The sequence below is a fragment of the Aquila chrysaetos genome, chromosome 10, assembly GCF_900496995.4.
Source record: "Aquila chrysaetos chrysaetos chromosome 10, bAquChr1.4, whole genome shotgun sequence".
NCBI lineage: Eukaryota > Metazoa > Chordata > Aves > Accipitriformes > Accipitridae > Aquila > Aquila chrysaetos.
In genome coordinates, this window is record NC_044013.1 from 15,059,155 (window position 1) to 15,304,988 (window position 245,834).

Here is a 245,834-nt window from a genome sequence, read left to right on the forward strand (position 1 = left end):
GTTCCCTCCACCCATCTCCTTAAGCTGTTTCTCAGCTGCTTTCCAGCTCTCTTGGCGTCACTCTGGTTTGTACCACTGGAAGTGCCTGGCAACCCCTGCTCTCCTGCAGCATCGCTGGCTGCAGCTTCTCTAGGGAAGGGATGGGTCACAGGGCATCACAAGTTATTTCTAGGTATAGACCTAAAAATCATGGTGTTCAGTGCTTTTAAAGCATCAGGTGTTCAACCTGGTAGAAACAAGAAAAAAAAATGACAAGAGAAACAACAGGTTTTCTTTGTTCAGTTCACCTTACTGAGAGTGGTTAACAGGAGGAAATGAGCCAGAGCACAAAATCCAGCAATGTCACCGCTTCTGGCAATGTTATGGGCATTCACAGCCAGTGAAATTCCTCAAGACTTTGCTCAATAATGTGGGAGTAGGCAAGCAGCTTGAGGACAGAAGGAGCAGTAAGTTCTGCAGCCTTTCTTAGCAGGGTTCCCATGACTATTTTGATTTCATAGTTACATATATTCCACCTGAACTGGGTACAGGTACCACAGTAAAACTTACCAGCTCCTTTACAACTTTCTGTGACTAGAACATTTTTCACACATGACATTTCTTGATTGCACCCTCCCACTACCTTTTCCCCAGTGTTGAGGGCATATGCTGTTTTCCGTGTCCAGCTTTGCCTCACCAAACCCTGCACTCTCCCAGGCGAGGCACAGATCTGCTGAATGATGCTCATTAGGTTTATGGCATTTAGTGAGTCTCAGGCTGACTAATCACATTTTATGTGCTTTCCCAGTCTGATTGTATGCACTGTTATCTCTCATCTTAAACTGTAAATCCTTCAGGGCAGAGACCAGCTTTGTTACCTGCTGTATATTACCTAGCTGACACTGGGCCAAGGATTTTACACGCTTCGGCGGTAAACAGCGTAAATATTTTGCTTTAAGAACATTTGCAAAGTTTTTCTCCTTTGCACATGATTTCTAAATCAGCCAGGACAAGAACCTATCTGGAGATCACATTCGTGTACGAAATCTATCTTGTGCCAAAACTAAGATATCCAAGTAGCAGAGAAAATAAATCAAAACCTACTGTTTATTTATTCAGTCTCTTAATGTGTATATATTAGTGTGTTCCACCCTGCCTTTTCTGGTGGGGCTGTATAAATATGTGCCTTAGCTCAGAGGAGGTTATGGGACCCACCTCCGCGGTGCACAGGCGCCCAGCTGGCCACATCTGGTCCCAGAAGCTGCAAGCACACCTCTGCTAGCCCTGTGCCACCCAGCCCTCCCTGGGGACAGCCGTGGGGCCTCCTGTGGGACACCTCTGGCCCTGTTCCTTTGACTTTCCTGGCAAGGGTGTTATATGCTCAGGGGATGAATTCCCCTGGCCCACTGTCTCTAATCCCCATACATCCTTAGGCAAATAAAAAAAGCCTCATAAGAAACGGGGCTGAGAGTGGATAAGGCTCCATGCCTTCCCCGAGTCACAGAGGGGAAGGAATTGGCTGTGGGTGGACATGACATTCCTCCTCCTACCTTTATGCATTTTCCCTGACCTCAGTTGCTTGCAGGCTCTGCCAGCTGAGATTTTCAAGTTCAGTAGGTTGGCAACAGCAACAGCATCACTGCCATGCTGGGCTCTTGGATGTGGGCATGGGATCTGCACGGGAACATCTGACTCTCGAACTGAGTGCCAGAGCTCCTGAACGCCCAGACAGGTACATGGTGACCCATGAAATAGTGGTTAGCAATCTGCAGTTACAGTTCTACTCTTCAAGAGGATGATTCACATGCAGTTGGGAGACACAAGTCTTTAAAAGTCTCCTTTGAAAGCTCCTTAAACTACTTTGGCAAGCCTGAGTTGTTAAACAATTTTTTATCTCTCCTCTGCCAGAAGAGCTTGTGAAACAGCTTAAAGAGCAACTTGTACAAAGTGTCCAAGATTGTCACAGATGAAGCCTCTCTTTTCTCTTGTGCCACCCAATCCTTATTCCCCTCTTTCCCCAGACATCCAGATCTTTTTGGTTTAAAATAGCCTGGCAAGTTATTTCCATTACAACAGCAGCATATCTAATAAGTCACATGCCTTCAGCAGCAGTCAGAGTGAAAGGGGAATTCATTGCTTCATTTACTCAAACAAGATCTTAAATAGTCACTTTTTATAGTGGATGGAATAAATAATACTGTGCTTTCCCATTCCTCTCACTAGCCCCACAACTGCCATGGGAAGCAGTAAAGGAGGTGCCAGGTTACTTCCCAGGCCCTTTGAAGACTATTCCCTCTGCAGAAGTTACCATCCCCTCTCCTCTCCTGGCTCCCTGCTTTCACAAAGCCATAGCTGAATCACTGTGCAGCTACTTGACACGTCCTTTTTGTTGGTACTTGTCGTCCGTCCCCCCCGCCCCCGCACACTTTATTTTAAATAATGCAGAAGTCTTTCAGTCAATAGGACTGTCAGACTTTGCCTGGCCCATATCATACCTAAAAAAAAGTGGGATCTGAGTGCCTTTTCCTGCTTTCATGCCCCCACCATATTATTTCTTAATGCTGCCATGGAGCACACACCCAAAAGCTCACTGATGGATCATCTCCACTGAGGAGACCGATGTGCTGATGGCTTGCACAGGGCTTGTCACATCCAGCCCCTGGGCCAGGCTGAAATCCTTGGGCACCACATCAGCACTGTGATAGTAACAGCAGAGCAAAGGCTGTCGCACTATGAAGGAGGGTTGAGGTTGGGAGCAGTTGTCCCAGCTAGAGGGAAAAATTGCCAAGGGGGCCCAGCAGTTACCTGCAAAGGTACTGACTTCACTGGGAAGTATCCCACTAAATGGGGGGAGCTCCACCCACACCAATCGACAGCATAACCGCAATACTAGGTAACCTATTTACGGATAAACTACCCCAGGACAGCTGAGAAAAATAAGGCAACTATCTAAACAGAGTTTAAAAAAAAATATGCAGGCAAACCTCAAACACAAGACTCTTGAGAAACCATCATTTTTACCTAGTAGAGTACAATTGGCAAAGGGCAAGTGCTTGTGCATTTATTACTTGGCTGCAAGTAAGGGGACTGTGAAATGAATCTGCCTCTCACTGCCCACCCAGCACAGAGGACAGATTCAAGCTCTGGCAACTTTCCTAGCTGGAGAAGGAGAGATCCTCTCCAGCTGAAGAATGCACACACACCGCTAATGGACCTTGCCATCTAGCAGCGTGATGTTTTGATTTCATATTAGAATTGCTTGAAAATAGGGCCTTTAATACCTCTATTGTTGTATGTTTCTCCCTCAAAGTATGTTTAAAGGACTTAATCGGACTCATTTCCTTAATTTCGAGCATATCTCTGAAAACGTATTATCCCAGGCTGATGGCATCAAAGAGTGAATTAGGAATAAAGCCAAGTGAATAAAAACAAAGATATTTCCTTTCAGTTACTGTGCAGCCTTCACAGGCTGCAGAGCATTAGAGCTGCTGAAATACCACTGGCACATTCTTCAAGATCTGCAAATTAGTGCCTTGCTTTTCTACCCGTGGCGGGAAGCAGGGATACAATCCGTGTTACACTTAGCCCGACAGGGGCTGCGCCGTGATGAGCAGCTTTAGATTTGCAGCACCAGAAAAATGTCTTTGAACTATTTCTGTTTGGGTTCCCAGTTTCAGAGACATATTTATGATAGCAAAGTTCCCTATTGAACCAAAAAACCCCTGGATGTGATTTTTATAGCATATGCAACAGTTGCTTTCACCTTTGGTCCTTTGACTTCAATTGCAGAGAAGCAGCAGCTCTTGCAGCCATCCTGAGCCACGCTGAAGGTCCATGCAGACCACCATCCTGGCCATCTCTGACGGGAGCTGGCCCAGAGCAGGCAAGCATGCAGTAAGGAGCTGAAGTGCACTGAAACCCAGGGCGAGGAGACAGTTTGCGTACCCTCCCATCAGGGAATCAAAAACAAATCTGCCTTTTACTGCCATGTCACCAGGGACTGCAACATGGGCAGGATGGGGGGTGGGGTGGCATCCACAGCTTCTCCAGGGGTTCATCACAGATCTCAAACCAAGATGCCCATGTCCTCCCAGGCTAAGGAACAACTCCTAACCCCTGCTGTGCCTGGAGACAGGACACAATTTTAACAGTGTGGTCCAGGGCAGAGCAAGCAGAGTTATTGCTGAAGTGAATTATGCAACCTTGTTCTCACAGCACCTCCTGGGAAACTGCCCAGCAGACTGGCGGACGGTGCTGTTACAACAAAGCGGAGCGCTGGGAAGCCTTTCTTCTGCTTCATGCTCTCCAGAGCAAGGCTGGGCCATGCCTGCTTTCAGAGAGCACAGGGGCCAGAGCCTGCGTGCATCTCCTCTCCCTGGCACGGCGCCTTGGAGAAGGAAGCTAGGCAGGCTATGCTGTCTGGTCATTTGGCCCACTGTCAGTCATTCTCATTAATAACTTTTTCATCTCAGTTATTTCAACTAAATGGGCAAAGTCCACAAGTTTATTACGGTCTGAGAAGCTGTGCTTCTGCAATGCCCTCTGCCGCCCCGGTGGCTCCCCGTTCGCCCTGCAGACCGGCAGCATCGCTGCCATCAGGACCGGCGTGCCCAGCCCGCGTGGCCCGGCACCAGCTGGAACAGAGCGGGAGCTAAATGTGCTGATGGGCAAAGAACATCTTGTGCAAGGGCCAGAGAAGATCAGCTCACCCCCAAGACACTGAAAAGGAGTTTCTAGGGCGGGCAGAAAGCCTTGAGAACACAAGCAGCACAGTCTGGTGGTAACTGCAGAGCGACAAGAGGCAGGCAGCTCTGCACAAGGGATGCCTGCTGTTGGCCTTGGCGAGGTGTAACTGCGCGCTGGGCTGGTGGGCACAGCAGCATCCAAAGGCTCCTGCTTGCGAAAGGCTTGGAGAAATGCGGGGCTACGTGCCACAGAGCCCAGGCCTAGGGTTCTGTCTCCAGTTCTCCTCCCTTCCTGAGCTCCCCAAACGAGGCGGGGGAGCGTCCCCAGCGTGGGAGCCCAGTTCCCCCACATCAGGGAGGCTGGGTTTGCTGGCAGGCAGCAGCACCCCAGAGCACTGGGCAGGGCGGGCAGCAGGCAGAGCTGCATGGCTGGGGAGCCCCGGAGCTACAGCCAGCCCCATGCACAAACGTGCACGAACCAGCTTTACAAAACACAAGGTGAGATCATGTTTGAGGGTCATTTTGCTTTTCTGAAACTACAGACTTCAGAAGTTACCTGCTTTTCCTTTGCGCGCTGCTTTCCAAGCCACACTGCTCAGGCTCCCTCCATCTCTCCAGACTTTCCTCAGTAACAGCCGGGCCTGGAAACAGTGCTGCGAAGAAGTTGGGGAGGACAGTCACTTGCTGACAGGAGCCAGAGTTTTCTGTGCCCAGCCATGGTAGCACCATGACAGAGCTCGGCCTGCTGCAGACTGACAGAAATGGGCAGCTCTGGGCTTTCTGCTTCCCCCAGCCCATGCCAGAAGATGGTTTCCCCGTGCTCTCCCTCCCACAGCTCAGCAGGGTGACGGCTCCAAAGCCACCACCTCTAAGCACCAGCTAATGCTGCTGGATCCCTTCCACCATCCCTTGCCTTCTGGGGTCCTTTCTTTTGCATCTGTAAGGTATAAGCATAAGAAATGACTAATTACTTTTGCAGCTCCGCCCTACAGAAGCAAGCTCATCTACCTCCTCAGGACAGGTCATGCCCTGACAACAATCTGGCTGCTCGATTGCTCCAGACACCTCTTGGGGCTCTGCAGACAGCGCAGGCTCCAGGGCATGAGGAGACAAGCAGTTGCTGAGTAGCTATGGGGTGAAGCAGATTTCAACCCCCTGCCCCAGGCTGAGCGAGCGGCAGCATGCTCTTGGTGCCTGGGAAACCCAAAGGGAAGACTGTGCAAGGAAGAGGGGTGCTTGCGTGACAGCACCTGCTCGCACATGCGTGCAAAGGAATGCACCCATGTGCACACGCCTATGCACCGCATTGGGGCTTCCTGCAGCCTTACCGCAAGGCAGCATAGCATGTGCTGATGGGGACCTCCCCAAAGAGCTGTGTCCATGGAAAGGATGTTCTTGGGGCTCTTCAGGGCTTTATCCAAGACATCTGGCCACACTGCTCCAGCAGCTGTGCCTGACACCCAGGGACCTGGCTGGACCCTCCTGTCCGCAGCTACAAAACCAGCAGAGATGAATGTCCCCCTTCAAGCCCAAACCAGGTGAGCTCAAGTCGCTCCGTGGAGCAGAGGACACCCAGCAAATGTACTGAAACCATTAGGTCTGCCCAAACCTGACCTGGTGCCAGCCCTGTCCCTGGCCAGGCTGGGGAGCTTGGCTGAGCAGAGCATCCCCTGCACACCTCTCGGGGAGGGGGAGCCGAGCAGACAGATGCGGCTGCAGCCCCTCAGGAAAAGCCTCCTCCAAAACTGCGCCCACTCAGAGCATTCCCACCCTGGCTATTGTTTTGGGAATGGCTGGAAAATGTCAGCAGGGCGCTGGGTGCGGGTGGGGGGTCAGGAAAAAGGAAAAACAGATGATTAGATTTTTTTTTAAATCAGCCAATAAATTATATTAACTTTTCCATTGACCTTTTGTCGGGTCACATTATCAGACTGGTGAATGTGGTTCATGAAGATAGTATTATGCTCAGATTTCAAACTGTGCAGAAAGTGCATCCCAAGCAATACGCCAAAATGGAAACGCTGGCTCTGCCGGAGGGGTGTGCTGCTCGTTACCCTCCTGAGGAAGGCCAGATCCAGCACCTACAAATATAATATATATTATTAAAAAGGTCTGAATCCCAGGGAGGCCGGGGATTTCATAAGGTCTGGCTTTGTCAGTGGTGCCATTTAGTGCTTTTTTCTTGAGATTGTTGTGGCACTGGAGCTGCCTGCGGAGGGACTGGCTTGCAGCAAGCAGCCGAGATCGCCTTCCTGCCCGTGCTTGGCCAGCGAGCCGTGGTGCAGACAGCTGGGAACGGGCAGCTTTCCTCGGCCAGGGCATGAACACTGGCCTTGCATCACGGTGCTGCCTTTAGGACAGGATAACATTCAAAGCACGGGAGGGAAGAGGGTGTGAGTGTGCAGCTACGTGCATTGGGTGCCTGCAAGGGTAAGGGCGAGTGCTGATGATCCTGGCTGCCCCAGCCTCAGGCAGGGCTTACCAGGTGTGGGCAGGACTGCAGCATTGTGCCGCATCGTGTGGGCTCCGTATCACGAAGCCAGCGACAACAGCTTCTTCTGCAGGCATGGCACCTTCCAGGAGTGCCAGCAAGGAGCAGGGAGCGTGCCAGCCCGCAGGAGCCAGCGTGACCCTGCTGTCCCCGGGGCTGTCCTGGTCCTCGGGGCTCAGAGAGCCGCTTTGCCCCTTGGACTGCTGCCCTGGCACAGACAGAGGCCTCCTCTCACCCACTGCCAGCCCAACAAGGCCAAAATTAGCCTCCCCTGCGTGTGTGCCGGGTAGAAGAGCCACAATTGTATCTCAGGAAAGCATTATTGTACTCCACGAGCCCTATCTTATCAGGGAAAGGAGAATGGGACTTTGACATATTGCCTCTGTCACGGCCGGGGTAAGCACATGATTTTCGGTAATCGCCCACCCTGGCCGCAGCAACACCACAGCCACTATTGTTCCCGGCCCCAATGCTGCACCGTGCGGGGTCTGGGCAGCTGCGACCCTCCCGAAGGCGAAAGAGCATGCGGGGCCCTGGCCCCGCTCACTTCGGCTGCGCCCTGTACATTGTGTCTGCAGGTGGGAATGCAGTTGAAGTTCGGTTGATCCCTTTGTCGGGAGCCTTCAAGTGCTGATAAGGTGACATCACCGGCCGGGAGCAGGGACTTGAACTCTTTTGCAAGGGGAGATGGTTATCAGCGGGCTCTGGCAGGGCTGCGCTCCCTCTTCAGCCCCGCAGCTGGAAGCAGAGCCACCCTCCGAGCCTCTGACACGATAGGAAGGGTTTGTTTTGCTTTGCACAATGGCTGCTCAGATCCTGTCCAACAGCAGCGCAAGAGTGGTGCAGGGCACTTCAAAGGCAGTCAGCTTCACACTGCCATGGCACGAAGGACCCAGTGCAGCCAGTGGCCGTCCTGACCATCTCAGGGACTCTCAGCCTGACCACAGGGACAGCTCAGTGCCTGAAACACCAGTTGCAACAGGAGACATGTTGTTCCCAGTCCCAGGGCAAAGAGGATCGTCTCCTGAAGAGCTTAGTCATCTCACAGGGAAGCCCAAGAGCAGCTCACAAGCCCACCTCCGCCTGCAGAGCATCCCTGCAGGACGGAGAGCAGGTCAGTCCTGCCATCTCTCCACTCCTTGCTGCTGTAAGGCTGCCCAGGGACCCTCCCCAGCAGGGCTGGGAGGGCCAAAAGAACCTCTTGAGTGGGTCCAGACACCCCACAAACCACGTCCCCTGGCAGAGCAGGGAGCAGTGGGTGCTCAGCTCACCTCTGCTGTAAGCCACAAGGCAGGAAAGACCCCAAAGGTGACTGACGGCCATCGGGACAGCCAGCACAAGCCTGCAATGATGTCCCACAGCGGATGCCTGGCTGGTATGCTCGGTTCACCTGCCTGGGAGAGGTAACAGCATAGGGGCCATGCCAGGTGCATGCAGCCAACCTCATTGTGCGACTGCTTGCGCAACAACACGTGGCTGCAGCAGGTCTGGCCTGGCAGCAGTGCTGGGAATGCACCAGTGTGCTCTGTGTTGGGAAGAGCTCTTCATCTCCCTAAGCATGACTGTGGTTGCTGGCGAGGTGATCTCCATCAGAGGTGCTGGTGCCAGTGGTAGCTCCCCAAGTACCCCAGCAGAAGCAGCCAACAAGGACTACAGGGAGTGGGCAGAGAGGTTACAGCAAACCGCGCTGCACAGGTGTGCAATACCTGCCCGGTCTTACGGTGCTTTGTGCCCTCCTTTGATGTGCTGTCGGGTCCTGCTCCCCAAGGTAGGATGAAGAGACAGACTGCCAGGTGCTGCAAGCATCACAACCATCTGACCAGAGCTGCTGCTGTCCTGATTCCTGCACATGTCCCTATGCCTACAGCTCAGTCCTCCACTTGCCAGAGCTGGGCCATCAGTGTAAAATCAAAGGGGAAAAAAAAACAGGTGGACTGAATACAAAATCTGAAAGGGCTGAGAACACTGATCTGCCCTTGCTGCACCCCGGGGGCAGAGAGCAAGTGCAGCCACTGCAGAGGTGCAAACCATGGTAATGTGTGATGTGCCCGAGCCCCAGCACCCTCCCACACAGCTTCTCCTTTCGCCTGGGTCCCTGCAGCCTGCAACAACCCTTTCCACAGCCTGAGCAAATGCCATTGTGTCCCTTTGTGGCTCCCATCCTGGGAACCCCCACCAGGCACAGCACCCATCCCGCTGTTGTCTGAAGTTCAACTGTCAATGACGGGACACAAAAGCAGCCCTTGGGGCAGACCAGAGAGTCACTTCTGGGGCCAAAGCAGAGCAGGGCAGCGCAGGGTGACGTCCTGCAGCCTGCCCTGCTGCTCCCAGTGGCCACAGCCCAGGGGCTTCCTGAGCCGGAGGGGCAGCCCTGGCCTGCCTCCCTGATCTGTGCTCATCATTCATCCCAGTCTCACTGCCCAAAATAGCCCACAATGATTTCCGCAGTTAATTTGGGCCTGCTCTGAGCCTGCAGGCTGTAATCTGAACTCATCTCGGGCCAGCTTCATTTCAGACCTCCCTGTCCCCGTGCTCTGAGACACAGCAGAGGCACTTGTCCTTTCCTTTCCTCTGCTACCCCAATGGTACCCACCCCATCACATCCCCTCTTTGGGACAGGACACCTCTTCAGAGGCTCACCTCCATCCTTACTCAGATGCCATCCGTGCCCCTTGCTCCTCTTCTTGTGGCCTACGTAGCTCCAAGCGCTCTGGAGGGGGGGATGCCCCGCACTATACACACACCAGCATAGCACAGATTTCCTTGCAGCCCTTGCCCTACCAGCTCCCACACAGCGCTGCGCTCCCATGACCAGCCTCCTCTACGGCAGCAGCTAATCCTGCTCCCAGCCCTGCCCGCGTGGACATGCTCTCTGTCCCTGTCCCCACCGCTCTGACACGTAATATCACCTGTCACTCTGTCCCCCAGCCACTCAGCAGCGCTAGACCCTTTCAACACGTTCTGCCACCAGCTTTGGGATGTTCATACACCCAATAAGTATGTATCACGAGCAAATCTTGGGGCCTCGCTTTTCTCAGCTCTTCCAGAGCATTTAAAGTAAGATTTCTCTAGTCAGTGTGTAAATGAAGGACACGGATAGTCCCGTGGGATGGAGCAGGAATGGGCCAGGTTACCTGTTGCTTCAAGACTCATTGCAAAGCACCACAAACACCGTTGCCCGCGCCCATGCAACAGCCACACACAGCGGCTGCGCCGCGCCGGCTCCGGAGATCCCAGCTCATGCAGACATCATCCCATGCTTTAGAAAGCAGCTGAGGTGCCCACCCCACCGTCTGCAGCGGAGACTTTTGTTTCACTTTGGGTTATCTTATCGCCATAGGAAAGGCAATACAGCAGAAGAATTTCCTTTCCTTTATGTTTCCAGCCTTTCCATTGTCTGGTGTCTGGATTTCTGAGCCTCGCCACTCAGCAGTTCGCAGGGGCCTTTGGAAACATGAATGCAGGCACTTCTTATCAGCAGGAGCTCTGCAAAGGCTCCTTTTGCTGCTGCAGGCAAACCAGGCAGGGTCTGGCCACCCCAGGGCCCCATCCTCAGCCTGCTAAGCCTCACCCTGCTAAGGAGCTGTGCATTTTCCACTGCCTGAGGCAAATGCCAGCTCAGCCATTCACCTGGAGCGATGGCAGTGCCAGGCAGCATGGCTTGATGAGATTTCACCATGGTGTTGAAACACTACGGTCTCCTGTTTCTTTCTTCTTTCCAGTTTATTTAGCCAGAGTAGAGTCCAGAAGCCAGGGCAGGATGCATGCCATTGGGAAGGAGGGACAGCTACAAGCCACCAGCACCTCAGAAAAGACCGTGGGAGACATCATCAGCCCAGGACTATAGCAAAGGCTCTTCCCCTGATGTGCTCCTTGTAGGAGCCACCACCACCCACCCTGGGGCAAAGAGCTAAGCTCCAGCTGCAGGGAACAAACTGGCCCCAGTTTTGCTCTCCAATGCTCTCCTGTGCGGAAAGCTCTTCTCTTCCCCTGTGCTCTGTACCAGAGAGGAGCAGGAGGGCAGCCAAGCAGGTCCCCAAGCCCCCATCCTGGATCTTCTTGCTCCAGCTGAGTGTCCAGGCCACCCAGGGCTTCCCCACCCAGCATCCCAGGGCTGGGCAGCAGGGCACAACACGTGGGTTTGAAAGATAGATGAGGTTTGAGACAAAGCGGTACTTCATGTGCAATAAATCCATCAGCGTAGGCTGCAGGGTCCTGGGGATCCCCGCACTGCAGCTGCAGCCTCACCAGTGCCCACGTGGCCCAAGGCGCTTGAACGTGCTCAGCCCTGTGAATGCAAACTGGTTGCTCCCTCCCGACCTTTGCATTGTCTCCTACATTTCTGCAGCTTCCTCTGGTCTGCACCACACATTTTGAGGCACAAAATCATCCCAGGGCAAGAAATTCACCTCCCCATCGCAGGAATCAGCAGCAGTCTCCTTTACGGCAGCCAGCACCTGCAAGGCAGACCACAAGCAATGGGTCAGTCCCCCATGTACAGCACTTAAGACATGTATAACCTTCCAGGTGGGTTTCTGTCTCGCTGGTCCCTGGCTCGCGGTGCTAGTGTTCAGCAGTCAGGGATGACTGGGAAGCATGGCAGCCACTAGTGGGGACTGTCCCGGTCTCCTGCCATGCTGGGCAGATCAACGGGCTTCAATTCCAGAGTCTGCAGAGCATGACTGGCCAGGGCTTGTAACCCCCAATGCTGAGGAAAACACCAGCCCAACCAAAAGCAGAGACTGCTGGGCTTAAACCCAGCCATGAGGCTGCACCCCTCCCTCAGCCCCAATTCCAAGAAGTGCAGCTAACAGTGTCGGAGAAGGGGGACCCCCACACCCCTTTGCAGCAGGACAAGGGTGAAAGGAGGTGCTGCAAGCTGTCACTGTTCCACTGAGGCAGTGCTCCAGGCACAGTATGGCATGGCAGCCTGTGACAGCAGCCCAGAGCTTATCACCTTTCCCAGGGGAGCCCCGAGGAAGCACCTTCTGCCGTTTACTGCTTGCTCAGCCAGGGGGACGGGTGCTTGGGGTGTCTCGGAGGAGCTGCAGGTTGTCCAAAGGTGCCTGGGCACAGCACAGAGCAAGGCTGAGCAGCAGGGCTGGGCTGGCTCCACTGCACTGTCGCATCTTCAAAGTCCCACTGTGAAAAGCAAGGAGCAGGCAGTGGCACAGCCGGGTGCGAGGGAGCCCTGGGCAGCACTGGGCCTGCACCGCGTCCTTCCAGAAAGGGGAACTGGCTATATTTGAAACTAGAAAGTATTTGCTTCTCCCTTTCTCCACCACAACGCAAGCAAAGCTCAAAGCAGAACAACACTGGTTTCCATTTTTCTCATGCGCTTCCCACCCAGGCACTGTGAGGAGAGGGCTCAGGAGCACACCGGGTGGTGGCCGAGACATGGAATGTGTCAAGAGAGGGAGAATCCCTTTTCCCTGGGACCCCCCCAGCAACAGTTCCTGAGCATCCCCCCCGCGCTGCCGTGAGCCCAGCCAGTTCTGAGAGCCGCCAAGCAGAGACAACTCTTGCTAAGAACTCTGATGCCCCAGCTGAAGCTCGGGCTGGTTCACCAACACCGGCCAACACAAAGGGGATCCGCAGAGGCTTCCAGCTTCCCTTTGCTCTGTACAGGCAGCAAAAGCCTGGCTGGACCGCGGGAACTTCCCGTCAGGGACACAACGATGTTTCTGTTTCTTTGCCTCAGTTGCTATGACTCCCAAATGACAAGGGTCTGGGGATCAGAGGGGGACATTTCCAGGAGAACAAACCCAAGTCTGCTCCACCTAGCAAGCACAGCCCTCCAGCCCTGACACCACCCACGGGACAGACCCTTTTCCCACAGCTGCAGCAAGAAAAAACACTGGGGCAGAGTTCCTCTGACTCAGGAGCAGTTTCTTTTCCTCTTGTCCTCACCATGACCTCTCTTCATGTCCCAAGATGTCTTGGGCACCTCAGGCATTTAGCCCTGAGAGATCATACACTGAGGTACCCTGGGGAGCTGCTCCCTGCCTCTCTCCCAGCAGCCCAGTGATATTTTTCCCCAGTATTTCTGCTGCAAAAGGAAATTAAAAAAAAAAAGAAAAGAAAAAAACTCAGGAAAAAAGCTGGAGTAGAGCCACCACACAGTGGGGGTGACAGAGTACAATGCTGCTCCTCGCAGACATGTCGGGTAGAGGAACCTGCTGAGGCCAGGCAGTGGCGTAAAGCTCACAGGAGCAGGGAAAGAGCTGTGAGCAGATGGGGAAGAAAAAAAAAAAAAAAAAGCTGGGTCTTACTTTAAGCAACGGTGTTTCAGGACAACCAGGAAAGAGCTGCTTAACTTCACAGAAACAGCCCGAGAGGCCCTGGACACAGCTCCTCACTTGCCAGGGCAAGAGCCGCTTTTCCCACCGTGGTCCTCTTGACCACCTCCTTGAGCAGGCTCCTGGGATAGCTAGTTCGTGTGCCGCTCTGCAGGGGGGCGTGCGGGGGGAGTCCCTGGGGACCTGCCCCTCTGCTGGGATCCCTAACTGGAACAGGACCCAACGCTGCTGGGCTGGGGACACCCGTCTGTGCGGGCAGGGCTGCTCTCCCTCTGCCTTGGAAAGGCCGGCCCCTAACGGCAGGAGGGAAGGATTTCAGCCTCCTCCAGAGAAGTAATGAAGTATTTTTTGGAACAGGCAGCGACTGTAGAAAGCTGGCGAGATGCACACATGGCAGCCCCTTGCTGCGGGACTCCCTGGTGCAAAAGTCAGCATCCCACCGATCCTGGAGCTGAGACGTCAGGAAAAGATCAGAGACACCTGACCCCGACAGCCACACGGCGTGGTCTGCAGGGGGTGACGGGAAAAGGACTCTTTTGTGTAGTGCTGGCTCTGCCAAGCTGAGGGGAGTAAGGCTTGCACATCACCTGCCATGGACTGCAGCGTTAGAAGAGCCACAGCACCCCACAGCAGAGCGGCTCAGGGATTTGCTGCTGGTGAGTGTATTCTGGCATCCCTCTCACTTGCTCACCTGTGATGCTTCCATTTTCAGGGACAGAGTAAAAAATATTGCTCTCCCCCAAAACAGACTCTGCAAAGCTCGTTTTCTAGTAGACGGGTGGCCTAGGCAGCAGCTCTGACATGCAATGGTGAGTCCTGTGTGTGAAGAACAGCCCCAGCCTTCTGGACCTCTAGGGCAGAACTGGGGCCAGTGTTGCACCAGAGCGACCTGAACTGAAACTCTCTTGCAGTCAACAGCAGCAGCCTGAGTGGAAAAAGCCCTTAGGAGAAACTAAGCAAGACTACCAGGAGGTAGCAGGGAAGCTCTGAAAAGGTCCAAGTCTTGCTCCTCTCCTGATAATAAAACTCCACTAACTAGTAGGCAGAGAAGGGCCAATGTAACACCACCCAGAGGGGCCCTGTGAAGTCTCCTCATTTCACAGCAGCTTCTCTGCAGGATCACATCAGCTACAGCTCAGAGTAAAAACACTCTCTTTGAGTGAGAGTGGGACAGCCAGGAGCTCACCCTGGTTGCAGCCTTTTCAGGAGCAGCCATGGATGGGCATTCCCCAGGCGGGCAGGCAAGGCTATGAGCAGGGCTGGCACACTTGTGCGAGTGGATGCAGAGATGCTGTGGTGGTTCACCCGTGCCTTGACAGAACAAGCTAGTCTCCACACTCCTTTTCTGAGCTCTGCTCTGCAGAGCAGCCTGTGCGCCTCAGCAGCATCCTGGGCATTGCTTTGGGATGGACCTGTCCCCAGCACCAGGGCTGTCACCATATGGGGTGGACGCCTTAACGTACACGCTGCAGCAGGGCAAAGCCCCAAGAGAGAAGAAACAGCATCTAAAGAGCCAGAAGCAGGCACTGACCTCGAGCTCCGAGTTGACGGAGGCAGCGTCAGAAGAGCTGGATGAGGAGAGCCCAGTGCGCAGGGCTGGGAGCGGGGGGCAGGCAGGGGGCTGCGGTGGCACGGAGCCTGCTGCACCCATCTGTGCATCCCTGGGCAGCCTCGCCACACTGTGACCAGTCTGAGAGGTGACAGAAAGCAAGAGGAGGACATCAAAGGGAGACATCACTGGGGAAAGCACCAAAACCCAGCAGCCCCGGTACACGCACAGCACCTCGGGGCTCACATTGCAACAGCATCTGCAAGCTGCTGGCCTCTCCATGCTGTGCAGGACAGCAAGGCAGATGCATCCACTCCCCACCACCCCCAAATCTGGGCATACACCCTACAGCCATCCACAGAGAGCCCATTCTCTGCCAGAGGGGTGAGAGCATCCCTGACCTCCCCAGATCCTGCCCCAGCCCAGGGGGGTGCACTGAGCCCTGGCAGCCTCTCACCTGCTGCACCAGCCTGATCATCAGGTCTAAGCAGTGGCTGGTTGCCACCATTCTGGGCCCAGACCTGGGTTTTGGAAACATGTTAAGTGGGGCCCAGTTCACAGCCTGCAAAGGAGAGTGAGCCATGTCAGCCACAACTAGGAGAGCTGCGCCTGCACCAAGGGGCACAGCACCCATCCCCATCCAACAGCAGCTCCAGCCACACCACGAACTGGGGACCTGGGTGGGTGCAGGACAGTGTTGAGCTGACACGTCTGGATCCTGCAGCCAGGTCCTCCCCACCTTCCACAGGGTGCAGGGGGGGGCAAGGGACCCCCACCAGCCTCCCCCCTTGCAGCGACCACTGGGGCTTAGGGAGCATCTAGGGGCTGCACACCAGTGCCAAGCTGCTCCCAGGTCAGCATAGCAGGAAAACACGTGTGGTCCTGTGGTGAGGGTGATGTTCCCAGTGCCAGCCATGCCCTGAAGCATGCTGACTCTCTGTCCCCTCCTCTGTGTGGCCTCGGCCCCCAGCATCCCTCCACCCTCCCCTGGGGTGGCAGAGCAGTAACACTGCTGAGCAGGGCAGCTCTCCTTTCCACTCTTCAACCAAAGAGAGGAAAAAACCTCTTCTTCCACTGCTCTTCTGTCACCTTCCTCTCCATCTCCAGCCAGGGGGGCCCAAGCATCAGGGACCTCTGGTACAAGCCGCTGGCCCATCTGGCTGTTGGCCGTGCAGGTGATGAACAGGAGCTGAGCCCCCATTAAGGGTATTTCTGGAGTGACAGCAGAGCCCGCTCCCCCCGCCCGGGCACCGAGGTCAGGAGAGGAGCCGTGCCCCATCCTCCTCCATGTGCCAGCCGAGAGCCCTGGGAGAGGAGTTGGAAAAGGATACAACCACATCCAGTGCAGCCGAGCCCAGGGCAATCAGGAGCCAGGGCAGGGCCCTCAGGACGTGTACAGGCTGCTGGTTGTGGGTGACAATCGCTGCTGCGTAGAGGACGCTGGCGGCGGCCGAGCAGAGGGTGGCCCACAGCCGTCTCCGCTGGCATGGCTTCCCCCTGCACTGAGCCACCCAGAGCCTACTTTGGAGCCACGGACCCTGTCCCCCGCTGGGGACACTGCTGCAGCCGGCACGGGGACCCTGCAAGCCCCTGGGAAGGGGGCTGCTATGCCAAACCCTGCAGCTTCCCCAAGGACTGAACAGCCGGGAGGGGCTGTGCAGGGGACATGGGCAGCCTGCACCCTCCCAAAGCTTTGCAACGGGATGCAGGAGTCACTGTCATGGCTGGGGAGCCCTTCCTGGGACAGGGGGACATAAGGGCAGCCGTGCCCAGCAGACACTTACTGCTCTGGAGAGTGCTGGGATCCTGGCCGTGAGGGCAACAAAGGCAGAGAGCAGCCCCAGGACAAAGCCCAGTGCTTCCCTGTTGTCCTGAGGGAGGGAGAAGAAACAGGGGAAGCAGGGGAACACCTCCTTCACAGCCTGCCCAGAGAAGGGGTCTGGAGAGAGCCCAGCACACACGTCCCAGCAGAAGCCCTGTCCTCACTGCCCCCACCAGCTGCTCCAGGCCCCCCCCCCCGATGACCCCAGGGACTTCGCCCCCCCTCCTGCCACGGTGTGCAGGGGCTGCCTCTCCCGGCCCCCACGCCCTGGGGTGCAGGGGCTGGGGTGGGTCCTGGGGGACCAAAGAGCACCCCTGGACCAGCCTTGGGCACGTCAGGGACACGAAGCCCTGGGAAGCAGAGACACCATCTTGGGCGGCCCCAAGGCTGCTAAAAGGGAAAATGCAATTGAACCCGCCAGCGCTCAGAGCCTGGCAGCTGCCTGCGCCCACCCGGCCCTGGGGGGACGAGGAGGGGGCAGCTCACCTCGAACACTGCCCCGAGCAGCCTCCGCCGGGCTCCCCGGAGCTGCCCCCGGGCGGGCCAGGGGCCGGGCGCCAGCAGAGACCCGCCAGCACCCACAGACAGGGGCAGGGTGAGGGCGAGCAGACCACCCCGCAGCCGCCGCCGCCTCCTCCTCCGGCGGGGCAGACCTGCATGGGACACGGGCTCGCTTTCAGGGCGTCATCCGTGGAGACAGGTTTTCCCCCTCCCGCCCTCGTGGGCTGCACTGGGTCCCCCACTCCTCGCCTGTCCTGGGGGCCACCCAGCCACCCCCTGCTTGCCCAGGGTGCCACGCCACCGCCCCGGGTGCTGCTGTCCCCAAGGTACCTGTGCCGGGCTGCCCAGCCGGGGGCACACGGCGCTCCCCGAAGCCCTCGGCTCGGAGCAGGCTGCCGCCAACCCGCACCGATGGCAAGGAGGGGTGTACCTGCACAAACCTGCTATCTTATGGGACTCAGGCGGGCACGGGGGAAAGAGGGTGAGCAGGAAGCGGACGACGTCGGCCACGGCCATGTAGGTGCCTGTGAGGATCTGGGGAGAGACACGACGACGGCAGAGGGAGGCTGAACCTCCCCAAAATGCAAAACCTCAGGCAGCAGCTCACAGCCCCCCACGACGGCTGCATTTGCCATGCCACCTTGAACCAGGCTGCCAAAATCCTCCCCCCTCCAGGCCCAGCACCGCAGGGCAGCAGAGTAGCACCTCTGACAGGCAGGCGTGAGTCCCACGGCTGCAGCAGAGGGTGGGCAGGGCGCAGGGAGGGTCCCTACCCAGCCGCACAGAGCCTTGCCCACCTGGAAGCCGAGCTGGCTGGCGAGCAGCGCCCCAACCGTGTTGCAGATGTGGCCCAGGAAGGTGTACAGGAGGCAGAGGACGGACGGCTGCCGATGGCCCTGCCCCGGGCACTCGCAGGACAGCCTAGGGCAGAGGGACAGGCTGCTCCAGCGGGATTTCGGAGCAGAGCGGCCCCGCAGCCTCCCGCAGCCCCGTGGAGTTACAGGGAGCGGGCGGCGATCCAGCACAGCGCAGCCAGCATCCAGAGCCCCCAGGACACGCAGCTCGGCTCCCCAGCCAGGCAAGCCGCTGGCCAGGCGGCAGAGTCACTGTGCCCTGCGGCCAGCATCCCCGGCATGGCTGGCTCCGGGCGTCCCTGGGCAGGCAGTGCCACCACAGGCTGCCAGCACCGCCCCGCAGGTGCGGCACCCAGCACCACCCTCTGCCCACAGTACAGCACCCAGCAGCTCCCCAGGGTAGAAAGCACTGCGCGCTGTTGGGAAAACACTCCGGGATGGACTAGGGCTCCCTAAACCGGGCACAAGAGACCTGGAGAAGAATGGCAGCTCCTGCCCTGCAGGGAGGAGAATTGTAGTTCATGACACAAGCACAAGGTATCATAAAAAGGGCAGTTCAGCTTTAAACCATATTCCCAAACTGGCTCTGTGTTTCTGCTGCAGGTATCAGTGCAGCAGGTAACGACATGAGCCAGGAAAATGAACTGCTTGCATTACGAAGCAAAGCCCCCTAAAAGGGGAAGCAGACTGCTGGATTGCTGAAAGTGCTGTGGATCCCAAAGAACAAATTGGAGCCACTTGCAGCCCACACACTCCCTCTACATGCACAAGGCGCTTTAAGAAAACAGCACTCACAAATGGAAGCTTGCCTTCTGCAGAAAGCAACAGGAGCAGCCGAGAGAGGTTCATTCAGCAGGTGGCTAGGGCGAAACACAATGTCTCCTTTGTGCAGGCTCTCCACAACAGAGCAGTCCCCACATTGCCTCACGCCAGCCAGCTGCTCGTATGCGCTGGATTGAGCTGTCAACACAGCCCGGCCGGCATTCCCCCGGCAAGGGTAGGGCAGGGCGGATGCAGTTCAGCAACAGACCAAACCACCACAGGAAAGCATTAATTTAACCATGGTCCTCACCTACTACCTAGTTTGCCCACTGCTCAATAGCAGCATAAAATATTAACAAGCCCTTAGGTCCACAACTCTGGTTTATGGTCCTTCTTCTACTGAGGCAAGAGTCCTTTAGCACAGCAAGGAGCAGTTTGCATTTAAGAAACCTGAGCAAACATTATTTGCTCCGTTGTATTTATATTATCCTCCATTCACTCATGCAAACACTGGAAGTGGTTTGGCAGGTCTTGTGGCCAAATGTTTCTGTGAGCAACAAGCAAAGTCATCCCAAGTCTCAGGCCCTGGGGATTTCTGTTACTAGATTTGGGAGGGTCTACACCAGGACACAGCCTGGCCAGCAAGGAGGCTCATGGAGATCCAGCTGGCAGGAAAGGCCTGAGAACGCAAAAGAAGAAAATCCAGGTACGTCCAACAAGATCTAAGAATTCAAAATGCTTTGAAAGTAGAGAAACAGAATAGAAAAAAATATTTTAAAACTTCAATAAACAATACCCCTAATTCAATTTGACAGGTAATAACTTCACACAAGACAGGGCAAAAAGAAACGGGCATTTCTGAGCAATCAGGTCCCTAAAAGTATTATAAGGGACAAAAGCAGAAACCATTCCTCCAAGGAGGGTGGGGAAGTCTGATGAGAGACCGATTTGGCTAGGGCACAACCTCTTCAGGAAACAAAAGGCAAAAATCACCTTCTCCAAGTAAACCAGATTAAACAGTCTCTCCTGAGAATCTACTTTCTGCTATGGTAGACTGACTTAAAATACCATTGACCATACTCATTCAGTATAATTATGCTTTAGTTTTACAGCTGGCAGGGAAATATCTTCCCTCCAGTGATGTAATTAAGAACTTGAGAGCAGGGACTCCAGGGGAAGCAGGAGCCAAGGCGACAGCTCTGCTGTCAGAGGACCCTCTGCATACAGCCAGTTTGCACTGTGTACAGGACAAGCACACCAAGGGTCACAAAGCCAAAACCAGCTTGGCTGCACACCCCACATCTGCTGTGGCTTTGCTCAGCAGTTGCTTTCATCTCTCCATCCACACTTAAGGCCTAGAAAGTACAAAATTACAAGACAGCAATCCCTTTTTTAGTATCAGAGACCAGCGTCATCTGTTAGTCTGCTTCACCACCTAAAAACAAAGCACAACTTGTCTTTGCAAGCCTTTCCAGTTCTATCATTACTCCCTGTGCTGGACTGGGAATGAAGTGTCCAAGTGCACAAATACTTTCTCAGGAGGGCAACAAAGGAGTAAATCTCACTTAAATCTGATCCCAAGTAAGTACTGTCTTTTTAGCATCAACTACTAATGTACTCATTAAAGTCTGCTATTATGACACTTCCGTGACTAGGTCAATGACAGGTCAGTGAGACAGAACATGATGCCATATAGGAAGTAAAATCTCAAATATATTTAAGGACAAATTAGCACCAGATTTTTGGCCAGTCACGCAGAGCTAATGTTTTAAAATACCAATGGGAAGGCACACAGAAAAACAACTGATACCAGCTCAGTGTGAAGGACATAAAAGCAGCATTTTCCTTGCAGTGTGCCATGCTCTGCTCTGCCTTAAACTGGGAAATAGGGAGTGGTTTCAGTACCGGATTCTAGAGAATAGGGCTGGTATAGCAGAGAAGGAAGAGGGCAATAAAGATCCTTTAACCTCATTTTTCAACACATATTAAAGTGTTCTGTCAAATCAACAAACAAGCTTTAAAAAAAAAAAAAAAAGAGAGAGAGGAGCAATAGTGTCTCAAAATGTAACAAACATCACTCATTGAAATTCAACTGTTTAAAGATTTTAGTCAGTTTTACAGGGCTTGCTTTGATCCCAACAGCTATAAAATACATCCTTTATGGAAGGAAAAAACATTCTCGCACGGCTCCATCTGCTCCCATTGAAAGGATGTTTCAGCAGCAGTCAAATGTCTGGGCTGGCTTCCAGATAACACGAACGGCCAGGTCTCTTTTGTTCTCAGAAGGGATGAGCTCCAACTATCAGGGCCCACTCTTATCTCCTGCCAAGGCCAATCCATAGCACGGAGCTCCCAGGTGAGCTAGCAATGCCCACTTATCCTTTTTTTTCCCCTCAGTTCAAGCCTGTAGGACAGTGCAGTCCCTGCCTTGGAAAGGCCAGAAACTGGTGCCACAGCTAAGCCTCCAGGTGCTTAGTGATCCTGCGAATTTTCTCCTTCTTGTTCCTGTTTCCGTGTTTTTTCCAGGGCTTTCCTACCACATTCCCAGGATTGGGTGTAGTCACAGGCACGAGGCCACTGCCGGGCCGGTATCCCATTGCAGCCCGGACCCCTTTCATCAGGGCACGAACATTCTCCTGGAAGAAGAGACATAATCACCAATGACCGATGAGAAGATACTTAACCACAAGGAACTGTGATATGTTAGTAAATCCAGACACAGGCAAGCTCAAACCCATCAAGACCTGCTCAGCCCCCAGCTCCAGAGCTGGGGGGAAGGTCACGCCACACAGCCAAGTCAAAGCCTGCCAGCACACTCCAGTTCTGTCTGCAGCCATGCCTCGCTGTGCCAGGTCCTCAGCACCCACCTCTGCAAGCAGAGGCAGAGTGTTGACAATACACTGAGCTCTGACAGACATTAGCTACGGCGCTAGGATTGATTCTCACAGTCTCTGCTTTGCACACAACAAATTGTCTTTGCAAATAAATCTGGCATCTGTGAAAGCCAGAGACTAAAATAACTTGCTCAAGTCTGGAGCGTGGGTAGCACTGCTGGGGCTCACAGCTCGTGCCAGCACTTTGGGCAGCCAGAAGAAGAGTCTGGTAATCCCAAAAATTCTTTTCAGGTCATAGTTTTCCGAAATAGCTCACTGTTTTTTGAAAAGGGCCTAAGTCCTTGTTTTCAAAATGCATGACTATCCTTGGCTGTGCTGAAACAAGTACTGTTCATATCCAGCTAACCAAGCAGAACAGATCACACTATCCTATGACCCGTCCTCTTCACTGCTAAACGCTGTTCTGATCTTTGTCAGGTATGTGGACTTCATCAGTTATGGATTTGACATTTCATTACAAGTCATTAATAAATTTTTTCAGTAGCGTAAGGGCAAAACAGATCCCTGTGGGACCTAACAAGAAGCATACAAGTTAAGAGAAATTCCCATTTTCCACTTAATTTTGAGATTTCTCAATTAGATTTTAAATCCATTTCCGTGTTCTTTTCATCTGATTTCAGGTTCTGAGTCAAAACAACCATGTAGTACTAAATCAATTGTCTTAAAGAAGCTTATCATGACCCCTAAATACATCATCTCAAGAAAGGAAAGTTAGTTTGAAGGACCTGTTAGTCCAAAACCATGTTCCTGGTCAGTTGCTGTGTCACACCACCCTCCTTCCTTGTCTGTCTTCCCAGTCACTCTGCCATTTGCTCAAGATTGATGTTAGGCCCATAATGATGAGGGTGACCCTGCTGACCTTTTAAAAATCAACTGTGTGCAACTCATTAGCTATCTCTGAATTTCAACTAGGACATTCCCAGTGATTTAGGAGATAATAAAAAGAACAGAGCACTCTTGGGTAGAAATTACTTGCAGATGCCAATGGCATCTAACACCGCTAACTCAACCCAGCACCCCTCCATTCTCAAAGCTATTTCCTCCAGTACCTATGACACACCAGTGCTGTAGTAACTCCCAGAATAAATCCCCTCCAGAACTGACCTGGTGGAAAAACGTTTTGTCCACCACATTTTCAATTTGTTTTGCTTTGGTATTCTTCTCAGGCTTCACCTGTCCACTGGCCTGCACAGTTCTGCTCTCTGGGCATCTTTGATGCTGGTGCTGAAAATCATTTGGGTCAATGCCAGGAGGTGGGTGACAATATAACAGCTTCCCCTGTGAAAGCAATGGGATACAGTTACTACCAAAAATCCTCAGAAAAAGACCCAGAGAGGAAAGAAAACAACTCCAAACCTAAGAAGGGCCCTAGAAGTCCAGGGGCTCGCACTGGCAGTCTAACTATCAGTACACTTTATTTCTCCTCCCAGGCAACAACTGGCTCAACTTCCAAGTTAAAGTACTGTTCCACCTCTATTTCTATTTGCAATGTCCAGCTACAAACAATACAGTGCAAAACTGTCAGGAGTACTGGAGGATCCTTGTCCTGGTTTCAGCTGGGATAGTTAATTTTCTTTCTAGTAGCTGGTATAGTGTTATGTTTTGGGTTTGGTGGGAGAAGAATGCTGATAGCAACAACTGGAAACATCACTGTGTTAAGCGGTGTTTATACTAAGTCAAGGATTTTTCAGCTTCTCATGCCCAGCCAGCAAGAAGGCTGGAGGGGCACAAGAAGTTGGGAAGGGACACAGCCAGGACAGCTGACCCAAAGTGGCCAAAGGGGTATTCCCTACCATGTGACGTCACGTCTAGTATATAAACCAGGGGGGAGCTGGTCAGGGGCAGATCACTGCTCAGGCATCGGTCAGAAAATGGTAAGCAACTGCACTGTGCATCACTTGTCTTTTCTTGGGTTTTATTTCTCTCTCTTTTTGTTATATTCCTTTTCATTACAATTATTATTATATTTTCTTATTATTACTGTTGTTATTATTATATTTTAGTTTAGTTAAACTGTTCTTATCTCAACCCACGAGTTTTAGGGTTGTTTTTTTTTTCTCTTATTCTCCTCCCCATCCCACTGGGAGCAGGGAGGAGTGAGTGAGCGGCTGTGTGGTGCTTAGTTGCCATCTGGGGTTAAACCACGACAATCCTATTAAGAAATACTCAACAATAAGTTGCTGAGATGTGCTGTAGAAGCATGCAGTATTACAACACTCAGAACTACAGTCCTTAGTGCCAAATACTGGTCCAACTATACAATACGGGTTCGTTTTCTGAATATCTGCTGTCTATTTTAGAGATGTGATAATTTATTTAGCTAGCACCATATTTTTAAGCAATCTTTTTAAGATAAATCAGCTTGAGAAATTCAATTTATTCTTTTAAAACATAAAAATAGCCCCATTTAAAGATTATTTTGACATATGGCGATTTTATCCAGAGAAAAAAAAGTTCACTTTATTGTGCTCCTTCATGCTCCAGTGAAACCTTCAAATCACCTCCTAGCAGGCAAGAAAACTCAGATGCAGGAAGCACTTACACTGACATAGTCTTTTAACACATATCGAGCTGATCTTGGCTGGTCTGGCTGTCCATGAGCTGTCATAAAGCCTCTCATATCTGGAAGACAAATCCAAAGTACATTCTGTGTCAGTACAAGAGAATTAATATATTCTTCTCTGCTGCCTAACTGTACATTTGTGTCCTTTCTCAAAAAAACTCCCTTAGAAAGAGGCTTCTGTTGGGGAAAGCAGGGAAAAAAGGGAACATTGATGACTGTAGAGGTACTGCAGAAGCATCCTAATCTGAAAGGAATGATGAGAGCTGACATCTCCCTACCACCAGAAAACCTGCTGGTTTTTTATTTTTAAGGCCAGAGAAGATGAATTGATCAGAGAATCAGACAAGGGAGATAAACCTTCACTGCATTCTTCAAAGTCTAATTCAAGACATGGCTGATGGGAGGTATCTAAAAGGATGAGAGCACCACACTACACAGACAGGCAAGGCATTTGAACATCCTCAACACAATCACTACATCTGCCAGACAAAACTGGCCAAGCACCACTGCAACAAACACATGAGATTAGCTGTTAACAAAGGCCCTTCCTGAGAGGAGGGCAAGTCTTAATGGAGAGGTTCAATGCACAACAAGCCTGAGTTGGGCCTAACTTTAAGTTTTAACGGGATCATCACTCACATCCATATGCTGTTAGCAGCTCTTCAGCTGTTGGTTTTCGATCTGGATCCTCATCTTCCCTTGGCCTTATGATATTTATTCCATAGGTTGCTTCCAAAATGTTTCGTGGGATATGCTGGCAAACGTAAGCTAGTGAAGGAAACCACCTGGTGATTTTCAGCTACGCAAGTAATCTTGCCCTGGTCACTCCAAGAGCACACATTAAGAATGACTTTTAGATTTTGTCACAAACCAGAAAAACAATGCCAGTCTGACAACAAGACAAACTTGAAATGAGATGGGGAAAGGCCAACACAGCAGGGCTGTTTCATCCAATGTGTGTCCCCACTGCCCTCAACGTGTGAGCACGTGTGCCCCTAGCAGGGCTGGAACACGTTACGCTGCATACTCCAGATCCAACACTTGGAGACACTCTCACAAACCTCATGCAAAGGATATTAGAGAAATGGGTGGGACATGGTCCCTCATCTGGTCTATAGGCAGAATTCCAGAACAAATCATTTCTGCCTTGGTAGAGATGAAAGATGGCATCACCAGACCAGGGCAATCACATAGGCACAGGCCAGGCTCCACATACAGGGTCTACACAATAAATAACCGATGAGTTCACCAAGGCAAGTCAGTGTCCATGAAGGAGAAGGGAAAAAAAAAAAAAAAAAAAAAAAATCAAATGCATAGATGGAACAAGGATGCAAACGAGAATAAGCAGAAATTCTACTACAACAGACATCTGCCCTGCTCGCCCCAGCCAATGAATTAAGGAAATCTGATGTGGAAGAGAGCAGCTCTTCCAAGGTTCATAAATAAGGTGTCCAGATGGGGGCAGCAAGATCTTCAGAGAGGAGAAAGCACTCCACAAACCTCTAACTGTGCTGGACCGTTTGAAACAGGTAGGAGATTGCACAAGTACAAATCCACAATGCTCATTATAGCACTGGAGTTGCTACCTCAAAATTAAGAGCTTGATCAATATAAAAATGGCGGCATAATTAGACTTATTCACAGCAATGACTGTGGACAAGATGGATGGTTTGAAAGCTTGACCTTAAGCTATTCAGAGGAGCATTCACTTTTCAGAGGTTCTCTCCTCATAACTGGTGTTCAAAAAAGAAGGGCCAAGCTACTTCAATAAAATCAGGAGATGGAAAATATCTCCCATTGCACAGCAGCTTCCATGAGTGACTCTCAAACTGCAGCAAGAGTTTGGAAGCAAGAACTATAGTTCCAAAATTATATACATCAAGCCCATCCCTCTCCAACCTAAACTCTGCTGGGCAAAGTTCAGGTTGGCAAACAGAGTTCTCAGTGAGTCCACTTGGTTACAACTAGTTCATAATGAAGCTCTCTTCCACTGGGGGAGGGAGGGCAGGGGGGAGAAGATCAATGCTCTTTGTTAGCAATACCTGAAAGTGTTTCGTACGGCCTGGTGTAGCAGACACTGACACCTTCTTATTTCCAAGGATTGTATTGATGGTCGAACTTTTGCCAACATTAGGGTAACCCACCTAGAAGACAAAGAAGCGGAATGGTAACAGTGCTATCAGGCAGGGTGATGCCAGAAGACTGGCAGGGCTCTGACACAAAAGTACTTTAATAAAACATACTAAAAAAATTAAGGCAAGCAGTGGGGAACGCTGGGCTCCAGGAACTTCAGAATTAATCTTTGCACAAAACCCTCAGTGACTTGTGCTTACTAGGTTTTTTTTACCCTTATAGGAAGTCAGGCTACAGGATGAATTTTTCCCATGGAAGGCATATGGAATTAAAATCTAGATTAAGCAAGTTCCAGTTAAGCATTAAGTCCAACTTACCAGCCCAACATTTACTTCCCCATTCTTCACCCTTGATCCATCGTGCATGGTTTTGAATATCTCCAGCAGCTCATTTCTCTGTACCAGATGGCTGAAGTTCCTGATGTTCCTGTTCTGCTCCTGTACATGCTGCACTGCAGCACCATCAGTCCTGCTTTCCATCCTCTCTGGAGCAATAGCTTTTACTTTGTCCCCATCTTCATTTTCAGAACAGGTTTGCCAGGCCTCCTCTTCATCTTCTTCACAGTCTTCATATTCATCACTACTGTCATCGTCACTAATCAGAACTTGGTTTACAGTTTGCAAAGCATTGCCTGAGGATGTGCTTTCTGCACTATCTTGTGCTGTGTCATTGTCTTCTTGACTGGAGCTTTCATCCTCAGAATCACTCGGGTCCTCTGCTACATCTTTAGTGTCTAGTTCCTGTGTGAACAGTATTTCATAGGTGAAATGCAAAGACAACACTAAGTCTTGCTGTTGACTGCAGCTGCTGCAGCACAGTCAACTGTGTTTTCATCAGCCAGATCCCAAGGATTGACAATTCACTGCTTACATCACACAGGTATTTCAGGGGTCTTAACTAGGATGTAGAAACAACTAACCCATTTTAGGAGAATGGCAAAAGTATTCCAAGAGACATTGTCAGCTTCATTGTGAAGTCATTAAGAGGTTTCTCTCCAGAAGCACAACTCTAAATGCACGCATACCCACAGCATCTTTACACACAGCAGGAGCAGAGCGCAGCAAATTTTTTTTTTTAATTATCAAGTGTTCCTAGTAATAGGAATGAATGTAAATTTTTCAAAACGTTCAGAACACAAAGCCATTTTGTTTCAGATCTAAGTATGTCATTAAAATAATTTCAAGCTCTCTTGTTTTCAGTTCAACTCTTTACTTTTCTTCCCTGCAAACAGTTCACATCCAAAAAGGAAGACCTTTTCATAACAATAGTATTTTGACCTTTCTTTCCAAAAAAGAAAACAGAACTAACACTTTCAGTCTTGCTTTTAAATCAATCGGTAAAAACATTTTATCCAAGGACTGTAAACCAGCAGAACAGACTAGGTATTTTCAGGTGCCATCTGTTGATAACCTGTAACTTGGGGCAGCAGCATGGTTTGTTCTGCTGAGCAAAGAAAGGCTCTCAGGTACTTCAGGTTCTCGTAAGAAACACCTCCCCTCTCTGGGAGAGAAAAATCCTCTGTACAGATAACCACATCCCCCACAGCATCCCTCTTGGAAAGGATTCCAATTCTGCCAATGAGTTAAGAGTTTGCAAACAGACCTACAAGGGCTGTTTCTGTAGCTATTCATAGGTAGCCTTAAGGAACAAATTTACCTTCTAGTTCAGTATTATTTATCACATCAATAACCTTGAAAGAGAAATTGCAAGCACTATGAACAGCAACCGAACAGCGTACCACTTTGTTCACCATTTTACTCTCCTCACTTTTGCCTCTGAATCAATCATTAAAATGCTGGTTTACACCGCATCGGTCCTTAGAATAATCCTCCTTGAGACAAGGACTGTGCCTTTCCTAGAAAGGCGCTCAGGTATATCACAAGCATAATTACAAAGCAAGTTATCACAGGCAGCCAGCACGTATCCAGTTGGAACTGGCCATCTACAGTACCTTTGCTTCTCCGGATAGCCGTTTGCACTCTGCCAAAGCTGACCAGAACACCACCTTAACGCCCTCTTTCTCAAAGAACTGTGCCCAAGCAGCCCGCTGCTCCTCACTCAGCAAATCTGCTTTGTTTATCAGGATCATGTTCTCCTTGTCATTGCTGACTTCCTTAACATAACTTTCCTGAAAAAAACAAGAGAAGGATCAGTTCGTACTCTGGTTTGGACTTCTCCTCCTCCTCCCAAGGTGATACAAGAGCAGCAAGCCAAGTTACCCCATCCAGCTCCACACAACTGTAGCTAAGCTTACCGTCCCCTGGGCTAGATGGAACCGGTGTTTAGCAGAAAGCTACAAGAACAAATTGGAGCATGCAACTACTGCAATACAGCTTGTTTCTGGCCACATGTGCAAACACCTTGTCTGCTTAGAGCCATGACAAGATATTAATCAGCACCTCACAGCAGGAACTCCTAAGATTAACTATTTGAGCAATTTTGTATCTCATCGACGCATTGTGTTCTATAAACTATCATTACAAAGTTATCACTTCAATAATTCCTGATCTTTCACTTCCAGGGCAGTAAACCTCACCCATTTTTATTCCACTATGCTTTTAAACAGAACAATTCCTTTAAGTGCAGAGAATTCTAGTGGGTAATGAGAAGCAATATAGTATCTGCAATGTAACATCTGCAGAACTGCCTCTAAATCTGCAACACTGTGTGAAATATCAAAAAACATTGAAGAAAAATAGTTTGATGCCAGAATACTTGCATAAATAAGGTATCCAGTTAGGCACAACAGCTTCGAGGTGGCTAAATGTATTAAACAAATCATATAAACTCTAAGAAATAAAATGAAGACAACATTCAAGAAAGTGGTTTACTTACCAGATCTTGGCATCTAAACAGAAGGGGGTTTCTAGCATCTACTATCTGGACTACAATATCACTGCAAAAATAAAAGAAAGCCCCATAAAGTACTCTTTCTTACCTTGCCTCAAAGAAAGTGGCAAGGCACAGCCTGTTACTGTATTATCCTAAGTACCTTTACTGAATTAACAAAGCATCTCAGCATCCCACATACCCCAACAGAACCATGCTTATGCTACAAGCCAGTACTGCTGTACAGTATTTCTCCCTCACTTGGCTAATTCTCCTGTACAGCCAGCAAGGGGAAAGGAAGCATGTGAGTTTTGCCAATCCATCTACCCTTCAGAAACACTCAGCAGGCAAGAACCAGAGTATTGGCATTCTATCCTTTAGAATGTTACTAAAAACTGTGATAACATGACTTCGTCTATCCTCATCCCCAAACTGTAGCGGGGTGGCTACAGAGAGGAAGAAGAGGTGGTTTTCCTACACAGCAAGATATTCTGGAACACTGTTGTCCCCTTTGCATGGAGGAAGATGTACAAAGTCTCCCACAAATGACCTGCAGATTCTAAGCATTTGCTATCAGGCATTTTCAGAATTTCCTTTGTGCTCTTCTTGTCACAAAAAGCATAGAACAGTCAAAAGAATAGTCTTAGACTCCAGTAAAACATGTTGCTCCCCCATGCAAGCAAGGCCTTGCAAGCGTGCTTTTAGGAAACATCTTCCAAATCCAGACACCAGATTGCTACCACATATACGAGCAAGATTCATCAGTTCTACATACAAATTAAATGTACTGCCTTCAGACACCAGAGGCATGCTTTTTTCAAAAGGAGGGGGAAAATTTAACTACAGCCTCTTCCACTAGAACTTCATTAGGCAGGTAATTTAAAATACTGGTGGCCACATGCTGATTCTATTTGTTTGACAGGGATTTCTCCTAACTCAGGACAGCTTCAGAACACCACGGGTTGAATGGAAGAATTTCATGCCTTACTAGGCAGTCAGTTACATATTAAAAAAAAAAAAAATAAAAATCAATAAACCCCCCAAGGGAGTCATTTAATAAGCCACATGGGTACAAAGAGGTACTGAACAGTTACGGAAATTCAAAGATCAATACAAGAGAAAGCTGACACCATGGTACTGGGATGGGATACAGAGAAGTTACTGAATCACACAGCTGGGAGCTAGTCTGAAACAAACACAAGAAAAGGCTGACAACAGATCAAGTTATCTGGCAAGGTAAGGGACTGGACGACATTTCCGTTCAATTCTGAGACAGCATCCTCACTCTACATGAAATAAAAAGCTCCAACAAGAGCAGAAAAGCATTAATAACACATTCCAGCCACCTCAAAACACATCATACACTCACACTGCACATCATGATACGCTATAGTGGATGCTCCCGACCCAGCTCTCTCCCAGCTAAAGGCCCAGCAGCACCCAGTACAAAGCCACTTCTGTGAAAGGACTAGCTCACCATGACCTCACTGGTGAAGTATTTTTCAATTTTAGGAAAATCAGATGAGATTATCTCAAAATTAATTACTAGTGAAATTAAATGCCCCAGTTAGATTAACATAGCAGATAGCACTCCTATTGTATTACAGCTCAGCAGAGCAAACAAAGCTATTTCTGTGATATGACAGGCTGTTGTCTTTTGTGCACTGCTGCAATTTCTCTGCATGGCAAGAGGCCAAAGACCAAGAGGCTCTTTCTTTCCCAACATTATTTAGTTGATCTCCCTTGCCTCCTGCCCCTGAACGTCAGGCTGCAGCTGCGTGGTTGAGAAAGAGGGAAAGGGTAAATCTTGGCAAAAGACCTCAAAGACACATTCTCAAAAGAGGCCTCCCACATAGAGTTATTGGAAGGGGCCAGGAGCAGCAGCATCTGAAGAATCATCAGAGACTTGCAGCAAATGGCCTGCAGAATCACAGTGCTGAGAGCTAGCATGCACCACTAAGCAGCTGCCGTTCTTCACATTGCATTTTGATCACTTCAAAACAAAACTGTAATTGTTTTTCCTGTGCTCAGACACTTGAAGCTTGACTCAAAAGCTTAAATTCAGGAAAACACATTAAAGATGAGTTTTAAAAAGCAAATAGTGATATACTTTACCTTCTTTCAATGACTCTCCAAAGCTGACGCCAAAATTCCAAGTTGCGTTCAAATGGGGTTAGAATTAACTTTTTCTCTTCCTCAAGGCTAAGGCAAAACAGAAAAAAGATGTCCTATTTAACCCACGTCAGGCAATAAGCACACCACCAGCTCATCCGTAGATCCAGGAGGCTTTAGTTTCAGAAAGAGCTATCAAATCAAACTCATATATAGGTACTATTTCTGCTAGTTTTGCAAATACATCAAGCACCTGGGTAAACTGGTGTCAGTGGCACTTGTTCAGTGGTGCCGCAAAGGCTCCTGATCATGCCAACGGAGAAGCGGTAAATGATGGAAAGAGCAAAAACTCATTAAAAGTCTGCCCATGAAATTTCAGAGCCACAATAATAAACCACAGAATTTATCCCAAATGCCAGCAGTTATTACTCAATCGAGTATCACCTGGGGAAAAAAAAAACCAACAAAACAACAGAACTTGGGGTTGGTACCTGAAATGACTCTATACAACCCTTGACTTGCTGTTACCACCATCTGAACAACTTTACTCAGGGCAAGCATGGGTTTGCAGGGTGTGAGCAGATACCACCTAATTCTCCAGGCCAGCAGATCCAGCACCGGACCCGCACAAGCTGCTGTACACAGGCTGGCAGCACTGCACTCTATTCAGAGCAGCACTGTTACTCTTAGAAGACACATTCACCACTCCTCCACCTCGCAGGCAAAAGCAGAACATCACACTCCATCCTGAAGAATTCTAACTGTAAACAGTACAAGAACACGCACACACAAGAGAGCTTTGCAGAGATCACCACAAAGATGTGTCTGGACTGTGTCTGGGATGTCCAACCTTCCAGAACAAGTACAGGGAGATACTGAAAAGACGTTAATTTTATTGGTCCAACAAGGATAAACACAACCCACTTCCTGTGTCTCTAAATGCCACCAGCTACTTACCCAGACACAAGTGGCATACTCACTGGGCAAGCTGTCGCCTCCATTCAAGAAAGCTCTCCCTCTCAGCTTGCTTCAAGTCCTCTGCACTGGTTGTCCTATCCCAACGCGGCCTGTAACAGGCACATTTTGGAGGAAGTGGTCACACTCAGTAGCAGGCACACCAGTTACATTACTGCAATAAACACCCATAAAGAACACAAGCGCCACACATTCAGCTATACTGAGATGTTTATAATTCAGACGTGCGTGCACCTGTTTTCAGCAGCTTTAAGTACACCTTTTTCCTTGTTCCTTCTAAACTCTGCTAGCTGGGGACACTATCCTACGCACACTAGATCTCACAAGGCTGTTTTTTCGAGCTAAGATTTGTAGGGCATTTAAGATGAGGGATTCGTCTCTCTGTCCACCAAGCACAGAGCTCTGGAAAGGCTTACTAGGTGGCCTGGATGCAGCAGCTCCAGCGGTGCCAGGCTTCAAGCAGGAAACCCACACCATCAGGACAGATGGGCTGGGGCTGGCAGCACCTGCAGGGCAGATGCAGGCTAGGTAGTGGCTTCCCCAGAGCCAGGGAACTGACAGAGCAGAGGGCTGTCCCCAGGCTTGCAGCCACCGAGGGGCTGAGGCTGCCCGGCAGAGAGGGAACCAGGCCCAGCCCTGCAAGACTCACCTCCGCGGGATGCGCAGGAACTGCTGGTTCTCCTCATGCAGCTGCCGGACACGCTGGGCCTCCTGGGCTGTGAGCAGGCCAGTGCGGCTCTGGGCAGACACGATCTGGATGTTCAGCCGCTCTGCAGGGAGGGAAGGACAGTCATCCAAAGGCAGCTGTCCCCGTCCCTGCCCGTCACCAGCCCTGCTGGCCCCTGCCACCCCACCCCATCCCTGGCTCAGGATCCCTGAGCCCCTGTCCCCCGCCCGGCCAGCCCCAGACGCACTCCCGCTCCCCCGTCCCAGAACGGGTCCTGGCCCCCCGCCGGGTCCCCGGCCCCGGGACCCCCCTCCAGCCCCAAGGTCCGTCTCCGCCCCACCCCTCCCCTCCCCTCCCCGGGCCCAGCCGCAGCCCAGGACCCGTCCCGGCCCCTCACCGGCCACGAAGCGGGTGCCGGCCAGCTCGGCCGTGGCCAGGAACTCCTCCAGCGGGCTCTGCTCGGGCGCCGACCGCAGCTCCGGCCCGCGCTCGCCGCCCACCTCGCTGGCGTGCAGCTGCCGGGACAAGACGCCGCCGTCAGCCCGGGCCGCCCCGGCCTCCCGCCGCGCCCCCGCCGCCCCGGCCCCCGCGCCCTACCCAGGAGGAGGCGCCGCGGCGCTCCAGGCCGCGCTGCCGCTGCAGGCAGCGGCCCAGCCCCGCGCCCCGCTTCTTGCCCATGCCGCCGCCGGAGCCGGAAGAAGGCGCGGGAGGCGGCCGCCCCGCTTCCGCGGCCCCGCCCGCGTTCCTCCGCCGCACCCCGCCGCCCGCGGAGCAGCGTTCCGGGCAGGCGGGTTCCGGGGCGGCCCCGCGCTCCCCGCTCCCGCCGCGGGGCGGCGCCACGGCACCGGCACCGCCGCCCCCACGTGACCGCGGCCGCCCGCGACCCGCCGCCGCGGGGCCGTCCGCGCCCGGCCTGCCTCCCCACGGACCGTCCGTCCGGCGCCCGCCCGCCCGCCGCCCTGCCCGTCCATCTGTCCGCCCGCACCCGTGCGCGTCTCTCCGTCCATCCCTGCGCTGCCCTGCCCGTCCGTCTGTCCCTCCCTCCATCCAACCTCACACTGCCCTGCCCGTCCGTCCGCCCGTCCCTCCGTCCATTCAACCTCATGCTGCCCTGCCCGTCTGTCCGTCCATCCATCCATTCAACCTGATGCTGCCCTGCCTCTCCATCCCTCCATCCATCTATATCCACACTGCCCTGCCCGTCCATCTGTCCATCCCTCCATCCATCCAACCTCACGCTGCCCTGCCTGTCTGTCCGTCCATCCATCCATTCAACCTCATGCTGCCCTGCCTCTCCATCCCTCCATCCATCTATATCCACACTGCCCTGCCCGTCCATCTGTCCATCCCTCCATCCATCCAACCTCACGCTGCCCTGCCCGTCCATCCCTCCATCCATCCAACCTCATGCTGCCCTGCCTGTCTGTCCGTCCATCCATCCATTCAACCTCATGCTGCCCTGCCTCTCCATCCCTCCATCCCTCCATCCATCTATACCCACGCTGCCCTGCCCGTCTGTCCGTCCATCCATCCATTCAACCTCATGCTGCCCTGCCTCTCCATCCCTCCATCCCTCCATCCATCTATACCCACGCCGCCCTGCCCATCCATCAATCCCTCCATCCAACCTCACGCTGTCCTGCCCATCCATCCAACCTCATGCTGCCCTGCCCGTCCATCCGTCCATCCCTCTGTCCATCCCCACGCTGTTCAGCCCGTCCATCTATCCATCCATCCATCTGTCCATCTATCCAACCTCACGCTGCCCTGCCCATCCATCCATCCATCCATCCACCCCCACGCTGCCCTGCCCATCCATCCATCCATCCATCCGTCCATCCATCCATCCCCAGGGCGCTCAGCACAGACACACGCCTCTCCAACGCTCCCATCCCCCAGCCCAGCTCTGACCCTCTCACTCCCACAGCAGCCACCAGCCCCACCGTTAACACCCGGGGCACGTCTAAACACAACGCCCCAGGGTCCGTGCCGCGGCAGGAGGCCCCGGCAGAGGGGCGACACGCAGGGCTGCGAGCCCCGGCAGAGCCCACGGCAGCGCCGATGGCTGCGGGGGCCGGTTTTGCTCGCCGATTCGGCCTGGCGCAGACGCTATCTCCGAGAAGCAAACGGCGCCGGCAGCGAGGCGTGCGAAACCCTGTCCCGGCAGCCGGCGATGGGGGCAGGGGGTTTGTGTGTCCCTCTGGGGAAAGCCGCAAGCTCCCGGGGCCGAGGTTGCCCCTGCGCCCTGTAACACACCCAGCCCCATGCAGGATCCCTGTCCCCAGTCTCCAACGTCCCAACACAGCAAACAGCGCATACGAGGAACGATGGTGACAAAGAGGGATCCTGGATGCGGCGGTGGAAGGTGTGCTGTGAGGTAGCTGCCAAAATCTAGCCAGAGTCTGGGCATCGCTGCAGGACAGAGGACGTTGCCCGCCCAGCCAGGGAACCATCAAACGGGTTTCAGTGGCAGCCGTTGCAGCTGGTCTGGGTCAAGATGGGAGAGAAGGTTAAATTAATAAACAACCTGTTCTTGCACAGCGAACTGATTTATGAACCATTTCTCCTTTATGGGTGTTGGGTTAAGGCCAGACATTTTTGACTATAACTCTGTAATGTGCATCAGTTGTAATCGGAGAATAACCTGGCTAATCCCTGGAAAACACAGGTACTGCCTACACAGGCAGGCAAAGCTTAACTTCAGGTGCTGGCTGACAGCAGCATGGCAGCATGCAAAACCCCATGGGCAGGAGTGGTCTTTTCTCATGCTCAGCACTACGTGATGCCTCCCCATGATAAACACTCGTTAAGAAGACGCAGTTCTTCCTTTCTTCTCCTTTTCAAAGCCGGCAACCGTATGGCATAAATTGCCCAAGTATGTCTGAACCCTTGCCATGCTCATCCCAGGCTCTGCCACCACCGCCAGCCTGGCCTGGCACCTCCTTTGCTTCCTAAAGGCAAGTAAGACAGATGAAAGGGGACTCACCGTTCGCCTTTTCATTTACATGAGGTGCTTCAGTGCAAGGCTGGTGGGCTGCAGACAGCACGCAGTGATTTAGTAAATTCATTCTTAATCAAGTCACCTTTAATAAAACCATCTCAGGTCTTTATGTGGGCACTGAGGCAGTAACATAAGTACTCATTATTGTATTTCTTTTGTACTTCAGTTAAAAATTACCTTCCTTCTACACTGCATAATCATCAACCAGCGCAGCCAGCCAGCCCAGCCTTTCCCCACGCCTTGGGTCTGGCAGCACTTCTAACCCCACAGCCGAGGCACGCGCAATGCCGTTCCCAGGCTGCCCAACCAGGGGCAAAACACTTGTATAACCCCATCGGCGCAGCCCCAGCAGCGCAGCCTCGGCACCGCCGGGGTCCTTGGCTGGCAACACAGCCACCAGTACAGAGTGCAGAGCTCGATGGCCCTCCATGGGACACGGGCAGCCATGGCCGGTGGCACGAACTGGAAACAGAGATGCTCAGGGACAGGCAGAAGTGCTGGCGTGCGTGGTGGGAAAAGGAGGCTCAGGCTTGCTCCACCACCTGCAACCCTCTGTGCATCCTGGAGGCGGTGAGGTTTGAGGGTAACTTGAAGAGCAAAGGTCTGTGCATTTTGATTGGGATGTTCTTCCCACACGTTGCCCTTTTTTCCCACACCATTCCCCATTTCCAGACTGAAGCGCTCCAGGGACAGTCACTGCAGATACTTTCTGCCACCTTTGTGGGATCTGCTGAAGAAATGCCCAAATTGCCCTCCTTCTTGCAACGGATACATTTCTGGGTGCTTCATAAACACTAAGGAATTATTTCTGTCCGCTGATGCCAGCAGCACAGCGAGGATCGCTTTGAGCAGAGCAATGCTGAAGGGGATACAGATTGGGTGACCCGAGTGACAGAGACATCAGAACCTTGGCTAGAGTCTTAATTGCCTATTTCTAATTGCAGTGTTTCTCATCCGACTCCTATTGCTCTGCTGTGCCTACCTGAGCAAGATCGGCTTCTTCTGGCTTTACCTAAACACAACAACCTGCTTCTCCTAGAAGACATTTATGCGTGGATTAATCGCATGCAGTGAAAAGGGCCACCAAGGAAGAGACACTGTCACAAGAGCTATACAGAGGTGGCTTGGCACCTGTGTGTGCGTGTCAAGAGCGTAGACAGCCAAGGAGAGTGTGGAGGAGAGGGGCATGCTGCTGCGGAATCCAGTAAACCTGTTGGTTTGCAGCCCGCTCCCGTATGATGCAGCAGCTACCATGGCATATGCAAAATGACCAGAGTGTTCACTGCTGGGCCTTGTTTTTACAACTCAGCTCTTTGACAGCAGTGCTCGGGCTGGCGTGCAATGCTGTCCCAGGAGAGCAAGCACCCCCTGTGCATCACCAAACCTCTCGCCGCTCCTTTGAAATGCGTTAACTGAGTGCCCAGAGCTGCCGGCTCTTTGGAGGGTGGCCATAGCTTTTGGACTTCTCGCAAAACCATTGCATAGACAAAGTAAAATCTGCTGTCCTTCTAGTGCACTGTAATCATCAACTTGTGTCAAAAGGGCTGGCTTCCCTCCCAACTTCTGCCTTGGAGCCAAACCACTGCTCCAGTTTTTGATGTAAATCCCGAGAATTATTTAGAAGCAGCAGCAACTCTTTTTCAACAGTCAATGACACCAGTGCATTTTTGCCTAAAGGAAACATTGTTCTTTCTGGACAACTTTTCCTCCATTTTCCTCCAAGGCAGCACTGGGAGATCTCAGGACTGTGTCTCTAAAATATTCATGTGACGGCTATTCATTATTCATGTAGGCTCACAATGCTCGATTCAGCGGTACTGCCAGCCTCAGCCTGACAAGCAGACCCATTAAGAACCCCCCCCAAAGCACCCCTCCAAGAACACCAAGACAATTTTGCTCTATGCTCAACTGCAGCTGCTTGACCCCCCTTCTTTCCAGCCGTTCTCAGAAGCGTGCTGGCACCGTAGGAAAGGGGGAGCCGTGAAGGCTTGGGGAAGGTCTCAGTCCCCTCTAGGAAGAGCAGCACCCTAGGGAGGCTCTGAAGCAGGGCTGCCTGGCCAAGGCTGAGCCCTGAGAAGGCACCGACCCCGCCAGGCCCTCGGGCGAGTTTTTTAGACTCCGCTTCTTCAACCAGCCCCATGAAGATAAAATCGCCTCCCCGCCTGGCAGGGTGGGGGAAGGTTAATTAGAGAGAGCTGCCTGCGCCTTTGAAGGCGCAAAGCAGGCAGGGGATTTCTCCAGCGCTCGGTGTGCCGGCTCTGCCTGGGCAGGCTCGTCCCCCGCCTGCCGCCGCCTGCGCCGGCTCCCCCTCCGGTCCCACACGGGCAGGGAAGGCCCCATGGTGGCAGCCCCCAGGACGGGGCGTCGAGCAGAGGATGCCGCCCCAACACCATCCCCGCACCGCTTGGCTGGCGGCGCGGCGGAAGGACGGGTGCCCGGCACAGCCCCACTGGCCCAGCGAGCTCCCCCCGAGGGTGCCCTGACCCCCAAGGGAGGGCTCTGCACCCCCCGGGCCACCGGCTGCCCTTCTAATTATATCCGCAGGCGCAGGAAGCACCGGGGCCGGGTGCAGGAAGCGGGGTGTGCCGCCCGCAGCGACGGAACAACAACCGCGGCGGAGGTGTGCCGCCACCGCCGCGGCCCCGCTGAGCAGCACGGCCACAGCCCCGGGGGTGCCCACGGGCCGCGGCGCCCTGAGCCGCGCCGGCATCGCCCTCGGCGCTCCCGGGGGGACCCGGGGCCGTCGCCGCCTGGACCCCCCTGCGGTCCTCGCACCGCCCCGGCATCACCTGTGCCCCCAGCCCCGAGCCCCGGAGCCCTGCCGGGGCAGGGCAGCCGGCAGGATGGGGTGCCGGTTCCCTTCGGAGAGGCAGGAGGCAGCAGGCGCGGCATGAGGCATCCATTAAGGGCTGTTAAGGACCTTTCTCCCTGAGCAGGAGATGCTGTCCCCTGCCCCACCGACTCCTCTCGGGCCGCCCCAGCTCCCGGCAGCGGGCAGCCATCTGCAGCCACTGCCGGTGAGACCCGGATGACAGCCAGCGGGGCTGGGGGCCGTGGCACCCTGCCTGCCCCCAGCGATGGCCCGTGGGGCCCGGGTGCCGCTCAGCCTTTCCGTTTTGCGGAAAATCCTGACGGTTCAGCGTTTCCTTTGTCCCGGTTCAGAGCAAAGAGTCGAAACTTCGACGTTTAGCATAGTTACAGAGCCTCTGAAGTACTTTTTGTTTCGGAAAACACTGAAATGCCGGTTTGAAAGGTTTCGCTTTGACTGTGTCACTTCGGCTGCTGCGACACAACAAGCTCCATTGCTATCTGAGAAGAAGCAGCCTGGGATGTTTTCACACCCTGACAAAATCGATACATTCCCATGAATTATTTTGGTCTTGTCATATCAACTTTTGCCAGCACCTTTTCCCGTTACTCTCCCCAACCAGAGACCTGCATCAGCTCCAGTTCCAGCTGCTGGGCACAAAAGCCAGCCCCGAAGCAGGGCTGCTCTCTGCAGGATTTTACCCTCTCCCATCAGGCAGGGCCCAGCATCTCCCCATGTGGTAACAGGGCAAGCAGCACGGGCAGCCTGGCATCCCCCTCCAACAGAGGCGGTGGGCACCTGCCCACCTGCCTGCACCCCAGCCGGGCAGCGTGCTCCCCGGCGCCTACGGGCTCGTGGCGGGGTGCAACCACGGGCTCCAGCGCAGAGCAGAGCGGCCAGGGGAGGAGGAGGATGGAGCGGGACAGGGAGGGGGGTCTGCCAAGGGCCAAGTGCAGCGCTCGCCGCGCTGCCGGTGCAGGACAGGCTGGGCCGCGGGGGAGAGATGGTATCTTGCAGACTTTCCCACGCCTCGCCAAGCTTTCCAGGCACGTGCACGCAGGCAGGTGATGCTCGGTAGCTGCTGGGGTATTGCATAAATAGAGAGCAGGCTGCTGTGCTTCCCCCCGGGCTACAGGGCCGTGCAGATAAGCCCCTAGCGTGCATGTCCTACACAGCACGAGTGCTGCTGGCCTCGCAGGTGGGGAGGGAGCCTCGTGCTCACTGGGAACCAGGCAGCATGCCCTGGCCCTGCAGGGCAGGCTCCCGTCTCACCGTGCCTCAGCTTCTCCTCCTGGCAGTGAAATACAGACATCCACCATCACAGGAATAACCCCACGCTTAGGGCAGGTGCCCCAAGCTTAACTGGGCTGCTCCCTGCTGCCAGACTTCACCCAAACACTGCGGCACAACTCCTCAGCCCAGCACGGGACTGGGAGGGGTCAGAATTTCGTTTGGGAACTGCCGTCACAGGCCACCACGATTTGCAATGTGCTCTTCTGTTGCCAAAGCGTGTGGTGGTCCTCCATGCCCAGAACTGAAGCAGCTGCCACACAGCAGGAAAGAGAGAGTCCTGAAGCTAATTGGGCCCATTAATGAAGCAAGTGAGGCTGCGATGGTCTGGCACACCAGTTGGTGAGCAAGCATGGCGAGGAACTGAGCTGAGACAGTTTCCATCGGCGTTGCTCTCGGCCTTGCGGCTCACAGGCACTGTTCAGGGAGGTTGCAGCTGCTGAGCACGGGGCAGGTGTGGGTCTGGGGACATGAGTGGGGAGCTGCGGGCTCTCAGCACAGTAGTTCAGCCGGACACCTCGAGGGGAGAAGGCAGCTCTGCAGGCATTGTGGGAGTGCCACACCACATGTGGGTATCACATGTCACCCTAAGCCGCTGGATTTATTTTATGTGCACAGCAGCATCTTCTGTTTTCACCTTGCAAGACAAAGGAGACAAAGGAAAAGCACATTGGATGCTTCTGGAGGTGAAATGAATCAGCTGTGCAAACCCAAGTCTTTCTCTCCCTGCTACGCAGCTGGATGGTCTTGCAGGCTGGCAGGAGCTGTCTGCAATGGGCTGCAGCGTGGCACATAGCCCCTCCTGCCCTCTGCACCGACAGTGCCATGGGGGGGCTCCCAGTGGGTGCCCAGCACCCAGCCTGCATCAGGCCAGGCAGGGCCGAAAGCAGGGACCCCCCAGCTGGGGCGGGCTGCTGCTGGGCACCTCTGGCCAGGGCAGACCTCAGCCCCCCACCTGCCCTCCTGTGGAGTCCCAGCAGGACTTTCATAGAATGGTTTGGGTTGGAAGGGACCATAAAGATCACCTAGTTCCAACCCCCTGCCATGGGCAGGGACACCTTCCACCAGACCAGGTTGCTCAAAGCCCCATCCAACCCGGCCTTGAACACTTCCAGGGATGGGGCATCCACAGCCTCTCTGGGCAACCTCTTCCAGTGCCTCACCATCCTCGCAGTAAAGAACTTATTCCTTACATCTAATCTAAATCTACCCTCTTTCAGTTTAAAGCCATGACTCCTTGTCCTATCACTACATGCCCTTGTAAAAAGTCCCTCTCCAGCTTTCTTGTAGGCCCCCTTTAGGTACAGGAGGCTGCTATAAGGTCTCCCCGGAGCGTTCTCTTCTCCAGGCTGAACAACCCCAACTCTCTCAGCCTGTCTTCATAGGAGAGGTGCTCCAGCCCTCTGGTCATTTTTATGGCCCTCCTCTGGACTCGCTCCAACAGGTCCGTGTCCTTCTCACGTTGGGGGCCCCAGAGCTGAATGCAGTACTCCAGGTGGGGTCTCATGAGAGCAGAGCAGAGGGGGAGAATCACCTCCCTCGACCTGCTGGTCATGCTTCTTTTGATGCAGCCCAGGATACAGTTGGCTTTCTTGGCTGCAAGTGCACATTGCTAGCTCATATTCAGTTTTTCATCCACCAATACCCGTAAGTCCTTCTCCTCAGGGCTGTTCTCAATCCAGTCATCACCCAGCCTGTATTTGTGCTTGGGACTGCCCCGACCCATGTGCAGGACTTTGCACTTGGCCTTGTTGAACTTCATGAGGTCCGCACGTGCCCACCTCTCAACCTTCCTATGGCATCCCTTCCCTCCAGTGTGTCGACCGCACCACACAGCTTGGTGTTGTTGGCAAACTTGCTGAGGGTGCACTGAATCCCACTGTCCATGTCACCGACAAAGATGTTAAACAGCACCAGTCCCAATACCGACCCCTGAGGAACGCCACTCGTCACTGCTCTTCACTCGGACATCGAGCCGTTGACCGCAACTCTTTGAGTGCAACCATCCAGCCAAGAGGCAGAGGGCTCGGTTCAGCATGGTGCCAAGCCCAAACAAGCATCTCAGTGGGCGCTGGACTTTACACCAAGGGGCCTGGCCAGCTTGCCCCGGCCACGCAACAGCTCGTGTGCGCTGACCGGTGCGCGCCCGGCCCATGCAGCTCTCCGACTGCAGTTTTCTGATAGGAAAATGGGAGCATTAGCACGTTCACTTCTCAGGGCCAGCAACAGCCTTCCTAACGCTGCAAAAGTGCTGTGCTAGAGCCGCCAAAGACAGGAAATGCAGCGTGTTACAGATCCACACCCACCACCGGCCTCTGGAAACCATAGATGCGGTCAGGCGTCCCCTGGTACCAGCTCTGGCTGAGCAGCCTCGGGGGATGGCAGTGACGACGCTGCCCTCCACTGAGGGGGGATTTTTGAAACGTAAGCAAACAGGCAAGCGATTTTGATAATTTTATGCCGGTCACTGTGGTTACTTGCAGTTCCCAAGTAATCTGCTAGATGGCATAATGTAATAATAATAAGAATGATAATAACGATAGTGATACACGGGTTTGTTTTAATTGATCCAAACTCTAGAAATGATTTGTCACATAATTTAAGCAGGTGTTTACACATTTTACTGCAGGAGTACGTACCACTCCCCTTTTGTCGAGCGTTGATTCAAACCCTGACGAAGTGCCGTTCTCTGCAACCCTGGAATTTCTATTCTTTCTGGCAGAGGCTATGATACATGACACGAGAAGCTACAGCAACGACACAGAGACCAACTTTCTCATTACCGTCCGTGACTGTACTCGAGCAACCCCAGCAAGAAATTACAAGACAGTTTCTTGTTAGTCGGCTGCTGCGCATAAATAAAGAGCAAAGCATTACTCATACATAATAGCTTTTATTTGCTGCAGGCCCTTCGGCTCTCAGAGCCGGACTAACCAAATCAAAGGGAAGATTATGTTGCAAGAGTGGGACTCCTCCACGGCACGCCCTGGCCGGGAAGGCTGCTGGGGTTCGGGTTCTCGGGGCCTGGGGACTCCCGGAGCGTGGGGCCCCGCAGCCGCCTCGGGATTTTTGTCAGTTGGGGAGGTTTTGTGCAGCCGGTTGTCCCCCGTTCCCCGCCCCGGCTGCCCTCTCGATCCTCCCCGCCCCCGCTGCTGGAGGCTGCAGGGGAGCGCTGGGGCACCCACCCTCCGCGCGTGGCCGTGGGGACGGCTCTCGCGGGAGGACCCTGGGCGGGCCGCGCCGTAGGGAGCGAGCCGGGCGCCGGGGGGGGACGACGACGCCCCGGGGGGGGACGATAACGCCCCGGCGCGGGGGGGAGGGGGGGGGTCTCCGCGCCCGCCCGCCCGGGCGGGGCGGCAGCGGCCGGTGCCCCCGCCGGGGGCCGCGCTCGGCGGGCCGGGGCGAGCGGGGAAAGCGGCGGGGGGGCCGCCCGGGCGGGCTGGCGCCGCCCCGTGCCCGCCCCCTGCCCGCCCCACGGCGCGGCGGGGCCGGGGCCGGGGCCGGGGCCGGGGCGCCGCGGCGGGCGGCGCAGAGCGGCGGCGGCGGGCGGGCGGCGAGCAGCGCGCCGCCGGCTCGGCGGGCCGCGGGCAGCGGGCGCTCCGCCCTCGGTGCGCGGGGCCTCCCCTCTCCGCGCCCGCGGAGCGCCGGCGCCCGCCTATATCTACGGCCGCGGCGGCCCGCCGCCCGCAAGGATGTGAGGCGGGCGGGCAGCCCAGCCGCCGCCGCCGCCGCCGCCGCCGTGGCATGCCCCCCCGCGCCCGGAGCCGTCGGCGCGGCGCCTAGCCGCGGCTCCGCGGGGCGATGCTGCCCTGGAAGCGGAGCAAGGTGGAGCTGGTGGCGGGCGAGGCGCGGCGGCAGAGCAAGCCCAAGGGGTACGCGGTGAGCGTGCACTACTCGGCGCTCACCTCGCTGGCCCGCGCCTGCCCCGAGAGCGCCCTGCACCGCGTGGGCAGCATGTTCCGCTCCAAGCGGCGGAAATTCCGCGTGACCAGCGAGGACCCCACGTACACCGTGCTCTACCTGGGCAACGCCACCACCATCCAGTCCAAGGGCGAGGGCTGCACCGACCTGGCCGTCTGCAAGATCTGGAGCAAGAGCGAGGCGGGCCGGCAGGGCACCAAGATGAAACTGACCATCAGCGCGCAGGGCATCCGCATGGCCCACGCCGAGGACAAGGGGCTGCGCCGGCCCGGCCACCTCTACCTGCTGCACCGGGTCACCTACTGCGTGGCCGACCCGCGCCTGCCGCGCGTCTTCGCCTGGATCTACCGCCACGAGCTGAAGCACAAGGCGGTGATGCTGCGCTGCCACGCCGTGCTGGTCTCCAAGCCCGAGAAGGCGAAGGCCATGGCCCTGCTGCTCTACCAGACCTCGGCCACGGCGCTGGCCGAGTTCCGCCGCCTGAAGAAGCGGGACGACGCGCGGCACCAGCAGCAGCAGCTGGTGGGCGAGCAGAGCATCCCGCTGGTGCCGCTGCGCAAGCTGCTCAACGGGCAGTGCTGCTACAAGCCGCCGGTGGAGCGGAGCCGCAGCGCGCCCAAGCTGGGCTCCATCACGGAGGACCTGCTGGGCGAGGAGCAGGAGGAGCGGGCCATGCACTGCGACTGCGAGGACATCCTGGAGGCGCTGGGCGAGCCCGAGGGCGAGCTGCTGCGCGCCGGCGCCGGCCGCGGCGAGGGCGCGGAGCTGGGCCAGCTCCTCCGCGACCTGGGCGAGCTCAGCCTGGGCAACGACCTGCGCTCGCTGCGCGCCGACCTCCGCGTCCGCCGGCTGCTCTCCGGCGAGAGCACGGGCAGCGAGTCCTCCCTGGAGAGCAACGGCCCGGACGGCGCCGCCCCGCCCTGCAACGGCGCCGAGCAGCCGCCCCCCGGCGACCCCGAGACCGGCTGAGCGCTCGGCCGCGCCGGGGCTGCGCGGTCCCTTCCGGGCGTGCGCGGCGCCGCCGGGGCGCACCGGGGCCCCTCCGGCACCGCCGGGCGTGCGCGGCCCCGCCGGGCCCCCCCCGGGCGCCCTGGTTCCCTGCGGCGCCCCCGCGAGCCGCGGCATCCCGGGGAGCGGCCGCCGCGCCCCCCCCCGCCCGGTGCCGGTGGCTGCCGGAGCCGGGCCCCAGCCCGCCGCGGCCCGAGCTGGGGAGGCGGCCGCGGGCTGTTTACCTCCGGCTCAGCCCTTGAAGATCTGCCAAATTCCTGGAATAGCTTTCCCCGGGGAGGGCGGCGGGAGGGAGGTGTTGCGCCTTGTTTACAGTCAGAAATCTCACATCCGAGAGGGCCCCCCCCCGCCGGTTTCTCCATTAAAGTCACTCCATCGTGCTGTCGTGTCCGAGAGGTTTGCACTGTTGTGAATTTTTTTTTAATTATTATTATTTTTAAGTTAGACCCTTTTTTTGGGCCCCGGTCCTGTCCCCGGTCTCAATGCTCTAGATCTTTTGCTGTGCAAAAGAAGACTCTACTTGTGGCTGTTCACCTGTACATAGGGAAATGTATGCAAATACATTTTGTTATTTTTAAGAACACCACCATTGCGATCTCCTCTGTTTGCACATACGTGAAGAAAATAAAGATGACAGTAATTTAAAACAAACGGGTCGCTGTGGCGATTTGGCCTCTCTGTGTGTGCGTTCCTGTAGGGAGGGGGGTGTGGGGGGAAAGAGATCCCTTGGGATGTGTTGTAGCTGCAGGAGGGCACTGCACAGAAAGGCCCTCGCAAGCACCGAGCGTGATTCCTGAGCCAGCTGGAAATCTTACACTGCGGGAAAAGGCACCGGGCACTTAAGGTCTCTTACAAGACACAGGGATGAGGTTTTTCTCTCTGCAGCCTCTTAACGACAGGGGCAGGAACATGCGAGAAGCCTCGTGTCGGGGCTCTCTGGCTGGATCGTAGGCTCAAGAAACCTAACTGTGCAGCTCCGAGTCTGACGTGGGACGAGCTGCCCCTTGCCTGGCAGCGTGCTCATGGGCGCTGGGAGCGCCGCGCAGCCCTCGCGGGGTTTGCATTCGGGCACCGCCGCTGCAGCTGGTCCCTCCGATCGCAGCGCCAGCCTGTGACAATTTCATAACCTCACCCAGGGTAAGCAGCGAAGTTGATTAGCCATGGGACTGCCGAGGTATTTTTAGCTGTAAATCTGTTTGTAAGTGGCAGGCTCCCAGGGCAGTAGAGATGTTCCGGTTTCATTTGTCCCCAAGTGGAGGTATCAATTAAGAGATAATTAATCTAGCATTTCTGATGTCTAAATGTTTTCCACTGTGCCTGTGCTGCAATCGGGCGAGTTGCAGGAATGTCAATGAAAAGCCCAACCAGCTGCCTGGGCCAGGCCGCACTCCTTGTGCAAGGAGCCAGCCTCTGAACTTGTAAATACCTCATTAAAACAGATTGCAAAATCTGCCACCGCACCAGCGAGAAGCTTTTACCATTGCCTCACTGTGAGTCAGTCTGAGGAGGGAGGCATGCCAGGGTGGTTTGCATGGGAAGGGGTAATGGTGAGAGGGGGGAGCCCCCCTCAGAACGGTCACCTTCTTGCCCAGGTCACGCTCAGCCCATGATGGGCAGCGAGATGCAGCAGGTGACAGTGGCCGCTGCTGGATTTGAGCACGCTCGGGCTGGCACTGCTGAGACACACCTTGCAAAAGAAAAAGTGCATCCTGCTGCTCTTTCTCAGGCAAAGCTCCCCTTGCCTTTCCCAGGGAGGGAAGGGACAGGTGATGAGGGGGAAATGAAACAGCAGGGAAAGCTTATCCTGCAGTGCTCTCCCCAGGGTGGGGGCTGCGAGGCTGCCCTGCCCGCAGCGGGGGGGCTGCAGTGCCCCAGAGATCACAAGTGCCCCAGGTCTATGCCCAGGGCTCTCCGTCAGTGCCTGCTCTCTCCTGGGATGGAGGGAGCAGGTAGCGCTTGGAGCCGGGCAGTGACAGAGCACCCCAAGAGCAGGGCATGCCGAGAAATTCACAGGCTGGTTTGAGCTAAGCCCAGCTGCTGAGTGACCGGGCGGTGTTTGCTTTACATCCTCTGTGTGTGCTTAAAGGTGGTTAACGGCATTAGCTCAGTCAATGCCTTTCCTCTCTCCAGAAGAGCCATCATGTCTGCAACAGTGAGGAAACGCTTTTATCGCATGCAGGAGCTGAAAGCACAGTTCCCTGAGCAGCACCAGCAGCAGCCAGGGCCTGAAGCATTTCTCCTTGAAGCCATTAGCAGGGCTACTGTGCAGTTTCCTTAGAGGCCGGTACAGATCATTAGCTGTAAACGTAGGGTCCAAATCCCTTTATGCCTGGGATATTTTGGTACTAGAACCACTGAAAAAAAAAATAATCATACAGATGTCTGCAGTGCTCGTGCAGGGTTATTCATGTGTGCTTAACTGCTGTGCCCTCCCCGAAGCAGCATGCATGGGCCTGCAAATGAGAACAAGTGCATGTGAGGAGAAGGTGGTCATTATATTTTCTGCATGGCAAGTTTGAAGGAGTATCTCCCTAGGATAAAGAGAGGAGGAGAGAGCAAGACCTCCTCTGCAACAGGTTTGAGTAAAGGGCTGAGCTGCTAATGATTTTCCTTTGAAACAAGTAGCTTCTTGCCGAGCTGAAAAGCCTGCAGCTGGCTGATGGGGAGGCAGCCTGGGAGAAGTGCAGGGTTTTGGGAAAGGCCTCTGTAGGACATGCAGGCTCTGCTGACTGGTGTGAGGCCATTCCTGTCCCAGGCCCTGTTCCCATCGGTAGAGCACAAACTGTTCCGTGGTCTCTGCTCAGCGCTGGGTGCAGCCGAGGTGCAGCGTCCCACCAAGCATGGCACGGCCCCTGCTCAGGATGTCGGCAGAGATGCGTGCTCCCCCGTCGATCAGTCTCCATCCATCAGCGCTAACTTGGCTCTACAGCTGGGGATGGTGAATCAGCCCCTCACGCAGCTGAGGCGTGTGGGCTGTGCAAAGAGCAGCGCAGCCTCTGAAACTCTGCTCCCCACCAGCCAGCAGCCCCATCCCACTGCCGCTTTCCCAGGGATGGGCCTGCAAAGGGAGAGCAAAGCAGCCTGATTGCTCTGCCAGTAGGTTTGGACTGTGTGGGGAGAAGTCAAATGTGGGAACAGATGTTTGCAGAATTACAAGTCGAGCATTGCTATCTGCCACTGGTGCAAATCACTGCCCTGCTCACTGACACATCAGCTGGGGCTCAGCGGGCCATGCTCCTGCCCGGACTCGGGCAGCCCTTGGAGGTTTCCAGCACGGTGAGGTTGAACACTGAAGTCCACACAGCTCTGACCTAGCAGACAGCATGTGATGAATTGGCCAGAAAATACCCATAACAAACGATACAACACCAGGAAAGGCAATGATCCTGCCCTACAGGCTCTAGCTGCTGGTCTGAATCCGGCACATGGGGCTGATGCTTTGGCAAGTCAGCTTAGGTACCGCACCAGGTGCCTGAGATTTCCGGAGTGTGTTGCAGCTAAACAGAGCATGTGATTATTCCAGGCAACAACAATGATTCCCAGAATATGAAGATATTATGGGAAAAAGAGCATTTGTTGCTAATACTATTTGTTGACTTTGTGCATTTGCTGGTGTACTACAGACTTGCTCCTGCACATAGTTAATGAGGCTGAGAGGGGCCACACAAACGTGGAATTGTTTGCAGGATCCCACATGCAGCTTCTTGTTTTTCTCTGCCCTTAGCATGCCCTTCTCCTGTCCTCAGATCTTCCTCATGCACAACAGGAAAAAATATCATCTACAACCAGAAAAATTAGCCAGTGGTCAAATGGAGTGTGCCAGGTCACAAAATGACTTTTAGCCCAGACTGCAGTACTGATTTAGATCCAGAATTATTTGCAGTTCAGTTTGGTGACATGCCCTGCATGGGGCACATCCAGTTTGCCTGGCCAAGGGGGACGCTGCGAGAACCGCTGGCTGGGGGGTTGCTTGGGACTCCCAGGTGCAAGGTCTGGTTGCATGTCACCTCCAGGTCAGTGGTGAAAACCTCTTGCTTTTGGGGGTCTACAGGCAATACCCAGTATTGAGTACAGCTCCAGCCCCTCGGGCGGTTCCGAGTCACCTTCAGCACACATGCTACAACTGTCATGGGGAAGCAGGAAGGTGTCAGGATTCCCTCCTCAGCAGTGTGTTAGAGAAGAGCAGCAGACCTGTCCCACTGCTGTTAGTCACCCCCAAGACACCACAACTGTCCTATTGCCCAATTCTTGGCCATCATACCAAACCCCCAATTACTTAGCGGGGAAAACCCCCAAATTTCAGCTTGCAAAAGGAGGCACAGGGCAGGTCTCCTACCTTCAAACCATCCAAGGGGGTGTGGGTGACACCACTGCACAGCCCCTGGTTATCTCGGGCGAGGGTGGGCAGGGTCCCACTGGTGACGGAAAAAACCTGCAGTGCTGCAAGCGGTGCGCAGCGCCAGCCGGCTCTGCCTCACCTCCCGCTTCTCCTGGAGTCGGGAGGAAAAAATACCCTGCATTTCCAAGGCCAGCAGCAGCCCCAGCTCCCACAGAGCTCACGTGCCGTGAAGGCGGCTCCCCCTCCTCACCCCAGCCGCTGGTAGCAGCGGGGGCTGTTTTCCCCAGCAGCTGGAGGGAGATGATGTGCGGGGACAGGAATGCGAGGGCAGGCAGCCAGGGCAGGGCATGGACAGCGTGGGGTCCCAGAGGCTAGGCCAGGTCGGTTCATCCGCGGGGCTCGGAGAGCCCCGCGGATGAACCGACCTGGCCTAGCCTCTGGGGTTCTGCCTCTCCCCGCAGCTCCATCACCCACCCCAAGCAAGGTAACACCTCCAGCTTGCTGGCTGGTGGCTCACAGGGGGCTGCATCATGGTTAATGCCCTGCAAGGTGCATGAGCTGGGGGCGAGGGGGGGGGGGAATTGGCCGCTGCTATGACCCGGCGTGAAATCAAAGCTATGCATTCAAAAAAACATGACATTCCCCCTTGCCGGTCGGGGCTCTGCCCGGCGGGAGGGCTGAGTGCTACGAAAACACTCGGAGAAACAGTTATATAATGAAGGACATGGTCCCAATCCTGCCCTCAGCTTGACATGGCGGCTCTGCAAGGAGCTGAGCTCCAGGCTGCAGCTGCCCAGCACCCTCCAGGATCCGGCCTTGGAGACTGCGCTCCGCGCTACTGCTGAGGGGTGGAGGTGGGAGAAAGGCTGCAAGATGCTTTTTCCCAAGCTGGGAGGCGCTCTGCCTGATCAGCCTCGGTAAGCCAGAGCCCAGCTCCCGTCTTCGGGCTTAAACCAAGCCCCATTGATGGCAGGAGCTGGGCAAGGTCTCACTGGGATAGCCCAGGACTGCCGAAGGGCAGGGGCTGCTTGCTGCAGGTATCTGGGCTTTCATGCTACCGCCCTTCAGCTCTGTCCCAGGTGCCTTAGACCCGGCAGTGGCACATGATGGCACACATCATCTGTCCCCATGCCCCGAACAGGTCCGCAGCTCTGTGGGAAGGATGTGAGCTCTCTCCTGGAGAACTGGCCCCAGGCTGTGCCTATAGAGCTCCTCCCGTGCTCTCCTGCTCCAAAATGGGGTGCAGCTGGGCAGCTTGCCTCCTGCAGCTGGTCCTGCTGCCACCCCGCATAGAGGGGTGACACACCCGGCATCACGTCTGGATCTGGAAATCCCTGCTGCTCTGGCGCGGGCACTCTGCAGACCCCAGGGGACGCAAGGAAAAGGCTCCGGGATGGGATTCATCGCTCTTCCCACGGCACCGTGAAGTTGCACGCAGTCTGCTCGGATGAATGAGCAAGCTAAACTGTGACATTAATTAAAGCTGACAGCGTTCCTGGAGGGAGCCGGCAGAGCAACAGCACCGAAGCCGCTGCTGCTGGGTCTGTGTGCAGAGCCGGGCTCTGCAGCAGGCTGGCCTGGGCATGCCATGGCCCTTGAGTCCTGCTGCGCTGAGCTCTGTGCTCACTCCGGCTCCAAAAATCATGGTGGCGGGTATGCTCTCAGCCCCAAAGGATAGGAGACACCGTGCCCAAATCCAGCCCTGGCAGCCGCCTCCTGCTGAGCATCTGCCCAGCATCGCTCTGCCCTTTCCAGCCAGCCCTGCCTGCTGCCGGGCGCTGCCTTTCCCAGCCCTGCACGCTCCCCTCCGGCTCTCCCCTCTTGCTGTGGCTCCTGGCCCCAGGAGCGCTCCAGCCCTGAGGGCTGCTGTCGCTCACACAGCTCTTTTCCCATCCCAGTTTCATGCTGAGTAAGAGCTGCCACTCGCTGCTGTTTCAGCAAGTGCTGGTGAGGATTGCCTGTGCTGGCACACAGCGCGGGCAGCCTGGAGCGGTGAGGGCTGCTCCTCCTCTGGGCAGGGAATGGTTAAGGGAATTAGGATGAAAAGTTGGTATAAATAATTTGGTAGCTCCTGTAGGAAGATTGCGATTTAGCTTAATTATCATAATTACATTTTCAATCTCTCTGCTAATAATTATGAAACAATAGAGCCAAATGTGAATGCAGCTGCCTGCTTTCCCTACCAGCGACTTCTCATTCTGCTGCTTGAAGCAGGCCCGCGGGATGGCGAGGCAGCCAGCAGGGACAGCGGGTAGGAATGCGGTATTACCCCAGCACCTTGTTCTGGGCATTGGGAAGTCTCATTCCCCTCTGCCTGGCACAGGGATTTTAACTTCAGCTCCAGGATCAGCAATGGGATCATCTGAGAGCAGCCCACTTTGGTGCAAAAACATCTTCTCTTCTCCTGGAACTGGAGGAGAATACTCTGGAAATATTTGTTTCTGAGCAGTGAGTCCTGTGCTTTCCCTGCCCGTGCACGCTGTGGTTGCTGACCCCCAGGAGCAGCTCCTTTCGTGTCCACGGTGGCCCAGGAGATAAAACCGGTGCAAGCGGAGAGCAGGTCCCAGGCAGCTACTGGCAGGAACACTCACTGGCAATAGCTAATTAAACCTGAGCGTTAGCGATGATGACTTCTAAACACGGACAGGACGGTGTTAGCCCCGCAGCCTGCTTCTGCCTTCGCCCACCTGGGAGGAAATGGAGGCTTCCCAGCAGCAGGGGCAGGTCCTGGGGTCTGTGCCCTGCCCACCACCTTCTCTGGGGGTCCCAGGAGAGCCTGAGCCAACGGCAGCTTGCCAGGCCCCAGCAGCAACAGGCACCGTGGCCAGGAGGCAAATGAGCACGGGGAGGATGCAGGCACAGAGAGCAGGGTATGCGCTGCGTCTCCATCATGTGCAGACCCCTGAGGAGCAGCTAAGGCCGTGGGAAGCCCTTCCCCACCCCACCGTCCGCCTTCATCTGGGACATAGCCTGACCCACCTGGAGGGATCCCCAGTGCAGAACAACACACAGGTCCCTGCCCTGCTGTGCCCTCGCTCAGCAGCAGCAAGAACACCCCTTGTCCACGTCCTGCGTCCCCCCCAGCATCCCCAATACCTCCGCACATCCAGCTCTGATCAGTGCAGGGCTGGGGCAGGTCTATAAGCTCGGGCTCCCCCGGGGCAGTCTGCCACTGTCCCCGCAGGTGACACTGGGTCCCGTCCTGCCTCCCGTCTGCCACACTGCTCCAGCAAGTTGCAGGATGAGAACTGAGCCGCTTATCTTTAGTGCTGCTCTGATCTAATTTTACTTTCTTAAGCAATGTTCAGGCTTTACAGTGTCTCATAATGCAAAGGCTCTGCATGGCAAGGAGCAGGGTCCCCTCCACCAGTACAGCAGTTATCCCCCACGCATGACTCTGCTGCAAAAATCCTCTGGCTCCAGCGGTGGCTGGAGCGAGGTCTCAGCAGATTTCTAGCAGAGCATACAGCATGGTACAGCTGTTCAGGAGACCCTAAGGTCCACCAGGATCTGCTGGAGCTGGCAGCCAGGAGGTACACAGCCATTGCTAGGAAAGGCCACCGGAAGATCTGCCTTCTCCCTTTTTGGACTCCCAGCCCAATCCCATGGAGACCTTTTGATTACTGCTGCTTGGAAGTGAGCTGAACCCACTCCCTCTACCCAGCTTTCACTGCTGTTACTGAGGAGAGAAACACCAAGGAAACCAGACCCTCCAGGCTGCCGCCGGTGAGCGAGGCAGAAGAGCGAGGACTGCTGCAGGCACAGGGTATCGCAAGGACCTGCTCCGCACCTGTAGAAAGGCTGAGAGTCCTTATTGCACCTCTGGGCTAACCCGGACCTGGGGTTCATCAGCCAGGCCTTAGACAGTTGCTAGTTCTGCTCCCCAGTTTTGGCTGCCAGGACTTGAGACATGACCTGAGCTCAGGTGCGCTCCATGGCCACGCAGCATCCCAGCACCTGTGAAAGCGGCTCCGTGGACACTTACACCCACGCTTCCCCGGGGCACCTTTATGAGTAACGCTGGGCAGAAAGCTATTTCAGGACCCAACATGACTCTCCCCGATGTCAGGTCTAATTAGCTATATCCTGCAAGGGAAAAAAGTCCCCTAAAGCCAGCTCTGGTGGGACAATGACATTAAGACGTCCCAGGTGTTCATCTGGGTTCCCGGAGCAAACCAGGAGCTAAACATAGCCCTGGGAAAGTGGCAGGAGGGGGTGGCTGCTGTCCTCTGCACCCAGGTCTCCTGGGCAGGTCTGCTCCTGCACTGGCCATCCCTTCTCTTTCATAACCCCACCTTCCTCTGATCTGCCCCTGAACAGGCAGCGGGTGGGATTCACCTGCCTGCAGTAGGACTAAAGCAGGGATCAGTCTGGGCTCACCTTGGTGGGCTTGACTCATCCTTTACACCCTACACTGGGGCCCATCAAATCTCACTGTAGTTTTCCAAGGAAATACCCATTTGAAAAAAAAAAAAAAAATTAGTCAAAATAGTGAGAGACAGAGAATTTTAGGCATTTAATATTCTCATTGTCCTCCCCCACAATGGCATTATCCTTCTCTAAATAGACGCTGAGCTGAAGACATAACAACACCCTACTTCCCCCAAATAGCTTGAGCAAAACAAACGCAGGAAGTTTGGAGGGGTCGGAGCCCGGGCACCCCCGTGGGCTCCTCGGGGCCTCTGGGCCTTCAAGAGGCTGGCAGCTGAGCTGCAGCGAGCCATGACCCAGGGTCCTGCCCTCCGCGAAATGGGGGTGTGCCCTCACGCTCCAGAAGAGATGATATGGGGGGTCCTGGCCCTCGATCCCCATGCCCGGCCCCAGTGCTGCCCCCCATTCCCAGGAAAGCGCCAGTGGGGCAGCCCTGAAGCGTGGGAAAGGCGACAGGGGAGACACAGACCCCACACCCCAGCACGGCTCGGTCCTAAAAGCTGGTGGCCGTGGGCTGGCCTGCCTGCTCCCGGTGCCGCGGCAGCCCACCCGGGAGCACCCGCCGGCCTGAACAGCCCCGGTGCCAGCTCCCGCTGTGGGGCGATGGGGAGGAATCTGGCATCCCCTGCTTTGGTGCCGCTGGCATCGGTGCCTGCTCCGGCACAGTGAGCCGTGCTCCTCCTGCTGCGCCGCGCGTGGGGTGACGGGGACGCCCCGGGCCGTGAGCAGCCGCCACAGAGAGTTGCTTCATACGGAGGCTTGCGGTTCCATCATAACGGCTGTGTGCTGTGGGGACAGCCCCCTCCCTGTCCTTCGCCCCAAGGCAGGCGTGACATTCCCCCTCCCCGGCTGGTGCCGAGCCCCCGCCAAGCACCTGGGGCTGTGCTGGGACCCCCGGCAGGAGCTGTTTCACCCGGACCGGGGCTTTCGCACATGAGGGCAGAGCCCCCGGCGAGAGCCACACTCAGACAGGGAGATGGGGTTCGACCCCAGGGAGAGGCAGCCGAAAGCTGGAGGGCTGGCACCCGCGGCGAGGCTGTGCGGGATCCTGCGGCCAGCGTCCGCCTGCGGTCCCAGCGAGCCTCGTCCGGGTTCGGCTCTAGTGCAAGGCATGGAAAAGCTGCTGCCAGCAGTTATGGCACTTAAGCAACTTCTCCCAATCGTCTGTAATGGCAGAACCAGCAGTCACTCGGAGATGCAGTTAGACTTTCCCTCCCCGAGGAATCCTGTTAACTGAAACCGAAGCGCAGAGGCAGGGAAATTGCTCGATGAAGTGGTTTGGTAATTGTGAAAAAGAAGAACTTGTTTTCTTTGTCTTGCAACAGCAAATTGCACAACGCGACCTGCAGCGGCTTCAGCTCGGCAGGTTTTCAGGAGGAGGCTGTGGGGTGATTTAAAATTCAGACTGCAAGGAGGGAAATGATTCCGAGGCCGTTACGGACCGTATGGTATCCATAAGGAACGTAGCGATGGGTGATTAAGGTGGCAGTGACTGCGCTTGCTTTGCTACTCAGGTGCCCTCCACGGGCATGGGTGAGCCCTCCTCTCCCATTTGGGGGGCCAGCTCAGAGAGGAGCTGGCTCAGCCCCAGGGCTTGCCCGTGTTCCTGAGGTAAGTGCAATGGCCTACGTACAAGAGATGCATTAAGCAAGAAGAGGTTTTAAGAGCTCAGTTTGCTGGGTTGCCATAAGAACCATTACGGTGATGACTTTTAGCCATTTAACATAAAAATACTCTTTGGCAAGGTGAAGACGCTCTGCAGGTCAGCCCAGGGTGGAAGGAGAACGAAAGCCACCGGGCCAGCTCAGTTAGGATTAATTGCTTGTCTTGGTGTCACTCCTATGTACCCCAGGCCCAGACATGAGCTGGATGTGCTAGGTGCAGGACAAAAGAAGAAAAAAACAGTAGTGCTGAGAGGAGCCAGCAGCAGAGACCAGGACAAGCCCTGGCCAGGAGAGCAAGCCTGAGCTGAGGTTCCCCTCCTCCCCTTTTTCTGCTTCCTTCCCTCCCCAGGTGCTGCTGCCCTGTCCTGGCTTTGCCATTCAGATGCGAACGGGAATGCTCCAGCGTGAAGCAAAGGCCACGGACACCATATATTTAATTCAACTCGAAAAAGGCTACTGGGTGTTAAAAGGAAAATGAAAAAAAAAAAAATTCCCACAAAAACCTTCCAGCTCTGTTTTGTCCCAGTTTTAAATGGTAAAATCTGTACTTTGTTCTCAGCTATTGTTGCAAAATTGAACCACTTTCAGCCTCTCACCTTACTTAACCGCAGGCTACCTTCACGCAGAGCTGCTGAGTGCACCATGGAATCAAAGCTCTCGCTTGGCCTAGAAACCTGAAGTGTGTGAACGTCGCTAAAACGCACATAAGGAGCCCGGGGTTTGAAGCGGAGCGAAGTCAAAAGCCAGCGAGCCCCCAAAGGACAGCTGGTGCGTGCTGCTCCCAAGCTGAGACACGCTGTACCTCACAGCCCTGTAATGCCTTCCCAATAACTGCCGTGGCCTAGAAATAACTTGGTGCTAGACAATGCTCTTAGGAGGCTGATGGATGTTGCTGACTTTCTGCAGCTGGCTCCCACCCGGCCGCGCTGCCCCTTGGCTCACCGGCACCGAGGGCCTGGCTTGAGGACCTGCAGCACCCATGAGCGGTGGGCGCTGAGCTTTGCTCGGCTGGCTAGGCGAGCAGCTCCTCTCCTGGGACAGAGGGAAAAAAAACGTCTCTGGTCCTGCAAACACTGCAGGTGCGTTGGCCTCCCTGGGGGCTCTGCCTCCCTGAGCAAGTCCAGAACGCAGAGCTGCTGGGATCGTGTTTCCATTTCTCTTTGGAGATGTGGCCCCAGGAGGGGACTGAGCTCCAGCAGCTCCTCCAGCTGGGAGAACACTGGTGCTCCGCAGAAGCATCCCGGCAGTGCCGGCTGGTGCTTCCCGGTGTCACTGAGTCCTGCTCAGCCTTGGGTTGCACACCCGGCTGGATTCTGCGGGGCCAGGTATGCTCCCGCAAATGAGACCCGAGGCCACTCCAGCCCCATTCCCAGCCCTCCACGTATCCCCTTCGCTGCTGCCGCTGCCCTGAGCCGGCTGTGGGGCAGCTGTCCCCTGAGCCCCCCCAGGTCCTCCTGCACCCGGCGCCAGGCGGCTGCTGGGGAAGCCCTGACCCCTGCCAGGAACGGGCTGGTTGCTTGGCCCCGGATAGAGGACAGCGAAGGTAATTGCAATCTGCTGACCGAGCTCCTCCTGCCGCCCCAGCCAGATCCACGCTCTTGGCTGCTGTGCAGGATGGCTATGCAAAGTCCAACAGCTGCTGCACTTCCAATTCCCAAGCGGCCACTATTTATCAATGAACGAAGCGAGTCCTCGCCCACGTGAGCACCATTCGTAAGCGTTTCTGCACGGAGCAAGCAACCAGCAGCACTGGAGTGTCAAAGTCAAGAAAGCCATCCGCCCATCCATCCATCCTCCCTCTGCAGAGAAGGCAGGGATGCTCCTGCTGTCAGCAGGTAATGTAGGGAGGATAATTCACTTATCAAGTCATTTACTGCAATTCTTAGTTATTAATACTGTGCTTTCTATTTCTTTTAGGTCTTGTGTAATCTCTCCCCTGCTCTGACTCATGCTATCCCAGAGCGTCAGAGCTGTGCACTGCGTTAGCACTGCTTGTGAGATGCGTGAGCTTCTTAGCCGCTGCGCAGCCTTGCCGAAGGGCCCTCTCCCTTTGTTCCTTCAGCACCAGACCCCGACCTGTCCCCTGCAGCACAGCAGGAACAGCCTGACCTCCGTAACCTGCCCCAGCTCATGGCCCCGGGCTCCTGCAGCAGCACTGATTTGTCTGCAGTCGCTCTACAGGGGAAGCAAAAAGCTCCCTGGTGTCTGTTTTATCTGCATCCATCTTAAGCACTGGCGAAAGGTGTTATTCGAGCTAAGCAGAAGGGTAATTTTTTTTTTTTTTACATGATTGAAAATAGAGTTATATGTGCAAAGCCATAAACTGTGTCTGACACCCGTCTGCTCTTGTTCATCCACAGTATATTTCAAAATACAGTGTCCCGGATCAGCACCATGGGGGCCCGATTTGCACCTACAGGACCCCAGAGACCCCAGAAGAGGCTCTGGGTGTTTTTGCCCTCCCCGGTTCGCTGTCCACGAGGCCTATTGCATTGCTCGCGGAGGCCGGAGAGGCAAAGGCTGCATGTGAACAGCCTGGCTTCTGACCCAGGCTCCAGCCCCGCGGCCGGGCTGCCTGCCTCAGCCTCCCGTTCCGGGAGTTAATTGAGTTGCTGCTATCTGATCCCTCCCTCCCAGACAGCGTGTCTTGCTCTGTTGCAGCTCTCATAGCTTCATTACAAATTATGTATCTCATATCGGGGGGGGGGATGTTATTTACACAACAGCTCTCATCGTCTGACATCTGCAGTGAGATGATAGCGTTTCCACAGGGCCCAGCACGGCGCGTGTGGCTCACTACTGGTGCTGCCTCAGTTTCCCTTCTTGATGGCTGAGCCAGGAGCTGGGACCCACATCCCTCCGTGCTCCCTCCACAGGAGCACAGCAAAGACCCTGCTGCTCGTGCGCTTTCCCTTTGGCTCCTGGGTCCCGTCACCCCGTCTGCGGGCAGGGAACCGCGACCCGCACCAGCCACCGTGGGCAGAGCCAGCGGGACGCACAGGGATGTGCGCGGAGGCGTCTGACGGCGAGGCCGATGCCGCCCTGCATGGCCACCCTCTGCCAGCCCTCTCCTTGGCAGGGCCTGGAGGCAGGGGATGCTCTGCCTGGGGCGAGATGCCCGGAGCTGGCATGCGGTGGCAGCTGGAGCTGCTTAGCTGGCCGTGGGCTGTGCTGGGCAGCCAGGCTTCATGAGTTATTTATAAGCTACAGGAGGGAAGCGGCGATAAATAATACATTGGCACTCTCACATTCCGCATGCGTGTGTCTATAGATAAATATTTCATTCTCCAGGAATACGTGTAGACGCTTGTTGATAAATAAAAATTGGAAAATGTTCTACTGGATGGTTTTAAATGTGATTCTCAACTTGCATCCAAAGAACAGAGCGTACCTTGTGTACAGCACAAAGATGCTAATTTCCCTCAGCGGAGGCTGCCTTAAATGTATCACTGCAGCATACTGGGCACAGTGCCTAGTGTAGCATGCACACCCCAGAAACATACGGCCCCAGCTTTTCCTTCCACACCATTATTTTAACATCACTTTTATAACAACACTATTCAAGCAGCTTTTCTAATTATACCTTGTGCCGACTGGGCTCAGGACACAGCTGTCAGCCTTCTAAATATTAGCAGAGAGACCCAGAAGGCAGCACATTTCCTTTTCTAAGTGTCACTGGAGTTTGCAGTGTGCTCAGGCATGGCTGGCGATGCCAAGCTCGTTACTGCTGTTTAATTAGGCAGGTGGCTTCTCCCATTGGAAAAGCATGAGATACTGAGCAGGATGCGAGCAAATCCATGGGTCCCGCCAGCCCTGCTACCGGCATGGAGCCACCATGTGCTGCTCCCTACGACAGCCTCAGGGACCCTGGGGGACCCAGGGACCTCCTGGGCTTGAAGGCAGCCCGCAGGGTGATGCAGCCCTCTCCCCGGGGAGCACAGGTTGTGCCTGCCCTCGGTGCTTGCTGCTCGGGAAGCGCCAGAGCCTGCGAGCCAGGGCCAGCACCTGCGCCGCACCACGGGCACCGGGCGCGGGTGAAGGGGTCGCTTTTCCCCAAAATATTGAAGGATTGGGTTTCTAGAGCAGGTCGCTCTCAGCTGGCTTCGAACGCAGTGCTGGAAGTGGAACGGTTTAGCAGGGCTGTTGTTTAACTTGGCCTTCACCAAGAAGGCTGTGAACTGCACAGCGCCGATGCCCCTGCAACAGCCTGCAGCACAGCCCGGTTTGCGCAGAGGCAGCCAGCCTCGGCAAGCAGCACGCGCCGGCAAACGACCAAGGGCCAATCCACCAAGTGCTCCTGGCCAGTTCGCCTGGTAGACGCCGATGTAACATATTGACACATTTGGACTTTTTCCAGTGGCTGGGTTTGGCTGCACTGGCTTGTGATTTTTTTGAATAACCCTTTTTCTGTTCCAGGCCCAGTTATCAGTAGCTGGGTACTGTGCCACGCTGGCTTTGGTCCCAGTGACACGCGGGCAGCTCTCAGCACTCACCACACCGTGCTTTGTGCCACCACCCAGAGCAACACCAAAGGATTTCCCACCTGGAAATCCCAGGGACCGGGCTAGGCTGCAGTGGCAGAGCTCGGCGGGGAGACTTTGATCGTTGGCCAGGGCTCGTCCCCATCAGCAGTCCCAAGCGGTGGAGCGCAGCACATCAAAGGGCAAAGAGGAATAACTCCTGCTGAGCGCAGCAAGGCTCTGTGCCACAAGAGACTGCCACAGGCCCCCGGGAAGGGCAAGGCGCAGGGAGCCACTGCCCCGGGGGAGGGGAAGCTCCGAGCGGCTCCGAGGAGCTGCGGGGCAGATCCAGGCTCAAGGAGAAAAAACAGGGAAGAGGGTCAGGGGAGGGGAGCGGAAAGAGGAGGCAGTGGTGGGAAAGCCAGGCAGGAGGCTGGCAGTGGGCCTCCGAGAGCATGTCTTGTGCTTCTGCAGCCACAAGACACCAAGCCACCGGGGTTTGTCTTTGGCAGCCCTTCTTCTCCTCATCCTCATCCTCTGCTTGGCTCCCTCGCCAACAAGGTCCATCCAGTTGACGATGAAATCATAGCCATGTTTCTCCCTCAGCATGCCCTGCCAGGCATTTTACCCTGGGCTCCCCCAAGGAAACTGCCTGCCTGGTGCCTTCAGCCAGAGGAGGTAGAAAACACGAGACTCCAGAGGGAGCAGGGAAGCCCTGGGGGAGAGCAGGACTATTCCAAGGGGTGCTGCAAGCCCCAGGTTTTGGAAACTGCACCGCCGACGGGACATGCCTGGCAGCGTGCCGGGGGATGCTTGAAGCACCCCAGAACCTGCCCAGAACATGTGAATGTGGTGGTGCAGGATCGCACCGTGCAAAACATGACTTGGCAGGCAGCGGGGAGAAGCGCTTTGATGTCGTGTCAGCCAGCTGGAATTACAGCCTCCTTGGCTCTTCCCTGGGGGGAGATCGGCATCGCTGGGAGGAGGCTTTGCGACAGGAGGGCACCACGTTGACGCTGCCAGGGGCTGCGCTGCCATACCTGCTCACGCTGCATCTTCATCCTCCGGCACCTTCTCCCGCTTACCACACGGCATCACTGCCGTCTGCCAGGAGAGGTTCATTTTCCCCGTCCTTCTCCTTAGCAAAGCTATTTGTGTGGCGGCACCTTTTGCTTTTTCCCCTCCTGGTACTCGCATGAAGCACACAGGGAGAGAGAATTTTTTTAAGCCTAAGAAGTGTGAAACCACTGTACATGTATCTCTAACATAGGAAGTGTGGGAATTTTACTTCTAGTCTGATCTAATCCCTATGCCGCAGGTCCCTACTTCTTCCAGCCCCATTAGGAAATGTCCAGGCTGTGTTGTACGGCAAGAAATAGGTTCAGAAGGAAGATACATTGCTCCCATGCCTCATCTCCTCCTTCTTTAATACCGGTTTATCACCCTGAATAAACTGGAGTAATTGTGCAGAAAATTGCTCCATCCACATCATGCCCATGAGGAATTTCTGCTCTGAGTACTGGCTGTCACAAGTGGCCAGACCCACCATTGACAGCTGCTTCCCGGGAACATCAGGCAGTGTAAGGGTGCTGGGGGGGCCAGGGGCTTTACCCCCTGGGGCAGCAGGGCAGGACCTCGCAGCGGGCCCGTCCCGCCACCCTGGAGCAGGGCACTGGGGGCAGCCCCAGCCCCAGGCAGCCCCACCGTTGAGGTCAAGGTGGGAAGTTCACCTGCAGGTCTGGACCAGCAGGGCCCAGGGCCGGGCAGGCACAGCATCTTGGTGCTCTCCTGCTTCCTGCCGCTCCGGGGAGCGATGCCATTGCAGGGGTGGGGTAGGGGCAAAAGCACCGTCTCCCCAGAAATACGTGCCTCCTCAGGCTGGTGTCTGCAGGCTGAGCAGGCAGGGCAGGCTCTGAGCTGTGCCCAAGCCCAGGGCTTCACTCCCCGCAGGACACTGACCCCATGTCCTGTCCCTGCTGGTCCCAGTATGCTGGGCTGGCAAGGACAGGCACAAGCAGGGCACGAGGACAAGCGGCTGAAACGTCCTACATAACACCATGGGGGAGGAGAGCCTCCACCCCAAGGACTTTTTTGCTGCTTGTGACAACCACAAAGGGAATAAAAATAGTGCCTATTGTAGTGTGCAGGCAGCGGGCTGCGGCAGGGTTGTGTAACTGTGCCAGCCAGTGCGGGCTGGATCTCCCAGGGATGGCGGGGCTGCTGCGGGGATGTGGGTCACCCGGGCACAGCCCAAGATGGGGCCGGCTGGCAGCAGTCCCCGGGGGAGAGGAGGGGTGTCCCAGCCACTCTCCTAATGCCCAGCTGGACTCCCCCAAGCCCCAGTCTGGGGCTGCTGCCCCTTGCTGCTCAACTGCCGGGAGCAGCCAGCTCCGTCCTCTGCCAGCTGCCTGCAGTGAGAACTGGTGGCTGCACCTCCATCCCCGCAGCCTGCCCTTCCCCGGAGCAGCCCAGCTCCTGCAGCCTCTCCTCCCCACGCTCCAGCCCCGACCAGTACGCCAGCTCTCCTCTGCATGCTCTCCAGTTCCCCTGCCTCCTCCCGAGCTGGAAAGCTCAAAGCTGGACAGGAGCAGCCTCACCGCTGCCCAGGAGAGGAGACACTCACTCCCCGCTGTGCCTTGCTCCGCACAGGGACATTTTACCCCTAATGCTTGTCTGCAGAACTGTGAGATTAAGAAAGGAAAGAGCATGGACCACTCTCCAGCAGCCAGCATGGCATCGGCTGGAGCTGGGCGGGCTAGACCCGCAGCTGTGCCAGGGCAGCCTGTCCTCGCCCTGCGAGCTGTCGACGTGCCTGATTTTGCAGCTGGTGTGGTGCTGTGCTTTGCCAATTGGCTTGCACATTGCTTTCCAATACCATAGTCCTATCAAGTGTTTTAGCAAAATCTCGATTCTCGATTTTTTTATGGATTAAACACAGGTCCGTCAGCACCAGCAGGAGCTGGTCTCTGGCGAGATGCGTGGCTGCAGAGTAAGTAGATCAGGGAAGCGGCTTTTGCAGACACCAGCCAGAGCTCAGAGCTGCACGCCTGTGAGAAATCGTGCCCGATGCTCTGCTTTCCTTGCAGACAGACTCAGAAATCACTTGCAGACGCGGCTCAGCACAGGCAAGTGCCACCCACTCAGGTATTTGTGGTTTTGGATGTGCCACTATGTCTTAACCTGACCACAAACCCACCGGTGTCAGTGGGCCTTGGTGGGAGTCAGGCAAAGGTCCTGAAAAGGGTACAAAGCAGGCTGGCCTGACTGTCACACCCAGCGAGCACCACCCTGACCTGCACTGGGGATGCAGGAGGGGTGCACACACACATCTGCAAGTCAAGGGCGGGGTCACACCAATTGACCTGACCCCCCCATCTGGCTCCTCTGCTCTCCTTAGTGTTGGCAGAAAGCAAAGAACTCAGGTCATATGAGCAGAAACACCAGCACCTGCCTGTCCAGAGCATCTGAACCATACCCCGACCCAGGGCAAAGCATCTGCCAAGGACAGGCACTGGCGTGGTCAGTTCTTTGCTCATGTTCCCTCTCTAAACCTAGCCGCGTTGTCAGTGGGAAATGGGGATTGTGCCAGGAGGAAATAAACTGTTTGACACTGCCCATCCAGAATATGCCATGTTTTTCACTGCCTCATCCCACCCTTGGGTGCAGACAGGAGCAGACCCAGCCAGAGGAGCACTAGTGCCAACAGGGGTGGCTCAGGCCAGTATTTACAACATTAACCCCAGCAGCAACCCCCATCTTGCTGCTCCGTGACAGCCCTAGGCACAACTTCTCTTATAAAGCACCAGGAGAGCATCTTGCTGTAAATCTTCACTGTCCTCACCAGCACTTGAAGTTTGTCCCTACTTAATCCTTGTGTGGCTCTTTCCCTCCTTCTGGGGAGCATGCAAATACCCTTAGAGCTGACAAGTCCTTTCTATGTCAACTTTCAGGTTTATTTATACAGCAAAATATCACTTCATTATAATGCAAATGGAGGAATCCCTGGGAAGCAATCAAAGCAAGCAGTGAGGTTTGTTCGCACCATTTCATGTCAGACAAGCCAGGATGAAAGGACTGGCTGGCAGGAACCACTGCCTACAAACGCCATTGCGCTTTTGCCACTCCTGTGCTGATCATGCTCTCATACGGGCACAGGGCTGGAGCAAGCTGGGGCTCTTCTCCACGCTGGCTCTGGCAGATAACCTGCCTTCCCCTTCACCTGGCTCCTGGTGGGCTGCCCGATCTGTTGGTGCCACTAGAACAGATTCCCATTAATTGCAGCACTTTCTGCAGCAGACGCCGGCGTGCTGCCCCAGCCAGCTCGGTGGATGCTGGCATCGCCCGGGTGCCGTGCAACTCTGTGCCCAGCAGCCAACCAGCCCATTGCCCGACACCTAATCCTGCCCCATGAGCCTCATGCTCAGTCCTGTCTCCTCATCCTGCTCCTGCATCTCTAGTACCAGTAAAAGAGCAAAGCCAGCCGAGTAGCTCATTGTATGCCCCACCAGATGAATAAGCCCAAGTAGCTGGAAAACAGATCCCGGGGAGGGGAAGGGCTGAGGGCTGTTGGTCCCCTGCCCATGCATGCAGAAGGCAACGGGGAGGAGAGGGACAGCAGGGGCAGCACCGCCAGTGAAAGAGCTGGCACGGGAGGGCATGGCGCTTGCCAAGCAGCCACCACAAGCACCAGGCCACTGCCTGTCCCCGGGGGAAGGGATGGGGACCACGGCCACCACTCCCCAGTGTGGGACTGCCCGGCTCCCCTCTGGGTGCCCCCAAGGGGGTGCTGGGCCATGGGGACAGCACCCTCTCCCCAAATGCACGGTCAACACAGGGACACCCTGTGAGGCCGGGGGTGTTAGCTGGTGTTGGTAAAGCTGGTTAGCTGGTAAAGCAGGTTACCTGGTTCCAGCTGGTAAAGCAGGACGCTGTCCTGGGCACGGGCAGGTAGGCAGGACTGTGCCCACAGCCCCGAGCCGGGAGCACATAGAGCACTGGGGAAAGAGGGACTTTGTCCCCACGCAGTCACCCTCTTCGTGAGCAGGGAGACAGCAGGATCCATGGAGGAGGAGAGGCTGCTGGAGGCTCACAAGCCACAGACCTCGCATGCCATTTGAGGGCTGGATATTTGCAGTATAAGATGAAAGCCTCTGGCACAGCTTAATCCAGCTGAAGCAATTGTGCTTAGATAAAGCCACTAGGTGCAAATGGCTGGTAATGAGGGAGTTTAGCTGGATGAGTATTTCTAGAGTAATTGCAGCTTTGCCTGATAACACAGGCAGCCTAAATGGGTTTGCGCTATCCCATTATATGGGGAGCAGAGAGCTCAGTGCCTGGTGTTCCTGGCCCAGCTCTCAAGGGGTGCCCAGTTTCCACCCCCAGACAAAAAGGGCTGATTTTCCCAGGATCTGACTATCCCTGCTACTAGGGTGCCTGCCACGGGAGTACCAGCCAGGTCATCCAGCGTGGGCAAGGCTCCTACCTGGGCAGCATCAAATATTTAGCTGGAAAGGGTCCTGGGACACCGGGCCATGTGTCCCCCCTGCCCTAAGGGGGCTGCACTCCCTGCACACCCCCAGCACAAGCTTGACCTGCTCCAAAGGCCTCCCCATAGGAAGATGCCCACATCCCAGAAATAATCAGCCCATTTTTAAAGGTTAGGAAGGCTCCTAGCAAATCCTCCACCGGGTTTCCTTCCCCCGAGCTTTTTCTCACCCTCTGCCTCTTCCCTGAGATAGCAATCAATGATACCGCAGGTTTAATTAATGTTTTTGACTTCCAGCACAGGGATGTGATTTCTCCTCTGTGCTTTTGCCAGAAGTTGTCTTATCCTGCCAAGTGGGCAGGTAATCTGGGCCAGCTAGACTGGCTTCATACCTGCAGCTGCTAACGAGGCAAGGGGTTGCGCCGTCGGCATTTGTGGCAGTGCTGGCGAGGCGGCTGTTGCTGGAAAACCTGCGAGTTGAGTCAGAGCAATGCCAGGACCTCCGCTGGGAGTGGGGGAAGAGGATGGACCCCCAGCACAGGGGCAGCCAGGCTGGGTTTCTTCCGGAGGATGTGCTGGTGCAGGCAGAACAGCAGGCAGGACGCTGGCCTTGGGAAGGGACACAGGCACCAGCATGTTTAACCAGATAATCCTCATTTTCAAGCAGCAGCACTGACCCTGGCTGCTGCACTGCAAGCCTCAAGTTTGAAAAGCCCTGGCAATGACTTCCCCGACAGCAAAGAGGAACAAGCTGCTCCCACGAGACCCCAGCCCACCGCCCCAGCCCGTCTCCCCTGCAGCCCCTGCCACCATGTGCTGCCGGAGGGGGCACCCAAATAGCCCTGGTAATAGCTGGCACATTGTTGTCGTCCAGGGCTGTTTCGGGGCCTTTCTAGTTTTGTCTAAGATACTCAGACAATATAAAATTAGGTTTAGTCTTACTGCTAAAAAGAAATGCTAATGACATTCAGCCTGAGGGCTAAAGATGGAGCCATGTCTATTAATACGCTGGCATCTTTGCCCTCCAGAGTGGCATTTCCAAGCCAGCCTGCTTCAGCACAGCCAAGGATTCTCTGTTGCTCAAGAGCCAACTTTAGCCATGACTCCCTTTTATGCAGGGTGGCAAGAGCATGCAATGCAGGTGGCTACTTCTAATTACAGGGAGGGCTTTTTCCCTGGGGTGTTTAATTAGTGCTGATCAGCAGAGATGTGCCATTAGAGCCAAGGCAATCTCTGTAGGTCAGCACGGTCTGCACGACAGTCAGGCAGCCCTGGGGACAAGGCAGCAGCGGAGGCAGGAGGAGTGGGGAGCTGGCTGCATTGGGTGCACTCAGCAGGCACATGCTGGTCCAGGGGCAAGGGGGGCTTCAGGTCCTCAGAGACATCAAGTGCCAAGCTGGGAAGGCAATCTGTGCCAGCTGTGGCAGGGAAGGGGAGAAGGGCCTGGATGATGCACCATGCTGTAGGTCTCCTACCCTCATGCAACGCGTGTGCAGATGGGAAAGGGAAAACTCGGACCCGCTCCCCTCCCAGCAGCACCTGCTCTGTCCTGGGTGGAGCAGGGAGACATGGGGTAAGAGGAGGTGATGATCCTGTTTTTCCCAGTCCTGCCTGCATTCCCATGTTACTGCACTTCTGAGCGCCCCAGAAAACCCTCACATGGACCGCAGGATTTTAAGTCTATTAATCAGTTATTAAACTAAATTTGGGAGTTAAAAGCTTCCCAGAAAGGTGTTGACTGCACACAAAGCAGGAGATGTCCAGCTCGTGTGTGGCTGAGCAGGAGTATCTGTGGGCAAAACACACCCCTTGCAGTGAAACAAAAAGCCATGTGTGGATAATGTATCCTGGAATCAGAGCCTTGCCTCTTCCCAGCCATAAATCACCCATGAGTGGGCTGTGACATTCTCTCCTGTGCTAGTTATCCCCAGGATGCATGAAACTCCCCTGCAAACACTCCCGGCTCTGCAGGCTGCGTGAGTATTGCCTCTGGGAGGAGCAGACTGTGCCCTGCCTCTCTTATTTTACTGCCAAAATCCCCAGGGTCCCCGGATTACTACAGCCTCACGAAGCAGGGGATCAGCTAACCACCAGGGCTTCTCTATGCAGAACCAAGGATGGTTTTGCTTGTTCTGCCCCAAAGCACGTCTCACGAACATGACAAACACCTTATGCCCCACAACAACCACACCTCTTCCCCACAGACCCTCCGCTGCCACAATGCCCGCAAAAGCCCCATCTCACATTGCCCTCGGCTGCCTCCTGCCCCCCAAACCACGGGCTGGGTGGGGGGCTGCTTGTGCCCCGGGCAGTCCATGCATGGTGGGTGAGTGCCAGGCTCCTGCTGCAGCCCTGCCGGGCACGGGGATCCTCACGCAGTGCCTGCTCCTGCTCACCTCTGGGGCCCTGAAATCAAACATCCCAGTAGACATCCCTGGAAGGGGAGGAGATTTCCAGGCAGGCACCCATGGTTGTATGACCCTTGTTTCTTTAGGAAACCAGGACAACAGCAGCCCTATTTCTGCCCAAACAGACGAAAGCAGGGATGGGGCGTGCTGGAGGACACGGGGAGCAGTGCTAGGGTGGTTGCTCGGTCCCGCTGGGAGAGGACAGCCCTGCAATGGCTGTGGCAGCAGAGCCACAGTCCACAGGCTTGCACTAGCCAGGCTCGGTCCCTGTGAACACAGCCGGGGGATGGCTGTGCTGCACTGCAACCCCTGCCTGCAAGGAGGGGGCTGGCAGCTCTTCCCAAAAGCGTCCAGAGCCACAAACGCTGGGTTGTGCCGACAGCTCTGCTGCTCATTTACCCATCCTCAAAGTGCTGCTGGTGGCTGCGGCAGGCAGTAACTGGAAGTGGCAGGCAGTAACAGCATGTGCTGCCCACCAGCTGGCTTTACACCTCTGATGAGCAAAGGGCAGGAGGGACAGTGGGTTTCTCCATCCTGCCATGCCACACACGCCTGGCCAGGCTGCTGGGAACCATCAGCTGGGCTGGGGAGGCTGCAGTTGGGGCTGGACAGTGACAGGGGGGAATTTGTTAAACACTTGCCATGAAATGCTGTGGTTTCTGTGAAACTCATGGCAGAGACCTGCTCATTTCCAGGCACGCCTGCTTGGGCAATCAATGCACACTGACCTCGATGCTCGCAAGGCTTTTTATCACAAGTTCAACCCTGCCTCTGGCTGTTTCCTATCAGCTACTTAACTATTTCCCTGGCAGCAGGGATGCAGCGTTAGCAGGGGCACTGCTGGAGCTCTGGTCAGCAAAGATGAAGTCAGAGACACTGGAGGCTGTGCAGTCTCCAGGCTGGGTCCCTGCTGCGCTGCAGCCGGACTGGCTACGTTGGGTCAATGCAAACCTTCAGGAGCATCCTCGGCCCTTGCTCCTGGTGGTACCTGGCTCTTCTTGGGGACCTTCTTGTAGCCCAAAGGCAAGCTGATGGGCAGCATCACCCACCCCCTTGCTCTCCAGCCATCATAGGGTGGGCCTGCCAGGGGTGTCCTGGGGGGGACCTGCTCCAGCCCCCTCTCCCAGGCCAGGCAGGGAGTCAGCAGAGCCATACCAGCCAGCACAAATCCCATTAAACACTCCACGGCACTGAGCGGTAGCTCTGAGCCCTGAGCCTCCCAAAGGACAGAAGGCTGCTTAAGACACCCTAAGCTCTTCATGCAGATGAACACTTGAGGCCATCAAAGAGGTCTTAAAAGCTCAAGGCAGGTAAATGTTTAAACTGCTCTAAGGCCTCACTGTGTCGCAGCCAGGTTAGAGGGAAGTCCTCAGCACAAAGCCATCCCTGCACAGTCACTCTTTGCCACAGCAGAGCAGCCCTCCAGGGCTATCAAGGCCCTGCATCCTCAGCTGTGTTTCTCTCCCCAGCCCATCCCTCTGTCCTCACCACCCTCCCCAGACCGCATCTGCACAACAAAGGGTCAGGCCTTTACATCCCTCCCAGCACCATATTTATTTTCTGTCTAGACACTGGTGGATTTGATATGCAGCCCTCCAAACCCCAGCCATGGCTTCTGCTCCCTCTCATCAGGACAGCAATAAAATGAATGGCTTTTTGTGGGCAGTTACACACTTAATTCAAGCTCTACCCACTGAAAAGCCTGAATGAAATTGCATAGAATGCAGTTGGTGCCCCAGGAGTGTTTTCATAAGTAAATCTGGAGGTTTCAGTGGGATCTTTAACACATACAAAATAGGAATCTGTCACAAATATGTCCTCTTGCTAAGAGACAGCAGAATATATCTCATCCACAACAGCAGATGAATCCACACAGATTTTCCTCAAGTGGTTTGTCAGTGTCACTAATGACTCGTTCCTTCTGGTTGCAAAGAACCATATTTGCAGTAACGGGATACCACAAATTACTTCACTTGCTTCCAAGACACCGAAGCTGCCCTTAAGCTTAATACTGCAAGTTATTGCAGGTATCTGCTCTTCTTTGCTCTGAGGTACCATGAGAAAAGCCTTGCTGCCTGTCTCCCTCCCAGGTCTTGTGTTCCTACACGTTTATTTTCAGTGTGGGAACAAACTGAGCTCTCCAGTTCAGGCCACGCATCTGCCCTAGAAAGGACCCTGGTTGTGGGATGCTCAGCAGCTGAGCTTTGGCGCTGCACCCACAGTCGCTTCCCTCCCTAGACTCCGTGAGCTCAGTGAGTGCCGCCAGCGTAGCATTTCCAAACATACTCCCATGGGACAGGAACATCATGTCCCTTCCCAGAGCTGCCTGCCTTGGAGCAGGGCTTGCTTTCAGACTCCTTTACTTTGCTGGGATACACGCCACCTGAAGCACACAGGCATTGCAAAGTCAAAGCAAAGCAAGTGTATGTTTTATTTTGACACAACAAATGTCATATCCAGCCAAGTGATTCGACACCCGCATGCATCCTTTTCACAGCACCCTCCCCAGCACAAGCTGCCTTCCCACCATAGCATCCCGTTCAGTGCACAGCACTGCTGCCACTCCTGCGGCCAGTCTGGTCCCAGTCTAAAGCGACCCCATAAAAGACCTCTTGCGATATTCCCAGCTTTTGCTAGGAGACAACACAACTACCAGTTGTGACCAGTGCTGCCCGTAATGCACTGCTCCCTCTGAAATGAACTGCCTGGAAAGCGCCCTGGCAGCTGCAGCCATATCCCCCATGCTGCACTGTGGGAGGGAAGGATGGCTGGCATCTGATGGATCACCACTTTTAGCCCTGTGACAGGCATGAGAATCTACTGTTGGGTCTTTCATAGGTTTTATCTCGATGCAGAGCCATAAAGAAAGTGGAAAAGGCAGCCAAGCACTTTGATGTGGATCAGTACAGAGAGTTCCCAGCGTTCAGGCAGCCACCTCAGACTCCCCAAGTCACCAGAGGATGGTTGCTTCTTCCAGCTAAGGGTCCAGACCTCTGAGAAAATCCTGCTCCAGCCCCAGGAACTCAGCATTGGTGAAAATATATTTGGAGGGAGTGGAGGATTTCCATATGAAAGAAGGAATTGACTTGGGAAGAAATAGGGAGACTGTAGCGTGATGCTAACATGAAAAGCACACTCATGAATATGGACTTGGTAGGAGAGCCTATAAACACCCATTTCCACACTTTGCAAATGCAGATTTATTTTGCATGCAGGACAAATACTTGCATGTCCCAGCTTGGTACCGCACTGCCAGAGGGGCTCCAGGCCCTTCCAGCAGAAACCTGCAGTGGCATGCTCAGGATGCTGCCACAAGACTCGGACCCTGCGTATGGGTACATACCTGCAGGTCTCATCCCAAAAAGCACTGCTTCCCATAACTTCCACTGGTGCAATAGGAACGAGGGGTCTACAGCATACTGCTCACAACACCACCTATTCCTCCTCTTCCCCTGTATGTGACCCTGCTCCTTAACTCACAGTCATAGAGTGGGAGACCCTGGGACCCCAGCACAGCAAATACTGGGAGATACAGTTCCCTAAGGCTGAGGTACCTTTTGTGTTGAAGGATTCTCACATGTATTTCAGTTTCTTTAAACAAAATCCAAGCACAGACCAGCAAATTGAATCCTTTACCATGGTGCTAAATTTCATACAAACTTCTAAACCTAAAAAAAGCAATTTATTATGATGCTATAACCATGCAATTACATCATGAGACAGGAAAATAGTGAGAGAATTTATAAAAAAAAGCCAGGCTTACTCAGCTTTTAATGTAGCGCAAGTGTTCACTCAGGCATCCTTGGAATGAGAGTTTTGAATTAAGGTTCATGATAGCCTGAAATAATAACCTCCATACTGTCTACAAGGCTTTTATTCTATTAACTCCTACATCTCAAGCAGGACGATAAATTCACTCAGTAGTGGTCAATTAGCACTTTTTCTTACAGCTTGTATTTTCTGCAGATACTGTCTCTGCAATCCAGCCTGTGCTGGTGCCAAGAGCACTTGCAAAAAACCTTTCTATTCAACTGACTTTTAACGACTGAGAAGCTTTGCTGTCGGGCAAGTTTTGGTCCCTGGGATGAAAATAAATGGGACATGCCTTTATGTCTTGCTACTCTGCACTTTGCCAGTTCTTTTTTGTACAGAAATATCACCCTAGTCCCCAGGACATGGACCAGCACATTCATAACCCCAGCCCTCTGGTCTCTGCAACCTGGTTCAGCTTCATTTCTCCTCTCTAGGTTCAGACCTCCTCACATTTAGGAGTTTCTTGACCCCCTGAACTGTCATTTATATCCCACACCTGGTCTGTCACCAAGTTTGTGCCAGGATTGCTGCAATGGTGACAAGGACACATGCTGACAAGTGAGGCCACCGAAAGCAGGCACCATGAGACCTTGCTTCATTGCACAACCACCAGCATCCTGAGGACCCTCCTCTGCCTGGTACCCTTGGAAATGATCATTAAAAAAAAAAAAAAAAAAAAACCAAAAAAAAAAAACCAAAAAAAACCCCCAAACAACTCACTGTTGTGAGCTACAATGAAATAAAAAATACTTAGGAGGGGAGAAGCTGCTCTGGGTCACAGCAAGGGGCTACCTTGCTCAGGATTCCACCTCACCCAGCATCCCAGCTCCAGCTGTGGCACACAGCAGACTCCCAAAGCAGCGTGCAGGAGGGTAAGTTTAATGGTATGTCCCAGGATGTGCCACCAGTCATCAAGAATTTGTGGCCCTGGGACTTCCTGAACCAGGTGATATCTTGTCTTTATAGCCTCCAGTGGACAGCAGTGTCAGCTGCCTGCCTCTGGCATTCAGCCCTGGTGAGGGACACCAACCAAGATCGTTTTGCCCACAAAGTGTCTCCTGCAAATGGCAAAGTTTTCCCAGGAATGCAGTCCCCATGAAAGCAAGGGACACCGCAGTGGGGCACTGAGAGGCTGAGGAAGACAGACGTTTTCAGACAAGCTCTGAATGGGAGCCGAGCACAGCACGGACACCCTCCACCCCAGCACACCAGTTCCTTTCCCGCAGCACAGGCCACAGCAGTGCATCTGCTCCCAGAATGCTTCTCTAACGCCATATGCTGATTTGAGAAATGATCTGGTTAGAAAAAAAGCACAAGTCCCATCTTCAGCTCATCTCCACCAAGCAGAGCCATTCTCTCTCCAAAAAAGAGTGCAAGGGGAGATGTAGCAGGGGGACCCTGCAGGGATTGACAATTAATTGCCTTAGCAGCAATGTCTTGAAAGACCAGGGCCACAGGAGATAAGCGAGGAGAAGCAGAAAGCCACTGTCCTCTGTGTCTGTAGCATGCCATGGAGAGAAGCAACAGGGTAGACTGGTCCCTGGCACTGCTGCAGGAACGCAGAGGTGACTGGAACAAAGCCTTGCCTAAAAACTGTGTCTTGTCTATGGACAAGGCAGGCAGCAAAGAGCTTTTCTGATTTATACTCAGGACACAGGTACAATAAGCAATTTCATATATAAAATGAAATGCCAGCTGGGAAGGACTCAGGCTCCCAGGGAAGCTTCCCCTTAGGAAGAGCTGATTCTTCAACAATCTGACATTTAAAGTGTCCTAAATTCCTTAAACTGGACTCATAACTGGAAAATGCAATGGCAGCTATCACGTCTGTAGTGACAAAGGGAAAAATTCAAGTCCTGATTCCCCTGGCCCCTTCCCCTGCCTGGTATTTTTCCATGGCCTGGTTACCCTTTGGATACATCCCAAGTTCCTTCCTGCGGTGGTCTCTGAAATTAATTTAAATCAGGAAATTACCCTGCCTGTTTTTTCTCCATAGACTACATGTGTCCAGGCTGACAAATCACAGCAGGACTGGATGTCAACCATGATTTAACTCTTCGCATCCAGGGCCAGGCTCTTTTGAAGGACGCCTACCCTCTCAACTCCACAGCACAGTGTGCCAAGGCTGCAGCTTCTAGGAGAGGCTGATTTTAGTTACCCTTTGCTGGATCCTCCCTGACTCCAGTTCATCATCCTTGGGACTGCTCTCAGCACTCAGGATGTGGGCACACAGTGGATTTATGCAGGTATATGCTCTACTGCATGGTGGCAGCTGATGCATGAAGCAGCACATGGATGCCATCAGCATGCAGGGTGCTGCAGATAGTCTCAGGACACCTGGCAGCGAGAACACCACCACTGCTGTCACAGGCTGGAGCGGAGCAAGACATCTGTCGGCACGAGGCAATGGGCTTCAAGGAGCAGAGCCACAGGGCTGCACAGAGAGCGAGGCCATTTCTCAAAAAGACCAGAAGTATTGCAGGTGTTGCTACAGGATGGGACGTGATGGGGATTGTTCTGCAGCCAACAGGCTTGTGGGGGCTGAACAGATCTCATCTCCCTAAGGTACAGCTAAGCCACAAGTGCCTCCAATAATTAACATCAGTTTCTTACAGCTACATCAGCCTTTGTGGTGCATCAACTCCAGGGGGAGGACCTGTGACTTTTCTGAGTCTGGAGCACTCCTGGCACAGATGCAGCTGCAGCAACCAAGCAGAGGTGCCACGCGAGCTCTTGCTGTGAGCACTGGCAGCTGTGGAGGCCATGCCTGCTTAACAAGGGAAGGATGGGCACTTCTGCTTTTTAAAAGACTTTCCCAATCCCCATGTGGGAGCAGATCACACCCATGGTGGGGCATGGCAGCTGTGGCAGATAGCCAGGTACAGATTTGGGGTTCACTGTAGCCTTTAAACTCACATTGGGAATGATCTGGAGAGACCCCAGGTCCTTCTGCAAAGATTCATTCGGCAAGCTCACATACATGGGAATCCTTCTGACCTATAAGGATATTTGAAGCAGAGCAAATGGCCGGTGCCCACTCCTACCACCAGCAAACTGCCCAGACCAGTGCCACCCATCCTGCCTGGCAGGGTTTTCTGCAGAGGACCAGGGTCAGGAGGAAGGAGCTTAAAGAGCAGGGCTAGACCAAGGCTAACCTCAGCCAAGGTTCCTGCATTCTCCAGTTCAAACGGTCAAGCAGAGCCTGCTGCTAGAAGACAAGAAGAGTTGGAAAAGGTGATTAATAGAGGCTTGGAAACAAAGCTGGCTTGATTTCTTTTGAAATGGAGAACAGTCCCTCAGACAGCAGCCGGCATGAGCCTGCACAGCTTCCAGTGGGAAGGAAGATAAGCGTTTGCCTGGACACAGTCCAACCCAGTGTGAAGGGAGACGCATTAAGGAAGCGAGTGGTTCACAAACAAACGCATGGCTCTCAGTCCCAAGGTGCTGAGATGGGCTCATAGGACTCCTGCCCAAGCTGGGGACACCCCAGAGCCTGCTGCCCCTTGCCTTTACACCTGGAGACAGTGCCAGGCAGTGTGGCATGGTCACAGCCACCTGTGGGACAGCCACATTCTTGCCCCTGCATGAGGCAGAACAGAGGCCAGCAGGAGACAGACCCTTCCAGCAAAGCCAGCTGGGCCAGGAGATGTGGGGAGCTGGTTTACAGCCTCTGGCAGAAGCTCCAGGAACTGTGACAGGAGCTGGCCGGGATGGAGAGCAGAGCTGCTGGTTGTTTCAAAGTCTACATTGCACTGGCCCTATAAATCAAATGGGGAGATGTAGTAAACTCCTCATGGTGGGATTAAATGTATTTCTCACTGGTGCTATGCTGATGCCATAGAGCCTTGCTTCATCTCACTCATTTCCAGGGGCTTTAAATAAAAGCTTCTTCCCTGCACTGTTTGTGATGTGGGTAGACAAAGCACAAACTCCTGGCTGGAGGCATGGGGAAAGCAGCACCAAGCATCTGTGCTGCACACCACTTTCTGCAAAACAGGGAATAAATCAGGGTGAGCTACTCCAAACCAGCATGGGAGGGGAGCTCTGGTCCCCCTCACCCAGCAGGAGACCTGGTGGCCTCTGCTGGACTGCTCCAGCTTGCAGCTGTGGCAGGTAGTCCAGCCACAAACCACACAAGCGAAGGGAATGATTCTTTTAATTAGAAACAAGTCCCATCTATTAAATTGCCTGCAACACTTAAAGGGCTGTTTGTAACATAAATGTTTTATTTCCAGGGCGATGGCTCACTTATGACAGCTGTAAAACCTCATTAATGAGAGGATAAGAGCTCTAGAGCTGTTACGAAATCCACCGGCTCATTTCTTGCCTTTAGTGTTGCTTACAATTCAATTTGCTCTCAAGATCATTTGTTTAGCAGACATTAGTACAGCAAAGGTGAATTAACTGCATCCAGCACTCCTTCACTCCCAGGGTACAACCACATGTTCCCAAAAAGCCTGTCTGCGTGACCCACAGGGCGCAGCTGCGACCGCCCTGCCAGGACAGGGCCAGCACGCAGCCTCTCCCCACCGCAAGCACTGGTGCACATGGTCCCAGCTGCTGCTTGCTGGTCTCAGCAGCTCCCCTGGGTCACACCAGCCAGCTGTCCCTCTGCAGCCCCCCCCCGCCCCGGGGTGCTCATAGGTGCCTGGGGCAGTTCTGCAGAGTCCCAGCATCACCTTTCAGGCTTTACCCCCCCATCTCCACAGCGCTCAGAGCACCTTGCAATACCCAGCCCATGCAGGCAGGTCTCTTTGCAGCTCCTCTCTTGTTTGGGGCAGCAGCCTGGACCATGGTATGACAGCACTTGCGGAGGGCAGGGGGGAGTGGGGCAGTGCCCCATCCTAATCCTAGTCCCTCTCTCACAAGGACAATAAAAAAAAGACATATATTCCCATAGGAACACCACTCAGCTTTGCACATTGAATGGAGAGTCAATTAAAGCAGACAGCCTCTCCTGGAGCTTATTCTGTATAGTATAATTAAACACTACTGACAGCTTTACACACCCGTCTTTAACAAGGAGGCAGGAAAACCCCACTGCAAAAGCTCCAGCACAAAGTTACACCAGGGCAGAGATGCGGACCCAAGCAGGTAGGAAACGTCTGGGGCAGAAGGGCTGCTGACGCCGGCAGTCCTGGGCACCTCCTGTCATCAATGCCTTCGCGATGCCGAGATACGAGCGCAGCTCGCATTGAATGTTGCACTGAATTGCAGTGCGCTGTCTCCATTTATTTGATTTGTATCGCCTAAAGGAAAATGCTTTTGCTGTCTTCATGCACTCTAAGCATTTGGCTTCAAAATAAAAGCTCTGGGGACCTGTCATCACATGCTTTCCTTCCCATAAAGAACGGGCAAGATCCAGTCTTTTTGAGCTGAATTGCAGAAAAGTGCTCAAGCCCTCTGCTGCTGCTTCGCCTTGCTCATAGACGACCTTGCAAAGGTTGTTTCTGAAAGCAGCTGTCTCCTCCTCCTGCAGTTTTACATTAGAGCTGTCACGTCCTGACTTCCCTGCTTTACCTGGAGGACTTTGATAGCCTTTGGAGGAGTCAGAAAAGTAGCAGTGTGGCTCAGGCTCTTCCACCCCAAACAAGCGCTCTCAGGACTTGATCTGACATACCCACACGCATGAGTGCCTCTACTCTTCCGCTGGCATCACGCGAGTGCTCACATGCATGGCACAGCCCTGTATGCCTCTGCGGGATGGGAACAGGTCACATCTGCTGGGGGTCTGGGTCATTCCTCTCTGTGTCTGGCAACCTCTGGCAGGATTTCCTCCTCCCCAGGCATGCAGAGGGCCATGGGGGAGGTACATGATGCGGGGGGGGGTGTTGTGCTCAGCCCTGCTCCTCCAGCCCCGTGCATGTATGCACGACCCAGCCCACAGCTCCCAGGGACAGCAGCATGGATGTGAATGGCACGAGTGAGCCCGAAAGAAAAGCACAGGGGAGAGCTTCTGGGAAAGAGTTTGTCTCTGCTCTTGGGAATAACGAGTGGAAATTCAGTTCCCCAATTTCTGCCAGCGCAGGTACTGGTTTCTTTCTCATCTCAGATACCTCACTTTTGTGCAATGCACTTTCTGTGGCCCATAACCCAGATGCTTATCCTGAAGCACATCATGGGGGACATCACTGCCTGCAGGGACACCAGGCAGCTGCAGTGTGCCCTGGGCTCCACTTGCTTCCAGACGCTTTCACACAGCTACCTGGCACCTCTACAGCTGTGCACACCTGGGCACCCACCCACAGGAGCACAGCCTCCCTACCAGCCCACCATCAGAGCCAGCACCAGCCGGAGAGCTCACTCCTTACTCTTAGAGGAAGAAAAAGAAATATTTGAATTATTTACTTAGCAATTGACTCTAGTCCCTCAGATCAAGACGGTCAGAACAGCAAATCCAAAAAATGTTTCCCTAATTCTGCATTACTCCGGAGCACTGTTTTGCTCCAAAATACTTTTCTTGCTCCAAAAACACTGTTAGTGTTGTACCAGATCTCGCTCCTGTCTCTCACTCTCTCTTTGCCTCTCCTCCCTCCCCCTCCTGTTTTTCCCCATCTGTGTTTGGAGCAGAGGAAGCAGAGATGAAACACAGGCTGCTGACTCTTCCTGCGGGCTCCGAAATCACCCAAACCAGTTGTCTCTGTTCAGTCTCTGCATTTCTTTGCCCACTTCTGACAAGCTCTGCAAAGATCATGATGTATTTACTCTTCTCCCAGTGCAGCAAGGAAGATGAAACATGAGTGCTCAGTGTATTGTTACTGAAACTGTGAAGAGAGGCTCTGCAAATGTGATGGTCAGAGGATCCAGAAAGGCTCTGACCTAACCCAGCACAGGGCCCTGGTTAAACAATTTATCAAGGGCTGCCAAGGGGCTGTGCAAGCATCACGCAAGGCAGCCTGCTGCTGGCTGCAGAAATTACCTGCTTATTCCCTTTGTCAAATGTGTCCCCCCCCCGCCCCGCTCTGAAGGAAAAAAAAAAAAAAAAAAAAAAAGGGGGGGGTTGTCTTGAAAGCTCCCACCAATTCTGCAGTGAACTGTGGCATTAAGGATGCAGAGGGAGGTGACCCCACCTGACTATGGTTCATTCAGCAGCGGCCCGTGGGTGTTGCTCACCCAGAGAGTAGAGCCGTCTCTGGCAGCTCTCTGCCCTACTTCTCTTTCAGAAATGCATAATTGTGACATTGCGTTACATAATTTATCACGTTACATCGAGATTGGGGCCGTCCTTGTGCAGCTTATTCCTCTGGGCGTTCAAGCTGCCAGGGAGGAGAGACAAGGAGTCCTTGCAAGGGGTTTTCTCAACTGTAGGATTGATTTTGGAAGGCCCTGTGCTGTGGCCCCTCAAGCAGCCACTACTTTAGAAAAAGCTTTTAGAGTTCAGAACGGAGTCTGAGCAGCCCTATTCCACAGCACACAAGCAAAATGAGTTGCACAGAGACCAAGGTCTAAGTTCAGAGCAGACCTTGGTCTGGCACGGGAGTGCAGAGATGGCATCCCCTGCCTGCAACACGTACATGCCAGACCTTGCACTGCTCCCTGGCACCCTGCTCTAACCACAGAGCACCAGAAAGGACCCCAGTACATCAGCAGAGACTTCCCCAAAGAGCCTGCTGCTTTTCCAGTGCTCCCTTACATGCTGACCGAGGACACAAGAAAGGGGCAGCTGCAAATGGGTATAACCGTCCCTGCCGCTGCCTGCCCCACGGGCTGCAGAGCCAAGCAAGCCAGCGTTTGCTGGACCGGTGTCCTCCCGGAGGAGGGTTACGCACTCACAGCCGCAGCCAGACTAAACCAGCCAGAAAATATCTGGGCAGAGCAGCAGGAATTACGGCGCAAGGGCTCATTTCCCAGAAGGTGCTAACGCAAGCAGGGGCTCCGGGTGCCAGCAACCCCCCGGTGCCTCCGCAGCTCCCGCAGGACCACCCGCACGTGCGCCGTGTTCCCACCTCCTCCACCCGCCGGGAGGATGGAGCTCGGCCTGTCCCGGGACACACGCTGCCTGCTCCCGGCTCAGCCCCTGCCTGGAGCCCTGCCCTGCACTCCCGGGGCAGGCAGTCCCAGTCCCAGCTGCAGCTCCCCGTCCTTGGCACATGGGAGTTCGCTGGGATCCAATAACTCCGCTCATCCCGGGGGCCGCCGCTGTCATCCCACCAGCGGCAGGATGGCCGGCTCCAGCCTGCGTCCTCCCCCGTGCCGGGGCGGCGGGCGTCTCTCGCCTCTCCCCCAGCCCGCGGGGGTGATGACTTTTGCAGGCACGGCAGGACTTCCCGCATCAACCCACTCAGCTGTTTAACCTGGAAATGAGTCTGTCAGCCCAGGGAGTGACAACACTGCCCCAGCCCTGGAGCCTCCAGCCTTCACCCCAGGAAAGCATGTCCAGCTATGGGACCTACCTGTCAGGGAGGGGAGACCCAGCTGTGCCTGGGGCAGGGCAGGGGTGCGGCACTGCTGACAGTCATTTCTCACGCATTTCTCCCAACACCAACCACAGCAGTGGCCCTGCTCGCACACACCATCAGTGAGCCCCGGCACAGCCTCATAACCGCTGCCTACCCCCAGACCTCCTCACGAGACAGGGATGCTCGGCAAGGCACCACCAGGAACTGATGGCAGACAGCAAACAGTCCTTGCTGTCCACGGAGGGAACTTGCTTCTCCCATTAATACTTTTAACTGATTGCCACTGATTTTTGCTGTGTCAAAGCCTGCGCAATGGAGGAGCTGATGCAGCATGGTACCCAGGAGCTGCAGGAAATTCCCCCTGTAGCCAAACAGCCAAGGCACCAAGGTACAAGGTAGTGCCCAAACACAGTTAAGCACCTCTCTGCCAGCATGGCAAAACAGTTGTGTCCCCCCCCCCCAAAAAAAACCCCAACAAAAAAACAAACCACAGCCCTGCCTGACAAGCTAGGCTGCTGCCTTGCAATCCAGTTTCCTCAAGGTTTTTAATGCCACCTGACATTCTGAGCAAAAACATTGCATGTAAACAGATGCTCTGACCAAGTTTGAAGTGCAAGAGAGAATTAGAGATGCTATTTGGCTGTTATGAGCAGCTCCTAGGGGATCAGCTCCTGGTGTTGCATAATTTAATACTTTAACCAATTAACTAAATGACTAGAAAAATCTTTCCTGGTAAGACAAGCAGATGACACAGGCTGATGGTGCCATAAACAGCAAGGAGCACATGCTGCTAGTGCCAGTGATCTGAATCACCCAGGGAACAGCCACAGCCCCAAATACACCTTGAAAGCATGAACACAGGGTCAGGCTGGGACCTGAGGGCGCGGGTGCTACAAAGGATGAGAGACTTGGTACAGGGAAGCAATGGCTGAGGACATGACCTAGGGACCACAGCTGATGAAAGCAACCAGGCTGCCCTGCGATGGTGAGGCCATTGATAAATCACTGTCCTGTGCTGGACACAGCACCCAGAGAAAAATAAAATATAGGTTAGAAAGGACCTCCGGAGGCCTCTGGTCCAACCTCCTGCTCTCAGCAGGACTATTACAAAGACTGGATCAAGAGATTTGAGGTTTGGAGACCTCCAAGAACAGAGACCCCCGCACACAGCCACTTCTCTAGTGACCTGGTCCAACCCCACACCGGCCTCCCGGGACAAAAAGATGGGGGGAAGGTGCCTGACCAGCAAAACCAGCCTCCAAAGCAAATGGTATGAGGGGCAAGGCATTGCAGGCACAGCTGGCGGACACAGACACGCAGGAAGGAGAACTGAGCCCTCCATCACTGCAAGGGGAAACCAAACAGCACCTCAGGGCTAAAACGTGACACTCAACAAAAGCCACCTCAAAATCACTAACGGTTTTTCTACAGTGAGATAGATCAAACACTGACCAGCTTACCAGGAGCTGGGGGACCAACTGCCACTGCAGCTCTTGAGCACAAGGAAGAGCAAGCCCTTACCCACAAGCAGGAGAAAGCCCACACCTGCCTCCATGGCCTAAATAGCCTGACCAGGACCAGCTGGGGTGCATGAAGCCAGTGGATCGCCAATAAAAAAAGCAAGTCAGGGCAATGCACAGGTGTGTTGTGCTATAGGATTGGGTTGGGTGCTGCGAGAGCTGTCAATCTTATTCAGCTGTCAGAGCCGTTCCAAAGTAGCTGCTGACATGCAGCTGTGAGAAGTGCCTGTACCAGCTGAATCAGCCTTCCATCATACCTCTGTTAGCCTTTTTGTCCTGCTCATACCTACAGGCAGCTGTCATCACAGCTTCCTAGGGTGTGGGTGTGCGGACCAGTGGCTGGGGAGCAGCACCCTATGCTCTGGGATGCTGCCTTTCCCGTGGGCATCTTCCTATTTCCTTCCCCCTTCTTACGACTGAGTCAGTCCCCACGCAAGCCCAGTGTGATGACAGCGAACCAGGCGCACAAGCTCTCGCAGGGGGCCTGCAGCCCTGTGGGAAGTGCCTCAGGGCTGGGACGGGTGGTGAGCCTTTTTGGGGCACAGGGGAGCAAGCTGGAAAACAAGTGATGCTGGATGCGCAGCCCAGGGGCTGGCGCGCAATTTTGTCCCCTCTCTGTGGATGGGCAGCCCGTAGGTTGCACCAGGCTCTGCTTCTGCATGAGGCTCTGCTCGAGGAGGTGGAAAGAGGCATTTGGGATGCAGAGCAACCCATGCATTTGCTGGGGTGAAGGTGGCCAAGGCAGGAATGAGGGGCTGGAGCAGGGTGGCAGCTCAGGGGTACTGCCATTTAGCCTGGCTGGAGAGCTCGCCATTTCCCAGCCACCAAAAATAGCTGCCACACAGCTCTTTGGTGATCTGCAGGCAGAAATATGTCCCAGCCACGCAGTGGCCTCCTTCAAAGACTGTACAATTAAAAAGCAAGTTTGCAATTTGATAATTTGTAGAGAAGAAATTAATTGCTGCCTGTATCTTGCCTCGGTCTGCCTGCTGTGATGACTGGCGCACACGCCAGTTCAGAAGCTCCCGGGGAAGGGTAATTACCGGGGGAGGGAACCGCAGGAGCCCAGCACGGCGATGGGAGATGCCACTCGCCCTACGGCCTCAGCCGTGGCCATGCACACGTGTGCATCGGGCACACCAGAGTTAGAGATATTCAGGTTACAGCACCCATTCCCTGCAGCAGGAGTAGGACACTTCCTAGATGCCGAACATGGGAGGGACCCCCCCTCTGCCACAGCCCCTGTCGGGCAACCACCAGCCTGCTCTGGCTGTGCTCTCTTTTGGGGCAGGAGGGAGGTGGAACAGGTCCCAGCTTGAGACCATGCTGAGGTCTCAGCTCTTCAGGCTGTCACAACACACCTTTGAAAGCAGGTTTCTTTGTATTTTCTTATTGCTACTGGAACCAAAACATGTTTTCTGTGCAAAGTCCTAGCAATCCAGCAGATGTGCTGCCCAGGGAGGGCTGCATGCAGGGGCCCCATCCCCGTGCAGCACAGCAGCTCCTTTGGAGCATCACCTCGCAGGGTGCCCACCTTCCCACTCCCAGAGGAGCCCCCTCCCTGTGCTTTGCATGCGGGTGGGTTTTGGGTGTTGGCTCCTGTGCTTTTAAGCATGTGTGGGGGTAGCGCGAAAGGCTTATCTACCTCTCCTGGGGATGAAAGGCAGCCATCGCACCCACCCAGCAGGAACCTGCCCAACCGCCCACCTCCACCTCTCCTCTGCCAGGCGCTGCCTTGGGGCGATGGCCGGAGAGCCCGAGGGGAGCAGCACCCGAGGGTTCGTGCCCACACGGAGGGGCCGGGGAGCAGGACGGTGCCGCAGCCTAGCGGAGCAGTTGGTGGGATTGAAAACGTCATGCTGTGAAATCTGGAAACGATCGGCCAGGAACGGGGTGTGCAAATAGAAACCTCGGAGTGGTGGCCGAGAGCTGCCGCAGCACGCATCAGCCGGCTCCCCAAAGCTGCGAGCGGGAGAAGGTGCAGGCTGCACATCACAAGCTTCTCGAGGTAAAAGCAGCTGCAAAAATAAAGACCAGAATAAAAAGCATAAGTTTATGACAAACTGCATGTACATCAGGAGCCCACAAGACCGATGAAAGAAGCAGTGAGCACAAGGAGAAATCTCTGCCTGGACCAAAAAGGCAGAGGGTGACAAATGTAGGCAGCAACCCAGAAAAGGAGAGGTATTCGATAAATATTTCTGTTCAGCATTTAGGATGCAAAAGCCAAACAATACAACACATTATAAAATAAAATATAATTGTTATAAAACACATTCCGTCCTATGAGGGCTTCAGGAAGATGTTAAACAATAGCTACTGAGGTTAGATTTTTAAATCAGCAGGTCTGACACATCGGCGAGTGTAAAGGAGCCGGGTAAGGAGCCGTCTAATTAGTGCCTGCGGGTCCCTGGGACTTCCCCCGGGGTCCCAGCGCTGGCGCGCTGCCCGTACCTCCATGGAGTAAACAGGATGTCCCAGGCTGGTCCAGCTGACATCAGTCCTGTGCTGAGCGGTGAAACGGCTGCAACCGGGTTCGATCAATAAAGGTCTGAAGCGGGGAATTATCACCAGTGTCAATTAGAACCATTTCATGGAAAAGAGATCTTGGCACATCTATGTTCTTGAGATTGCCCCTATCACTCAAACTTGTGACGGAGCTGATGTAAGAAGTTTGTGTAAGGCCTTTGGCACTTCCAGCTGCTTGGAGCAAGCGTGCGGAGTTAGTGCATTGGAAATCCAGACACCCCAGAGGTCCCAGAGCCATGCTGCAAACACGGCGCCGCAGCTCAGCCGGGTGTTTCCAGGGGCCTCCGGCGGGGATTAATTCTCCTCCCTCCATTATTTAACACCTTCTCGGTTTCTCCGCGAAGGCAGAAGATGCCCAGGCTCTGGTGGGGCGATCCTGGCACAGATAGAGCCCCGGGAGCAGGCTGTACCACTAGCACAGCACCCAACACCTGGGTGAGGGGGGACCGCAGCCGGGGAGGCTGGGGACTCCCCCCCTGCCAAAAGATGCCTCCCTAGGGAAGGGACTGAACGCAGCCACCTAGGAGGGGTTTGCAGCCCCCCTGCAGAGCCAAGCCCAGCACAGGGTCAGCAGCATTTCAGGAGGAGGCAGGGAAGCTGGATAAAGCCCAAAGAGGAAGCTGAGGAGTGACGGAGGGATGGGAAGACAGACTTTTCACGGAGAGAAATTCCCAGGACACCATCCGCACGAGCCAGAAAAAGAGGTTAAAGGGCTAACTCGATCCCAGCTTATTAAAGCTCTTTCTGATGTGATTAAATCTTTGGCAGTGCCTTTGTTTGGCAGACAAGGATGAAAGAAGGCTGCGGTGGGAAATAAGGCATGGATTTCAATGCGTGAGGGTAGCTGGCCCCTGAAACGCTCTGTCAAAGCCAGCGGTGGGTTCCCCACCCCTGACAAAGCCCTAACCGAGGTTTGGGTAGGCTCAGCCTGCGTGCCCCTGACCTGGCTGTCCTGCCAGCTTGTCTCTGAAGTTGTGCGAGGTCCCTGCGCATGAGACAGGTCTTCCTCAGAAATGTGTTACGGAGAAATCAGGAGCGGGTCCGTTTCCACCCGGGGGGAGCCTGCTGTGCCTGAGCAGCCCCAGCCCTCAGGGATGTCCCACTCGGCCACACTCAGGCACTGCAGCTTGGACGAAAACTCTGGCCTGTTGTTACCCCACCAGGGATGCAGCTGTTTCCTTACGGACGGGGACACATCGCCTGTGTGTGCCAGGTGATGGGGGGCACGTGGCCGGAGGGCAGGACCGCGGCTGAAGTGGGCGCAGCCAGCAGCACCTGGGCACCCTGGGAAGGTCGTGGTGAAGCAACCAGATGCACATAGCGATGAGCTCCCGGGAGACATGGGTCCCCTGTTCCTGCACCATGGTGGCCCCCAGCATGACTGCCCTCATTGGTCTGAGCTTAGGGGTTGAACACGTTTCAGGTGGGGCAAAGAGCCCTGCAGCTCCACTATGGATAAAATCCGTCCTTATGGACCGGCCCCCTGCCATGGGGCTCGCCCCTGTGCCAGCCCTGCTCGGCGGGCTGCACCGGGGCTGCAGGCAGATGGAGAAGCTATTGATGGGCTTTCATAAATATTGGCATAAAGACAGCCTCAGGAAGGGATCTGGATTTATGGCTGGCCTCTCCCCGCCTGGCTGAGCCCCATCCTTCATCGTTTACCTGGAGCAACAAATCATGGTCTCCGTGGGCTTGTCACTTGCTGGGTTTTGATGGACGCCTCCTTCTAGGCAAATCCGGGTGAAGACACTTGGTTGCTCCTTTTTAGAAGACAGTTTGCTGCTGACAAGGAGCAATAAAGAAAACTTGGCTGATTAATATACTGTCTTCTTTGACATGCATGCTAGAAGTAGAGGGGTGGATAAAAAAGTGATGATAAGCAGCATGATTAGAGACCCACAAGGGGAAATGAACATGTACTTCAAATTGGAGGCAGCAGAGCGCAACACCTGAGCCACGATTAAAGATGGATCCTGCAATCTGTCCTCGTGTGGAGGCCACTGCCTTCTCTGTAATTTGGCATGTAATTGGAGTAATTACTCAGAGCTCACCCTAAGAAGCGTGGTGGAACATCATGTCGGGTTGTTTCTCTCTCTGGTGATGTGGCAGCTCCCTCTAAGTACCTGGGTGTGATGCTGAAGGAGCTGGCCGTGGGCAGGGCAGCTCCGTGCCACTGTCATCATGCACCGGGGCCACAGCTGAGCAGGACTGTGCTGGCCCCTGCACCCAGCCTGCGGGAATGGAGCAAGAGTCCCTCAGCTCAGTGCACTTGGCAGCAGAGGTAGTGCCCAGAAATTAATTGCCCGGCAATCATTTAATTCATGCTCCTCTTTTCCCCTCAATCCTCTACATCAGCACCACTTGGCAGGCTGGGCTGCCCGTAATCCCTGCTCCACATTCAGAGCTGCATCCAATCCCCTCCAGCAGGCAGCTGCCGTTCCTGGTCACTTCCCTCTTCTCCAGCCTCAGCACATCCCTCCTAAACAGCCCTCCGCCACCGGCTGCCTCTTCCCTGCGGCTCGGAGATGTGCGACGGCAGTGTGCCGCCGATCGGTGGCAAAGCATCCATCGGTGGTGCACTAATGCCCGCTCATTTTAGTGAAGGCATAACGAGCCTGCCACAGTATGCTCGTTAGGGCAATCCCAGCCATCGGTCTGTGGGCTACTGCCCTGGGGTTCCCAGTGGTGACCAGTCCCCAGATGAGCCATGTGGGCACAGCGAGCCTGCAGCATCCCCTGCCTCCCTGCCTGCCCAGCCGCTGGGCACTCCCGGCTGACAAACCTCCCCAGCATCCCACTAAGTGTGCCAGCCTGGGGCTGGAGGCACCTCCCGGGTGCGAGCCACAGGGTGGCTCGGCAAAGGGCCACAGCCTCCGTCCCCCAGCACAGCATCACGGGTGAAGCCCACGCCAGCCAAGGCGACACAAGGACTTTTATTTGCCACCTTGGGAACGTTAGCTGAGGAGCGTGTCTTGCAGAGGGCACTGGGCAGCTGGCGGCTCCGACCACCAGCAGCATGGGGGACGCAGCGGCTGGAAAGGACGTTTCTGCCCTGCCCGCAGCGACTGCTGGCAGGGCTTTGCCCGCACCACGAAGCTGGTGGGATGGCAAAGAAGGGCAGAGGGACCTGGCCCAGCTCCGCTTATCCCTGCTCCAGCACACACCAAGAGCAGCGCTGACAGGCGTGAAGATGTGGGAGATCCCGGGGGGACAGGAGGGTGCTCTGCGTATTTTGAAACTCAAAGGGTGGAAGACTGCGCTCCACGAGCAACAGGGTGCAGACTGGCCCACAGCCCAGTTTCGGTGGCTCCTCTCCCCAACAGAGGAGCTCAGCAGCACTGGAAATCAGACTGCGACATTGTGCAAGACCTGTACGTGGCTGCTTATCGCTTCTCAGAAGCCACGTAGCAATCCTGCTCCCTGCACCCCAGAGCATAACCTGATGAAAAGCAAGTACGCTGCAAACAAGGAGGGCTTTCCTCCCCGTGGCGGCTGCTCTCGGGGGAGTTGGGATGTCACCCTCCGGCAGGCAGGGAGCCTGCTCTGTCAAGTGCCAACTTGGCCAGAGCTCGTGGTGCTTCCCAGCACCGGATCAAACGCACGGCCTGTTTTCCTGGCTGCGGCGGTGCTCTGCTGGGAGGTGTTGATTAGCTTGGCTGGTTGCTAATTGCCAGGAAAGGCCCGGCGCGGAGGTCTGGGCGGCCGTTCTCCGGGAATAGGGAGGTCTGGGCAGCCTCCACGCAGGACTGGCTCGGTTAAGTGGGAGGGGGCTCAGGCCCTGCTGGGGGAGAAGGGGTCCCACCAGGGCCAGGGCTGGAAAAATCTTGCTGCTGGAGGGTGGTTCCCTTTTAAACTCCATGGATCGACATTGGTTTTGAATAAACACAGCCAAACCCTCCAAAATTTCCATCTGTGTCTCACCTCACATGTGCATCTCACACATTGGAGGAAAACAAAGACCACAATATCCAGAAAGTTCCTCCAAGGTGCATTGAGACAGCAGGGCCACAACTGTGCGGTGAGCTGCTGCTTGCCCCTGTGTTTAACAGCAACCAGGACCTCCCTCCTCAGTTTTAAATTTAAAAAAAATTTTTTTTTTTTTTTCCAAATCACCTGCAGCTCTGCCCTGGGGTTTCTGCCTCAGCTTCCCCCAGCAAAATGCCCGTGTGCACATACAAACACCCACGCTCCTGTTCTGCAATGCAGCCACACGTGCCCATGTGCCAGGAAAAGCACCGTCCCACCCTCCTCCAGGGCACTGCCTGTGCTTTAACGACTGGAGAGGATGACATGAAAAATCTCAGATACCCACACGCCCATGTACTAGTGCACACCCACGTGCTCTTGCCCTCTCTCAGGCACTCGTTTTCCTTGGCCACATGTCCCATAGCACAGACAAAAGGGACACCCTGCATTTTGGGCCAGGTATTGAATGAAGCAGGTCTATAAGAGACATGAGAGTGTTTAAAGCCTTTGGCTTATGATGTCTAATAACAATAAGCCTCCTAAAAAGATGAAAGACGCCCTTTGGTGCACTTTGGAAGCAAGAATAAGGCAGGAAGAAACACCAGCCTTAAATTACTGTGAAAGCTGACACTTCCTGTTAACATTTAATGTGTAAAAAGCCTGTGTCCCACCACATCTTGAAAGAATCCTCTTGCATTTTAAGCGTGACCGATAACGACTGGAGATAATTCATGCCTCCTCCTGGCGGGTGCAAAAGCTGCCAGCAGATGTTATCTTTCCTGCTATCATTTTTCCCTCTGGAGGCATAGGTTCGCAAGGTATGATCATAAATCCATGCAGAAAGCTCAGCTGATGTTCTCCTAATGTAGGATATACTGTGGAGAACAGGAACCCTGGCTATGGCATGGCCTGGGAGCAAGGAACGGCCAATGTTTGGGGCTTTCACCTGACCAGGCAGAATAAAGCACCACGTCTTGATTTATTGCTGAAGACTCTTGATGCAAAGCCTCCCATGCAACACACATGGGAAGTGTTTCTTCAGGGCTGAAATTGTTTACTGGACTTAATACGACCAGCAGCAGGTTTCTAGTTTCCTCTCAAGTTCTCAAGGCTTTAAAGATGACACTCTTGGCAGGTATTTTCACCTGGCATTGTTCTGAAAGATGAAAAATAGCTGAGGCCTCTGGGATTAACCACCATTTCTGTGAGAAACATTTATCACTGTTCATACAGCTCTCTCAATCTTTATTTCTATCAAACGCCTGTGACCAAAGATCTTTGCCCTATCTGAAAGCATTTCTCCCCCATCAAACACAGATCATGTGACACTCCCCCGCGCATACAAATTTCATGTTGCTAGAAAATTACAGTTTTCAGATCAGCTGGGTAAGGAGTTTTGCTGGTCCAGTATACTCTGTGGGGCATGACGTGCTGTTCCCAGAGGGGAGGCTGAAGCAGGGGGAGGATGCGGGGGTGGTGAGGGGTGATGCCTCCATCCTCCTCCGCAGACCCCTGAGGAGCCCAGCTCCACGAGAAGAATTCCCAGGCCTGGGAATCTCCCCGGCATGCTCTCAGCCTGCGTTTGCAGCATTCCTCAGCAAGAGCCACCCCACGAGCCAGGAGGGCATCGTGGACCTTCCTAGGAGATGCTCCCGGGGACCAGGAACCTACCTGCTCCCCTTTCTAACAGCGGTGCTCAGAAGAGGTCCCACAGGCTTGGCACTGGTGCCGGAGGGCTGGGAATGAGCCAAAAGAGCTGAGATCAAATTTTCTCCTAAAACAGTAAAACACCCACTGCCTGTTCGCAAGGGGTAAGGGATGGCCGTGACCCACGTCTCTGCCCCGCAGTGGAATGCTGCAGAGGGAAGGGAAGCAGCCCCACAGCCTTCCCCACGCCGTGCTGGCCATGGGCAACAGGCTGAAAAGAGGTGAGACATTTTCCTAAAAATACCCCTCTTCTGTAATTTGCTTTGTTTGAACAAGGAGAAAACTGGCACAAGCAGAGGAATGACCGGAGAGCAAGCCCAAACAGCACCAGGGGGACCTTGTGCTCGGCATGGGAGTCAGGCTGGAAAACCCAAACCCTTGCACACAACCCAAGACAAACTGTGGCAGCAGTTTTCCTTCTGTGTTGCCCTAACAGCACCCTGAGTCGCTCTTTCTGGGGAGAGCCCACGCTGAAATGTCGTGCTCAGGATTGGGCTTACCCAGTGAGGTTACCCCACGTTTCTGCTTTTCACACTGCCAATCCAGACAGGGAAATGGTACGGTAAAGATTTTTATTTATTCATAACTATGGAAAAAGTACATAAATGCCCCCCAATATCCCCCCATTTTGTTGCAGAGGTTTATCAAAGGGCTGGAAGGCAATAGCAAGCCAGGGTTTGTAGCAGTGTTGGGCATGGCTGCTGGTGGCTCTGAGCTGCTGGGAAGGTTGTAGGAGATGTTGGAGATGAGCAGCAGACAGAAGTTACGTGCATTGGATACAATACCTTAGTTCTTCTTTCATCTGGAAAATAAACTATTAAAGATTTGCTTGAAAGGGGCATTTTCTTTGATTGCCATTGATACTTCCAGCTGTAGAAATACCAGAATATTTCCAACAGTTGTTTGTTATGGCAGTTTGAAAGGAGGAGAAACCATCATCTGATTATTTCCAAGGCAGCAATGAAACTGAATTAGCAATATTTCAGTATATAAAAAGTAAACTACAAGCAAATGGTTTGAACTTCAACAATATTTGCAGCCGATAATGATAATGTTCAACTGGTGAGACACTATCCTAATGACACACTCACGGAAAATGAGGAGGAATATTTGCTTCCAGCTAATTGCTGAGCCTGTATGCCATGTAATACCACAAAGTGCATTCTAAATAAATCATCATTTGATCTTGAAGGTTGGGCAACAAAACTTTTCAGTTGCCTTTTCTCATCATCAAAAGAATTTCGGGATTACAGGGGAGAGTTCCTTTTTTCGGCTCTGGGTACATGGAAATGCAGAGGCATGCCCTGACAAGCCAGTTATCTTTATGCTTTGCCATCTGCAGTGATCTTGAGACGTTTCCCAGCTCAGAGATTTCCTCGTGCGTGAAGCGAGAGCTGCTGACCCGCACTGTTCAGGGTAGGGATGGTGGGAACCGGGCAGAGAAGCCGCCAATGCCTGAATCCTCGCCGGTGCTGCCGCCCAGCCTGTGCCGCGCTGCGCTGCGGACCCCCGCGACGGGCACGCTCGCAAAGACCGGGCAGCGGGAAGCAAAGCAGCCTTTGGTATCGCTCTTAGCCCAGGACACCCATTCACCGACTGGAGCTGAACACAACTCTAAAGCTCACGAGCCTGGCGCAGCTCCCTGTGCCCCTGTTCAGGGGCAGCATCTCCTCCTGGCATTACCCGCTGCGCCCGTCCTGCTGAAGCACTGCGTATGCAACATTGGCAAGGAATTACTCCTATGCTACAAACCTCAGAAGCCACCCATTTGTCTTTTTCAGCATAACTTAGCATTTCAGCATAAATGCTCTCTCACCTAATGTTGCAGTTCCGTTTGTACCAGCCCAGGCAGGTGTCCCAGAGAGAAGCCTCCCCTCTCCGGGGGCAGGCACCTGCCCCCTCCCCTGCCAAGCCGAGCCTCTTAACTCTCCATTGGCTTTACATGACTCTTAACTTCTTCCACAATGCACCGTATGGCTTTTTTACAAGACCTGGTTAAAAATAACACAGTTTGATCTTCTGTACGCGAAAGACTGTGACATCTGTTCTCTGAGGGGGAAATTAGAAAAAAGCGAACGAACTTGGGTCTTAGCTAAAACCAGAGAGCAGCGGGGCACACTGTTGTCAGGGGACCTCCTGTAACGGCACCGCGGAGCACCCAGGTCTCCGGCTTCTGCAAACAAAATGAACTGGTTCACCTGTGCTCCCCACATCTGGAATTTAGAGGCGCTGGTACGCATTTTACTAGGCTGAAATCTGACAGCAGTCTGAACCTGGACAGTCTGTAGGAGGAACCCTGAGAGCACAGTGCATGCCCGTGCGATGGGCAGCGTGCAGGCGGGCAGCCGCGGCGGCGGTGCCGGGACCCCCGGGACATCGCTAACATCCCAGCACCCACCCTGCAGCTGCCAGCCGCCAAAGGTGCCTGCGGAGTGGGCCCCGTGGGACAAACACCTTCCCCGAGCAGGTGTGGGACAGCCACAAATGTCCTCTCCTTCAGCCCACTCCCCGCTGCTGGCCGCAGCACTGATTTAGCTTAGGTCAGGTCCATGCCTGCTCTTGGATTACCAGAAGGTCGCTATTCTGCAAGCAACTATAAAGGACTCAGAGAGTATCAATTATGGTTTTCAGACAACTGATCCACAAAAAGCAAAGTTATTTCGAGAAGGATAAATGTAGCCGAGACCATTATATATAATTCATGTCCACCCACAGCATTCCTGCTCTGCTGAGCACAGTGGCACTTCAGACTCCATGTCCTGTCCCAGATGTGACTTTGGGGGCAGGGGGATGTCACTTGCTAGTGTTGCTGCTTCTCCAGGAGGACTTCTGACGGCAAGAGGTCTCCCCAAAGCAGGTCCTGACACCCTCCCATACCACTCTGGGTGCCCATGTGCACCCTACCTGGTGCTTTTTTTACAGGCATGTCCCCAGCACCCTGCACCACATCCTTCCCAGTGTACGTGCGATGCTCTGGGTACCTGCTGAACTGGCCCATCCCACCAGAGGCCGGGTGGGCATTGCTCCCCTTTGAGGGATATGAAAATGAAACAGGGAAAAGGAGCCACATCACCCCAGGACACCTGGTTCCCAGGTCAGCGTCCTGTCCCCTCTAGTCTGGGACATTTGGGACTGGCAGCTGAAAGGATGGCCAGAAAAATCTAGAAATTCCCTCCCGGCTCCATGTCAGACAGTGGTTTCTCAGCCTCTGCTTCTTTTTCCTCTCTAAAATCAGGACAATATGGTCCCTTCGCAGGGAGAATTGGCTGAGCACAGGCTGCAGAAACCCATGGGCAGGAGGAGCTGCAGAACTGCAAACACCAGTAACTTCATACTGGAGACCACAGAGTCATTTTTCAGGATCTGTATGTGATGCTACCAGCACTCACTCAGCCTGCCTGATGTTCCTGCCCAAATTCAGCTGACACATTTATTCATTAAGAACCTGGTACTCTGTTTTCATGACGAGTATATGACTGCCTTGGCACTCCCTACTCAGCCCAGCATTATTTAAATGCTTCCCCTATTATTATTATTTGATAATGCATCCTATTACACACAGCTCTTGAGGGAAGGAGAAGATGAAACACTGCGCATTTTATATCCTCCTTGTTCTTTGCTGGAAAAACTTCACCGGAGCAATGACTGACAAAAGAAATTTAGTGGCATCTGCTGAAAAATTTTTGAGGTTTACAAGTAAATGACTCATGATAGGATATTTCATTACATTTGGTTTAATAGCGCTGACTTCTTGTATTTCCTATTTTTGCAACGTCTGCTGCTTTGAAAATGCGAAACACTGGTGTGTCAGCATGGGCACAGCGTGCTGGCCTCCAGTTTCTCTTCCACTGTATGGTATTTTCTTCTAGATCAGTTATTGCATCTTTTAAAAATGTGATGTCCGAAAGACCTGCTCACTGCTCTCTTGCTCCAGGTCAAACCATTTTGACCTGGAAAATTTACTATCCGGTGAATCTCACACCAGTTTTCTCATCCTTTTGCCCAACCTGGGAGTCAAGCTGGTAGTGCTAGCTTGGAGTTGCCAGCCTTCTCCTTTGAACACTGGCACAGGACAAGCATCCTCCTTGCTTTCTGCATAGGCATTATAGATTATTCCTGTTATTTAACTGGAATATGCCCCAGCGCCGCTGGAATCCAGGCACTGCTGTTTTGCTTCTGCTGTGTGCAGAGGTTTCCAGTGCCAGGACATCTTTTCCAATTACGGGACAAAAACTGCTGCTGGACACCTCTGCCTTTCCCAAACCGCTAAGCAGAGATCCTACATGAATGCAGAATTTTATTTGTTCCCAGGAGAGGGTGCGAATGTTGCTGATTGTGCTCAATTGCACCATCCTTGTCCATAACCTGAAGACTGCTTTAATTCCCAGAGAGGCGTGCTGCCGCTCTCCTACCCGACCCCGGCTCTGCAGCACCCAGCGGGGTCCCTGCCAGGAGACTTGCAGATATACCACGACCAATCCTGGTCATTTTTTTCCCTGGGAAGGTGCTGAAAGCCCAAGAATTTCCCCCGCAAAAGAAGATTTTTCTCGCTGGCAGAATCAGTTGATGACTGCTGCCGCAGGGACCACGGTCGGTGTGACATGAGGAGGCACCCACAGCTGATGCACATCGCTCTGCCCAGAAAACAGCCTCTGCGCCAGCTCGGGCGGGCTAATGGAGCGGAGACCGAGGCCGTTTTCAAGGCCGGAGCTGGGGCTCTGTAACCGCGGCCTGCAGGGATATGCACAGCCAGGCAGAGCACAGACCGGTGGCTTCAGCCACGTGGCCCGTGGCTAGCGCAGAGCAGGCGGTTGCTCTCCTGCCCTGTGCCCGTGGAGCGGTGGCTGGAGCGGGTTCCCCCACGAGCCTGCAGGGGCACACCTTGGTACGGGCAGCAAGCAGAGAGAAATCCCACCCCGGTCCCTCCTGTGCTGGGGTGCTTCGCTTCAGCAAGGCGAGGAACCAGGGGACATGCCTGCACCGCTCCCAGGTCACCTTCCTGCTCTCCGGGGCTCTGCCTTGTACCCTCGGGTTATGCCCTGCCGCATCTGCACTACCCGGCATCTGTCGAAGATGAATTTGGTTCCCGTTTCATTACCTTTCTGCTCCGTATCACCCACATTTTCTGCAGCTCTTCACACTGGCTGTACACTTCCCTCTCCTGAACAGCTCAGCATCAGTGGCGGGTTCTGCTGTGTCACCATTCACCCCTATTTCCAGGTAATGGTTTTTGACTGGTTTTGCCCCAGGACCATAGGGCCTGTCGGTTCAGCGGAGCATCCTTTACCTGGCCAGCTCTCCATGCCCCTATTCCACGGCCGAGGGGCTCAATCTCACATGCCCATTCATTTTTTCCTATTGCTGCTGGTGTTTCTAAGCACTCTCTATAAAATGTCCCTCTCTCTTGATCTTGGCAGATCTTGCCGGAAGGGTACATCTTTGCTGTGTTCCCCAGGTAGCCAGAGAAGTCCTCCAGCATAGAAAAGAGGTGCGTTTGAAAGTAAAAAGCACGCAGAAAAGAAAATACACCTTTTCTTTCTGCCATACTGCTTAGAGCTCCACGTGCCACAGGGCATCTGCAAGCATTTTGTTCCCTAAACTGAGACTGTCCTTCGTACTTAAAAGGGTCTATTTATCCTGACCAGCTCCAAGGAGGGGATATGTTATGACAAAGGCACCAAGCCCTTCCAATGCTGCAAAATGCACTTAGAGCAAGCAATCTGTAGGTGATAAATGGGGATATTTCATGCAGTGCCTTCTGTGAACAGGGCTCTGCATGCAGCCCGTGGCTTGCACGGATTTAGGATTGTCACTAGCAGGGTCACAAATTGCTGCTATACGATGGCCGAGTGGGAATGGGAGGAGAAGCTGGCACTGGGGCTGCACTGGCGAAGGCTGGCACCAGGGATAAGTGCCCTGCCAGGGCTGCAGGGTGCCAAATCCATCTGGAGCGAGCCGGGAGAAAGAGCTCAAAGGTGCCCGGCTGTTTGGAGGGGAGCTGGAGAGCCAGGGCATGGTTTCCTACCTGCCACAACAGCAGTGTGAACAACATCTGCCCCAGGAAAAACACATCTGGCTCTCAGGAACGCCCCTCAAACCGCTCAGCACCCCCTTCCCCAGGTGGGCAATGCCAAAGACTCCTGCCAGGGCCAGACTCGCGGCCCATTCTGGCAGCTCCAGACTCTGCTTTGTTTCTGCTTTTTCTTCCAACAGGAAAATTGCCTAAATTAACATTGAGACTTTAGGTACAATACAGCTAATTCCCGTGAAGCATCTCAGTAAGGTAATTTTCTCCAAGTGCTCCCCCAATTAGCAGCTGGTTAGCAAATAAATAATTTCCAGAGGAGAATTGCACAAACTGAACTCTGACAGCATTGAAAAGACTAACAGGACCGGGCAGCAATTTCTGTGCAATTAGTAATTAAAGCCACAGAGGCTCATGACAGTCAGAGACGGAGCTACTAAAAACCTGGCTGAAAAATTCACAAGTGACGTGCTAGGGAACATGTCCCTCCATGGCTCTGCACAGCTTTTGAGGAAAAGCTCACAAAACAACGCAGCAACCTAATAAAAATCTGCATTAAAAGGAAAAACTGGCAGTCGCCAACCCAAGTCCCAGGCTTCCTGCTCTTTTTTTGCCTCTTTCTGCATTCCCTGGGGGCAGATTTCATGCTCCCCATGGCTCTGCTGAAGGCAGAGGGGTGGTTCTGGTGCCTGCTCCCTCTGCTGAAGCCAGGCATTTCTTAGCAAAGGCGAAATAATAGGTTGGCTTTTTTGTTTTGTTTTTTGGTTTTTTTGTTTTGCAAAGTCAGAAACTCCATCTTAGTGCTTAAGCCCGTTGTTATGGTTTGTGTTATTCTTGGCACGCTGACCGAAGTGCGCTCGGTATGAATAGCAGAGAGCTGAAAAGTAAATATTGTATCCTCTGGGAGCAGCAGAGAGGGGAGGGTGGTTATATTGCTTAATGGAGCACCCCCAGCGCCTGTTTGGGTTAGGCTTACAGTAATTGCTCCCTAGGTGAGTTTATACCAACAATTGATCCTTTCAAATGGGAAAGAAGTACAAATGAGTAAAAGAATAAACACTGACAGCATTACGAAACACAGGAGAGGAGAGCAAAAATCCCATGCAGCTCAAGCACAGGGCTGAAAGCAAAGCTGGCCAGAAAATAGGGGATACTGTTTGCTCTATGTGCAATTTCTCACGAATGCTGAACAATACAAGAAAACAAATGGAATTTTCTCCTTAAGCTCAAGCTACAGAACTACTTTCCACAGCCTAATCTTCTACAAAGAGTTCAAGGAGACCTCTCTGCTCTCCCACTCCTTCTCCATCCTGGAAAAACACAGGGCTCTCAGCACAAGCAGCACTTTGCTGTGAGCAAGCGGGTGAGAAGACAAGGAGCAGGAAGCCCACACTTGTGACGGAGAAGCTCTGGGCTGAGTAACCTTGGTGTAAAACCCGTCATCCCCTTTCAAGGACCCTGGCCAAGGCCACTGCAGCTCTCCCGTGGGTGCAATGCCCACAGCCCATGGGGCACGGCCCCATCCCCTGCAGCCAGCCCATGCTGGCAGGGCCGGTCCCCTGCTCCCCGCAGCTGTGTGTCCCCCCATCACCACGTGTCACAGCAGCGTGTCCCCACCTGCCGCTCGCCCAGGGCTGCCTTTCACCTGCCGCGTCTCCAGAGGGGCCCCATCCAACCCAAAACCGGGCTCTGGAGTCTGCAGGACCCCTCTGCCAGGCAGGGGACCAGCGCTGGCCCGAGGACGTGGCGCCAGCCCCCGGGGACCAGGAGCTGCCCGTCAGCCCCAGAGCTGCTGCCGCGGCAGGGTCACCGCGACAAACCCCCGGTGCCCAGTGGCAAACCGGTGCTGCTTAATGCTTTCCGAGCATCTTTCACCATGTTTGTGCCAGCAGTTGCTAGTGCTGGTTGCAATGGTCCCAGGGCAGTGTCACAGGGACCAGGAGGGGATGCTCAGGTCTGACCTGGGGACCAGGAGGGGATGCTCAGGTTTGGCCTCGTGCGCCTGGAGCAGCGTCTGCCCGAGGCTGGGCTGCGCAGCAGGAGGGTGTCAGAGGGCGAGGAGGGATGGGGATGGAGAGTCCCCATTCTACCAGGAATTACCACCGAAGGAAGGGCATGGGATGGCCCAGCCGACGCCAGCCGGCTGGGTACCGAGCGCAGGGACTGGCTGCGGGGGGTGAAGGCTCCCCGGGCAGGCGGTGCCCGCAGGGATGCTGCCATCCTGGCCAAGCACAGCAAGCTCTGCTTCTGCCCCAAAGCGGACCCAGGGGCAGCACCCTTCGAAAAGGCTGAGCCGGCCCCAGGCTACCACAGCAGCTTCTGCAGCTGAGCTCGTTAGTGCCTGCAATCAGCAGGGCATGAAGGGGAGATAATTACACAGGCAGCACGGCCCCGGCTGCGTGCAGGGTCTATATATAGCACCATGCGGGTCTGCGCTGCCTGCGGTGCTTAGTCACGGCCCCGGGGACCGTCTGGGTCGGGATGGGGCAGGCACTGCTTTGCGGGAGCTGCGCCACTGGCCCGTCTGTGGTGCCTGGGGAAAACCACCCCAAGCTGAATTAAATGTTTCACTTACTACATTTTTCCCAGCTGAAAAAATGCAGTGAGTTTCCCAGTGAACTGCCATTTTGAACAACAAAAAAGAATGGAATTTTTTTTTTTTTGGAAAATACCTAAGCAAAAGGTTTCAGCCTGGGGCCAGGGTGGCCACATGAAGGTGTACCCCCCTCACAGCCCTCAGGACCCCACAGAGAGGGAAAGGTGGTCCCAACCCTGCGGAGAACATCCCCGGCCGCAGGTGGAGGGTGCCCAGCGCCTGGCCCGGCTCCAGGGGTGGCTGCGGGGCAGGGGAGCACCCAGCCCCATGCAGCCCTGGCTCCCAAAGCCAGCAGCCTCGGTGTCACCCTGTGGCAATGCCATCCCAAACCCATCACGGTGCTTTCGGGCCAGCGCCGACACCCAGAGCCACCCCAGAGCTGCTCAGTCCCGGGAAAAAGCCACGTTTGCTCATTGCCCCACCGCTCCCCAGGGCAGGTGACATGAGCCCCCAGGGCCGGTGACACGAGCCGCCTGGCCTGTATTTCCAGCAGGGCCATTTCCAAGCCGATGGCAAGGTCCTGCCCTGGCACGCAAGGCCCCGTGTGTGTCACTGGTGCCACCGGTGTACCCTGACTGGTGAGCGCAGGGCTGAGTCACTGCAGCAGCAGCACGTGGGGCAGCCCCAGGAGCTACTCGGGGCGATCGCAGGGGCCTCGGGACGTGCCACGGTGGTGACGAAGCGCCAATGCCAACCGTGGGACCGTGACACTGCACCGGGAAGCCCTGCCCTCTCTCTGTTTTGCCCAGCAAGCCCTGGAAAGCAGCGTGGCAATGCCAGGGCAGGGGCGAGGTGGGTGGCTCCTGGGGCTGCTCCCGGCCACGCAACACGGGCACGTCCCCAGCCAGCTCACGCGTAAATGAGAGCGGGCACCGAGCAAAGCCTCCCGCTGGAGTCCCTGCGAGGGTACGTGCTCTCCAGGCACGGCAGTAGCTCTGGCTGTCCGAGCTGCTGCAAACCCTCCTCATCCTTAGGGTGCATCGTCATGGCGTGCTGCCCGCCCCGAATCCTGCCCCACTGCAGCCTCCAGCTCCCTGGCTGATTGCCTTGCCTTGCACAGTGAGGCCTCATCACCTTGGTTTTGGGTGAAAAAGTGAGTATAACACAGTGGGCTACTGCTTCTTTCGCTCACCTTTAATCACCTCTTTGCTGTTCCTTCCCTGGGGATGTGAAAATACTTAAAGTTGAGCTTTTATGCTATTTGGAAATGGATCGGTTCAGCAAATTAAAGAGGGTAGGGTTAGGGCTGCAGCCTGCATTGCAGCCTGCTGTTCCCTTTGCATCAGTTAGAGGGAGGAGAGCCTCTCCCTTAGTAAAGATCAACGTTCATTCATGGACACAGGGCAAGGAGCCCAGGAAACTCCTGCCACACACTGCATGTGCTGTTATTAGGTTAAGTCATAATTAGGTCCCCATCCCTCTCTCTTGCACGTGCACGTCACACAGATGCACACACAGGCACACGCTGGCTCGGTGTAAAAAAAGCAGGCTGAAAGTGGGTTAATGCGCTTGTGCACCTCCTCTGACAGAGACCTGCGCAGGAGCTTGCACCTGCCAGCCAGGCCAGACGAGTCAGGATTTATTTAGGGAGCAGAGTGCTCATTCACAGCACAGGCAGTTCCCCGCTCCTTCCAAACCAAGCCCGGCTATGGTGATGATGATCTTTTTTTAAAATCCAGTTTGTGCACTGGCCTGTTTATTTGCATCACTCGCTTGTGACAGACGTGGGATAATCACAGTGATAAGCTATGTGGGGCACCACATTCAACTGCCCAACAGATATACATCAACTACTTTTTAATCATGATAAGAAGAGCATGAAACCTCCTATTGCACAGGACTTCAGTTGTGCCGCAGAAAAACAGCCGAGTGTGTTTTACATCTGCAGCTTTATTCTCGTACAAAAGGTTAAAGGCAAAGCTAGAAAAACGAACCTATTGGTACACGCTCACCGAACACTTCTAAGACAAGATAGGGCAGTAAAACTTTTATTGCTAAGAAGAACCAACAGAAGGCTTTAAAGCACATCTAGCATTCAATTTTTGTTTGTAAGTAACCCAATTTAAAGCACCTTTTCAGTCTTTAAAACCCTCTCACCTTTCTGGAATGCTTCAAAAGGAAGATGACCTGAGGACGGCATCTGCTCTCCAGAGGGACCAGACGGATGCTCTGCATGAGATGCAGAAATGGGCCACCGAGGAGTGCCAAAATGAAACCCAACTGCCTGGCTGTGGACTCCTGCCGATCATTAGACAAGGCAAGGCTGCACAGCACCCAGGGAGCAGCACCCTGCCATGTGCAAAAGCAGCGGTCACCTGATGGCCCCTTGGCTGTCCCCATGTCCCAGTGGCTGTGGCACAGACAGGTACCACGGACTTGCCCCAAGCAGTGCCAGGAGCTGAGCCCAGGCATGGTGACCGTGATGTCCTGCTCCAACTACCGGACTGCACTTCCTCCTGGAGGGGTGAGGCTACAGGCAATGGGATACTGAACGCCCTTGGGATCCCTAGGGATCTGCCTGGGATGCAAAGGATCAGGGCTGGCCACCCTTCCTGAGGGACTGCTGGTGCAGCCACTATGGCTTTGCAGGGCTTGCTGCAGTCAGAGCTGCTCCCGGGGGCGGCGGGTGCCCTAGTCTTCAGGGATCGGGGTGTTGCAGTTCCCGTGGTAAATTTTGACCTCACCCTCGCACTGGAAGTACTGGTCGAACACATCGCTGTATCCATGGTCCCTCCACCACGTGCAAAGCTGCCGGTTCCACGTGCAGTCAAGCACATGGAAGAGCTCTGGGTGCTCCATCCCCACCATGGTGAAGAAATCCTGGTCCCCGAGGTGGCCCTTGAAGTGGTACTTCTCTGTCAGCTTCTGCACCATGGTGGGCTCCAGCAGCTGGTTGTAGAGCTTGGACTGCCTCATGGCTTCCAGGTTCAGGAGCAGGACGCCACTGTTGAAGCCAGGCAGCCCATCAGGAGGGGGGTCCCCCACTTTGGTTTGGGGGTTCTCGCGGCGATACTGCCAGAACGTGTGCCTGCAAAGAGAGGAAAAACAGGAACAGGGGAGTCAGGGAGCGCAGCCCGAAGAGCAGCCACCTCAAGTCTGGGCAGGTCTGGATGACAGCACAGGATCTACCACGCACCCAAAGGATCTCACAGTGCTTGTCTTCTGCTGGCTGGAAGCACCCAGCCTCCCAGAGCGGCCCAGTGCTTCTCGGGCTGCGTCTCTCTCCATCCCCCTCCAGAGGATATTGGCCAGACCTCAAACCACTCTTCTTGCTCTTTCCTAAAGCCTCTTTTGTTTCTACCAGCCATCGCTCTGGTGATCCAGCAAGACACAGGATCGCATGACTGCTCACATGGTGGTGTGGGGAGACAAAACCACATCCCCAGTGCCTAGAGCGAACCACCAGAAGTGCCCCTACGGCTGGTACACACCAGGAAAATGTCCTGCAGTTAAGGCGATCTCGGCAGCAGAGCTCGTAGCATCATTATTATTATTACTTGATTATGGGGAAGCTCTGGATCAAAGATGGGCCCCAGTTTGAGGTTGTGCAAAAAGAAGGCTTGAAATAAATCTGAGTGACAGAAATATTTCTTCAAAATAAAAATAAAGAAAGAAATCCAATGGCAACATCTCATTAGCTAAACAAGCACTGCCTTCAGCATTTGCAGCCTAGGAAGGCTCAGCTGTAGCAGCTCTGGCAGACGCAATCTTCACCAGCTAATTTCCAGCTGCCAAGGAGAAGAGCACGGTGCAAGTCTAGCAATACACAAAACTAACTCCAGAGGGTGATTTAAATGGGAAAAATTTAGACTACCTAAACAAGCAGCCCAAAAATGTCTTTGGCTCCTTCCTCAGCCCTGGGGCAGTGAGCACACCCCACCATACACACACTGGTTGCTCCCACCTGCAGGAATTGAATTCATCCCATGCTATTACCCAAGCAGCTGGGGTTGAATCTGTCCCAGAAAATTGCTCCCATTCAGACTGAAAGTCTTCTGCCCCCAAGCAGCATCCTCTGCTGCAAAGCCAGGCAGCTGGGAGCTGGCCAAGCCTGTGGTTCAGAGGAGGGCAGCAGGGACCCACAGGCCCCACTCCATCGCCTGACAGCCATGGGGTACCGGCACTGCGCTCTCCTTCCAGCCCTAACACTTAAGGTAAAGCTACAGCAGTTTTTGCACCTCACTGTGAAGATGTTGAGGAGAAACACTGTTAAAAAAAATAAGCCAAGCCTGCTGCTGGTTCCTCTCTGAATCTGTCAGACACTGACCAAAGTCTCCATGCATCTCCAGGAAACAAGAATTTTTTGGTAGATGGTGTGGGTTTAACACCCAAAGGTTTAAAGTGGTCCCATGCTTGGAAGCTGAAGCTGTGCTAATTCAGATGTAAGAAGATGCAGAGACATTAGCCCCTGGGACAGCTCCAGAGTCACGGTGGGTACTCCCACACTGCAAATGTTTAATTGAAATTTTTCTTGTAAGAAGCTGTGTTGAGCTCCAACAGGCACTTGTTCAGGGAATCCTAAAGCTTGCACAGAGATCAGACTATTAAATCCATCCTTCTGGCCTGTCCTCTGGATCCCCAGCACAGCACTGCGAGGCTGGCCAAGGCAAGAGCCAGGATTCAACAGCCACCAGCAGAATTATCCCAGCAGAAAATGTGGACCTGTTAATGATGTCAACTGTGAGCACCTTTTTTATTTCCTGATCTGGAGAACCACAACCATCACACAGCATCACTTCCTTACAACTTTCCATTTAGATGCTTTAGATTCAAACCTCTGATATTTCTCATTTCATTAAGGGTCTTTACACCACTCCCTGTCACCTGATTCAGGACAGAAAGGGTTTTTCCCAGTGCCAGTTTTCCATGGAAGGAAATGCTCAGTTTTTGAGCAGCCGTCTCCACGCCTCCTGGAGAAGGGGAGTGGAGGACTGGCTGTCTCATCGGAGCCGGCGGGCAGCAGCGCTCGCTTGGTCTAAAGGGCAGGGAAGGGATGAAAGGGCTCTGCCTCTGCGAAGAGCACTTATGACTTGGGGACAGGCACCAGGCCACCACAAAGATGACTCGTGGATGCTCATGAGAAAAGGCAGGCAAAGCACTCTCCACGCAGTGTTAGAGGGAAGCTCAACCTGCAATGACAAGACCCAGCCATGTCTCCCGAGGTGCTCAGGTCCAGGGGTCTGAGCAGAGGCTGACTCAAGACTACCTCTGCATTCCTCCTCTCTCTGCTTCTCCCTAGCAGTGCCAGGAAAGCCACCCCCATGCCCAAAAAATTATGCTGGAAGCTGGCAGGAGGGAGAGGGGGAGCAGTGTCATGGAGGGAGGCACCTTTCCAGCTCCACAGCAGCGGAGCCAACTCCTTTCATGTTCTTACCTCCAAAAACACGCTGCCCAAGCTAAGGGACGAGATTACAGCCCCTGCAAGCAGCTAAAACAGGAAAAAACGCAAGTGCCCAAGCCCTCAGCATCACCAGGCCGCAGTGGGGCGAAAGCAGATCTGTATCAAATGACTCAATTTTTCAGCAACGCCATTCCCCAGCGGATTACTCGGCGACGGCTGATAACGAGAAGGGAGCGACGTGCCTTTTTCTGCGAGGAGAGGAGACAGACCGGCAAAGCAGCAATTGTTCAGCCCTTCCTCCCGGCGCTGGCGTGATGGGGCCATCCTCTCCTGGCCGTGCGTGGGGACCGCAGGGGCGCAGGGCTGGGGGGAGGACAGGGCTGTCCCCGGGGAGCGATGCTGGGGCGAGATCCAGGATGCAACGAGCTGTGGGTGGCTCCGCAGCGCCGACGGCTCGGGAACCCGCTCGCAGCACCGCACCACAGCCTTTCCAGTGCTGGGCTCGGGCCAACCGAGGGAAAGGTATTCTGGCAGGGCTGCTGGCAGCATCTGTTTAGCCTGGATTTTGCTTGGCTTTTGTCCTTCTAATGGAGGGTTTTGGCGCTGTCCTTCTGCAGGGGCCAGGACAGAGAAGAGCGTGGTTGAAAGGCACCTCCACCCAGCTGGAAGTGGAAGGAGTGGCGGGTATGAAAGCATCATTTTCTTTGGAGGAGATGGGGCTGGGGAAGCACAGCCACCAGCTAAACAGCTAAACGCAGCCTGTGCCATGCGCCACTCTGTCCTCCCTGACACCACCCCTTGGCATCCACCTCAAGTTTTGGCAAAAACGGGGGGGGGAAAATCCCAGGGGCTTGATGAGCGTGCTGCCAGGATGCAGGGAGGGGGTGCTGGGGGTGCAGCCCTCCCCGCCGAGACAACCGTGAAGGAACCGAACCCCAACTGGATGCAATGGAAACGTCTCCCTGCCCCAAGCTCCTGGAGCAGCCAGAATCTCCCTTGGGACAGGCAGCTCAGGCAGGGCGGCGTGCCACCAGCCTCAGCTCCGGGGTGCCCTCCTCCCTGCCCCCCTGGCAGCGAAAGCCAGGGCAGGAAGGCAGCCCGGAGATGCTGGCCACTGCCAGGATGCAATGGGGCAGGAAGCTGCTGGCCGGGAGGAGGGGAGGAGAAAGGAAGAGGAGGCATTTCGGGCTTTTGTTAACCGTCCCGGCCCCTCTGGACGGGAGGGAAAAGAGGTGACCCTGGGCCCCCGACCCCGTAGCAAGGTGCGGGGAGCCATGCGGGGCCGCTGCTGTGAGCACCCGCCTGCAGCCCTGATGGGCTTTGCTTTGAGGAGCTGTTTATAAACAGAGCTGGCGTGTGCTAGGAAACATCTGGAGAAGAGCATTTCCAAGCATTCAAACGCTGGGCCCAGGCAGCCCAGATAAAAAACCCCGCTTCCACCAGGACTTCCCTTGCTGGCCCAGCACAGGGCGCTCCGGCCGCACCTCCCCTGCCTCGCAGGCTGGCGGTCACGAGCCCCCGCTTGCAGAGCTGCCATCGCACCCTCTAAAATGCCTCGCTGAGGATAGCTGCCAGGGGGAGAAGGGACCACTCCACCTCTCAGCTGGACTTTGCAGGTCCTTCCCTCGCTTTCACGTACAGCAAGGGACAAACGCTGGGTGGGATGAAGACTTTGTCCAAACCCATGAACTTCCACTCGTTTACTTCAGCTCTGGTTTACAGGACAACCTCATGGGATGAGCTGGAAACCACTGGTAAAGCAGCAGGGTGCCCTTGCTGGCAGAAAAGGCAGGGTGGAGGAGGTACTGCCAGCTGGGAGACCAACAGCAAGCCCAAAGCACTGGCCCACAGGGAGCAGACTGGACTTGTGTGCCTGTACCCACCTGAGATGTTCAAGAGGCTGCAACCCCGCCACACCAGCTGCACAGCCGCTGCTGGCCTTGCCGATGAGGATGTGGATCCTCGCCATGCGGTCGCATCTCCAGAAATGTGGACAGCCTGGAGGATCCCCCTCACGCAGCTGGGGAACCGAGGAGCCAGGTCAAAAAGACACGAAGTGAAACCAGATGCCGGGCCAGCCCCAGGGTGGCTGTGGTCAGAGGATGCTCCTGGAAGGCTGCAGGCTCTCCCAACGCTGCTGTGCACCATGCATGTGCACTGCATGTACCTGAGCAGTGCAGTACCTAGGGAGGAAGGCTGCACAGCCTCTCCCTCACCAAAGGGGGAAGCAAAGCCAACAACCACAGGATAAACCCACAAAAATAAGGGGTCTGCAAGATTCTGGATGCAATAAACATCCCTGGACCAGTAAACTCCTCGCTGGAGCTCACTGGTTTGCTCCCACCCCTTGCCAGCGCTGGCAGAGTTTGGGTCAGCTGCCTGGGAGGGCAGGACGGGCAGCAGCAGCGGGCCAGTAGCTTCAGGACACACTTGTCACCAAGCCTCTCTCATGGGGGTCAGGGCCTGGGGGACCCCGAGTCCCAGCCAGCCAGGCACAGGGCTCCTGGTGCAGAAGGGAGGCACGGGCTGCTGGCCATCCCTCTCTGCACCACTCTGACAGCAGCCCTGCCAGCCCAAACACCAACTAAAACAACAAGTGCACACTCTTGCTACCTCTCAATACACTTTTGGGTTCCTGAGCCAGAAAACAGATGGCTGGCGGTGTTATCCCCAGCTGCAGCTGCTGGCAAACGCCACTGTTCCTGTGCAATAAGCAACGAGGCACGAGCGCACCGCGCTCCTCCACTCTGTGCCGCTGCCAGTGCTCCCCCAGGATGGGCAGGAGGTCACGGCGTGTGGCTGCGGTCCCACTGCGCAATCCCCGGCCGAGCTGCCCATCTGCCTGGTGCCCAGTACCTGCGGGGTCCCAGCCAGTCGGCTGAGGAGGTGGACGGGATGGGAGCCCCAATGGGAAGTATGCAGCAATGATGGGGACAGGGGGATGTGTTTGAAATGGAGGGGGAGAGAGCAAACAGAGGGAGTAAATAATTGTAAAGGCTTCTGGGGACAGCAGGTACCAGGCTTAAAAGCAACCTGGCTCCCACAGCAGCCTGGAGGACCCCCTGACAGCGGCTTCTGTCCAGCCCAGAGGAGAGGGTGTGCACGGTGGGGAGGGAAGAGTGATGGCACGGGGACGACAGCGTCATCTGTCCAGGGGATGACGGTGGCTCTCCCCCCTAATCCACAGCAAGAAGTAAGAGCACAGCCAGGAAACCTCCTTGCACCCTTCTCCTCCTCTTGGCTAAACCTCACTGTGGCAGGCAGCTGCCGGCCCCTTACCACCGCTCTGTTTGACCGAGATTAACCCTCAGGAAAAGGCCGTCTCCCCTTCCTCCAGCTCTCCCCCACCCCAAAAGGCATTGCTACAGTGAAGACGGGCCCTTCCAAGCTTCTGCCATAGCCAGAGAGAGGCATCCGCCCCAGGGCTGCACCCAGAGCAGCATCCAACCCGCGCTCCCCCTTCCCGCTCCGGTGCTGCCAGACCTCGGCCAGGATGCTCAGCCCTGCTGCAGGCCGAGGCTTTGCAACAAAGTGGCCCTTGTTGCTAATTGCTTACTTCCCATGTGCAAACGCTAAACCCCTTAAGGAGCTGGAGCGGCAGGTTCAGTACCAGCCTGGTCCAGAGCGCCTTAGCTGAGGCTGAGCAGTTTGTGTAACCTAGGAAATCCTGGCTCCGTGCTTCTCGGGAGCACCACGCACCCAGCAACGTGCAATGGCATCGCCAACGCAGCGGTAACCCCGCTCTGCAGGGGAAAATGTCAGCCTGGGGCAAAGCAACCCCAGTTCCCAGCCCAGGACAATGGGCAGGATCTGTTGGTGTGCACACCGGGACCACCTTACCCTCCTCTGATGGGTTCAGGGCAAGGGTCCAGTTCTGGCAGGACCTCCAGCCCTCCTGTGGAAAACGCTGACGAACCGAGGGACTGAGGTCTTCAATGAAGACATCAGTAATTCCTTAATAAACTTCTCACATAATGCACAAATTATGTCTGTACAGTGATGGTCTCTACTACAGCACAGTCTGCATGCCAAACTTTTAAAAGGCCTGTATTTGGAGCAGCAAATTGATTCTCAATGATTACATTCCTGCGTGGACTTAGCAGTCCAAAAATGGGCACACTTAAATAGATGATTAGTAGCAACTTGCAAACGCAGCTTGCAAGCAAAACCTTTCCTTGGGACGTGGATTTTCAAGGCCAGTCCCCCTCACCATCTAAAATTTTTGCACCCCATGCCAGTGCTAAAATCACCCTCCGAATAGAGGTGGGACCATAAATCCCTGCCTGGGCCGCATCGCTTTCCTTCCTTCTACAGATTAAACGCCCGTGGCACTAGCGGCAGTGCGGAGCGATCGGCTGTGTGCATCAGACCATCTGCTCATTCAGCGCTGGGGAAGGACGGGGGGCAGCCCGTTCACGGGGGTACTCTAAAACACCGCGGGCCTAATTATTGTCAAAACGGCAGATTTCTGTTAACAACTGTGCATGGACTCTGCTCGGGCAGTGCTCTCCTGCCTGCCTCGGAGGCACAGGCAGCCTGCCCCAGGCCACCCTTGCCTGCCAACGGGGCTCTCACGAACAGGGGAGATGCCCTCCCTCCACGGATGCTCACCTGCTGCTGTGGGGAGGAGAAATAAAAGGCTTCCATCCCTTCATCCCTGTTTGGGAGTCCCAGCCGTGGGATACTGTGCTGTCATGGGGGAGTCCTGGCATGTAGGGAATTGCCACTGAGCTTCAGAGGGAGGGCATTGCGGGAACCCCTGCAGAGGATTGCCAGGAGCTTCCTTGTGAGGCCCCAGCACCGCATCACTCCAGAAAGCATCCCAGCTATGCAGCAAAACCTCTCGATTTCCTGCTGTTTGTTTGTTTGTTCCTCCATCAAAGGGCTTCAGCTCTTGGAAGCTCCTTCTCCACCAAGTGCTGGCGAGGAAGCCCTTGGCCGAGCGGCACCAGCTGCCCTCCAGCTGCCAGAGCGGCCCCATCCGCTCCTCCTGGCCCACCTCCGCATGCTCAGCCCCAGCACCTGCTTTCCAGAGCAGGCTCTAGAGCCAAGCTGGGCTGGTTTGAGACCTCTGCTAGCATCTACAGCCCAGACTCCCCTCCTCACCACACTGCAAAACCTTCACTGGGGTGCAAGGAGTCAGGAATACCTGCACCACACAGGCCAGCTTGAGCCTTGCCACTGCCCATGAACAGCATGTTGCTTAGCAGCCCCAAACCAAGCCATGACCTCCCAAAAAGTGTCATTGCCCAGCATGGACCTGCTCTTTCTTCAGTTCATGCTCTCCCAAGACAAAAAAGTAACCACTGAAGATGACAGCAGTTGTGCAAATACCCAGCTGGATCTAACCACCTGCTCACGATGTTTAGCGTGCAGGGGCTGATGATCTACCAGTGCAGCCAGGTACTCCAGCAATGCCAAGATGGCACCAGTGTAACGCCTACCTCCAGACACCGAAATCGAGATGTTCAGGAGCTGAAATTGAGAAGTTCAGGAGTTGAAGACAAGTGCAGGTATGGTAACTGATACATGCTCACCCAACACACCCTGGACTTGTGTGCTATGGCCAACAAAAAATTTCCCATAGCAAAGTCATAGCAAACTTCTCAGGCAGCCCTTGCAAATGAGGACCACCACCCACACGTGCTCTCTGCAGTACACCAAAGTCCTTGGAGGCAACACTTGAACCCATGCTTGAAGAGTCCTGACTGCCTTACCCAAACACACACAAGTGTTTTGGTTGTTGGAAAAAATCATGTCTGTAATGTCCAATATCTCAAAAGGGACAGTTAATAGTATTAATATTATTAATAGTGTTTGTGCTAATCGATGCACAGTTGTGGTTGTCAGATCTTGTCCAATTTAGTCATTGCTTTTAAATGACATTTCAAGTTTGCTTGGTAATGGGAATTAGTGCAACAGGTCCTACATATTAATGATGTGCATAGATGTGAACAACAAAACCCTTTACTTTCTTGGATAATTTTTTTTTTATGAGAAAGTAACGCTGAATTCCTGAAATCAATTCTGTTGCCAGTTCCTTGCAGGTTCTGCTTGTTCTGTAATTTTGGCTGCTTCTTGGCAGCCATTGCCAAAGAATTCCTAGAACCGTTCCCGCCGTGCATCATGCAGCAGCACTTGCTACAAATCAAGTCAAAGCCTCGAAATTCTTTAAAATCCAAAGCGTGCAGGGTCCGGCTTGCAGGACTGTGGGCAGGCAGCGTTAGCATCACCATGCCTGGCAGGGCACAGGCAAGGCAAATTCTCCTGCCTTCGCTGACTGAGGGGCTTGGGAAACACAGAGGCCGTCGTGGCAGGCAGCTCCCTGCTCCCCCAGGGCAAAAGCACTTGGAAAAGAGCAAAGTCTCCAAATCAGGGCAACCTACCTGCATGAGGAGCCCACAAAACCAGGCAAACTCAGGCAGGAGGACCTGCCTGCTGGAGATGGTTATCTCCAACTTCAGAAAGCTCCATCCCAGGCAACAGCCCACCTGCACTGCTATATCTTACAACCACCACCACTGCCTCGGCTGATACCCAGGGAATCCAGCTGCTCCTCCTTGCTCGCAGCTGTCAGCAGTACTTTGTGACTTTTTTAAATCCCAAGAGAAGGTACAGGACGTACCGTCTCAGCCCAGATGCGCTGACAGCCCAGCCTGGCTGTGGATTCAGCGTTAGCTTGCTCACACCCCAGGATAACTCTGTTCCTCTTCCAAACATCTGACAAAGTGACTTAGCACTGCTGCTGCTGAGCTCCCAGCAAACATCGAGCGCTGCAAGTGCCGTGCCTCCAGGTCCAGCGGTTGCACAGGCTTGCTTCCACTCATTAATGGACTTCTCAGGGTTATTTTACCAGCTCTCAAACAAACAAAACCTGTGTGACAGAGCACACAGCACACCTAGAGCAGCTCCCACACAATCACAAGCAGAAACAAAGCTTTCCCTTTCTACAAAATAATGTCCTGTTCAAGCTCTCCCTAGGTTTTAGGCAGAAGCAAAGGCAAATGGCCTTGCAGCCATACAAGGACTCAATTGTCAGCCCTTTGTAGTCTGTAGCTGTCCCTTTGATGTAGATCCTTTCCTGCAGGACAAACTGTTATCTTTTCCAGCACTGTGGATTCCCAAGACGCCTCCAGCGTCATTAGCTTCTTGTCATGGGGGACAGCAGTTAAGATCTCACCCAACGGCAGGAACGGAGGCAGCAGCCACCCTTCCAGCCCCAGCTACATGCACCCTTGGACCTGAGAAGGTCTGGGACCTCACCTGAGGTCCACCATCACAGCAGGTACCTTGCTCCCAGCTGCAGCAAGAGGGTAAAAGCACCCATCTGAGGACCTGTGGGTTAGGTCCTCCCTGTTGCCAGCAGACCATTCCTCTCCAATGAGACCTCCAAGGGGAGCAACGCGAGGCACCGCTGAGGGCCCCAGGCGGTGCCGGCACTGGTGGGCACACAGAGCCCACCGCCATGTGGCAGTGCCAGTGCCAGGAACAGCACCGGCACCACGTAGGAAACAAAGAGGCAGGGATGGCTGCGGGGATGGCAGCGGGGAGCACAGCACAGCCATCACTCAGCCCCACGGCAGCTGGGACCACGGCTAAGCTGCTCGCCAGGCCAGGCACGCACCCTGCGCTCACCCTGAGAAAAGAGACCTGCCTGCTCGCCTGGTAACCGGCTTGCAGGCTGCATCTGCAACGCTTGCCTGCACGTTTCTTAGCTAAGAAAGAGCACAGGAGGGCCTGGACTTCTCCATCTGGCCAGGATCTGGCATGGAAGGCCCAGTGCAACTTAAATATTTATACAGAGCATCATGGCTCACCCTCTGTAGCCTGGTGAACAGGACACTGCCAGCACACCTGAGTAGCTGAAACACTGCAGGGGACAACAGGATTTTTAATTAAGGTTATGACTCTGCAAGAGCACTTCCTTGCATGGTTGGGGACCAGGCAAACTTCAGATGCAGATTTTAATCTTTCCATCAAAATCATTCTTGCTGAAGCAGGAGCTCCTGGTCTTGGCCATGGTGTGGATCCTGTGCAGGCAGACACATGAGCAGGCACACGTCAGTGCTGGGAAGAGGCTCTGCCTGCAGGCCAGCATGCAAACGTCAACTGGCAGGAGGCAGCCAGTGCTGCCATGGCAAGCCCACAAGTGTCTACGAGTCTAGTGCATAGTACCAGTGTCCCCAGCAACGCTGGCAGTGGGGGCAGCCTCTTGTGGGACGAAGCTCCGCCTGCGACCCCATCCACAGAGGTGTTGACCATACCCCATGTCACACGTCGGATCCAAAAGCCGCAGAAAGGACAACACGCCTGACCCATGGACAGAGTGCCGCTTCCCCCACTGCGGCTGGAGAGAAGCAAACCTGATGCCAACAGCTTCGGACCTCAGACTGACTCCTGCACTTCACGTGGGCTCCTGCAGCCTCCCCCTCCGCACCCAGGACCCCCTGCCAGACACTGCCCTGTGGGGCACGGCGGGGAGGTGGATCTGCAGCGTGATCCACGTACAGCTTCAGCAGGAGATACCGCTCTCCACAGGCCACTGAGCGACCCCAAAGGACAGGCCAGCCCCAGGCTGAGTAACAGTTAAACCCCAGCGTTTGCCTTGCAGGAGGGCCAGGAGATCCTGTTGCTCAGAGAAATGTGTTTGTCCAAGACAAACAGTGGCCGGGCATTGTTTCAGCATGAGTCAAACGAGTGGAAACGCTCCCGTGCCATCCTGTTTTGCTGTCTGGAGGTTTCCCCCTACCTTCAGGATGTGCAAGCAGGCTCTGGGACATTTCCTATTTGCTGTTCCCTTACTCCTCCGTTTCCCGCAAGCGTCTGCGCCCAGCACTGCTCAGTGCACCAGCGCAGCAGCCTGAGCCTTGTGCAGCCCCAGCCTGTGCCTGGAAAGTGCAGCCTACAGCCGGACAGCCAACGGGCAGCTGGCAGGAACAGCACTACCTCCCAGAAAAGGGTGCATCGTCTACAAAATACACTGGTCTGCACCCATTTATCTCCTCTGACGGGCCAAGCAGGTAAGAAGGATCCAACGCAGCCAAGTGGATTGATCCCCATCCATCTTCCCCACTGCTACAGAGAGGGGAAGATGGCATCCAGACTTTGCCAGCCACTGGCTTACCCTGCCCCAAGGGTGCCAGTCCACAGCTCCGTGACCAAGCTTAGGAAAGCTCTGCTGACTCCCCCCAAGCCCTCTGACGTTTTGCCCAATGCCGGGGCAAAGTTGGTGCCGCAGTGAGCTGCGTGAAGCGGGGAGGAAAGCACAAGTGGCAATGGAGAGACCCCACCATCGCCCCGTAACCCTCCTTCACCCCCACAACCACTTTCCCAACTGATGCTTCAAGCCTGCGCATGTGGCAAATCACACGGCTGGAGCTGGCACCTCTTATTTCACACCTACAACGTGTTTTTATCTTGCTAAAAGTATAAAAATAGCAAAGATTATTTTTTTTACAAAGACGCTCATGCTTTGTCAGCTCATGTTTTTGTCTGGAAACCCTTTTAGCAGCAAGGTGTGAGCCCCGCGGGGCAGAGGGCTCGGTGGGAGAGCAGGCTGGCGTTTGCACAGCTCGCCCCGCGCCGGGTGATCTGGCGACAAGAAGGATCAGGAACTTGTTTTCACATGAAGATCAAAACAGCACAAGAAGAAAAGCACAACATAGCCCAAAGTGACCCAGAACGTCAAAACTGCAACAACAGAAAGTTCAGCCCAAAAATGCAGCCTATGAGGGCTGTTATTGCTTGGCTTGTTTGTCCCCACCGCGGGCGGCAGGAGGGGGGAGAGCACGGCTTTGGCTCAGGTCAGATATTCAGTGCTCAGCCCCACGGTCCCATGCCTTGTCCCCTGCCGTGCTGGAGATCTCTCCCTCCAGCAGAGCACCCCAAAGCTTAACGTGGTCCCCTTCAGGCACACCTGGTCCCACAAACCACATCCAGGCACTGGAACGCCATCCCTGCTCCCTAGCTATGCATAGAAATAATGCAAAGCCAATCCCTGCAGAGACAGAAACACAGAGCGATTCCACCATGGACTAATTGTAAGCAAACAAACACTTAATTTATCCTGTTAGAGGCTGCACCGCTAACGAATGGGATCTGCCCTGCTGGGCAGCGCTGACTGAGGCTGCCAGTCCGACGCCGCCGCACTCAGCTGTTGCTGCTCCCTCCATCCTGCTGTAAGTTCTAATGATTGGATATGATTAACTGGGGCTGGATTTACCACTCTGGGCACCAAAATCCTGCCAGGACACCCAAAGCAGATACAGGAGCCCTCCATACTCTGAGCGTGGTGCCACTCTATGGAGACGAGACCTCAGCATCCGCGTTCCTCTGGTCCCAGCTCTCCCTGCCAAGAGCACAAGTCAGGAGGGGAGGTGACACTTCTGCCACAGGCACAGAGATGTCTTTTTCCAGCCCGGGAACAGTAGCGACTTCTGCAGCTTGAGCAACCAGAAATGCTCTCAGGAGCATGCTCTCAGCTGGCTTGGGCTTCTAGGAAATGACTGGTGGTGATTCATGACCATCAATACCCTGCTGGTGAACTTCCCTCTGTCTCCACCCTCATCCTATCTGGATGCACATGCAGCAGGAATGGCTGCTCCAGATCTCTGCAGCTCAGCCTTTGCCCAAGAGTGCTGCTGGACATGTCTTAAGAGGTTCAGTTATTGATCTCACTACTAAGGCTTCCAGTAGGGAAGGAAAAGACATACAGAGCTCTTAAGCTTTTTTTATCTTTCTCCAAGAACATTTCCATTAGGATTAGCAAATCCAGCCAAGCCACCTCAGACGCTCAACCTCTGCTCAGCTGAGAAGCCATTAAGGCATCCTGAGCTGATGATCGGATTCACCCTGAATTAAAACAAAACCTGAGGTTCATCCTTGGAACAATGCACGCTAAACTAAACCAATTTCTTTAAGCACCAGCCTGGAAATCTATATGTCTCTGAAGCCCACCGGTAGCCCATGAGTGGGAAGAGCTGGGCCACCCCTCGGTGCGCAGCTCCCACCGCTAGCTGCCACCACAGTGGGCACTGGCTGGTGGATCGAGGGTCTGACGAGCAAGTGACCATGGGGCTATCCTCATGCTTGCAAGCCCAGGTCACCAACAGAGTTGCCCACTCAGTCTTCCCTGGGGGAATATTTCTTCAGCAGAAGGTGCACTGACACTCCAGGGACCCAGAACCTCACCGTTGCCCAGACTCAACCCCTACTCTCTGCAACATTCACAGCCAAAACCTCTGAGCCCCGACATACAAACTGATGCTCCAGAATGCCATCACAGCACGTCAGCAGGCATGGCTGGGCAAACACACCTCTAGCAGATGTGCTATAATCCAGGTATGGATTTTGGCACCGATGACCACGAACTTGGCTCTGGAAGCCTTGTGATGGTGTGTGAGAACAGGGAAACCACTCCAACACTTTTTTCATACCGATGTACAAGTTTCAGATTAAGTCCCCCTGCAGGGATTAAAGCAGGGAGACTGCTTCCCCCTAGATTTTCTTCCAAAGACCAACCTGAGTTGAAGAGAAGACATGCCAGCTGCCCACTGCCCACCCGGGCTCCCCATAGGGAGGTGGCTGTACCTGTACACTGGCTGCATTTCCCTGGCAATCCCAATGACTGCTCCCTCTGGGAAGTTGTCGAACTCATCAAACAGGTCTCGGATGTTCGTCTTGTACTTCAGGTCCAAGTCTACCTGGATGATCTGTGTTATTTCTGAAAGCACAAAGAGGAAAAGCCAGCTATATAAGACAAAATTGTAACCAGCGATTACCAATGGCAACTTGACGAATTACACCCAACATGGATTTGGTGCAATCAACCCCGTGGGCAAGACTCGGCCAATTCAGGGCAAACACAATCCAACTGCAACCTCTACATAAAGCTACCAACCTTCAATGACCGCGACAGCATTTACCACTGCGCATTTTAGGCATGATATACTTCAGAAACCATTTCTGGTGACTTTCTGCTTCTATCCAGTCCCTCCTTCCTTCCAGAAGACCGGTTTGCCATACAACTGACAAAAGCAAGAGGTAGCTTCAACCCAGCCTCTCCCTTTCTTGAAGTGCTTCTGCAGGAGCAGCCACACAAAACCCCATGCTTACCTTCTGCTACCTACTTCTGGGAAAAGCTACCAACTCCATGAGCGTTTCCCAGCGTTTCCCCCACAGCATCCCTGGCTTGAAGCATGAGAGCAATTCCCCTGACGGACAACATCAATAATTCAGTCAGCCGCGTGACACCCTCAGCAACACCTGCAAAAGCTCATTAGCTGCCATTGGCCTGACTTGGGCTTCTCCGAGGGCAGAGATTACAGCCCCCTGCCTGCACAAAACTGCTGACAGTCTGTGGCAGCCTGGAAAACTTTATTATTGCTGGTGGTACTCTGTCAGGGACAAGGAGGGTCATGCAGACATGGAAGCATCTTCCACTTGCAGTAGGAAAGTTGAGAGCAGCTGGAGGACATCGTTATCAAGGCCAGGCCTGAGCTCGTTAACAGGGTCAGGCCCCTGCCTGCATTTTTCGTAGCCTCCTCTGCAGCACACAAGATCGACTGATGGAGATGTTGCTTGGGAGGGGGTGCAGGAGACATGCCTTGTCAAGACTGCTTGTCCCGGGTGGATCTGGGGATGTTGTACGGATTGCAGCAGGCCAAGTGGAATGCAGCAAACGCAAACGCTATGAGAGATCGGACCATTGGATGGGTTCCTCCAGCCCCGGGCAAAGCCATGTTCATCTTCCGTCCAGCCAAGCTCAGCTCTACTTGGGGACTGCGAGCGGAGTGGAGCCATTCCCCATGGTGTTATGTAATGCCAATGCTATTTATATGTGTTATAAAAGCCAAGGGCAAATTGGCCGGGTTGCTTAGCACTCGGCACTAATTGGATTAAAAAGACTGTATCAACCTGTTTTGGCCCCCATTCATGATGCACAGGTGCCGTTACAGCTTTTTGCAGGCTAGATGTGCGTGTCACCACCGCTTTCACAGCAATCAGCAAACAAAATCCTCCTCCTTCCTCCTGCCCAGTCCTTGCAGGCAGGAGGACGACCCCAGCCTGCCCTCACCCTCTGCTGCCTGCACCCTCCATGGCTATGGGCAGGGCTTCCCATCAGGCTGGCGTTTCTGCAGCGCTGCCCAGGCTCCAGCCTTCACACCACCGTGGTTCCTCACCCCCTCGTCCCGCCGTGCTCGGGACAGGCTGCTCGCTACCCCGGGTCTGCTGAGAGCAGGAGGCAATCGCTGTTTTCAGCCCCCAAAGCCACCGTTGGGACTAGAGACCCGGAGACGCTGAGTGCAGCCAGGCATGGGCAGCTATCCTCCGGCAAAGGAATGCAGCTTTGACATTTCAAATGCGTTCCTCCCTTGTGTTTCAAGCAGATGCTGGGCTGTACAGCAGCTCTGAATTTTTTGCAGATCCTGCACTAATCCAGGGCTCTCGGCAATTGGTTGTATCTACCACACTGTCCTCATTTAAGAAGGAAAAAGCCCCGTGAGGTTAAGCAAGAAATATACTGCTTACTCTGCAAAGCATCCAAGCAGAAATATAAATCAAGGAGAAATAGTATCTAAGTTACAACCCAGGCTGTATCTCAATTTATTTTTTTAACATCCATCACTCTCTATATGCTAAAGGGGAAGGCCACACTCCCTCCAACCAGCAGCACGGCAATCCCCAGGCCTACCTAGTATTTACCACCACCATAATCCTCTGTTTGCAAAGATTTAAAACCCAGGCATAGTAATTCACTACAGGCTAAAGCAGGTCTTGACCTGAAAGCAATTTCCCTCAGCCTTTCTAACTGCCTTAGAAATCGCTAGCACAACTCAAGCAGATGAATAGGCAGAGTGGAGGATTTCTGCAATGGGGAATGAGACATGTATCCGAAATACCCTAAACCTCCCCAGTGGTCCATACCACAGCAGTGCAAAACCCCAAATCCTTAATGCTACTGCACCTGAGAACATCCAGACTGGTCACAAAACTTCAGGGGGAGGAGACCCAGATCTCCAGGGCAAGGAGACCCCGGACCTACAGCACAAGCTCAGCCCAAGTGAAACCGGGGTGTAGCCTGAGCCCTCCAAGGCACTGCTGAGGACGGGGAGAGGGTTCTCAGGAGGATCCCAGCACAGCTCACCCTGGTGCACAGCAGCCTTCTGATGCCTCATCAGGTTTCAATTAAATCAACCGCGAGGCACGTCATCCGATTGTTCTCTAAAATTACAGATGAGCACTAACTGCAATTAATCACAGCAGAGAATGAAAGCTGAGCTTGGGGGAAGCTCCCAGCCCTGCCTGCCCCAGCACCAGCACCCCACGCTGGTTCCACACTGTGCTGGCAGAGCCCCCCAGGAAAAACTCACTAACAATTCAGTCCCAGAGAGCGCAAAGTACTTTTCCTTTTTTTTCTTTTTTTAAAGCAAGCGTGAACTGCAACACCGAGACAAAAATGAGCATGGGTGACGTCGAGCACCACTTTGCCAGATGCAGCTTGCACGGATAGATTAATGGCCGAGACGATTTCTCTGCCTGTGACTGGCAAGGGGCCAGGCGCTAATATTTATGATGTATCATGCTCTTTCACCGTTTTACCAAGTGCTTTGTCCTGGCTGCCATGTGGGGGTGGAGGAATCACGTGCTCTCTTAGGCACAAACTGCTTGGAGGGGTCCAGCTGGAAATGTGGGAACAGGCTGAGAGTGTTTTGCTCAGCAAGCGAGTTTTTTAACTTTGCCATACTGTACATTACCCTCTGCTTTGTTCAACTCCAGCTCTTCCAGCCACAGTTTGTAAAGGGGAGTTATGCCACTCAAAGCAGAGATGATCTCCATTAGCAGTGACAGCTTTACAGCACAGGCTGGCCCCATTTAAAGCTCGTAATGTTTTATTGCAGCCTCATACCAGCAGCCACAGTAGGGCTGCTCTCCAGGCTCGGCTCAAACCCTCCCTCCAGCCACGTCCAGAGGAGAAAGACCAGCTTCAAGGATGCGCGATCCCGCAGCAGGGTCTGCGGTGCTGCAAACCAGGAGAGAAAGCCACTACCAGTGCCTAAGCTGCCTTGCACCGGGGCTCAGCTCCCGAAGAGAGGGAGAATCAAGGTTATCCCAGAGCAGGACTCCAGAGAGATGCCGGTGCAGACCCCTCTCGTGCAGGCGCTCCCTCCTTCCCCCCGCAAGAGCCTCAGCCCAACAAAGGGGCACATGCAGGCAGAGGTCACTTCCCTGCGCCCTGCCGCCCAGCATCCTCTGCCGGGACCCAGCAGAGCTATGCCAGCATGCGGGCAGGCACCCCAGGTGTGTGCCGAGCGGCCCGGCGGGTTGTCTGGATGCTCTGAGCAGAGCCCAGGAGCCCCTCTGGCAGGGTGCAGTCTGGTGGCCCTTCCCAGGAGGCAGCAACCCCACAGCCTGCCCCATGGCACAGCGGGGACAGAGCGGGACGGGAGCAGGCGGGCGTGCAGCGAGCTAGACCACCCCACCAACATGTAGTGTGACTCTTAGGAGCAAATTACTCTTCTCAGAAGAGTCACGCGGGAGCGGGAGCGGCAGCAGGGGGGTCACAGGGAGGAGGCGTGCTGCTTTGGCCAACCCAGCCAGAGCTCTGGGGAGGCTGTGCAGCGAGCAACCCTGCAGCTGCTATTACCTCTCCAGCCCTTCTTGACCCACAGCCATTGTTTGGAGCAGCCTACGGATGGGCAGCCTTGAGCCTGTAGGCAAGGACTACTTTCCCCTAGCCTGCAAGGATTTAAATAGTGGATTTAAAACTACAGGAAAGTGGATGGATGACGGATGGAGGGTCAGGAGAAGAGGAGATGCAAAGGCAGAAGCCTGCACGGAGCCTGGGGGAAGCTGCCAAGCACGTAAGCCTGTGGACACAACTCCCTTGGCTGCTCTGGGAATGCCAGCTGCCGGCTACAAACCTGATGGGAGCCTTTTCCTGCTCCGGTGCCTTTGCCACCAGCAAGTCGCTGCCTCCCCAGTGCTGCAGGCAGCCAGGGCAGAGGCAGGCAGCAGCAGCAGCGTGCACTCCCTGTGGCACAGACGGTGCTGACACCCTCCATGCACAGTTGGGGCATCCACAGGTCACCTAGTGATGGCCAAAACTAGTCTCTGGTGTACGACACGCAATTTGAGAGGCTCCTACATGAGCTACAAAACTCCTGGGCACCAGACGCCCCTGGGTGTGGGGATCCCAGGGTAGTAGTTCACCAACTGTGCATTGGGCTCTAACAGACAAGGCTGAAGGGCAAGTTCCTGCAGCCCCGCAGCCTGGCCTCTGCAGGCAGCACAGGCTGTTCTGCAGGCAAACTCATTTACACCTATCCCAACAACTTTCTCTGTACGAGGGTTGCTACCATGACAAAGCCCAGATGGCGGGCATGGGGCTGGGGTGTAGGCGCTGGCCTCGTCTCCAAACCCTCTTCCATACAAACCACACCAGATCTGGAGCAGAGGCACACCACCACCAGCAGCCACCAGTCTGTAGAGAGGGGAAAAGAGTGAAAATAATAACAACTCGTGTCCAGGAACAAATAGCGAAATGGAGAGCTGCCACCACAATGCAAAGGGCAGAAGCTGTCCAGTAAACGGCATGGTCTTAATTGCTGTCAACTGAGCAGTGGATTAACAGCTTTAGAGTAGAAGCAGCAAGAATTGAAACCTCCTGGAGGTGGTGTAGCTCTCCAGCCCACTGGCAGGCTCATGTTGGCACAAGCTCAGCTCCCTCCTCAGAGTACAAAATCCTGCCTGCAGCTGGTCTGGCAGGGGAGATGCTGCAGGCAACGGTGGGATGGCAGGAGGGGACAGGCCCCTGCCCTGCAAGGCTGCACTGCGCCCAAATCTCACACACACTCCTGAGGCAGATGCCCGTCACCAATGCTGGTGGCGATTTGGCTCTGCTCCTGCCATCCTCTGCACCAGGGCCTCCACGTGTCTCAACAAACATGTTTTTAAGGACTTAAGCACCCTGGTGCACCATGCCAATGAGGAGAGACTCCTCTGACACGTATCGGATGGGAGCACCCCGACCTCCCTGCACCTCCTCTGCATCACAGCAGCGACTTTTGGGGCCGGAGGCTGGCGCCTGGCGCCCATGCAGAGCAGAAGAGGTGGGATCAAGGAGGACACCACCGGGATCGCCGACCGTGCCAACAACCGCGCTGTGCGACCCAGGCACGCCGCTTCGCCTTTCCCCGCGGAGCCAGCAGCAGCGAGTCCTGCAACACAAGGAGGCAAGAGCCCCCTCCATCCTTCTGGAGACAGCGCGGGGAGCAGTGGCCTCGCAAGGGCAGGCCGATGGGCAGGGACAGACAGCCGGCGGATGCAGAGCAGCTCAGAGACCCTTCTGCAGGGACAGCAGTAGCTGCAGCCAGCATGGGTGACAGCGCGCAGCGAAGGGTCGGGAGTGTCCCCTGCTGGCTGCAGCCCCGGCCGTTGTGGGGCTGCTGTCGGGGTCTTGGGGAGGGCCAGGGGGTGGCTGTGCATTTTGCCACTTGATTTGAACCGTCAGAAGGAAGAGGGCCGGGCAGCCCAGGCTTTCCGAGTTGGGGTCAGCAGGGCTGGAGGGCTCAGGTCTGTTGGTCTGCAAAAGCTGGGCACACCTGGACAGCTTCCCCTCCACCTCTCTCCATCGCTTTGAGTTTGGCTCTGACCACCGATGACCGATGGTTTTTTTTAGCCGGAAGGTTTTTTAGCTGTCCTCATCACGACAGGGTGAGATCCCAAGGAAATCAGGAGCTGTGAAGGACCAGCAGTGACCTTCGAATCACTGCTCTGGGCAATAAACCTCCAGGAGCAGGGCGGCAGCAGCCCTTGCTCCAGCAGGCACCGTGGCTGCCGGCAGCAACGTGCGGGTCTGCAAAGTCGCCCGTGCTGGCTGCGAAACCAGGATCCTCCACCCTTGCTGGCTCAGAGGAACCCACGGCCAAGAAAAACACCACTCCCACGGCCAGCACCAAGACCGGGCGCGGGCGCAGGGTGGGCAACAGGTTCCGGAGGGTCCCTGTGCAACCCGGAGGGTGCTGCCCAGCAGCAGCAGCCGGCCATCCCCGAAAGCCTCGGCTGCAGCAAGGAGCAGAGCACGAGTGCAGCTGCAGCGCTGGGCGGCAACGCCAGCGCCACAACAAGCCCAGCGTGGATATGCACGGTTTATTTACACAAACGCGCTGGGTCCTCCATCCTGCCCTTCATTAGAGGCTGCCTGTGTTTGGCTCGCCCCCCCCGACACTGCCGGCTGCCCCCAGCCGCTCTCCCTCCTGCTGTCAGCAGGGCTGTGAGCAGCTTCCTCTCCAGCTGTGCGCTCCCCCTGCCAGGCCTTATTTTCTCCACTGATAAAGTCTCCCCCTCTGCTTCCAGGATTAATCACCACTGCCCGCACAGCTGACCCCGACAGCACCGAGAGCCTCACCCAGAGGAAGGCACCCGAGGCAGGGGCACGCACGCATGCGTGCAAGCACAACATGCTCCGCAGAGCTTGCTGCCAGTGCGCTGGTGACTGGGGGGGCTGCGGTCGCCTTCCCAGGACCTGGTGTTGCTCTGGAGACCACCTTCCCAAGAGAAGACGATCCTACAAAGCCCTGCACCGGCAGGGCTTACCAAGGTGCAGCTTACCTTCCAGCTGCCTGCTTAAACACGGGTCCTCGCCTCTGCCATGCGGCCAAGGGTCCTCTCTGCTCCTTGGGGCAGCCTAGCAGCCCCCCTCCCAATCAAACAGCCTGCCCTCCCTCCAAACAGGGTGCCAGGGGAGGGCAGGAGGCAAGGGGGGACATGCCCAAGTGCCCTGGCTGCTAACCAGGTTTCTGCGGCACCGATTAGGCATCCGGCAGAGCAGAGCAGCAACTGCTGCACAGTAATTCCAGCCTATCAGCTAATTAAAAATTAGTCTACCTGCCAGAGACAGATGACAGATCATCACTACCACCCATGCAGGGCAGGCACCTGGGTGGGCTCAGGGGTCTGGTGCAGCAGCAATGGCCCCGGGTACTGATGGCAGCATCGCTCTGCTCGCCTCACTCCACACCACGCAGCCATCTCCAGAGGGATGGGGAAGACTCAGCAGGAGATGGATGCGTTTTGTTCCAGGAAATTAATTTTTCCTGTGCATCCAAGTGTCTCCTTGTAATCCATCAAGGTCTGAGGGACTAATATTTAACGGTGCTCAACACCTCGGCTCTTAACCTGACTCCAAGGCAGAGACATTGCTGAGCACGCGACAGCTTTCAGAACGGAGCTGGAAGTGCTGCTTGCTATGTATTTAATATACGGTGCCGCTGGGGGAGGAGTGTGAAGACACTTTTTGGAGCTGGAGGAAGAGCAGCAGGAAACCTTTTAATCAGACAAAATAAGGTTTAATTCCAGGTTGCCATAAATTACAAAGCACTGCGGATGGAAAGCTGTGAAGTAATGAGCGGACAAGATGGAAAGGGAAACCAAAAAGAGATGCAGGAAAATAAATGCATTAAGGTAGATGAGCTCACGTCCCGATTAACTGCACATGGTGGGGGAAGGGGCTGCAGGGCTGCAGGCAGATTTTGTCCTTGTTTCTTCCTGCTAAGCTCTAATGAGCTACGGCAGAGCAGGGAGCAAGGCCGTGGGGGAAAGCAGCCCCGGCATCAACGCCGAGTGACCCCCAGCAGCTTCCACTCTTTGGGGACGGGGAGCGGGGCTGGCTGGGGAGGGAGGAGGGCAGCACCCACCCGCAGCGCTGGGTGCAGGGACCCTGCTGCTCCGTGGGGAGGGGGGGAACAGCCGCACGCGCCTGCCCCGGCCTGACAGATCTAGGACATCCAAAAATAATCGATGGTGGCACCGCAGCAAGGGGCAGCCAGCGGAAATGATGAGAAGTGACACCACCCCCGGGGGCTGCGGGTCGCGCCAGTCCCCATCGGCAGCGGTGCCGCAGGGAAGGGGCCTCCGCCGTGCCAAAGCGCCCGGGGGGCTGCCGGGCACCTGCGGATCAGCAGCCGCGTCCCCCTCATCTCAGCAGCCCTTCCCGACGGCATCTCCGCAGCAGGGCTGGGGCCGAGGGGCTCTCCTCCCAGGAGAGGCGCGTCCTGCAGGCAGCCGGACAGGGTCAGCGTCTCATTTCGGCAGGTGAAGACCCCCCTACAAGGCCACCGCCTCTGGCATTTACCTGGGGTGGGCTTATTTAAAGGTCTGCTGTCGCTGGCTCCCAAAAAGCACCACGAAAACAGCTCCCACGGCACAACAGGCTCGCCCCAGCAAGGAACAATGGCTGGCACCGCTCTCCCTATTGCTCGCAAATCCATCACTCCAGCCTCTTCTCTCCTCATCACAGGATCTGACACGAGTGCGCGCAGCCCAGAGACAGGCTGGGGAAGGAATCTGGCTGTTTTTCACATGGCTGCGGCAGCGTGAAGCAGGGAGGGAGGTTATGAGAGCACACCAGAAACTATTAACACTCCCTCCATCCCTGTAAAGATGGAAACATTTTTGCCAGAAAATAAACCCTTTGGCTACTGCAGCACCCCGTGGGAACTGCGGCTTGGGAGCACGTGGCTCTGGGGCCATCACCCATGACTTCAGCACAGACCCCAGTTTTCTGTGTCTCTTCACAACATCTCCACTTCGATAACACACCATCAGGCCTGGAGCATCTGGGGGACAGGCACTCTCCTCCTAGCACTCTCCCAACCTGCTGCGTCTCTGTGTAGCCCCAATGTGGTGGGGCTCAGCAACGATGGCAACGCTTAGCCGGCAGGAAAGGATCAGGAGTGACGTGCTCTCAAAATGCTCATTTATTACAGTGCAAGTCACTGAGTTTTGTGGGTAGCTGCACCTGCACCAGGAATTGCTCTGCAGCTGACAGGAGGAAGAAGAGGAGGTGACGCTTCCTCATCTCCCTTAGCCAGGCTCCACCTTACAGACCTCTAATGCACATTTCTTTGTTCATCATGTGACGCAGGATTAGTGCACTGCAACTCACTGCACACAGGTGCTGTTGAGGGAAAACATCATGTGCAGTCACCTGGCACCCCACAGGCAAACAGACCCCAACTCGGGCAATCCCGCATTATGGATCTGACCATTGCAGCTGCAATGGCAAACCCTCACGCGTGCACACCTACAAAGGCAACAGACAACGTTTTCAGGACACTGCCTGCCTGCTTTCGCAGAAGCGCACTAGCAGAAGACAGTTACTTGTCAAGGCGTTGTTCCAGCAACAGACTATTTTCCTGATACCTCTCCCCCCGGCTCCCAGGCTCTCCACCTCCACCGCCAGTGGCACGAGCGCTCCGGGTGCCTGGCCTCGGCACAGGCAAGAAGCCCTGAGAAGGCAGAGCGCGGCTCAGCACTCCCTCCAACACGTCTCCTCCCTGGCCTTTGCCCTCCTCCAGCTCTGCTCGGTGGGAAAGGAGTAAGCTGATGCTCACAGAGGCCACTGTCTCGGGGCCGGGGCTCCCAGGGCAGGCAAAGGCTGCTATCAGTTTCATGGGAGACCAAGCCAGAGCCAGCAGCTGGAGCCTGCTGCAAGCAGCACCAAACCCCAAGCCGCCTGGGGCTTCGTCATTAAGAGGCAGCTTGGACAAACATCATTATAATCTGGTCTACGCTTAATAATCAGTACAGCCGTTGATACTGAGCTGGAGGAATTGCCCCATTCAGAGTCTGAGGCCAGGGATATCGCTGGACCTCCCATGTGATCACAGACGCTGAAGTCTGGATACCCGCTATGAAGCCGATGGCACAGCTCCCGGCCGGCAGCCACTTCCCCGGACACGGTGCTGCTTATTCACCTGTAGCAGCCGGCTGTGCTTCCCCCCACCACACAGAGCCACATCCCCCCCCGATGTGCTCCTGCACAGCTTGCAACTCGGGGAGATCCTGAAGTTTGGTGTCTATCAGGCAGCAGCTTGCGATGATTTCCTCTTCCCTGAGGCAGCCCAGCATCTACAACGTCCTGCAGCAAGGAGCTCCACAGATCACCGCACTCTCTGTTATAAACCCACCTCTCACCAACTTCGATGCCTCCCAGTTCTTGTACAAACATCTGCCTTGCACAGCTCGTGGCTTCATGGACCGTAACCCCCTCGGCCGGCCCTCTCCCAGGCTGGAGAGTCCCAGTCAGCCAGGTTTGTCCCTTACCGCTCTTCTCTGAACCTCTTCCAGTTTTTTTCCAACAGACCCTGTCATTACGCCATAAATTTCAGCAATACATAATGGTCATTCTTGCTTTGTTCTCCTTCCTCATAGCTCCTCATCGTTGTTTAGTCACACAGAAACTTACCCACTTCTCCCACTGCTGCTTAGTTCCCTTACCTGCCTTTGATGAATAATCTTATCAAATACATCTGCAGACCAAGGTCCTGAGTTTTCAGTCAGCAAGCTCCTACTTCTCTTATCCATTGCCTCTCATAAGCACTGCAACCAGTGGTCTTAATAATTTGGTCGTATCTCACCCTACCGATTTCAATACTGATAATTATGTCAAGTATTTCCTCACCAAATATTCTCTCCCAAATATTTTCCAACACATCCACTTTCTTACCCCAATTCCTAACACCAGAATAAACCAGGTGGGGAATTGGCTCTCTTCCCCTTCTCGGTCCCATGCTTTCAAAGTATTTAAAACAGGCAGGGGGTGAGCTGAACAGCATTTGCCTCTCTCCCCACCTGTTAGCTAGACACCTTCTGATGGCTCTCGCTGTCTGCTCTTGGAGCCTTCTGCAGGCACATGGGTCATCTCTGGGATGCAGGAGGCATCAAAGCAGAAGAGAGGCTGGGCACGAGGAGGAACCATCCTGCTCAGCTGCTTTCCTGGAGATGTCCAAGCCTAATTTTATACATATGCTTGTAAGAGATCCCATTAGTGGAATTAAACATTGCAGTCACATGCCATCCTGCTCCGCGCTCTTCCCTCCACCGCCCATGTGAAGACACAGAGCCATGTTAGCATGAGCAGGGGGCCCATCCTCGCCGGCACTCCCTCTCCAGGCAGACATCCCAGCCGTGGCTCTGATCAGCTGCATCCCACCAGCTTCAGGGGGGGCAGAGCCGTGTTCCTCTCCCTGCCCACCCAGAGCCATACCAGGATCAACGAGTTGGTGCTTCGCCAGCGCCTGAAAGATGCAGCATGCTGCACGAGGGCTAACCTCATGCACGGCAGAGCCCACGGGCCCTTTGCACCCCACGCTCGTCTCGCACCCTTCATCAGGGCTTCTACCTTCAGGCTGGGCCGGTCAGTGAGAGAGAAACCCTGAGCGCTCCCCCACACGCTGCCAGGCAGGGAGGAGGAGACCATGTTCAGAGATGACGCTACTCCCCAGGAAGACTGCCAGCTCTTCTTACAGGCCAGGAAACCCTGCTGCCTCCAATTTGTCAAATATCATCTTCAGTCGAGTTCTGCTAAATACCCACACTCCACGTGAGGCACAGTACCTCCAGCCAGGTTTCAGAGACCCCCCTGAGCTAAGGGACTCCACTCCTCTGTCCAAGTTGGCAGAGATAAGCCACAAAGCTGCTTCTCTGTCCTGTGCCATTTTCCCTCTGCTCTTCTCCCACAGGGTCATCCTGCTGCAGCATGGTCAGCAAAACCAATGGAGTCAAACACCAAACAGCAGTTTTCAAAGCTCTGCTCAAGCTGCTGGATGCTGATGTGTCTCCCTCACCCCACCAGCTGCTGAGGACACCCAGTTGCTAAACTAATTCTCCCTGAAAACTACCTGACTTGGGCCAAGGATGGGGGCCAAGAATTCCCTGGGGAGCCCACAGCTTCCCCAGGCTGCCTCTCTGGCACCCCAACTCCTCCTCCCCTCGCCTGCAGCACCAGGACTCTGTCCCGTGATCTTGCCTGCCAGGCAGACCTGCCCAGACATTACTGCTTCGTGTGTCCATAAGGAGAGTGATAAAAAGCTTGCTGGGTCCTCTTAAGTTACACAACTAAAATGACAAGTGATTAGAGGGATCGAAGCCAGTTGGGAAATGAGAGGCCACCACCTCTGGATGGGCATGCTGAGAAGGAAAGTAGAAAGGTCCGAGTCCTTGTCTTCCTCCCTCCTCCTAGCACTGCTCTGCGAGTCCCAAGACCATTTCATGCTGGCACCGTCCTCATCCTGGCAGCTCCTCCTAAGCCTGAACCCTGCTTGTCCTCTCTCTTTGTAACCTTCCCATCACTTCTCCCTTGCAGAACCATTGCAATGCATCAAGCCCTCCCCGAGCTCTTTGGGCCTGGCCACACCGCATTAAAACAGGATTTATGACCCTCAAGCACAGACAAGAGTTATGCAGTCTGCACTTCTGCACGCTGCATACCAAGTCCCCAGCTGGTTTAAATCAGATTAACTCCACTGATGTAAGACATTTAAGGCAAGAGAGTTCCATGATTTACACCAGCTAAGAAGCTGTTATATTATAGTTTGGCAGCTGCAGGTTTTCGATCTCAAGTTTTTTGGGCAAGGATCCCAAGCAACAGTGAAAGACAGAGCAGCTGAGTGGCAAAACCCATTTATTCTCAGCGCAATATGAACGCAGCCAGCACGTGTTCCACAAAAGTCTTTTTTTAAAAAAAAAACAACCACCCTGATGTTCAGTTTTCAGTGCCATTGCTCTGCAAAGTCAGTGCCCCATCACAGCCCCAAGGCTCCAAACAAATCACTAAGTCATGATACTACGGAAATGCCTCCCTTCAAAAAATGATAAATTTGGGAAAGTAAAGCCAGGCAACTTTAATGCAAAGGTTGCTAGCTATTGAAGATAACCTATAGACTGATTAATACAAACGCAATCAAACACACAAGAGAGTTTAATATTCAGATCAGGGCCTTCATTTCTGCCGGAGGATGCTTAAGCTTCCAATCAAACCTGGCTTCCACAAAAAAGGTGCTAACGCTATGGAGCCAGATGTGCCTGCAGAGGTGCACAGAAAGATGCAGCACTCAGGGCAGGTGAAATGGCACAGAAATCCACCAGGAAAAGTGCTAACACTGCCTGAAAAGGAAGGTTTAGTCCTTTCTCCTCCAACTTAGCAAAGCAGCTTCTTCATACCAGTAGAGGCTGGTTTGTCAGAGCCAGGAGGGCGGCAGGAGCCCAGTGCCATTCCCACGCCACCCAGAAGCCTGCAAGCGGGCAGCAGACCTGCAGCCTTCCCTGCTGCCTCCTGTCCAGTGCCGGCTGTGCAGGGAAACGGGAGGGACCGGGGAGCCCCGCCAGCCCCATAAATCACCAGGCGCCCAGCGCAGTAAATCTGACCTCCCTTGCAAGGGAAATATAAATCAGCTTTACTAGCAGCTTCTGAAACAAAAACTAAGCTCATGAAACTGTAAAAATGCCTCTTTAAACATCCTGTGCCCCGAACAGACCACTGAAAGTCCTGTCAGGCTGAGGGAGAGCAAACAAGCTTTCCAAGAGACGAGACAACTCGCGGGTTGACAAACCGAGAAAAGGCATTTCAGACTGAGCAGCTTCTTGCTGGCAGGCGGCACGACATGGATATCTTTAGCACACGGTAAAGACAGGGTAGGGAATCGGGAGGAATGAATTAGCCAGCATTAATACCGTCGTTTGTATTCAGCGTTACTTCAAAGCACTCGCAATGCAGACATCATCAGACACACAAAGAAATTACCCAAGTCTAAGGGAGACCGAAGTACAGCACATTCGCTGGAGCCCACAGAGTAATGATCGGCAGGGGTTGGACGGGACCCTCGGGGCCACCTCACCCCACAGCCCCCGGGGGGATGAAGCAGGCCACCTCCTGCCTGCACTTCCCTATCGCCTGCCCGCGCAAATTAAACACTACTGCCCTACTCTTTAATGAGCTTGCATGGGACGGCTGTGCCAGGACGACAGCGGCAAGCCCAGAGGAAGCCTCACGAACCAGTGCAGAGGCAGGAGTTACTGGGCAGAGCCAAACTGGGACAGGACTCAGCAGGGGCACAGGGGAGTCGTACCCGCCCACGTCCCAGCAAGAAAGAGCAAGACTGCGCCTGAGATCCGTGGCAGGAAGCCTACAGGGAATATTATGGCTGGGCAGAGGCTCCAGATGCCGAGAAAGCTGCTGGTGCCGGCGGTGCTAGCCATGGGAACAGCTATTTCAGCAACACACACCTCTGGGGACGGGCCACCACCGTGCGCCATCCACAAACAGCTTTGAGGCTGGTCACCTCCTCCTGGGGCAGCTGTATGGCCAGGCAGGACCCCGGTGCTCTCTGCCACCACTGCCGCCCGCACCCTGCCAGGGCACAGGGAGGGCACGCGGCCAGCCCGGGAAGGGATGATGCCATCACCGGTGCGTCGGGCCACCCGGGCAGCTGGCAAGGACTGCCCAGGGACCTGCGCTGGGAAAGGACAGGCAGGGCTGGGGGAGCTCCAGGGAAGGGGTTTGGAGCCCAGGGATACAACATTCCTCCTCATGCAACCGGTCCAAGGCTAGAGAGCATGCTGGTCCCAGGAGAAGCACCCACGTGCAGCCGGGGAAGGAAAACATGGCATCAACTGAACCAAGCCCCTTCTGCCAGCTGCCTTGTTTTCCTGCAGATTTATTGTTGTTCCTGCACTCAGTAACAGCAGAGCAAAGGCACAATAAGGAAACTTAAGTGATCAGTGGCTGCTAATCAGCAAAGCTTTCCAAGAGCTCACCGAAGCCAAGAGGAAAGGCTCGACAACCGCTCTCTGCTGCTGCTTGTTTAGCGCACAGCCGCACCACAAGCGTGCGGCACCTCTTTCTGCTGACACCTCAAGGGGAAGGGGGGCTGTAAACACACACAGAGCAAGCACGCTTGCTCCTGTCTCACCTATCCTACCGTCTCAGGGCACAAGGGCAGGGCCAGCTGCCGTGCGGCACGGATAACCTCCTGCCGCTCACGCCAGTGGAGACCTGGATGTGGGTGGTCTTGGACCGAAGGGTCCTTCACTCTGCAGGAAGGAGCAGAACCCCAAAAGTTTATTAACTTTCCTGGCATTTCAAATAGCACTGGATAACATCTCCGTGCAGAAGAAAAAGAGAGCCCGTGTTGCCGGAGGCTGCTGCTGCAGCAGCTGAGCAGAGGCTTACCTTTGGGCATGATGCGATGCATTGCAACTGACAAGAAGAAGATTGAGTCGCTGTAGTAGGTCCCCGATCCAGCGCTGAAGTGTTTCTGCATGGCTTCAACGATTGGAAACAGCTTTTCCGTCAGCTCATTCACATCATGGACTATTACCTGGGAGAGACACCAGAAACACCACTCAGCTGCCGCCTCTGGGGACTGGCCCAGCGCTGGCAGCCTTTGCTCAGCCTGCACTGACATGGGGCGATGGGGGGGAAGGTTGTTAAAGCACAAATACTGGTGGTGGCACTGCAGCTGCACAAAGGGGCCCAACTGCCCCGGCCCCTGCACGTCCCCCTGCCACGAGAGCCAGCTAAGTGCGGCAGGGAAAGGAGGGAAGGATTTTTACAGCCACTTCATAACTGTGAGATGGGCAGACTCGAATCCACTCACACAATCAAGCATGCTCTATGTTTTGTGGGTTTTTTTCTGGTCTGTTCCCACTGCCTAATGCAACCACATATCTGGTCGCCCATATGGAGTCCATCAGAAGAGGTGACGGTTCGCTCCAGGCTCTGGCGTCCTGCCGTTTTGAGACAAGCCAGACCACATCACTTACCCTGAGGACCAAGACCTGCTCCCTGCTCCAGAGGCAGGCTGCGACAGGGCCAGGGACGCAGCCCGGATTTCCTGAACCTTAGCCCGGCATGGAGGCAAGCTCTGCAGCACGTCCCGCCGGGGCTGGAGGGGGAAAGGGAGGATGGGCCACAGCATGCCAATGAAAATCCAAACAGCCGAGCAACTTCTCTAGATGGATCTCAGCCCGCTTGTGCTGGAGCTTTGCTCGCGCTCAGCCAGCAACGCTCTGCACATCTCAGCCCTGTCGGAGCCCGCGCACCAGCACTGGCCCCGGCACACCTGTGCAGGTCGTGGCTATGGGACGGTGTGTTGGTTTTGGCTGGGATAGAGTTAATTTTCTTCACAGTAGCTAGTGTGGGGCTATGTTTTGGATTTGTGCTGATAACAGCATTGATAACACAGGGATGTTTTCGTTATTGCTGAGCAGTGCTCACACAGAGCCGAGGCCTTTTCTGCTTCTCACTCCACCCCACCAGCGAGCAGGCTGGGGGGGCACAAGGAGTTGGGAGGGGACACAGCCGGGACAGCTGACCCCGACTGACCCAAGGGACAGTCCAGACCATAGGACGTCATGCTCAGCATGTAAAGCTGGGGGAAGAAGGAGGCAGGGGGGGACGTTCGGAGTGATGGCGTTTGTCTTCCCGAGTAACCGTTCTGGGTGATGGAGCCCTGCTTTCCTGGAGATGGCTGAACACCTGCCTGCCCATGGGAAATGCTGAATGAATTCCTTGGTTTGCTTTGCTTGTGCGTGCATGGCTTTTGCTTTACCTATGAAACTGTCTTTATCTCAACCCATGAGTTTTCTCACTTTTACTCTTCCAATTCTCCCCCCATCCTATCGGGGGAGTGAGCAAGCGGCTGTGCGGGTCTCAGTTGCCAGCTGGGGTTAAACCGTGACAGCCAGAAACAGGAGCAACTGCAAATGTACCTTGTCAGCTACTGAAATTTTACAAGCTTATAATTAATTTTGGTCAAAGTCCGATGAATAGGAACTTTCATGCAGCCTGATGCTCATTATACACACAGAAGGATGCAGGTCACTGAATCACGCAAGATAACCAGAGGGATTTTCAGGGCAATTAAGAGAGACGAGGGACACGACCCCAGTGTGGATAAGGGGGAGTGCAGGAACTCGAGTGTGGAGACTCGAGGTCGCGCTGCCTTCTTCAGGCCAGGGAAAGCAGGAAGAGCCCCGCAGGAACTGAAGGCCAGCAAGGACACAACTTTGCAGCAGTACTTGAATTTTGGAAAGGGGAGCCTATATCCCTTGTTTGAGGGATACCGAGACACTTCCCCAAGCTGGCCCTGCCTTCAGCAGGGAACTTAACCCCACAATCTCTGTAGGTCCATTCCAAACTAAACTAATCAAGGGTTCTGCGGTTTCTCTCCTTTTCCCTACCAAAACTTCATCTGCTCAACAGCAAGGAGCCCTGCACTACACACTTAAACATGCAGGATAGAGCATTTGTTCGTTTGTTTGTTTAAAAAAAACCAACCCTAAACCAAGTCAAGTGCTTCAAAGGAAAAAGCAGCTCTGGAGCCCGAGCTGGTGCAATGACCATCCTCTCTATGCGATGCACAAGGGCCTGCTTTGACACCCAGCAAGGCTGGCACAGAGAAGGAGGCAGTGAGCAGTCCGGAGCTTCTTCCTCCCACACCTCCTTCCAGAAAATGCTACCGAGATCAACGTGCTCTCGCATCAGCGCAGAGCTTGCCGGAGGCGGGGAGCCGCTTGTGGGACCTGCAGTACACCGAACAAGGCAAGGTGACGGGCCCCTCCTGACCCCCGGCACAACGGGCGAGCCCACAGCGGGGTACCGCTGGAGGACAGCCACAGCAAAGTCCCCATGCCTCCCCTCCTGGGGAGACCACCCCAAACACCCACCCTCAGCCACTGGCCCTTGCTGTCAGACGGGTGCTGCCCGAGAGCCCTCGTGCAGGCTCCGCGGCCAGCACGTCCCTCGGTGGGGCGGCCGGCGTCCCGGCTGCTGGGCTCAGCGCCAAGCGCCTGCAGGAGGACGGCAGGAAAAACACGGAACAACATGTACCAGGAACGTGCATTAGGAGAGCTCATCAGCAGCCACACCTGGCTTTGGATAGCACAGCATATTCCCCAAGACACCGCAGGGGAGGAAACGCCGTTACCGGTAACGTTCGGCAGCGCCTCGCTCCAGCCCTGCCAAGCTGCGCGGCCGGCTTCGCCATCGCGGTTAGCACCGGCAGCGCTGCAGGAACAGGCAGGAGAGCAGCACGGCTGCGGGGAGCGGATCGGCAGCACCAAGCACCGCTGCCGGCAGCGATCCCAGGTGACAAAACACAGGAAAACACCACTACTCTCCAGGTGCAAAGGCACCACCACCACTGGGATGCGCGACGCTCTGCTCCCAGCCCAGTGCGGTAGGGGCAGCTTCGGGGTCTGGCTGGACTGGAGAAGCACGGAGGAGAAATACAGCACCTCTGCATCCAGCAAAGGCAGCCTGAGGTCTGCACAGCACATGGGAAACAGCTGAGCAGGGGGAAAAATAAGTCAAACCAACTCCAGTCACCTCTGAAATGAGCAGAGTGCCAAGCACCAGTGGACAAAAATCATGGGAAAAATACTCCTGAAACTCCAGACACAGCATCATCCGCCTTCCCTCCCCTGCCAAAGAAAACAGGAAAATTTGTGTCTTTTGCCCACCCTTTGATTAGGCACTTCTGCAAAGCAAACCCCTGAGCAGCTGAACCTTCCTTCCGCAGCCACAGGCCGGCCAGTCTCTCCAGGACCGCAAGGGCTTCTCCTCTCCTCACTGCTGACTTTAGCACAGCTTGTTGATCCGCTGCTAATTTTGTGCTTCGTTATTTATTTGTGTAGCAGCTTTCAGTAAATCCCTGTAGCTAAATCCGACCACATTTGCTGAGAACATTAAGAAAACTAAGTTCTAGGGGTTTTTTGTGCAAGCAGTTTTATAAGCACACGTCCCGCACTGAGAAAAGACCCTTTCAATTGATTCACTAGGAAAAAACAACCCATGTTTCGTTTGTCTTTAACTTTCCCTCCTTCTCGTGCCAGGTATCTTTGCAGCTCTCTTGTAAGCGCTGGGTCACGGCAGCTCAGTTAAATTCACCCCAGCACGTCTTCGCACAGCACCAGACCCGCAGAGGAGTCAGCGTTTGGCAGCATCCTCCGCGGGGCTGATCTAAACAAGCAACCAGGAAGAGCAACGAGCAGAACGCGCAGTTAATTTTATTCTCAGAGGGGAACGGAATAAATAAGTGATATGAATCAGCACCAGGAGTCAGAGCATGCAGCCCAGAGTTGCAGGAAACGAGGCGAGTCGGGTCTCTTTGTAAGCACAGTATCGTCTGCTGAGACGTGCCCCGGCTCGCTCCCGAGCACTTCCCGCTCACCACGAAGCGGGAGAGGCTGCAGAGATCACCCTGCAACCCACGGGGCAGGACACGCTCCCTGCGACTGCGAGGATAAAGCCCTGGTAAAAGCCCAGCAGAACCTCCGGGAGCCAAGGCTCAGAGGACGAGGCGTGGGCAGGAAGGCCAGGTCCTGGCTGGGTGCCGGCGTGCGGCGAGTCCTTCCTCCGGCACCGCCGCTCACGGGTGCTCCCCGGCCAACCTCCTCCGTCCCCGCCGCTCTCCACCCCACGCCAAAAAGCCACGCAGGCACCACATCGCAGAGCACCAGCTCCATCTGCCGCTCGCCGTTGGCACGCTGCGCTCCCAGCTCCACATCTGGGACACATCTGTAGAGGCACTGTGGGACCGGCGATGCCACTTCACGACTGCCCCACGCCTGGGGCAGCCCAGGTCCGCCCTGCCCCGCACGGCAGGGAGGGTCCTGTGCCTAAGCTGCTCCCACGCACCCCACCGCGGTGCATCCCAAAGCCCCTCTGCTCTCACCCTCCGCACGCTGCCCTGCCTGGCAGGCTGCAGCCGGCTGCTTCAGTCTCCAGGAGATCTTGAAAGTTTAGGGAGAGACAAGAGCTGGCCCATGACCTTCCCCAAGGGTTAGGATCTAAGTCTGATTCCTGGGCTTCACTCTAACAGAGGACCCAACCGATCCCAGCTCTGCTGGGAGGGGAGGGCAAGGACAGCTCCAAAAGCAGAGCCTGAATCACATCCTCACGAAGAAAAAGTGAAGTTCAAGGTTTTTACTGATCCTGCCTCTGCAGCTCAAGCTGCCCTCTGAGCACTTTATCCAGCCTCATCTCTGGGCCTGCTCTAGGAAAACAGCATAAGAACCAGGAGAGCGTTCTGGGGACACCAAGAAAACCAGGAAAGGAGAGGTCTCAGGATGAAGACAGGTTACTGCTGGGGCTACCCGAGTATCAGGATCAACTGCCTTCAACATTTTAGCAGCACCAAAGGTCTAAGTTAGGGTGATGTTTCTTGCTGATAAAGAGGAGGAATAGGGTAGGCTACAGCAAGAATAAAGAGATGCTGTCACCTGCTGGTGTACCAGAAACCAGTGCAGTATTAGGGGCGAGGCTGTACGCTTGAGGAGCAGGCAACAGCCTCTGCTCTGTACTACTAGGAACTCTACCTAAAACCAGGAAAGTGGATAGATCTGAAGTCTACTACCAACCACAGACCAGCTAATGAAACCAGAATACGTCAGGCTCTGCCAGGAGAGAGGAAAGAAGCTGCCCCACTGAGTAGATCCCAGGCGAGATCTCACCTGAGCCCACCAGACCACGCTGCTTGCTTACACCCAAAAGATCAGTTCTGGCACAAGACCTACTCACCAAGCCATGAGCCAGGCTTTACTGCGAGTCCACAAGCACCTACAGAGGGAGGCCCACCCTGCAACAGACACATCGCCGCATGCCCTCACCTCACGCAACATTCAACTCACAAGCCCGCATCCCCCTGGAGAAGCAATGCCAGCAAGGCTGCCCGCAGAAGAATTTGGTTTCTGAGAAGAGCAGATGGCAGTAAGGCAGCCGCACGCAGAGAGCGGTGTCTGCAAGGGATCCGCACGCCGTGGTGGCTCGGGGGTCCTCCAACTCCAGGGGACACGGTACCACAAACCGGAGCTGGGCTGTCGCTCTGCACATTCGCCCCGTGCCATCATGGGGCATGGCTGGTCCACCCCGCTGCAGCAGGGAGGAATGCTCCTGAAGGTAGCTGTGCAGACCCCCTCCAGACAGCTGAGCACTGCTGGCAGGGTGCAGGTTACCCACCACAGACGGATACGTGACCTGACTGAGCGCCAGCACTAGTAAGTGCTGTTTAAGGAGAAGGAGAGGTGGGATTATTTACCAGCAAATGATCTGTATGAACAATGTTAAGGTTGCGTCTCAGCAGAGTTCAGCTAATATGAAACCCCTGAAAGATGAGAAATGGAAAGTTACAGCAGAAGCAGAAGACGCTTCCAGGCAATACTCTGCAGCAGCACCTCAGGACAGGAGAGTCAAGTTACCTGGAGTCTCTGAACTTAATGCTCCTTCAGTTTTCAGACACTGTGTTTAACGTGAAGGAAAGCCTGACTTTGCATGGACTGCACTGACTACGTTTTTGGGAGGCGGAACCGTTTCTCTGGCAGGTAGCAGGGTGAACATCTGCACGTGGAAGCACTCCGACCTTTGCAGGGTTTCTGTTCCCCTTTTCAAGAGCCACGAGCAGCAGGGCGACAGCCTTTTCTGATCACGGTCCCGCGGGACCACTTGGGAAGCCATCTACGCGCGGGGCACACCCGGCCCCCGCGCTGAGAGGCTGAACCGGGGCTAAGAGCAGGGTCTCTAGAAGAGGAGCAGCACTGCTCAGAGCAACTGCTCTTCTCCCGCAGAAGTGGCTTGCCAGAGGTCTCCCCAGACCACGCAGCCGCCCAGCCCCGGGCGAGGTAATCGCCGAGCCGCACCGGGACGCCTCCCGGCAGGCAGCGGCAGCAGCAGGGAGCGCGGGGTCCCAGCTCGCACAGAACGAGCCCCTCAGCAGACTCGAGAGGCCGGGGAGCGGCGCAGCCTTCCCCGGCACGGGCGGGAAGCGAGCACCCGCTGCAGGGAGCCGGAGCAAGGGCCGTGGGTTGAGCGAGTTTCTTCCCGCCAGGCTGCCGCTCCCTTTGCCTCACGGGAAGAACAACCGCGATCGCAGGCCCCGCGCGCTTCCGTCGCGACGCCCGGCAGGCGAGCGGCAGCCCCGCGGGATGCGCCGGCGAAGGCCAGGCCGGCGGTGCCGCTCCGCTCCCCTCCGCCGCCCGCGGCCGCAGAGGGGCCCGGCCCGGCCCGGCCCGGCGCGGCCGCGCAGCTGCCCGCCCCGCCGGTCGCACCTGGTGCCGGAAGGCGGCGCCGCGCAGCAGGTCCCGCAGCAGCCCCAGGCCGATGTCCCGGCTGGCGCCCTCGGTGACGAGGTGGAGGTGCAGCGCGTCCCCGCCGCCCAGCCGGCCGTGCCGCAGCAGGGAGCGCAGGGCCGCCTGCCCCTTGGCGCGCAGCGCCGGGCTCCGCTCCGCCTTGGTGAACATCATCAGGAGGTGCAGGTCGCGGCCCCCCGCCGCCGCCTCCCCGGCGGCGCGCTGGGGGTGGCGGTGGGCCGGAGCGGGTGGCGTGGCGCGGAGGCGGCGGGTGGCGCTGGAGAAGGTCTCGCCGCCGCCGCCCAGGTAGTAGAAGGCGCAGACGGCCAGAGCGGCGGCCAGCGCCAGGGCGCAGGGCTGCGAGCGCGCCCAGCCCCGGGCGGCGCGGCCCATCGCCGCCATGCCGGGGGCGGGACCGCCGCCCCGCCGCGCCCCGCCCCCGGCCCCGCCCCCTCCCCGCCCACAGACGGAGGCCGCCGGCAGCGTACAAAGGTTTAATCAAGTCCAGTATTTACAATCCTTACAGCATGTACAGTCGATTAAGTAACTACAAAGGTAATAACGCGTTTCTCTCATTTACAATGGCAAACTACAGAAAACTACATTCAAGTTTTTGATACAGAGGCTACAGACGTAATAAATGCGAACTAGGGCTGGTTATACATTCTTTACAGTTAACACCTTAAGGGGGGAGAAGGGTTCACAGGAGAATGCAAGCATTTTACTGCTGGAATGCTTAAAAAACACCAGCTACAGAGGGACGCATGGATAAAGAAAAAAAAAAGTTCATTATTTCAGACAGAGTTACCTCTCTGCTTGAGGAAACGACAATTTCTCAGCGATCTCTATCAAAACACGGACAATCTGGGATCCTAACAAAAAAAGTGAGCGGGATTTTTTCCTCCTCTATCATCTCCTTCCATGGGAAGAGAAACAAGAAAATACTGTATGCAGGAAGATAAAGCAAGCGTCTGAAAGGGGGTATACCAAAGCGGCACATTCGTCCTTTCCCCCCCCCGCCCCATATTGCCTTTCTGGAGTTGTCCCCATTTTAAAAATGCGCTTTTGTGCAAGCAAGACATTTCAGCTATCAGGCTGCACAAACAAGTGGCATAAACTCTAACTTCGGAAAAAGCGTCCATCTGTGAATGGGCAGAGAGGCTAGTCTGCAAAACTGACTCTCAAAATACTTTCAGTGTATTAAATAACCAGAATAATCAGCTTAGTCCTTTTGACAGTATAAAAATGTTACGTCCTTAGCACTCTCACAATTTGCAATTCTATCAAATGGTCCTTTGATAGTCACTGTGTCATTTGAGATTCTCATGATCAAGAAGCAGAGTTAACATCCACGCTGTAAAACAGATGGCTGCAGGGAAGCACCGAAGTCCTGAAAACATCACAGCCAACCCTGTGCTAATTCTAGTTCTCACCTTTTTTCTTTAGTGCTACAAAGTTTTTGCTCTATCGAGGAGAACTCTAATAATTTGGACATGCGTGTACTGATGTCATACTGCAAAACAGGAGAAACTTCCTCTTGTACGGGGATTTGCTGACAGCAGTTGGAAGGTCTGGTTGCATTTTCTAAAACTATTTCAGCTCAGTATATAAAGAGGTAAAATATAAAACCCCACAGAGTGAAAAACGCAGTATTAATACAGGATCCTTTAACACACTAACATTAGAAGCCACAAAAGGTACAATCCAAAGCCTCTGAAATCAGTGGAAATACTGCCACTGATTTCAGTGACTTCTTGGATTAGGTCCTAATTGGTAAGGAGGCTGAAGTCCACAATGTACTAATGAACAATTGAAACGTGCTTTCAGACTGTGCATTCAGTACGTGCAGCTTGTGAAAGCAAAGAAAGAATTCTACCATCTACCGCCTTCACCCAAATTTATGGGAACAAAGTCCAGCATGTCTAATATAATTCAGTGGCATAATTCAGTATAATAATTAAGAAATTTAAGTTTATATGCCCTGTACTGACATTAACATAAAATATGAAACCCTATGAACAATCAGAACAATACAGACCACTAAGGAGACCCCACGGACACTCTTTGAATCAACATGCAACGTTAAGTAAATTACACCTCTGAAATCAAGATGCATTAGAATATACATTGAGCTCCTCGACATACGTCTTTCCAAGAGACTTCTAGAACATATGATCTAACTCTGGCTAGAAAAAATATTATAAAATCCTTCATATCTAGTAAATTACTATAAATCCATGTGAAAGCTGATTTTAAACTGTATTAGGAATCTACTGCTTTGTACCTCACCAATTAAGACCTACTATATTTCATACCTACAGAGAAACACGAACTGGAATTGAAGCTTTCCATCATCTTGTACAGAGTACAAGATGCTAACCCACAATGGAGCCTTACTGTCTACTATTCTAGTTATACTCAGATTCCTGTTGTAATAAAAATGGAAGTTTCCTAATATTACTGAGCAGCAGATTAGCACTTGAGTCAGAACTTGATATAGAATCCAGACCTTCAGAGCCCTGGTAATAATCATACTTTGTACTACTGAGGGCTGAATCCTGTGAGCTAGAGGCCCTGGAGCACTGAGCCTGCCAGTGTCTGGTAGGACTAAGCCCTCAATACATTTCATGTAACTTAATGGCATATTCATTTTTGCTGATGAGCAACATATTAAACATATGTATTGCACCTGACCTGAAAAAAGCTTTAACTGAATGCAGTTTATACTAGACATCCTAGAGTACCTAAAAGGATTGGGGAACAAGGCTGTAGGATCAGAAGTGACATACCTACTCCCTGAACCATTACAACTCCAGAGATCCTGACAAGAGTAATACCGTCTGTGGATCAGGTATGTTATGTTATTAGTCCTTTAGCATAAATAGACTGATACTGCTTCCCAGACAGATGAGAGTCAGGAATGCAACACATGGATCTGCAGAGCTACTAGGAAGAAACTTTTTTTGTCTACAGGAAGTTGTCCTGCAAAATTTGTCACAGATTTTTGCAGCTAGGAAGGAAAATACCAGTGGAGATTTGAAATAAGTGTCTTGGACATTTTTTCAACAGCACGGACTGAGATAGCAATTATGCCATTAAGCTTTAGGTAGCTTTACATTACAGCCAATCACACTATATACTGCCTGTCATGTAGGCTGCAAAAGACAAATCTTTAGAAAAACCTATGTCTGAAGTGTATACTATACATGGTCATATCCTACATTGTCCCATCTGTACACTGGGAATTTTTCTTTCTCTAAGATCTACTAAAACATCCACTGCCGTTAAATACTGCAGATTAGGAAGTATATTATAATTTCACAGACAGCTATTTAAAAAACAACTTACTAGAAATTACTGCTTATTACAGGTGATATTCCTAAGTTTCTTATTATTCAGACTAAATGCACTCTTTAAATGGGCAGAATCTGCTTTTCCTAGCATAATTAGACCATACACAAAAAAGAACTATTTGCAAGATTCTTATGCTTGGAAAAAGAATCTATTGGACAATTCTAAAATGCTATTAGCTTTGCAGCAATAATCATTCAGATTTGATACATTATTATACATTTGATGCAAAATTATAAATATTTGAAATACATTGTTGAAATTTAATGTGCCAGAAAGTTTAATTTTACCATAGTTTACAGAATTTGTTTACCCAATTTTGCTTAGTCAGCTTGGAGAAAAGCCAATTCATTTCCTAAATACATTTAAACAGCAGGTTAGCAAAATGCCATGGCTATTAGGACTATTAAAAACTCACATTGATAGTATGTTACCTAAAAATTGCCAAGTTGTCCACAGGGCAGACAAATAGAGCATAAAGAATGGCATCTGCTGGTTTGGGGCTTCAGGTGATTACTGTCTAGGTATTAAATAACCTGACACATAAGCATGTATCTACAGACACCATTTATGCATGCATATCAGCAGAATGGAGCTCACTATTGAGTAAAGCAAATTGTGTTGCTGCCCTCAGAATACAGCTGGAGACTATGCTCATTCATTACTTCGCTAAAATGTGTGGTGAAATTCCTAGGTTTTCTTGTGCACACGTTAGTTTAGACAACATGTATACATACACATCTTTGCAGATTATATAAAGGATACTGCTTCCTGGTAAAAAGGATCGATTGCCCTAAATTTAGCATGGCTGCATTACATATGAGATTTTATATATTCAGCTTATGGCTAGTAGCGAGAACAGCAAAAAGAAAAGGTAACAAACAGCCTTCGTACGACTGTTCTACACAAATTCCATTGGCTCAATATTTACTTTCATGTCTCAAATTCAAGTTTTGATGTCAAAATACTACAAACAAACCCCACATCATGTCCAGAATGATTAAGTTTATTTTTCATGAGAGGTTCCACATGCTCATTTAAAAGTATACTTGCTGCACAGAGAATTTAATTTAAGAGAAAAAAAGGAAAACAGACTGCTCTTAGAAGTTTGGTCCTCCAGGATGTATACCTATTGTGACTGACCTGCAGTCACTAGCATAAAGGCCAGCCTGGTGTTAAAGCTTCCACTGTGAAAGAACTTACAAAAGAGCAGGAGTTGCCATGTCTTGTTATTAACAGCCTACCTCTAACCAGAGTCAGCGTAGGAACAAGAGAACCTGTTAAGTTATAGGCCCACAAATAGAAGGACAACTCAAGAAGTCATTACCCGATTTCCCTTCCAAACAGTCCCAGAAAATGCAACCCAGACCTTCTTGTCAGAGGCACATTCTTTATGGCAATAAGGAGACAGATGACAGCAGGCAATACTAAATAGCAAAGCTGGTCTGCTCGTCCTGCCATCGGGAGTCTGCAACGCATACAGCTACACTCTGCTAACTTTATGTACGAACCACAGACAAACTTGGTACTTGCTAACAGGTACTATTTTTATACTGAGCTAGCAGGTATTCCTTTTTTTAAACATTTTCTTCAGCTGCTGAGGTATACGTATTGTAGAACATAAAACAACTCATACATTTCCCCAGCTACCACAATCTAAAGCTACATTAGAGTGGTCATTTTATCCAAACTATCTAACAAAATGCATATAATTCATTCTGTTAAAGTAAAAAAAGAGTTGCATTATAAGGATCAGGTTCTTTTCCTTCTTGACACTTAAGACTTCTGGGAATCTGACTGCTGGAAACGGTTTAGCTTCTCTGGATTATTTGATGCCATTTGAGAAAAGTCACGAAAAATGTCCTGATAAATTTCATCTCCTAGATAGAAAAGAAAAGGGAAACAGTTTTAAACATTTGTGATAATTAACATCACCCACCATTGCACAAATGCCCTACTGTGCTACCACTGTATAACACTTATTCACGTATAAAGATTGTTTATAGATGGAATGATGCTGATGTGAACTCTTTGGGACTGTTAACTTGCATGCATGTTCTGTAGAAGCAAATTAAACAAAGCCAAACTATACCTGAAATTGTACCTCACAGGCAGCCACATAGAGGAAAGTTCAGAGTTAGAAAGGAAAAACAAAAGCATTTTAAAGCAATGTAAAAAGAAAAATGTTTATTAACTATTAAAGAATAAAATCCTTGTTTTTGCAAGGAAGTGCTAACCAAGATTCTCTTCAGAAAAGTGGAATTATGGCATAAAGATTTACTTGGAAACAGAGGTCAGAAGTCTTACAGCCAGACAGAAGTCTCCATGAAAGAAACAATCAGCAAGTAATAGTATAAAAAAAGCAATCCTAAATAGAGAAATTATTGTTCATAAATCCTTTTGGTCTATTACTTCAGCAAATATAAATTTTTACATGCATTACTGAACATTCATTGCACCTTTTAGTTTTATTTATAAAAGTGATAATACTTTCCTTAAACATCTTTCATTTAGGGTTTGTTTTTTTTGTTTTGTTTTTTTAAATCTTCACCCTTTGTGCTTAAACACAACCTGACTACTAGTACATATTCCAAAATGTGGGATGGCAGCAATTTCCGCCAGGCCCGTCTCCCTCCCCCTCCCTGTCTACACAGGAAAACACATTGAGGAATGATTACTTCTTGAGTCATTGCCAAGTCATTCTTTTGCCACTTTAAAATGGACATTTTCACATTCTTTCATCTGCTGCAGCATTTTGGGCCTTGAGTTCAGGTTTCATTTTAAAACATTAACCATACCCTATTGCCTTCAAAGGGAATTAATTGCATAAAACGTTTGGCCTGGTCAGGAACTATGCAGCCATCCAAATTTTGCTGTCTTCCCAACACACACGACCACATAGGACACAAGAGCCCAGCACTACTGTTCCTTGCTGACAGCTTTAACATAGCATGACAAATAAATCAACCCAAAATCTCTCTCAATGTATGTTGAACATGAAGATTTTTTTTTTTCCAAAATGATTGCAGAAGAAAAGTATTATTTCACTTTTCTTTCAAAGAGCAGCTTTAAAAAGAATATTTGTGTGTTTAAAAGTTTGCACTACAGTGAAAAGTTAAACTGTTTTCTTTTTCCATCTTTTAATGCACATTTCCAATATTAGAACTATTGTTCTTTTGGAGATGAGACTCCGTTCATTTGAAAATACTTTCAGAAATGATAACTGACCTTCCAGAAATATTTAAACATGCATGGCATGTGGGTTTATATAAAAATGTAATGACACAATTCTTCCCAGACTTTAAAAGATAAATACATTCAATATGGCTCTACTAGGAAAAGTCAGTTCTAGTGAAGTTCCCTTCTGGTTTTCAGATTTAGTTTCAAGTATGTTCTAGAGATGAAGCAGGCACAGGACACATTTTATTGTAACAGTTTCTGATAACTGCTTGCACTGAGAGATAAGCACAGAATGAAAGGAGTTTTAGCATTCACCAAAAGAACAGCTATAAAGAGCACAAATCGGAATCAAGCTTGTATGATAAAAGCAATTATGCTTTTAATACAGAAGTGGGTTCCACTGGTGAACTAGTAGTGTAGTTCAAGTTGCCATACTTGGTTCTTTCAAATTAACTTGAAAGAAAAAACAAAGCATTTTTGCAAGATACACTGTGGCTCTGTTTTTGGCTCTATTACATAACAAAAATATTGCATACAAAAATAGACTAAAATAAAGTGTTCCTTTAGTTTGTATGCTGCATTAAAATACTTAATACTGTAAACCTTATAATTATTTTAAAATCCTACTCTAAAATTGAATTCTGGAAATTCCCTTTCCAAGCAATGTTTTCCCTAAAGTGCAAATTTTATGTACAAAAATACTATAACACCACTTTACTATTTAACACCACAGTAACTCAAAAAGGCACACATCATACATTCAAGAAAAGATAGGAAGAAAAAGTGGCAAAACTAATATCAAATATTTAGCAGACATACTGTAGCACCAGAAGATGAGCACTCAAGTATTATACGAGAAACAGTACAATGGTGCATATGGCTTCTACCAGCAGAAATGAACTTTTTGTTGAACAAGTTACTTTCAGCTAGTTCCCATTCTAGGAATATTTTGGAAGACCAACTGTACCTCGCAGAGAAATTTATACATTCTCTCAGTAGCTCAAACCAGCCAGGTATATTTAAATTAGAAATGTTGATGCCATTAGCTACATTAGTAATTGTTTATCAACTGCATTACTAAAGCGGAGAAATAGGCAGTTGGCTTCACTCTGATGACAGCAAACTCATACATCGATATTTACCCTCACATAGCTCCCACCAAACATACAATTGCCTTGAAAATCCTTATTTTCTTCTAGAACCATAATTTTGGAAGATAGGAGTTCTAAAATAAGGGCAGTGCAGATAACTGAACATGTATATGCAGTGAAAAAGACCTGCCTCCTCTACGACCACGTAAAGATATCATACCTTGCAACAGCAGAGAGGTTTTGTGCATACACTTACACATTTACACAACCCTTCTAGCAGGCTAGCAGACATGAACATTTAAAATACACAAATATTTACCTCAACTTTTAAAAGAGACTTCTTTTAGCAAGTAAAGAACCGAGGAGAGCAGAGCTATGCTATCCAAAGATACAGCAAGATCTGTGGCTGGGACACTGTGCTACAGCTTGTGGCCTGAATTTCAAAAATTATTCTAAGGATACCCTCCCCCTGATTTTGGGCAAGCTCTATCCTTTGTGGCAGCTCTAGTTTCCATTGTCAATCTTGCCTGTTTACAATGATCTGATCCTATCTGTAAGATATCTGGATCAGATTGTATCAACTGCAGTCTCTAGATTCTATTGTAATACAAACTGATAAAAAGGTCAAGATATTTTCAATGAAAGACTTAGCCAGCTTTTTAATTTGTCTACCTAATTGAAGAATCTGTCTAAAAAAAAAATTTTATACAAGGTGTCAGGGAAAACAGTCCCCCCCATCTCCAGTTTAAGCACATTCATATTTTCATCTTAGTGCCTGTATTTGTTATTAAAGATTTTACTAAACATTTGTAACATTTAATAACCAACTGAGGCTTTTTGTACAAACTATAGAAACATATTTTCTGGTTTATAATAATTTTGGATTTGTGACAGGTCAATTAAATGACCCCAAATATTAATTTATGATTTAGCACAGAGCTTTTGAATCAAAATACCCACCTCCCTTAAAACAAAGGCATTTTACTATTTGAAACTGATAGTTATTACCTCTTAAATTAAAAATCAGGAGACTAAAAAATACGTCAGTATTTGTTACCTTCAGCCTGTCCGTAAAGTAGTATGCATTATATCAGAAAACAGCTTTACATGTGAAATGGCCAAACTGGCAATAGACTTTTTTCATATACATAGCCTGCTGCATTTTCTGAGTGGGGAATTCTTCCTCATTTAAGCTCATGACCAAGTATATACTTTTAAATTTTCTGTTGCTCTACCAAAGAAAGCATTTGAATTCTGAGTGTCTATAGTACTTCTACTGTTTTAATCTGAATTTCCTAGAAGAGTTGTTTAAAAATAAATTTGAAAAACATCTGTTCTTAAGGAGAAACTAAACAAATTGGGTTTATTTAATAGAGTTCATTGGGGATATTGACATGAGATTCAGTGTTCCCCCTTGAGTATATTCCAGCCCCAATCTGGTAAAAGACATAATCACACATAATCCTTTTGAATCAGTGGAAAGTACATAAGGGCTTTATAGGAGTGAGCCAAGAGTACTCAGCACTAAACCTTAAAAATAAGGTTTGCCTTTCACTACTGCCAGGTATAGCGGCGTGTTTTTAGCTAACTCAACAGTCAAGTGTACCTTCATTATTGATATTTGCAGGAGATTAAATTAGGTTCCTATGGAAGCATACCATAATAGAAGAAATGGCTTGCATAAATATCACATCAAAACATAGTGTAAATTGGGGCTGAGTGCCTGAGAATAAAGTTGCACATATTCATTAAATATAATTTTTTACTTCCCTGTACCAGTTGGCTCAAATGTCTGCCAATTCTTTTCTTTTTTTTAAATCAAATGGTAAGATACTATGCATACAAAAATACATACTTAAGAATGACTGCTGTGTTTCTTATTTGTATCTTAACAAATAAAAATATTTAAAAATAAAATTTGAGGAAATAATACTTTCCTATTTCTGTCTGGAGTTATTTTGAAATATTTGATGTACATTTTTACATTGGTGTGCAAGCATTTTTTCTTAAAAAGAAAAAGAGGACCATTCCACAGGAAGGACAATGGTATCCTATAATAAGATGAACTGCTCAACTGCCTCTGAGCAACCTGGGACAGAAGGCTGCTATTAAATAACATCAGATAAATCCTAACATCACGTGAATTTCAATGGAACATCAATAGGAGAAAACTGTGGACAACTACCAGCAAAACAGGTTGGTAATGGCTGTAGTTACACACACTACTATAATAACGTACTTTAAACACTCTCCTTTTAGTCCCCTAAATACTCTGACAAAGTCACACCAGTGAATTTCAATGAAGCTTTAACATATGTCAGTTGTTTATAAAAAACATTATTGTATGAAGCTATCTTAAATTTCCCTCAGCTCCTACGAATCTAATTGTAAACTGATAAATTCCTGAATACACTTCTTATACTGCATTTCAGTATGGTTATTAGTAGAGTATTGACCTGGCTGTCCATAGAGTCCTTCTGATTCACGCATTTCTTCATTCATCCTTGCTAAACGCAACCTATGATATAGGAAACAAGAACAACAATGTCATCTTTAAAGCACTAAAAAAAGACTACAATTCAAGACCTACAATGCATTCCTGAACCCCACACCAGTCAGGTCATCTATGGATAGTGCACTCTGCTTTTTCTTTTGCTCTCCCTGTGTTTATGTAAAGGAATTCTGACATTTCTTATATTTTTTAGCTTGAAACAGAAAAGGAAAACCCAGTTACTTAGTCAAAAAAAGAACGTACAACTTACAATGTTACAATATCTGCATTTGCAGCTTCTACTGCTATACTCAATGGATCTTTCCCATCTTCATCAGTGGCATGCTGGTTTGCTCCTCGTTTTAGGAATAAACACACTTGTCTGTTTAGAAAAAGCATTTAAGAATAATTTTCACAACAATAAAGGAAAAAAGCAAATAAATTCAAGCTGGATGCAACATATTTGGCTTAAATCGCCAGAAGTCTCTTGAACGTCTCAAAACAGTGCTGTTCATCTAGAACAACTAAGACGTTAACACAGTAGTAAGCAAAACCTTTAATTATTTAATCCACATTAGAAAGATGCCTAACTCAAATCACGCTAGTGCAGCAAGGAGTTGAACCCTTTAGAAGCAAGACTCTACCCTCCTGTATCACTTTAGGTTGTAGAATCAAAAAACCTCATCCCTTTTACTACAACAGACAAGAACCACTGAACAGGATAAATCAATACAGGAAAGAATACAGTTCACAGGTGCCTGATTTACCCAACAGAAACTGATCTCATTTTTCTCTGCTATTATAATTCTTCATCTTTATAAACATGGCATACTGACTAAGCTTACGTCTTAAACTCTCCCAAGTTGTTGCACTCACTCTATTTAGAATTCATGCATGCAGAGAGTTTGGGTACCACCAACCAGATTACTATGTCCTCACTTGAAGTGAGGTGGTACAGGGTTTCAGTTAAAAGCCATGATTCCAAAACTCAAGATGTAATGCAGTACATTTAAGTAAGATACACACTCGGTGCAACACACAGGTGGGATGAGTCAGAAAAAGCCTTGGCCCTCACACACCACTATTTCTCCAACTTGTATCATATTTCTGAAGAAAACGAAAGAAATCTCATGAGTCTTCACCAAAATTTCATGCTATTTCAAAGCATTATTAAATACATGTTTTTACAAAATGGACCAAAATGTGTTTATAGGCATGTGTTTTGCTAGCGGATGAGACTACTAATTCAAAATGTTGTTTCCTCTCTCACCACAAAAGTTGAGAGAAAAACCTGGATCACCTGAAATATATTAAAATGGCAGAATATTTGGGGAAATGAAGAAGCTTCACATTAACAACTACAGTAACGGATGGCCAATTACAAATTCCGGAGCAGACAGTTACCCCGTGTGTCCTAGAACCGTGGCATGGTGCAGGGGTCCTCTTCCTTTCATGTCTCTGATGTTCACATTGGCCCCATTCTGCAGCAAAAATTCACAAGTAACCAACGAACCCTACGGAATAAATGCAAAGAAACAATTCATCACCAGATCTCTACAGTAAGAGCCAAACACGTTTTGCCTTCTCACCACTGAGTCATGTGGCGAAACAAAATGGATTTGCTTCCATATCAAATTTAAACACTACTAGGTTATATAGTTCCAAACAAAACATTAAATAGTTCAGAAACAACTTTGAGAGAACATTGTAAAGACAACTTCAGCACCACATTATCATTCATTAGTTATGCAAGCAGTTCAAAAGGAACAGTGACACAGAAATATCCCTATTATTCCCCTTCCCCTCCTCCCATGTCAGTCAATGCTGTATGTCACATACCCCTCGCACTGCCTGAATAAGTGGTGTTGCTTTGTTTTCTTCTACGTTGACCCAGTTTACTTCAGCTCCATGGGCCAATGCTTCTGCCATATCAGGCAGATTCTTCTCAAAGGCAGCTCGATACAGCTGCAATCCTGGACTAGACTGTTTGGAGTCACAGAACACAGAAGACTCTTGCCTGTCTCCTTCTGGAAAAAAAAAAAAAAAAATTGCTTATCTAATCCTGTTTTTATAAGGTAGCTCCTGGAATTCTGACCAAAATGTCATTTCTCCAGCATAAGGTAGCTCAGGTTTTGCAGAATGCTGTGCATTGTTGCCCCATTCGGCCAGGAGAAGTCACAGATGCCTTTAGCTTGTTCTAGCATTCAGGCATGGCCACTTCACAGAATTATTACTGCCCAAAAAACATTCTCTCCACATTACTGGCACATGTGAATATCATTGAATCTACATATCCCGTGTCATTTCTAAGAAATGACTTTAGGTTACAAGTGTGTTTTATCCTATACTGCAAGATATGAATAAAACTAATTTCCTGCAGTGATGTAGTCATACAAATATATCTTTATCTGCAACAGCTTGATACACCTGAATATGAGGCTAATACTATTCTGACCTAATTTTCGTTAGCACATACCATTGTCATTTACCAATTACTTGCTATGGCTATAATCTTTTGGACTAAAGCATAATCTTTCTTTTAATCTCAATAAGAGTTTGAGAGAGTGAAGTCTGGAGATAAAGACATTGTTATATGTAAGCTTTCATGAGTTACAGCATCATAAGTGTTTCTACAACGCAGTCAAAGAAAGGATCCAACCCACATGCTGCTTGCCTGTAAACCACAGCTGTGAACTACTGGATTTAAAACATACCTCAGAAGAGTGTTGTGATGTAGAAGAATAAGATTGCTTTATAAATAAATGTTTTAGATGTATTGAGTATAGCTTGTCAAAATATCTGTCAGACCAGGATGCTAATATTAGATAGCAAATAATTTCATCAATCAATTTATAAAACTTTGAATAAAGAGGGGGTAGTGTTTAAAGACATGGTCAATTCCACATAAACAGAAAACAGAAAAATTAAGCAAGAATGCTCAAATAACACATAAAAGCCTATTATCTGTGACTTAACAGGAATTCTACCTCCAAGGATTTAACTATTTATAAAAGGATTATGCACTTCTGGGGAGACTTGTCTGTATCAAAATGCAGCATTGCTCTATCTGTAAAAAACCAAAGTTCTGGCTCAGTATCATCTGACTGGAAAAAACATAGTTCTCTGAACTCAGTTAGAAAAACTCAATGTCATTCTTGCTACCAAGCCTGGAGGAGAGAAAGGTCACTCAAGCAATTACTACCCTTCTTAAAAATGTTTCAGCCCACCAGGATAGAAGAGACATGAATCGTATCACCAAGTACTAACTCCTTTTACAAGAACATGCTACCAAGAAGTGATTAAATTTTCATCTTAAAGTGCAAAGCCTAACACACCTGGTTCATACAAACTGTTAGCTGATATAGTAGAGACAAGGTGTTCTCTGCTGTCATCAGCACTCTGCTGGATCCCACTGTCACTGCTTCGTACTGTTTTGGGGAGAAACTGTAATTACTATGCAGACCATAAGTTACCTACTCTTCACAGATACCATGATAATAAAGCAAGCTCTTATACTTGGTCCTGAATACATGATTTTTTTAAAATTACTAATAATTATTCAATATTCTTAATGCATCCATAGAAAAATAGGAAGTCACATATTGCAACCATAATAATAGTCAAAGATTATTAGAAAGGAAAAGATCAGGATAAGTAAAAAAGCTTAAATTATTTCATGAAAACACTAAGCAATGCAGTAGCCTGGAGACAATAGATTAAAGGCAGGGAGATGGCCACAACACACAATGGACCACTAGTGCAAATACTGAACACGCCATAGCTGTAGTACTTACTACTACGTAGTTTTGAAGAGGTATCAAAGTAGGAGAAGAGTGAATCTAGTTCATCAGGACAGAACAGAGACTCCCGCCTCGCCTCGTCGCTACTTACAGCAACCGCTGGGACATGCAAGTTAGCAAAGCACAAAGCAGGCAGTAAGGAAGGGATAGGGCAGGAAAGAACGTTATTGGAAAAATTAAGGATGAAAATACGGAGGAAAGAAGGTGGTTAATATGTTTCTGAAAGATAAGCATCCCCACTACAAACTCTTCCCCACCTAAAAATACACACCTCTGAACAAGTCTTTTCTCCCTTATACTTCTGAACTAGGCTATGACCCATTAGAAGACAGATTCTGATTTCTCTGCATGAGGCAGGAAATCAATTAATACAAAAATATGTTACTTAAAGAACATATGTAATATAGCTAAGGAGAGAAGCATGTAAATACCTTTTAGGGATGCCGCACCTTGTTCCCCTGCCAAAAGGGATTTTTCAGGGCCACTGTGCCTTTTCTCTTCCTGACTTTGAGGCAAAACTTTTGTTCCGGATTCAAGTAGAGATACTGACACAGGCTGCCTCTCTACAAACTTTCTCTCCACGTATTTTGCTCTGATGTATGCCTCCTTCTCCTGCCTGTCATATACAAAAATCCCTGGAGTTAGTAAGCTAATATTTTAGTATCTTTATGTATTAAAAGAACATCTATTTCATACTAAAGCCAGTAACCAAAACTGTAGTTTGGCATTGCACATAAGACACACTTACAGCACATTTTCAGAAATATGAAAAGGACACTATCTAACTCTTTCTGGATTCTTGATTAAATTTTGCATAAGGGTCAAAAGAAAGTAATTTTGTTAAACTCACATATGTATATTTTCTTTCAGGCAGACTTTAGAAAGTGGTATGTGGAAGAAATAAGCATTAGTCACTGTATGTTACTTCTTGGCATTAATCCTTTATACATATTTTACATTGTTAATAACCAATTAATATAGCATATATTTAGTTTCTTAGGTAAATATAAATTGCAACATTTGTTAAAGGAACATCAAGCTTGCACAAGAGAACAGTAACAATAAGCCTCAGGTAGGCACAGCCACCAGTTCCATAACGCATACTGAAATATTTTTTCTTGTAACCTGAGGTTATCCTCTTAAGACATACACACCAGTTGTGACAACCTGATGAAAGGGGCTATAAAAGTATTACTATTGAAACTGCTGAAAAGCAGTTACCACTAGAAGGAATATCTAGCAAATCTCTTACATTACTTATATCATTATCATTGTCTCCAAATTGCCAACACTTTATAAAACGCTGTTTTCTATACCATAAAACTGCCTGACAGCAAGCAGCACAGAACTGGAAAGCTGGTAAAAGTTTTAAAAGACATCTTATACAGCAGAACCAAACATTAGGAAACTACTTTCATACACAAATTAGCATCAGAGAAATGGAAGACAGCAGTACAATCAATTAAAAGGTTGCTGTAAAGCAGCAGAGCTCATGTACAATGTAGGCAGAAAGAAGAGAGCATTCTGGGGATCAGGGAACAAGAGTCAAACTCAAGAACAAAGTCACTGTAAACAAAAGGCACAGCCAAAGGCTCCTTCCAGGAGCACTCACAAAGTACAGCTGGCTGAGATGGTACAAAGTAAACAGGAAACAAAATCAACATGCCCACTTGATGAGACAGAACAGAATGCTATAAAGTTGTCACCAAAAGGAGGGATTGAGATCAGAAAAAGAGCAAATTAACAAGAGAAGCCAAAAGTAACCAAGAGAAGGAATACCCAGTAAAGACAGAGAGGGAGAAAAGGGGGAGAGCAAAACATACTGGTGATATGTTTATCCCCTGGTGATAAGGGGAAACAAAGATTAAATCAAAGGAGTGTTAATAGTTAACTAGCAGCATCTTTTAAAGCTGGAGGCTGAAGGAAGCAACAACAGAAGGAAGTAAGAGGCACTGCTGGTAAATTACTACCTTTGGCTTCCAGGTTGTGGCTTCTTTACTCCCACTTTTTCCAACTTTGCTTCATATATTCTATTTATAACATCATTTCCCAATTCACACATAAGCTGTGAAGCAAAGTAAACAAACTCAAATACAGTTGCAAAAGGCTTTATCTACCTATTTAGTTGGTTTTAACCTCACTTAGCCTATTTTTACAACTTAGTATTTTCACTGGTAAAAGTACACTTACAGAAATAAGCATGGGTTTACATCATGATAATGAAACAATCAGTGAATAGAGAGACCAAATTCTGAGTAAGATAGCAAAAAATATAGTCACTCTCTTAAAGTGCCATTCCCTTCTAGAAAAAGGAGTGCAAAAATTACCAGCTGTCATTCAAGAATCTTTTCTGTCCAGAGTGACATCTGCAAGCCTCATTAACAAAGGTATTCTTTTCTATGAGCTTTGCCAGTAGCTATTCTTATCCCATCAGTCAGCAAGAGACAATTCAATCAACTCTACTCCATCTTGTCCAACAGACTTTTTGCTAAACCATAATCTGTTATGTCTATAGAAAAAGATCAAAGACAAAAAGCAGCCTGCAGATACTACCTTTAAAAAGAATTTGGCCCATGAAGTCAAACTTACTGATGGAAATGAACAGACTTCTTGCTTCTAATTCCAGATAGAACATTTAGCTCTGGTATTTACATGAACAGGATAAGAGGTATAGTTTTGGGGGGTTTTTGTTTGTTTGTTTCCTCAGCATGAACACATTGATATTAAAACTATTTAAGGTCAAACCACAAGAGCAACACCCCTCTTCACTTTGTCTTCTGATTGTTCAGAACAGAGAAGCAATACCTAAGTACCAGAACATCCCACCTAGAAACAAATGCTTTGCAACTGTTACCCAGTTGCACACATGCATCTGTGCGCGAGTTCCTATTTTGGAAATTCAATATCAACATGATTTTCATAACCATGTTTCAAGCTAGAATTTTGGCACACAAATAGCACACAAGAGCAGTTGCATGAGTGTTCTCCTATAAGCCAGTAGGAGTACAAAATCAAGATCTCACTGTAAGAGCTGGCATTTGAATTTTCAAATATGATCATGCTTTAGGCTGATATAGCACTTCCAAAATTTTTCAGCCCACTACATTATTGGTCTGTAAACAGACTTCCCTTTTTATATGTTGAAAGTATCAGATGAAACTTACTACTCAAATTGCATTTGCAAACCTGAAGGTGTCCCAAGTTGTTCTGACTCACAAGTTTGTAACAAGAATAACTATTGCTACTGCATGTATTATAAGAAAGTGTGAATTAAAAAAAAAACAAAACCAACACACAACTATAAACATTTTCTACTCAAAAGTGCAAGACATACACTGGATACAAATGCAAGTGTTTCCTGCATTGAACTTTCTGATGCAGAAGCTTTAGAACAACAATCTAAGTACCGAATAGAAACTGGTTTCAAAACTACTATCATACCTTTAGAAGTTCAGGTTCCCATGAATCCAGCGTTAAAGATCTTACTTTTGAAAAGTGGACTCCCAAGCTCCTAAACAGCATGAAAAAATATTAACCTGTAACTACATGCTATGTCTTACTTCAGACAGCTTTACCAATAATTTATGCAAATAAAGCAGTTACCTTAATTCTGTTTACAAACAGGGGTCTCTAATCTTGCTTCAATATACATTTGAAGAGGCAAACACCACCCTTCCTAATTAAGTCAATGCACAAATTAAATACAGTTCTGAAGAGTTCCCCAACCTGTGTATCCCAGAGCACTCGATGCACAGTGTGATTCCTAGGTTGATACTGGCCCAGCGAGGATCTGCCAAACCACAATCACAGCAGGCAGCATTACCAGGAATACACTGAACTCGCTGTAGAGCACTTTCTCCCTTTAACAACTTCTCTTTTGTCTCACTGCCAGACTCTAGGCTTCCAGTAGAAGGGGATGATTTCTTTTCCTGTTTCTAAAAGAAAAGAAAAGAAAGAAACAAACAAGATAGACACACGCACCAAATTAAAGAAATAAAAGTCCTACGGATATGGACTGTGCACTAGAATCACAGAAAAAAAAAAAACCTTCTGCGTTTAAGGCCAAGGAAACCCATAGAACTGAAAAAATATTTCGTTTTTTAGAAGAAATATTAGAACTGAATATAGGAGTATCCTATGAATTTTAATCACACTTCAGAAAAAAAACCATCAAAACATATAGGCCAAAGTAACATTAGTAAAATGGAGCAAAAGATAGATTAGATATAAATCATAGCCTTCAAAATTTCATTGCATTTCCACCGGAAGACAAACAATGGATTCTTTTTTTCCTTCCCTCTCATAAAAAGAGGTTTTCTCTGTTTTTAATTTTCAGGATCTAAAGAGCGGTTGTTGTTTGCTCGGTTTTTAAACTCACCTCAGATTCATCCCCTTTCTCTCTATATGCTGTAGCAATACTGGTCTGAACAGCCTTAATCCATGCCTGCCGCAGCTTTTCCGAATCAGCCTGAAGCATGCAGCTTCTGTGACAAATCACATGTGTACTCAGATTGAAAGAGACTGACCAAGCAGCTAACATCAAATAACACATTGTTCAATAAAATACAGACTCTTGAGAAAGTTTCTCACTATCACCACAAGTATATTGTTTAATAGGCATCATCTAATAAACCTGTTTATTTTGAGATAACGAAGCAGCTGACCCTTTATGAATTGCAAACTCCTTGTCTCAAAACTATTTGCAGGTAATGCTAAAACATATAGATATGACTTCTCAAGTAACCCAGGGAATGGCTTAGTTTCCTATTCCCTTTCTTTTCTCATTCCAAATTTTTCATTTTTATATCCACACATGCAATTTGCCTCCATGACTAATTACACAAGATACAGGTATAAGTCCTTCAAAAAACAGTTTCATTCACTGAGATCAAGAGAAAATTATTTTAAAGCTCTCTGACAAAGAGTGAACTACTTTTCACACCAACAATCAAAGGAAACAGGTCATAAAGTACAAAACTGTTTCAACCCTAAGTGTTGGAAAAGCATAGGCAAGCAGGAGCAAAATGCACATTAAAGTGAACCACAAATGAGGATGCAAACATTAGGACAGCAATCTATTAAGAAGAGAAACGTTAAGTAGGAGTGGGGAGCGTAGATAACATCCAAACCTAAAAGCAGGTTGAGCTTACATCAAAAACTTAAATATAGTCACATCTCAAAATCATTAATAAGAAATCCATGTCCTGCCCTTCCTGCGGCAGGACTGCCATGTTTTTCCAAATACAACCAAACCAATACACTGCACTGCTAGAGCTGAAAAATATTTTTATTTGGTAGTTTCATGTAGTGCATTCTCAAATGTAATATAACACTACTGGAGACAACAGCTTGTTAGTATGTTTCTCTCTCATTACACCAATCAGAAATCTGGAGAAGCAGATCTATTTTCTACATTACTATGCAGTTTGATAGTATCAGCTACTACTAAGCCCCAACAGCTCCACAACCACAAGCCTTTTATGCTTAAAGCACAAGAATGCATGTTTATGTTAATGCCAAAAGTAAACTGAATACTAGGAACACTTCTCACAGCATCACTTCTCTTAGCAAATATTTCAGAGAACAGAATTGTTCAGCTACTTTTTCTGTTTTGATCTATTCCAAGAGACATGTTAATCCTGCATTTCAAGACAACTGAATGCAATGACTTTTTTATTTTTAAATAAACATGTTCCATCACTTCTCCTTACTTTGTTGGAGAAACCACTTCAAAACAGAAACGTCTTTCTATGTCTTCACAGTGTTTAACTGTGCAAAGCCGCAAGTCCTCAACAACTACCGTGGGATTATCCTAAGAGACAAAAATTAACAAAAATGTCACATAGAGGAAAGAGAATAAAGTTGCTAATAATCCCAAATTATTTATCATTGAATTATATTTGCTTGTTCACACAAATTTTTCCTCCAAAAATATAATTGTAAGTAGGTAGAATCAGAGATACTTAGCAGGAAGTATTTAGATAAATTTTAGTGTTTAGTTGTATTTCATGAAAATTTAATGCAAACTTTGGAGAATTACTTTTTACCTGCAATCCAATCTGCTAATAATCAATACCTTAAATTTAAACAACAGTATTCAAAGGAGTTCAAAGATACTTTCTAAGAGATGCAATTAAATCACAAATAAATCAGAAAGATTACACCTAAATCAGCAGTATTATAAGTGCCAAGTACAAAACCCAGAAGCTGGATGCAGTGGTTTTGAAAATTTGATTCAATTCATAAGAAGTCTATTCTAAGCTAATGGCATTTTAAAGGTGAGTTTTTAAAAAACATAAAAACGTAATTGGAATTCACAAACACAAAATGCCCATCTCAAATGTGCTCACATAAACTCAACAGTTTCCTTCCTTTCCAACCACAAAAATGAAGACCCTTAATTTGATAGTATCAGATAACAAGGAATAGCCTCTGATCTGTTAACACTGAAGAGAAATTAATTGTCTTAAGCTCTCCCCCCCCTGCCCCCCATCTCCACACAGTTCTCTGTTTTTTTTCCAACACAAAGTACAGTTACAGCGATGTGGTGCATAAGCAGATTCTAGAACAGTAAATAAAGGAGCACAGGCCCAAATGTTGGTTGAAAAGGCTGGCTTCTACAGCTTGGGGCAGCGATGCACTCAGCGCTGTAATACACAACTGTACTTTCCCACCAGCAAGCAGACATTGGCTGCTGAACCACCTCACATTTTCAGTATCAAATACATGTACATAACATCCCTGACTGTTTCATAACAAATGCTTTCAAACCTTTTCTTCCCCCCTCTCTCCCCAATTGCTAAATTGGATATGTGAACCCAGTAAGCAACTGGAAGGAGCAAGTCCTGAAAGAGTTAAACACAACTGCTCAAAAAACAGCATGGAATACTCCACTGCCACCAAGTGCCTACAAGCCTTTTGGGACCAACAACTTTTAAGGCTCTTCATAAACCTTCTCTGCAACAAGGTAACAAAACCCACAGCAAATAAAGTATGTGCTTACAAGTCACTGTGCAGGAATCTCAAAATCTGGAAGTGTAGCAATTAGTCTCATTTTACAAGGGAAGAAGTCTCATTTTCTCAAAGCGGAATGTAATTTAGAAAATGCAGTAGGTTGTTGAAGACCACACAGGATGCCAATGTCAGCACTGCTTCTCCTTCCCCTGATCAATCAGGAAAACCATCACCCACACCCCAAACTATCCCAAGCCAGTTTTTGATACCTACCTTAAATTTCTTCTGGTACACAAGTTGGTTATTTTGTATTGAGAACCAGCGCCTATTCAAATGAAGAGACATCCAGAGAATACATAACTGATTTTACAGTGCTTATTTGACCAAAATGCGCTAACATACAGTCTGCAGAGAGACTGCATAAAAGAATTCACAGAAGTAATGCCGCAGTCAGTTTTGGCAACTATTTCATGAGAACATTGAAAAAAGGGAAAGCAAAGACAAAACAGAAAAGAAAGCAAGGTTCAAATAATTTGAGTCCTAAACAAACGCATTCATGTTATGACAACATTAGTTAAGCTATCACACAAAACATTTTCATTTCAAAGAACATTTACTTCTGTATTTTAGCAGCAAGCTACAAGTAATTGTTTGATAACACAAATTTGGATAGTTTGAATAACAAAGATACTTAAAATATGTAAACTACTTACTCCTGAAATATTTTTGAGTAGAACTAAGAAATAACTTACTAAGGCACTAAAAATACTACATGTTGCTATTCCATGCATGTTTAATGTCTATCTATGCTTGGCATTTCTTAAAATTTTAGACACTGAAATGAAAAGATTGCACACAAAAAACCAAAGCAAAACCAAGGAAAATCTTTTACATAGGATCCTAACTTAAGCCTCAGCTTTGTAGGAAAACAACAAATAAAAGATTTAATGAAGGCATCCTATAAAATCTAAGAGATAACGTAATGCTTAAAAACTCCTCTGAACTGTATCATTCCTTGTCAAACTCACTGTTCAGATAGGATACAATTCATAGAGAGTGCAAAAATCATTCATATTGTGGAAAAAAATATGAGGGCCTCAGATCCAACAACTGCATTTTATCAGACCACTGAATATAAAAAAAGCAGCAAATATAACCATCCCTTTCTAGCTCTTCTGGGGATGCACAAAATAAAAGCTAACCAATCATCACTGGTTTTGATATACTGACAAAAATCAAGGTAACATAAGAAATAATTAAGTCCTGCTACACTTACTTTGTTTTGTTCAGGCTTATAATGTGAACCTGTGTTTATCACTGCATAATTACTCAATTATCTCTCATACCTCACTTTATGCCACACTACTTTTTTCTGCACTGTCAATTAGTTTGAATAGTAACAGTATACAAAATATTGTATTGCAACATATCTTGTTATTCTCCACAGGCTGTTGAACTTCAAGCTACAGTTTACTACAATTAGTAACAAGAGGGCTTCATATATTTATTCAACCACCACAAGCCATTCATGAGATGTAGCACACAAAGATTGTTAAGAAAAATTAAGATATACAAAAAAGTTAGATACAAATCAGAAAATCTAGTATTTGTTAGAAAAGTTAGTACTCAGTAGACAGATGAGATTCTACCTTTTAACAATCTTTTCAAATGTTGTGCAGATATATTTAATTTAAAAAGCAACAACAGGATCTTCTTTTAATACTGGATTTCCAACATAAAAAGTCATCTTTTTGGATTAAAATAATTGAACAAAATAATGCAAAAAGTTAACTACTTTTTCAATTTATTAGCAGCAGTAGTTTTGGTCACTGCTATTTAAAAGGTATCACCTTTACCATCTATTTAAAAAAAACCATAGATGAGGTAACTAAGTCTCAAATATGAGCCTAAGGCAGGTTATTACTAATATTTAAATATATAACTCAACAAAAAAAGCAGAGTCAAAAAGGAAAATAAACCCAGGCTTTTTAATGTGCTTTTTTTGAACGTAACACCAAATAGAAAAACATGAAAAGCAGTACCTAAGTGATAAAGGAAAAAAAAAAACAAACCAAAAACCAAACCGAAAAACGGAGCCTTGCCCCAAGATAACATGGAATGGAGCAAAACCCTAATAATGGCCTTAGGTAGTATAATTAACTTCATTAATGCAATGCTTCCATTTGTTCTACAGCTAAATATTTAGTGAGTTACTGAAGTAAATAAGGTCCAATCTGATCAACTGGATATAAGTGAGCACACAAATTGTAAAACAAATTTGTGTCATCTTTAAAGCCTAGTCTAGAAGTTTTCAAAGTATTCTAGCCCCTTTCTTTTTCTAGTACAGAAATTAAGTCTAAGAGAAGTTTTCAGTCCAGCCAAAGTGTGGGGGTTTTGATTGTTGGTTTTTTTTTTAGAAACTTTTATTGAACAAGATCAACAATTTAGAATGTAGTATAACTTGTAGATCACACTTCTGAAGTAAGTGTCAATGGAAAATAAAGTTAATACATTTTATTGTATGCTTGAAAAAAATAAAAGTGGCAGACTCCCCCCAACATGTCAGCACCACAGCAGTTTTATTCAGGCCAAAAACTTTGAATTATTTCTTATTAACCAAGTATCATCAGTAAACTCATTACTGTAAGGAAACAGACTGCTGGGGGTCTACAGCAGTAACAGCCAGGAACTTCTGAGGTACAGTATATGTACTGAAGGTGCTGTTACAGGGTATACCACATCTATCCTGTTCTAAGAATTAATGTTCATAAACTTTTAGGCAAAATGTGTGCAGTAAGTACTGACCATTATCAAAGTTTCATTAAATGTGTCATGCTGTCAAAAACAGGAGAGAAGCATGGTGAAGGAAAAAACATACTTGGGGAATCTTAAAGTAATTTGCACTGCCTCACTCATTAGTGCTTAAATATAGCTGTTTGTGTTTAGAAACCAAATGTTTTCCATCATTTATACCTACACAATTCGAAAGAGTATTTGTTAAATAGGAAACAATACAAAATTCATTGAAAAACATTTCCAGTTTCTGAGAACTGAGTAATACCAAAAAGAAATATAAAATTTAAATTGAGTTTTACATTAAAAAAAAATTAATCACACTTATTGATTCTCAAAAGGAAACAGTTTTCTTCACTAGTTGCTATCAGCATGCAAATAAAACAGAGTGATTAAGAATGCACAACATTTAAAAGTTACACTTCTATTTCCAATGCAGTTGGTAAGAAAAACCTCACCAACATCAACTGGAAAAAGTCAAAACACTGATCTTGTAAGCTCAGAAGTTTGTGTGCAGAAACTTTGCTGTAATTCCTTTTTAGCTAAAACTAACTCAATCTTTCTAATTCTTTTAAAGGTGTTGAGCAGCAGGTATACTGGCATCCCAGGCAGAATCCTTCTGTTATTTTCTTAGACTGAGCCACTTATACATCCATTGCAAGTAATCAAAATTAAATGCAGGGTTAATTAAGAGCTTTTTGCGTGCCAAAGAAACATTGGGAAGGTATAAAAGAAGCTGGTTGGTACCTGATGTGATCTGGCTTTTTCCTGTCATGTGAAAAAATGGGGTAGGATTAAAACATAAGGGAAAGGAGGAGAAGGAATGAAAAATGCAAAATGAGCAAAATAAGCAAAGAATTAGCATGATCTGAAAATACAGCAGAATTAAAAAGGAAAACATTTAATGCATCCAACCTAAAACCTATTTAGAACATACTAGTGTTTGATAAATGTTTCTTTCCCTATACACATTTATTGACGCATATCTTTCTTTATGATATGGACTTATTTTTCATTTGAATTTCTAGGAACTAAAACAGCTTTCCACCCACTGCTCCACAATAATAAATGCACCTGATTTCAGTTCCTGATGCCTTAAGAAAAATTGTGCACAATAAGATACATCATTTACAAACAGATAGACGTACATTCAAAAAATAGGTCTCCATACCTCTTACTGTCAGACTTTCCAGTATAAAGATATCATTTTGATTCCGTTAAAGTATATTATCTGAAATACTCACGTACATTATACACTATCCATTTAGCCACAATTAAAAGAGATTGCAAAATCTCCAGCTCTTTCAAAACACAGCAACATTGAATTGCAAATAGCTCTTGTGGTTTACTTTGTAACCTGCTCAAACACTATTTGTTTCTCAAGCCAGTGTCATGCAGAAATATCCCAAGAACAGGAAATCTGATGCAAAAGCCCAAATAACTAGTCTTCAGACAATTAAAGCCAAGCTGCCAGCTGCCCAAGAAGAAACTAGAACATCCTAGTAAGAAATTAGCTTGGATTGGAAACAAAATAAGTTTTCATTCATCAGAACAGATTTGCCCCCCTTCAAAGGGCTGCATTATATGGTTTTAATTTTTTCTCCCCCAGCAACCAGACTTCCCAGGATGATCCACTATGGTGTCCATGGACTCATTAACCAAGACATGCACACAGAAGCATCACAATTATCGAGTTTGCCTAGAATCTTAGAACCATACTGATGCGTGTCAAATCCAGACAAAATCCATTGTACCGTTTCCTTTTCTCTTATGTTTTTAATGGAGGCAAGTATACACTAACAGTGGTAATTGCAATGATTTTTGGTGCCTTTAATTCAGGTTTAAAGGAGTACTTAAAAAGGTCTAGAACCATCAAAACACCAACTGATACCAACAGTGGGAAAAGAGAAACTGCCATTTTAAGTACATCTTACTACTGACAGCGTAATCAGCAGTTAGCAAGGAAGATCAGTGCCATCACCCTTGGCTCAGAACATGAGGAAATTCCAGTATTTCTTTCTGGGTAAATTCTTCTAGTTTTGTTTCAGCTGGTTGATTTTCCACCTATCTCCCCCAAAGATGGGCATACAATGAAGCAGCAAACTACCTATCTGATAAGAACACTGAAAATATCTTGTCTGTCTTGGTGTCTCTGACTTCAGCTCTGAATTCCATCACGTAAAATACATAATTCTCTAAATGTTTCCTCCTTTGGTATTTCATTGTACATTTTTAGGCACAAAACAGTTCAATGCAACAACATGGTCCTTTCTTGTACTCCACCTAGTGACTGGAAAAACACACTCACCTCTAATATATGCTAAACTTTAATCAGTATTATCTCCCTGCAGCTGAAACTGCAGTAGTACATAAGTAAAGCATTCCATCAGTGGAAACAGGCAGTGGAAAGTGGCAATGACCACTTCAGTGCCTACAACATAGCAAGCAATTACAAATGTATTCAGAATAAAAATAAGATAAAAATACTTCTCTATTTTTATTAAAACATGAAAAATGGGGCTAGATGCAGAAACTAATAGTTGTCTTCATGAAGGAGGTCTTAAACATATATTTTATGTATAATAATAGTAGTAGTAGTTTCATAACAATTAGCAATGGTTTGTGAAGTACAAAATTAAAATGATTGATTCAATTTCTAAACCGTGTTTACAGATAGCATATCCAATGCTATTCTCTGCCTAATTCTGAAGCATCCAACTAGCCTATCACAGTAGGATAAGTTACCAAGAATCTCAGATTAAATAAAGGTTACAGGTTTAGCTTTATTGAATACTCTTGTGACAAATAGAAGAAAAAACTATAAGCAAATATAAATTATATAGTAAAAGTAGGTAGCTCTGACTCATTACTGAGCTGTTTACCTTGGCTCACTTAAATAACTTATTGTTTGGATATGTTTTTATTATACATGTTCAAACCTGTAACTTAACCTGAAAGAATGTCATTGTGTATCTTGATTTAATTATGACTTCCCTGTACTTATTTTGTGTCCATTTAAATTTCTAACATACAGGAGTTTTAATTGAATCCTACTCCGTAACCACCTTAAAGTAAGATACATGTACAGTATTACTAGGTATGAAGCCATGTGGAAGAATAATATTTCTCAGCTACCTTCTAACACTCCTGTCCTGCTCCCTCCTGCCACCTCTCTTCAGAGCAAGACCTTCAAGCTATCCAAAAGAAGAACCCAGAGTGAGTCAGAGTTTTGCCTTCAGTCACTTATCAAGAGGCTGCAGTCAATCCTGCAGAACACTTTGCAAAAAGGACCCTTTCAGCCTGTTGAGAAACCAATAAAGGACAATCTCCTGCCTTGCTACTGTGGATTTTTCTCAGTGTGCTTACACTAACATTTTACTTCAGACCAGGAACATGGTTTTGAAGCATATCTCCCAGTTTTCTCCCTTCACTGTCCTTTGAGGCCTCGCAGATTTGTCTTGGAGAACTCTGAATTCTGCTTGGATGAAACTAACACAGAAGGTACATTACAATTACAGGTGGATAATCAGACCACAGCACCAGACTAGTAGTCTGAAGCAAAATCTCTTATACTAGTTGCACATGACTTGCTAATACAGATACAGTCTTATTGACACCAGTGGCCCTTGCATCAGTCTATGGATTTAAGTGAAGCAATCCCAATTTGTTACAGACTTTTGATGTTCTGAGATGCTCAAGGAGCTATAGAATAATTAAGGTTAGAAGGGATCACATATCCAAATGTACATTCTGGCCTTCGAAACACAGCAAATAGTTTAACAGAAGCACTCCTGCAAAAATTACAGAGCATAAGATAATAAAAAGAGCTCTATATCACAACAAATTAACTTTAAAATTCAAGAACTGTTTCCAGCTACACTGCGAATGCTCCAGCATATATAATATTTCCTTGAAAAAAGCATACACCCTTGGAAATGCAAAAGAAATCCTGTTCAGGGACAAAAATATTTAAACAATAGTAAAATATACATTGTTAAAGAGACATGACTAACGACATATTTTGAATCCCAACAGGACCATCAAAACTACTAAGCAGAAGTCACTGCACAGGACAGGAATTGTAAAGGATAACAATTACGTGCTTATCTTTCAGGAAAAATAACTTGAGTTCTTGAGTACTGGAGTCCTTCACTGTGTTTCCCAGTTTCCAATGGCTACGCAACTTCCATTTTACTTTGTCCTCTAACATTTATTTTCCCAGCATATACATTCACATAGCTTATTGTATAAAATCATAAGGATCGCTCTGTTTCAACTCCAAAGTAAGGCCAAAACACAATTAGAGCCAGATCGCGCACAGCAAAGCACATTTTCCATACATACGACTTCTCCAGACTAAGATACACTCTTAGAAAAAGGCTTGCAAACAACTAGGACAGAAAATAAGGAAAAACGGCTTTGAAGTGTCATCTCTACGCCAATTAACAGAGTCGTCCAAGTGTTCTGTCAAAACTGTGGAATCAGTGAGTTGCATAGGTTATAAGTCAGACCAGAATTTAGCTTAACAAGCAGTATCTTAATGAGCTAGTAAATAGAGGTTCTGAATAATTACCTGTTCCAAGTCTTGAAGGCATTGCTGGCTCGCTTAAATAGATAACCTTCCATAACAATACCATTGGCTGCATCTACATTGTATTCTAGTTTAGTATCATCACTGGAATAATCCTAGTACAAAGGAACAAGAGAAGAAAAAGACATTGCAGTTTCAAATAAAACTTCAAATATGGGCAGTATTAATGTCAAAAAGTAAACATTTAGGAATAATGTTTTGCTTGCAACACTGATTAGTCAAGCCATGACTCTCTCAGCCCCTGACAATTTTTTTTAAAAAGCATTTTAAAGAGATCAGAATGCTAAAGATATTTACTTTACCTGCACGCAAGGGGAATTTCTTGCTCAGGTATTGGTGACCTCTATGGCCAAATAGAGGGCAAACACTACTGACAGATCATCTGATGCTTCAAGTGTCTGCTCAAATGGTCTCACATATATTCCAAAAAAAGGGAAGAGTAAGGTAGAGGAAAAGGGGCAATGGGAGTTAGGAGTCAAAACTGAAAAGCAATTGCAGCCTGTTACAGACAACTGTATAGAGCCAGTATTGCTTTAGCATTTTCTTCAGCTCTGTCATCTTGACAGGTGAGCCGGATCAGAACTTAGAAGACAAGTAACCAAACAAAGATGACACTATCAGTTATCTCTAAATTATAGCAGTCAGGGTGCTGGCAATGATGACAAGAACTTAGGAGTAATTTTTTCTTTATGATCTTTGACAAGAATATGAAGCTAGAAGCAGGACAAGGGAATATACATTTCAATCAAGCTAATAACAAATAGTAACAGCTAATAACAGTTAATAACAGCTTTAAAAGTTTTAGAAAGGTTAACTACTTCACATCTCCAGCAAAGATAAACTAAGTAGCAATACATGTGGTGATTATTTGCTTTCACATCATTTGAAACAGCATGGACTCTTCCCAGGGAGCTACAGAGTTCAGGTATTCAGTGAGTGGGTGCCTAACAGCTGCTAGGGGTGCATTAAAAAGCACACATGGAGTAACATCATTTATCATAAGCTATGTCCGGAGATCAAAATAATGACATGTTATTATTTAATTTCACTGTTAGTGAAACATATCCTTAAAGTAGACTAACATACAGCTTCTTCCCCTTAACTAGGGCAGAAGAGAAACATCACTGAAAATTAAGTTTCAGAACAAAAAAACCCAGGTTAAATACTGAAGATGCAGTACACTTCATAATGTCATGCTCCCATACCTTCAGCAGGTACTTTTTGTAAATTGCAAACAGCAGCTTTGTGTGAAAAGCATGTCTGTAAATCTGTTTTGTACTTTGTTCCTTAGGAATTTGTCTGTAGATAGGGGAAAAGAGGCTACACCAAAAAAAAAAGTCAGCTTCCAAAACAATACCTTTAGCCCTATGTAATAGCACAGCCTGAACACAAATTTTCTGCTCCACACAATATTTACTCTTATACATGCAGATGGTTTGGTCCAATCCAAGGTTAAACAAGACAGTGAAGCAGCTATAAATATCAAAATGGGTCCTTTACAATCCCAGGCCAGCACAGCACCTAATTCTATAAAATTACTCAGTGTTTTCAGCTATTATCAATCTGAATAGATTAACTGAATTTGAAATATTAAATCTAGATTTTTATTAATTCACTGGCAGAAGATCAGTGCAAAGGTAAGAGTTCCAAAAGCAAATGGAACTATTGTATCACTACCATATACTCATCTGAATAAACATATAGGTTGCAAATAAAAGCTTCTCAAAGATCACAAATTTGTGCATTTATTATTCAGCGTTTAATAACTGATTTTCTGTTTTCTAGATCAGAACATGCTGAACATTAAAGACTTCAGGTAAGCACAAACAGCCAAATATCACAGTAAAATTTTAACTTAGAGAATGTTGGTGTATGTCACAACTTATGACATAAACAAACATTCTCAAAGTGTTAAAAGTCCTTTCTGGTTTTTTCCTATCCTCTCAAAAAAAAAAAAAAAGAAAACCCCTATAAGCACAGACTTAGAAATGCTGATGACACATTCCCTCCCTCCCCAAAAACCTGATAAATTAATCTAACTTACCAGCTCCCAAACATAATGAAACCTGCTAAAGATTTGCATCTTCCTGCCTCAGTGATGCCTGCAACTCCTTGTCTAGTGAAAGACAATATACATTCCCTCAGTCTCTTCTGTCCAAACTACTATGTAATCACATTTTCCTCCAGGTTTGGAGAACTGCTGCAGAAAATGCAACTGTCTTTTCCAATGAATCCAGATTTATGCTTTGAAGACATATGCAAGCATAACAAGAAAACTCCTTTGGATCATTTATCATGCTACACGCAGTCCAAATTGTCTAAAATACTGAGCCTTCCTCATGAAGTGTACTGAGCATCACTTTTAATGGCTTCCCTGATTGACTTCCACCTTTATAGAACAGATAAAGACACAAGAGCATACAGAGAAATGTTGAATATTTTCCTAACTATTCATAGCAGGCTACCAACTGGGGGGGGGGGGGGGGGGGGTGTGGAATAAAGCTTCCATATGCTTTAATCCATAACACTTCATTGATAAAGTTGTGGTCAGGAAAAAAATGAACAAACAAACAAAAAACGCCCCACGCTTCATTTCAATTAAAAGGATAAAAGTAGAAAAAGGAACTGGATAAGCTGTGTCTGATCTTATAGTCTCTGCTATTTTGTAATTAAATAATAGGAGAAAAGCAGTCACATTATAGTTTATTTTTATCTTGGCGCATGGAAAAGTTTAGTGAATCACAAAAAAATAATCAGGGGGTGGAGAGAAATACATCCATATCTTTCCAGTGACCTGCATAAGAGAATCACATGTTAATAAACCCAGTCACTTTACATGATTCAGAATTTTGCATTCCTTAAGCAAACACACAGCTGATAAAGACTGAATTTTAAACATAATTTATTTACTAATTAGGTGTCAGTTAGGACTGAAGTACATTTCACTTAACCAGAACTAAGAAAATTAAGCGAGTGCTATGAAAGTTACACTGAAGTGCTATTATCACACATTTCATTCAGATCTGAAGGAAGGAAAATCTATGGCTTCTATTCTGATACTCGTTTTTCAAGGTTGGCCAGCTACTGGAAGAGAAACATGTAAAAGTAGGTTATATAAATGAAACGTACAGCATGCTTTCGTGCCTTTTTTTTTTTCCTCCCGCCTTTTTCTTTAAATGCCCATGAGGGATAGCAAACCACTTGGCAATGGAAAAACAACTTTCATTTCCACAATTAACACTAACCTGGTGGGTCACAGAATACTTACTATTCTTGACAGTGTTTCAGTGAATGCATTTTCACACGAGCTTATCAATTTATCATTTTGTTACCAAAACATAAACCCCCATACTTTTCAGCAGCAGCGTTTTCGATGTACTTTCAATATAAAGATTGCTAGCAGGTCATGAAAGCTATTCAAGCCATTTTACCAGTACATCTTAAGGAGTGTGAGTATCAGCATTTTAACATTGAATATGTATTCAATATGGTTTTTTACTTTAGAGAAGCAGAATTTTTAAAATTTTTAAAAAAGGCAGTAAATGCGGGAAGCATAAGTACTAAAGAAAACACTAATCTGAAAAGTTACTCCAGCATTTACTAAACAGAAAACCTTAATTGTACAACCCACCCATTTAGAAAGTTGCTTCCATTCCCTTCCCATCCCATCGGCAAAAGAGATGTTTGTCATGCTTAAGTTGGAAGGCCCTTGTGGAAGGGCTTAAAACAACAACAGACACAACAAGTAACAAGGTTTACAGTCCAAGACAAAGTGAAAGAAGGCGAGAGAGTCATTGAGCATACAAGTCACTTGAAATACTGGCATATCTTTGTTTTTTGAGAGAGGAATTAGTTTGCATTACTTCTCATCAGCAGCTCTGGTTTATGCATGCTTTATGACTGTGGTAGCATCTGGTTTCCTATGACCTTGTTTACTCAAGATGTTAAAAATTTTTAAACCATTCTCACTCCAGCTGTTTCCTGAGCAGTTCTTTGGATGCAGTTTTTTGGTTTGTTTTTGGGTTTGTTTTTTTTTTTTTTCATGAAAAAGGGATTTGAATACAACGAAAACTATTTGAAGTTTGATGCAAACATTTTTCCTAGATCATTTCCCTCATTTTAGAAAAAATATTAGCTCTGTCACAAAACCAAAAAGCCATAATGCTGTTTACAGGCCCAACCAATTTTTACATTTTCTTAATTCAACATGTTACTACAGCAATGGGCTGCAAACTGTTCAGAAAACAACAGTTACAAGTCTTAAGTGATACTGACACCATGACACCACTCTTTTAAAATGAATCTTTCCCTATAAAAATATATTGCAAAAAGTTCCCAGAATGATCATGACATTTCTACATTCATAGTAGGTGTTGCTCCAGATTAATACGGAAAAAATAATTTCTTAAACTAAAAAAAAAAAAAAAAAAAAAAAAAAAAAATGTTTCCTCCATATTTGCTGAGTAAATAGAACACAAAAGTTAAAACAAACAAACAAAAAATCAGACATCAGTTCTCTTAAAATAGAAGTCAAATTATAGTGGTGACCAAGCCCTTCCATGACTTTTGTATTAGCCTCTCAGACAACAGCCTAATTAAATAGGATGATGATTATAAAGAAAAGTGACATGAGTTATTTAATTAGTGCAATTATTCTGCATGCATATGCACATATATGCAAACACAGGTAGTGGGTGGGTAGGTGTGTGCACATGTGCACTTACCTATACATTTCAGAAAAGGAACTGTTCTTTATCCGCACAATGAAGAAAAGGCATCATTCTGAAGCATTAGATTAAAACTTCAGTATATTAAATACACATATACCTCATGGAATATTCAACACAAGAAGCAGAAGTTTCAGTAGTTATAAAACATGGAAGGATTTGGCACTGGAATATTTGGGAACACATGCCTAAGAGGCAGCCCCGTGGAAAGCAACATGACAAGCCATGAGAAGAGAACAGAGAACAAGGTAGCCATCCTGGTCAAGTTGACCAGATGACAAACAATGATATAGAGAACCAGATCCAAGGTCTAAGGCAGTTCAAGATTCTCAAATCCCAATGAGCTGGAAGTAAACTTGGTGGGAAGGTTGAGAAAAGCAAGTAGGAGGAGACAAAAAAACCAAACAGTCAACATGATTTGAGTAACAAACCAAGAAAACGATTAGACAAGTTATAAGAGGAATCTCCAATAAAGCATGCCCTCCAAAGCCTAAATGCATTAATCTAGGCATTATCATCACAGAAATGCATCAGTGATTTCACTGATAAGGATAGGAGACAACATACACAACTTGAAACACAGAACTTTAGACGACAACATGATACAATCCGACTGCCCTGATTATATTTTAGAGACAGCATAAAACTGTCATTCAGTTAAAATAAGGAACAATATATAAATAACCTCATTATGATTGCCATTTGTACTAGAAACCAAGAATATTTATATTACACACAGATACAGCTTATCAAGTTTCATGAAGCTTAGAAGTTTCAATAACCATTGATACTATTAGAAACAGTTTACCTGTAAAGCAGCCTTTAGCAGCATTTGAAGAAAAAACAAAGACTGTAAACACCATTGGCAACAGCAACGACCATAATTCACCATAACAAGTTATTATTTCTATGGCCAAAAGATAATTGCCCATAACTTACATCCTTCACCAAGCACCACTGTTCTCTAACAGTAAAACCCTCAACTACTGCCCACTCCTGAAACTAGGCCTATTGAGCTCAAATTGAAATTTGAATGTCAATGTTAATTCTCAAGTTCCATCTCCTTCCCATTTCCCCTCTTTCTTCCCCTTCTTTGCCTGTAGTTATCTCCTGTCTGCCTCCTAAAACAGCACATCAACACTGCCCTAAAACCCATCACCATGTCTGCTCAATTTCATGGTTACAGCCATCCTAATGCTTCCCACCAACTCCTGCAGGAATGACAGGATGAAATGACAAAAACATTTTCAGCAACCAAAAATGTTACCTTTTCCCATTAGTATTAATATTGACTCCTATTAAGGCTACCTAAATTTTAATCTTAGCATGTTTTCATTCCTGAATTTATTTACTCATCAGATTTCATTTACATTAGGCTTTTTTAATTTATGCCACCTGAACCAATACAGAATGTATTTGAATGAGAGTAAGAAGTGTTGCATTACCTTTAAATTGGTATCTACTCCCTTTCAAATGTACCTGCAGTATTAGCTCACTACCGGAGAGTTCAGTGGAAATATTTTTAACTTCTAGCATTATACCTGCAAAACCAATACTGATCTAGAGCTTCTGAAACATCCAAACAACAGAAGTCATTCCCCCCACAAAATGAATTATCTAAATTTTTCTCAACAAGCAAAAATAAGAATTATTGCACGTACAAATCTTCCCAAACCAGCAATTTAATATTATCATTTTCATATTTGTGTACAGCTGAACACCATACATTAGACAGCCTTTACAAAAGTTTACTTTTGCTCTTTATATGCAATAGCAGCTGCCACACTACCTCAAAGTGCTGCATTCATATTTGGCACAGTCCAGAAAGTGTGTCCTATGACTGTAGGACTGTGCAGCATATACACCTCTTCTACAGACACGCAAGAGGGGAAGATAGCAACTTTTACAACTATATTGAATCCAAGATGTAATAGGAATTAAGACTTCTAATGAAATGTTAGAGTCCCAGCGTTCAAATAAATTCTACTGTTCTATGTTTCAAAACTAAACATAATATTCTGTTCTGTAATACAAAAAGCTTATCTACAATCCAACCCTATGCTTAATGATGTGTAAGTCTATTTCTCTGCACTAAAGATACCACCCCTCACAGTTCCGATGCAGAGATGCACTGCTGGGGAGAGATATTAGAGATACAAAAATGTGTGTGCAGTCTGCCTTTTACATTGTCTCAAGTACCTTTTGTTGAATAGTGGAGTGCTTTTGCTCCATATCTCTCTTCTCCTTTGCAGCATCTACAGCCAACTGATCCAGCTGTAAAGAGAAACAGAAAATTGGATCTTTAGATATCAAGAGAAACTTGGCTCAGTAGATTTCATAATGCTGACAAAAAAGAACACGTCTAGACATTGCATGACTTGTTTTATTTGCATAGTATAATTACTTCTCTGGTCACAAAGTGTTTACCTTGAATTACCACTGAAGCCTCATTTAAAGCACTGCACTACCATCCTGAATTAACCTCTACAAAAGGTGTACATTTCTTGTAAGCCTTAGAAGAAATGTTTCAAAGAACAGCATGGTGCCAAGCATATGCGACTATACCGCATTGGTGCTCAGTCTCTGAAGAGAATGACTCATGCTTTAGCTGTTCTTGCTGGCTGACTGGCCTATGCAGCAGCACTGGCATTAGCAGCAAAAACTAGGAATGAATGTTAGTGATTTTTCTCCTCCACAAAATGGGGGAACTGCCTCAACCAGGCTTTTGTATTGATAGCTTTGATCAGGTCACCAGCAGTATTTGAGCAAGATTCCTTGAAATCTTAGGTAGAATCATTCAAACTGTTTCTAGTTTAAGAAATAACAACAATATGATTTTGCAAATAAAACAGAGTGTCACAACAGAGAGGATTTAAGTTAGCATCCTTACAAAGTCTGTGCTGATTAAAAAAAAACACTACCAAAAACTTGCTGCAAGCATGTCTGCAACACTACTTTATTAACGTTTTCCTTTTAAAACCAGAAGGAAAAAAAAGGCAGGAAATGTAAGATATCCTATAAGAGAGTAAGGTTTTTTTGCTTGGGATTTTTTTTTTTTCCCCCCCTTTTTTTTTGGTTGGGTTGCAAGGGTTTTTAGGGGTGGGGTGCGGGTTTTGTGTGTGTGTGCGCGTGTGTGTGTATTTTTGTTTCGGTTTCTTCCAGACTTTGATGTTTAAATAGGAAATACGGTGAAGTGGAGGAACAGATGTTGCCTGAAAGACCAGTTATCTTGTGTGACATGCTATGGAATCTGACGAACTCCTCCTTTATCCAGCCTTTAATACAAGACTGCCATTAACGCCAGTCACAGTACCTTACTGAATAACGATGCAGATGCAATACCAAACACAGCGGTACAGTGCGCAGCTTTACATCTGCGGGACAGACCTCATTCTACTCCAGGCCTAGAACGAGGAGACCCGGAAAAGTGTGCGACACCAGTTTTCCAGCCGAAGTCAGTCACGTGGCAGAGGGCACAGTCTGACTAACAGAACCTCCAGTTCACACACAAACAGGATCACCTCCATCCACTCTCATAACCACGAGTGAGAACCCCTGCCAACTCTGCTCATTTTTGCCAGTGCTGTATTTCCCCTGCTTAAAATGATACAAATGAAAGAAAAGAGACAATAACTGGCTCCTATGCCCTTATGCTAGAGAGTCTCCAGCAATTAAGGAGCCATCAGATAACTAGGACATCTGGATCCAATTTCATACTCTGTTACTTTTCTTAACTTGTCTCTTCCTGGCTTCTTCTCTAGTCCAAATGACAATACCAGCACTTTCACACCTTACAGGTGTTTATGAACATGAACACATCAAAGACTGAAGTGTCCAGATGTCCTATTTATGTAGCTATATGACTTAAAAATGATAGAAGAGCCTCTAAAACAGAGGCTAGGCTGCCATTGTGCTCTAAGACTGTTTGGCACCAAGAACCCTGGGAAACCCATTCTTTTGTGATAAAAGGGCTTTTGTGGTCCAAGGGCTGTTCAAGACTTTATAGGAATCAAGTTTCTTGCTAAAACCTCAGATTCAGGAATCTGCATGTGGCCCCCAAGAAGTTCTTCCTCCTACCCTGCTAGATGAAACAGAAGGTAGCCACATTCAGATTAGGGCAATTATCTCTAATTTATCTTAAATGCAAGTGTTTGAAGACACATTTACTACAGCATAAGTGCCAAAACAAATTTCTTAACAGCAGCTCATTTCTCATTTACTTTTTTTACTATCAAGACAGCATTGCATCATTCCAGTTTCCAAGCTCAGACCAGAATTTATTCTTTTCACTCAGGTGAGCAGTACATTAACAGTCTTAAACAAAAAAGACCAACAGCATACAACTATCAAGAGCTGGGGCCAATCACACTAAACTACCAAAATCCCAGTCATTATACCACTACCAGGTGGTCTTCAAAAAAATTGGCGTTTTCAAAATACTGCATTTCCCAGTAAATGTATTTTTATAAACATATAGTGCTATAAGTGGTATTCTGTAGATAACTAAATCAGATTAAAATGTTTAGCTTTTTCAATAGCCATCTCAGAATGGAAATTCAGGTAGGTTTTCTTCTTAAACTAACACCACATTTCACATGAAAAGTGCCAAATACCGTAATTTCCATCAAAAAGTTTATATTACACTTGTGTGCCATTACAGATTCCCCTACAATGATCTGATTCACAAGTAATCCTACCCTAACCTAAAATATCCAGAAAGCAAAATTGCTCAATCCTATTCCATCATGTAAACCAGTTATTTTGAAAATGCAAAACAAAAGAATTAAAAATTATAACTATACTATTTAAGATCACTTCAATTTTAATACTTCAGGTGGTGTTAAACCTTGTAATTAAGATCATACACAAAATTTATGTGGGAATGAAAATTCACCAACAGAAAGAATCTGACCGTATTTTCAGAAAAATCTAGCAAATCCCTGTTTTATGTCACAACATACCTTCTTCTCTCTGACCTGTTAAAGGCAGAAGCTTCAACCAATACAAACTGCAAAGCCATTAACTGTTAAACTTTCATAAGCTATTTACAAGTCTACTTCTGTCATGAAAAATATCCATTACTTAAATGCCAAGGTCTGCCACAAAAGAATAATTCAGCAAGTTGTACAACTTTAGGGTCTTCAGTCTATCTTTGCTCCAGTTACAATATATTTTAAACATTCTCAGCTTTGGATTTTCTAAATTTAACTCTTTCAGTTGCTATGATACCAGCACCAAAATGAATGTTACACAGTGCTCCTTACCACATGAGGCAAAAGGATGACCAGCCATTGAAAAATAACCTTGAGATTATTTGAGCGAGGAACACAATGATATGGAAACATTGAAGGCTAGCTGGTAGCATAAACCACTACCAACTCCGTAGTTTTAGTCTCCTTTCCCCATCCCCTCTTCTACAGAGGTACAGGACACATTCTATACTATCAAAACACTACAGTTCAATAATTACAATCCAAAATGGAAGGATGTGAAAGAATAAAAGGCACAACTAAGGACAGTCATGTGCACCTGAACCCTTCAAGTGCCACTATTACACCAAACACAGAGGGCTATAGCTGTACACTCACTTCCCTTCTTGATGGCAATGCCAGCTCAGACAGCCTGTCTCTCTTCTCAGCTCCATCACTTGTTTGCCACACACATGCACGCACCTCCCTGATGTGTGTTTGTACAAATAATTAAGACCCACAGTAACCTGACTTGGGACTAGTCTAGCAAAAAAGTAACTATTTAGACATTTGATGGAGTTTTCTACAGTTCCCAATCTGCATCATGGCACAGACACAGAAGCAGGTTGTGGGGCACAGATGACAACAGCACTGTGGCAAGAATTACCAGCTCAGAACAATGTCATTTCTCAGACACTCAGCGATACATCCACTTGAGATGAATGCAAATAAATGTTTGCTGTCATTCATTTGCTTTTGTATCTGGACAGACACTTAGAATTTGGGTTGGCTTTGCTTTGTGGATCAGATTGGGAAGCAGCAATAGAGGGTTTTGCATCAGTACAGTTGTTGCAAGTCCTCAGAGGAGGGGAAAAAAAAAAAAAAAAAAAATGCGGTGTACAATTATTTCCAGGCCCATTCAGCTTGCACTGAAAACAAGTCAACATACTGCTGAGCCTTCTTCCTGCACCACAGACAGATCTTCAGTTAAATATTATATGTTCTTAATCTATTTTGCATAACCATTTTCAATGCCTCCTGTGTGCAGATGGCTGTGGTCCATCTAACCTTTTCATGAGTCCCTCACTGAAAACCCAGAAGTTGCCATTGTGTGTTCTTAAACACCACAACTGGGCAAGAAGGACTCACTGTATGAACTCAGTTTTGCACTACTTATTAAAATCAGAATTCTGTTTTATGGTCTAAGTTGCTAACATCAATGTTCTTTTTCGCACACTGTATAATTTATACAGTAAATAATGTATACAAGCAGAAGGAAAAAAAACAATCTACTTTTTATTGTTAAATATATTTATAACATGAGTCATATACAAAAAACTTTAAAACAAAATAATCCAGTTTCCTGAATACCATAGAGTACCTCAAACATCACTACATGGCTATGTTTAAGTATGTAAATCCTAAACGTGGTATTAATTTTAGTAAACAGACAACTTTCAGTTTCTAACTATTTTCATTCAAACCACTTAGAGTGTATTTTTATGCTTTGCCTTTATCACACTACAGTTACCTTTTTGTTGACTAAATCTATGATGTACCTGATACATATGCATATATCAAGTTTTCATTCATTCCAGCATATAGTTATGAATTTTTACAGTAATTTGTTACCTGTGCACCAAGATCTTTCATGTAGGGCTCAAGTTCACTAAAAAGATCATAGCCTTGATGGAAAAAAGCCAGATGGGCATACATAAACGATAACATCTAGAAGGAAAAAAAAGTACATTTTTTAAAGGACAAATATTTATCAGATATCACATAAATATATCACTTAACTAATCCACATGAACAAACTTAAAATGCAATTCCAGGCTTAATTTCTGCTCTTGTGTCCTGGCAATTTTACATTGATATCACATAGAGCTTCCAATGTTGCAAATAAACATGCAAGGTAAAGGCAGCAAAGAACCAAGCCAAAAATCTCAGAAATTAGTTAATAGGATTAACCCCATTAACAAAACAAACAGATCTACTTAAGGGCAGAAAATTACTTCTAATTCATGTCACCTGAAACTTTTGTTATCTCCTGTTTAACTAGGACATGTAAATTAGAGAGGGGCTACAGGATATATTTACTAATGATCCAAAACCACAACCTTTATGAACATAGCTGAGAAGACTGTCCAGTCTTAAAGAAGAAAACAAGTTGGGAAGATGCAGAGCAGAAGGGCAAGCAGCTATAAAGCTGTGATCCAACTGAAGTTTTTGCTATTTAAAGGAATTAAGGAAATTATGGGAGTACAACTTCAGACCTTTGAAAAAAAAAAGCACCGTTGAATTTGACAGTCTCTACCTCAGTAAGCTTTTTACAGAGATAATGTGAAGCAGAAAAGGGAATACAATCAGAAGAAAACTATCATGCAGATACAGCTGAATATTAATTTAGCAGATACTATACTAAAGCTTATTGTATATTTGCTATTACAATATGCTATTTACATAAAAATACAATTTTTTTGTAGAAAAAGCTGAATCCATCTTAGAATAGATTATAAGTAGTGCTTATGGCTTATCAAGGAATATAGCAGACCTAAAAAGCAGAATTCTTGGCAAAGCTCCATTTTAACCATGAATCGCATACCAAAGAGTCAACAGCAGTGAAAACCTTAAAGTGTTCAATACCAAACCAAAAGGATTGCCAAAGACAGTGAAGTACCTATGACCAATTATAGTAAAGGCCAAACTGTGACCAAAGTGCCAAATGTGCTGGTAATGTTTTGATGGGTAAAAGAACTAAATTTTTAATATAATGCTTTGCAGTCACATTTTTAATTTCAGATGTATTTAAATATTTTCTATACAGAAAATAAAGTGTATCTTACTGATTTTAAGATTTCTGCTCTCCTTTTAGACTGAAGAACGTTGATCTAGAAAAAAAAAAAAACGCAACTTATTTTATTCTACTTGCAAATTTTCCCTACAGAAGTAAACTTGTATTACTTCCAAATAATCATAACAAAGCTTAAAACATTGGAAGAACGTAACTCAATATCAGACTTCACAAAGCACTTTTAAAAGAATATGCACACTAGTTTTGTCACATGAAAGTGATGCAATCAGAAAAAGCTTGCAAAGCTAGAATTTCACAGTGATAGTCACAATTTTCTTATATTGGAAGGGAAAATATAAGACATCACATGCTAATTGGAAGTAATATACACACACCTTTCAAGCAAGGAAAATTGGTACCCATTCTCAAGAGACTGAATTCAACATGTTTCAAATACCCTATCTGACAGTATGAGCTAACCCAGCCCACCAACTTCTTTAAGAAGCTGCACTCAGCACCACTGCCGTCTCCTGCCAGCGGAGAGGAAAGGACAGGGGTATGTTTATTTTTTCCCCTCAGGCTGACATTGTCTAAAGTGTCCCAAAATTGGGATACAGACCCAGCCTCTGAAACGAGCAAGATCATAATAGCTTCAATAAGTAACTTTTCAGATATACTTGCACTTTTAAGCTAGCTGAAGTCACTGATCAATGGTGTTGCCTTAGAACTCGAAGAATTTCACATTATATCGAAAAAATAACTGGTTTTTCACATTCACCTAGTTCCTCTATCTTCTTTGTCCCCTAATCTTTAAGGTTGTCATCCAGACGTACAGATTTTACTTTAAAAGCCCCATTTGGCAGAAACATGCATGATCTTGTAATTTAATACCTCTAAGTCAGTTTAAAATTCCAGCAAAAGAAATAAACTACTGAAGCTATAATCAAAGCCAGATTGTACTTCCATACTTAAATAGTCAGTATTTTGGAAAACCTTCTGCAGCAAAAATAATTAAGATTTGTTTGTATAGAACAAACCCTCAACTTGTGAGGCAAAAAAAATAAGAGGAAAGCAAAGGTTTTGAAATACAGTTTAAAGACAAGTATAGCTACAGAGAGACCATAATTGTGAAGTCACTTTTCCAGAAGAAAAGAGTCACCCAAGTAAGAAGAATTCCTAAAGCTGAATTCAATTTTTGCTCACATTAATTAAGAAGTGCTGAAACTTTTCCCTGTTACTTTAAATGCATCTTTATCACAGGAACTGCTCATACTTCGAACATACGAATTCCAAGAGGCAAACGATCTGCAGTTCAATGCATACACAAGGAATTGGCCTAAAGTAATGACTGCCAGCTTCCCCTCCCCCCTGCTACTAATTTGATGTTAGTACAAATAATCAAGTGGTATATAATTCACATGACTTTTTAAACATCAAAATGAACTTTGTCCTTAGCGTTCAAAAGGCTGGAGTTCAGTGTTGACCACTGACTGCCATATCTGTACATGTGCCTCAGCCGATCGGATGAATTCCACTTCACTTTGCAGGTAAACACATGCTATTTAAAGTAAAGTTAAACTAAGCTTTAAATAACTGACCGGACTGTCACAAATCAAGATGATAATGTCTAATATAAAACCAACATAATTTTGAAGGGTTGTTCCATCTTTGATCATAGGAGAACCCCAGACCCGTTTAGGAGCCCCCAACGCCTCGTACCATCTAAGTTGCAATAATCCTGTTTTTCTGTAGTTGTGGGTTAACTATGAAACAGATGAATTGTAAGTATTGACAGAAAATTTCTTATTATTTCACAGGATTCAAAGTAGTAGGACAAAGAACACCTCTCAACACTCTGTAGGAGATCTGTACTAAAAAGCAAAAGAGTTGTTATGTTCTTGATTTCCCCATGGCACAATGCCAAACCCCAAGTCTTCTAGACAAGTAGGATTTGTTAAATAAAACACAAAGCAAACAGCTGAAATCATAGCAGTAGCCAACATCCTATATCAGAATTGTTCAGGTAATTTGTATCTCCTAGGCTAGGTTACATTTTTACCTCAAATATATAAGGAACTACAACATAGCCAGCTCAGGAAATTAATTTAGGTAAGTATCAGGAAATAATGTTTTTCCAAAATTAATTTTCAAGTTGAAAACTAAACTGTGTCATTACAGAAACAGCACTGAATACCAAAGCATTAGGCAATAAGAATGCATCAAGTAAACTAATTTTGCTCAGATTTCATTAAAAAAGAAAATACTGGCAGACAGTTATTCCTTTTTCACTGAATCTCCACAGCTTCTGAGAAGCTTACAATAAGAACTGCTAGAGGACAGATCTCTAACTATATGTAACAGATGAAATAACTTTTATTGCTGCACTTACCTGAAGAACATAATCCAGAGCTATGTGTCGAAAACATTTCCGTGTTGCAGTCAAAATATTGGTTGCTTCCTCCACTTCATGTTGCTTATTTCTTTGAACTTGGGCATTTTTCACTAGAGCATTCTCTTTTTCTTCACTAACTTTTTCAAACTGTTTCTTTGCATCTTTAAATTTCCTAATATCTCTAAAGAAGAAGGAAAGATGGATAACAAATTAATTCCAGAGCATGAAAAAAAGCGTTTAAAGATAGACAGACCATGATCATGACTGTTATAGCTAGTTTCTTTGTTTTCATATTCTTCAATAAATGCTTGGATCAAATGAAAATTATACAAAGTATGATAGAAGCTTCTCTGTCCTTCTCTTCTGAGGAAAGGACAAAATTGAAATTTAAATAAATGCATCTCATGCTTACTGGGGAAAAGCTTTGGTAAGCACTTTTTTCCCTAAGTTTAGACAATGACAACACATAATTAAGATCAGTAATTCATACTATTTCAACATTCCTGCAGCTGGATCTAAAGCCTCATTGATTTAAGGTGATTTTTGACAAGCTTTAATATGCAACTTCTCAGTTTAGGGCTGGCGATTTTCAGGAAAGATGTTTCACCAACCCACTCAAATCAGATGTTTTTAAATTCTATTTTACCTATAATTTTCCCATTACAAGTGCAAATTAACTTACTCTTTAACGAAAGTCTGAAGCTGTGCTTTAATTGATCTTTGGGTTTGGTCAAACAGGATCTGAAAGAAACTCATTATTATGTAGGTCAATAACTTAAGGGTATTTATAACTTTTCATTTTAGACATACACATGGTTATTATGCAGAATTAGATGAGAATTATTATTAAACCAATGTGTGTCTAATATCAAAATATAAACCCCTTCAAAGTAGTTTTTAAATTAAAAAAAATGGAATAAAGTAAGGAAAACAACACAAACCCAACACCTTTTGGTGGTCTTTTCTTAAAGACTGTGGTTATAAGGAGAGACAAAAGCTCCTGGCATCTTATTCTCTCATCCTGACAATGTAAGACATGCCCACTTTCATAGACCATATTTATTATGATTATTAAACAGTCAAGAATATTACTGCGCAAACAGCCTTGAGGAAACAACTTTGAATGCTAAGTAACAACCTTTTTTGATTCTTATAGACTTTCACAATTTAACCAACAACTAAAAGACATATTAAACCACAGAAAGAACATGCCCTTAACTTCTGGCAAAAAAACAGATGGAAATTAATGCTGAAAATCTAACATACATGAGTAATTAGCACCATCTCCTTTACATAATATGTTTGTAAAAAAACACCCACTGTTGAACTGCTAAGAAGAATGGCTGCTGCTTTTTTAAGATTAAGTGTCCTAAGCCATGCTTCTTGAATTTCTTATGATTTGGGGAGGCTGGGGGGGATGCAGAATATAATCTACTCATTCAAATTGTAAAGCTTGAGAAATTTGTTAAGTTTCCAAGGCCAAAGCACACCTGAATGTTAGACAACTTGTATTTTCTCTTATGACCCCAGAAATTCTAACTGAGAAACGAAAACACACATTCCTTCAGCTTCACATCTACCCTCTGAGTTTTAGGACAGAATGGAACAGGTAAATGGCTATGGGACAAATCCTTTTGCCAATTATTGTGCAAACCACAAATGATGCCTTAATTTTCAACTCCTCTACACCTCCCATTCTGCATTAGGGAAATATACAAGGCATGATCACAAAAAATAAAGAGGTGAAAGAATATAAGGAAGTAGTAGTTGGCCCAACTGAATAGAATCTCTTCCAAAAGGCAAAAGATCTTTAAGTGTTAAATAATTTTATTGAAAGAGCAAGTCAAGAACTCAAAGTTTCAGGTCAAACAATGTTTTCTTTAAACATTCTCAGTCTTAGTTTCCCTATTCACAAAACTTGGGGATGAAAAGCCATGCAATGCCAAGTACTGACAGCAAAACTCTTACCAGCTTGTTTCTTTTTTCTAGAAACACTGAGGGAAGGAAAACATGACTGAGTCCAAGTCACTCATTAACAGTGGTACTATATCCTCCATCCAGTCTCCATTTTTGGAGGTTTTCAAAACCAAATGGGATAAAACCCTAAGCAACTTGCTCCAACCTCAGAGCTGACCCTGATTTAGGCAGGCAGTTGAACCAGACATCTCCTGCAGCCCTCTCCAACCTGAATTGTCCTATATCCAACAGTAACAAATGGAAGATCCTGTTTGTATTCCCACTTTGGGAAACCAGAAAAACAGACAACTAGAATAGATAAAGAACTTCTTGACAAGCTGGAAGTCATGCTGGGACTACTCCCACTGCTGACATTTAAGCTTGCCAGTGCCTGAGGAGTGCACCAATCAAGATCAATACAGAAAGAGTATAACCAGATGGGAACTCAACTGATTAGTGGACTCCCAGAAATAAGAGCCTTGAAATTCTGCTTACAGTAATGAAGAGAAAAAAAGTGCTAGGCAGAAAAATATGTATACATTTTTTTCCTTAAAAGAACAGAAAAAAAGTGCCCAGACCATGATCTGACTAGATTTACAGCCTAACACATTACCCTTCACACACTCCAAACCAAGTCTAAGAAAGCTGCTATTTGCCATAAGCTGTCAAAGCTACTCCCCCACTACTGAATCAGTGAAGATGCTGCACTAGTCTGGTTCCTAGCCTTATTTGTAGCAAAGCCTCATATGAGAAAACCGACAGTCAGCCAGATCTCAGTGGGACCACCTCCTACCCCTTCTTCTGGAAGATGCCTGCTTCTCCTCTTTCTTCCTCTAGCTTCTTCTTACTCATGATGGTTCTCCTGCCAACTAGGACAACAGAGCTGACTCTCTGAGCTAATAAGTCTAGCTGAACCAAACAGATTCACAAAAAGCAACGCAGGGACCACAACTTGTTTGGCAAAGCTCTACCTCAGAACACCATAACATGCCTCACTTTTTATGTTTGTGTCTTTTGATAAAGGCTCTGTTCTACTGACTGTGCTCAAGCACAGCAAGGACATGGAGGGAAAAAAAGCAGGGCAGAACTCGGAGTGGTCCTACTTAAGTCTGCAAATAAATCTTCTTTTAATATAGCTTGTTCTTTGCTTTCTGCCTTCAAACTGCCCTAGAGGGACAGTTGTGCTGTGCCAAATTTTACCAAAGCACTGTAATCCACAATCACATAGAACAATAACAGCAGCAAGAATATAGGACCTAGGTCAGATGTGTCAAAGAGCATACCATATAGCAAAAACATGGTTAAGAGGGTAACCAGCAGCAAGAAGTGTGATGAAGAGTTTAAAATAGGGACAGCCAACTTGATTCATCTGCTCAATTTAATCTGCAGAAATCACTGACATGAAAGTAACACTTTCTCCCACTACTGCTGCTTTGAACCTTTGCACTAGCTTCTCTATACCACCAAAGTATCACTGTCCACTTCCTCCCCTCTTTACAGTTTTCATTGTATTAGGTGTAGCTATGTACACCTCATATAATGGAAAAGAAATCCAACTCAACAGCATTAACCTGCTTCCCTTTGTTTCCCTTCCCTTCTAAAAGCATGCATTTTCAAAACAATTATTAAGACGACAATTCTAAGAAGCTAAGTTAATGCTAACAAACTTAATTTCAGCTGAAGCTGTTTGAACTGCATCCTCTGTATCTCATTACATTTTAAACTCCTAGTGGTATAAAAAAAATAATAATAATTTTGAGTGTCCTGCATATTTTCAGCACTTTGGAGACACTTCAGTTGCTTTCCAGCAATTTGCTGGAAACTGAAAGAAAAACAATAGGGGCCAAAGAAAGAGGAAGAAAACAGAAGAACAAACACATCCCTTTGGCTTTCAGGATACAAGACTAAACTCTTCAGAGGAGAAAAAAAATAAATCAGTTTTCAATCCAGGCAAAACTAAGCTTTCCAATAAAGCCTGACGTGCTAAAAATCACCATTAGTCTCTAAATGCTAGCATTTTCTCCTTTCTCTACACTTGTCTAAATCTGTCATACTTCCAAAAAGAAAACTACACACAAACCAGAGGTGCTTCATTTTATGCATTATAAAGGATGGGGGAAAAAAAGTAGAAATTATGGAAAAGGTAATCATTATTTCAGTCCAGCAAAGAAATATGCTCATAGTTTGTCACTGCTGCCCATCAGTTTGATTAAAAAAGATGAAACAATCCAGTATTTACTCTGTCTTACAGCACTGGGTTTTAGCAAAGCTTACAAACTCCAAACAAAAAATAAAGCAAGATAAAAATCTGCAGAAAAGGGGATATTTATATACTTCATAAACAAAATATAAATAAAATATTTACAAGTATAAAATGAGAGGTATTTAATACCACTTAAACCATGACTTTGCAAATACTATCAACAAGAAAAGCTTTAGCATTATTCTGTTATCAAATATAACTGGAGGTAAGCTATCAGTGTCATGTTTCAGCTAGAAATACCTACATTGTGATAATTGATCATTTCCTGTAAGGTGTCAGAGAATTTTGTCAAGCTGGTCTGTAAAGAGAAAAACAAAGTGGTTTAAGTTAAGCCCTACGAAATACACAGCACGAAAACAATGTTTCAGAGGTTTACAGCTTTTCAGTAAAGAACTTGGGAGTTGATTTTCCTTAGCATGATTATTAAACTAAAACCATTATGCTAGGAGAACATGCGGGTAATATCAAGTAAATCTATTAAAGCTACAAGCAACAAAAATGTTACTGCTACCTACCTATATATAAAGGACCAAACTGAAGCAAAGTAGGAAAAATTCAAATTATGTGAACTTCCCATAGTTTAGTCAACTTAAACACATTAATTTACAGTATTTAATATTATACTACTTAATATTTATTAACATTCAATACTCTAACACCAAAAACCTGGTTAACATGTAGTCATCAGTACACACACATTGTAGGAACTACTGCCTCACAGCTGATATGCTTAGCAACACTGACATCAATCTGTAGAATCAATGTCTCAAACAGTTAGAAAACAACAATCCCTAATAAATTTGTATAACAGCTTATTGCTTACACAACAAGTGTAACAAAAACCTACTTGGAACCAAATAATATAAGTTTTACTAGTTTGCCATCGCACTGTTTCTAGCAAGTAAATTTCCAGACAACAGTTTCAGTTGCACATAGACTATACTGAAGTTCACAGGCATTATCTATTTCAACTAGTGTGAGAAGATGCATATATACAATTGATGTCCTATTACATAACATGCATTAAACATAGATGATATACACAGAGATGTGCACATAATTATACCTGCATATTACACAATTTCATACCTCATTTCAAAGTAACATAGACAAGAAATATTAGGTGTTCCAAATTAGCCTAACAAGACATTAGTCTGAGGTTACACCATCAAAGTGGGCTCTGTACATTTAAACATTTAAATTTCTGTGTGTTAGAGAGTGCAAGTTCCAGGACACAAGAGATCAACTCCAGGAATTTAGTTGCAGAGAACTGGCTTTTAGGACCTCATGACTAGAACCCCCTTTATTTAGCAAAGTAAACAGGGCAGCTGTTCACAGCTTCAACCTGACTTTCTCCACTCCTCCCAAGATGACTACTCCTAACCTAACACATATTTTCTGGAATTTGGAAAACCCTTGACATTGCAGGTTAAAGCTGAAACTAAACAGCACAGACCCTTGCAGTGCACCACAGTCAAAAAAGCTCAACTCTTAAGACATCCCAAAGAAAAAAAAGAGCAAAAAGGTAAATAATAGTATAAACTTCAACTATTACTCTTGCCAACTGTTATATTTTACCCCTTTTAAATTATGTTTTTCTCCTTCCATTTTCATCTCTCAAAGAGCTTACCTCAACCAATGCATCTTTACAGGAATATTGTGCAAGGTCTCGAATTCCATTCATGAACTGCTTGTTGGCTGTACAGAATGCTTTCCCAGTATCGATCATTGCAATACAAAGCTTCACCAGCTAAGAGGAGGAAAAAATGATAAAGTAGAAGTTTTTGGTGTTTGTTTTTTATTTTTTACATCACCATATAACCATGAAACGCACTGAGCTTAGTTACGTGTAAGAAAAAGATTTCAGAAGTTAAATTCCAAATTTACAGAGCCCCAAATTCTATGAAAAGCTTTCTATTGTATAGTGATAGCTATAAAAATACTATTCTAGGTCAACTGATATGCCATTGAGAAGGTTACTACTCTTTATAATTTTTTTGTTATTATTTTTTATTTGGTTTTTTGTTAACGGAGATTTTGCACATATTTCAAGAGAGAGGGCTGTATGAGGGCAAAAAGTGCAGCAACTAAAACACAACTGGTTAGAACCCAAGCACATAAGTCTCTTGTGGTTTCCGAGCTAAAAAAACCCAAAACAAACCCACACCAGTTGTCTCATCTTGAGACACTCCGAACACAGGCACAAGAAAGCAAAAGGCTATGTGCACAAAACACAACTGAAGAGAGATGGTTACATCTCAGAAGGCCAAATCAATCACGTTTTCATTCATACAACAGACTAATACTTCTCTGATGAGTTTCCATCCCTACCACTCACTGCTTAGGTCAGCACCTTAGCTGTCATGGTACTGCAGAGTCTGATATGAAGGCCAAGAGTATCTTGTGATGAATGTTTTCCCACTTTTTGAACCACTTATGCACTGGGCCATTAATGAAAGAAAGAATGATTAGTGTGATCACTAAGATGCTCTCTTGAGAGAAGGCATATTATAACTCAGTTCCCCCATCCTAAACCAAACTGAGAATAAAATCAGAAGACTGAACCTTTGTCTCTGAAGGATTTTTCAAGGACATTAGACAAATTTTCATGAAGAACAACACAGAAGTACTTGATCCTATGTTGGGGCAAAGAAACCACCCAAGTAGCCTTCCTTATTTACCCAGTAATTTTTATGTTGGCTCAGACCCTCTTAGGGAAAGAAGAAATCTGAGCATCATCTCCCACATTCTGATGAATGGCCAAGTTGCTTGAACAATGGACAGAAAAATCACTACCAACATGATCCTTTTTTTCCTTCACTTTTTCTTGTGGTTCACAATCCTGAACCCAGTGTCCTTTCTTTCAGAGGGGGGGGGGGAAAAAAACGCAGATAATATCACCCAAAGTCACAATTGTGGAACAATAAAAATAAGTTTAGTATGAATAACTGCGCAGAAAAAGTCACCAACCAAGTCTAGACAAACCATTACCCTCAGGCCATAGTTACTTCAGCTCACACAAGCAGCTTGGCTTTCAACTTAAGCCTTATACTAGATGACTTCACATTACAACTGAACTACTTAAATACTTACCTTGTGTACTTGCTTTCTTGTCAGGGGAGTAAATGGGTTTGGGTGTTTTTGTTTTAAAGAATACTAGGATACAATCTCAGGGCAAAGAGTAATACTACAATTATAGCTTTTACATGGTAGAATGGTATACCTGGCACTGGCTTCATGCAAGAGGCTGGGGACAAGGCCCTGAATAGTGCCCCTTAAGGAATTTGAGAATTCTTTTCCCCCAAAATGACCCTTTTAGATTAGTGGAAAACACAAACTTCCAAGATAGATTTTTTAGATCCTTTAAATACTTACATGGTTTAATCTACCAAAACAAGATTCATCACCCATACAGTAAAAATGTGTCTTATACCCATCAGTTTCACCAAAAGTCATACCAAATCAAAAATCAAGTATCTTAAATTTATTTTGAAAGAGCGAATCGTTACATTATTAACTACAAAAGGTAGAAATATTACAAGTAGTAACAGAAAGTCTTCAGACTTAACACTGGACACTGACTTCGCCTCTATCTTTCTGCAGCCAACTCACTGCTGTAGAAACAAAAGTTCATATTAAAAAAGTAGCTAAGGAGGTGAACAAATGACATCTGCCTACCATATTAAAACATAGGCAAAAAGTATTTTAAACATTTAACATAAAAAGCTAAGGAAAGGAGACCTTGTACAGATGTAAAACAAAAGTAAGCCACCCTTGAAATACTAGCAAAGAAGGAACAAAAGCCTCCAAATACTACTGGCAACAAAACCAATAAATAGATTGTAAGGCACGGAAAAGACGCTACATATAACCTTTTATATACATGCACAAAGCATGACAAAAAGCAGGATTAATTTTACAGTGGTTAAGTCCTCCAGATGAAAGGATATATATACCTATCCTGCTGTGACTGTGCCACAGCCTACCAAAGACAGAAAGCACTGACTTTAAATCTCTAAAACAAAGAGTATCCAGATGTCCTCACAGTATGCAGTTGTCATAAAACATAAGCTCTAAGTGCAGGGATGGCCAACCCCTGACTTTTAACTCACATGAAACCTGAATTAGTTTGCATGTGGCTCCCACTGTGGAGCTGAATCACATGAGTGTGAGGGGGCCATACAGTCAGGAGGGTATTGCACAATCCAAACCCTCAGCTGGGGGAGAAAGCAAGTTCACACTGGCTGTTGCTGCAGTTACTCAAGCTTGGGTCTCTGAGGCCCAGCTGTGCCCTCGACCCAGATCCGTTCCCTCTGCAGGAGCAGAATGCTTGATCAGCCACTGCCACTTCCCAGCTGTGAACTTTAAAACAAAACCTAAACACATCTTTATATATTTTTCAGAGCAGACATGGTTGAATTAAAAAGCTTACCTTGTCAAGTTTCAGTTCCAGTTCTGTCACATCTCCTTCTACTTCTTCTAAAGCTGCCCTGCATGGTTAAAAAATGTTTTCCTGTAAAACTTTACACAAAAATACTCTGGGACTGGGAGGAAGGGGCAGGGACATGTTAATTTAACTCATTTACTGCCATCACAATTTCACTTAAATATCAGCTATAAAAAAGCATAGATTTTAGAGAACCACAAGAATTGCAGGAAATATGACAGTACAAAGAAAAACTACATCACTGATAAAACTTACAGCTTAGTAATAAAGATTTGAGATGAAATTTTATTAATCCTAATGTTTGTCACATTGAAATAGGTTTCATCTCTTCTTGTATAACCAATGGTCTATATGTTTGAAGGTAATAACAAAGGAAAGAAACTAAAAGTCTGAGTGAAATTTCTTAAGTAATTCTTTTGGTGACTATCTGGCTCAAACCTGCAAACCTACGAACCTACAGCTATTTAATGAAGGACCTTGCAATGAGATTATGAAAAACATAGCATTTGCCACGAGTCAACTGCCTTAGCAATAAGTTCAGATGGCACACTTGTTCATATCATTTGCCTCTAGTCTAGACTGGTTGCAACTTTCAGGCCAGTCAAATTTTACTTGCCAGCAAAAGCTTCTTTTGTGAAGCATTTCTAAAGCATAACTTTTTTTGCTTAAGAGCTGATGTTTCCTTTGACACCTCCTTCCTTGCTTATTGCTACCTGCAAAAATAGAAGACTAAGAAAGGATGACACTTTGTTCAGGGAATTCATGAACATTGCTGTTTCATCAGGCTATTGCCTTGATAGCTTAAATGTACTAATTTCTGGCAATGAATGCTACACTACAGAAATCTATTCAATGAGGCTCAGATTTCACATTACACAGAGGTTGGTAGGAACAGCTGTATTCCCATCCCTTGCTCCCAACACAGGGTGCCTCATTCTTTCAGTCATTCCAGCATAACTGTTCACGGAGCCACACTGTTCACCGGTAGTGGTCCGCCTTGGGCAAAAAAAAAAAAGTTATAGGAAGGCTTCTGTAATGCTTTTTGGAAAATTGGATGGGATACATTTCACTCCTATGAAAAACTCTTCCTGGAAAAGGTGAGACAGACAGGGAAGTACTATTTGGAGGAGGAATTTCTTAAGCCAGCTTTACTGCTGAGCAGAGAGTACCCAAAACCACAGCTTTACTGTCTCTTGCTAATTCCGTTCTCGTTCACATGAGTTCAAGCCAAGAACAAAAAATAAAAAAGGACTGGATCAGGCCCCAAACTCAGGAAAAGGAGTTTTTATAAGAATAGTTCCGAAAAACACTGCCAATTGCCTGAAGTTCTCAAACATTGAGCATGACATTCCCAGCTTTTTGCAGATTTCACTAACACATAGTTGCATTCCAGTTTTTGTATCTAAAGGCATTCCCACAGTTACATCCTAGGTTTTATATCTAAGCACATTCCTGCACAGTTACATTTTGGCTTCTGCCTCTTCTCTAGCTTCAGACCATGAAGGATTTCAGGCAACATCAATTTCTCTTTTAATAATTTATAGAAGAAAATAAAGTCTTATTTTCTTATAAAGAAAATAAAGACTTAAATTAAAGTCTCCAGAGTTTAATCTTGTTTCAGAAAGCATTACAGGGGGGGCGAAACCACAACCAAGGAAGGAAAAGTATCTCAATATTTAGACTGCAATTTTGTATTTGTTTGTTTATAATCACAGTGCGACCAATTTTTATTTGTTTCTTTGGCATTAGCATAAAAGCATGATTAAATAGCTTGTTTACAGAACTGCAGCAAGATCTGATAAGAATATTTTTTTTTAGTGTCTTTAACTAGCAAAGAGTTCTAGCTCCACAGGACTTAATGAGCTAAAAGTCTAAGATTCAAGATGAAGGAGAGAGATAAAGGCAGTTAGCACAGGCAGAATGAAGACAACACATCTGCTCAGCAATTAAAGCTCTATTCCAAAGGGAAAATTTTAAGACAGAATAAGCTCAACTGAAAAAGAAGTACAAAACAAAACATCAAATGACGGACAAGATGAGGGGCAGGTCAAGAAAGAAGTATAAAGCAAAGCAGAAAGAGATATCCTGGGAGAAGGGAGACATACAGCCCCTCCACCACCTGATTCATTGCAGATCATCTTTGAATTACCACAGGCCCCTGAAGCACCAGGCTGGTTCTCTGGGCTATTTTCCACCACCACCACCACATGATGGAGGGAAGGCACATCTGGGCCCTACAGCTGGATATAGATCAAACAGCTGTTTGGTTCAAGCCAAACTCCATTTCAACTCCTTGTTTCATTGCATAGAATTGGCTACTTTCACTGTTTCCATCATATAAAAACTAGTAGAAAACTTATTCTCATGCAAACATATTCACAGTATTAGACCAACACTGGATTACAAGCATAAGAACAATGGAGAGGATGCCCTCAGACTATCAGAATACAGACACTTATATCTAATAGTGTATTAACATCATCTAGTCACAAAAGTTGTTTTCATACTGGAACACATTAAGAACAGCTGATCTGAGCTGTGCTGTTAATGTGCTTGGTTTTCTTAATTTAATACTTTTTGAAGCCACAGAATACAAAGGTGCATTTCTCTCTCTAAAACATCTGTGTCAGGAATTACTTAAAGTTCACAGAAAATTGTCATAATTCCGAGTAAATCTCATGTCCACAGCCAAGACCCAATCTCCAGATATAAACACAGGAAGCGGCCATAAAACAGCTGAGGACCAAATGCCAGACCTGACACGTACCAAAAATGTTGCTCCTTAGTGAAGTGGGAGCTGGGAGCAGGATTTGTGTCAGGGTAATCTTAGCCAGAAGGCTCTGGCATTAGGAATAAGGATCAAATCTGCCTCAGTATATGAATCAAAGTCAAACATCTGTGGTTTCCCGAGATGTTCAAACACTGCATGGCAACACACAAAACCAGAACAGCTGCTTAAGGGTGGAGGACAACTTTTGTAAGTGAGCAGCCTCCCGTACTCTTCATGCTCCGTAACAAGGACTCTCAGGAATGTGTTTCTTTCCTCTGCTGTCCCTTCTGTCCTCCACCCTCCCCTCCTAAAACATAGTTCAGTTTGCTAGATACAGCTTCCTCCACAGCTGCAGCTGCAATGCAGGAGGAATATAGGAGATTATGGAAGAAAACCCAAGACCTGACTTAACAGCCTTTTTAAATGAGGATAACGTCACCAGTTACCTAGCCTAGCACATGACAAAGGAAAGCCGAACTCTGGGGTCCATCACAGCACTCCCCTTAAGTGACCAGTGAAAGACTTGCTTCCAGGTTAAGGTACTATGGGACTCCAAGAATCCCAGGAACCAAACAGAAAGATGACAGCTAAACTCTCCTCTAGAAAAAGAGTTGGTCTCTCTTAGGCCACGAGCTGTAGACATGTGCTAAGGAAAACTTAGTCTGGACTACACCACTACACACTGCTGACTGGAATGCCAACAACGCTGTACCCACAGACAAGTGTCTGCTTGGCCTGTTTACTCTTACAGTGTAAAAGGTGGCAATGGTCAATGCTTTTAAAGTCAGCTATTCTTCAAATGATATCTAACCGCCATCAGTCACACCCTGCCTTTAGTCTTTCACTCATTCATCACTTTCTACCTTGCATTTTTAGACTGCATTCCTGAAAGTGAGGCTGGAATCAGCAGTCATTATAAATTACATGCTGACAAACAACAAATTGGAGAAGTCAAGGGTGCTATGGATAATTAACAATTAATTATTTTTAATTCTAGAATTAGCACATCCCACTATAAAAAAATATTCAAAAGAATAAAAGCCCATTAATAAAGTATCTTCCCATAGTTTGGAGTTGGTTTGGTTTGGGGGTTGTTTTTTTTTTACTTTTAATTGAGGAAAATTTAAAGCCTAAATCTTAGATTCACCTCTTGACTATACTTTCAGAGGAATAGCAACAAGCACACAAAATCAACTGCTATTCAGACTGGGACTTCTGAATACATTCATGTATTTGGACTCATAAAATAGGAATAACAGATTCTCACCATCACAATTTCAATACTATTACTGCTGAAGTCTTGTCTTCATATCTTGGAAAGACACAGCTCTCCTACCTGCACATATTCTGTGCAGAATAGCCCCTTAATGCACAACTTGGACTTCACTGAAGATGACATGTCCTTTCAGCTAACATCCACTACAGTTCAATAGTATAAAGTTGACGTGCAAGACTAGCCACAAATCATCAATAGCTAAATCAAAGTATTCGAGTACACATATTCAAGTATGACTACAGTCACATTTTCTTTCATTTACTGCAGTATAGTTTCATGAGACCAGCTGTATATCAGAAGAATAAATAAAGCAGCATTACCATGCTCCACTGCCAGTAGAGAACAATCCAGCCTCGGAGGAACAGAGCACATTGGACATGAACCAACAAGCAAATGGTACTGTGATTAACGCCCCTTTGTCCTCTTCAATTGCATTTCATTTTGAAGTTTAAGGACATGAGAAAAACTGAAAAGTGGTTACAAAGATATGCACAGCTCATTAATTGCAAGGACCAAAGCTGGATGAAGCTGGTTTGTAACTGGCTAAAGTAAAAGCAATTGATCATTCTAATTCTCATATTAAATACAAACCCAATACAGACACTAGCAGAGATTAGCTGCAAGCTGTCTGTGCATCCCACAGTGGTATCACAGTTCTACATGCATGTAAAAATCAAACTATATCAAAATTACCAAGCACTCATGCTATAGCTTTACATGATACCAGACTTGGTTTTCAACCTGTGCTACCCAGAGTCAGATGAAAAGGCCAACAAGATAGTCACAAGATCCTTTTGATCCCAATTATCAGACTGAAACAAAATCAGCAGTGGAGTTGCTTATGGACCACTCCTGACAGCGATTGCATTCGGCACCCTCAATGACAGAGGGAAATAGGAAATCAGTCACTGTTTCATATAATTATAAGAGAGACTTCAAAGCAAGAAAACTTCAAAACATCTTAAAGACAACTTGAAAAAAAGTACTACTGAATGGGAAAAACTGGAAATAGGATGAGATACAGAAGTACAAGAAAATGCGCCTGATGATTTACAGGAATGTCTCCTCCTGTATGCCAGAGCCTAATCAGGTGACAGCAAAAAGACCAATAGACATTAATCAGAGGATGAGCTACAAGCTGTAAGTATGATGTAAAGGCAAATTAAAATGCAGGTATACCACAAAAGATACTATACTTGCTTGCCTAATTGGTCTGCGTTCTCGCTCGCTCTCTCCACACACATAGCAGTTGCACCTTGGTAATACAATTCAGATGTAAGCAACAACTTACAAATTAGTTTAGAAACAGCCACAGAGTAACTGCTGAGGGTAAAATCAGGCTGGGGGAACACACACACCACCAATGCCACTGTACAGAGAAATACAATGTTGACAGCAAAGTCCTCCAACTAGAAATCTGTTATGAACATCACAGAAAAGACAAAATAGCAACACTGTACCAAACAAGTAAACAGTCAGTTCTACTGGAGACACCTTTCAAGCCTCCATATCCAGTCTGCCCTCTCTGCTAAAAAACCCAAGGATCAACACACATTTCACCTACAAGAGGCTGTAACATAACACAGCTATGGCAAAAACACTAAAAAGGGAATAATTTGATCGTGCTGTTCCACCCAAAATAAGTTGTAACTACTTTATAACCAATACTCCCGATCCTCTCCACTTTGAATGAGAATGGAGGATGGAAGTAACACAACCTTTCTGGGCAACCTGTTCCCATGCTTAACCCTCAGTGCATGCCATTTGAATTGCTGCATCTTTCAATCACCATCTCTTCCTACTGTGCACCTAAAATCAAAACCCCACACCTACACCTATTGCCTGAACTCTATAATCTACTGGGTAACTCAAGGTAGCAATTAGATCCTCCATGAGCCTTCTTCGCCTGAAGAAGGCCACAGCCCTCATCCTCCCCTTGAACTCCATGTACTCCATTCCAGTTGCCTTTAGCTGCATGTCCGTCACTTTGGTGATATCTTTCTTTTACCGGCAGGGCCTCAAATTCATCATAACACTCCAGACTTAACCTCATGACAGCTAAATACAGGGTAATCATCTCTTCCCTCAACTTGCCAGCTATGCTCTTGCTAATACAGCCCAATATACTGGCAGTTTTCACTCCTGCACAGGCACACAGCTGATGGATGGTCCCTTTGCTGTTCACCAGGACGCAAAGGTCCCTGTCTGCCAGCACAGCTGCATGGGGTTGTTCCTTTTCAGAGGAAGTCTTCGCATTTTTCGTGGTTGAACTTCAGGAGGTTTCTACCAGTGCTTTCTTTCCTCTACCTTGCTGAGGTCCTTCTGAATGGCAGACCTACCCTCCAGCGTATCAACTGCTCCCTCCAATCATTGTGTACTCCATTTCATTTCCTTCATCTATAGTTAGATATAAAAAGGTATCTAGAGGCATCTTAAACATGCTAAAAAGGAATACATTTGGTACACGTATAATGGCACCAGGCAAACACAGATTAAAAAAGAAACATGACATATGGAGGGACAAAGAAGTCATACACAGAACAATAAGGCCTAATAACCTTGGATAACAGCACAGATACATACAAGAACAGTTTTATAACTTATGAGATGTGTCATAACCATTAATATGGTCTGAAGAAAGAACGCTGTTGCAGCCTGTCACAGAGCCCATTGAAGCCCTGGTTTGGCACCATAGAGATTTTTCCCTGCTGGCACAGAGCCCCTCCATGCTGAGGAACAGATGATGAATGCTCCCTGATATGCCGCGATAAACTTCCTCAGTCATGCTAGTACTCCTTACATTACTAGTTCTTCAGTCATTGCCACAAAACACTTTATCAATAGCTTGGAAAAACTCTACAACATGAACAGCAGGACTTTGAATCAGAAATGTGACATCCTCTTCACCCCCACCCCAAAATCCTAGAAATTTTCTCTGAGCTTGGTGGATTGAAATACAGAAATGCATTTCCAGAACTGAAGATTATCATGCTGATGAAAAAGCCAAAAGTTTTCTCAGGTCTATAGCAAGCACTATCTGCATTCCAAATTCCCCCAGAGAAAAGAAACAAGTCCTCAATATTAGAAGAGCCATTCCTCTATTCCTTCCAAGTCAGAATTCTCCTCTTATAAAACAATCAAATAAAATAAGACAAGGTTATTTATTGAATTCACTTCATCATTAAGCAAAAGTCTGCTTGTAGGTACCAGTTTTTAAGTTTGTCTTCATCTACAAAGTTTAGTTCATCCGCAGTAATTCATATGGTCTTTGATATAACAAACAAACAGGACAAATCCCTCCAAGATGTATGCTTGAGCTGATTTGTTCTTCACTGCGAGACTACACATGGCTCAAAAGATAATGAACATTATAAACAAATCAGTCTTCAAAAAGGAACAAGTTCTATTGCACTTAATATACATGGCTGAAAGTCCAACTGAGTAGCACTAAACTTGCAGCAGCATTTAATGTATCATGCACAGTCTGTAAGGACATCTGTGCTACCTACTGGCCCTAAATTCTCAAGCTTTTTCTCTCATTACTCTTTTGCAGTAAATTGTCAGAAATGCCCAACAGTGTTCTCTTCCCAATAGTTTTGCCTAATAGTTTTCCCCTAAGCTTTTTTTACCCCAGGAGAGACTGATAGTTAGTAAGCCTAAGTAGGAAATTAGCAACCCTTTTCTTCCACAAAGATTCTGATAAGCAGAATTTTCTTCACCTTTCAACTTAAATGGTTTTGTTCATTATGGGACAGCTGTTAATAAGATGGGGACACAATGGTGACCATGAAAGCTTCACAGACGAGAAGTTGATAACATTGCTAAATGTAAACTCAGATAGGAATGCAACACATCACAATACCTATCCTGCACAACTGACTAGTAATTCCAACTTCTCAAGATTGAGTCAAAAGGTTTTTAGGAGGCCTTACCATCAGATAAGGAAGTAGGACTATAGTATCAAGATGTTGCAACAAAAAAAGGGCAGCAGAAACAAGCTCAAGAAGCTGATGGCGCTATGCAGAAACTTCTTGTTGCTGAAAACTTGCAAACATCACAGGACCGTTTTAATCTTTTAAATCTCAGCAACTACCCCGGAGCTCAAACACAGAAGCAGCAGAAGGAATGAAGGATTTCAACATTTGAAAACTCAAGTGTGTAGTAAGGTCAGGAAGTGGAACCATAAATATAACCATCAAGCAACCAACTGCAAGGGATACAAGAGAGGACATCCCTCCATCTAAACACTATGCCCCATCAGCCTCAAGATCTGGAGTTCCTAGTCAGATGCTAAGAAGTCATGTCAACTTCTTTTTTTAAAAGCTATCAGTAATAAGAACCTGAGGAAGAATGAAGAAATTAATCCCTGATTTGGAAAGACAGCCCTTATGTACCTCAAATGCAGCCAATATAAAAGACAGGGTAGCACTGCCTGAAAAACAGAAAGAGTAAATATCACTAGATTCCCCTGGTATAGGATTCTCAGTATCAATATGTTCAGAACTGATACAGCAAGACTTAACCACCTGTACAGAAAACCTCCTATAAAGTAGAAGTAACTGGAGATCAGAGTACTCTGTAATTAATCAAAGAGCATTCTTTACACATATCATATAACCTTAATATGAGTCTTTTGTTTGCTTTGATTTCAGAAAACTAAGGCAGTATCTGTCCCTTCCTTTTTGTAATTTCCTTAGTTGCTAACTTACACCTACTACAGTTAGAAAAGTACTGTTGTGTCCAAACCACCATGAGATGGCAAAGCCTTTATAACAAGAGGTCACCATGTTTCAGAAGAGCTAAGGACCATTAGCTCTCTACAATTCCAGTTATATCAGGTGGATCTGCTTTACCAAAACCAGAGGAAAATTTCAGATTTGCTATGAAGACTGAGTCCTCAGCAAGTATCTACCCTCTTTGTCCATTTCAGAAGCTGAATATTTTGGTAATACACTTCCACAAAATCAGAACGCTCTATTTGACAGTCAGAGGGGAGGTTGCAGCTTCGTTGCAATAGACAAACTCTGACCTTGAATTTTTTGTTTAGCTTGTAGGTGTATACACATACACATATCTCACACTCAGTTACCATAAATGTATTTTACATGTAAATTAATAGCTTTATTGTGTAGTTTTATTGTTCCCTCATACTGCAAAGTAACAGTCTTTGTTTGCCCTTTATGCCTTTGTACTGAAGCAGCCAGTCAAATGATCCAATCTCAAGATAACAGAGTACATAAGCATTAGGAGTAGGAGAATACAGAAATACCGTATATTGGTGTTTTCCTCAAATTTAATGTCTTCATATTTGGAAAAGTCAATCTCCTTTCCTCTTCATCCCTCTCAAATGATAATGGGTGGAATATTATAACATAAAAACTACAAAAAGCATATGGTACACCCACAACCCTGGAAAAAGTTTAAATATTCTTTGGGTACATTTAGTATCTTTTCTCCCACCACTTTTAGTCATCAGGAGATTTTAAAGACCCTGGGCTTTCATTCATCTATCAATGCTAACTGCAGGTAAGCTATTTCTCAACCAAACAGAAGCTTACATATCCTTTATTAATTACATACTAAAGGTTTTTCATCTCAAATCAACTGCAAATATTTTCAAACAAAACCTTGCAAGATCAATAGTTACAATATAGTGGATACATTGCAATAGTAGGCACATTTAACACTTCATCTTGTCATTTTTCATCATTCATTTTGGGATAAGTGAAGTAGGATAGAATAAAGAGGCAGATATATTCTTCAAAATCAGACACTTAACAAAAGAAAGTACTCCAGGAAATTAAACGAGTACTTTTAAAAATCATTCTCCACAACTGGAGATTCCTCTGGAGAACAACCTTGTAGAGAGGGTGTGCATATGTGCATATACTTTTTAAACAGACTCCAATTTAGCAACACACAAATTCACCCAGAAGTTGCATCCTCAGTGAAACATCAGAGACTCCTCAGTCGTCTTCAACAGTTTTTATCCTCAATAACAACTCTGACTGGCAAAGCCAATACATTTGTTCTATTCTTGTAGTGTGCCTTATCTGATCAAATACTGATATCTATGCATAGATACCCAAGTTAGTCATCTAAATCACCTTTGGAAACAATAGAGTAGAAACACTCTACTTCCAGGGTGCAGTTCACCTTATCCTGACATACATGGCTAAAACAAATCAAGAGGCACTTGGGATACAACTATTAACCTTCATTAGATTTGAAGGAGCCTAAGCCTAAAATCTGCCTGAAGAAGAAAGATGGCTACACAGTTGATGAGATGAACTCTACTTCTCCTCTTTAAGGAGGTTAAGAAAGAAGGGGCCTATTTCATTAATTACTGAACTCTTTATACAAACAGCAACTCCAACCAACTTACATGAATGCTACAAGTCTAGGAAAGACAAGATCTAACCTACATTTCCAGTTGAGCAGTGAGTCTTTTTAAAGCCTTTTGCTAGTCCCAGTTAAGATCACAAGGCCCAACACTGCTCCACCTACATTATTTTTCTTCTTCACCCACTCAGCTCTTACTTAGGTCACCTTAAACCTCAAGTATATTAGCAACAGCATGTTACATAAAACCAATGATGTTGTAATACCACCACATGTTCTTTACATTGAAGTTCACCAGAAGAATCCAAGTCAAATGCAGAGTCTGACTACTTTCACAAAGTACTCTAAACAAACAAACACACAAGCTGCACCTTTCTATCTTAACAATAAGCAACATGTAGTTTCCCATTATTGCCCGCTGACGAGCAGCCATAGCAGCAAGGGAATCACTGGAGAGCTGGAGTCTAGGAAGGCATCAGAGAGCAGGACAGATTTCCCAGCACCAACTCACACCAGCCACCACCACCACGCAAAGCAGTTGAGGGAGCCCTGAACCCAGCTCGGATCACTGCGGCAGTGAGGAAGGGGACAGAAGAGGCTCAGTGCCTCCCTGGGCAGACACCATTGAGGAGAAAACCAAACCCAATCTCCCAGCTCAAATTCCACAACTCTGTTTTGTCAGGAAGAAGGGATAACATTCACGGCCAGAAGTCAGACTCTGAATATAACACGCCTTTCCTTTGTACCAAAGGAGTGAATTTGATTCAAACTTCAATCCACAAAATGTCATTCTAAACATCCGTACACAAGAATCTGTTACATGATCTACAGCATTACATAAGTTACACATTTTTTAAAATAATTACAAGATCACTCGTAATTGAAGACTAGGATATTTAAAATGCACAGAAATGTTGAGTATGTTTGATATCCATGTGTTCCTACTTAAATTAACATCTGGGACCCAGAAAGATGGAAATCTGGAATTCTCTTGCACATAACTTGTGTTTTTAAATTTTGTCAGACGGAATACATTTCACTACATATGGCTTCTCCAATTTCTCTTTGTATTATATCCAGCTTAAAATACATTTTGGAAGTTTAGAAACTCCAAAATCACATCGTGCAAACTGATCACTAGCTCTGCTTTATGTTTATTCATACAAAATTGTCAGCACAGGTCTTCCTTTTATGACTGTTACTAAAGGCATATCACAAATTCATGAAAAGAAAAAAGGTAGTTTGTGCGTGTGCACTGACTACCGTTAAACTAAATCTCATGCAAAACCATAACTATTTAAATCCCTTTTACTATTGACATACGAACTCTAAAAATTATTCAAGAGCATCGTGCCTGCATATTGTAGAGTCTTACAATCTCAAACAGAAAACTTAGAATATCAAACAGAAAGCCTGATTCACAGGAAGATTCATGCCACACGAGCAAGTTTGCCAACCATCTGACAGGCATTTTCTCTGTTCAAAACCTCCTCTCATTCATAAAACACTTGAAGGGACTATTTTGCAGCAAATTATTTTCTTAGTCTATCCTTGTGTCTTGTCAGTTTGAAAATGTATACAGGACATCATCCCATAAATTAGATTTCTCCTCTACACAGGCATAAGTTATTTACAGCCCATCAAAACAAAACAACTGATTTACCCTAGGTCTGAGGCCTGGCTACTTTTAATATTCATAAAGTAAATGCTAACTGTAAAGTAACTATTCTGCCACATATGCAAGGACTCCTCTTGAAGAGATCATCAGGAAGGCAAAACAATGTTTTAGTCTACTTTACTGGACTGCTTAAAATTGTTTAGTTTATGATCATAATGATAATATCTACTATTTCTCATGTTCTTGATCTAATCTTTCAGTCATATGAAAGAGTGGCAACAAAACCAGGATTTATACTGTCACACAGAGAAGTATGGAAAACTCCTGCATATATTAAAATAATGTTACAGTCCACATGCTAATCTGCATTTCCTCATAATGGTCTTCCATTGCAGACAGCTACTTTAGCTGTTATCTTTGTTACAAATCTGCCACTATCAAAAAGCAAACCACCTAAATTATTACCTAAACTCACAGGATTATCTGTATCTCAAACAGCGTAGTACCTGCTCAAAGAGATCACAAATGCATTTACACAGTTTAAACTTCTATACATGTTTTTAAACTGCATTCTGCATATACAAGTGAGAGGGAAAAAAAAAAAGTAACTAAATTAGTCAGAATTTGTTTTTCTATTTCCTGCCCACCTAAACGTAAAGCTCTATGAGACATAACATTAAGTAACCACATAGGGTTTTCTGGGGTTTTTTTGGGTTTGGTTTTTTTTTTTTTTTTTTGTACTCCCTCATGACAGTGCTGCATTTGCATCTCCCCAAGATACTAAACTAATTGATTTAGCCAGGAAGGCCTGCATCAAGAGCCAGGCAAAGGGTTCTTGGCTCTGTAAACTGTAATTTCAGTAGGAATGTTTCTGTAGTCAATGAAAATTAGATATTTTCCTTTCCTTTTTCTCCCAAAGCAGGTTATCAGGATGGAGTTTGCTTTGGGGACTTTTTAGAGTGATTTACTACGTAAAAATTTACCAATAACTTAAGTCATATTGTTCACTGCACGAAGCAAGAACAGGAAAAATGCTGACTCTAATAATAGAGTTCTGAGTACAAGGTTGTCAAGAAGCTAAGCCTGAAAAAAGATCACAGGACACTGCTAACATAGCTAAATCAGCACATTTGCTATTCGGTGGCCAATGATTTCACAGATGCCTACAGGAAAAAACAACGCTAACCAAAGCCCACCTAGCCTAAGATAGACAGATTTCTATTTTATAGTTGCCAACTTCCTAATGAATATTCTATTTACTAACCCTGCTTTCCAGAGATTTTAACATTGATATTCCTCCCCCCACCCACTAAATATAAAACTATCTTCTCCATAACTTTAGTTCTTAATGTAATTACATGAGATGTGCTTAGCCAACATATGAGACACTCCAGGCTAAAGAACCAAACCTCTTCAAATCTATATTTAAAACCTGAATGACTGTAAGAGCTTGTATAATTACAGTTACATTGCGCGCACACAGACACGCATAAATAAGCTGTCCTTCTAATTCTGCAAGTACTCATTAAAGATCAGTTGCACAGGCTTAAGTAATATCAGTTCTTCAGCAATTGATCCTGCTGCTGTGCTACAGCAACATTATGATAGCTAGCAGATTTTGGTACTACTTCCACTGTAAGCTCCCTTCTCAGTGTGTGGGGGTTTTTTAAACATTCCCAGATAAAAACTTAGACTAAAACCAAGGAAATTAACATTTTAAGTTCCTATTGGCAATCTGAGATATAGTTAAGGTTTTTCAGTTTGCTGTTACTTACCGTAAATCATAATCAAACAACAAAGAAACAGAATCAGAATCACCATTAAAAAAATGTAGGTGCACTAACCAAATCAAGACAACCTGACTTCAGGACACATTTCTCTAATCTCCATTAGGAAAGACTGTAACAACTTACTATTATATTTGAAAACGCTTTAAAAGATTTCAGTGTGGAGAGATTTCAATGAAATGTATTTGAGAGGGATCTTCGATGAAACTTCTTTACTCTAGTATAATTACCTGGAAGAAAATGCTCTAACACTGGGTCCTATCTTCCAATATATCCCCCTTTCTTTAGGTCAATTATTTTCTTAATGTACATTTGAAAGATGTAGTCACAGATTTAAAAATAAATAAATCATTGACTAGGGTCTGAGTAGAACAACACATTCACTGTAATCTCCACAAAAGCGAAGAATTAGAAATCTAGAAGCACTCCGTTTAAATAACTCCATCAGACTTCTAGCAGTATGGACAGAGATGTTGTACACATGTAACTTACCAGCATCCCACTAAGATTGTCCTCCATGTCACTACACTTCAGCTATGAAAAGTGCTGTTCTACAATCACATACTGGAAATTATAAACATAACAACCACATAAGTATGAAAAATGGTAAATGCAAACTTACAAGCAAATGTCTGGCAGCTTTCTCTTTAGACTTACTGTATCTTTCTTTTTCTGTTCTTCTGCAACACTTTCCACCCTGACTTGCCAAGTAAGTTACAAACTTGCTTTTCAGTCCCAAACACCAAGGGCAGAAAGCCCAAACCAAACATTTCTTTGGAAATTCCTCCTAAAACAGCTAGGTAAGTCTCAGCAAAACAAACAGATTTTTTGTGTGCAGAGTTCTTGGTCACATACCTCTTAGCACCTTTAAATGTGGCTGAGTTTACCCAAGTGAGCAACCTCAGTGATTTCAGTGATCCCATAACCACACACAGATTACCCACGCTACAAACCCATGCTGAATAAGAGCGGTTTACTTGCTACTCGTAGTACTGTAATGCAGCAGGTTAGGAAGCAGACTGCACTGCAGCACCATACCCACTGGAAGTCAACACAGAAGGGACAAGTTCACTGATGTTCCGATTTCTACATTTTCTTCAGAAAGTAATAAGCAGGCCAAAGTGTATGGGTTAGGCACATAACAATAGTTTCTCTGACCACTGAACAAGACCTACTCCAAGCAGGTTAAATAAGTCACTTTCTTGTATTACTCATATTTTAAAGTGACAAAACACTTCCTGTTACCTGGGAAACAGATGCTTAGTGACTAAACTTTGGTTACAGTACTAAAGAAGAGAGAAAAAAATTCATAAATCTAGAAAGCCATAAAGTGGCATGAGTGACCTATTCAGCCTGTATCCTCTACATATGCATGAGGTGCATCTCAGCTGGGCCCATTTAGATAGATCAGAATCAAAGCCACAGAAGAAGAAAACCAACACACATAAGCAGGGAACTTCAGCGACAAGTCAGCCTTACTGACACTGCAGGCCTGCCTACACAAAGCAGTGCTTTAGTTCAATCTAAATGGAAGACTCCTCAGACAAGTCGCTTGAAGGAAATACACTATAACCACCAGTTCTACGCAAAAACTACCCATGATATACTTTTAGTAAGAATGGTAACTGGCAACAGTTTCATTTATATTCTTTCATCTGCCTTGGTCATCCATCATCTGTTCTGCAGCTGGCTCTCAGGAAGTCAATACAAAATTAAATAAAAAAAAATTTAACAGATAAGGACAAAGAAATTATCTCAAAAATACACAGCTTTTTACTGATGCATTTTTAAAGACTGGAACAGACTGAAGGTTTTTCTATAGAGTTCTTACAATTGCACACATTGCAAGCAACAGAATTTTGCTTTTTCTGTTATTTGTTGTTTATCAAGATTGTTAACTGTTACTTACAGCAGATGTATTTCCCCATCACTTAAACTTGCTTCTCCTTTCTAAAAATTTAGGTTCAGAGTGATTCATGTGGTTGCTACACTGCATACCTCACTCATTAAGAGAAAACATTCTTTAGTTACATGAAGAAAAACACAAAAATGGAACATCAATGTAAAAGCCTGTTCCTCTGAACTCTGAAACTGAAATTCTTATTGTTTAAAGATAAGGAGAAAGTATTATTTCACAATACTATTTTCATATGAAAAAAACCACTCCAGGAATTCCTGATTATATACATAGAACTTGGCCAGCACAGCTCAGTTCTTACTACTCAAGGACTGCTCTAAGGCCCCTCCCCAAGCAACTTCTTCATTTGATAGGAAGTCATCGACACACTGTAGGAGAACTGCAAACGCATTTCCTTGCTAGATCTTTAGTCTGTCCATACTTCTAAGAGAGGGAGTCATGAAGGAAAAGCATGTGATTTCAGCGAGATTATTTTCAAAGTAGGTTTAAAAAAAAAAAAAAAGATTGCAAATTTGCAAGCGTGCCTGAATTCATAGCCTTTTCATTACCCTTTTTGATATCAGTTTCTAAACCTCAAGCTTCCAACCTCAGACTGATCTGGTATGTCATAAGTTTACAAACCTAGTGATACAATAGGCCATCACTGCTTCAGGTTTTATAATTCAAAGACTTCTTTATCTACTGGGGGAACAAAAAAAAGCATGCCTTACTATGAAATAACCCCCCATACTTCTGACGTGAATCTTTATAGCCATTATTATCTAATCACATATCAGCAACTCAACAGCAACAACCCATGCTCCCTTTATAAGCATTTTAAGCAAGCAAACAAATCTTTATTTCTTTGATTCAGGTAACTATGATATTCTCAATTACATCTCAACACCAAAAGAGACCAACATGAACTTCATAAGAAAGAGATAAGCAAGAAAGCCATGTGTCTGAAGCTGTATGTAGTAGCATGTTTTAGAAGATTTAAATAGCTCCCTGTGAAAACAGCGATTTGGTGACTCAGGAACTCTGATTCACCGATGTCCTCCCAGTTCTCTCCATGACTATAATAAAGTAAACTGTGACATTTCTATACACTATATGCCTCCCAACAGGTTTATTTAACTGCTCCAATAGGTATAATGATGGGAAGGGACAGAGACTACACCCACCTGCACAGAAAGGTCAGGAGAAAGCTGCAGCTCTGCTTTGCTATAAGATAAGGAACACAGCACAAGAAGGTGCTTTATGTCCACACTGCTCCCTGCAAGTATGCTAGGACTTTGTAATGACCTTGCTCTGCATTAGTGTCTCTACCATCCTTTAATAAAACCATTGCAGTAAACTTCATTTAGAAGGTTTCTAGTATTTGGTTTAGGCAATTCATATGAACACTACGAATGAGCAACGTTATAACAGCAAATACTAATGACTAATAATAAAACATATGACCTTTTTTCAGAAATACTACAAGATTTTTGCTTCACGATTTTAACTGCTTCCTATCAGTTAAAGGTTGGAAGGATGTTTTGGGGGCATCAAGTGATTACACCATAAGATTTTCTGCAATTTCTTCAAAGGCAGTAGTATCAGAGACTGTCAAAAAGACCACAATGTAGTAGAAGACCCTGTCAAAGGGTTTTCCACACTTTCTCTCCTTGAAAGGAAGAAATCAAGAGGGACAAAAGGAGAATGATAGTGAGTTCAAATGAACTAGTACGTCTTAACTTGTAGAGACAGCAGCACACTTCTGCTCACAAATTTTAGTCACAATTTCTTGCACTCTCAAGTGTACTCTATACTTCAGCAGATATCGGGAATTAAAAAAAAAAACCACAAAATTATATTTAATGGTATAGTTCTGTGGTTAAATTAAGCCAATCTAAGACTGCATTGTCAGCAAATAGGATGGACCCACACTAAACATAGTTGTGCCAGAAAGTATATATACTAGCAAGCATGCCCAACTCGGGGCAAAAAGTTTTGTGGAACAGCTAAGCCAATGTAAAAGCTCCCTGCTGCCTCAGGGGAGGTCTCACTCCCTAATGCCTTCCTCCAGCCTTGCTTCTGGCAGTGAAGTTCCCTCTTCCTCCTCCCCATAAGCTTTAGTAGGTTTCGCACCCTTTGCAATGCTGACTCAACTCACTAACCTAGCAGAAAACCATCCAGTCTCTTCTGCCAGGGCAGCTAGCTCCTTAAAGGATCCAACAATACCAGTCACGGTCACCAGAAAAACATGTGGCTAAAGCAGCCAGGCACAGGCTGGCAGCAGAGACAGGAGCAAAGAAGGGAAGAACAGGAACTCCAACTTCTGCCAGGGCTGAGCCATTCAAACCTTCTCCAACTTCCTCCACATCCCAGAACCACACGATTGCTAAAGCTGACGCAAAGAGGCGGCGTGAACAGACAGCCAGAGACCAGAGGAAGAGCAGGACTATTTCCCTCAACAGCCAGAGCGCACCCAGCCTGTGCCAACCACAGAGCCACAGGCACTCCAAACACGGGCTCAGCACAGGACAAGAGGGGCACAGCAGTGACACATCATGTCAAGTCATGGAGCTGTTTGCCTCTCCCTCAGCTAGCAGGGTGATACCAGGCACGGAAAGTGGGCCTATGTGCACAGACCAGCCACGCATCCCACAGAGAGGCAGAATTATGTTGAGCAGATACAATGGTGCAAAATACATATATAGAATGGATAAAAGCTTAGGGAAAGATGAAGGGGCGAGTTGCCCAACATAAGCAGAAGTAAGCCTACAGCAATGACAGACAAGTCGTTGCTCAAGCGTGGAAAAACAAAACAGTACATGCTTGGTCTGACAACGGGAAGTAGGATTATACTAAGCTGGTTTAGTACTGGCACCCCAATAGTGGGCAGATTGAGTATGGATGCATGCAGCAGATGCAGGCAGGAGACACTGGGAGCTGAAGTGTAAGCACAGCTCTGAAGAACTGGAGATGGACCACTGGGGAGTTCACACTCTTGAGCCTGAGCAGGCATTGCTTTGGCTGCTGAGGGTTTCTTGCACCAGCTGCCTGCCACCCTTCACCCCACCACACACCTGCGCAAAGGCGGGTGACCCCAGCAGCGTTCACTGCAGACTGTGCTACCTTCCCATGAAGCCCAGACCCCGCGCATGGCCCACCCAGCCCCACAGATGCTGCCCCCTTTCCTTGCGCTTCCCACCTCCCGCATCCCCCCCTTCTCCTCAGAGCCCCCACCCCACCCCAGCAGGCCCCTCGTTCTACAGAGACCCACAACAGCCCCTTTCTCACATATGGCCCCCTCACCTCCCTACACAGCCCCCCCCTCCCCACACACCGCCCCTGCCCTGCCACCCTGCACTCCCCAACCGCTGCCCCCAGCCTGCCGCTCTCCTCAGAGCCGGTTGCCCGCAGCTCGCCGCCACCTGTCACCCTCCGGGGCCCCCACAACTCCCGTCCCCACAGCCCGGCCCGCCCCAGCAGCCCCTTCCCCGCGCCGCCCCGCGGCCTGTCAACCCCGCAGGCACCCAAACCTGCTTCTTCCCCGCTCCCTGCGCGGCCCCCGACACCCTGCCGCTCCACCGCGGCCCGTCCCCCCGCTCGACCCCGGCCCGGCCCCTCGCCGGCGGTACCTGAAGCGCGGCGAGTCCTTCAGGCACTCCTCGAAGTCCACGGTCACCTTCATCCTGCCCTGCCGCGGGGCGCGCCGCTGCCTCCGCTGCTGCTGGTGGTGGTGGCTGCGGCGGCGGGGCGAGCCCGAGGCGAGGCGAGGCCGGAGGCCGGCCACCGGGCGGGGCTAGGCAGGGGCGGCGCTCATGGCGGGGCCCGGCGGCGGGGCGGCTGCTGCGGGAACGCCGCGCCGAGCAACTCCGCTGCCCCACCTCCCGCGCCCAACCGCGACTGACGGCGCGGCCGGCCAGTAGGCAGCAGCCAGCAGCAGAAACAGCCGACAAGACGCTGGCGCAGGCGGGGCTTCCCCCAAATCGGCGTGGGGCGGGGGAAGGGCAGCCAGACCATCCAGTAGGGGAGCCCTCTGGCCAATCACACGGCGAGAGGAAGGAGCATAACAGGAAGACCGCCCAATAAGTGGGCCGCTTAGGGGAGGCAGCCAACCGCGGGGTGCCGCAGGGATTACTTCCTCACCGAGCGACCTGAAGAGTGACAGCCCGGTAAGCCAACGGGAAAACCGCCTTTGGCCTCCCACCAATTGGCAAGCGCCATTGCCACGGCCACCGGAAGACCAATCCCAGCGCTCACAGACGCCGAGGGGGCCGATCCAGCGCTGCGATAAGCGGGTCCGCCCACCGCTCGCGGCCGGTGACGTTGCCGCCGTTGGGGGTGGGGCGGGTCGCTGGGCGGCGGGAGCTCTCCGGTCTGCGCCCGGCTAATCGTTTTTAACTGCTTAATTTTTGTAAATTAAAGCCACTAATCAAGCAGGGGACCTCTTCCCTGGGGGATGAGAGGGCCGCGGGAGGGCCCGGCCCGGCCCGGCGCCCCCCTGAGGCGGTGAGGGCCGCTGGCGCGCGGCCCCTCCCTCAGCCGCCCCCCGGAGGAGCCCTCAGGCCCGAAGCGGGCGGCTGGGCCCCGGGCCGGGCAGCGGGCGAGGCGTTCGCTGCGGTGTGGGGAGCTCACACACGCTGCCCCCCCGGCGGGGAGCCGGTGTCGCCTGCTGAGGGTGCGGCGGCAGCTTCGGGGCCGCCGTGGAGAAGTTAGGACTCGGGTGCTCTGCAGCGTGTTTCCGTGCTCGGTCTTGGCGATGACTATAGATTGGTGTTACTTGGGGGAGGTTCAAAGTCGTCTTTGGAGGAGAAACGCGAACAGCAGCGGGGGGGCTCTGTAGAAAGAATATCAAGCGTGCGTGTTTGGGTTTTGTACGGCAGCTTTGCCTGAGAATACTTTCTGAAGGCTTTTCAGACAGTGAAAGGGCTGTATGGTAGAGTGAAAAGGATCGTGTTGGTCCTCTCCCACTTTGTAGGGAAGGACTGCAGAAATGTTGTACGTTTCTGATCCCTTAAGAGAAAGCAGCTTTAACAAGTTTGGCACTGCTTAGTGTTCCCGGATGTAAAAATGACAAAGGCAAAGGAGTGTCAGCCATCCCCTCTCACCCTGAAAGGCAGTGACAGAGGAGTACAACTTACTATTCAAGTTAAACTGGGCAAGGATGAAGCAATGTCGCACCAAGTCACAGGCTCCATCCTGCAGTTACAGGGAAACCGTGCTGGGAAGCTGACACAAGTTGCTGACGTTCACTCTCAGCTCCTCCAGGAGTCTGAGGAGCTACCATACCTGCCCCCAGCGAGCCTGCTCACCCTCTGCAGTCTTCACACCCTCCATCCCTCCAGTGCCCCGTCATCCGCACCAAGCTTCACCTCTATTTTTTTTATCCCTTTCCCTCTTTCTTATCCTACCCTCTCTCGCTGACTTCTTTTTGGTCTCACAAGGATAAACAGTCAAGATGGAAGGATGGAAGGGAATATAAGACTTCTTTCCAAGAAGCTGAATGCCTGCTGTACCCTGAATTGTCCCTCCCTTGGTTAAGGTGTCCTTTCACAGAAGGGAAGCTTTTTGGTTCAGTCAGTTGTGGGTTGGGGGGGGGGGGGGGGGGGGGGTATAAGACTGGTGAAATGTCCGATCCAAACTACAAGTTACACAGATGCAACAATTGTATATTTTTGTGAACTATCTGTCCCTCACCAAAACTAACCAAACTACCACTAGTTTGGTTAAGGAGTCGAGTGCATCCATCACACCCATGTAGAAAAAACATCAAGTTAAGATATTTTTGTATCACTTAGGCTGTGTTTATATGGTGAAATCCACTTTTCAAGTACAGTGTGCAATTGAAAAAGAAAGCCCAGCTCTTTTTTTTGGAATACAGTTTTACTTCCTAAGAATTAGTTGGTGTTAGTAATTTTCCATTACACAATGCTAGTGAGTGATTACTCAGTGGTGACCATGAAGAGACAGACCAGTCTTGCTTTAATCCTACAACATGCAAAGAAAATTACCTTGAAAAATGCAACTTTTTCTGGTATGCTGCTGTCTCAGATTCATGATTCGGGTTCCCAGACCTGCCCTCACATCTAGGTAGCCAAGCCACCACAAAACCTGAAAGTGTGTACAAACTGATGTATATCAAAGTTATACTATAGAGTACTTCCTTGTTTGCAGTGATGAGGAAACTGCAATATTGGTTTAAGTATTCATCTATGAACACACCTGCAAACCTTACAATATCTGCCAGTTTCTTCTAAAAAGCTCCAAGAAGTCAAACCAATACATCTAGTATTAGTGCCATAAGGCACTAATGAAAACAATGTTTTTATTTACGTTGTGACACTTAACACTGGTTTCAAACAGAATAATTACATTTGTGAGGTGGTATCATAATAAACACCACAAAAAGCATGTTACAGAAACAGAGAGTTCTGGTAAGATACACAAGTTTAACGTGAGAGAGCAAGCTGTGGGAAAAAATATTTGCTGTTTCCATGAACTGTGTACAACTCGGTGTGAAAGAAACTCTAAGAACAGAAAAAAACTTTATAAAGATGGAGTTAAGGCTCTTATTTGCAAGTGATCTTCCTATTGGAAGCATATTGAAAATATTTTCTCTAAACAGGGTACAGCTTGAGGACTTAAACCTGTGCAAGAAGCTTCACAATGATGACGCTGTGGAGCTCAATGTCCACATTAGTAAGGGCTGCATGTCTTTTGTTTTCTCTTTACACCACTCTTTACTGTACGATGAGCGTTTACCATATGCAGCTCATGATTAAGACATGCATGCAAGCTAAGTCCCCATCAAATGTAAAACGAGAAAAGGCATTTCTTCTCTTGTCCACATTCAGCAGGGAACTATAATTGCTATTCCAGAATAGAAGGAAATCAGACATCCCTTTGTAAAAAAAAGCCATACAGAGTATCTGTAGTTACTGCAAAGTCAGCTTGCCTATTTTAGCTTTTAAAATGCATGAAGGTGTAAGCCTGGATAAAATCAAGTAAACCAGCCTTTCAGTTAAAAGCAGCGTCAGGTACATCAGGTTGCACCCCAAGTGAGTGAGGTGAAGCAGCACAAACAGAATTTTTGCTAGCACTGAAGAGAATGAAGAAGAGAACAAAGCCTTTAATAAAACCCACAACTAAACCAAATACAAGTTCCAAAATGGCATCTAACTAAAACTTGGGAGCTTGGTGGCACGGAAAAGGTGGGATCACCCAGACAGCTCAAAATCATCCGACTAATGAAGGGACCTACTGTACATTCCAAGGTTCATTTAAAACCATCTTCATGGATCTACATATACTGTACCTCCCTCAAAACTACATATCCATTTCATCCAGGATTTTGGAAGCCATTACAGGGAAGGTCTTTACTGGAAGTTAGCAAAGGTTTGGGTTTTTTTTGTTAAACAAAATGCTTTGTAGGCATTGTAGGGTACAAAATACCCCTGCTGAGCACCAAAATGAAAATGAGGTCTTCGACACAGAACATGGCAGGGAGGGCGGGGGGAAGGCAGGCAGGCAGGACACTAGCTCATATAAGAGCTGCATCTGATGGATTCTGCCTTAATTGCAGGTACAAAGTACCCACTTGTACTCATCACAAAGTGCAAGTAATCTGTTTTACAGCATCGCAGAAGACATCTGCATTACCCATACACATTGGCCAAATCTTGACCCATTTGTGCTCCAGTCTGATTGCTGAGTGCTGCCACTCTCTCAGTAGGAATTAACTGTCCTAGCTGGGGCAGACCAGATCATCAGCTGGTCACTTTGAAATACAGGTTGGTGCAGACATTCCAACAGTCTGAACACTGCAAGCTGGTATATAAAGGGTGCAAACTTTTAAGTTTTGACGTCCTATTCTTGGGAGCCAAATTTAAAGCTACAGTAAGTGACTTCAGGAGTCAGAAGTATCTAAATGCTTACTCTTTGCCCCTGTTTATTCTACAGAAGTGACCATGTTTGATACAAGAAGAAATAGCGTTCTCCATATTGAAAAATTAGCATCACCACACTGGACTGAATGAAGAGTTCAACTCTTTCTTGTGAAAAGATGCTATTAAACTTGATTCAGGCCCTTAGAAGACTAAATATCCCACAACTAACAACCCCGTTACCTCCTAAGGGGAAGAGATAGTTGGGAAAGGCACACTACAACACCCAATTAGCACAATTCACAGGTATCTTTGGCGATGCATCCATTCTAATGAATTATTTCTGTATAAATCTCTCAAAGGACAGCATCTTACTGCTTTATTCACTCTGAGTCTCTCTGGGATTTCATGAAAGCTCACACTTGAGAATGCATATAACTGTAAAATAACTTTCATTCCTTTATTCAAACTTCACATATACAGTGGACAAAAAGACATTTTAAAATAGATCCATATAATTATATGGATTTTTGCAACATATCAAATTCAGATCAAAATTAAGATATACACTGTATTCCATAACCAAGCTAAAGCTTAAGTGTATACTTCATTTGTGTAATAAAACCCAGGAACTACTCTGAATACTGGAACATTTACCAGTCAAATTCCACCAAATGGGAAGCTGTTTACAGCAATTTGGAGGTTCAGAATCCCTCTTTACAGGGGCTGTACAACCACACTGTAAACAAGTATTTGAATTAGGCAGTTTCCCTTCTATTCTTCCAAACAGCCTTCATTTTACAAAAGCAGCTGCTGTAAGTTGCAATGGGTACAGCAAGATCTAGACCAGTGGTTTTCAGTACGCAGGTTGCCAACCCCAAATGAGTAGGAGATCATCAGCAGTTATCTTTACATAAAGAACAGCCAGAGCCTAAACTCAGCTCATCTTCACAGTCCTGATGTGGATTTGCTCATGGTTGGGCATTTTTCCTCAAGTGCTAGTAGCACAAGCACTCTTCATGCAACTGGAAAGGACCAAAAGTTTGAAACAAGAGCTGGAAGAGTGACAGTGGATGTGGTTTTAAGAGAAAAGTTGGAGGGAACTTCCATGTTCTCATGATAAGTCAAAAGAGAGCTCCACAAAACATCCAGTCCCAATGGAAGAGATAATGACAGTTAAATGCAAAGTTCAAGTTAACACATTTCCAGTGTAAAAACATTCCCTCCACCAGATGTTAGTATTGCCTTAGTCAGAAACTAACAACTGATTCCGAACACCACTCTTAAAAAATAATACAGCTCTTCTAAAGACTGGGGAAGTACAGGTAATAACGTACTGAAATCTAGATTAACAGGTCAACACTTTACAAAGAAGTTGTAAGACTTAAATAATCCCTTTTTAAGCTGCTCAACACATCTGATAAATAGCTTGCATGTCAATCTGATGTATGCTGTACCGTTTGGCTCTTAAATCCCAAACCTTTCCATAACAGATACCAGACCTAGAACACTGTCAAATAAATAGTGAAAAACCAAAAGATACTGTCTGTTTCGAAGCATGAAGAGTAACAGTATATTACGCAAGATAATCAGTGTTACACATACAGGGAATGCCATTCTGGTTGAACAGATTATGAAGCAGTATTCTCCATGAAATACTAGGCACAAGAATAAGTCAATTAGACAGTTTTTTCTGCCTAATGGACAAGTCTAAAATTAACATTCTTGGCAATACAACATTGTAACTGATATGCTTCTCAATATTTAAGAGCCTTAATTGCAAAAATCATGAAGCGATGTTTATATTTGTGACTTTGACAAGCAGTTACAGTTCTGGACAGATTTCTTCTATGCTGTGTGCTCTACTTTCCAGCTGGTCACGAGTAGCATGTGCTGCATAAGAAAGATTACAAAAAATAGGTAATTCTTCACACTCATTGAATATTTTCAAAAACACACACAAATATCCTCCTGAAATCATCTTTGCTTCTCCAAAGGTAATGTTTGCCAACCCATCTTAGCAATGCACAAGCTTTTAGTTTGAGTGTGGAAACTTCTAAAACAGTTATTTCACCTTCATGTTCTGAAGAAATGGCTAGCACCATTGTTCAGCATACCAAGCACTGAATGCTCACCACCCCTGGAACTGGGAGGATTTAACCCAGGAGTTGAGAGAGATCAATTTGCAGAACTAACATATGAGGTTCCTGAAACACAAGCAAGCATAGTACTTTTCATGTCAAATTTCAATTCCAGATGAGACACTTTAAAATAAAACAAGCTTATAAATGAAGGAGCACGGTCTGTTGTGTTTTTCAGGAAGTTGTTAAACTCATGGTTTTGAGCCAAAGAACAGCAATAAATCAGAAGAAGCTCTCTCTCATCAGTGCTTTTCATATGAAAAAGCCCACTATATATATATATATATATATATATTTATATTCAGTGGCATAAAGCAAAGATCAAAGAAAACCACGTCCAGATAATAATAATCTTTAAAAAAGGCCAGTTAGGCTCAGGCATGAGTTAGACTTGGTAACAAGCGCAGTATAACAAGTGAATAGCATAGCTAACAAGCAGAACCAATTTGTGTATGCTGCCAGCCTTCTCACTTAAATCATCTTTAGGGTGATGCTCACCATGGTTAAGAAAACACAATGTAATCTGTGTCTACCAAAGGCCAAAAGGGCACACCCAGTCAGACGACAGCTAAACTGATGAGCAGTTATCATAGCAATGAATGCTAAATGAACCATAAAGAGAGAACAATAGTTTTGCTGCTTGTCAATTGAACTGCTGTAGATCACACCACTGTAGCTGATACTTTTGTGTAGCAGAAGTAAAAACAGGTCTGCACTGAAATCATCATGCTTAAATCTACCTACATCAGGAATCTCTCCTTCAGTGATTTCAAAGAGAATTTCTAAAAGAAAAGTGTTTATGGAAAGGAACAAAGGTCACTTTTGCTGGCAAAGTCTATTTATGTCATTTGTGGAGTCATAAATAAGGAGTAGCCAGAGAAAATCCAGAGAAGCTGAAACGCTAAAGCAAGTGATCCTAATGCAGTCTATAACAACTTTAACTTTCTCTTTGACCAAAAGGCTTGGCTGCTAGAATCCATATGCATGGGATAAAGGTACAGCTACTTGAGGCAAGCAAAGAATCACCTATCCATTTAAAACACTCAGTAGCCCACGATGAAGACACGGGCAAAAACATACAAACAGTTCTCACCATTACTGACTGGACTGGCCATCTTCATTTCAATCAGCAAGAAATCTCAGTCTGTAACCAAGAAGCGCAACTCATATTAGCAGACCTGGTGGTATCTGACAGAAACTTTCTTAAAAAGCTGTCCTAAGTCTTTAGCCCCTTCTTCAAAAGGAGAATGTAGGGATTGGAAGAATACTGTTAGTTTTACTCAAATACAAAACAGACAGGATTAGAGGGTAGAAAGGAACATCAGGTAAGAGAAGGACAGAACCTTTAAGGGATCTTCACAGACAAATAAAATTCCAAGTGAGAAGAGGGTCTCAAATTGCCTGAAAAACAATCCAGGAGCCAGTGGAGCCCTAGAGTCACAACAGACCACTAAGAAATACCTCTTATGTCACATCTTTACCTGAAATGATCATCAGTACTATAGAAGTCATGTTATTCCACTGGAATAAAAAGACACTGCTCTCACTTAGGTAGATTTACAGCCTCAGACATAGTAGATGAGTGGTAGCAACATCACCAGATGATCTCGGTAACTTCAGAAGAACTGAAGTCAAATGGAAGAAACTATCAAAATGTATCTACAATACAACATGCAGAAAAAGACAGACATTTCCTCTGCAGTTAAAGGCAAGTGTCAGAGCTGTTAGTCAGTTTAACAGAGTGAAGCCAAAATAAGCCATCACAAAAATCAGCTCCTGAATCACCCAATACACTGAGTAAAAACCCTCCTTTTCTGCTCTATAAAAAAGCACTTTAAAATACAGTGATTTGAAGTCAAAGAGCTCTTCAAAAGCTATCCAGATGAAAAACCTTTCCACACGCTTACAGTCCTAAGAGGGGAACCTCAGGAACAAGAATATTAATAGTATTTTAATCCACTTCCATGAAGGAAACAACCAAATTGAAATACTGTTTTAAATACCCAATTGCTTAATATGACCAAAAGCATGGCATGGCCAAAAGCAGACTAGCAAAAAAAACAAGTAGCTACTGTTAAAACTAGCTATTTAAGAAACATTCTGTAGCCCTAATATCTGTTTAATTAACAGTTATGAATAAGGAGATTCTTCTGTGCCCTCAGAATACAGATGAGAGTGTGATAAAGAGATGTCATCTCAAAAAAGTTACTTCAGTAAAACTTTGACATTACTTTAACACAGCTTTGTTGCTGAACATTTATCACCTCAATGTAGGAATTTCTTAAAACACAGGCAGTGGCAGAAGACAGAGAGGTTTATTAATTGTTTTGTCCATATTCCATCGTCCTTTGACCAACCCTGCCACAAAGAATCACACATGATCAGTCTGAGGGCATTCAGTTCACCAGCTGCTACAAGAGTGAGACCAGTACTTAACCTCAGAAGAATTGATCAAGTACACAGACCAAAAGCTATGATAGTTGATACAGAGATTAGGAGATCATGAAATATCAAGGTTTAAGCAGAATGATACAAAACAAAAGTGAAGAACTGAGAACTACATCAAGTTAATGGAAAGTATTTCTATATGCCATGGTGTGGAGGTGAACCTGTTAGTTAATGGGTTGATAAACTGGCAAACAGTTATGTTTATGGAATCTATTGGCCATGAGCAGTCCAAAATTGATAATTACCAGTTGTGGCTCTGAAGCTGGTTATGAGGCAAGGTGGAATGGACTTCAACAATAGAGATGGAAAAATGCTGCAAAGGTGTGCCTTCTTTCCACTGGCGAATGCAGCTGGGGAGCGGAGTTGCCTCTGTTTTACAGCAGAGTGCAGAGAGATGGCAGCTTCAAGCCATGGAGAAAGGTCATAAGGTTGCCTATTGGAGCCCTCCTTTCCCCTGGAGAGTGAAGTTCTAGTAAATAGCCATTATAAGGCATATGTTAAGTTACTGGATAAAGTCAGTCCATCAATGGGTCTCAGACACATACCAAATGACCCTTTTGGAGCAATTATGAAGGCATTAGTCCTCCTGTAATAGATAATGGGACTAAAGTGTGCAATCCACAGAACTTAAAAACACACAACTTTGCAAATCACCTTTTTATTGTGTGGAATTTAAACTAATTTTAGAAGAGTTTCTAGTTCACATGGTTGTGAAAAGCAAATGTGAAACAAGTTAAACCCATGCAGCATCTTCCCAAGTCTGCAGACTGTGCTAACATTTCATAGTTTTGCCAAGCAACAGATGAATGTGGCTTAGACTTCATTGCCACTAGTCTCATAAGCAACAAATGTCAATTTTTTTAATGCCAAAAACTTGTTCGAAGCACTGTTACACAAAGAGGTGGGTAGTGAACAGCTGTAATTATTCACCAGAAGGCCACCACAAAAACCAAAGGCTTTTATTATACAGTCTACCCTTTTCACCCAGAGAGAAGCTTAAAGATGAAAGAGAAGGTGTCAGCCTCTATAGTTTTATGAGTTTCCTATCAATAGACAGCCCTGAAGCAGGTTCCAGAAACAGCTCCCAGCTAAAAGTCCCAGACTTTCTTCCAGTAGCTGCACTAAAAGCAAAGCTGAGGGTCTTATCCCATACTATAGAAATGAACATTACTGCTTAAGGACAAGCGCATACTGAAGTCCTAACAGCAGTTATACATTACAGTAAAAAAAGGCAGAAGTTCTTACTTCGGAAGTTAGATGCACTCCTCTCAACAGGGAGGAAGCACGCATGCTAGTTTCCCATTGCTGGCTACATGATAGTTTGGGAGCAGAACGGGAACTGAATCACAACATAAGGCCAGGCTCTCCCATGTGGCCACAGCTTTAAGTGTTCTGTACAGGACAACTCTTCCTTTAAAAAGGATGCTGGCAACTTCACTACCAAGAGTCAGTTATGCTGGGGAAACAGCATGAAGCAGAGGTGTTTGCTTTTCTGTTATGTCACAACAAACAAAAGCCCACATGCTACTTAGCAATACTGATGGTTTTGGTACCATGCTACAAAGCTACCTATCAACACAGCATGCAGTATTGCACATTGAGCATTACACAGATACTGTGCCCTTTCTATTTATTCTCATACTTGAGTGTACTCATTCCCCAACAGCTGAACGGACCACCAGTACTCAAACATGCTTTTTGATTAATCAGCAGCTCACCATGTTCAGTAGCTTCTGTATTCATTGTTTCTACATCTGCAGCATCATGCATCTCTTCATCCTCATCCTCGTCATCCTCTTCTTCACCATGTAGTTCCTTTGCAATGAGCTGTCTTGCCAGTTTGATGTTTCGTCCTTCATTGTAGTGCATTTTTCTCTTCATTTCAAACTGTTTCTTTTTCTCTGTGGACAAACAAATGCGAATATTTCTTTCTTCTCTTTTTTTAAAAAAAAAAAATCAACTTATTTCCTCTTCAGAGAGGCACTAACTGCCTCCTATGTCAAATTTATTCCTACTTTGAAAGTGCATTGATTATATGATCAAGCAATCACTGAATTAAAATTATTTTCTTCAAGCAGTGGCGCGTTCTTTTAAATGAGCCTGACTTACAAAAAGGCTAGTAATTAATGGACTGGAATGGCTGAAGCACTTTTAAAAGAACCTGTCTGCAAGTAAGAGCAAGTCTGAACCAAGAGTAGCATCTAGTAACAGCATACAAAATTCCAAAGTTTCGCAAGCCTTGTTTCTAAGTAAACTTAAGGACAAATTGAGACATACTGGTGGGATAGAAGATGAACTTTTGCAGATGTCCGACTTGACTCCTGGCTAACTACCAAAGGCCTGTTATAAGAGATATATTTACCACATGTAGAAGAAAATATTTTCGACTTTCCCCACGGCCTGAAGCCTAACTTTGCTCAACATATTAAACACTAGTAGGTCAGCAGTAACTCATTATAATTAGAGTAAACTTTTCTTATTGGTAGCCCCAATGCTGGTTTTTTTCTTCCTTTAGAATAGTAAGGCTACGTGCTCAAAGCTGGGGCCGGGAAAGATGAGAAGGAACAGCTAGATAATGCAAGCCTGAAACCTTAGAAGTATTGTTGTTTGACTGTTTCCTCAAAATGTTCTAGCCCAAGCTAACACAAAACAATATCTCTGTTGAAGATGCAATTTGCTTTGGAATAAATGTAGATTTCCTGCTGGATCCATCTACCAGTTGCTTTGAAAACAACAGAAATATCATCTGTATGTCTGCAAGCAATTAGTAGCATCTTGACTGGAGTGGTACTCATTGAATTGTTAAGTCTACCTGAAATATGTTCAGATTAAGAACTATTCCCTCACCCCAAAACTGGAAGAGCTTCTTATTTGAGAAGTCTAGGTTTCTTAAGAGGAGCTCCCACACCTTAGGCTTGCATACAAGCGGGCAGCCAGTAACAGCAAATTCCTGTTTATATGTAGATCCCAGACCAAACAGTCCTGATCAGAAACAAACAGCATATTTGTTCAATCTTTTACTTACCCTTCAAAGACTATTTATCATCATTTTCAAATCACAACATTTTTCTGATAGTACTTCTTCTTCCCAAGTATTTCTTACTGAAAATCTGAAACCATTTGTAGGAAAAACAACAAAACAAAGAAAACAACTTATGCCTACCTCGTTCTTCAGGTGTTAATTCTTCATCCTCTTCCTCCTCCTCACTGCTTTCCTCTTGCTTTGCTATGATCTTGGGTCCTTTACCTTCAGCTGCAGCTGCCAGTCTACATAAATCATGCAATACGAAATGCTGAAACAGCAAGTTTTTCACTATTTAAATTTCAGAACACTCATACAAACTGCTTTGTTCATTATTTTTTGCCATATTTATGTGTAGTAACAACCTGCAAGAGGTTTTAAGTACCAGTGGCCGTATCAAACACTGAAAACGACTTAATTTGACAATAGCAAAAGTCTGACTTCTGGAGAAACCAGCAACACCTTTCCATAAAGAAAAACTACTCCAGGAAAGAGCAAATTATCTTAACATTTAGTCAATTTTCTATGACAATACTTACTTTTTACTCAACACATCTGCTTTTAAGGGCTCATTTGATTCTGAATCACTCACTGCATCCTCATCATCGTCTCCTACCATGCTTGGAGAGCAAACAAAAAGTAGCCTTTGTCAATAATTTGCTGCTTAAAATTTGCTTGATAAAACAGTCAAAACATTACAACACTCAATTAAAAGACTCCTTTAATACTTTAAAAACTTTCCAAATCTAATTTAAATATTGATATGACAACTTTATATTCTAGTACACAGCTGTTAACTGAAAAAACCAAAATCAATACAAGTCAGACTTATTTATTCCATTCAAAGCCTAAAGCCTAAAACCTGCTAGACATAAACCTTCTAAAAATTGACTTTGCCCTTTTTGACAGTTCTCCTTGATAGCTATAAGCTTTTATTTAGAAGCTTTGTAAATCTGAATAAGTTGCATATATCCAGTAGGTCTGCACAGTCTGTCAGGCAATCAGCTATAGTAAACACTACATCATCCACAAAGTCAATTTTGCTGTAAAACTACTATGTCACCTGGCATCATTTAGGACAGCAGTTCAGCAAGCCTACCTGTGATAAGGAGTACTTGGCTCATCTATTTTCATCAAGCCATAATCTTTGCCTGCTGGGTGGTATGTAGCTATGATGTTCATTTCATCCCACTTCTGGGATTTTTTACTGAAATAAGAAAACAAAGTTAAATTTTCTTATATTCTAAAAACAATTAGTTCTGTTTGGCCACAGAAGGAATGTTTAGAACATCTTTTGACCTCTGCTAGATACTAAGCACAAAACATATTGTTATGACACACGGGCATGTTCAAAGTATGGCTATTAAATAAATACTGTTCTATACATACTTTAGTGAAGTCATGACAAATTATCAGTGCAACTTAATTTCCCTAACAATTCACCATAGCTAAATAAACTCAGTGATCTATAAATTTATTCTTATTCATATACATACATATGTTTTTCTCAAGAGACTACCAGTCTTGTTCAATCACTGTCCCATTAACTGTCCACTTTTGTTACAAGTTACTGTAAAATCATTCTTCCTCTTATTACAACCCACAACACTTCAACAAAACCACATAACTTCCACCTCACCTCTGCTCAGTGAGCTGCTATGACTATTGGTGAAACTGTTACATAAACAATACTAACAAACAAATAACTTCCTGCAGTAAAATAAACAGCACTGAGCAAGCTGGTTATTAATACTGCTTTTGTAATCCTAAATTGGAATCATAAACCAGAACCGATTCACTGCTGTAATTAAGCTGAGGAAGTTTCACATTTTACAGACAGGCACCAGTGATGTTACATTATTTAGAATTTCCTCAATCAATCAGATAATGTACCATTTTATGTATATTTGCAGAAACAAAAGCCTACCCAGACTGACAAAATATATAAGCCACAGGGAAAGCAGTTGCCTTGTGGCCAGAGGAAGAGTCACCCCTCCACCGATCTAAAAGCCACAGAAATGTTTAACCAACAGAAACTACCAGGTTCCACATTTTCTCTATAAAGGGTAGTGCAAGCTTCATACGAGGTGGTCTTTCCCTTCAACTAACCCAAGAAATTTAACTTTACAATAGTAAAATAATTCCACTATTTAATATTACCTTATGCATTAACATATTCCTGTTGCAAATTACTATTTAAGGAAGCAAATGTTACAGAGCTGTGGTGGTTTTTTTTGGTTTGGGAGTGGGGGGAACTTGAGGGGGGTAGTTGGCTAGAAGACTTTAATGTAACTACTCTTATTTAAACACAGTCCCTTCCAATAACAAATTTGAAAAATGTATTCAATCTCAATAATGCAACTACTCTTGAGCAGAATGCTATCTGTAAAACAAAACTGATAAAGCAAAATTCCAAGCACAAACTAAATTTTACATTTACGGAGAGCACTGTATATAACACAATGGGAAAAAAAACCTAAAGGGATAAAAAAAAACAGATGTGGGAGTTGATGCTGAATCCTACGTGCCACAGACTTATACTCCAGAAATGAATACAAATTAAGTGAGCTTAATTCCCTTAGCATATAGTAACCAATGCCAAACTCTCATGTTTGAGGCTTCAGATCTATTTAATCATTTTGTTGGAACTGTAACACAAGGATTGCAACCTAAGCGGACAACACGTGAGTCAGACTGCCTGCTCTGGCAGGGTGGAGAGTCATGAGCTTCATGATGACAAAGCAAGAGCTCTAGTCTAGGAATGGCAGTTATTCAAACCTATCTATTTAGGAGTCAAAAAATCACCAGTTAAACATCAGCTAAACACCTGCTTAAAGTTCACCTATGACTAACATAAGATGATCATATGGTTACATAGTGAGCACATGAGAATTTTTACTAGCCATAGCAGTTGGACAATGGTACGCAGCCCCTGCAAAGAGACAGAGCTTAGCTGAAGGGGAAATGTAACAGATGGGAGAAACTCCCATCACATGCTTTGTGTTCACCACACTTGCCCAGAGTGCATCAAGGTTTATTGCCTGGGCTCACAACTCAATACCTAATAATAATATTGGCAACCTTAGAAGAACCTCTTTGGCATACACTGCTCTCAAAGTTAGACAGCCTGCAACTAGCAATTCAGTAAGTTATAAATAGAAAATTGAGGAAGCTTTTAGTGGTTTAGTTTTTCACACTCATTTCTTTAAACTCATATTCCAACACTAAAAGCCTCGGCTGTGGAACACCTCCCAAAGCACAATTTAGAATTCAGCTAGGGAAAAAAATTATCATTAGTGGCAAACAGACAAACATGTCATTTCACCTCTCCATGTAAAAAGCCAGTCACTCTCCTGTGATAAGTGCTCTAAAAACCCACACCTCCTTTGACCGTCTCCAATTTAGCATGCTTAGGCATGCCTGAGCAGCATAACATTAATGATAGAGCTTAGGACCATCACAGAAAAATGCTTCCTGACACCCCTCAGATATAGAAACAGGAAATCTAATCTTCCTTAGGAAAATCAGATTTGAAAAAATCTCATAAGAGCTCAGTTGTATTCTTTCACTTCTTTAAACATATATAGTAATTTATTTTGACACCACACCTTGACAGGCAAGAAGTTTCTGCAGCAGTATTACTGAAAGGAACACCCTCACACCTCACTTGCTCCTACCATAGCAGACTCTTCTCTTGCCTGTTCCGACACAGGTGCTTGCACACACATGCACAGACTTACTTAGTTACTTTGTAAAATATCAGATCAGCTCACTCAGGGGCTCTTACAGGAGCCTTAAGGCAAAAAATACTGTATACCAGGAATGCCAAGAACGTGCCTACCATTAAACCATGATCTCAGCTCTCAGGATGCAGTTCCAGTGGTGTGCCAATTTCACACACTTCCCTCTTGCATCATATTTTCATTGAGGAAGTTTTCCAAAGAATTTTACCATCACTGACAACAGTGCAAGGTCAATAATGATGCAAATACATGAGAGCTCTACTGAACGTGGTGCTTTAAAAGATGACAGCTCACACAATGAGCTCTTTCATCTGTAGCTATTTTAAAGGTATTCAGACCTGAATTTCAATATTAGAAATAAGCAGGGAGGCTGCTGCTAAGAGGCACATGAAGAAAGCAGATACCTGAATTTATAAACTAATTTTTAATCTTCAAGGAAAAAGAATGATAAATAGTATAGCTGTGATTTAAGTACAAAATTATTTTGCTGAAGTCAGAAATAACACTGATTTAATGAAGTTCTGCCAACCACAAACAATACCTGCACACAAACCAGCTTTAAATACCCTATACTGATCTTTCCAGGAGATCTTCTAATGCAGCCTGCCAGGTTTAGCCAATATCCTTTAACTTGCGAGGCAATTTCAGAATTAATCTAATTGACTTTATTGATTCACATTGGTAAACAGGAAATAGAAGCTGGACTCCTGCCCACTTAACTGCTCCGCAAGAAATTACTGTGTACTATAACCAATACACCATACACTCAGGTCATCAGTTTCTTCAAGATGGTACACAAGAGACTGCAGAAAATAAAACAGAGGCTACCAACAGCCAGTTTTACTTTAAGTCTGGTGTGGTAGTAAAGACCTTGTGCTACATTATATTAAAACTAAAGAACAGGAAAAAAATCGCAACATTTGTGTAGCATATGGCTACTTACATTCACCCCCTTCAAAAACATCATCTCATTTCTTCAGTTGCAATAATTTCTTCCTGGAAAGCAGGAGCAGCTAACACAGGCAACACAGCAAGCCAAAAAATTTCAGCCTTACCTTGCTGACTTTAGACTATATTCACGACTTAACTAGGCAAAGAGGAAAGAAATATTACAATACAAAAAAAAATAATTGCATATCCATTTTATTTTATTATTTCTCTCCTTGCAATATTGAGTGAGGTCCCAAATGAAGAAAACAGTCAAAAGCAATTTCATAAACATAGAGTTCAGGTCAAACCCTGGTCATCGTAACGTGATGGAGTCTCAGAGCAACGTTAGGCAGCTCATACTGGGTGCTAATTAACATCAGGAAAAGCACAAGAAATCTTACTGGTCAGGGACAGCTGCTGGCTGGCTAACGACCACTTCTTGCATATTTGGACTAACTCAGCATGTTACAATGAAACCAAGATTTTCTTGTCATTCAAAACAGAAACCACATGGCCAGTGCATATTCTCAAGTGTGAGATCTTCACAGATGAATCTTGCACAAGCAAGAATACATCTTACTTACGTTTCCAACCCAGGAGAGGTCCTCTCCCCAGGGACACGCTTCTGGTTACAGAGAAATAAGCTACCTTTGAGAAGGCTGAGAATAAGTGTCCCATGGCAAAGTGTATTTCCCAAACTGTAAACTATCCTCGCAGCTACTGTAAAACCCTTCTGTTTGTCTTTCCGAACGAGCATTTAAAGCGAATACTGCTTCTGCTAGTACTACCTAAACAGCAAAGAACCACATCAGCTCCTTCAGGTGCCACATTGCACTCCTGGGAAGAGTCACGACTACAGTTCCCCCGTTCTCCCCATTCGGGCAGCCCTCGCGTTCTCCACCCAGGGCCACAGCCCCGCCACCCCCTTCCCTCACACAGACCGCCCTGCCCCGAGCAGTACCCCTGCCTCAGCCGCCTGCTTCCGCTGCCTGACCGCCACCGACGGGGGGAACCGTGCTCCGCGGCCGCCACGGCGCGGGAAGCACAGGGGCACGTCACCCCTGAAACACGGGACAGCCCACGAACCCCCAGCTGGGGACGCCGCCTGGCAGACCCCGCTCCGCGGAGCCCCCGGACGAGCGGGGCCGGCGGCGAGGCCCTGCTGAGACCCGCCGCCGCCTTACCACCACCACCACTACCACCGGGGCCCCGGCCGGGGTCGGCGCGGCCCTCACCCGTGCTCGTCCTCGTCGCGGGCCGGGCTGGCCCGCCGCGCCCCGGGGGCCGCTCCCCCCCCCCGACAGCTTGCCGCCGCCCTTCTTCAGGATGCCCTTGATGGGCCCGCGCCCCGCCGCGCCCGACGTCGAGGCGGCCGGCACCGAAGGCGCCTCCATCGCCGCGCCTCCCGCCCTCCCGCCCGCTTCCGGCGTCCGCCGCCGCCTCGGCCGGCCCCGCCCCGCCGCGCGTCAGAACCGCCGGCCCGGGGAGGAGAGAAGAGAAGAAGAGAGAAGAGGGGAGCCCGCGCCGCCGCCGCCGCCGCCGCCTCGGCCCGCCGCGGCCACGCCCCCTGGCGGCCGGCGGACCGGCAAATCCCCGCCCGCTGTGCGCCCGCTGTGAGGCGCCCTGCGCGCGCAGGTAGGGGGGTGCGGCCCCGGCCGGGACGTGCGGCGGCCGCCGCGCGTGGCCCCGCCACGGCGTGCTCGCCGGAACGGACCGGGCTTGTCACGGGTCTCCGTGACGCTGGCGAAGAGGCGGCGAGGTGTCCGCCTGGAGGGCTCGGGCGCGGCGGCTTTCCGCCACCGAGTACAACGCTCCCGTTCCGCGGCAGGACCTGCGGCTCCCGGCCGGATCCCGGCGCCGCCCCTCCGGTGGGCCTTGCAGGTTCCCAGCCCCGGGGGCTCGGTGCCTGCACAGCCACCCCGCCGTGGGCTGGCAGCACGGCTGCGAGGGGGTGCGGGCTACAGCAGCGCCGTCCGCCTGAGGGGGAGAATAGGAATCTGATGGAGCAGCGATGAAACGATCTGCCCCCAAAACCTGACACACCTGGGACCCAGCGCGCAGCTGTCAGCATCCTGGCATGTCCTCCGCCATCCTTACAGCCTGAGGATATGCGGGTGGGGTGCGTGATTCTGTGTCACAGGAACTGTGGCGTTAGGATTTAGAAGTTTAAAGGGCTGATGGCTTAAACGTGGCGGTTGTTTCTGATCCCTGCAAGGCATCCCTCCCATCTCAGCCTCCTCCAACTGGTCAAGATCAGTGAAATGCTGGCTCCCTGCCCAGCTCCTGCAGCCCTCCCGGGGCAAGAAAGCGCTTTGCAGCACACACACCCCAATCGAGGTCCCACCACAGCAGGTGTAGAACACTTCCTGCAGATTTATAGCATGCTACGCCCACGTCATTATTTCTTCATGTCAATGAAAGCAGCAGGAGATGGGGGTCGCTGCCAGCCAAAGCCATGACGTGGGTTTGCTGGCATGGCTCAGGCGATGGGGGAAGCCTGCACATCGGACCCCAGGGAGCTGGAAAGACCTTCAGGCTCCTGGAGCAAACCATTTAACTTCAGATGTGGTTGTTTAGGTTGCACTGCATTCCCACTCTGGCGGTGCCCTAGCCTCAGAGGAGAGGCAGACCCCACACGCCGAGCCCCTGGCCTGCTCGAAAGGGTCATACAGCTGGGAAGGTACAAAAGCTCTCAAACAGATACTTTGATTTCATTTTTAATGAGTTGCATCAATGCTATTCAAGCAGAGTTGTCGCGGTGCCTGGTGAACACCTGCCTGGGCAGATGCAATGCCAGCAGGCACTCGGCATGTACAAAAGCGGTGAGCAGGATGTCAGGCAGAGCCTGCCGTCTCTCGGTGTTCGCGGAAAAGCCTCCAGAGGAGAGGACAAGGGAGCAGCCCTGTCTCCTTCTGTCTGCTTACAGGTGCTCTCAGAGCTGACCCCTTGGGAGTGCAGGACTAGCCTCACTAGAGGCAAGACAGGACACATACAGACACTGGGGGTGGAGGGATGCTGAATTTCTGGACATTTTTAGACTTTAAATACAAAGGGCCAGATCTGATTTCTAGTGAGGAGGTCCTCTGACTTGGCAGCAACATTCTGCACCAGAAAACATTCAAGACCACCAGTCTCAGTTCCCAGGCTGTAGGACCGACCCACAGTGTCTGGGCATTGCCGTTGGGAAGGCAGTGCACGCAATGTAGCTCAGACACCGTAGACTCCTAGCAGGCCCAGAAGCATCAAGACTAAAATGGGAAACAAACCTGGAGCTGTGTGATGAAAGGTTTTTCCCCAGGACTAATACTTGCACATGACTTCTCATACCCTTTCCCATCCACATACTGGAGGACTCACAGCAACAGCAGATCTGGCCTGGCGCTGTGTCACTGCGTGCCGCAAGTTACGTCTCGGGAGGGCAGTTACATTGGTCCGTGGGCATCTGCACTTCACGGTTTCTCTTCTTCACCCATTAGCTTTGAATCAGTCAGTTACACTGCGAAAGTCAGGGCGAGACAAAAAAGCGGGGAGAGCGATAGAGGGAACAACAGCAAGGAGTAACTCAGGGCTGGCAAACTACCGTTAGCGAAAGGATTATTACATGTCTCTATTACATAGAGAAATTCTAATGGATAATAAAGAAAGCAACAAAGTTCATCGCTGGCCTGGCGCTGTGTCACTGTGTGCCGGGAGTTACATCTCGGGAGGGCAGTTAAGTTGATCCGTGGGCATCATTTTCTCAGTGTCAATCTTGTAGGACTGGAGAACGCTCTTCAGGTGCTCCACGGTTTCTGGGTGCATCTCGGGAGATCTTGACATAATCCAGGCGTAGTCAACGTGGAAGAGCCAGAGGATGTTGGTGCAGGAGTAAACCAGTGAATAGTTTTCATAGTCGGTGGAGATGACCCAGTAAGGGGCTGAAGGCATGACTAGGAGACAGAAGGGCACAGTGAATGCTGGGGTAACCAACTCTGGACTGCTCTGCAGCACTAGAGCCACAGCTCCTGGTGCTGCTCCCACTTTTGCTGCTCCTGAGCCACATAACTGTGGTCAGTACAGGGAGCTGTAATTTATAAAAGCCTATCAGGTCTTGTTCTGCCCAGAGGGACTCGAGAAAGCCACAGAGGTCTTGCTGGAAAGTTAAGACTATGACCTGAACAGCTCGGATGGGCCACCGACAACCAGCCCAGCTCACACCCACGTGAGGGTGCTTGCTGGCAGGAAGGAGCCCTAGGGCTGGGAGCTGACATCGGTGATCTGAGGAGCCCGAACCACCACCTCCCTCCCCACCACCCACTGCCCCACACAGCCAGCAGGAGCCCGGGCGGTGGGAATCGGTATGGCTCAGCCCATCCCACCAGCACCAGCCACGTGAGTCAAATTCTGTTCTCCATCAGGCTGCTATGCCCAGAGCATCTGCTCTGATGAGGGACAGCCACTCCAGCTTCAAACTGTCAGGCAGAAAGCAGAGGTGAGTCCAGCGGGCAGGCATAAGTGCCCTGGGATTTATTTCTGATGCATTCAGGAATGCTGGGTGCTGTTCTCTGGGGCTCGTGTCCAGTGAGGATGACGGGCATTGCACACTCTGCGGGCAAAATGGCCGCGGGTGATGCCTTAGCAGCGCATAATTAAGTCTGGCTGTGCTCATGAACAATAAGTGTCCTTTGCAAGTACCTCTGCTCCACCCATTTCTCCAAATAACTCCTCTGTGTGAGTGCTGTGAAACAGCCAAGGAAAAGGTGTGAGGGAGCAGAATAAAAAGAGAGCCAAGAGGAGACTTCTGCTCACTTTCCAAGTGTTGCTGCGGACCGAGGAAAGTGCTCTGCAACTTAAGTAAAATGCACTGCACCTCGGCAGGCCCCAGTCGTGTGTTACATTGACAAGGGAAGAAAATGCAAATAAAAACACATTATTAAAGGTTATTAAAAGGTGCTTGTAAGCAGAGGCAGGGTGGGCTAGTAGCTCTACTGCTGTGTTCAGAAAAACAAGCCTACTCCTGGCCCTTGCAGCGGCTGTGGGGCTGCCTCTCCCACCTCCCCCGCTCCCTGTCCCCATCTGTGAAATGACCTGGAGGGATGGAAATGCTGCTGATCTTTCTCGCTTTGAGATCAGTTGGTGAAGAATGCTCCACCACTGCGGGGGCTGTTGCTGTAAATGATGTATAAATATCACCAAACCACTGCCTGCTGGTCACAACGTCTGTCCTAATGTTTTGCCATTGCCCCGTCATGCTGCGCTGAAGTCACCGGGGCAGCTTTGCCTCTCGCTTTGCTAGTTTTGCACCCCTGATGACATGGCAGGGGTGCCTGCTTCATGCAGGCGCTGCCCTCCTGCGCTGCTGAGGCCAGCGGGCACCAGGGAGCCGGTGGAGGCTGCGAGCCTCCCAGCCACACACTTACACCAGTTAAAGCGGACGCCCAGCTTGGCCGGCTCCTTTACATCCATGTGCATCATTTCTCCTTCGACTTGATTGACTTTGCCATTGGAACTAAGGGGAGAAAGAGAAGGCAAGAAATAAAATCAGGTGAATTTGAAATCTTTTTTTTTTTTTTTCCTTCCAATAAATCATCCTTCCTGACACATTCACCTGCCAAGAGGTGGCTGTAACATGTACCAGCTAACCACAGCATCCCCGGACGGACAGCTCGCCCCTGGGGACGGTTTCAGCAGCACCCAGGGCACACCAGGTCCTGGGCCAGGCGCAGCAGGGCAAGTGCTCTCCCAGGTTAAACCACCCCAGCGCCCCAGGGTGCCTCTCTCCAAGTGCCCCTGCCAGCAGGGTGTACTTCGGTGCCAGGGGGACAGTGACAGAGAATAGGGAGAGCAAGACCCCTCTGCACGGGGCAGGAGGATCCCAGCACTGATCTTGGATGTGCCAGGGAGTAGCTCAACTTCTGCTAGTTGTGGAAGGCCTGTGTTCACTTCTGTTTAATCACCTGCATTTTTTCCAGGTCACGGCACATTCCTCCATACACAAATTACCTGTTGCTGCTTGGTGAGCCAGGGTTTGTTTCGCTGCTGGTTCAGAGCACTGCCGTGCTGGCAGCAAGCCCTACGACTCGGGCTGCCCGTCTTATAATTGCATTTTTCCCCAGATGCCTCAAGACCTGGACGCTGCCTGTGGGGCAGGAAAGTTTCACGCTTCCCTGTGAAACAGGAACACCCAAGGAGGCAGAAGCTAATGCTGCCAGCAGCAAAGAGAGGTCAAGGGGCTGATGCTGGAGCCATGCACAGTGTACACCTGACCCAAAACATTCCTGACATTTCAGGGTCCTGAGCTGCTGAAATGGTGACACCGTCAGATTAATCTCTGCAGATTAATGGAGGCGCAAATAAATGGCCAGCTGTTTGCCAGGCGCTGCCCTAGCAGCGGAGCTGCAGACAGTGCTGCACGGTCAGCAAGCAGCATGGACGCTGCTCTCTGCCGGACACGAGGGATGTGTTGCTACGTTGTTGTTATTGTGAGCCAGAACAAAGTCCCCATGCCATGCCAGGGAGCGCAGGGGACAGCGCTGCATTCGCCGCTCGATCCCTCTTATTCATTCAGCCACTCACAGCAGCACCCCACAACAGCCGGGGCTGGTGATGGAAACAGATGAATTAATATCTGCATCTGTCCATGCGAAAAGCCAGGAGGGCTTGGCATAATTGCCAAGTATCAAGTACAATAAAGGGAACAATCAGTGCATTCACTTTGCTCACTGATTTAAACTGGCAATGGTTGCTGATCCCCTTACACAGCAGTTACTATCAGTGCAAGGTGAATGCTCCAGAAAAAGGCTGACAAATATTTGCTTAAGTAAAAATTACCCACGTGCTTTACCTTCCCTGACCCTTTGCACTGCGTCCCTTTACTCCGAAGCAGAGGGGACCACAAAGCACAGGCACCTCTCAGCACACAGGGGCACAAGCTGGTGGCTGCCGTCCCATAACCAGGCCTGTGACCCTCCCTGGACGGGACCTGGGGCATCTGGCTTCTCAGCCGTCACTGGGGATCACAAACCGGTCAGGGGAGAAACCCAGGCTATTTCACAGTGGAGTCACCATGTGCATTTGATCTATTTTCTCACTACTCACCTTGGACAATGAGACAGACACCTGGTGAGCCCCAGGGAAGCACCGGCAGAAACCAGAGACCCACATCTCTGCCGAAACCACAGCAAAGCCCATTACCCCAGGAGAGCTACTGCAACCACATGGTGCCTTCCCCAGCACCCCCAGTTCCAGAAACAGGCAATTTGGAAAAAAATGACCACCCAGGATGGCAAGAGAGGTGACAGGAGTGCCACCCCTGCAGCGAGGACACGGCCTGAACACAAACACTTACAGCATCTCCTTGTTGATCACCTTGAACTTCCCGTTCTCCCTCAACGAGTAATTTGCCTGGATGCAGCTTCCTTTCTCGAAACTTGATGGCAGCTTCTCTATCTCGTACCATTTCCCCAAATACTGATAGAAGAAAGTCCAGAGAGACACTTTTAGCGCAAGAGGGCTGAGGCAGAGCAGTACGGCGTGTTTGCTGGCACCGTTCTGACTGCTCGGTTCGTTCAAGCATCCACCTCCATGGCGCAGGAGGCTGCAGGGGGTTAGCGGGGTTGCAGACCCGCGCCGGCAGCTCCGGCACAAGGCGTCGAGACCAGACCTGCCAGCCCCCCCACCCATGCACCCAGGCAGTTTGCCATCGGTCCCATGCCCCCTTAGCCTAACTCGCTACCCGCCATGAGATTTTTAGAAAGCTTTTCACACCTTGTTGATATCGAAGTTTTCTTGGACTGGTGGATCTGGGCATGGTCCCATGTGAAACATCTGGCCTTTCCCAAAGCCGAGGAAGCCGAGCAGGACCGAGAGCCGCACTGCTGTGCCCAGCATGGCTGTGCCCGGATGCAGGCAGGAAACGGACCTGGGGAGGAGGAAAATAGCTGAGCTGGGGCCTCCCTGGAGCAGAACTTTGTGTGAAATACGGCAAGAAGGACAGGACGGCTGCAGCAGGGCACCTCAGGGGCACAGCAAGGGGAAAAGGATCATGAGAAGAGCACAAAGCCACTGTGCCAAATAAGCCCCCAGCACAAAATGGCCTCAGCTGTGCTCGAGCTGTGCCCAGCAGCTCTGCGGGAAGCAAGGCAATGCCTGGTGAGAGCACCTCTACCCATGACCCACACCTGACACCTAGCAAGATGCAGGGGTGATAAACCCCCAAGGACACGCAGGAACATCATCATCTGTCCAAAGCTGAGGTAAGGGGAAATGCAGAGATGTTTGCTATAAAATGCTGGAGCACAAGGAACATGCTCCAGGGGCGGGGCAGAGCCGGGGCCCTGGGACATGGAAGCGAGCAGTGTACACATGCAAGGGCTGGCATGGTGAGAGGGACATCCCCACGTGTGCCAGGGCTGCCTGGCCCTGCAAGGCAGTGGAGGGACAGTACAGCTGCCTCTGGGGGGTCTCCGTGTGCCAGGATGTACACAGCACTGCAGGGTGGGCAAGTTGGTCGAGACTCAAATCAGCACCAAATAAAACATGAACCAACCCCCAAAAGCATGCTGCGAGGTGGGAAAGGACATGCTTTCCTGCGGAGCAGAGGCGGGAGCTCTGCTGCTCACCCCCAAGCAGCCCCTGGAGCCAGGATGCTGCCCGTGTGCTTTGAGGTCTGCTTGGGGCAGGTTGGCACCTACAGACCCTGCAGCATGGGGCTGCTCTGCTTCCCTGGCCAGAAACTCCTCCACAGGAGCAGCAGTAGCATTTTCCCCAAGTTTAAAAGAAAAGCCCAGTCTGTCTCCAGCCGCAGGGCATGGGCCCCACTGCGGACACAAACACAGGTCCCATTTTGAATCTCTTAATTCAGAAACGTACCTTGGCTGATGAGGCGGAGTGATGCTCTGCAGAGGACCAGGGCTGCAAGAAACAGCTCTGTGGTGAGCTCTCCGCCTCGTCGTTTTATAAGCGTGCTGGGATCATCATTATTCAGCACTAGCACAAACCACTCCCTGGTCCTCGACGTGTTTTGTTTTTTTGGCAGGCCAGTCAGCTGCCTTCGATCTGCAGCTGGTACGAAGCTGGAGATGGGCTGCAACTTGGCTGCTCACCCAGGCAAACAAAGGCACCCTACGTGTCTGGGTGTCGCTCTGCAGCTGTGGAGCGCTCTGCCATTTGGCTGCTCACAAGAGCCTCAGACCTGGGTGCAAACAGCAGGGGAAGGGGAGAAGTGCTGCAGCCTTTGAGAGGGGCTGGGGACGGCAGCGGCTCCTGTCCTGCTCCCTCTGGCCCAGCAGCAGCCATCACCATGCTCCCAGGGGGGACATGCAACTTCCACTGCCAGGGGCCACTTGAGCCCTGGAGACCCTCTGGGCCACCGCAACATTGTGGTCCCCATCACAGTCCCTCACAGGAGTACATGGGGAGAATTAAGTAGCGGGAGGTATTGCAGGCTCACCTGGGGAGATGCAAGACCTCTCAGCAGTTTTTCCTCTAGACTTTTAAATCTCACTACTAGGAAAGATGCTGGTGCAATTAGTTCTGTGCTGACCTGGCAGTTTTTCCAACAGGTGCCCAGCAAATGACTTTGACAGCAGAGCAGCCATCTGTGAAGGCAGCCAGTCAGGAGAGTTATGCAAGGAAAGTTGAGTAACAGACAGGATGCTCTCTGTGTTTAATTACATTTTCTTTTAATCTAATCTCTGTTGAGACTTTCTCTCTAGGTGTGTTTTTACACGCTGCACCGCGTGCTTTACTCACACATGCACACACACACACACTCTGGAGCCCCTAGCTGCCCAAAGGTCACCCCAAGAGCCACAAAGAGCTCAGTCCTCTCCCTTACTGGGGCCGTGCTGCTGAGGTGTGCCCTGAAACACGGCCACAGCTGAGGTGCTCCCAGGACCTCGATGGCCATCAAGGCTCAGCGTGGCTCGTCCAACGCAGACCCAGCAGCACCGGGGGAGCTGCCACTCCACCGCCCTGCCGGCAGTGCTTGGCATGGGGCAGGGGAGCCTGCAGGGGCTCTCCCTGCCTGCACACAGCTCCCTCGGTGGTTTGGCAGCCACCATGTGCGTGTCCCTGATGGGGTTGCTCTGGCTGCCCATGTCAAAAAGTCAGAGGTGTCCTGCAGACCCTCTGCAAGCCCCATGTTCATCTGCACCTCTTGTGATACAAACAGGTTAGAAATCAGAAACCCCTGGACAGACGCCCTGACCTGAATGGTACGAGCACTGCCATGCTGTAGTGCACTGCAGAGGTGAGATCTACCCCCCCCCCCCCCCAGCAGACCAGCAGGCTCAGTTTTTCTCCTGAGCTTGGCTGCCTGCATCCTGCAGAGCAACCAGAGGAGAAAGCACTGCAGAATGGCCAGCCCTGGCCACAGCAGAGCATTTGCCCTGTGTGTGTGAGGACATGGGGAGGTGTGTCGGTGTGTGTATCCACATCTGCGCATGGAGCACTCTCCCATGGGATGGAGCGAGGACTCCCTAGCTGTGGTGGCAGCATTTTGCCCTTGAATGGAGAGGTTTTGATGAAGCTTTTCGCCCTGCTGCAGCAGGAGGGCCTCGTGCTCGCTCTGTCCTCCAGGCACTGCCCAGCACCCCAGGGCTGCCCTGCAGTGCTGGCCCTGCCAGAGATGTGCCCAGGTGACTGGGCACTGCAGTTTAGGCTCCCAGCACCCTGCAGCCAAAGTCACACCAGAGCAGCGAGGCGTTCACCCAGCCACGCTCCACGAAACCTGCTGCAGGAGCGTGCGTTCACCTGGGATGTGGCCAGGAGGCGACGAGGAGCCAGGAGCCACCAGGAGCTGACACTCCTTAAGCCCCAGCGAGAGCGGGGATGACATGTGGGGTGGGCTTTGCTGTAGCCATCAGCTGCCTCATAGCCAGCACCAACAGCAGTGGAAGCAAACCTCTGTCTTGGTAGGGCACACAGGGGTCCCACCTCCACCCAAAGGCAGCACCTTCAGAAGCCCAGGGGCGGCAGTGCGTGGAGCCCTGCTCCTCCAAGGGGCATCCCACGGGTGCTGAGGCACCGCATGCCTTGAAGCACAGATGACGAGAGCTGACAGCCGAGCTCGCTGCTGGCTGCTGGGACCTGTCTCCACGCAAGCGCTGGCTGCGCCTTCCCCAGGGGCACATTTCTGGGCTCTGCCTGACCACAGCGGGAAGCACCCAGGTATCTATCTGCTGCTCCTGTGTTGGAATGGAGCAGGCTCGGGCTCCTGCAGCTGAGTCCCTGCTCGGGGCCACCAGGCCAGGCCGTGTTCAGTGGCCACCCCATCCCCAGCACTGCCAGGACTCTCCTGTCTCCTCCAGCACCCACTGGGACTGCTCACCCACACAGACCCTGCTCCACGTCCCGCCTGCCGTTAGCCCGGAGCAGGACTCTGCTCATGAGCCTTGTGCACCTTCAACGCACACCAGAGCAAGGGTTTGGGAAAAGCGTAACCTTATAATTGCAGCTAATTGTGGGGTGGGGAGAAGTCATCTCCACCTGGTAAGCAGTTCGTACCCTGGAGCAGAGGAGGGGAGGCACATCAAAGGGCAGGAAGCTGGAGCAGGGGTGGGAGGACAGGAAGGAGGAGAGCTGGGGGGAAACCAGGGCAAAGCGGGGGGGCACCAGGCACGCTCTGAACGCTTCATGCAAGAATGAAGCCTCCCCCACATTTCTGGGTGATGAGGCAGCTGCAAGGCAGGCGTACGGGGTGCGTGCAGAGCACACGGAGGGTGAAGCGCTGCAGGGGTTGGAGGGCAAGGCAGCGCAGATGGGGCGCATGGGCAGCGTGCACACGTGGGGAGGCAGGAGTGGATGCAAAGCACGCACGGGGTGAGGTGGCACGAGCTACACAGCATGTCCAGGGGTGGGCAGGTGAGGCTGCCCGGGGCGCAGGGCACATGCAGGGTGTGCGTGGGACGAGGCAGCGCTGGGCACACGCTGGGCACGGTGTAAGGCAGCACTGCGTGCAGGGCACATATGGATGGGCTACATCGGCCGGGATTGTCTCGTGTTACTTGGTTGTCTATTTCTGAGACGAGGCTCGGCTGGCCCTAGGGAGAGGAGGCAACGGCACTGAGCGCTGCCAGCAAAGAAAACCCCCTTGTTAGAATAAGTTGGAGCTGCAGATAAAATCCTGCCAGCTGAGGGCTGGGACAGGGCAGTGCCACACCACCCATGAAGTTCTACCTGCAGCCAACCTGGCTTAGTGCAGAAGTGAGATTGTCCCATTGCACACCCCAGGCCACCCTGAAATCAGCTCCTATGTAACAGAGAAGCTTTAGGTGGCCAGGCCTGGTGGGGACCTGGCTCCCCGGGGAAAGGCTGTCTTACCACACTGTGTCCCCAGCTGGGATTTCAGCAGCTGCAGAGAAGCCCCCAGCAGCTTTCCACCTGCCATGAGATGGGAGAGCAGCCAGAGTGACATTGTCCTCTCAACCCTGTGATGAGATCCTTGACACTACTTAGGACAGCCAAGAAGCTGCCCAAGCTCTTACCAGCAGGAAAAGCCTCCAGTGGAGGCACTGGAGGGACCAGAAGTTCTGGGCATACCCTTTGATTATGGAACACCACCAGCTCCAGCCCTGGGAGTCAGCAGCCCAGGGCTCCATGCCTGTCCCTGTGAGGAAGGTTTCATCTCCAGATGGTGACTGAGCAACCTAAACCCATGGGGGCTGGAGAGCTGCCACTGTCATGGCTATTTTGCACCATTTTGCATGAACAGATCTTGTCTTCAGGCCTGCTGCCTTTGAAGCCCCAGTGCTGGAGCCTCTCTGTGGGACCTGGGCTGTCAGGGCATGATATCCTGGGACGTAGGTTATCCTGGGGGTCCTGAGACTGCCACCACGGAGACACCATGTTTTTGCATGGACAGCTCTTCCTGCCTCAGGAGGTGCCTTCCCTCCTTTCTCTCTCTTTTCTCCTGCAAGTTCATTTCTGTTGTTTTTCTCACTACTCTACAGGAAATGGGGTTTGGGCTGGCCAGACAAGTTGCCACATGTATACAGAAACAAAAATGAACTTGCAGGAGATAAGACAGAGAAAGGGAAGGCAGGTGGGAATTTTCCTCTGTTTCTAGGAGTGGCAATGAAGTGCTTTGAAATCTGTTCATGCAAAATGGTGTAAAATTTCAAATTACAGTTATGGCACCAAAGGAAGTAAACAGACTCTGGAAGCATGAACTGGCCTCTGGGATATGGGAACTCGGTCCAAGGCAAGTGCATGAAAGATGTTGTGATTCATGTATCTACAACTAGTGAGTAGCTCTCCACCCTGGAAATTATCCAATTATGTATTCAAAACACAAGAAACCAAAGAGAGAGATTTAAGAAGTTGGAGAACTAAAAAAGATATTATTATTTAAGGGACAAACCCCGTTGTGCAGGACCAGCAGCAGTTCCAGCTGGGCTCCGAGGAGGACTCCCCGACCCACTTGGCACTGCTGCCAAAGTCCAAGTCCCTGGAGAGAGGAGCCAGAGGGATCCCTACTTTTCTGGAACCAAAAAACCAAAACAGACCAAAGAAAAACAAGGACAAAGAGGTACAAAAGAGACAGCAGGCAAGCCTCTGCAGACAGAACTACATTGCAGAGCTGGACTGGTGATAAAGCTTTGGCCTGGCGGCATCTGACCCCTGTGGATATGCTCACCATAAAAACCAGAGTTCAAGCAGTGCACTTAATCCTGGCTTTTCAGTATGTTCCAGGAATGCCCTGCACCAGGGTCAGCCTTATCCTGCTAAATAAAGTAAAATTTTTGTTGTTGTTGCATTTTGCTGCTGGGTTATCACAGCATATGCTAGGTACCGGGCAGGGCAGGCGTGCAGCCAGATTTCATTCTCACTGAGAGGAGCGAGGAAGCGCACAGCAGAAGGGGGCAGAGCAGGACTTCTCCAGTGGGCGCGGGAGCAGATCCCGCGGTCTGATGCCAGACTCCCGTGGGCCCCTCTCTGTGGGTGCCTGCTCAGGTGGAAGCGCCCTGCTGCCGGGGCTCGGCTCAGGCTGCTGCTCCCCCCTCGCACGGGTGCGTCTGCACCCCGCCGAGCCGAGCCCAAACAGGCACCCCGGTGCTTGCTGCCGTGCTCTGCGTCCCACTTCTCGGAGGATGGCTCCCACATTTCCCCTGTGGATTCACGACCCTTTTTTCTGGACTCCTTCAGCAGCCCCCAGCATACTGAAAGATATTTTAAATGCTTTAAAAAATGTCATTAAATGTACTTAAGAGTGCCTTCTGCAAAGGGACTTTCTGTTCTCCCGGAGAAGGCACAGTTCACGGCATCGCCAGCTCTGTCCAAGTGATGCCTGAGTAAGGCTATTTAAAGCCCACAGCCCTATTTTCTGCAGCTAAACCTTATTTCAGCACCTTAGCTCAGGAATGCATTAATGCCATTACACAATTATATTTTCTATGACCCACATACAATCTACATCTTCCTTGCGACATAGATTTATAACGTGCAGGTAACTGCAGCTCTGCTCATGGAAAGAGAGAACAGACTCTATTGCATTAAGAAATCTCCTGCAGATTGTGCCATCCTGCCAGCCAAGCAAGGAGCCCTTCAGCAGGGACGTGGACTCTTCTGCTGCAGGAGCACTTCGGAGCCGGCTTCAAGTCAGCAACTTGCATCAGATACCAGGAGTGCAGGAATCAGAGGGTGGCCTCAGACCCTCAGATATCCCCCATTCCTAAGCCTCAAGGCTGTTTTGTGTATGCTTTATATATGCACCAGGAAGACCTGAGGGTGGCACTTGGGCCCTGATGGACTTCTCCACTGGCCAGCACAGAATTTCCAACCCCCCTCTCTGAGCCCCCCAGTCTCACACCACAGGTCAGAGAGAATTTTAAGAATCCCCTTTCTGAAAGAGCAAGTTGCATCCCTCCGCACAGGCTGCAAAGCGTAAAGACACTGGCATATGTGTTTGGCTTTGCCCATGAATAGCTGCACTGAGCCCGAGTACACATGCCTTGCATTGAAACACAGGCCTAAGTGTTAGCTAGGCTGGAGTTTATGTTATACAGAAAATAAATAACATAATTCAGCAGTCAATGCCCCGACCTTGATTCAATACATAGTTACAGTCTGAAACAGCACAGATATATCATTCATAGTGAGTCTCATTCAAACAAGTTGGGAGATTTTAGGAACGATTAGTTTAGACAGTATTAAAAATGCTTTTATCTGTGCTGCACCCCAGGGATACTAACCAGGCGTGTATTTCAGTGTAAAGAGACACTGTGGGGTGGGGTGAGGCAACGGATGTGTTATCCAATTATCTTGAATTTTTCTGACAAGAGATGTCATTCCTTGCATTCCCAGACATAATTATTCTTGCAAAATGGTTGTTGCCCATGGAATAGAGCAAAAGCTTCTCACACCAGGACAGATGTACAGGAGTGTAGGAATTTCCTTGGGATGCAACGGATCAGCCTGGGCCTGATTTTGAGTTGGTAAGCGCCCATGCACACGCAGAGCTGGAAGCCGGCCCCTGGCCCATGCCTGCAGGCAGGGAGAGCTGCCTGCACCAGGAGCCGGACCCGGCTGTACTAAGTGCCGAGCCTGCCCGCAGTGAGCTGGGGGCTTCCTGCTCCTGATGGTGCTGCTGGCGGGCAGGGGCCACCTGGTACGGGTGTCCCTGAAGCTTGAGGGAACCAGGCAGCTCACGTGTGGCTCGGGAGTGGAAAAAGTGTCAGTGGTGCAAAAAGAAGGTCCAGATGTGCTCTTGGGGATACAGTCTTAGGGATCTGCTTGTCGATAAAAGTGTGCAGCAAAAGAGTAAGCGCAGGGAGGGGATGAGGTTGGGACTTAGTGTGGGGGCTGAGAGTATGTGAGGAAGACAGGGAGGAGAGGTGCTTTCTGCGTGTGCAGCTGGTGTGGCAGCAGCTCCTGGCAAAAGCATCGGGACTATCCCCACACCAGTGCTGAGTCCCTCGTTGGGATGGACAGACCACTGCACCCACCGGATGACTCCACCCTGCACCTCCTCTAAGCCACCTCATGCCACAGAGCCAAGCCACCGCACTATCTCATCCTCTTGAAAGATGGCCATTGCCACCTCGAAGCCTCTCCCAAGTTCCCAGGCAGATTTTCTGCAGGCACTTTCCCATTATCAAAGTGCACCTTGGCTGTATTGGAGCACTTTATCCCCATCTTCTTCTCTGGAGGGCTGCCAGGATAAGTACCTGTGCAAGCACTCGTGCACTGCTTTCTATAGGAAGAGAAGCCCTGTAGCCATACTCCAGACACCCACTGGATGTCTCCAGTGGGACGCAGGGACTGCCACATCCCTCCCTGCAGTAGGTGATGGAGCCAAGGGGCCTTATCAGGGTGCATTCCCTCTCCCTTCGGCTCCCTCGTTAGTCATGCTCCCTGGAGCAAAAGTTGCATCTCATTAGAGTTGGGAAGGGAAGGTGCTTTGCTGTGCTCTGAATGCTTCAACACCCCTGAGCAGGCAGAAACCAGGAAGGAGATGCAAGGACACGCAGTGCTGGCAGCCTGCTGACTGATTTTCATGGTAACCCTGGTTAAAGTCCCACCAGGAAAACGACTTCTCCCACAGCACTTGACCCCACAAGGTGATGGGTAACACCAGCACCCCTGGGAGCACGATCGCTCTGGCAGGGAGGCCCTGCAGTTATGCAGCAAAAGATGACATGGAGCTTTCCCCCAAGCTGTGGTTCAAGGTCCCTGGGCAAGGTGCCTGTGAGGTGATGGTTAACCTTGGTGCCCATTTAAAAGCAGCATAACAGTGTTAATGTCTGCCCTCACAACCCCGGCACCTTTCTCCCTGAAGCTATAAAAGTTCAGAGGACTTTATAAACCACTTGTAGCAGCTTTCATGCAGAAGATTGGAGACACCACGTTTTTTATTCTGCCACAAAAAGTAATTCAGCCTATGGAAAGGGGGATAACACCTGTTCTGGCATCAGTTATAACCACAAAATGGGTCAAACAGCACTGCATTGCATTGCAATGTATACTTTTTGGTTTTCCGCTTTCCAGCATGGGCAGGGTGATAGCAAAGATGGCTGGGATGGTGAGGGAGCTCAGTGCGGGCAGAGTGATTTGTTCAGGACACTTAGCAAGCCAGTGGCAGTGCCAGGACCAGAAGTGCTGGATCTCAGTCCTAGGCAGAAGTCTTTCCATTATACCATTAAAACAGCTCTTACCTGGTTACTCTGCCGAATGTCCTCTCTACAATCAAAGCAGAAATTCTTTCTTTCATTTTACCTGTTTCTACCGCTATTGATGTCCTGGCAAACACAGTGAAGGAAGATCTGCTAGACTTTCAGGTGACCAGAGGTGTTCCATCTGTGCACTGGAGCTGGCAAAGACTGGGAAGCTTCACTGCTCTTCACATCATCTGCCAGGTCCTGTATGAGAAAGAGCTTTCATACAAGGGGCCATGCTCGGGTGGTGGACAACCTTGTGCCATGCCGGCTAGGAACAGGCAGGCACAGGGGAAGGCAAGAGTGAGGAACTGGGAGGCAGACCAAATGTCACCATGTGCTCTTCAAAGCAAACCCATAAAACTCATGGTATTGGGGCCAATTTCATGATGCAAAGGCTATGAAACTGCAAAGCTGGTAATGGCATAGCAGTACGATCAAGCCTTAGGAGCCCTCACTCTTAAAAATACACATATTTTTTTGAAAAGCCAGGAAACTTCAGACTCTTTCTCCAGGTCAATTCCTTGGGGCTCGAAGCTGCCTGATGGCAGGGGTTCCTTCATTAAGGATAGCCTGATAATGATGTGCTTTATCAGAAGAGACCAGAAAAATCCCTCCTTGACCATACCCATGGGACCAAAACACAAACAGCTTCTCTGTTAAGGGCAGAAGAAAGCAATACTGCACATGCACAGGCAAGAGGGTGGGCAGAGACCCACTCCATTACTGCTCTGTTGGCAAAAAGTGCTGTGAGGCAAACCACCCTCAGGGAACCAAATTAAACCGCCCTGAGGGAAGCGAATTACTGCACGTTCACTGCACCCTGTGTGTGATAACTGCACCTGAACACTGACTCAGCCATGCACTGTGCCCGGAGCTGCCTTCTGCACCAGCAAGCCGATGCTGCCGGCCAGCCCTGCTGCCCACATGCCTGGAGGAGGAGATGTGCTCACAGCACAGCTCGTCAGGTCAGTGCACACCTCTCCCTACACCCTGCCGAGTGCCCTGAAGAGCTGCTTCACTATCGAGACACCGCAAGGGCAGGCACTGCATGCTGCAGGAGACCTGCGCACATGGTCGCTTTGTGCCTCCTGATAAGCTTCTGTCAGGGCAAAAGTATTATTTCACATCACTGTTTTGAGGTGAAGACACAGGTCTGCTCCCTTCCTCAAAGAGTGCCAGGGGAGAGGATGATTCGGCTGTATCAGTAGCATCCCTGTGGCCCTTCCAGTGCTGCTGAGAATGAATTAACTGTATCTGGCTCCAGATCAGGCCCCGGAGGTGGAGCTGGCTCCCTTACAAATTCTTATGCTATTTGTAGCATCTCTCCAATCCCCAGGGCTTAGGCTGCTGGCTGAGAAACCTGCTGGTATCAGTTTTGGTTTGTTTCTAAGACATTTCTCAGCATTGTGGTTGCACGAGAAGCTGAAAACTCATGTTTCAAAACCCCAGCCAGAAGGACAGGTGCAGCCGTTGCTATTTACACAGCACCATCGCGTTTGGGGGGGTCTCCAAGCTAGAAAGATACACCCATCCCGGGTTTCCTAGGTCTTAAAGTTTCTAAAATGCTAAGCAAGACTCCTATTTCAGGGTGCGCTGGGTGGCACTGTTGCAGAGCTGGGTGCCGACGAGCAGAACTCCCTGCAGAAGCAGCAAGCCTGCAAAGGCGTCCTGCTCCCACACTCTGCCCTGGCTGCTGGCAGAGCTGCTGGACCAGCATCTCTCTGTGCAAGGCAGGACCTCAGCAGCCTTTCTGACCTGTTGTGGCTGTTGTAGAGATCTTTAGCACAGCTTCCTAATCTTCGTTTGACATGTTTAACACTTTGGAGACCTTTGGGAGCAGGGAAAGTGCCACCAGGGAAGCAGAAGTAAGGCCTTGACCCAGGGCAGAGGAGAGCTGCCCTGCATAATCTCCCATCCTGTTTTCAGGGCATTGCTGCGTGTGAGAGCACAGCCATCACTGGCCTCCTTTGCCCAATAACATTTCTGGCAGTAGGCAGTTCCTCAGCTGCAGGTTCAAAGCCAGACATGCAAGAAGTACTTCTCAAATTCTAAACTTTCCCCTAACACCTATCAACTCCATCCCAGTTGTCAAAGCAACAGGTTACCCAGCAGACAGTGTCAACATGCCACAAGTCAGTCATATGCATCATCTGGCCAGAAACAGGAGTATCCATTAGCTTGGGCTCACGAGGCAGAGGAGAGCAGCCACTTTGCTAACGCTCCAGCATCCCTTGCATGGTTTTTTTTCGCAAGGGCTCGGTAACCAGACAGAACCTACAGGGCCACCGCTTGGGAGGAACGTGGCACATGGAAATATCCTGATGGTCAACATTATCTAAGAGAAATCACATCCCACTGCCTACAAACATTCCTCCAAATGCTAAGTCTTGCCCCATCAGCCCAGCAGTGTTGAGCATACTTCCCAGTAACACTACACAGCTCACATTTGGTACAGCACACCTCCTGGCCAGCTCTGCAACTGTTTGAGATCTTCAGCCACATTGGAACAGCAAACCTGGGATGTCAGCCACTCATGACAGCGGTAAAGACTTGAAGCACAGAGGAAGAAGCATACATTCCCATCCTCTGTGTAGCTCATTGTAGAGATAAACACATACAGGACTATCAATGAGGGGTCTCCATAGCAACTTGTGGCTTCTTGCCTCTGCCTGAAATGAACCACTTCCTCTGCAGCTCTTGCCATTCAGAAGAGACTTCTGGTTTCTCTTGACTTTTAGAGATGATTTTTATTCACTTCACCCGCAAAAAACTTTTTGTCTTCTAAACTCTCCCTTTGCTGCTAGTGGAGGTTTCATGTTGGGGCTAAACCAGAAACCACAGGTGCCATGAGGTCTGGGACACACACTGGGACTTGCCACTGGTTCAGGACTTGGTTTTTGGTCAAGACAGAAAGAACCTGAAGTGATCTGGAGTATCCTGACTCACAGTGCTTGCTTGGGAGACCCCAGGAGGCCCCTTACTGTGTTAAGCTGAACCAGAGAAAACATGACATGCAGAGGACTACCTCTTGGTTCCCAGTGTCATCATAGAGAACCATGCTGATCTGAAAGGGAAAACTGAAACACTTTA

The 245,834-nt window shown here is 48.8% G+C and overlaps 7 protein-coding genes across 26 annotated transcripts; 1 reads left to right on the forward strand and 6 right to left on the reverse strand.

Moving 5' to 3' along the window:
• Nucleotides 1-11,502: 11,502 nt before the first annotated feature.
• TMEM44 (transmembrane protein 44) lies at nucleotides 11,503-18,589 on the reverse strand. 6 transcript variants are annotated; one of them, XM_030029307.2, is made up of 11 exons: nucleotides 18,328-18,586; nucleotides 18,124-18,247; nucleotides 17,767-17,860; nucleotides 17,312-17,478; nucleotides 16,788-16,925; nucleotides 16,335-16,505; nucleotides 16,072-16,192; nucleotides 15,461-15,567; nucleotides 14,986-15,144; nucleotides 12,113-12,297; nucleotides 11,503-11,612 (listed from the first exon to the last, which is right to left on the reverse strand). In XM_030029307.2, the coding sequence occupies exons 1-10, from the start codon at nucleotides 18,459-18,461 to the stop codon at nucleotides 12,151-12,153; spliced, it is 1,362 nt and encodes a 453-aa protein (XP_029885167.1). In that variant the 5' UTR covers nucleotides 18,462-18,586; the 3' UTR covers nucleotides 11,503-11,612; nucleotides 12,113-12,150. The 6 variants fall into 6 exon arrangements, 5 of the variants coding, with proteins under 5 accessions (XP_029885167.1, XP_029885168.1, XP_029885169.1 ...); XM_030029308.2 differs by having other exon boundaries at nucleotides 15,461-15,565; nucleotides 16,067-16,192; nucleotides 16,788-16,874; nucleotides 18,328-18,584; XM_030029309.2 differs by lacking the exon at nucleotides 16,788-16,925 and having other exon boundaries at nucleotides 15,461-15,565; nucleotides 16,067-16,192; nucleotides 18,328-18,584.
• Nucleotides 18,590-21,029: 2,440 nt separating this feature from the next.
• Nucleotides 21,030-33,850, reverse strand: LSG1 (large 60S subunit nuclear export GTPase 1). Of its 3 annotated transcripts, XM_030028382.2 has the most exons (14): nucleotides 33,713-33,850; nucleotides 33,513-33,630; nucleotides 33,098-33,218; nucleotides 32,454-32,540; nucleotides 31,477-31,563; nucleotides 29,368-29,428; nucleotides 28,484-28,660; nucleotides 26,850-27,272; nucleotides 26,442-26,543; nucleotides 25,477-25,620; nucleotides 25,039-25,162; nucleotides 24,379-24,458; nucleotides 22,941-23,114; nucleotides 21,030-21,578 (listed from the first exon to the last, which is right to left on the reverse strand). In XM_030028382.2, exons 1-14 carry the CDS (start codon nucleotides 33,791-33,793, stop codon nucleotides 21,399-21,401), a joined length of 1,959 nt encoding a protein of 652 aa, XP_029884242.1. In that variant the 5' UTR covers nucleotides 33,794-33,850; the 3' UTR covers nucleotides 21,030-21,398. The 3 variants fall into 3 exon arrangements, 1 of the variants encoding a protein (XP_029884242.1); XR_003925417.2 differs by lacking the exons at nucleotides 21,030-21,578; nucleotides 25,477-25,620 and having other exon boundaries at nucleotides 23,017-23,114; nucleotides 25,039-25,167; nucleotides 33,713-33,837; XR_005933393.1 differs by lacking the exons at nucleotides 21,030-21,578; nucleotides 25,039-25,162; nucleotides 25,477-25,620 and having other exon boundaries at nucleotides 23,017-23,114; nucleotides 33,713-33,837.
• A 9,888-nt stretch (nucleotides 33,851-43,738) lies between these two features.
• On the forward strand, nucleotides 43,739-45,791 carry FAM43A (family with sequence similarity 43 member A). The gene is made up of 2 exons (XM_030028383.2): nucleotides 43,739-45,176; nucleotides 45,214-45,791. Exon 1 carries the CDS (start codon nucleotides 44,017-44,019, stop codon nucleotides 45,103-45,105), a length of 1,089 nt encoding a protein of 362 aa, XP_029884243.1. The 5' UTR covers nucleotides 43,739-44,016; the 3' UTR covers nucleotides 45,106-45,176; nucleotides 45,214-45,791.
• Nucleotides 45,792-100,358: 54,567 nt separating this feature from the next.
• Nucleotides 100,359-138,174, reverse strand: XXYLT1 (xyloside xylosyltransferase 1). The gene is made up of 4 exons (XM_030027022.2): nucleotides 137,716-138,174; nucleotides 130,841-130,988; nucleotides 115,417-115,549; nucleotides 100,359-101,514 (listed from the first exon to the last, which is right to left on the reverse strand). The coding sequence occupies exons 1-4, from the start codon at nucleotides 138,136-138,138 to the stop codon at nucleotides 101,118-101,120; spliced, it is 1,101 nt and encodes a 366-aa protein (XP_029882882.1). The 5' UTR covers nucleotides 138,139-138,174; the 3' UTR covers nucleotides 100,359-101,117.
• A 42-nt stretch (nucleotides 138,175-138,216) lies between these two features.
• Nucleotides 138,217-209,317, reverse strand: ACAP2 (ArfGAP with coiled-coil, ankyrin repeat and PH domains 2). Of its 13 annotated transcripts, XR_003925234.2 has the most exons (27): nucleotides 209,075-209,317; nucleotides 189,741-189,798; nucleotides 186,939-187,058; nucleotides 185,553-185,606; nucleotides 181,772-181,830; nucleotides 181,087-181,270; nucleotides 178,750-178,794; nucleotides 177,536-177,631; nucleotides 172,914-172,988; nucleotides 171,523-171,534; nucleotides 165,970-166,082; nucleotides 162,144-162,164; nucleotides 158,877-158,928; nucleotides 157,361-157,461; nucleotides 156,028-156,133; nucleotides 155,376-155,584; nucleotides 155,091-155,160; nucleotides 153,620-153,714; nucleotides 152,081-152,265; nucleotides 151,644-151,748; nucleotides 151,185-151,277; nucleotides 149,689-149,876; nucleotides 149,254-149,363; nucleotides 148,121-148,231; nucleotides 147,815-147,876; nucleotides 141,522-142,967; nucleotides 138,217-141,259 (listed from the first exon to the last, which is right to left on the reverse strand). XR_003925234.2 is itself a non-coding variant. In XM_030027011.2 (26 exons), exons 1-26 carry the CDS (start codon nucleotides 209,125-209,127, stop codon nucleotides 142,864-142,866), a joined length of 2,463 nt encoding a protein of 820 aa, XP_029882871.1. In that variant the 5' UTR covers nucleotides 209,128-209,317; the 3' UTR covers nucleotides 138,217-142,863. The 13 variants fall into 13 exon arrangements, 12 of the variants coding, with proteins under 12 accessions (XP_029882871.1, XP_029882868.1, XP_029882870.1 ...); XM_030027011.2 differs by having other exon boundaries at nucleotides 138,217-142,967; nucleotides 152,099-152,265; XM_030027008.2 differs by having other exon boundaries at nucleotides 138,217-142,967.
• A 2,406-nt stretch (nucleotides 209,318-211,723) lies between these two features.
• On the reverse strand, nucleotides 211,724-227,054 carry PPP1R2 (protein phosphatase 1 regulatory inhibitor subunit 2). Its single transcript, XM_041126727.1, is given in 9 exon segments — nucleotides 211,724-215,215; nucleotides 216,557-216,607; nucleotides 218,157-218,365; nucleotides 219,630-219,812; nucleotides 221,075-221,178; nucleotides 221,473-221,553; nucleotides 222,033-222,140; nucleotides 226,842-226,888; nucleotides 226,890-227,054. Coding segments are annotated over 7 exon segments (714 nt in total). The 5' UTR covers nucleotides 227,001-227,054; the 3' UTR covers nucleotides 211,724-215,215; nucleotides 216,557-216,607; nucleotides 218,157-218,285.
• A 1,253-nt stretch (nucleotides 227,055-228,307) lies between these two features.
• APOD (apolipoprotein D) lies at nucleotides 228,308-234,599 on the reverse strand. Its single transcript, XM_030027898.2, has 5 exons — nucleotides 234,457-234,599; nucleotides 233,353-233,506; nucleotides 232,934-233,055; nucleotides 231,006-231,094; nucleotides 228,308-229,535 (listed from the first exon to the last, which is right to left on the reverse strand). The coding sequence occupies exons 2-5, from the start codon at nucleotides 233,473-233,475 to the stop codon at nucleotides 229,300-229,302; spliced, it is 570 nt and encodes a 189-aa protein (XP_029883758.1). The 5' UTR covers nucleotides 233,476-233,506; nucleotides 234,457-234,599; the 3' UTR covers nucleotides 228,308-229,299.
• Nucleotides 234,600-245,834: the final 11,235 nt, after the last annotated feature.

What these genes read in the sequence shown, in the direction of transcription:
- XXYLT1 (XM_030027022.2), bottom strand. Translation starts at nt 138,138, where the DNA reads ATGGCGGCGATGGGCCGCGCCGCCCGGGGCTGGGCGCGCTCGCAGCCC. An exon ending in GCATCGCATCATGCCCAAAG is followed by an intron (nt 115,550 to 130,840) that starts GTAAGCCTCTGC and finishes TTGTGCTTTCAG; the next exon opens with AAATAACACAGATCATCCAG. An exon ending in GAAATGCAGCCAGTGTACAG is followed by an intron (nt 101,515 to 115,416) that starts GTACAGCCACCT and finishes CTCTCTTTGCAG; the next exon opens with GCACACGTTCTGGCAGTATC.
- FAM43A (XM_030028383.2), top strand. Translation starts at nt 44,017, where the DNA reads ATGCTGCCCTGGAAGCGGAGCAAGGTGGAGCTGGTGGCGGGCGAGGCG.
- ACAP2 (XM_030027008.2), bottom strand. Translation starts at nt 209,127, where the DNA reads ATGAAGGTGACCGTGGACTTCGAGGAGTGCCTGAAGGACTCGCCGCGC. An exon ending in TGTACCAGAAGAAATTTAAG is followed by an intron (nt 157,462 to 158,876) that starts GTAGGTATCAAA and finishes TTTGTCTCTTAG; the next exon opens with GATAATCCCACGGTAGTTGT. An exon ending in GAAGTGGTTTCTCCAACAAA is followed by an intron (nt 156,134 to 157,360) that starts GTAAGGAGAAGT and finishes GATTTGTCACAG; the next exon opens with AAGCTGCATGCTTCAGGCTG.
- TMEM44 (XM_030029307.2), bottom strand. Translation starts at nt 18,461, where the DNA reads ATGCCGGGGATGCTGGCCGCAGGGCACAGTGACTCTGCCGCCTGGCCA. An exon ending in TGACAGAAGAGCAGTGGAAG is followed by an intron (nt 15,568 to 16,071) that starts AAGAGGTTTTTT and finishes ACTCTCCTTTGC; the next exon opens with AGGCTGTGAACTGGGCCCCA. An exon ending in TGATCAGGCTGGTGCAGCAG is followed by an intron (nt 15,145 to 15,460) that starts GTGAGAGGCTGC and finishes GTCACCTCTCAG; the next exon opens with ACTGGTCACAGTGTGGCGAG.
- LSG1 (XM_030028382.2), bottom strand. Translation starts at nt 33,793, where the DNA reads ATGGGCAAGAAGCGGGGCGCGGGGCTGGGCCGCTGCCTGCAGCGGCAG. An exon ending in CGGCACCCGCTTCGTGGCCG is followed by an intron (nt 33,219 to 33,512) that starts GTGAGGGGCCGG and finishes CCCTCCCTGCAG; the next exon opens with AGCGGCTGAACATCCAGATC. An exon ending in TGGAGGCGACAGCTTGCCCA is followed by an intron (nt 31,564 to 32,453) that starts GTGAGTATGCCA and finishes GTTTTGCCTTAG; the next exon opens with CCTTGAGGAAGAGAAAAAGT.
- APOD (XM_030027898.2), bottom strand. Translation starts at nt 233,475, where the DNA reads ATGCTGGGCACAGCAGTGCGGCTCTCGGTCCTGCTCGGCTTCCTCGGC. An exon ending in AAAACTTCGATATCAACAAG is followed by an intron (nt 233,056 to 233,352) that starts GTGTGAAAAGCT and finishes TTCTTCTATCAG; the next exon opens with TATTTGGGGAAATGGTACGA. An exon ending in GTGATCAACAAGGAGATGCT is followed by an intron (nt 231,095 to 232,933) that starts GTAAGTGTTTGT and finishes TTCTCCCCTTAG; the next exon opens with TTCCAATGGCAAAGTCAATC.